We start from the raw sequence: 288358 nt of genomic DNA, 5'->3' as shown, positions 1-288358 counted from the left end.
TAGAAAGGCATGGCTTTGTAGTTTTTGATCTGTTTTGACCCTGAACAGCTCTTTCACCTGCCCACTGTGGATGCCAGGGAGACTCAGGGACAGTGCTAAGTGCTGCGTGAGCAACTTCATGAAGATGGGAGTACGGCGCTGTTTTCTCGCCTGCAAAAAAGGACAGTAGTTTGACCTTAGGTTTGGCTGTGAAGCCACATGAATTAGAGGAGAAAAAAAATATTGTAAAGTGCTAAGGTTTCTGGCCTATCCATGGTTTTCCTCTCTCTTGTTTACTGACACTTTCTCAGAGGAACAAATTTACTAGGTAAGACTCAATCAAGGAAAAATATCAATTGGTCTATGTCGACCAGAAACAAGATTGTGCAACCTGGGAACAGAAGTTGCAAAGCTTCCAGAAGGAGAAGGAGTCAGCCTTGAAAGGCAGGTACTGGTCCCCTTTCTCGCCTCCCCTCTCTCTTCCTTCCTCTCCCGTTCTCTTTCTTCCTCTGTCCCTCCTCCCCTCTCTCTCCTGTCCTCTCTGTTCCTTGGTTAATGAGTTTTTAAGACAGACCTCTTCATGCTCCTTGGAGCAAGCAGGGTGGCTACGTGCCCTCAGAGTTCAATCTGCAGTCCCAGTTCTCCCCATCTGAGGGTTCAGATTTGGGAAATAGAATGTAATAGGAGAATCTCATTTTGGTTTTAGTTAATAGCCATGATTTTCTTACCAACCTTTACTGAGGAGACTTCCACTTTGAAAAATTACTAGGCACTGGCATCTACCTTTAAAATCGATACCTCAGTTTTACCTTTGGGTCTTGCCTCTCTATGCAAACACTGAATTCGCAAACCAGTAATGCAATCAACCGACAGGTGTATTTTAACTGGCTTGTAGACTCCTCTCTTTTTCACGGTGAACCTGTTGCCAGTGATTAAAGTTCAGGAGATTTCACATAAACATCTGGATATCTGGCTTCTTTGAAAGAGCCAGAAGATACAGCAAAATTGGGCTCCCTTCCCACACGTCAAAGGTGCCGGAGCTGAGGACCAGCTGCCCGTTCGGTGGAACGTTTGCTCTTCCACTCATCACAGGTACCACTTCTCCGTGTTCTCTCCCATCCAACCTGCTTCAATCGTTTAATTGCTTGCCTGGCCCCTGTCCCACTTGTTAGAACCTGGAGTCAGCAAGGCAGAGGAGCTGTCATCCAAGCTTCTGACAGTCACCAGCAGTTGCCTTCTGGAAGGAGCAAGTACTGAAGATTTGGACAACTGCCAGCTTCGCCACCGAGTGGCCTTGGCACTTCTTGGGTCTCCATTTCCTTTCTCTAAACATCCTTATAATGGATATTTGTTATGCACAACACCTTTTTTGATGTGGAAAACCATACATAACAAAAGTTACCATTTTAAGTGTACAGTGCAGGGTAAGTACACTTACAGTACAGTAAGTACATTCACGCTGTTGAGCAACCATCACCACCATCCATCTCCAGAACTTTTTCATCTTCCCAAACCGGAACTCTGTCCCCGTTAAACTATAATTCCCCATTCCCTCCTTTTCCCAGTCCCTGGGAAACGCCATTCTGCTCTCTGTCTCTATGAATTTGACTACTCGAAGTACCTCACGTGAGTGGACTCATTCAGTGCTGGTGTTTTTGTGACCAGCTTAATTCACTTAGCGTCTTCCAGCATCGTTCACGTGGTAGTATATGTCAGAATGTCCTTCCTTGTAAAGGCTGCATGATACTCCATTTATATAGGTGCCATATTTTGTTTTCCCCTTCATCCGTAGGCAGACAGTTGCATTGTTTCCACCTTTGGCCACAGTGATTCATGCTGCCCTGGCCCTGGGTATACAACCATCTCTCCGAGTTCTGACTTCCATTTCTTGTGGATATATACCCAGAAGTAGAGTTGGCCCTGCCCCTTGTGCACATCCTTCCTAGGTTTGGGAAATTCCCCAAGGAAGAAGTCAGGAATTCATTTTCTCAGGCTCCTTGGGAACAAGGGCCGAGACCCATTGCAGAGGCTCAGCTACTAGAACCCTCGCGCGAAGACCTGTATGGGAGAGTAATGTGAAGGAGGCACCGTGCAGAATTGGTGCTCGGGGTGGCAGAGGAGTGTGAAACTCCAGGCTGCAGCTGAGGCAGGCATCTCGCAGGTCCCTGGAGTCGGTGGTGGCTGTACCAGGAGCATCAGCCGTGGAACACCGGCGTGATCGTGAGGACATGGTTCTCCGACACAGCCTCACGCCTGATTCGCTGGTCCCCCCACACATTCTCCAAGCCGCATATTTCATGAATTCCTTTTCTGTTGAAAGCAGCAAATTTGTCAATTGCTGCAAAGATCCTGACTGATCCAATACTCGGCGCAGCTGGAATGTGGGGGGAGCCAGCACTGAACTTCAGAGTCCACAGACCCGAGATCGAGTCTCAGCTCAGCTCCTGACTCCAGTGTGATTTCGCACATTCAGTCTGTCCTACCAAAGCTCAGTGTCATGCCTGTTAAATGGTTGTCATCGTCTTTACGTTCTCAAAGCAGCAGTGGGAAGTCCACGCCGTATTACAAGTGGATCCCTGGTGAAGGGCGATAGAAACGTTTAATGGGAAGTCATATTATTGTTACTTCAGTAGAGATCCAGCTGTCCTTGCTTTTACGAGACCAGTGCTCTAACCCTGAGCTACACAGCCTGCTCTTGCTTCTAAATGCTTAGCAATTTGGAAACTGTGTTAAGTAGATCACGTTAGGGCAAAATCCCAGGAGTTTGAATCCAAGCCCCCTGTTTGGACATGTGCTTAGGTGGTCAGGGTAGGGAGAGGGGGAGTGGAGGAATGTATGAGGCAACACCGGATGATCCAAATGGCCAAATGTAGAGCAGTGATCATGATAATGGTGACGATGATGATGATGGCATGATGGCGATAACACATATTGGTCAGTTATTTTGTGCCAAGCATTCCTGCTATCATCTGAATTGTCTCATATAATCCTCTGAATCAGGAGTTGGCGAACTGTGCTCTCACAGGCCAAATCTGACCCACCACCTGTTTTGTAAATAAAGTTTTATTGGAACACAGCTATGCCCATTTATTTACTGGTTCTATGGCTGCTTTCATCCCACAAGGGCAGCGTTGAGTAATTGCAACAGAGTTCATATGGCCCAAAAAGCCTAAGATGTTTGCTATCTGGACCTTTAGAGAAAAAGTTGCTGACCCTTGCTCTAAATGAAGTCTGAGAGCTGGATATTGGTATTCTACCCTCTTTCCAGACTGGGAAACTGAGGGCCAGAGATGTAAAGAGCTTGTTTTAAGACCCAAATCGAGTAAGTCCTCAATTTCATATTTGTGCTCAAGGGGCATGCTGCCACCACTAAGTTTTAAACTTTCCATCCTTTTGTGACGTGCTCCTTCTTTTCCTTTTTGTTCCCTGTTGCCTCTGAGGAAACGGGTACACGACAGTCACTGCCTTCCCCCTTCAAATGATGGCATCAGGCCTGGATTGAAATGTCCACTTTCTGCCTCCAGGCTCTTGTTCAGAACTGAATGTTTCTTCCCTACGGGTTATTTGCTGCTTTGCTGCTTTCAAAATCAATCGGTTCCCTGAAGCCATGGTGCTGTGTTCCGCTAAATGGTAGAAAATCTATGCCGGTTTGGGAGCCAAATCCAGGGACACGGGGAAAAAGCAAATTTGCCAGGCAAGGTTGGCTTTGTAGAAACTGTTCCCTCTGGAGCAAGCATTCCCAGGGTTTCAGCTCATGTCCCAGCACCACACCTCCCATTTTAGAGAGCCCTGGGCTCCAGAGGGGGTTTTGTCATTTTGCTCCACTTCTCATCTGAGCCCAAAGCTTCCTGGGGATGGATTAGTCCCTGACAGTAAACAACCATAGACTGTTGCAGGCCAGAGGACATCTCCTTCCGAGGGGAGCCCTCGGGCTGGACGCCCACTCACTGCCTATCAGGCAGAACTGAGAAGGAAGGAGCCAGGGTGCAGCCTCTCAGGAGGGCAAACAGTCCCCCCTGTGCTGCCTTACTGGTTGAGTCGCTTCCTCACCCCTGTGGTTTTCAGTTGACGTTGCCATCTTAATTCTGACATCTGTGTGAGACACACAACATTTCAGGGTTGGGGGAAACAAGTGGCAGGAAGCCGTCTGGAAGCCCCTGGCAGATGGGTCTGGCAGGAAGGGGTTGGCCCACGGGTTGGAGCCTGAGACAGTGAGTGCGTGCTGGGACTCTGCTCAGAAGCCTCTTTCAGACAAATGAATGCTGACAGAATGATTCTGATTTTCAAAATGAGATTCCCATGGCCCTCACTTCTGCTCAGAAATGGCTTATTTGTCATCTCAGGGTGTGCCCGGGAGATACCCTGTCATGCGTAATTCCCAAAGACAGACGAGCCCGTGCCCGTCCTGGCCTTGGTGTCCCCAGAGCTATGCTCATGTGTGAGCTCCTTCACTGCGCACCAGCATCTCCTTCTGTAAAATGGGAAAGCAGCTGGCCGGCGGCCCAGGGAGACTCCCCATTCCAGAGAGCCTTGGTTCCAGGAGATAAGTGTGGGGCATGGCAGCAGGGGCAGCAGGAAAATTCTGCCTCCAAAAGGGAAGGGAGGGGGTTCTGCAGATAGTCTCTCAATAGGCCTTCTATCTTGAATAAATTGCGTGTTGGAATTTAATTTGGAATCCCTGCTGTTTCCTTGATGAACGCAAACCACACCGCAATTAGAGTGATGAAGCAGGCAGCTGCCACTCCTCACAGGAGGGATCTGTGTGAGCGAGGTGGGGAGGGGCACAGTGGCAGGTGGCTGGTGGACATGTGGGCATGTCCCTCTGGCCCTCTGGGCTGAGGGGTATCTACTCTAATCTCCGCTCAAGGGCAGGATAGAGGGGGGGCTTCAGGGGTTTTTCTCCGTTTGCGTCCCATGGCTCGCGACCCACCACAGCTCCCTACTAATGCTGGGGACCTCGTGACTCAGAATCTCACCTCCTTCACCATCCCAATATGGAAGGAAATGAACTTTTTTTTTAAAGATTTTATTGGGGAAAAGGGAACAGGACTTTATTGGGGAACAGTGTGTACTTCCAGGACTTTTTTTTTTCCAAGTGAAGTTGTTGTCCTTTCAATCTTAGTTGTGGAGGGTGCTGTTCAGCTTCAAGTTGTTGTTCTTTCAGTCTTAGTTGTGGAGGGCGCAGCTCAGCTCCAGGTCCAGTTGCCGTTGCTGGTTGCAGGGGGCACAGCCCACCATCCCTTGCGGGAGTTGATCCGCAACCTTGTGGTTGAGAGGATGCGCTCCAACCAACTGAGCCATCTGGGAGCTCGGCGGCAGCTCAGCTCAAGGTGCCGTGTTCAATCTTAGTTGCAGGGGGCGGAGCCTGCCATCCCTTGTGGGACTCGAGGAGTTGAACCAGCAACCTTGTGGTTGAGAGCCCACTGGCCCATGTGGGAATCGAACTGGCAGCCTTCGGAGTTAGGAGCATGGAGCTCCAATTGCCCGAGCCACTGGGCCGGCCCCAGGAAATGAACTTTTATTGAGCGTTTGCTATACTCCAGGGACTGAGCCAAGTACTCTCAAGGCATTATCTCATTTAATTTACTCAGCAAGTTCATGAGATAGACACCCTCATCGTTTCCATTTTACAGAGGAGAAACCTGTGACTCAGAGAGACTAAATCCTGCAGAATCACAGAACTCATGCTCATAAGTGACGGGGGTAGGGAAGACTGCAGTCTGGCGGTCTGGGTCCAAGCTCACTTTCCACCTTTATGCGTGCATGCCCCGAGGCCCCCGCCTTCCAGACTCGGATCTGGTCTCTCCCTAATTGTTTGCTACCACCTCCAAGGATCCCTGCTCCTCCTATCCCCCCACCCCCATAACTGGCTCATGGAAAGGGGAATCTGCTCTCTCTCCACCCTCTCACTGGGCCCTCCCCCACAGAAGGAGGGCTGCCTCACCTGACGGATGAGGTCAGGACAATTGGCCGTCCAGGGGACTGTGTGAAACGTACAGCGTGCCCTGCCTTCCCAGGCTTCAGCTACAAAGCAGACTATGCAAGGACCTTCTAGAAGCCTGAGCCTGGGGTTTGCTCTCCTGATCCGATGCCTCCACGTGGGACTAGATAGAAGAGTCAGTGTGGCCTTTTTATGGAGGGACAGCAGGCGGAGGTAAAAAGTCTCATGTTGGCTGCGGATCTGGCATGCATACTCTCAAAGCTGAGTTTGAGCCCCGTTTTGTCCAGTTCTTTGTATAGATACACTAAAGGCTAGAATTCAGAAAAGGAAGAGAGGGGCTGTCTCCTTGAACCAACCCCCGACTCCCAGGCTCCAGAGATGAATATCCAGCTCCCAGGCGGGGGCGCTACAGCAGAGGAGCCTATTCCAGAAACTGTCCCATGGTGCCTGGAACAAAGGATATCTCCTGCTGAGTCCCTACCCCCTACCCCCCTACCCCCCACACACTGTTCTCTGATACTCCAAACCCAAACCATCAGAGACGAGGTGCGTGAAGACCCCGGGAGCTCCCAGATGCAGAAGCGGGACAAGAAGAGAAGAGATTCAATTGGAAAGTCCACGTGTAGACAATGGGTCTAGAGCAGTAGCCGTGGTGATTAGTCGGTGGACCCAACTTGAAATCCTAGTTCAACCCCTCACTTGCTGTGTGGTGTTTCTGCATTTAGCTTCTAGACGGATAAAGTAAAAACGTGAAATAAGTAACTTTTAAAGCATTAGAATTCTGTTTCTAGCACGATTAATGGACATATATGAAAGCCCAAAGCCACAGGTCAATAGATCCTGCATACTCAGGGTGATTTCCCGGCTGGAGACAAATGGCAAATATATCTCAGGTCTCGGATTCAATCTTGACTCCCAAAATTGCATAGTAGAGACCTGCAATGTCCTGACTGTGCCAGCAGGTAGGAATCCATTATGGAACAAGAAGTTTTCTGTTCTCACGGATCACAAGTGAAGGGAGAAGGACAAGAAAATTGCCTAAGCCCCCCAGTCATAGCACAGGAGGGGGAGTGCCACAAGAGCGGAATCACCCATGGCTGACCGCGTGCAAATCTCCGCCTCTCTTGATTTTGCTGTGGTGATGAAGGTCTAGCTTTGACTGCTTGACGGAGAACAAAATAACACTTGCTCAAACAAGATGGGTGTTTATTTCTCCGTCACATAATGGTTCAGACATAAAGCATCTAGGGCCGTTTTGATGGCTCTGGGATCTCAGGGACGGGGTGGCTTCCATCTCATGGCTCCTCCATCCCTGTGTGTTGCCTTTGTCCACAGGACTGGAGATGGTTTGCCACCATATGAACTTTTCAGCCAGCAGGAAACAGAAAGAGGAGAAAAGGAGGGCATGACCTAGACGTTGCACTCATCACTTCTGTTCACGTCCTATCAGCCAGCACTTAGTTACATGGCCATACCTACCTGTAAAGAAGGTTGGAAAAGGGCCTTTTCTACACAGCCATGGAAAGTGCCCAGCTACCGATCTGGGATTCTGTTACTATGTAGGGGAGAATGAGAAACGGGGAACAACAAGCTTTCACTGCTATATTTGCTTTTCTCTTTTAAAAATCATAACCCAAAGCAAATAAATCTAACTTAGCCCAGCACGAGGTCAAATGCTATTTTAGTTCCAGAAGACAAGAATCTCCATCCTCAGAGCCTGCGGAAGGGTTAGAAGCCAAAGAATGGTGGACTGTCTACAGTGTCTTTGTTAGAGAACAGCCACTCTAGGTATGTCCAACAGAGGGGAGTTAGTACAGGGAATTGGTTATACAGGTAAGAAAATAGCTGAGAAGCCAAATAGCTCAGAATTAGCCACCACAGGAAGTAATTTAACTCCCAGGCTAAAGAGAACAAAGAAGGAGCCCAGAATCAGAACAACCAGCAGAAGCCAAAACTATGCTGAATGATGCCCAGTGGGACCTGGGACCCCAGAAGGAACAAGAGCTATGAGGAGATGCAGCCAACTCTAGGCTTTTGTTGCCTGAGATGCCACTGGAGACAAAATGAGAGAGAATTAACCTGGCTTTTCCCCTCTTCCCACCTTCTGTCTGTGCTGCCCATTGGCCAAAACTAACTGGAAGGCAACTGCCATGAGTCTTGAAAATGTCGTTCTCCGCAGTGCAGAGCAGAGCAAGAGAAGGGTGGTGAGTAGATATTAGCACAAACAGACTAGCACAGAGCCAGGAACCCCCACAGCACCGGCTTTGTAGTGTATTATTGGAAAAAATTCTGTTTTCTCCAGGCTAGCACTAATTAATATAATGTAGTGGGATTTGATTTTTATGGAAGAAGAGAGAAGCCAAAGTCCTGGTTTCAGAGAAGACTAAAGCAAAAGTAGAAGGTAATAGATTAGTTTCCTATTGCTGTTATAACAAATTACCATAAACTTAGTGGCTTAAAACAACACAAATTTATTATCTTACAAGTCTGGAGGTCAGAAGTACAAAATGGTCGTACTGGGCTAAAGTCAAGGTGTTTCAGAATTGCATTCCTTCTTGAGACTCCAGGGGAGATGCCACTGCTTGCCATTTCCAGGGTCTAGAGGTGGCCGCATTCCTCGTCTCCTGGCCACGTCACTCTGACCTCTGCTTCCATCATCACACCCCATTCTCTCACTCGCCTACTTCACTCTTGTAAGGACACTGGTGAGTATATTGCCCCCACCCAGATAATCCAAGACAAACTCTCCATCTCAAGATTCTTAACTTCATCACAGCTGCCAAGTCCCTTTTACTACGTATGATAACTTATTCACAGTGTCTCGGGATTAAGAAGTGGACATTGGCTGGGGGTGGGGGGCGGGGCTTTCTTCTGCCTGCTATAATCCTCATTTCATTTTTCTCCCAGATCTGGCTCTAGGACCCCAAAGACTAAATCAGCATTCCAAAGTCATATAGCCAAACCGCCCCTTTGCAGGTGTCCCATAGGAAGTGTGGACCATGGCTACCATCTGCAGAATAACACTTGGTGCCTCTTTGGAGGATGTCAGGGAAAGCTCGTTTAAGACTGGCTTCATTCCTGGGGAGGCTGGTATTAAGTCATTTTGGCTGCCAACTGCTGAAAATCTGACAAATAACTTTTTTTTTCTTAGTAACAAAAGCCTAGAGTTGGCTGCTGGCATTGGGTCAGTGGTTCAATGATGTCAGGTCTGGCATCCATGAGAGTCATGACGATTCCTTAATGAATTTGCCTCACCATCACTAGATATCTGCCCCACGTCCAGACATCCTGTCCAAAGTTAAGGCAACAAAAATGGAGAGACGGTACCAAGAATTCTTGTGCCTGTTATCAAGAAAGCAAGTTTTTCCGGACTTCTTCCAGCAGACGTCCACTTACATTTCACTGGCCTGAAATAGTCATGTTGCTAACCCTAGGAGCAAGGGAGGATGGAACAGCAAATAACTGGCATGTCTCGTCTCTATAGTGAAGTTGGGCAAGGGAGAAAGAAGCTAGGTATTGAATTAATTAAACAAAGAGTCTGTTACCACTACCTTTCTTGGATTCACTTGATTCTTCATTGAATGTGAGTGTGAACAACAGTTGGTTTGGGCTGATCATGCTGAGCAGAAACTTTTATGTCACCGTTCCTCTTCTGACTCCCATGGCAAAGTCAACTCTTTGGAAAGAGTCAACTCTTTGGAAAAACCCATGACCTCTCTGTCCATCCTTGGTGAAACCAGAGGCCTGGCAGGGGAGCATACTGGAAGCCTGTAGCATGGATGATAATGATTGATGATGTTGTTGGTAGTGATCAAAATAGTTACATGATGTAAGTTCTATTATTATTCCAGCTACACAGAGGAGGAGAGTGAGAATTGGAAATGATGCATGGCCTTTCTCAAAGCGACACTAGTACTAAGAGCCTATGTTTATGGTCAACATACCATATCACCTTCTGCAATTCACTTTCCAGGACAAGAAGACCAAAAAGGCAGCAGATCTCCAAGGACTACAAAAGCCAGAGGAGGAATGTTCCAAGATCAGGGATCCCAAGTGACGCCACCAGTGTCTGAAGTTGGTTGTATGACAGCATCTGTGGGGAGGGAACATGCTCTGGAGAGGCAGCAGGCACACCACACACTCAGCTTCACCCACAGTTCGTTGGTCACCCTCAGTTCAAAAGCATTTATCATAATTAGATTCAGCCCAGCCCCTGTGGTAATGGATTTTTTTTTTAATAATGCAAATAGAAAACCACATCTTCCCTTTGCCTTCCACAGGTCAACATTGGGCGGTCAGGCTCATCCATTCGTTTAACAAATACTGATGGTGCCCCATCTCTGTGCCAGGCACTTTTCTAGGTGCTGCAAATTTAGCAGGGATCAAAATAAATAAAAATCCTTGCCCTCATGGAGCATATATCTCTCTCTCCTCCAGGGGAGAGACAGGCAATAAACAAAATAAATAGGCAAACTATAGCGATTGCTACATGGTGTTTCCACACTCCTAGGAAAGGAAGGACTGTTCTATAGTCATGGTTACAAGTTTCCATCACAACCTGTCAAGTCTCGGTGACAGTTCTATAATCCTGGTATCAAGTAAACCAAGAGCTAGTTTTAAACTTGACCAACTGATGAGTGACAGCTCACTCCAATGGACACAACTCTGAAAGCCAGGCTGTCAGCGACAGACTCATGGTGTGGAAGCCAGCCAATTGCTGGTGGGCTCACTTCTGTGAACATACTTCTCAGGCTGACATCAACCCACTCCTGCCTCTAAAACCAACACAATCCAAAATGCACTGTTCCCAACAAGTCTATAAAAGACGAGTTTGCTTTGCTCAGAGGAATGTGTCTGACCAGCATGGCTCTTCCTTACTTCAGATTTGGGGTGGTGGGCTCCTCCTTTCATAAATCTGGAGGGCCCAAGGAAATTATTTTTGGAGACCCTCAGGCCAACAGGGCCACTCACCAGGTCTTTGGTGCCCAAATTCCACTTAATCTGTGGATTTTCCTAACATGTCTCATTAAAACGTCTTTGCTGAATTTATGTTGTTATCCTAGGATTTCTAACCAAATCGTTCTCTGCACAAAGAAATTCGACTTCAGTCATTGTATAATTGGAGCTGCATCGTTTGGTGAATATATTTACCATTAATCTGCTCATTTTTTCTTACCTGCTTTATAAAGACACCATTTTTTTTCCCTCCTGGATTAGAGTCCATCCTAATGACGTCGTTTCAATTTAATAGCCTCTTTAAGACCCAAATACAGCCGCATTCTGAGGCACTGGGGGTTAGAACTTCAATAGATAAATTTGAGGTAGGGGGAGATACAATTCAGCCCATAACACTTGGAACAACTGATGTTTTGGGGGAAATTTTGACATGTCAATGTTAAGAAATTAGTACATTTAATAATAGTTCCAGAAAATTATGAAAAAATATATATTCAAAAATCAATAGTCAGCTTCTTTGATTGATTTGATGCCCAGGCCTCAAAACAAAATGCTGACTCCAAGAGAGTCTGTTTTGATGACTCTCTAGTTCACTCCTCCTCAGACTTTCAGAATTCTGTTCTCTTTGCACTGTTCTCTCTGCTTCATTGTCACCACTCACAATGTCCCTCTTTTCCTTCTGCTCTTTCTCCTGACTTTGTGAGTTTGTCTCAGGAAAAAGACAATCACATCGCAAAATATCCCCTTAAAATCGCTAAACCAGAAAGCATGTCTATAGAAGTTGAATTTTAACCATGGTCTAGAGCTAAATTGAGGGCTATAATTATCGTAGTTTTGTAAACCTCAGGAAGAAAGACAGAAATTGGCTGCTGAATTCAGGATTGTGTTACACCAATTGTCCTGGGTTATATTAGATTTATACCAACTAGTTCACTTACTTGTTAGTCCCTCTAACCAAGAATAGGTGAGGGATAATGTTAAAAGCAGCAGTATAGGAGAGAGAGAGAGAGAAACTAAATAACCCAGCTGTGCCACAATTTTTTAAATGGCCCTGAAAGGAGAAGAAAAATAGAAAATGTACTAAAATAAGACCATTTCAGAAGCCTTTTCTTTAGAGGCAGCGGTGTGCTGGTAAGTGTTTAGCCACCATTTCTCTTGGGGGAGCTGGGAATTGCCGATGTCCATGGTGTAAATACTCCGACTGTGGCTAATTTCAATTTAATATGACATCACTGAAGGACGCAGTGGAGGGCGCCAATGCAGGCCAGCTCCAGCACAGCACTGCCCCAGGGTAGCTTGGTCAGATTTGGATTTACAAACAACCCTGGCCTCTTCATTCAATGATGGGCAAATGTCACCATGTGGGCCAGTCTGTGTCTTCCTGGTTCACAATTTTCAGGAAAGGTGGTATTCCTTCAGTGGAGTTAAGCTAGTTGCCGAGCTGCTGAGCTGGTAAGGAGAAAATCGATTTCTCCTTTCACGTGGGCTTGCCATTGGGGTGGCTCGCCTATGTGTTTGCCTGTGCTTCTGTTCCTTCTGCGTGACTTTTCCCTCCTACTTCTCACTCTCTCACCGCTGCTGCTTTCTCATGGCCACTAATGCTTCCTAGTGCGTGCCTGTCGCCTGTACTTCATGCATCTCTCCACTTGTTGCTATTCCTTCCACTCTGTGAAAACACAGACCGTGTCCGTTTTCAGTGCTATTGGATACTCAGTGCCTGGCATCCTTTTAAGCCAGTGAATGATTTTTGTCCTTCTCTGACTTTTTCATTCAAACCTGCCAAGAAATGGGATCTGATGGGACTGAGCCCTATCGAGTCTGTGTTTGGTCAGTCATTCCACTCTGGTCCAATCCATTATGGCCGAGGTCGAGCAAGGCCACCTGCGAATGCAAGTGTTTTTTTTTTTTTTTTTAAAGTCAAATTTAATGCAAAAAAAAAAATACTTCATGGTGAACAAAATAGCACAATTCTAAGCAAAGACAGGGCCTGCTCAATAAATGGTTATGAACATTAGCAGTCTTTATTTTTTATTTTTTATTAGGAAATAGTGTGTTTCTCCAGGACCCATCAGTCCTTGTCCTTCAATCTAGTTGTGGAGGACGCAGCTCAGCTCCAAGTCCAGTTGCCGTTTTCAATCTTTAGTTGCAGGGGGCGCAGGCCACCATCCCATGTGGGAATTGAACTGGCAACCTGGAGACATCTGGCCACCCCAAATTAGCAGTCTTTATGATAGGCTTCCCCAAGAGCCTGGGGCGGTGGGTCACAGCAGCATGAAGAGCCCCTGCTGGCCATTTCAGGCCCATATTCAAGTGCCCCATGTCTAGTGCAGTGGTTGGACATAGAGGCACAGGGGTCCCACAGAGCCTGGCCTGAGCTCTGGCCTCACTACTGACCAGTTTTGAGACCATGGATACATTCTTTCAACACGTCAAGCCTCAGTTTCCTCCCATGAGAAACAGGAATAATAATACACTGTCTCCACCAAAGGGTTGTAATACAAGTCACCTGACCCAGAGTGAGCGCTCAGTGAGACTGGTTGTCTTTATGGCATCATTTACCAAATGTCAGAATCGAGATGAAAAAGACCCTTGGCTGGGCTGAGGGTAAAACATGCTGGCATTTTGTGGCTGCCTGCATGCTACCTTTGTGAGCCCTCCAGATAAGCTGCGTCCGCCAACTTTCTAGTTCATCAAATACACAGCTGGCCTGGAAGCCGCCGGCCTGGAGCTGCCTTTTCTGCTGAGTCTGCTGCCATCTGGATATCAGAGGGAGTGCAGAGAAGGAGCTGGTTGCTAAGGCAGGAACAGCTGGGGCGGAGGCCCGGGAGAGTCCTGGGCTGCAATCTGCTTGCTGCACACTCATTTGAGAAGCATGGGTTTTGGCAAGGAACAAAATAGCATCTCCAGGATATAGCTAGCCACTATCTGCCTCCCTTCCTGGTGTGCAGGAAGCTGGGGCTTTGGCCCAGTTTTGAGCAGTGAGCAGCACTGATGGCTGAGTCGTCCAGTCTAAGGAGAGCTCAGGGTACAGGTGACCCCAACAGGACAAAAAAGGGCATTTGCCATTTGGGGCAGACTTTTTCTTCTGATGCTTCTGACATCAGATGCAGGAAGAAGGGCTTTGAACAGGAGTTATGAGTAGGTGACAGTGTTAATTTGTTCATTTATTATGCGGCAGGTACTCCACTAGGCGCCAGAGGCCTGACTGCAGGAGAGGAGAAGCGTGCACTAGCAGAGTGCAGGGTTCTCACCCTGCGACGTGTCTCAGAAACACCTGCAGGCCTCATTAAAAAACAGAGTTCTGATTCAGTAGGTCTGCAGTACAGCCAAAGAGTTGGCATTTGTAACGAGTTCCTAGGTGATCCTGATACTTGTGGTGCAGGTACCACACTGACACCCACACCAGTGGCTGTGCGCTCTGGGGTCAGGCTGCTAGCTTTGACTTGAAACCAACTGGGCTGTGGGATCTTTGATAATTTAGTCTCCCTGTGAATCAGTGTCATCATCTGTAAAGCAGGGATGATGATGATTCTGGGGACGGAGCAGTTTCCAGGCTCTCGACTTCACGTGGAAAGGTGCTGGCTCGGGTAGTAGATGGTCATCAGTTGTGACTAGTTGGCCGTCAGCTATAACCAGTTAGCCATTGTCCACTAATAAAACTGCCGTGGCTAAGCTAGCAAGCGTGGATTGCAGTTAGCAAGGAGGTTAGTTGGCAGAGAAGCAGACAGTGGATGGTGCATGGTGTGGCTCCTGCTTCCTGTGTCTCCAACCCAGCCACCAGTGAGAATATAGTGGTCTGACTCCCCCATCTATGGCTCTGTGGGTGTTCGTTTTTGGCCTAGCCGCATCCTGCGTTCTTGTGTGGGGAGTGGGAACAGATACCTTGCACGACAATGATAGTAGTACCTTGTGGGTGCCAAGTGAGCTGGACAAGTTAAAACACTCAGAACGGTGCCCAGTTAGTCGAACGCCTTCAAGACGCATTAACAATGCTCATCTGGAATGTTTATCAAACATTTTACAGTGAGAATTATTACATGTGTGCTTTTGTAAATAAACAAGAAAAGATGAGTAGGAAAAGGTCCCTATGTCCTCATGCACATACAAAATGTTTGCATATGATTTCAAGGGGTTCGCAAATCCCTGAAAGCTCATCCTTTTATCTAGTGGAACGTATTTAGCAATGTCTAAGTGCTCAGCCCTATGGGGAGAAATAAAGATTGCTCTTGACCTCAAAGAACATATCTAATTGAGGAACCAAGGGGAAGATAAGATTTGAAACTGTTACATAATTACGGGCCAATTAATGGGTGTGGCAGACAGGTGATGTGGTTCACCAGACATACATTTGCTCTTCACATTTCCCAGCATCCCTTGCAGTGACATTAGGGCTGAGTGACTGAATTCCAGCCAATGAATGTGCGTAGGCATGATATAAGTTACTTCCAGGCTTGACCCTTAGGAACATGTCACATGATCACTCCTTTCTTTCTCTTGCTTCGCAGCAGTGATTTTGGAAGCCATTTGTTCCAGGTAGCATAACTCAAGATGGGGAGGACCACCCAAACGATATCAGACTCAGCTGAAAGGGAGAAATGAACCTCTGTGGGTTAAGCCACTGAAATTTGTGGTTACTAGAGAATAATCTAGTCTCCCCTGACTAGCCAAATGAGAGAGCCATAGTTGTAAACCCAGGGGTTCCTGGACCATTAGTGAGATCTGAAATATTTAGGTGTTAAATCAGCTGAAGGGCCCATTCTAGATTTAATGAGTCTTTCTTTTTAATGAGGTGATACTGAGGATTGACCAAGTTTGGGGAGCCTGGCACTGTGATTTGCTAAATCCCCCAGAAAATCTCCCAAAACAGAGGCACTATCATGTGACCATTTAGAAGGCAGCATGGGAGTGAGGCAGAAAGGATTGCCAGGACTAAAATCCTGCCTCTGCCTTCTTCTATCTGTGTAACTTTGTGTCATTTTAGTGTTTACTTCACATAGTTATTGTGAGTAAGTGAGTTAATGTATAAGTTATCTATTGCTGCATAATAAATTACAGTGGTACCTCGGTTTTTCAAACATCTCCACTGACGAACATTTTGGTTTACGAATGCCATAAATTTTATGGATCTATGGTATCATTAGGTAGTAAAATTCATGCTAAATTTGCAGTTTTAGGGTTTGATTTTAAAGGTCTGGAATGGATTAATGCATTTTGCATTACTTTCTATGGGGAAACCGTGCCTCAGTTTCGAACGTTTCAGAACTCGAACGGTCTTCTGGAACGGATTACGTTCGAAAACCGAGGTACCACTGTACTCGAAAACTGAGTGACATAAAACAGCAACCACCATTTATTATCTCTCACAGTTTCCACAGATCAGGAATTCAGGGATATTCTACTGGGCCGTTCTGTCTCAGGATCTATCGTGAGGGTGTCACTCAGATGCTGGCCAAGTGGGGCTGGAGGACCCATTTCCAGGAAGGTGCACTCATGTGGATGAGGCCTCAGCTCCTTTCCACACAGTGATCCAAGCCACCAAAGAAGAAGTTGCAACGCCTTCACACACTGTCACTCCCATCGTGTAATTTCCTGGTCCCATAGGTCAGCCCTGAATCTATGGGGTGGGGAACTAAACAAGGGTAAGATTATCTGGAGGCAAGGATCACTGGGGGCCATCTGCAAGGTTGGCCAGCATAAGCATTTCATCTTATATCTGAAATACTTCACATGATGCCAGACATGTGGTTAGCACTCAATAAATAGTAGCTCCTTCTATTACTAAGAGAATGACAAAAATCCTCTAACTGGAGCTCTAGCTCCTCCACCATCTTACTGTTTTTTACTCATTCCTCAGCAGCCCTCCTCAGTGGAATCCAACTCTATACACTTCTATGTGGCTGTTGTGCCAGGCTGTGTGCTGGGCATGGGGATCCCAGGGGATAGGACTGCCATCTGGGTCCCTCAGTATCCCCAGGGTAGAAGTACTGTCATAGAGACATGGAGAGATGCTGGGAGCCAGGGGAAAGGGGCTGTTTAATAATGAATTTGTATATGGGGGTGTCCCATTTAACAAGGCTCGTTCACGTTGATTAGCTTGCTTGAGAGACATGTGGTGGTGGGGGTAGGGGGGAGGTAAAGAGCACAAAACCTGGAATGAGACTGCCTGGAGAGAACTCCAGGTCTCATTATTACTAGCTGTGTGACCTTGGGCAAGTTACTTAACTTTCCTGAATCCTAATTTTCTCATCTGTTACAAAGGGAAATAATAATGGTTCTTACTTTACTTCATTTGAATATTTAATGTGTGAATTCAATATTCTAAATGTCTAAAAGGCTCAGAATAGTAGTCTGGCTCATAGTAAATGCTCAAAAATATGAGCTGTTATTCTTCCTTTACCAATCATCCAGGGATGGTGGTCAAGGATGCGATAAAGAGACAAGGAAATAAAGGGATGTGTGACCTCCTTCGACCCCCAACAATTCCAAGTCAAACCTGGTGTTCACGCATCGCTTTTCTTCCAGGACCTTCCCCCAGACTCTCTAGCTCAGTTGAGTGTGCTGGTCACATGGGGTAAGCTTGACGGAAAGTGTGTCCATGATGTTATGAGTCGTCAGGCCAGGAGCTGGCACCCTCCTCCGCTGACTTCTGTAACTGTGCCTCTGGTGGTTCTGCTCCTTCAGCCTCCATATTTTCTGTTTTTGTCTCCCTTTCCTAGCTCCTTTTGTTCATTTCAGACAAGCTCAGGAGTTCCTGAGCGGATCTCGTCTTCCTTTGAAGGGGGAGCAACAGGGGAGGGGAGGCTGCAGCTGAGGGGCCTGGCCCTAGAGGCAGATGGAGTGAGGCAGGAGCAGGAAGGTAGAGGAAATCAAAGGGCTCCACTTCAAAGGAGAGAGGAGCTGATCAGCTGGAGGACTCTCCATCCTCTGAGACCGGATCTGCGCTCGAATTTGTGAACCTTAGTTAAATTTCCGAAACCAAAACCAAGGAGCTGCTGGGTCTCCTACCTAACGGTGTTTGTTGAAAGGATTCAGGGGTGTGACCAAGATACAGCTCCTGTGGAGCTCTGTGGAGAAGGGAGTTCGAGGTGGGGGCACTGCAGGGAACATGTCACAAGGTTAGGCTCTCCTGGAGCTTGTCTGCTAGGGGGAGGGGACAGACAACACCAAACAAGATCATTTCAGCAAGTGTGATGGAGGACGCAGGAAGCACTGTGGCAGGTGCCTGAGGGCTACCTTGGACTGGGCTGTCAGGGAAGGTCACATTTGGGCTGAGCCCCACCAGCCACGTGGGTCTCGGAGAGAGCATTTCGGGGAGAGGGGAGGGCTGGTGCAAAGGGTTTTATGCCGGGCAGAGTGAACAAGGACAGGGGCCCTTAAGAGCGGGATGAGGACTCAGGGCTGAGACAAGTCATGCAGTTGGTATGGAGAGCCCTGCGGTAGGTTTAAGTGTAAGAGTGATGACACCTGATCACTTGGCTACCAGGTAAAGAATGGCTTTCAGGGGGCAAAGCAGAAGTGGGATGTCCCATTAGGGGAGCTTTAGGATTCCAGGTAAGAGATGCTGTTGACTAGTGTTGCCAGTGGGACTGAAGGTTGGGGCTGTTTTATGAATATGGGACCAAGAGCATTTGCTGTCCCCTAGATGTGGAGGATGAGGAAATGGACAAGTCAGTTAGGTTTTGAGGTTTTGGACTTGAGTCCAGTGGGCTGTACCACTGGGGTCTGCCTTAGGGTCATTCTCCATCCCATGTGCTAAGCAAACAGTTGGAGCTTCAGAGCTCCATAGGTCTCCTTATGACTCCTAAGAGACCAACCACAAAGGCCCCCAACTTGATGATGCCATGGGGGAGGGCTTTGAGGAAAAGGAGGCTGGTTGCAGCCAGTCCTGCACTGTTCAGAAAATAGAAGAGTCTGGGGAATGGCCCTGGTGACAGCCCATCCCCAACACGAGCCTATCTCCTCCAGCCTGGGGCTCAGTAGATGAGAGGATTGGGTATCTAGTGGCTGGACTTCTTCTTGGACAAATGCTCCCCCTACACAGCTTCATTAGTACAGAGCTTAGAAAGTGAGAAGCTTTGGGAGGACTGGAAAAGGGGAGGGCATTGGATGGAGGCAGGACACGTGTGTCACGGGAGCCAGAGCTCTGTGCTGTGGTAACCTCTGGGTCCTGGCAGCCCCAGCGCTGGGGAGGGCTGTCCATGCTACTTCAGTTCCTGGCCTGGCGTTCTTCACCTGTACAAAGGCCAAAGGGGACAGAGACCTACAGGGAGCCTGAAGGGAGTGCAGTGGGGATCACCCTCCCCACCAAACCGCCCTGCTCAGCACCCTCCCCCAGCAGGCCAGCTCCCTGAAGCCCCAGCTCCTGCAGGTGGGAGCAGCAGGGTGGCCACTGGAGACCACATGAAGCTAGTGTGGAGGCATTCCTGGGACCACTGTGCTGGCAAAGGGTGAGAAAGGGAAGGAGAAGGGGCTCTATGATTGATGTCCAACACCCAAGACTCGGTTCTCCCTGGGACACCTGCCCCCAGACTGAACTGTCCTCTCCCAGATCTGAGTCCATTCATTCATTCACTCACTCACTCATTCTCTCACCAGTTTTTGAGGTGCCAGCAATATAGCCAAGAGAAAAAAATTAGGAAAAAGGAAGAGAAGGATGGAGAGAGGGAGGAAAGAAGGACTGGAGGGTATGAGGGAGGGAGGAAGGGAAGAAGGAAGACAGGAAAGAAGGAAGGAAGGAAAAAGGCACAGGCCCTGCTCTATATAGACTGAATGTTATGCCTTCCCCAAAATTCTTATGTTGAAGCCTACCCCCCAGTGTGATGGTATTAGGAGGTGGGGCCTTTGGGAGGTGCTCAGTTCATGAGGGGAGCCCTCATAAATGGGATCAGTGTCCTTATAAAAGAGCTGCCAGAGAGCCATGTTGAGGACCCTGAAGCTAGTTTTCTATGAACAAGAAAGCGGGACCTCACTGGACACCAAATCTGCCAACACCTTGATCTTGGAATTCCAGCCTCCAGAACTGTGAGCAATAAATTTCTGTTGTTATAAGCTATCCAGTCTGGGTTATTGATATAGCAGCCTGAAATAGCAAAAAAATTGGTAACAACCTGACCGTCCATCAGTAGAAACTGGCTCAATTATAGTCCACCCAGACAATGGAATTCTATGTGTCCTAGAAAGAAATGAAGAGGGCCTTTTGTACTGATAGAAAGAGGGCTTCAGGACAGATTACTGAGTGAAAAAAAGGCAGGATATATATATATATGTATATATATATATATATATATATATATATAGTACAGTCTTTTGACTAAACTTTGACTGTAAAACTTCTCTGTAAAGGGCCAGAGAGTAAATATCTTAGGCTTTGCAAGCCACAAAGACCTCTGTCGTATAATTGTCTTTGTTTTTTGTTTTGTTTTGTCTTCTTATAACCCTGGTAAAATGTAAAAACCATTGTTTGCTCTCAGACTGTACAAAAACAGGCTATGAGCTGGACTTGGCCTTTGCGTGATCCCAGCTGCAGCTTGCTGGGTTAAAGGGCAGGGCTGTTTGTACAGGCAAAATCTCTCTCTGGAAGGACACCCCAGAAACTGATACCACTGGCGCCTCTGGGGAGGGGCCCTCAAGACTGGGGCGTGAGAGCTTTTCCATTGTGTGCACTTTTGTACTTTTTGATATTTTTGGTCATGTCAATGTATTACCAGTTAAAAAATAAAACAAAAGGAACCTTGACATGAAAATGGAACCTTTTCCCTTCACCAAGGTCCCCAAAGGCCAAGCGCAAAACAAGAAATGTCAAGTTCCCCTATATTTCATAGTGAGACAGGATTTGCAAAGGAGGTGCTGAAAATGTTCTGGGAACTGAACGACCAAAATCTACTTCCAAAGTGTAAAAGAGTCGAAAGGCGTGTGTGCAGGAAGTTGGAAAATAAAGATTTATTAGAAGGGGGTTGTTGGCGGGGTAAGGATCTCACCTGCCCGCTCCTCATTATGGGAGAAGGATGGGGCGCAGTCTCTTCCCATCCGCCAAACCTAGTGAGAGGCACTTCAGGAAAGCCATGCCCGCTTGTTTCCATCCTCTATTCCCAACTGCTCTGACTGTCCAGGTCCCTCTGCCCGGCCAGGCCCATCTGGGGCAGCGCCCTTCGCGGCAGGGACAGCAGCTTGGGGGCCACAGCCCCAGATCCCACACCCCTGGGGGACGTCTTCTCCTTAAGTTTGACTTCTGTTCCCCAGGAGACGATCCTTCTTCACATTGTCATTTTCTGGGCCTTAATTTATCCAAAAATGGAAAAGCAGTCAACTTGGAGCCAGAAGGCACTTAGCTTCGTGACCTCCAGCCAGTTATTTCGCGTCTCCGAGCCTGTTTCCCAGTCCGAGGAAGGCTTAGTGCGCGTGCCCGCCAGACAGTACTTTGCAGAAAGTACCACTCCTGGTGCCCGGCGTCGAGGCGGAGTTACTCGGCGCTCAGGTCTCAGGGCGCTGATCAGAAATACAAACAGGTTTGTGAGTTTGCCGTGGAGAAGCTCATGCTGCTCAGAAGGGCTGTGGTCAGTGGAAAGGCATCTGGGCACCCCGAGTTCCTCCCGGACACTCCACTCCCTCCCCGCACCCCACTCCCAGGGCAGAGGCTGGATTCACACCCGCAATCAGTGAGCCAGAGGCCCACCCAGAGCGGCACACCTGGGCACCTGGGAAGTGCTTTCTGAGGGGGCTGACCCAGAGACTCAGAAATGCCATCTTCAATCCTGGCAGCTGCCTGGTGCTTGGAGGAGTGGAGACCTTGGCACAGCGCCACTCTGCAAGGAGCCAGAGATGGGTTCCACCTGCCAGATGCATGTATCATGTGAGGAGCAGAACAGACGCTGGGCCAGCAGGACATCCTCACAGGGAGATATATTGGGGGGAGGGGGGTGAAGAGGGCGGGGCTTAAGGCTCATTGGAGGTCTTTCCTAAGGAGGGGAGTGGGGGTGCGGTAGCTAGCCCCCTCTCCTACCATCTATAGAGGCTTCCCCTAGGACCATGATGGGGGAGGGGCTTTTTGCATCTTAATTATGAGTGGGATGGGCTTTCAGGTCCCCAAGGCAACTTTCACTCAACTTTTCACTGAGGACATATAAGGTGCCAAGTACTGTGCTCAGCCAGGGTATGGAGTGTGAGCTATACAGGTGTGGGGGGTCCTGCTCCCAGATCTGCTGATTTGGAGGACTCTTCTCCTAAGAATTCTGTGGTCACCGCGCTGAGTCAGCACTAGGGAGCCGGACCTGTGCATATCCTTACCCAGCCACCGAGGCAGTGACAGCTGGCCCTTCTGATCCTAGGTGCTCCCTCGGCTTCTGGGTCCAGGGATTAACCCTTATATGGTATCAGAGGATCACTAGATTTATCGCAGTGATCACTTCATAACCACTACATTGTACACCTGAAACTAATATAATAGTGTATGTCAACTATAAAAAAATTTTTCAAAAAAATTAGACACCACCGAATCAAAGCACTGCCTAGGATCATGAAAATCATTTGTGCAATGGCCCTCCCCAACCCCCCCCCACCCCAACACACACACACAGCACCCATTCTGGTTTAATCCTTTCCATCTTGATTTATTTCCCATAGGCCTGGTGAGGAATCCAGAAAAGGTGAATTCAAGTGAGGTCGTGAAGAAACTGTGATGGAGTTTGGAATGTGTACTGAGGACAGTGGGAAGCTCATTGACAGACAAAAGCAGGGCAGTGACACGATGGATCTTCCATCTGTTTATTTCATTTTTTTAACAAATATTTACTGAGCATATATTCTGTGCAGGCCTGTGTTGTGCTGTGGGTATAGAGTGTTGAGCAAAGCAGACGTGTTTCTCCCCTCATGGTACATTCCAGTGGGGAGACAGACAATGAGCAAGTTAAATAAGTATACACATAAATTCATTATATTAGTAAGATTTTATATTGGGGAGTGACAAGGAACTATATAGGATTTGAGGATTGAGAATAAAAGGACGAATCCTCTTTAGAGACAGTAGCTCAAGAAAGTCTCTCTAAGGAAGTGGCTTTCTAGCTGAGCCTTAAAAGATGAGAAGGAACTGGTCTTGTGAAAACCAGGCAAACGAGTGTTCTAGGTGGGGTGAGAGTAAAGATGGGGGAGCAGTAAGCTCAGAGGCCCTGCTGTAGGAAGAGCTTAGAGGACCCTGGAACTGATGGAAGGTTGGTGTGATGAGGAATGTGACGTGAGGTCAAGAGGCAGAGGTTGGCAAATGTCATCACGCTTAGAGGATGAGAAATGACAGTCGTGAAGTAAGTTGGTGCAGAGATGAAGAGGCAGAGACCCATGCGCATGTATTTCAGAGAGAACCAACAGGACTTGCTGAGGGATGGAATTGGCCAAGGATGGGACAGCATCAGGGGGAAGGAGGAGGCGGAGTAACGCATATCCCACATTTCTGGTTGGAGCTGTTTGCTGAGATGGAGAAGCCTGGGAAAGGGGCATCAGGTTGGGGGGATAAAACAAGATCAAATTTACTTTCTGCAAAGTACTGTGAAGCTGGATTGGGGCAAGATGAGCCCAGGGCACGGAGCCCAGGTCAGGGCTGATCCCATATTCCAGGTAAGAAATTCTGATGAGGGTGACCTACAGCGATGGGGACAGCGGGGAAACCAACATCCCTGCTAAACAAGCAGAAAAAGAGAAGAGCTTTCTGCCTTCCCAAATGTCATGGCTTTCTGTCAGCGAGGTGGCTGAGCGGGCCAATCAGAGGGAAGAGTCCTTTGTGGAAGACGTTGAAGTGAAACCACCATATGGAGAGGAGTGGAGGTGAATGATGTGGAAAATGGGGTCACGAGAGAGACTAGGCAGAGGCTGCAGCAATGTGGCGTCTTCCACAGCTGGCGTCGACATGGGACAGGGAGCACTGGATGAACACCGTCTGTGCCAGGGAGAAGGCCATTCTAGGAAACAGATGGCCAGGCAGCCAAGAGGGTCACAGGGGAAAGATGTGACTCTCTGTATCCAGTGACCTTCCTGAGAGGCTTAGGATGGAGCATTCAGAGAGCATGATGGACTCTGGGATTTCCACCCTCAATGCCACCATTACTTCCCCCTAGAGCTGGGTCCCTGGCTGTGCAGCTGAGACAAGCTCTCTTCTCCTTGGGACACTGTCCTCTAGCAGTGTCCCCTCCAGCTCAGAGATTAGCCAAATCAGCAGGAAAAGGGGCTAGCCTGGCAGCAATGGGGGAGAAGGAGGTATATCTCCTTATAGGCAAAAGGCAGTGGCTGGTAGACACAGTGGCAGATGCCAGTCTGTCGGCTCTGGACCCTGTGAAGACATTCATTCATTCATTCATTCACTCATTCACTCATTCATTCATGCCTGCACGCATTCAACAAATAGTGACTGAGAATCTATCAATGTCAGGCAGTGTTCCGGGTGCTAGGAACAAAATGGTGAGTAAGTCTCTCTCCTCAAGAAAAGGCAGGTCAACAACTGGACAATGCTGACCATCAAACCCTCTCACTTCTTTTTTCCTTACCGTGTCCCCACTTCTGTTCTTGGCGCCCAGAGCTCTCCAGTCAGCACCCAGGGCCCACTCCCTCCAGGCCCTGGACCTCACACTGTTTATTCTGATTTAAACCCATTTCTTTAATCTTGTTTCATGAGACTAAAAGATAGGGAGAAGTCGGGTTGTAAAGAACACTGAATGACATTGTTCTGATTTGGTCTTTATTTTGAGAGCACTGAGAAGACATTTAAGTATTTTAGGCAAGGGAATCGCATTATATTACCATTTAGAAAACACCTGCAGCTCTGAGGAGGAAGGATGCAAGGTGAGGAGAGAAGGGTGGTAAGACTGGTTTTCCCACAGAAAGCATTTAGGAGGCATTTGGAAGAATCTGGATGAGAGATGACAAGGGCTCCTCAAAACCCCAACCCCTGCCTGTCACCTCCAACCTACTCTCAGAAGAGAACTGATGAGTCTGTGGAAGGTTTTGCCCCAGCAGAGGCATCTGTATGTATTTGAAGTTTAACCAACATTGATTGGGCAGCTTCCATTTATCAAAGACCATGTATAATTAATTCCCTCTGAGCTGTGGTGTCAGGAAAAATTAAACTTAATCTCTCTTTCTTAAAGATGAAGAAATTGAGACTTGGCTCCAAACCAACCTGAGTTTGAAATTTCACTCTGCCACCTGCCCAAGGTGTTGTTAAAAAGTGACAGGCCCAAAATGGAGTCATTTGGGTTAAGCCCGTGACACCAAACCAAAACTTAATACCTGACCAAATTACAGTTACAACCTCCCCCAGGAATGTAGCCTTAACTGGTCAGTCTAGAATTTTCTGCTCAATACCAGTGAGGTAATCTGCCACACTGGGCTTTCCATCCCCCAAAGGAAGATGAGGTAATCCTCCTAATAGGCCTTTGTGTCCCCCAAAGGGAGGTGACCTTGCCTGAAATAATCCTTTTTTTTGTTCATGACTTCTTTGTCCTGCTTTTAAAAACCTTTCCCTTTCTGTAACCCGCTGGAGCTCGCTTAGACTTTCTAGATGGGATGCTGCTGGATTCATGAATCCTTCAACACAGCCAATTAGATCTTTAATATTCACTCAGTTGAATTTGTGTTATTTAACAGTGTGGTAGAAATGACACAGTACAAAGCCCTGTGGACTGAGGCCTGGATTTGTGTGGTTGCTACTAATAACATCTTCTTCTGGAGAGTTGTAGTGAATGGGCCCCAGTGGTGGGATTTCTGGCACCCACCATCCAGTGATAGAGGCAGTAGGTGCTTTCAGAACTGAGCCTTGGGAACAGGCTTGAATGCAGTGCCTGAGTGGACGTGCCCTGCCCCCCATTTCCCTCCCTCTCTCTTGTTGCCGTGGGCCTGACGGGGCGGGGGGGGGGGAGGTTCCATGGGTGAAGAAGCCTGGGCCTGGGGGTCTCCTTTGCCAGGGTCCTAGGAGAGGCCTGGCCATTACCCCACCGTCCCACTCTCCTGTTCTTTGTTTTCCCCGTATTAGGCCGGGGTGGCCTTTAAGGAGAGCAACTGCACCATCTGCTGGGCAAGCTGGGCAAGCTCCAACTGTGCCCAGGTGAGGGGTAGGCAGACATTTCCCTTCCTGTGTGACTTTCGGGCATGAGAATCTAGGGTGAACAAAGAGGATATCACAAGTGACCACTTCTATACGAGTAACCCTGGGAACAGAACCCCATGACAGCTGGTGGCAGGAAACAGTGCCCAAAGGGCTGCCTATTATCTGTGCACTCAGGTGATGGGATACAGTGGTGAACAGTGAGGGGAAAAGGCAACGATACAGCTGGTTAAAATTCAGTGTGGTAAGAGGGATGACGGAGACAATACAGGCAGAGGAGACAAGTGGATAAGCTGACTTCCTAGGTTCCCTGTCAGATGCTCCTCCCGAGTCCAGAGGAGGAATAGGAGTTAAGCCAGGGTTAAGGGAAGACATTCCCGACAGAGGGCACCTGGAAGTGTGTGCTGCCATCCCTGCCCTGGCCCAGGCTACCCTCTCCTTTACTGCCCTCTCCAGGAGTTGGAGAGAACTCAGCACTGTCACTCCACTGGCCCCTTGGAAATGCTGCTCACTGCACTGTGTGATAATGGCAGGAGCTCAGAGTGCCAACGTCTGCCCCTCCACCATCACCGTGCCAGCGTATTCCCTCCTATTCTCACCCCAGGGCTCCTCTCCCTTCTTCCTCCTACCCCTCTCCCTTCTTCCTCTCCCCAAACTAGTGTGATGGGGAGACTGCTGTGAGCAGGCATCCCCGAGCCACAGACCTGAAGTCGATCAAGGCCAGAAAGCATAGTAGCAAGATGGCAGAATGGCCCCAGTTGGTGACCTTGGGCCCAACCACCAAAGATCCCTCTGCAGGTGTTTGAATGGATCTTTCTAGGGAAAGGGGCACTGCTGAGGTAGATTTAGGATGAGAGATCCTAGTCAATGTTAATTCCGTCAGCCTGCCATTCTGATGAACTTGATGTAATTCCACCATCATTTACTAATACAGGTTAAATTCTGTGTGAGTTTGTGGAAGAAGGTGGGACACAAATGAACATTTCTTGGTCGGTCTACTGTGTGTTAGGCACTGTGCTAGCTATTATGGATACCAAGTAAAGGAGCCATGGTCTCCATCCTTGAGAAGCACACCATCACACACCCACACCCACACCCGCAACTGGGCCGCCTTTCTGTTCTCTTCTCTTCCTCCATGAGACCTGCTCCCAGGAAAGCAACCGATAAATGAAGCCATATCAATGTTCTCTCACTATCCGTTCTCTCCTTCTTTATTTTAGTCACGGGCCTCACTCATTTCCCCACCCTGTGAGTTCTGGCCATAGACTGCCCAGCCAGAGAATGTATTTCCCAACCTACCTTGCAGCTAAATACAGGCCATGTGACTGTGGCCAATGGTATATGAGAGGAGATATGTGGAAACTTCTGGGATACACCCTCCTCTTCCTCTTTCTTCTTCCCCGTGGGCTGGGGTGCCAACTTGGTGTCCAGTGATGAGCAGGCGTCACTCACAGGGATGAAGGCAACACCTGCTGGTTGGTTAAGCAACAGGATGGAGGAAACCAGGGTCTGTGGACCATCTCCTGGTACGGAACCATCCTACCTCCTCAAACCTTCTACCAGCCCAGACTTTTATATGAGGATACACTGACTTCTTTAATCCATAGAAATGGGGCTTTTGTTAAAGTAGTCAAATTAATATAACAAATACAGTGACCCTCACTCCCAGAAGCCGAATAAGCCAAAGGAATGGCTGGAGGAGGAGCTTTATCAGCATTCTTGAAACCCTAACCAGAGGCCATCCCCTGAGCTGCAGATCCAGTATGTTTATAACTATGACCCCAGTTCCCTTCAATGTCCCAAAGCGTCTCCCAATTCATTTATCATTCAACTTGTTGGGACATATTGTACTTCACTGGGTGGTATCTGTTTATGGCTATATGGCTAGTGCAACATTGACACCAGTAGCCAAGAACCTCCCATTCTTCAGCCAAGGGCTCTACTTCACAGATTACTGTAAATTTATGATACAAGATAAAGCTATCTTATCTCCACTTACAGATAAGGCATAAAAGCCCATCAGAGTTTTTTTCCAAGAGCCCAGGGCTAGTAGAAACTCAGCTTCTTAGACTTCCCTTTCTGAGCTCTTGACGTGTCCTCAAAGAAAAAATGGTTCTTTCTCCTGGGTGGTTAGGGTCCTCTGGCACCAACATGGGAATACTATCAGGATATCTTTTTTTTCCCCTCTTTCTTAAAGTAGGTGTAAAAAGGACAATTAAACCACTGAAATGTAGGCACGAAAGAAGGAAGTTGTACAAAAGTCAACGTCATGCGGGTAAGAGAATGTTTAGGAATTCTCAGTATTTGGAAGTCAGCGGTTACAGGTTCAAATAGTTCTTGTAAATGTTCAACCACTGGAAAACTTTCAAAATGCCAGGTAGCCAATGGTTTCCAGGTAAATTTATATATATACATATATATATATAAATTTAAAAAGTAATAAAACCCTCTCTCATTTCTGATAACATCTCAGCTTACTGAACAAAATAACCGAGAGCCTCTTGCACCACACTTCCTGGAAATTTGTAAATATCAGACCACAGAGCTTGACTAATGGCCACTGGATGTGGTGCCCACTGTGTGTGTTTAGAGAACTGGCTGGTGTGGGAAAGACCCAAATGTCTGTTTCTTACGTCAATGTCTTTGGCCCTGAAAATCACCAGAAAAGTGAGGCATAGGAGACTAAAGATTCCCCAGATAGAAGTGGTAAGGCAGGACTGACGAGGGAGAGCTGAACGTCACCAGATGAAAGGAAAGCTTTGGCTGTCTGTGAAGAATCACAGGTTTTCTTTTCCCTAAATTGAGGGAAGAGTGGAGAAACCACCAGCCTTTGAATGTAAAGACTCAGATTCAAGTTCCAACTCTCTGGACCTCTCTGAGCTTTTTCCTTAGTAAAATGCACAAATACTTGATTAGTGGATACTCCACTGATCTCAGGGGGTTGAAGTGAAAAGGCAGTAAGACAGCTGAAAAATACTTCAAATGAAGTGCCACACAGGTGAAAATGTTTATTGTGAGACGATACGGAGAGGGAATGCATGTTGTTTACTCGATTCTTTTGCTTAGATGTGCAAACTAGTGTCATGCTAGTTTGGTTCGGCTCCCCACACAAGAACACAGGGTATTGTGGGCCAAAAAGAAACACCTACATAGCCATAGATAGAAGAATATACCACTATATTCTCACTGGTGGCTGGGTTGGAGACACAGGAAGCAGGAGCCACAAGATCCGCAATCTGCCGTCTGCTTCTCTGCCAACCAACACCCCATTTGCTAGCTGCAATCCGCCTGTCAACGCACCAATCCCCCAGCGTACACGCAGTTATATTAGTGGCTAATGACTAATCGGTAACAGCTGATGGCCACCCAGCCACAGCGGATGGCCATCTGATTACAGCTGATGGCCATCTAATAACCGAGCCAGCACCTTTCCACGTGAGGCTGAGAGCTTGGAAACTGCTCTCAGGGACTCTGTCCCCACACTAGCTTAGGTAAAAAATGAATCTTTTGGTTGAGATCGTGGTAGACAGTAGTTACCATAGCGAATCGCAAATATCCTATTTCTCTTCCTTTCTGACACACGGTGAGTGATGTTCTCTGCCCTTTTTAAAGTTGGCCATGACCATGTGACTTGCCTGTCACTTCTGAGCCAAAGCTTTAAGAGCAAGGGTGCAATGGGCCACATTCCCTCGTCCTGTATGGATGATTGTGGAGGCACATGCTGAGATGGTTTCCATTACCCTGGGCCTCTTAGGACCACAGTGAGCAGAGCACTTGCCCCCTCCCCAGCCTTCACTGGCTGTGCAGCAAAAGCAAACTTTCGTTGTGTTAAAAGTCACTGCACCCTTGGGATTGCTTGTTACTGCAACACAGCTTATATTGACCATACGTACTGTCTTATTTTCTGTATTCTTGATGCTCTGGCATTTGGTGTTCTTGATCCTGGAGAGACTGCCCCTCCTAGGGCTAGCCAATTCCTAGTGATAGCAAACAACTTCCCTGAGAGTGCACCTTTGAATTGCAAACCAACCCATCTACAGCCACACGCTCAGCTATGTCTTTTATCAAATGCACACCCCAAGCCAATGCTCCCCCTGCCTGGGCTGAGGACCACTCCTGCAGCCCAGCGCCTGCCGGTCACTCACAACAGCAGATTCTAAGCTGACTCAGCTCCCTACCTGCCCGCCCATTCCTGCCTGTGGAAAGCCATTGAAAGGCTCGGGCCTGCTGTGGCCTCGCCCTCTCTGCCTCCTGACCCACCCTGGTCTTTCCCCATGTGGCCCTTTGTGACTTGCCATGTCTCCTGTTTCTAGGGATCCATGAGTATAAACCTCTCCCTCATGACAAGCATTTCTGTGTTTTACCATTCCTGATTACAGCAAATCCTGGGTACATTTTTAACACAAACCTGGACCACGCTGGCGGGCACATTCGGGTCACCGGGGTGGGCATCAGTTGCACTGAACTTTCTCATCCTCTTCCCAACCTCTGGTTCTGCTTGGCTCTGGGCTAGCCTCTCCCGCACACGGACTTCCTGTGGGCGCAGGATATGGACTCAAGCCTCCTGGCTTCACTACCAGAGCCCAGAGGCAGGAGGTGGTGTTTGCTGCTGATTCCAGCAGAAAAAAACAAACAACAAAGTTGTAGGGGAGACTCACATTGGCCCAACTTGGGTCATGTAGTCTTAGGACTGTACGTGTTGCACACGCACTCTGCTCGGGACTGACCGCTGTGGACGCGTGGGGGCAAAGCGCTGGGCGGCCAGGAGCACAGTCTCCACCAAGATCTGTCAGTGCCCTTTTGTGGACGGAGCTGGGACACCCCAGCCGCACTCCCTAAGGGAGGCCAGTGTGGATATGCTCGTCACACAAAGTACTCCTGGGAACCAGACAGGCCCTGAATGAAAGAACTCCCTTTGAGATCAACAGGCAGAAGCTGAGTGTTTCTGAGGTCGGCTCAGGCCAACCAGGAATACGGTATCTACAATCCCTCCCCGTAACGGTGGGAAACAAACCCTTCTAATGGGCGTGTGAAGGGCAGCAAACATGTATTGAATTTTCCAGTCACTGAATGCCCTCTATATGTCATCTACCCAGAGGTTCTGTTCAGGTGGCTCTGGCTAAAGGAATGTCCAACTGTCCAGACAGCTACTCTCGGCTCCCTGCTTCAAGTTATTTTTTTTAGGGAGGCCCAGAGAACAGGATTTGAAGATCTTTGTGGGTCATAGGGAGTGGAAGAAAAACAGAGGAGGATGAATTCATGACAAGGCTTTCAACCTGGAATAGTGGGCTGCCTTCCAGGGTCCATGAACTCTGGTCACTGAGTGCAGGAAACTGAATGTTCATTTCCTGTAGAAAAGATCCACAGCGCTCATCAGATTCTCAATGGGTTCGGCCCCGAAAGGGTTCAGAACTGCCACTGTAAAAGAAGGTAGCTCAGCTTCCAGGAGCTCCCAAAGAGGAGCTTGGATTTTCTTTTTTCCCTTGACTTTCCTGGTGTCACCAGGTGGGCAAATTTCTCATCTCTACAGCAGTTCCAGTATTCCCCAAGTGGAGCGGAAGGCACAGAACTCCACAATTCTTGCAGTCTTGTGTGGTAGAAAAAGCTGGAGAAATCTGGGCCCACGTCCTAATGAGGCCATTTACCAGCAGGTGACTCAACCTCAATGAGCTGATTTCCTCATCGACAAAGGGAGGATAGTAACATTCTCACACCAACCCTGTTATAGATGGAAACAATGAATGTAGAGAGCTTTCCCCTTTCCTTCCCATTAATAATCAACACTAACATTATTGAGCCCTTCCTATTTGCAGTAACAGTGCTAAGTGCTTTTAGGGACGTTGTATCATTTAATCTTCACAGAAGTCCCACAGAGTAGGTAATATTATTATCCTCATTTTTTTAAAAATGGGGAGGGGGTAGGATGGAGGCTTAGCGGTCCAGCACCTTACCACTGGGAAGTAGAGCTGGCTGACTCGAGTCCGTCCTAGCCCAGGGCTCTCCTCCATCCCTCCTCCCACCCACCTGCACACACCACGCGAGAAGCCGAAAACACTCAGATAGCAGCTGCAGCTGTTGCTACTGGGGGGATCTGGGTAATGAGGGGAAAAGCCTTATACACTGAGTCCCTGACACGTCAGGCATGTGACAGTGATCTCATTTGGTTAGGCTTTCATCATAGCTCTTGTGACAAGCACATACTGTCAACCTTGCTGTCTTTGGCTCCACGGGACAAACACAGGGGAGGGGGAGGGTCACATGCCTGGTTCCAGGTCACACCATGGTCATGGGCTTAGCTGGAAATTAGGAAGTTGGGATCATCTTCACAAATGACAGGCACCACTAGCCTAAGGCAATCAACTCAAGCTAAGGACAGAAGCTACAAGAAGCGTGACCAGAATCATGCAGTTTTCAGAACCGTTATTTATTTCTAATCACTCCTACTTCTTCTCCCTGGAGTAGCTACATTATATCAATGAAAGGGTCCCCAGCTTCACAAAGAAGGGGGTTAGCCCCCATTTCAGACTTCCTGTGCTGGAAGGTGGTCCAGTAGGGCTGAGGGAGCTTGGGAAGGCCCCAGACTTAGGGCAGGTGGGCCACACCGTGCTGGCCCTGCTCCGAGGCTCTGCCTGGCTTCTCTGACAGAAGCAGGGACTGCTGGCATCACCCACCCGATTCCCACCATGAGTTCCAGGTTGGAAATGCACTAATTAGAGCTAATGCTGGAAAGGAACTTCTTAGACAAGCCCTACGATTTGGGCCAGAATCTTCCAATCAGTCATGCAGAGGCAGCTGGTGAAGCAAACGCTCCCTCACACTGCCACAGCGGGAATGAAGTCGTGCACAGGAGCCTTTCAAAGACGGAGACTTCTGCTCACCAGCTTCGGAAAGAGAAAAAAGACGAGTGAGGAGAACAGCGTGGTGCTTCCTCCCTTCTGGATGGCAGCACCCTTTCGGTGCCCATCATCCCGCCCGCGGTCAGTTGTGGCTGCTGCTACCACAGGCAGGCCGCCTGGTGCTGGGAGGTGCTCCATCACTGACGGGCAGCTGGGGCAGGGCAGTGGGGCTGGCAGCTGGCTGGGCTCATTTGTTGGCCACGGCAGAAAGCTGCTCTCGGATGCGGCCCAGCCCATCTAACATAGTGTCCAGCGTTTCCTTGCTCAGCTCCATGGTGACAGCTGAGACGGACGGTTTGTCCCCACACAGACTAGGATCTTCCTGGATCTGAAAAGAGAACACAGTCCAAAAGTCAAAGCTGCCTGCCTCTTCTCCTATCACCCAGTAGGCGAGCCTTACCTACCCCGTTCTGGGGAACCTCTGACGAGAGGGTCTTTGCTCAGTTACCAGTGGTCTGGCCCTGGAGCCACTTAGAAAATGGGAGAGGGAAGGGGATGTCCCAAGAGGCTGGGGTCAGTCTCCATGTGCAAGGAGTGCTCAGGGCACATCAGAGAGCCAAGGGTCTGAGCCCTAACTCCCAGTGAGACATTACATGTACTCACATTGGGAAGTTACGCAGTAGACTCTACGGGTATACACATCCATTGGGATGCCGGGAAAACAGCACATCTTCTACTTATATTTATTTGTATCTTTTTAAAAAAGTGGGCTTTAGTAATATTTAAACTTAGTTGTTAGAGGCACCCTTACATTTTCATGTTCTTGTAGCTGTTGCGTTTCTGGGTGTCTGTGTAAGTAAATACAGCATTACATTATCTTGTTTTAACTAAACAAATCCTTCAAATAGATATGTGGCTTGAAAAGATCCCTGAAAAGAGCTGTAAAGTGAAGGTAACACCAATAAGGCAAAGAGTGTGAGAACAAGAAAATGAAGAACTGACTCTTTTCCAGCTGCTGACAGGAGCTCTCAGTCTGGCACGTTATGAGTGACAGAGTGATCGTACTGACAAGAAGTTGGCTATACTATAACAAAATTATCAAGAAGGCAATTTGAAATCTGAATGCACACTCTTATTGTTAAAGCTAAACTTTCCCGTAGGTCTGCAAGGTAACCTTTAGGTATCAGCAAATTGTTTTAAAAATTTATGTTTTGTGTGTCTTATCATTTTAAAATTTCTATTTTTGGTAGATGTTTTATTATGTCTACAATATGTTAATACAGCAGGACACATACAATTTGCACATAAATTCTGCATTGTGGGGGTGCTTTGATTGTTTTCATTTATGGGGTTAGAGATTCCTAAGCGTTGGAGACTGGTAGTTTCAATGGCCCACAGGGGTGCCGAGTCACCACTGCCCCCTCTTTCCTTCTGATGGGGATGACAGTGGACGTACCTTCAGCTGCAGCAGGCAGGTGGGCACAGCCATGCGGCTGATGCTGTCTGAGGCCGTTTTGATGTCCACTCTCCAGTCCAGGTCGACCAGGCGTGGCAGGGAGACTGTGGAGGGGACAGTTGAGCTCAGAGCTCACGCCTCCCACTTTACCAAGCCTTTACTCTGTGACAGGCAGCTCTAAGGGCTGTAACTGTGCAGTGCATCTGATCCAACAGTAAGTCTCTGAGGGACACAGATGAGGTCCAAGACCCCAGCAAGTCACAGGCCTCACCACTGCTCCGTGCCAGCTGCACATAGTCATGATTCACAGTGGGCAGCATCTCCAGACTTCTGTCTGAACACGTAGCCCTCAGATGTCAGGACAGAATGAGAAATGACACAAAGCAGAGAAGCTGAGGTTCTGATCTGAGTCGTAGGAAATATGTAGCTTCAACAATAGTGGAAAGAGCTTTTGTCTGAGACAGACTTGGCTGAAAGATGGGTTCTCCCACTTGTTTAACCTCTGAGCCTCTGTTTCCTGATCTGTAAAATGGGGATAATCTTAGTCCAGTTCCCAGGGTTGTGGGGAAGAGTAAATGAGTTAAGGCAGGTACAAATCTTCAGCACAGTGACAGGCTCAGAGTAAGATTCGTGACCATTTATTAAACATCCCCTTCTATACAATCTTTCAAAGTAATTTCAGTTATGGTTTTTACCCAATGGAAACATAATTAAGTATTTCACTTTCTGGTTTTTATATATATATACTTTTAACAACATGCCTATATCCTATTAAGTTTATAATCAGAAAAAAAATTAAACAGTGGAATTAAAAAGAAAACCAACACACACTGTTTGACTTAGGGTCAGGTTTTCACTTTGATTTTTGGTAAAAACTCTGGCCATCTGTCAGATATAGAGCTGGGGCAGGGAAGGAGGAGAAAGGAGGAAAAGGCAGATTACTTGGTACTCACTCAGATTTGCTTGGGCTTCAGTTCTCCAAGTAGATCTGTTTAAGAGGGAAAGATGAGGTAAAAATGATAGAAAGGGAATGACAATTAAGTCTTCTGATAATGAGAGAGGCCTGAGGACCTGAGCCTTTGCCCTCTCTGTGATCTTCAAGCCTGTAATCGCCTGACAGGAAAGGAACATAGAAACATTGTTTTGTAAAGCTCAGTGATGTTAAGGCCACAAGTGCTGTTAGTTGGTTTTCACAGCTTAGGGGGGCAAAAGGCTCAGTGCACTATAATCTTACTGTGCTATCATTCTCAGAGACAAAACAGAGACCAACCAATTCTCTTTTTATTGAGCATCTACTACACAATGCATTGCATTTTATGCAAAATACACCCAAATAGACCTGTCTAATGCTGTAGCAAACATCATAGTGAAATGCCAAACAGAGTCAGAAGAAAACATGGTCATGTATGAGAAAGTATCTTAATGAACAACAAAATCCTTTGTAAATAGGCATTATCTGTTATTGTACCAGAGAGGTGTGTCGGTTCAAGCCTGCTGCTAGCCAACAGTTAACCAATTCTGATTAAATTGTATGTGTTTATAAGGACTTTCCTGGACAAGAAAATACACAGATAACTCACAAAAGAAATAAAAACGACCAATAAACGTATAAAAAAACATATGCGTCATCACTGGTAGCAAAGATATATAAATTAATATGAGGTACCATTTGCCATTTGTGAAACTGGGAAAAAATGTAAAACAAATTCCCTCAGTACTGGTGAAGGTTTGGGAAGAATGGCACACTCGTGTTCTACTGGTGTAAAAATAGTTGGTGCAATCTTTCTGACGGTCAACTTGATAATATAAAGCAGAAGCCTCAATACGTCCATTGCCTTTAACCCAGTAAGAAAATAATTAAGCAGGTGAACAAAGTTTGTATGACAAATTGTTCACTGAAATGAAAATGGCCAATAGCCTACATGTCCAACACTTGGGAGTTTCTTAATCATACAGAATTTCTTCATATGATGGAGCATGGTTAGCCATTAATAATATTGAAGGTAAATATTTATTAACCTGCAATACCATGAATGTTAATACTGTTAACTGAAAACAAGCAAGTTATAAAATGGCAGGATCCCATGGTGTTAAAAACAATCCTCTCTGTATGTGTAAATGGAAAAAGTAACCAAGTCTCGAAAGGCTCCCCGGTAAGGAATTAATACTGCTAACCCTCTGGGTGGTTTTCCTGTGTTTGCTTTTCAAGAATGAACATACTATTTCTAGGACAGGAATAAAAAATGTAAGTAGTACAAGGACTCTAAGAAATGAGCACTTACACGTGTTCAAGGATGATTTTTGTCAGCAGGTTTTTGAGGTTTTGGTGGAAATTTTCAGGAAAGAGAGCCAGAATCGCCTCGGCAGAGGACAGGTCACGGAATGCCGCCAGCCTGGTGAGGCGGTGCAGAGCCTGGAGCAGCTGCAGGACAGACGGAGAGCCCTGGGTGGTGAGGAGAAGTGGGGCAGAGGGCAGGGCACTGACTGGGCTGTACCTCCTGCCTGCCACACACGACCACAGGCATTCAGCGGAGGCCCGAGTCCGGAGGCCTCGATCGCCACTGCTGATGCCCACGAGTGTTGGCCTGCTTCTAAGTTCACCTGTGGCTTTAGAAGATAGATGCAGCCACCTGCCATAGGACGCTGTCAACTTGCCAGAAACCCTGCTTGTGGGCAGAGTTAATAAATCCCCTTTCCTTCTGCACAGAATCTAACCTTCAGTGAACTTTCTGGCCCGTTCCCCTGGTAACCCAAGAGCAGTGGGAAGTCAGTTGTGTTACTAGGCAACACTGCATCAGTCCACTACTTCTGGACTGCAAGGACTGCAGACACCCCGGGGGCCACAGCTTTCGGCTTCCCTAAGAGTGGCTGCACGCTTCTTGCCAGAACCTGCAGCTGCGTATTGAATGGCTACCAGAGATACTGGCCCTGCGGGGTTGGGGTACTGAATCCAGGATGGCAGAGGTATCATAACCTTGCCCCTAGGCTGTCACCTGGGAGGATAAAGAGAACGAACAGCTCCAGCCTGGCTGCGTGGACGCCCCCGTGGAAGTGCCTGGCGCTGCCCTGCTATGACCCTGTCTTCCACCCTATGTCCTTCCCAGTTAATCTGCAGTCCAGTGTGGCTGTGGCTGTCTTGTGAATATAACGATGCCAAGAAGGTTCTCTGAAGGTAACTTTCTCTGCTTTAGGCCTTTCTCTGATGCCATTGGAGGTTGTTCATCTGCAGACAGGCGCAACTCAGAGGTGAGGGGACGTTAGTGGATAAATGCCCCAACTTCTCTGTCCTCCAGGGGGACAGGCTGGGGTGTGTTTCACATGGTTTCTTACAGGGTCCCAAGAGTGAGCTCCAGTTGCCCACAGCAGTAACCGCTCATTAACATACCCTTTTACCAGCTTGTCTCTCTCCCTATTTGATTTTCTCTACTATCTCTTTTGTGCTTTCTAGAATCATCTCCCAAGTAACGATCTGCAACCAAGTCTTTGCCTCAGGGTCTACTTTTGGAGAACCCAAACTAAGTCCCCAGCTCACTTCCGTAATTTTACTTCTATCTTTTACTCTTCTACAATGACTTCAATGAACAAAACTTCAGATTAAATAGAATAATAAATATAATATAATATAATTAATATAATATAATATAATATAATATAATTAATATAATATAATCAGCTGGCTAAACTCCTATTTTGGAACCACAGCGGCCCTGGGAAGGTCCGGCTGTGAGTGCTCCAGAACTTGAGTCACTTGACTCTCCCTCTTGGCCATCGGCTGAGATCAGATGAGGCCCAGCAGTGCGTACTCCCCAGCAGTACACGGACCTGGGAACGTCTGCCCTGTGATCCCTGAAAAGTCTGCCCAAGCGATCCAGCCAACAATTTATCAGCATCGCTAAGTTACAGGTTGAGAAAGAAAATCGTAAAAACGGTTGGCTTTTGGCCACACTGTCTAGATAACAAGTCTGCAAAGGAAATGGTCAGGGGCTCTGATTCTGGGTATGGCTCTCTCAGCCATGACTCATTTACCACAAGGAAGTAAAGGTTCAAAGACAACAGTTCTTAAGTTCACTAACATTTAAAAAAGAAATCTATTTTAAGTTTGCTATAATGTCAACAGACATTTCCGGGGAAAATTTCCTTGGACACAGCAATGACTGGGAGGTGAAGAAAGAGACAGACAAGTTCAGCATCCAGGGGCCAAAGGTCATTCCGAGCACACTTACTTGCTCTGCCTCCTCCTGGGTCACACACAAGCTGGAGCATGTAATATCCAGGAGTCTTCTCGAGCCAAGGGCTGAAGTGGAAAAACTCTCTTGGCATAGCTGTCTGACAACATCTTTCGAGGAGGCCTATAAATTAATTCGCAGATGGGGGAAAAAAAAAAGACACTGAAAATACGTGTTTTAGAACATAATGTTGTCTCAGTAATGATGTGACGCCTTTCAGAATCAAAATGTAAAGGTGCATAGGACATTTCCATTTCTGGGAAGATGGAGAAGTACTTCTCCTTATTTTTCTTGTTTAGCACAACAAACATCCCTGGCACTAGACAGAAAACAGACCTAAGATGACTCTGAAGTGGTGAGGGGAAAAGACAGACCTACTGTGGACTCCACGACCAAGGAATGACAGGGCAGTGAGTTCCTGGGTTTTCTTTTTGTTCATATGTCCCAGACTTGGAGCTGAAGAAGAGGGCAACCCAATGGGTGCAGAAAGAAAAAAGCTCTAACAAATACCTGCTCTCTCTAACCAAAGGACCAAGAGAGGGCCAGCCTAGCAAATGCAAAACCTTAGACAGTAACTGCTCTCCTCTAGCAAGAAATCACAGAAAGAACTGTGTCGCTATCCTCACCCATGTCAGCGAAGGCTGCATGGGAAGCCTAAACTGCCACCCTTGTGAGGCTGTAATGCGGTGTCCCAACACCCCTGCTGAAGTGGTATCAGAGAACAAGTAGGGAGCTGGGACCAAATAGGGCGCTCCCTGCCAGACAGTACAAGTCCCACCTCCTTGTGACATTAGTAAGGCTAATCTTGAGAAGAAAAAAAGTCTTTAAGAAAAAAAAAAATTGAAAGCAGCGAGAGAAACGATATCTTACCCATAAGGGAAAACTAACTAGAATGACAGGAGATTTCACATCAGAAATCATGGAGTCAAAAAGGAAGTGACACAATTATTTTTCAGGAGCTAAAAGAAAAGAACTGTCAACCTGGAATCCTACACCCAACAAAATATCTTTCAGGAATGAAGAGGAAATCAAGACAGTCTCACATGAAAGATAAAGAAAATTTGTCACAAGACCTACTCTAAAGGAATGGCTGAAAGACTTTAGGTATATAAATGTTGAATAACTACTGTGTATACCTAAAACTAATATAATATTGTATGTTACTCATATTTTATAATAATAAAAACTTTTAAAAAGAATGGCTTAAAGAAGTTATTTTAACAGAAAGAAAACAAAATAAATCTTGGAATGTCACAAAGAATGAACACTAGAAGCAAAAATATGGGTAAACAAAACAGGCTTTCCTTCTCCTCTTGTCTAAATTCTACTTGAAAGTTGAAAAAAAATTATACCACTGCCTGATGTGGCTCTAAGTGTATGTAAAGGAAATGTTTAAGGCAATTATATTATAAATGAGCGAAGTAAAGGGATGTAAAGGGAGATAAAATTTCTGTACTTCACTCTAATTGGTAAATTGATGACACTGATAGATTGTAATAAGTTATGTATATAAATTTAATAACTAGAGAAATCACTAAAAAGGTTATAAAAAGAAATGCATTTTTAAACACTACAGATAAATCAAAATGGAATTCTAAAAAATGTTCAAATAATCCATAGGAAAGGTGGAAAAGAAAAAAGAAATAAAAAATGTAAAAGAACAGACAGGAAACAAAAAAAATAAATGGCAGACTGAAGCGCTAACATATCAATAATTATACTAGTTGTAAATGGTATAAATATATCAATTAGAAGACAGAAATTGGCAGAGTGTGTTAAAAAGTATGACCAATGAAATGCTGTCTACAAGAAGGTCCCTTCAATACAGTGATAGAGTAAAAGTAAAATGATGGAAACTGATATATCATGCAAACATTAATCAAGGGAAAGCAAGAGTGATTACATTAATATCAGATAAAGATTTCACAGCAAAGAAAACTACCAGAGACCGAGAGGGACGTTATAATATAATGATATAAGGTTCTATTTACCAAGAAGACATCCTAAATGTGTATGCTCCCAGCAAGAGAGCTGCAAAATATGTGAAGCAAAAAACAAACAGAACTGAAAGGAAAAATCGACCAATCCACAAATAGAGTTGGAGACTTCAACATCTCTTTCAACAACTGACAGAACAACTAGACAGATGTTCAATGAGGACACGGAAGAACTCAACAACACCATCAACCAATCTAATTGACATTTATGGAACACTACCCAGTAGCAGCAGAATATATATTCTTTTCAAGTGCCCACTGAACATGTATCAAGAGAGATCATATTCTGGGCCATAAAACAACCTCAACAAATTGAAAACAATGGAAATCACACAGAGTGTGTTCTCAATGACTACATGGAATCAAACCATAAATCAGTAACATAAAGGTGACAAGAAAATGTCCAAACACTTGCAAATTTAAACAACACACTTCTAAATAATCCACAGATCAAAGACGAAGTCTCAAAGAAAATTTTAAAAATTATACTGAATGAACGAAAATGAAAAAACAACACACCAAAATTTTTGAGACATAGCCAAGGCAGGGTTGAGAGGAAAACGTATAGCATTAAATACATTTATTAGAAAAGAGGAAAAGTCTCAAATCAATAATGTAAGCTCCCACCTCAGAAACCTAGAAAAAGGGCATAATAAACCCAAAGGGAGGAGGAAGGAAAAAATAAAGAGCAGAAATCAATGAAATTGAAAACAGAATAAAAGAGAAATCAATGGAACACAGAACTGGTTCTTTGAAAACATCACTAAAATTGACAAACCTTTAGCAAGATTGAAAAAGTTAAAAAGAGAGAGGACACACACAATGTGAGATATAGATGATGTATTACAGAATTATACACCTGAAATCTGTGTAACTTTACTAACAATTGTCACCCCAATAAACTTTAATTTTTTTTTAAAAAAGAGACAGGGGACACAAATTACCAGTATCAAGAACAAAACAGGGCACATATCACTACAGACTCCACAGATTTCAAAAGAAAATAACTCTATACACATAAATTTGACAGTTTAAATGAAATTGATCAATTCCTCAAATAACACAAACTGCCATAACTCTTCCAATGTGAAACTGATAAGTTGAATAGCCCTACAACTACCAAGGAAACTGAATTCATAACTTTAGAACTCCCCCAAAAAGAAATAGCTAGGCCCAGACAGTTTAACTGGAGAGTTCTAACAAACATTTAAAGAAAGAATTAACTCATTCTACACAATCTTTTCTACAAAACAGAAGAGGAGGGAACATTTTCCAATTTATTTCATAAAGCCAATATCACCGATACCAAAATCAGACAGATTAAACAAACAAAACTACAGACCAATATCCCTCATAAAAATAGATGCCAAACCCCTTAACCAAAATCAGACAGATTAAACAAACAAAACTACAGACCAATATCCCTCATAAAAATAGATGCCAAACCCCTTAACAAAATATTAGCAAATAGAACTCAGCAATATATAAAAGGGATTGGTTAGTCACTACGACCAGATTGAATTTATTCCAGGGGACTAGTTCAATATTTGAAAATCTATGTAATCCATCATATTAATAGCCTCAAGAAGAAAATCACATAATATCAATCAAGTCAGGGAAAGCAGTTGACAAAACTCAACATCCACTCTTGATGAAAACTCTCATGAAAATACGAACAGAGGGGAACTTCTTTAACTTGAAAGAGCATCGACAATAAGCTTAGAGATAACATTATGCTTAATGGTGAAAGACTAATGCTGGGAATAAGGTGAGGATGTCTGCTCTCACCACTCGTATTCAATGTAGTGCTGAAAATTCTAGCCATTGAAATAAGAGAAGAAAAAAAAAGGTATACAGATCTGAAAGGAAGAAATAAAACTGTCCCTATTTTCAGATAACATGATTGTCTATGCAGAAAGTCCCACGGAATGTACAAAAAAAAGTAGAATAAGTGAGTTCAGCAAGTTAGCAGATACAAGATAAACATACAAAAATCAGTTGTGTTTCTATATATGCTAGCAAGGAACAAGTGGACACTGGAATTAAAAATACAACATCATTTGCAATTGCTTGAAACAAGAAATATTTAGGTATAAACCTAACAAAGCATAGAAGACTAGCATGCTGAAAATTATACAACATACATGAAAGAAATCAAAGATCTAAATAGAGAGACATATCATAATCATGGATTGGAAGCTTCAACACACTAAAGATGTCACCTCTCTCCTCACTGACATACAGGTTTAATGCAAATCCTATCAAAATCTCAGCATGTTATTTTTTTTTAAGATACAGTCAAGATCTAAAATTTATATAGGAGGGCAAAGGAACTAGAATAGCTAAAGCAATTTTGAGAATGAAGTAGGAGGAATCACGCTATCTCATCCCAAGACTTTAAAATAATATGGTAACCAAGACTGCATAATATTGTCAGAGGGACAGACACATAGATCAATGGGAAAAAACAGAGGACCTTGAAACAGACCCACACAAATATGCCCAACTGATTCTTGACAAAGTTGCAAAAGCAATTCAGTGGAGGAGAGATAGAATTTTCAATAAATTTTCAATAAATGGTACTGGAAAAATTGGACTTTCATAGGCCCCCTTTTATCCTTTCATGGCTAAAGGATAAATGGGATCTCTCTGTACAATTTTTTACAACTGCATGTGAATCAATAATTATCTCAAAATAAAAAGTTTAGGTAATTTTTGAAAAAGAAAAGAACATAGGATGATAGGAATGAAAATAAATGAACTATTGCTACATAATGGCAAGCCAAAGAAGCCAGACACACACACACACACAAATGTGCTGTTATAGTCAATCTATGTGAAGTTCAAATATGGGCAATATTAAATTGACAGTGTTAGAAGTAAGGATGGTGGTTATTGTTGAGCAGGAGAATGCCGGGAAGTAATGGAGCAATAAGTGGGACCTCTGGGGCTCTGGCAAGGTTTCATTTTTTGACCATGGTGGTGGTTGCATGGTATGTAATAAATCGTTCAACTATGCACTTATGATCTGTGCACTTTTTTTGGATGTGTGTCACGCATTAACAATAAAAGAAGTTTATTAAAGAAATAAAGTGCAGGCCACGAATAGGCATGTGAGGGAAGTGGGGGAAGCGCGGCCACAATGACGCTGAAAAGGCACTAGATTGGGAGCTGAGAGCTCTAGATTTCCAGTCCCAGCTTTACCACTTCATTCATTAATTCATCTCACAACTATTTATTCAGCACATGCTGTGTGCCGAGTGTTTGGGGTACACAGGTACCTGTTGGTGATCGATTTGTTAATTACGTAATTGCCTTTCGGTATGGAGAATACGAGTGAACCCTGGAGAGATGGTTCAAACGAGAGAGACCATTGCATGGACCAATGACGAATGTTGTGCCATGCATGATGAACGTGTGCCCCACACAACTGCCGAGTGTAATTAACTCAACCCCTCTTCATCTGGTATTTAAAAAAAAAAAAAATTCCTCCTGGATCTTACATTCTTGTGAGAAAAGACAGGCAACTAGACGCAGAACATCTGCCAGGGACGAGTCCCACGAAGAAAGATGAAGCCGCCCCTTTTACAGAGGAAGTCAGAAGTGAAGCAAATAACCCCAATTCCTCGTTTTACGGGATCTTTACAGAGCCCTACGAAGTGGGTGCATTTCAACCTGAGAATCTTTCCGGTGATTATCAGGAGAGCGTCGTGGCCCTTACACGGGTCCAAGCAAGCACAGAAAACCCGGGACCCCGGGGGACAAAGGACGCACACCTCGCTGACCACTGGTCCACCGCGGCGCGCCCGGGGCTGCGGGATGAAAGCCGAGCTGGCCACGTGGACCCAGCCGTCACCGCCCTCATACCCCGACCCCGAAAGCCAGACCCAGAGGCATCTGTCCAGCGCCTGCACAGCCATGATCATAGTTGTTCCCCCATCATTCTGTCAGCGCGGTATTAATTTTGTTCCTGCTTTTAAAAAGTTCAGAAATGCGCACCGACTTGCCCGGGACCACACAGAAAGGTAGTGGCAGAATCGTGGCTCCAAATCCACGTCCGTTTATTCCCAATTCCTGTTCCGCCTAAAATCCCAGGGACAAGGGCCCATCTCACATTGCCGCAGCCCCGCCAATTTACCTTCAGCAGGCTCTGGAGCGCAGCAAAGTTTTCTGCTGTCAACGCAGCCATCTTCCTCGGGTCACGTGACCGCTTCACTGGGAGAAGCGCTGTCACGTGGGCCTGACGGCCGCCGCGGGGCATGCTGGGGGCTGTAGTCCTTCAGGGTGGCGGGAGCCGCATCTCTTGTGGGACTGCGCAATGGGGAGGAGCCAAGTAGGGCGAGCTGGCTACTCGAAGGTGGTGGGATAGGGAGCGCGCGGACGCAGGATGGATTTCGGGGGAGGAAAACTCGGCTTGTTTACTTACCAGATCGGGGGAAACTCTGATTTTTCCCTTGACCCAAGTGGATGGGCTGGCTGATTTGAGGAATGCGCCTGCATTGGCAGACGCCTTGGAAACATAGCTGTTCAGGAGTGATCAGCGTACCTGGATGCTTGGAATTAAAATGTGGCTGTGCATATCGGAATTCTTGAATTTATCCCCCCCTTCCCCATCTCGACGAATGTGAAATTTCACGTTCTGGTTTCCTTCTGTATGGGGCAGATAGGAGCTGGTATCGTTTGCCTTGTCCAGGTGGGGAAACTGAATCACTCAGGGTTTTGGGTTACTTTCCCGGAGTCCTAGGGGGATATCTGGTTTGAAAGAGCAGGTGAGGAAGTGATTGGGAGAGGTGGAGAGGGAAGGAATCGAATGAAGGATATTCCCTAGAGGTTCCTATTACACCTATAGCGGGGGTGGTTCATGGAAATGATTTATTTATTCAACAAGGTAGTTACAGTGAATGTGACAACTGCTTTTGGGTGGGCAGTACAGGAATCTGATTTGCCCAGGGCTCAGAAGTGCTACCTTAAAAACAGACTGACATGGTAGAGTCCTGGAACTTGGTTTTTAAGGAACCACCTCTCCTCTGCACCCCAAGCACACAGCCTCTGGCATTTCTCTTATCCACCTTTAGTATCAGCTTGGCTCTTTCGTTTCCTAAACCCACTTCCTTAGCAGAATTTGGCTCAAAACAGGTTCTGATTTCAAGCTAAAGAAAGACCGTCTAATTGTGAAATTCCAGAAATTGGAAGCTGCTAAGGACGTTTGTTCCTCTGCCATCTACTCCTTTCTCTCCTGTTTTCTGTGAGGCTGTTGTTCCAGCCCAGGAAAATAAACCCAGGTTGTCTGCGGATGAGCCCATACCTGGACTAAAACATTTGAGAACCACATTGTCCTGGAGTCCTGTGTCCCCCTCTCTTTGGTAGCCTTTTCCCTGTCTCTTCTCCAAGGAGCCACATGGCTTGATTCTTGTTTTCTGCCATAAACCACTGTAAGCTATGGGTTTAACTCCTTCCTGTATTCATAGGGGCCAGTCCAGTGCTTTGAGTGAATTGATTTTGAACAACATCCACAAAGTGCTCAGACTAAGATTAATTTCTGTGACTTTTTTTGTGGGGACAGTGCCGTATAATTTGCAGGACAGTGCTTTCTTGCCTTCCTTTAGAAAGATGAGCAGTGTCGTCACCAGCTTTCAAGATGGCCCCCAATGATCCCGGCCTCCACGTATTCACATCCTTGCGTCGTCCTCTTCCACATTGTGCCAAGATTGGTCTGTGTGACCAAAAGGAGATGGCAGAAGTGATGGTATGTCACTACCGGGATTAGTTATAAAAGATTGCAGCTCCTTGGTGCTCTCTAGTGAACCTGCTTTCTTTTTCTTGAATCTCTTGCTCTGGGGAAAGCAAGCTGCCATGTTGCATGCAGTCCTCTGAAGAGCCCCATGTGGCAAAGAACTGAAGCCTCTGATCCGTACCCAGCAAGAAACTAAGGTCTTCTAGAAATCTCATTACTGAGTTTGAAGCAGATTCTCCAGCCCCGGTACAGCCTTGAGATGACTGTCACCTTCGCCAATATCTTGACTATAACTTCATGAGAGAGTCTGTGCCAGAACCACCCAGGTAAGCCACTCCTGGATGTCTGAACTTCAAAACTGTAGGATTATAAATATTTGTTGTTTTAAGCTACTAAGTTTTGAGGCAATTTGTTACGCAGCAATAATAACTAATACATGGAGGCAATAAAGCAGAGGGACGTCAGAGTTCAACCTGACGGTATACGTTATTAGCCATACCTTGAAAAAATTCTTGAACTTCTCTGAGCCTGTTTGCACATCTGTAAAATGATGTGGATCACACCTGTTTCGGAAGGCAGAGCTGAGTACTAGGTGCAACCCCAGTGGGAGGATACCAGCTCTCTTTGCCCTCCTGGGCAGCTATATGAGAGGATCCCTTGGGGCTCCAGTTGGCCAGGCCAGGCCTCAAGCCTGCACCACGTCATCCCATTTTTGCAAGGCTTGCCAAGTTGCCACTACCATGTTTGCTTTTAAAGGTTTTCCTATAGTCTGGGGAGCTTCCAGCAATTCCTAAACATAAACACTTTTATGGGAAGGAACAGAACAGAATGTTAGAGTTCATTTCTATGATTTGGTCCCCCTGCCCAGTTTTTCTTAGACCTAATCTGATTTCTTTTCAATACTGGGTATATGAATTTGTGCTTTCTTTCATTTATTTAATAAACTTGCTATTCGCCAGCCTCCATTCTAAGCCTCTTACACATTTATTGATTTATTTACCTCTCATAACAATCCCACGTGACACACACACACACACACACACACACACACACACACACCTATTTTCCCATTTTACATGTGGAAAAACTGAGTCACAGGGAAGTTAAGTAACTTGTCCCAGGTCACACAGCTAAGTAGTGGCAGAGCCCATCTTCTAATTTGAGCAGTCTGACTCCACAGCCTATGCTATTAACCACCAAGCTGTACATGTGTCCTTGTCTTCACGTAGCTAAAAATTCATACTTTTTCTGTCTGGATGTCTGACTACTTTCCCCAGGGGTCAAGTGCAATCTAAGGGTGTTGCTGGACAGTCAACCCAGTGGTATGGTGAGGATAATATAATGGGTAGAAGTGGTAACTTGGGCTTTGGAAAAACCCAGGTTCAATTCCCGGCTCCTGTGTACTTCTGGCAAGTTATTTCATATCTCTGAACCTCACTTTCTTCATCTGTAAAATGGGAACAAAAATAATTAAAATATCTTTTGACTGTTAGAAGGACCTCAAGGAAGACTTATACCCAAAAGAGGAAAGATTATTTATCTGGTGACTTCGTTCTAGCCACTGACAGCATTAAAGGGCAGAGCTTTCCTGTGCTATGGAAAAGATTTGCACTAGGGTGACCAACAACCTCCCACCTCAGTTTTCTTAGGAATGAGGGATTTCCTGGGATCCAGGACTTTCAGTGCTAACACTGGGACAGCCCTGGGCAAACCATGCCAGTGAGTCACCCTCGTATGAGCCCTGAGCCTTTGAGGAAAAACATCCATGTAGAATGCTTGTCCTGTCTTCTCAAGTGGAGCTGATGTGAAGAGAGTGATATGCATGCAGAATTTTTAATAGAAGGTGAATAAGGGCAGCAATCTAAGTTTTGGGGGTTCTTTTTTGGTAATGGCTTTATTGAGATGTAATTCACATATACAATTTACCCAAAGTTTACAATTCAATGGATTTTACTATATTCACAGAATTGTGTAACCATCACCACAGTAATTCTAGAACATACTTACTAGCCCTGAATGAAACACCATACCCTTTAGCTAGCATCTCCCCAACTCTCTTCATCACACCCCAGCCCTAAGCAACCACTAACCTACTTCCTGTCTGTGTAGATTAGTCCATTCTGGAGATTTCATATAAATGGAATAATGTGGTATGTGGACTTTTTATTGGTTTATCCCACTTAACTTAGTATTTTCAAGGTCTATCCACATTGTAGCATGTATCAGTACTTCATTCCTCTTGATTGATACATAATTTCCTTTATTTGGTTATACCACATTTTGTTTATCCATTCATCTGTTGATAGGCAGGATATCTGGCTGTCATGAGTAATGAATGCTACTATGAACACTTTTGAACAAGTTTTTGTGTAAATTTATGTTTTCATTTCTATTGGGGTATATACTCAGGAGTTAAATTGCTGGGTCATATAATAACTCGGTGTTTAACATTTTGAGGAACTGCCAGAATGTTTCCCAAAGTGGTCACACCATTTTACGTTCCCATCAGCACTTTATGAGGTTCTAATTTCTTCATATCCTCACCAACACTTATTATTATGTCTTTTTGATTATAGCCATCACAACGGGTGTGAAGTGATGTCTCATTCTGAGCAATCTTGGTTTGGAGTTGCGTTTGCATAGCAAGCACATTTTGTCACTTAGGTTCATTTAAAGAGACTGATGAAGATTATGGGCACTGAAGTCCTGGTTACCTTCTTTATCAGAGGAATGTCTGCAGGAGGCGGATTAGGCCATGGGTCCTGTGGTCCTTCGGGGAGAGTCCCCATCATTTCCCTGGTTTCCCTTTTCCTCACCCCCATTCATGGACTGAGATGAGGAACCATTCAGGGATGAGGGGCTGCTCTGTGTTTCTCATCTTATGCTACCTTCTCTAAGCCAAGGAGTGGCTTTGAAGTGACCTGATCCGCTCATGGTAGACTGCAGGCAAACTGGGGACATACACTGACTTGGAAATGTCACCTGTGTCCAGATCAGGCATCACAAGCTGCATGATTTGGGGCTAACTCTGTACCAATAATGTTTGAGTTAACACAGTGTTTAAAAATTGGGACATAAAAATCCAAATTTCTGGGTTTTGTTTTTTTTTTTTTTACAAATTAACTGGCCTAGCCATACTGTTCCTATCTTTCCACATTGCAGCAGGTGGCTGGAACTGAGTCCTGGCTGACCCCTGAAGACTGGCATGGATGTCGGATTCCCCATGTCCTCACAACTCTCTGTTGTGCCGCAGTTGACCCTCTCCATACATTTGTCTCCTGCCTTCTCCCTGTGAGTATTTGTTAGTGCCACTTCCCTCAGGGACCTAATGGGGTAAACTTACGCCAAGTGGGCAGCAAGGCTGAATTGGGGGATTCGGGGTTCTGGGTTTCCAGCCCTCTCCACACCATCTCCTCATGAGTCTAAGCAAATTGTCGGGGGTAATGTGGACATCTCATTGGTCACTCACGCTTCTTGAGTGATTTTTATGGGCCAAGTACTGTTCTAAGAGTTTTACATGTTTTAACTCATTTACACTCACAGTAACCCAAATCATCCCCATTTACAGGTGGGAAAACGAACGGTCACAGGAAAAACTTGCTCACAGTCTATGGGTAATTAGTGGCAGAGCCAGGATTTGAAGGCCGGAGCAAATGAGGTCATTGTGTGAGTTTGTTCATACATAATATAGTGTCTGGTCCGTGATGCGGTTTCAATAGTTGCTACTACGTAACAGTTCGTCTGGCCTTACCAACGGCTGCTAATATGCTGCATGGCTGGGCGTTGGTCCCAGCCAGGTGCCCCCTCATTAAAGCCAAGAGCTGGAGTAGATGACATATGTGTTTGGAGAAATGATATCTGTGATTCTCTTCAGCTCTAACTCTCAATGAATCTCTGAAAGCTGGTTGGAGAAGGGGAGAAGGAGAGGACACCCCTGAGGAGGCGTCCCCCGCTCCTATTGCAGAACACCATGGACTGGGCGTCCAAAGTTCCTCTCCCAGCTCTGCCCGGCCTGGTGGCTATGACTCCCGCACTCCAGAGCGCTTCAGACCCAGGAGGGCATGGTGGCCTCATTTCTCATCCTCCCGTCCCCAGGAGTGGCTGATAACACACAGCATTGTTCTCACACACACAGGGCCCCATTGTTCCCCTTCATACACAGAGAGGAGGCTGTAACAATGGCCTTGAATGGCACCTTCCTCTGCTTTCTCCAATGTTACACTTGTTTTGTCAGTTCTGGAATCGGCGAAACAATTATTTCCTGCGTGGGGTGGGGGAGGGGATATCAACTTGTCATCTTTTCCGCCAGTCCTTAGGAAAAGGATCAGTGGGAACTGCGTGGAGAGCCAGGCCCAAAGAGAACTGAGGCTGTTGAATTGTGTCACCTTGTCAGGAGGCTGGAGGGTCGAGGGGCTTCACCTCTCCCCTGCGCGGTGGGATCTGCCCTGGAAGAAGGAACCAAATCAGGTAACACAGGAGAGAGGCGGATAGCTGTTGGTGGGGGTCGGGGGGCTGGAGGCAATGGCTGAGGGTCCCACCCCAGGAGAATGGGTTTCTGGGTTTAAGACATTCTGTGTGCTTGAGAGCCACTGCCTTCTGCTAAACAAATAAACAAACAAAAGTACCTGAGGTCACTCTGTCTGACCCCTATTCAATGCCTCTGATGTCCTTTGGTGACCAGAAACCTCAGGCCCCATGTAAGTTCATTGAGATGATTGTTTCATTAATAACAGCTGCTATTATTAAGCTCTTCCTATATCTGCTGTATCTGTATACACATTACTTATGTATCTTACTATATGGATAGCAAGTATAGGGAACACTTATACAATGTGCTTCCCATTCTTGCTTGATTCAAACCCAGGCAGCCTGGTTTAAGAATCTGTGCTTTTCATCACCATGCTCCTCGTGTAAGGTTCTTTAGAAGAAATCAAGTTCATCACAAGGTTTCACTTTGAGAGGCTGTGATATATAATGATAATTATGAGTATTGAGTCCTCTGCCAGGCAATATTCTAAGTGTTTCCACCTATTTCCTCATTTATCTCACATAGTAACCATGTTGGATGGGTACTTTTATTATCTCCATTTTGTTGATGAGGAATTTGAAGTACAGAGAAGTTGAGAAACTTGCTCGGGGTCACACAACTGTCAAGTGAGAGCCAGAATTTGAGCTCAGGGCTCTCAGGCTTTATGTGAATGTAAAGCCCTCCCAGCCCCGTGGCTGGTTTCAGTTATTCTCCTTGGCTGGCTCACTAGAAATGGAGGGTGTTGTTTTGTCTCTGGCTTCGGAGAACATCTGTACCATGGGTTGCAGCTTGAGGAATGCAGCTGCTCTTAAATGGTTTGTCTGTTGTCGTTAGCTTTTGTCTCGCTCAAAGAAGATGGAATTGCTCGATGGTGACAGGGGAGGAATTTGGAATGATAATTGCTCAAGGAATGCCATCGTTTATTTGGACAGAGACTGGGCTAAGTTGCCACATATATAAGAGGACATATGTTAAATAAACAGGACTCATAAGGTTCAACTTTATTTTTACCTATCACTGCCCCTAAATTTTTTTCAATGGAACCACACTCTTTCATTGCCCGGGGATGAAAATTAAGGCTGGTTCATGACTTTTCGGTTTGTGTTTCTCATTCCAACACTGTCTCAATTCAGCAACTGATTCCAGGTCTGTGGAATAACCCAGACCTTCAAACTTAGTTTCAAATGGAGACTCCTCGTCCTCCTCCAACTAGGGCCTGGAGTTGGGAAAGGCAGTCTGCGGTGAGTCTCTCACTTCCCACTTTATGCTTCCATCTGGCTCACTGTGGGGACAGAGCCCCAGAAAGCAATTTCCAGGCTCTCGGCCTCATGTGGAGAGGTGCTGGCTCAGATAGTGGATGGCCGTCAGCTGTGGCTGGTTGGCCATCAGCTGTAGCCATTAAGCCATTGGTCACTGATATAACTGCCTCGGCTATGGAGGGGAGCTGAGGAGAGTGGAGGAAGAGACTGAAGGAGAGTAAGGAGAGTCAAGGAGAGTTGGTCGGTTGGCAGCAAAGCGGACAGCAGGTTGCACGTCGTGTAAACCCAGCCTCCAGTGAGACCATAGTGGTATGACTTCCCTACCTATGGCTCCATGGGTGTTCCTTTTTGGCCTCACCATGTCCTGCGTTCTTATGTGGGGTGCGGGAGCAGAGACCCCGCAGGCCGCCCCGCGGACACCCCACACGACACATGACGTAGTCGGCAGGATATGGTGTCAGCTGAAACTCTAAGGAATATACTGGAGCAGTTTACACGTATAAAAGCTCAGTTTCGTAAGCAGCCTATGCTGCTGGCCAAAACCTACCAAAGCATGGTGGAGCGGTTTGTGCGTGTGAGAGCCCAGCTTCGGGAGGCCCGTGAGAAGCGACACTGGGAACGGGAGGCGCGGTCTGCCTGAGAGACTCAAGCCTCCAGCTGGCACACCACCTTCTTGGCCATGGAAGGCGTTGCCCTTATTTTGGTGATATGCTGCGGCCTTAGGCTCCGAGGCTTGTGGATATCTTTGTGGAGGCCTCCACCCACTCAGACACCTGGCGCAGTGAGCAGGATTCCGACCAGGTAGGAATGGAGTCTGACTCTGGGCAGGAGGATGTGTGGCCCCCGCACAGTGTGTGGTGCTCGGTGGCCACTGTTCTCAGGAGTTGGACCCCAAGGAGGGGTGGGAGGACATGGACGGCTCTCGGCCAGCATGGAGAGGGCCCTGCAAGCTCTGACTGAGCAGTTGCCGAAGGAGGAGAAGGCTACAGCCAGCCACATGGGCTGGATGTTCCTCAGGGCCTTGAATCATAACACGGAAAATGCGCTTAATGAAATGGCCCAGGTGCTGGACCAGGTGTCCCGGTTGGAGGCGCTGGAAGCCCGGTCCGCCTGTTAGAAGAGGGGCCCCACAGTGGAGACAATGTAGCTCCCAACCCCCAAGCCCGGCCAATCTTGAAGCAAAGGGTAAAACGTGAGCAACCTTTGGGCCCCGGGGGCATTGCTGCCGGCAACCCAGCTGTGACTGAGTTCACAACCTACACTCCTTACACTCCCACTGAGTTGCAGGAGCTGGGGGGGCGGTGCAGACAGTGCCCTGGAGAGCCAATCTCGGCTTGGCTACTACGTTTATGGGATGAGGGAGCAGACAACATTCTCTGCTCCCCAGGCGAGATGGAAAAGCTAGCCTTTGTGACAGTGCATCCATCCCTGCGACAGAGGTTACAGAACTGCCATAGGTTGACCCATGACCAGGGCAACCACTCTCTAATGGAGTGGCTCACTGCTGCAGTACGCACAGTATGGGGACAGGCTAGTGAACTGCCAGGCGCTGTGAGTCAATGGCATTCATATACGGAACTCATGCAAATTATCCGTAAAATGGGATGTCCTGAGAGTCCTGAATGAGAGACCAAGGAAGGGAGGACCGGCACCAGTAGGAGCTCTGCTACATCGAACGGCCGCTCCCATTCAATTACAAGTTACCACCAGTGAGACTCTGTTAAAGCCAGGCTACGGCAGGAATGGAAACATTTTGCTGCCAGCACCCACATGCTTGAAAGCAGGGGAACGGCAGCAGTGGACTTGGCCCTGGCAGGTCAAAAGTCCTTACTGTCGATGGTTGGGCCTGATAGCCCCATGGGGGCCGGTTTGACTCATGATTTGCAAGTGACACCAGGGGTGGTGGCTGAGTGGCCACCGCAAGTGACTGTAGTATACGGAGGTCCCGATACTGGGATGATTTTGCAGGGAACCTATGTGCTCTCACTATGGCCTATTATGGGGTCCCCTGTACTGTTACATGTTGAAACTATGCAAGGGACCCCAAGCACTGCCATAAAGGTCTGGTACCACAAACCGGGAAAGGTGCCAGTGGCAGCGACCCTCCTTTCCCAGGACAAAGCTAGCGTGTATCCTCCCAAATGGAAGGGATTTGCCATTGTTGGTTCCTAAGACTACCGTTTCTTTTCGTCCATAGGTGTCAATAGTCTAATATGGCACAGGGACTCTCGTGGGAGACGCTTGTTGTGTAGATTATGAGGCGAGAACCTGTAGGGGTGGAGTGTGGGGACAGAGCCCCAGAAAGCAGTTTCCAGGCTCTCGGCCTCATGTGGAGAGGTGCTGGCTCAGATAGTGGATGGCCGTCAGCTGTGGCTGGTTGGCCGTCAGCTGTGGCCATTGAGCCATTGGCCACTGATATAACTGCCGTGGCTGAGGGGAGCCAAGGAGAGTGAAGGAAGAGACTGAAGGAGAGTGAAGGAGAGTCAAGGAGAGTTGGTCGGTTGGCAGCAAAGCGGACAGCAGGTCGCACGTCATGTAAACCCAACACCCAGTGAGACCATAGTGGTATGACTTCCCTACCTATGGCTCCGTGGGTGTTCCTTTTTGGCCTCACCATGTCCTGCGTTCTTATGTGGGGAGCGGGAGCTGAGACCCCGCAGGCCGCCCCGCCGGACACCCCGCACGACACTCACTGAGGATTCTGACCCTTGGCTGGGAGAGGAGGGGAGGAGAGTGAGCAGAGAAAGAAAGGGAGCCGGAAGTTCTTACTTGGTAAATACTGTCGTAAGTTGGCATCTCACTGGCTATGCCTGGTGGGTATTTAAACCTGATTCTTTATCTCTCGGCACAATTGTGAGGATTCTTCAGTGAACACCTTTCTTCCTCATCTTTGGGGATTTCTGAACTGCCAGTCCCTTGAAGGTGGTTGCTTAGGACTCTTTCCTGAGTCCCCTGGCATCTGAACGGTGCTATATTAGTTTGCTAGGGCTGCCATAACAAACATCACCAAAAAAAAGCGAACCAAATGGATTTGCCTTTTACACATTGAGCTCTGAGGCCACACAGGGACACATTGGAGGTGTCAAGACTCAGGGAGTTGGATGAGTGAGGATGAAGGGCCAAACCGAAGCCCTGGCCTCAAGAATGGACATGGGGAGGGGTTAGGCCAATGTGGGAACTGTGTGGGGTCAACAGAGGTAAACATTTAGAATGCCCCACTGGTTTCTAACTTGGGACACTGAAGTGATGCTGTGCCATTACCAAGGTGTGTGTGTGTGTGTGTAAGTGTCTGTGTGGTATGTGTAAGTGTGTGTGTGTGTAGGGGGCCAGCTGGCCTGAGACCGGAGGAGGCTGAGAGCCCTTCTTAGGAGGAGGGATTGGGGCAGGAGAGTTGTTCTTTCTCTCAACAAATATGTCCTGAGGGCCTGCCAGGAGCTAAGTGCTGGGAAGAGGAAAGTGAAGGGGACACATTCCATTCCTCTCAGAGCTTCCAGGCTGATGGAGGAAAACAGATCAGTAAAGAAGCAATTCAAATGCAATGTAACAGAAGGACTCTACAGGAGTTAGGGAAGGGCTGGAAAGTTTGGATATCGACCAAGTATTTAGTGACATGAGAGAATGATTCATTTTTCTTAAGGTGTGATTATGATATTGTGTTTTAGGTGAGAGGATACCCCTCAGCTTTTTTTCGTTTTCAGAGGTGCAAGTGGAAATTTTGGGGGGTAAAAGGTCATGATGTCTATAATTTACCCAGAAACAAAATAAATAAATGCCGAGAGAATGAGAAAGCAAATCTGGTGAAACATTATCAATGGCTGGGAATAGATGAGTGCTCTTTGTACTATTTTAGTATTCTTTTGGCTTTGGGCTTTCTGTGTGAAATCTTTCCTAATAAAAACACTTAAAAATACAAAGTAGCCAGTGCATTGATGGGACATAAGGGTGCAGGGGGAACACAAAGAAGGGGCCCCTAATTGGAATTGGATGAGGGAGAGATGCTTCCCAAAGAAAATATCATCTAAGTGCTGAGAGATGAGTGGTTGACAGGCAGGGGGATGAAAAGAACGTTGGGGAGAAGGCACCAGGCAGAGGGAATGGCCTGTGTGAAGCCCTACTAGCCTGTTTTGCTGGAGGAACAGGAAGACATTTAAAGTGAGTGTAGAATGCAAAGCAGGGGAGTTACCAAGAAGTGAGAAAGGAAAGGTGAGCAGGTCCGACACAGCTGTGAGATTGGGGGGGAGTTTGGACTTTGTCCTGTCACTAGTGTAAGCAGGGGGATTGCGTGTCAGAAAGACGTAGCTGATGAGTACTGAGCTGGTCGGGTCTGGCCGCCACTGCTCTAAGGCTTCCTCTATTTTAATTCACTGAATCCTCACTGTGGTTTTTCCAGGTACCTACGAATTAGAATCTCTGTTATAGACATGAGGCAAACTCAGGCACAGAAGACTGAAGCAAGCTGCTCAAGGTTGCAAATCTGGAGGAACTTGGAAGAGCCAGGATGGGACCCAGGCTGCCTGGCTCCTGTACCCATGCTCTTAACTGTAGGCAACCCTGCCTGTCAAATCCAGTTTGCTGTCTGTGGAGAGGAATGGGAGGAAAGCAGAACTTGAGGCAGAAAGACTGCTCAGGAAGCAGCTGCTCAAGCCTGAGCACATGGAGATGGATAACAAACATCACCAGGTTCTCAGAGGAAGGTGAGGTGCCGGAAGGAGGGCATTGCAGGTGGAGGGACTGGCATGAAAAAGGCATGAAAAAGCATAATGTGCTTGGAGACCTGCAGGTGGTTTTGAATGGCCAGAGATCCAGGGGGTTGGGGAAGTAGGAGTCAGAACAGGGAGAAGAAAGGCGGTGGGGAGCTGCCAGCTTAGGACCTGAGGCTGGATAGGGAGGCTGGACCCAGGGTGGGGTAGGAGGGGGGACACACAGGACGTCAAGAAGAAAAGTTATTTTAGAGTGAAATCAACAGGACTCGGTGATTGAACAGTCGTGTGCAGGGCGAGTCAGAGATGATGCCCAAGCCATACCCCCCTGAGAACTGGCCCCATCTGGGCATGAGAAATGGGACATAGTCAGAGAAGGTGGCAATGTCTGAGTCATAAACATGGAGAGGGTATTCGTAGACCGCTAGCATCACCTTCATCTGTGAGTGGCAGCCTGCTGTACACCCAACTTGCATTTCTCTTATCCTGACCTCTGCTAACCAATATTTGTGGTGCACCGTGCTAGTTTCATGGTCAAATTTTGTCATCTGCAACTGTTGTCATCTGTAGGTCATTCCTGTACCCTAAGTGTACTGTCCCAGTTGAGCCACAGCCCTGGTCCCTTTTCTAATTGTCTCCCAACGCACCCAGCCATTAGTCTTGGATGACGTGAACACTTGTGCTGTGTCACCTTGATCCTTGGGCCTCTTTAGAGGGCTTAGTGGGGACAACAAATTAAACAAATATTGAAAAATGGTAGAAAGAAAAAATACTTGGCTCTGTCCTTCTAATGCTTATTGATTTTTAAGATCTTCTCAGGCATGAAAACAAGATTCACTGCTGGCATCTTGACATTCGATTCCTGTTAACTGGAAAAGTAGCTTATCAATCATAGTGGGGGTACCCTCCAGGAGTGGCCTGTCTGCCCGCCAGCTCATCAACCCCAGAAAAGGGGCTTGGCTAGGAAGTGGTTGTACTCACTTGATGTGAGAGCCACTGCTGCCCTGGGGGGTCCTTGCGTGTCCTGGGAAGCCACTGAGACCACTGCTCAGTTCCAACCCCAGTCCTCTGGGGGCCTCTGCTTTTCTCTCGCAAAGGCCCCAATTCCAGGTATGTGTGTGTGTGTATGTGTGTGTGTGTGTGTGTGTAACATGATATAACAACTAGGTGAATTCATGCATAGAGAGCTGGCTCTCCAGAGTAAAACACGAGCTATTCTGTGTATACACATAGTCCTGCCTTCCATTCCACTCTCCAAAGGCATTGTATATTTAACAGCAAATGTTTATTTAGCTGTTACTCTGTGCTACTACATCCTGTTCTAGGTGTTGGTCATACAGCAATGAACAAAATGAAAAACATCCCTGTTCTCCTGGAACTTACTTTCTAGGGAACATTGTGAGGAATTTGGTGTGAAGCCTTGTAATTCATTGCCTCTATTTCTATCTCTATCTCCCTATATATCTACCTCTATATCCATATCTATACCTACAGGTTCATGTTATACACATAATTCTGTGACTTTCTTTTTTGACTAACAGTGTGTCTTGGAACTCCACATCAGCAAAAATGGACCTTCCTCATTCTTCTACGTCTGTATACTATCCTCTGTAGGGATAAACCTCTACAGATAGACATACAGGCTGTCCTATGTTTCCCCCTGCAAGTGGTGCTGCAGCAAACTTTTGTCTGCATATATTGCTGTACATACAAGAGTCTGTACAGTTACTCAGTAACTAGGGCTCATTTAATTACTTTCTCTATGCCTCGGTTTCTTCATGTATAAAATGAAGATAAGAATAGTGCCTCCCTCTATTAGGGAATGCAAACTAACCACAAAGAGACGTCACTTCACATCCGGTAGGACGGCTATAATAAAAAAGGCAGAAAATAACAAATAATGGTTGGCAAGGATGTGAAGAAATTGGAATTCTGTACAGGACTGGTGGGAACCACTTTGAAAGGATGTTTGATACTCCTCAAAAGGTTAAACGTAGAATTACTATATGACCCAACAATTCCGCTTCGATGTATCTATTCGTGATAAATGAAACCATATCTACACAAAACTGGTACACACATATTCATAGCAGCATTATTCTTAATAGCCCAAACTAGGGAAACCCAAATGTCCATCAAATGACGAACAGGTCAACAAAATGCAGTATATGTACACAATGGACTATAATTCAGTTTTAAAAATACATGAAGTAGCGATATATGCTACAACCTGAATGAATCTTAAAAACATTATGCTGACCGAAAGGACAGCCAGGTACAAAACACCACACTCCATGGTTCCATTCAAACGAAATGTGCAGAGTAGGCAAATTCATAGACAAAGCAGATTGGTGTTTTCCAGGGGTTTGAGGGGTTGAGGTCATGTTGAGTGACTGTTAATGGGTACAGGGCTTCTTTTGGGGGTGATGAAATGTTCTAAAATGGATTGTGGTAATGGTCACACAACTCTGAATATACTAAAAACCATTGAATTGTGCACTTTAAATGGATGAATGGTATGGTATGTGAATTGTATCTCAAAAGAGGTGTTATAAAAAAATTAATAGTACCTCCCATGGGTTGTGGGGATAAGCTGAGATGGCATGATAATGTGTACAATAGTAGCTGGCATTCTGTAACTTCTAAGAACCTACTGCTCTTGTTTCTAGAGAATGGATGCCTAGAAGCAAACATTTAAGCCAAAGAGTTGGTATATATTTTAAATTTTTTGCAAAGATTCTGCAGAGTTGCCTTCCAAAAAATTTCTTCACCAGTTCACCCTCAGTAGTTGTAGAAGGATGCCTGTTTTTTTCTTGTCTTCTTTTCAAAGAAACTCCCACCAAAAAGTCTGGAAGAACACATACCAGTCAATGTTCACATTGGGAAATGGGATCATGTGTGAATTTTCTTTGCTTTTTCCTATATTGCTTATCTGCATTTTTTTAATGTGTTATGAAACAGAACGTGCAATAATATATTTTGAGGCAAAAAGTGAAAGTATCCTTGTTTACTCTTCTCTGGCTTCAGTGGTTAGGGTAAGAGACCTTCTACTTATAAACCCCCCCTAAAAAGACACAGGTCCTTCCCATTGTGGAGGTTTGATTGCAACTTTCTGGAAGAAACAGCCAGAGGGTGACAACTGTGAACTTAGGGAAGTACATAATTGCAATTGTTTAGCCCAGGCTTGCATTTTCTTGATAGATGACAGCAAAAAGCCCTCTAAAAAAACTAATACCTGTGAGTCATTTGCCTGCATTCCAGGCACCAGACACTGTAGGTTTTCAAGTGGTTCATATACATTGTTATTTTATCCTCAGAACAATTCCATGACAGGCACTGGTGCAAAAACGGAGTTAGAGATATAAAGTGATTTGCCCAGAGACACGCTGCTAGTAAGTGGCTGAGGTAGACATTGTTTAAATGACTTTAGCTGTGTGTCAACTCATGAACCAGGATATTTTATTATCTCATTTACAAGTAAGGACATAGCTAGGACAAGTGCCAGGGGAGGTTGATTCAGCTGTTCAATGATGTCCTCAGGACATTGTTCGTTTTTCCACTTCTCTGCTCTGCCATCTTCCAATTGTTTTTATCTTCAGGAATAAATCGGGCTCTAGCAGTGACCTCTAGACATAGCAATGTTCAGAGAAAGAAGAGAGGGTCAGTTTCTTTCTAGAGCTTTCTACTCTGAGTGAAGAAACTTGGTCCAGAAGCGCCTTCCCACTCTTTCCAGCCAGCTTTTCCCACAGGCACACGATTTATCTCATTGGCCCGTTCTAAGTCACTTAGCTATTCCCAAACCAATCACTGGCAAAGGGAATGGAGTTACCGCTAGGCCAATTAGGACTGTCCCTCGGATTTGTACTGAAAGTGGGTCATTCCCCGAGGAGGGGAGTTCCCTGAGCAAATTTAAAATTCTATTCAGAAGGCAGAAGGGGAAATGGATACTGGGTGGAGGAACCAACAGTAGTCAGCATGAGGACAAAACCAAACATATGAAATGTGATCAAAAAATACAGTGAATGTTTACATAAAAAAATTTATTACAGTAAAAGACACATTGCCATTACTCCACCTTAAAATATTCCCCCTTGCTTCTAACACACTTATCCCATCGTTCTTGCCACTTTCTGAAGCAGTTCTGGAAGTCCTCTTTTGGGAGTGTCTTTAGTTGTGCTGTCGTGGCTGCCTCGATGTCCTGAATCAATTCAAAATGCTTTGCTTTCATGATCATTTTGACTTTGGAGAAGAGCTAGAAGTCATACAGTGCCAGATCCAGTGAATAAGGTGGATGAGGACACACCGTAATATTTTTATTTGACAGAACTTGCTGTACCAGAAGCAATGTGTGACACAGAGTATTATCATGATGGAGGAGGATGAAGTAAAGACACTCATGAAAGAGGACTTCCAGAACCTGCTTCAGAAAGTGGCAAGAATGGTGGGCTACGTGTGTTTGAAGAGAGGGGGAATATTTTGAGGAGGATTAATGGCAATGTGTCTTTTACTGTAATAATTTTTTTTACTTAAACATTCACTGTATCTTTTGATCATAACTTATATGCTGTCAAACTCAGGAGTTACTAGTTACTGCACCGTTCTGCATCTTGGCCAAGACTTCCCTTCCATTGCAAGAGTTGATTATTTAGGAGGGAACTTAATAAACCCACATCTGTCCCTGTTCTGTCTGCAGGTCCCATCCTCTATGAGGGAGGGCTTGAAAGCTTGATTTAGGGTAGATCATTAGGAGTGAAGTGGTTGAACTTTTAAATATCCCAGCCTCAAGGAGACGATTTTCATCTTGGGGAACCGCCATGTCACATTCCCTGGGGTCTTTCAGGAAAGGTCCTTTCGGCAGCTTACAGGACTGGCTTGATTAATAGGACAGGATCCTTTTCAGCTTTAGAGGACTTTGGAAAGATGGGTTTGTCCTTCCTGTCTGGGAATCACATTTTTAGCTGATGGGATAGATTTGGAGTATTAGTCAGCAAGTCTTTACTCACCTCACCTCCACCTTAGGACATAGTATACTTCTTGCCCCCCTGACCTTAGTCTTGCCCATTGACTTGCTTAGGTCAAAGGAATGTGAGTGGATTTGACGCTAGCTGAGGCTTTAAGTAATGTTTGCACTGTTTGGCTTCCCTTGCGCTCCTGTAACCATCACGAGAAGAGCACAACTGGGATAGCCACCTCCCCTTGTCTCTGGGCCCCAGAATTAGTCACATGGAACAGAGCCCAACCCAAACTGAAGTAGAGTCTCTCTAGCCAATCTGCAAACCTGTGAGCAACACAAAAAAATTCATATTTTGGTAAGTCACAGGTTTTGATTTTGCAGCAGCGCTGTTGCAATAGCTGACAGCTACAGGTGGTAGTGTTGAGCGTTGCCCAATGGGTACAGATAGTATGGTGGACATGTCCCATCAAAGCAGCCCCTGCGACAGCAAGTGTCGAGTACGGCTCAAGGGGGGAATGAATGGGAGATGTTTTGGTGAGTTTCTTGGAACGGCCCAAAATTCCAAGAAATTTCTATAAACTCTTCTCTGACCCATTTTCACCAAAATAAGCTTCATAGCCAAGAAATTGCTAAACACTGTTTCATCATCAGTGTCCAAACATTATAGAATGTAGTGGAAAGGGCACTGGACATGGTTTGCTTTTGTACCACAGTTCAGCTCATGTCTGTGACTTTGGATAAGTCGTTTAATCTCTCTGAACCTCACCTTCTTCACCTGCAAGTTGGCAGTGATTATAAGAATAAAATGAGCATGTACAGCTGCAGTTTACAAATTGTACTTCTAGAGGAAGTGAGGTAGGCAAGCGAAGGCCAGTAAATGGCACGTTATCAAGCAGATTAACTACAATGGGCTTACTCCTGCTGGAAACACTGAAAACGACATAGAATGCAGTCCTGAGAGTTTTCTCAGTTGGGTGGCTGGGGAGCTGGGTTATTTATTTATACCAACTTTGGTCAGCCGTTGGTTGAAGGTTGCTGAGGTGGCATGGTAGTGGTATTAGCTACTGGGTCCTTCCAGCCTGCCTTGTGCAAAGTGGACACTGGTATCCAGAGAAATCATGAGGCAAAGAAATGCAGAGGCAGGTCATTGAAAGCCAGCTCAGTGTGCCCTAAAATGGTGCCACCCAAGAGAATGTGGGCAGGGCACTCACCGCATCAACTACAGGGTGAAAGGAGGGAGGAAATAGCTTGAGAATGCAGTGACTGAGTTCAGAGAAGTCAAAGGGCATCCACATGTCCTAATTCACATTTTTTAGTGCTAGTCCTATCCAAAGGGGTGGCTGCTTGGCATAGCTGTTGTTAGTAAAAACCTTACAGGGATAAGAGAAGAAAGACAGAGGGTGCCCCCCCAAAAAAATGTATACACATTTTATGAAAGGAAAAAACTGTAATAAAATTATAATAATATATACCAATAACAAAAGATGAATACAAGTCATGTGTCATGTCTTATATGTGTCAATACAAGTCATGTTTTTTTGGCAACCCCGGCATATACCATTTCGTGGTGACCAATCTAACACCAATGTGATGTTTTCACAACTGCAGGCAGGCATGTCTGGCTTGAATGCAGGAGTGCTGGGGAAACAGATGCCCTCGTGGAAAGGACTTGCTGCTTGGCCCCTGATGGCTCAGACAGAGGCAGAGGCCTGCCTGCTTGGCCTCCTCTTGAGTTGGTACATTAGGCTGACTTCAATTGTGTGTCATCTTAATGAGCCCCTTGAAATCATAGTTTAAAAAATGCTCTATGTACATATTACCTAGCTCAAGATGTCACTTTTTTTTTTTTAATGGACTGAAGAGACATGGAATCTTTGGGAACAGATGAACATGGCAGTTCTCCTGGCACAGTAAGCTATTGGTGCAGTGGGGCTGTGCTAAGCAAGTTTTTCTTCTTTGCTCGGATAGAGGGTAGTGGTGGGTAGTGTTGAGATTTGGGGATGCCCATCAACCACTCTCATCACTGAGTTCTAACCAATTGAAATATAGACACAAGGGGTAAAAGTATTGAGTTATAAATAGCAAAAGGTTGGAGATCATCTGAATGTTTGTTCACAAGGGGAAAGTTAAGTGAAAATAGTACATCTATTACAAATGGACTACTGTGCAGCTTTAAAGAAGAATGAAAGTGCTCTCTCAGAACACTCACGTGGAGAGAACTCCAAGAAAATGAGCAGGAATGGGGAGGCAGGTGATAACATCATTTTGTAGTGTCTTCCATATGCATAAAGGAAATTTGGAAGGAATAACAAGAAAACACTAACACGTAGAGCTTGGGAATGGAAACAGGGTGGGCAGGAGACTGCACTGAATACCATTTTGGAGAAAGCATGTAACTATATTGCCTGCAGATATAGAGAGATCTAGAAAATGAGTCAGAGAGGGGAAGACAAAGAGGAGATGGGTTAAATTGTTTGTTTTGCCTCTCGTAGTAAATCATCTGGCTGTCCCTTATCATGACTTTGGGCAAAGAAAAGGACAGATAGGAAAATAGGAGAAAGTACAAGTGAAGAATAGAAGGTGGAGGTGTGTACTCTGCCTGAAGGTGGAGAGGACCACCTCCATCTGCTGATTCTGCCATTGATGTGTTCCCTACATCTCAGTTCACTGGGTGTCATGGAGCAGGTGTGTGGAAATATGACTGCTAAGGTCTGAGGCAGCTGGAGTGCTGCGTAATCTGCTGACACAGCTCTGTATTGTGACCCACTTGGGAGGCAGTATAGGGTGAAGATTAAAAGCATGGGGTCCACTGTCAGAATAAACCGATGTTCGAGTCCTGGTTCGGCCATTAGCTAGATACGTGGGCTTGAGTATCTAATTCATCCCTTCTGTGCTTCAGTTTCTTCACCGGAAAAACAGGAATAAGACTAGTACCCACCTCATTGGTATGAAGCATCACACACAGGGTGCCCCAGACATCTCCTGGCCCACTCTAGACGCTCAGTAGCTTTTGGTGTTTATTTTTACTGGGTTAGTCATTTATTAGGTTGGTGCAAAAGTAACTGTGGTTTTGCAATTATTTTTAACCTTTTAAACCGCAGTTACTTTCACACCAACCTAATATTTATGTGGCCAGCAGCACAGACCCTAAGTCTGTGTACTTAAGAGAGAGTAGTCTACAATTTGTCACCTGGTTTTGGCAACCTGCATCTTTCTGACTTTGCTGGCTGACGCCGCCGCTGCCTTTCCATTCCAGTTTCTGAGGGCCCGGCGTGGGGCTCTAGGGGAGCTGCTCTGCTGGCAGATGTGTCCTCTAGGATTCCAGAGGTAACACCAGATGTTGGCGTGCAGCTGTGCTCGCAGAACACCCTATCGATGTTTATTCCCTGCATAATTGCAAAGTAAATGGCTTAATGTTATTGTGAAAATGACTCTAAAAGTTAATGGTCCTCTACTAGGAGAACGCTCCTCCTCCCACCCAACTACACCAGGTTGTTAGTTCTCCGTCTTCTTGCTGTCTCATGGAAAGAAGCCATGGACCCCGACTGCACCCTGGGTGAGAAATGTAGTTGGAGTTCCGTTTGTGATGATTAAATTTGGTTGGGGCAAGAAAAAGCAAAAAGCAGGTGTTAACCATGTTATTGGGGATTTCCAACTCTTAATAGTGTTATGTTTTTCACCCCCTTTGCAAAAGAAGTTTTAAGCCACATCAATGTCCAAGGTTCAAAGAGTTAAGTGTGTTTCAGTTTTTAGAAATGCTTCATACATCAAAGATAGTTTTTCCCTGGTCCCCGTGTTTTGGTCAGAGACAAGCTTTGCTTTGTTGTGTTGCCAAATGCTGTCTCTTTTTGAAGCAGCAGGTGAGCCAATGACAGACAAGCCTGCCCTTTAGATGCAATCAGACAGAGAAGGCTGTGCTCAGAGCAGGCAGGGGCCTGGGGACCAGACATCTGGCTCAAGTCCTATCTCATCGCCAGTGTCTTTTCCTGTATGAAAAAGCCACACACCTCAAAATAGGAGCCTAGCGGCAGCCACGCATCACTGCCTTACCTGCATAGCCAATTAAATCTACCAAGAGGAAGAGTAGGAGCTAGAGTATGGACACTGTCAACTCAGGAACTGGAGATTGGCGGTTAGACGGCCCTGCAGTTACCATCATAACTGAATTTTCCTCAGTGCACTCTGTTCCAGGCAACGTACGGTGGGTGGTTTAATGAGCAGGCATACCTCAGAGGTATTGCGGGTTTGGTTCCAGACCACCGCAGTAAAGCGAGTATTCCAGTAAAGTGAGTAATGCAGTAAAGCGAGTCGTAATTTGTTGGTGGTGGAGGGGCTTGCCTTCAATGTGTAAACACACAACATCTGTGAAGCACAATGAAGCCAAGCACAATAAAATGAGGGGTGCCTGTCGTGCTTTCGATCTTGGGCTCTGAAGCTAGACTGCCTGAGTTGAAGTCCCAGCTATGCTTCTTGCTAGCAACCGTGTGATCCAACTGCTTAACTTTTCTATGCCTCAGTTTCTCTTCTGTAAAATGATCATAACAGCACCTACTTTATAGGGCTGTTGTGAAAGGTAAATGAGTTAATATGGGCAAAGTGTCTGTTTCATAGGAGTGAATAGAAGTTTAGTCTCAAATACCCTGTAATGAGCCTTTTTTTTCTCCCAGTTTAGTACCTGGTACTAAAGAGTACTTAATTCTGTTGAATCATGTGGTTGGCAAGAAGGAACTGAAAAAGCTGCCTGTAAATGATTTATGTAACTTGGATGGATGGCAGCTGGCCCCATGGGCGTGGGCTCCTGTGTCCACACAAACAGTCCCTGTTTTTGCCCTGCAACAATCCACATCTTGGTGCCTCACTGAGTTACCCTAAAAGAATCTCCTCACACATCAGTGAGCAAGATGGACTTTACCGACAATATTCTGGTGAGGGTTGAGGGAGAGATGCAGGGGTGTATATTGCAGTGCTTACACGCGTCGGACACAACCGCAAACAACTTTTAACATCTCCCTTAGGATTTCTTCCCTCCAAAATCCCTGTTTGGCTGGGCTTTAAGGATTTCCTTGGGTGTCCTTTGCCCCATACCAGCCTCCAATGTTGTTCTCCTCTCTGCCCCTTGGGGACTTGAAATTCCTTACTCTTCTGAGTAAGCAGAGCCATTCGACTCTGCCCCAGCACCAGCGCACAAACTTTCCCAATCAAACGCATCATAGCCCGACATCTCCAACTTGATTCATTTGATGTATCAAGAAGGGGCTTCCCTGAAGGGCATCAAAGAACTTTGCAGTTGTCCATTCTTCTACTGAGTACCTACCGCTCTTTTATTTAGTAACTTGGTGACAGGTGGGCAAGTTGCTCAACTTGTCTGAGTCCAGGAATACTCGTCTGAAAAGCGAAGATAATGATAGGACTGGTGGGGTTGTTGTGAAGACCAAGGGATGTCATGCCTACAAAACAGAGCAGTGCCTGGTGTTTGATAGGAATAGTGTCTATGATTTTGAATAAATAATAGCCTAACCTCTCACAAAACCTAAATGGGATTTCTCTTAGTAGAAAATGGGCGTTGGCAACTTCCTATAAGATGTGTATAGGCTCTACAGGGCACAGAGAAGTGACTGTTAGGTCTATCTACATGGTGATGAGAACTTTTGCAAGTTACTTAATCACTTTTCTTATTAGTTTCCTCCATTGTAAAATGGGGAGAATAATAGTACTTATTTACATGGCTGTTGGAAAGATTAAATGAGGTAATGCACGTAAAAAAACAGAGCCGAGTCCAATTTAAAAGTTTAGAAAACTATAGCTAATTTTATTAAATGCTTATGCTTTCACTTGAACTATTAGGAGGGGAAAGTATGTTTGCCTCCTTTACTGGTCTAAAATTCAAATTTGTAAAGTTCACATGTATTTAGGAAACCTCAGTGCTATTTTACTGAAGACTTTCGTCAAGACAGAAATGATTTCATTTAAGCTGATAGCTTTGGCTTTAGAAAATTTAAATTACTACACAATTCGTAAACTTACTAATGATTCTCTCTTGATATTTAATTTAGGAAATCTTAATTTCTTTTTAGGCGATTAGCTTTGTTAGTAGTTTCCTCTCATCAGTTACACATTAAGAATTAATGTGGGGTATGAACTAATAGCCCAGCTCTTCTGACCAGTCTTCCCTTTGATTTTGTGTAAATTGTGAGCAATTGGCCATATTCCACGAGCAAGTAGTTATGAAGATGGAATATGCATGAGCCGAGTTTGGTGTCGGGATCAAATAGGGCTTGCAACAAATTTGATATGATGTTGTAAAGGATATCCAAAATCAGAGTCGTGCTGTGGAGTGATTAAGACATAAATACAGTCCACACAGATGTCTGTAGTCACCTTGCCCCAAACAAGTCCTTCCAGGATTAGCTCCCAGAGGAAAGGGGTGGGTCTGGTAGGAGCAGAAAGAATCCAGATGTTTCTCTTTTGGGATGGGTGTAGATGACGAGGAGACTTTTTGTTTAGGACCAGGACCTGATGAAATCAACCTCCTCCTGATCCTTAAATGGATTTGATTGCAGGGAAAGTTTATCAGGCTAAGCCAGGAGTTGACAAAATTTTTCTGTGCAAAGCAAGATAGTAAATATTTTAGGTACTGAGGACCATGTGGTCTGTTTTGAAGCTAGTCAACTCTGCCACTGTAGGGCAAAAGCAGCCATAGACTATACATAGACTAATGGGTCTAGTTATGTTCCAATAAAACTTTATTTAAAAAATGTGATGAGCTGGATTTGGCCCTTGGGCTGTAGTTTGCAGTCTAGGCTAAGGCTCTGAATGGGAAACTGGAGGGAGGAGAACCCAAAGCAACACTTGTCTGAAGCAGGCTAGCATCTGGGTTGATGGATGAAATAGGGGCAAGGGAAGTTTGGGCACAGAGAAGCTTCAAACTCCCTTTTCTCTTCTGCTCCTTTACAGGGTTTGCCAATCTTCATGAAGGCAACCAGCTGGAAAGGCAATAGAACATGGGTAAGAGTGTGTGGACTGACTGGGATCAGATTTGAACCCTAGGCCTCTCCCAATGTGGCTGTGTGACCTTGGGCAAGTTTTCCTACTGCTCTGAGGCCATCTGTAAAATTGGGATGATAGAATCCGTCTCATAGAGTTGTGAGGTTTAAATGAACTTTTTTATGTAAACTGTTTAGTACATATTAAATGGTAGATGTGGTATGTTATAGGCAATTTAAGAAAAGTTCAAGAGTAATTTTGCCTTTTGGGGGGATTTTTTTACCTCTCTTACAGACTTTAGAATGTAACTGCCCATAAGCTGGGTCTGTAGTCAGAGTTATTTGATTAGTTCCGTGCGTGATATACCCAGGAATGAAATGGTTGATTCATAGGTTTTGCACGTTTGGCTTTAGTAAATACTAAACTGCTTAGTAGACACTAAGTGTCTTTCCAAAATGGTTATACCTATTTGTATTCTCACGAGCTGTGTTATGAGAGTTCCAGTTTTTTTTCATTCTGGTTTCTGGTGGTTTTCACTGGCATGTTCCAGGGGAGTAATGAGTTTGTGCACTTCTTCATATGCTTATTAGCCATTTGAATATTCTCTTCTGTGAGGTGCCTGTTCAAGTACCAAGTGTTCTTGTTGATTTGTGGAAGTTCTTTATATAGGGTGGATATGAGAACTTTAGCTGTTACAGATATTTTCTGATAAGCAGAAGCCCCTGATTTTCATATAGTTCTATCTATCAATCCTTGTTTTACTTTTTTAAGTTCAATGATTTAGTAAATTATTTGATACTATTTATGTCACACTGCTGCTAACACTTCACATGGCCGATCAATACACGCCCGTTAGATCATTGAATTAGCTAACTAATTTCCTTCTGATCCTGAGATTTGATGAATCCATGAAACTCGGCCAATTGGTGTTTGTTTGGGATCATTTTCAGCTCTCCTGAAAAGGATGGATAGCGGATGTGTGGAGCTGCTGTCAGCTACGAATCAGTATGTACGCTGAGGGTGGACTTTTTGGAGTGCATCAGCCTGCATGAGGACAGAATTTCAGGGGGGAGTGGTTTAAGTGGTGTCGTGGCAGGGAGCTGTGAGTATAGCCACGGAAGTGTTCTGGATATCTGGAAGAGTGAGCAGGAGTTAAGAGGGGGTGGGTCAGAGGATAGGTGGAAGGGAAGGGAGATGGGTAGAAAAAGCGGAAAAGAAGGTGTAAATTTGGTGGCAAATGTCAGAGACTCAAATATAACAAAGGAAGGTGTGCATGGGAGTTGGGTCCCAGGAGAGCTAGTTTCCTTAACTTTCCCCTAGTTTTCACTAGAAAGTCCCTCATTGTCCAAATCACATACCAATGATTTTTTTTTTTTTAATAATAGAGGCACTTAATACCCACCACATTTTTTTTTCTCTTGATGGGAAATAAAATGGGTTATTAACTCTTGAATATGTACTGTATGAAATAAAGGGAATAAAGGAAATTTAGAACTAGAAGCAAGCACTGTGAAGAGTATATATCCCATGTCAAGCACGTAGAGCTAGTCCAGCCTAAATTCTTCCTTTTTTTTTTGAAGGTTCTGTGTAGGTCATATTGGAAGACTCATTTTATCAGATAGAAGTCTTGTTTGCAAGTGACTGAAAACCGAATTTGGAGGCCTCAATGATGAAAGGAAGGTTTTGACTCTCATAATTGAAAAGTCTAGAGCAAATGTTGGCCTTAGGTGAGGCTTTTTCCAGCAGCTCAAATGACTGGGATTTTCTCCATACCTTCATTCTGCCTTCATTCCTGTTTACTTCATCTTTTGCTTATATGCACGGTACACCTCCATTCCCTCGTAGCACCTCACTCCCCTGTCATGAGAGCAAAATTACTAAAGCAGTTGTAGCCCTCATCCCACACTGGACACAGGAAGATGGGAGGGAATCTCTTCTAATGTTTCCTGATGAAGACCTGGGATTCACAGCCTCTCATTGGCCCCAATAGGGTCACCTGACAATGCTTTACCCAGGCACGTGGCCCAGAGTCTAAGGCAGGCTAACTGAGTTAGACAGTGAGGATCCTACATGGAGCTGGGTGTGAGTTGGTCTCACCAATCTGCATGGCTGAGAATGGGAGAGGAGTGCATTCCCCGATTAAAGGAAGGGTGCTGATTCCAGAGAAACATCAGGCAACTCCATGATATCTGACCAGGGAACTTGGAGCCTCAGGGAAGCTTTCATGAACAAAGGACAGCCTTGTGATTCGGGAGTCACAGGGCTAACAAAGTGCAGCTTCCTGAGGTAACTGGTGGGTCAGAAGGCCTGACGGGATCGTGGCTCCCGTGCCAACCTTTCTGAGTCTCAAGTTCCTTATCTGTCTAGTGTGAAAATGATTCCAGCCCTCTTGTTATTGGAGGAGTAACGGAGAGAATATTTTCAGGAAGGCTTTGGCCAATATAAAACCATACATGTGGATACGAATGTGTGGTGGTTGTGCTACTAAAGACCGCAGCAGGAATACACAAATCCCAAATGCAGCGTTTCCATTTAAAGTTTGGCTTTTGAAGGTAATATTTGTGCAAAGTAAAATTTTGGCTGGGCCATAGGTAATAGTGACCAAGACCACAGTGCTGGGTATGATTAAAGTACTAACCCCTGATATCTATCAAGCGCTGGTGACATGCCAGGCACTCTTCTGAGCATTTGTCATATATAATTTCACTTAATTGTCAAACAACCGTGTGAGTTAAGCACCATTATTATCCTCATTTTACAGATGAGGAAACTAAGCCACAGAGAGCTTAAGCAACTTGCCCAACATTCCCCAGCTAACAATGGTAGAACTGGGGTGCAAATCCAGGCAGCCTGTCTCTAGAACCTGAACTCTGAACCACACTATATTATCCATCGCTAAGAGTGTTGAAATCGACCGATTTGTAAGTCAAATGACGGAGCCAAATTTACCGCCACCAGTTTGTGCACTAATATATCTAATTAATGCAAAATATGTTAATGGACTCAGTCGCCTGCGAAAACGAATACCTAAATAGAAGCCTTTATTTATGTTGGTGTCTTTTCTTGTGCTGACTTAATTCTTTAGCTTTGATCGGCCGGGTGTGTGGAGACATCCCAAGACAAAAGCATGTTATTTGTGGGATCATCGTTTCTAGAGTAGAAAGAGTTTGGAATCAAAAGACTAGAATTACAGGCACAGTTCAATCAATTACCAGCTATAAAGGTTTCACATTTCTATTTTCTCATTTGTAAAGTAGAGATCGTGTCTACTCCCGAGTGAGCACGAGGCCAAAATCAGAGGGTGCATAAGCCCGTCCTTTGAGAGCTCAAACTCTACCTAGATCTAAGACACTTATTAATGTTCTGATTAATAATGCTCCCAGAGACCATTGTGCTATCAATGAATTACGTTCTGTAGGAACAGATTTTTAGTACTATCTGCATTTCCATGGGATTGTGCTTTTAAATTTGCTTGGAGTCTGGCTCTCCTAAGTGGCTTGATTTCTTTCTGAGGAGCTATGTGGATCATCTGTCAGTATGAGGTAATAGGTCACCTTTCCTGTTTTGGGGGTCCACCTGAAGTCAGCATAGACCGAAGCTTCATGGTCATGATGGCAGCCTGTATAAGCACACAGATCTCTACATCTCAGGTCCAGACTCCTGTGTAGCACCACTGGTGGATTCACCCATGGGTATAAATATTTTATTCCCATTAAATCACAGCTTTTTCCCATCTTACCTGGTTTATCAGTTAGTATTTCATAGTGGTTATTTGTGTGGGGTTTTGTTTGTTTGTTTTGCCTGCTTACCACCTAAAGTCTATTTATTTTTATTCGGGTAAAAGAAGTCCCCATAATGGTTTGGGCAAGTTTAACCCAGTGCTGTGCCGGAGCTGGTGAGTGACAGCCATTCAGTATAAGCCAGTTGTGAAACATGGTCATTATTAAAAATTAAATGATATAAATGCACAATTCAATAACACACTGAGGAAAAGTAATAAATGCTCTAAGTTCATCATTTTCTAATTATTTTGCTACATTTTGTAATTATGTATATCCTTGAGAATATTTATGTCAGTTTTATCGATGGTGAAAATATTTGCTATATAATGGTGTGCAACTGTGTTCAGTAACATGTTGATGGCTTGAAATTAGCCATGGTAGCAGTATTTACACTAGATAATTCAGCAAATGTAGCGAATCAGGACTTTTCCTCCCAGAATCCTAGTTTAGCCCCCTTTTCAGCTCCAGGGCTTAAGTCTTGATTGATGGAAACCAATCGGTAAGTTCCGTCCCTCTGACCACAGCAAAAGGCTGGTTTGGGCCAATGAGTGTTGGAGCCGAGATTTTATTTGCCTGTGGAGAAGATGAAGCTACGGTCCCTGCTTGGGCTGCCACCACAGGGAAGAGCCACTCCTAGAATCAATCTAACACATGGAGGAAAGCAGACGGAAGCCGAGAGGTGGAAGGCCTGGGTTTTGGAAATGTCATTTGAGCCCCTGGATCAAGCTGCGCCTGACTTTTATTTAAGTCAGGAATCGGCAAACTTTTTCTGTAACGGGCCAGATAGTAAAGGTGTTAGGCTTTTTAGGTCATATTGTTTGTCACAGCTACTCATCTTTGCTATTGCAAAGATACAAAGCCATAGATGACACATAAACCAATGGGCACAGCTGTGTTCTAACAAAACTATTTACACAGGCAGGTGGTGGGCAGGATTTGACTCAAGAGCTAGAGTTTGCAGATCCCTCATCGAAGGCACTAAATTCCCCTTATTGCTTAAGCATATTTAGTTTGGTTTTTCTAACATTGGTAACTGAAAAAGCTTTAACTGATCCAGGTTCTTGGGTTATGGACAATAGAAATTGACTCTGAATTCCTTCAGGAAAAACAGATTTATTATCAAGGATGGAGTAAGGGACAAAGAAAAGGGCAAAGAACACGTGTTTGCTTCTTAAAAGAGGATCTTAAAAGGCCCTTCCATTTGACAATTCTGCTTGCATGCCCATTGGCCATAATTTAGTCACATGGACTTACCTAGTTGCAAAAGATGCTGGGAAATGTAGTCATTATCCCAGATGATCCACGTCCAGAGACAAAGGAGAAAATAGACATTGAGGGACAATTAGCTGACTTAAAGGTCTTCAGTGGCTTTCCATTATTCTCAGAATGAAGTTCAAACAAGCTCCTTGCTATGGCCTCCAAAATTCTGCACGATCTGGCCCTTGCGTCTTTTGTATCTTACTCTGTTCTATCTTGTAACTCCAGCCTTTAGCTCTTCTAGGCCACCTGCAGTGTTTTACTCTGTTTCCTTCTGCTTGGAACACTTTTCTGTTCCTCTTTGCCTGGTTAACCACTTATTATCCTTCTGCTCTCACTTCATCTGACTCCTCAGCTTAGGTCAGAGCCTTTGTTTGTTTTATACTTACTTTCCCCATAGAACACTCCTCAGTCTGGAATTTTGTATTTGTCTGACATTTTGATCACTATATTTCTCACACACTAGACTGTAAGCTCCTTTTTGATCACCTTTGTATTCCAGTGTCTAACCCATTCCCTAACAAAGAAGAAAAAGCTAAAGACACCTTTACTGGGTGAGTGAAATGAATACATGAATACATGAGCTTTATCTAGTACTACTGGTTGAAGTGGGGATGCCCTGATTTCCACTGAGCCCTGAGTGCAAAACAACTCGCTCACTAATTATCTGTGTTAGGGTGTTGGTTTTGCAAGACTCAGTACTATCTCATTTGATCATTTGCCATCTAAGTTTTCGTTTCAGTCACCATGTACACTTTGAGTGGAGATCTTTCTCTAAATATTGTCTGCTTGGATAGCAGACCATGGGAAGGGTGGGAGGGGTGTGATATGAAATGAGTAAAGTTTGTGGAAATAAAAGTTACTGTACAGTTCATTAACTCCTATTTCCCTATGGGGCAAAGTTGAATTATTTAGTACAGGAACCGATGTGGTGTGTAGAAGGCTCAGGGGAGGACAGCAACATGCTGTAATGTGTGTATTTCTTCATGTAACTTGGGCAGGCGAGGCTCTGTTGATCTGCTTGAAGGAGGTATTACTCCCAAATACACGGCATTGATTTAGACGCAGATACAGCATGGTCTACTTAAGTGGGAGTTTCGACAGGGTAACTGCAGGATATTAATAGATTCAGAAAAACAGGTTCTCCAAAGTGCAACTTGTGGTTAGCCAACTAGATAATAAAAGTGAAAGCCACTTTTCTTTATAAATATTTTCTTATTCAAAGTATTCTTGTTTTACAAAGCTTTGCCAAAGTTAATCCAATTGGTGGGTTTTCTTATAATCTCAGTGAAAATACTTTTGATTTAATCTTGCATACATCCCAAAACAAGGTCAAAGACATAAACAGAGCAAGACAGGTAGTGGGGGCTGTGGATGTGACTGAGTGGTTCTTGTTGAGTGTACCAGTCTGGAAACACCTTTCTGTGCGTGTGAAAGGAGCTGCCTCTGGCCCAGGGCATCCCAGACATGGCTCATTTCGTACCACCTTCACCATTTTAGCCGTGTCAGCCCACCAACCAGGTATTGTTTACTGAATAAGATGGATTCTGTTTTTTAAACTTAAATTTACTTAGAAAGGCAAACTACATTTATTATAAAAGAAAATGTCTAATGCCAGCTCCAGCAGGTCAGCAATTTTTTTGTCGTATTCCCTCAGAGCCTAATATAGTACCTCATAGGTGCTCAGGGAATATTTGTTGAATGAATAAATGTCATTATCATCAATAGCAAAGCAAGTATTTCTCTAAGATAAGCTATCAATATATAGCTGTTACAAACAACTGAATGTAGTCATCTACTTCCCACATAAAACCTCTTGCATGTCACTGGCACTTAACACTACGTACCACAATTTCTAGGCCACATAACAATTATCACTGCAAAAATGATCTCATTTCATCCTTTACTTAGGGTCTTTCTCACTCACTAGATAGGTAACTCCATCCTCAATGGTTTTGTCCACCCCTGTATCCTTAGCACTTAGTACAATATTTTAAAATATATAAATATGTATATAAATAATGGAAATATATCATTATTATATTCCCCTAACTACTCGAGTGTGTGTATATATATGTGTGCATATATATATATACATATATGTATATATATATGTGTATATATATATATATATATAATCTTGAATTTGCACATAAGACTTTCTCTTTAGTCCCACTGGTCTTACCTAAAGCAGAACTTAATCACATGGCTACACCCAACTACCAACGTGGCTGAGAAGCATAGTCCATTCTGGGCAAATAAGTTAAATGTTTTGTTAAAAAAGAAGGGGAGACATCTAGTCATCTCTACCCTAGCCTGGCAATGAAGGCCTTTTGCAATCAAGTATCAACCGAGCTTTCCAGATTTTCTTCACCTGCTAGCTGTTCTGAACACTCTGTCTTGTTTGAGTTCCTTTGCTCACTGTCCCTGAAACACACCTAGTATTTTGTCACCCTCTCTTTATTTACTCAGCCCTCTTGGAATGCCTTTTTGCTTCACATCCAAGCCACACCTCTATTTCCATGAGACTTGCCCTTGACTGCTGGAATCTGAGATAATTTCTTCTAAAGCTGAACTCTTCCAGCCATGACTGTGGATGTGATTTGTTCACAGAGCCACGCTCTTCTGCCTCGGATGGCTCTTCTTTTGATGACTTGAACAGTGTAAGTTTTTGGTTGTTAATTTTTTTTTACATATTTAGGTCTTGTCCTCCACCTACCACCCCTCATTCGAGATTCTCTGAGGACCGGAACCCTTTACTCAATGAACATTCTTGGGCCTCCTACCTCATATTTGGCTCTGTGCTCCGTGTTGGGGATTCAGTAGTGAATAAAACACGAGGCCTCGCCTCAACATCTTAAAATTTCCCATGGAATCTGGTTTTGAAACTTCCACATGTGAAGTGCTTTACAAATTTCTGTTGCTTTGTTGAGCAATAACAGCTGACGTTTATTTAAATGATTATTACTAATATTCATAATAAAATTTATTGAGTAATTACTTTGTGCTGGGCACTATGCTAGCCTTTCACATGTCTCTCTTTATTCCTTTTTTTATGACAGCTAGGAGATAGGCACTATCAATTTTTACAAATAAAAAATAAGGCACAGAGAGCTTAAGTTATATATTCAAAGTCACATAGCTTGTAAGGGGTGGAGCCAGGATGTAATCCAGACAGCTTGATTCCTGAGTTCTTAGTTAAACTATGTTAAGAAGGTTACTGGAAAGTAAAGGTGCTGTCATGATTTGAAGATTTAGTGTATCATTTAAATTAGCCATCCACAATTCAGATTTTGCCTGTACCCTGCCCCCACAGGAAGCTTTCCTAGGCTGGGGGATGCCCTTTCCCTGAGGAGTGCCCCCCAGGCTGGGCACTGCCAACCTCCTCCTCCCCATCGGAATCTCAGCTGCCCACTGTGTCCCCTCTCTTCCCTTTTGATTATCAAGTCCTACTTTGGATGCAATAAAAACAATTCAGCCACCTCTGTATTTTGTGGCAGCTGCATAGCTTTGATCTCATCCGTCCTGTGGTGACAGGCAGGAGTAACTGAGTAGACGCTGCAGTCTGGAAGCTCCCAGCTGGATCAGGACCACTAACTTTTGTTTTGTTTTGCTCAATGTTTAATAATGGTTTTTATTTTAATTTGTTGTCAGCATTTACAAATTAGAAGATGGATTTTTGGCTTCTTAGGGAAACCTGAAAAATTTTTGGACCCATGGGTCTGTATGCCCACGGGCCCAGGCTGCCAACCAAGTTCAGATAGAGCATGTGCATCTGAACTGACACAGTGCCCTTCTCCCTATTACCCAGACACCTACAGCCAGGTTCATTTTTCTTACTAGCCAGCAGCAAATAGTAACAATGATACAAAGTGCACATACATAGCACTATATGTCGACACCATTCTAAGTGCTTTACCTTTCATCACTGCCATCTCCTTTGGAAGAGGTACTGTTACTGTCCCACTTTACAGATGAGGGAATTAAGGTCCACACTGATAATCGTAGAAGGGCTGGGACTCACACCCAGGCGCTCTGGCTCCACAGTCTTCGCTTTTAAGCACTACCCAGCTACTTCTCAATGTAGCATTGGAATTTGTGTCCCTGCTCTAAATGAAGAAGAGAGCAGGGATGGGACCTGGCCTTGTCCCTTGTGGTACCTGAGGCTGACTATTGACAACACAAAACCACAGAGCTGATTTCCTACGGCTGCTTTTCCTTATGGTTCTGAACAGAGCTGAACCTGCACCCGAGAAAATCAGGGCAGTGAAAGGAACCCGGGCAGTATCTTTGGGGTCATCTCAGAGCTAACTGTGGTGGAGAGTTTTCCTTTATCTCCCTTTCGCTTCCCTTTTGGAATGGAGAGAATTAATTAATTCTATTAAGTTTCCATCCAACTCCACTTGAAATGTTAGCCCATAAACAAATGTCATTCACCTCAATCCCAATTTTCTCCCAGGGAGGTGGGTGGGGATGAAATATGATGCCAGGCTGAGTAAGTATCTTGGCCTTCACACTGGGGTCCAAGGTGGTCGTTCAGCCAGCCTGAACCCCTTGGGCTGTGACGTGAGTCCACAATGAGATAAACAGAGCCTGCAACACGGAGAGTGATCCATTGGGTCAGGTTATCTGCCTGTGAGCCTTAGGACACTGAGCCTTTTTCATAGGCTCTGAGGCAGAAGCAGAAGGATTTGGGCTGGTTCAGGTGGGTGACGGCTGTGAAGCCTGTGGCATAGTTGGGATAATCATACGATTCCAGATCAGGGCGCTTTGGAGGGTGAAGAACACAGGATTGAAGTGAAACCATCTAGGCCTAACAGATATATGGTTACAAATTCACCACTCACAGCTCTGGCACTTCCCATTCGGAATCCGACCAAGTGACCACAAGCGAGTTCACCTCTGAGCCTGTTTCTTGCTGTGCAAAATGGGGCTGCAAACAGTCTCAAGCTCTTACCTCTCAAGAATGTCCTGAGTCTTATATCAAATAATGTAGTGGCTGGAATGGGCTAAGAACCCCCTCCCACAAGGGACGCACTTGAGGCTAAGTAGTTGGGCTCCAGGGACTAACCTGACTTTAGAAGTTGAGATGCCTGGTGGGCTTTGCAGGGTGGCAGCTACTGCTTAATGGCTCTGGGAAATCAGGAGAATTATAGAGGCTGAGGTTACGGAAGAGAAAACAGAGAAAGGAAGGGACAACTGGAAGAAGAAAGAAATTTAGGGGTAGTGATGGGAGGAGACAACTAATGGAAAATTTTTAAGGTACCACTATGCGCAGTGACTCCACGACTCGATGACCACCTGTGCATGAGGCCTTCAGTGGAAGAGCCATTGCTCATGCCTTGTAGGAGGCAGATCTCTTGGAGGATGTAACAGATTCAAGGTGTGTGGGGGGGTGAGAGCTGAGACCCCCAGGTGAAGGCTCACTCTGTCTGGACTTGGTGAATGGCAAGTGCTTAACCTCCTCCCGGTCCACAGGGCAGGCTCCATAAATGTTAGCTCCTATTCTTATTATTGCAATAGCTATGTAGGCCAGTTTCCATCTATCAATACCAATCTGGAAATACAAAGCTAAAAGACAGTGGGCAGACAGGATGGAAAAAAAAATGTCCCATGAAAATGAAAGGGAGTTTTATTATAACACACCATTCCTAGAGAAGCCTAGCATTCAGCAGAACCCACTACAGGAAATCCCACGCCAGCCTTGAGCAGCTCCAGGACTGGCCAGACCTACCTCAGTAAGAAGCAGGTGGCACTCCTCCCAGACTGGTTGTTTGCAGAATGAGAAGAATGTTAATTAATCCTGTTATCTGAGCTAAATACTTTCTGGTTTAATTTCTCTGATAAAACCACCCTGAATGGAGAGCTCTCAGAATACCAAAGGAGGCCTTTTTATTGGATTCCTGAGGTGCAGTGAGACCTGGAAAGGGTGGGGGTGGGGAGGGTAACCTTTCTGGCCCCTGGAACCTTGGGTTCAGCACTGACTCTTTTCTCTCAGTATTCTGCCTGGAGGTCCTTTGCCATCCAGTCTTCTTGCCCCAACATGTAGGAGATACAAAATTCAGAACGTGGAGTTACCTAGAATTTTTGCACCCGATTTAATAATCACATCATTGTTGTGTGCTTGCGTGTGCCAGGGACTATCTTCGTTGCTTTACAGTACTGTGTCCATCATTTACCTTAAAACACTTCACCATAGACTGTGTGATATTTCTGTATATTATTTGAAGTGACAACCCATGGCAGCTACCGTTCTAATCTGGCATCCACTCACCCAGGGTGGTCAGCTACAGTTATACCAGGAAAGTCTCACTCCGGGAGAGGTCATTTTAAGTGCGTTGACTATTTTAATCTCTGAGAAACAATAAATGTTTTGCCAGTTAGCAAACTACGTGTCAGAAATCAGTTTTCACTGGTGAAATTATTAATAGTAGTATGTTGATAGGTGTAATGGATGTTAGAAAGGGGCTCACAATTACTATTGGTGAGTGGTATTCAAGATTTGTAGATTGGCTAAAATGTTTATTGCTGATACCCCCACCCTTGTGTAAAAAGTACTGTATATAAGAATTTAAGTCTTGACCCCTCACTGGCCCTCTACTTAACTATTTGGAGAATTTCTTAGTTGTCTGAAGCTGACTATGAGGGCTCCAGAACCCTGCCTCTGAAATATTAGGGACCCTTTCATGTGTGAAAAACAAGACAACAGGCCCAAAATGGAGTTTCTTATGCTAGGCCCCATGTCACCATACCAAAACTTACAATTTTAGCTCTCCCAGAAATGAAACCTTAAAGTAGGCATTCAGGAATCGCGTGATCACCCCTGGTTAGGTAATCTGCCTGATAGACCCCTGCTATCCCCTGAAGAAAAGTAACCTTGCAATAACTGACCCATTTTTTTTTAACCTAGTTTGACTTCCTTATTCTTGCTGCCTTCTGCCTATAAAAGTTTTTCATTTTGTACAGCTCTTCATAGCTCCTTTCTATCTGCTAGATTGGGATCTGCCTGATTCGAGTCCATGTTTGCTCAAATACACTTAAGAATTTTAATATGCCTTAGTTTAATTTTTAATACATGCAAGGTGGTGGTTGGTCTGAGCAGACAAAAAGACAATGAGAAGGACTTCACCTGAGCATATAGCACAGGTTTTAGAAGCTATATTATTCCTGTTCAATAATAAGAGTTTAGCAGATGTTGGTACTGTAGGGGAGGAAAAAAATTTTTCTATTAGATTCAGTATCTGAGGTAGGTGAATTAAACTGACCAAAGACAGATTAAGATGAGAAAAGATTAATTTTGTATGCACTTAAGGGGTTTCACAGAAAAGAAGTGAAAACCCCCCAAAAGTGGTTGGGCCTGGGAGCCTACATACCATTTTAACAATGGGTAATAAATTGTGGAGAAGTGATAAGACAAAGAAAAATGGATTTGGGCTTCCAGGGATTGGAAAATTGTGAAAAGGTAACTATATGGGGCAGGGAATAATGGAACAGAAAGGTCGTTATGCAGACTCAGGTCTCACAATAATTCTGCGATGAAGGTATTATTATTACCTCCACTTACTGTTGAGGAAACAGGTCTGGAGAGATTGAGTCATTCGTCCAAGGACAGAGTCAGAATAGAAATTGAGGTCACTTGATTTTAAAGCCTGTGCTCTTTCCACCATGCAGAAGTTAAGTATTATGATTTTTTATTTATTTATAAATAACACATGCTCACAGGAAAACTGGAAAACATGAATGTATAAAATAGCTTAATTCTACTACTCAGAGAACACCATACTAAGCTTTGGTGTATCACTTCCAGACTCGTTTCTATGCATACCATGTTTTCCTGAAAATAAGACCTAGCTGAACAATGAGCTCTACTGAGCCTTTTGGAGCAAAAATTAATATAAGACCCGGTCTTATTTTACTATAAGACCGACCGGGTCTTATGTAATATAAGACCTGGTCTTGTATTAATTTTTGCTCCAAAAGACGCATTAGAGCTGATTGTCCAGCTAGGTCTTACTTTCGGGGAAACACGGTATTTAGCTGAGATCATATAGTGCTTACAGTTTTGTGTCCTGCTTGCTTACCATGTTATAAATATTTCTTCATATCCTTAACAATTCTTCATTAACATCATTTAAAGTTGAACTCAATATTCCATCCTACGGCTGTGTCATGCCACCTGTTGTTGGACGTTTAACTTTGTTCTGATTTCTCACTTCCATCAATAACAAGATGACCATTTCTGAAGGTAATCAATCTCTTGTTTACATTTCTTACTGTTTCTTCAGGGCAGATTCCTGGAAGGGAAATTTCTGGGTCAACAGGCAAGAATGTTTAATGAACGTTATGAGGCATTAAAATAGACCACAGTGTGCTCTGCTTTTGTAAATAAGACAGATCAGCATTACTTTCTAAGACAGATTAAAAATCAAGATAAATTAAAACAGCATTTTGACTAAGAATGGACTGACAGCAGTCAGGTTAATATAGTGCTAATTTTCTAACCAGTAGGGGGCAACACAAACAGATACCACTGGAGATCCTCCTTGACTATTGGTCTCGACATTTTTGTAGCTTTGTGGGTTTTTTTGGCCAACTTCCTTTGTTAAAATTTAGCAACAACAAAGTCATCAAATTTACAGGCAAGGGCCAGAGAGGAAAATCTAGTTTACTTAAACGATTTACAGCTTTCTGGAATGTTCCGGAAGGCTGATTCAGATGGCAAAGGGCTAGAGAGAAAAGGGTCTTTCCAATGTGGACTTGAGCAGGAGGCTAAGAAAACAGGTCAGGGTGAGAGAAGCAGCAGGAAGAAAGTTGTTGGTCAGTGGGATTGATGATGGTGGTCTGTGCCCAGTGAGAGGTGTCCGAAGGCTGTGAAGTCAGTTTATCTGCCCAAACAGGAGAGCCGGAGGAAGGAAGAACAAGGCACGTGACAACCAGCCTGAAGAATACCTTTGGAATAGCAGGCACAAGGTCAATGATGCAAGGAAGGGAAGTGTTAATGAATGACAGAGAAATATGCGTTGTCTTAAATGAATGACAAAGGGCGGGTAAGCCTCAGTAAGGAATGTGATTGCCATGCACCTGAAGCGGGGTTGCTGACCTAAGGCTTGTGTGCTATGGATAGCATCTTAAGGAAGTCTGTGCATACCCTGAATTTATGCAAAATTCATACAGAAAAACAGATATGATTTTCTGGGGGAAGATTATAGCTTTAAGGGGTCAATGACCCCCCAAAAGATTAGGAACAAGGGATCTGTGTATATTCCTTCCATCTCTGGGATCAATGACACTGTCTTTTCTGAGCAGAAATCCTTCTGCCCTGTTTCAAAGACACCTTTTGCCCTACATGTGGCAGAAAAGCCTGCCTGGAGGGAGTGGTGGGTACCCCAGCCTAATGCCTGGGTGATGGAGGACTTAGCAAGAGGTGTGGGTGGGGCAGACTGGATGCTCAGGGAAAAGCTCTAAGGCACAGCAGAAAGCTGGAAAGCATCCCGCTGAATGTATCAGGACAAGATTTCCACTTGGAGACATACTCTCATTTCTAAAAGTTTAATTCCTCCCTCAGGAGCCTGGCAATACTCAGGGCTGGCTACAACTGTTTCTGGAAGAGGCTTATTGACACAGTGGGAGCTTTCTGTTCGAGCCCAGTGGATCTTCATTATGTTGTTTCTTCTGAAGGATTTTTTAAAAATCAGCATCTCTTGCAGCACGGACCATAGTGGCAGAAAGCGGAAACTCAATCTGAGGGCCCATCAATAGTACTGCGACTGTGATCTGTTTTTCACCCAACACTATTTCTCATGCCAGCCAACTGTGTGGGTTTTCCACACCAAGCAATTCTCTGGTTCTCTGGGGACGACTCCTAGATGTGCCACACATCAACTCAATTCTGATATGAATTACCTGGAGTTAGCCCAGACCCCACAGGCTGAGAGTTCATCCCCCAATACTACTTCCCTCGCTTCAGATGCTAAGTGCAAGTACCTAGTGGGTTCCCAGGTTACCCACACTTCTGTCTGACCTGGCTACACACTGAGGGTTCTCACGACCCCCTCCTTAGGTTCGATAATTTGCTATAAGGGCTCGCTGAACCCAGGGAAACACTGTACTTACTATTATCACTTTATTATAAAGGATGTTATAAAGGAGACATATCAACAGTCAGGTGAAGAGGTATAGAGGGTCTGGAAGGACCCTGACCACAGGAGGTCTGTCCCTGTGGACTTTGCAGTATGCCAAATGGATGCTCTCCAAACCCCTTCATTTTGGGTTTTTACGGAGGTTTCATTACATAGGCATGACTGACTAAATCATTGGCTGTTGGTGAATAACTCAATTCCCATTCCCCGCTCCCTTTCCTGGAGGCCAGAGGGTGAGGTTGAAAGTTCCAACCCTCTAATCACATGGTTGATTTCTCTGTCAACCAGCTTCCATCCTGAAGCTCTTTAGGGTCCCTTCTACGGTTGTTCAGGGCCGAAGGTTTGGGGTGAACAGACTTGAGTTTGCATCTGGCCCTGCAAGTTAAGAGCCCAGCTACCTTGGGGAAAGTTTCTGAACCTCTCCAAGTCTATTTTTTCCTCTGTACAGGAGAGAAAATATAAAATAATAATAATAATAATAATAATAATAATAATAATAATAAAACCTATTTCATAGGGTCATTATGAGTAAATGCACGTTTAGCACTTTCCACGATGCCTGGCTCAGTAAATAAGTGCTTAGTAAAGTTAATAGTTTGTTGTCATGGTTATTATTATTGTGGTTGTTTCTACAACAACGGCCAGATCACGCTTTTGGTTCCTCCTGAAGCTATGTTTGACAGGCCTGCCCCCTTAACCTTACAATGTTTTGCTCCTTGGTCTTTGACAACATCAAGCTGATACGGGCGTGGCCACATGGCTTTCTCTGGGTCTCAGCTTGGTCCTCTATAGAACAGACGTCCCGTTGTCCCTATCTAATAAGGCAGATGATGCATGAAAGACCCCGGGATGTGCACTGGGAGAGTTCAGTGCAGGATACAAATGGGAGGTGACATGATACCCAAAGCCTGGAGCTCCCTATCTCACCTTTCTTCGTACCCCAATCCTGCTTCTCCTGCAAATGGCTCAAGTCCTGCCTCTTCTGAGCACTGGGATGTCTCTTCTCTCAGAACTTGTGGGCATTTCCGGTCCACCTTGCCTGTTTGGGCTGGTAATGCCATGCCATGCTGCCTTCATCTTAAATGAATCATCGCACATGTATGTGACAGCTTGGGGAGATGGGAGTTTGTCTTGTGTATTTTCAAGTGGGTATACCTATTAATAAGAAATTAATTAAAAACTAATAAGAAATTAAAAACTGATAATAGATGGTAATTTCAAGGAGATTGCTGTGTGTCAGATATGGTGCTAGATGCCTTCACATAGAATCAACATTTAATAATAGCACAACATCCTTATAAAGTAATTTCCCGTTTTCCTGGAGAAAAATGAGGTTCGGGAAAGTAATTAAGTCGCTCTAGTAACTAAGTAATTAAGTACCACCCACATTGATTAAGAAGCTGACATTTTCCTAGCCTCTCAGTGCCAAGCAGAGTACGACATACAATAAGATCAGAGTAAATATAAAGTAAAATACCTTTAGCACCCTTTGCTGATGAATTTGAGATTTAAAAAAAAAAGGTTATTTCTAAAAGCAGCTACAGTTAAAGTTAAAAAACCCAACCAACTGTCTGAGCTTGCACGTGCGCCCTTTCTGGCATCTGTTTACCAAAGAGTCAGAGAACTCACCTGGATCTGAACCAGGGCCAGTGAGGGAGGGGAAGCAGGAGGCTGTAGTCGGGTCCAGGTTTCCTGGGGGGAAATCCAGGGCCTGAGTGTCCCCACTTCCTTCTGGTCTATTGTTCAGGGCAAAGAAAGCAAGGAGCCTTCTGTTCTTTTTCCGGAATCCCAGAATCTCCGATGCCAGCTCTTTAAGCAAGCAAGAATATTGAGCCCTCCTCCCCCAATGAGCTCTCCACAGCTTCCTCCTCCCTGGGGGGTCCCGAAGGGGAATATGAGGGCTGTGGTGGAGGTGCTGGTAGGGGTGCAGCTTCCTTTATTTCCTCCTTAAAGGCAAGCACAGGCAGCTTTGGCTTACCACTTAAAAAAAAAAAAAAAGACATCTTGGGGTGGTCCAGATGTAACTGGGCTCACTCTTTCATTTAAAAACCAGGGGGGAAAAAAGCGCTGTGAGACCTGCCCATTTCCACAGAGGGTTCAGCAAAGGAGAGACACGACATCATCTCTGGCTCTGACTTCTTCCCACCTGCTTTCTCTCCATCACCTCTAGCCCCGTCCTTACAGATACTGGGGGCTACTTTCAGCTCTCTGCACCACTTAGCTCCCAGGGTAAAGAGGACATATTTAGCTCTCTCTCAGTGTTACTTTTTCTGAGCTGAAAGAATTACAACACAGAGCAAGCCCACTCACCTACAATATAGTAAAATGGTTGAAAGCACTGATTTTTCAAGTCAGACTGCCCAGGTTCAAATCCCAGTTGTGCCTCCTACCAGCTGTGTGATGTTAAGTAAGTCACTTAACATCTCTGTGCCTCAGTGTCCTCATCTGTAAACGGAGATTATCAATAATACCAATGAGATTGTTGTGGGGTTTAAATGATCTAATACTTGTAAGGTGCTTAGAACCCTGCCTGGCACATAGTAAGCACTAGAGAATCCGTTACTAAAGAACGAACATAGCACCTGGGACCTCTCTGCCTTTGACCTGGTCAGATTCTGTGTTGCTGGGACCTGTGCCTCTCCTTAACCCGAAGAGCTATTGCTTTCATTTTCTTCCCTTATATGATTCTTGGGCCTCTGCAAAATGCCTATGGCTCAGGTTGCAAGGGGGGAAATGGAGAATTCTTGTTACTTTCTTTATTTCTGCTTCCTCGTTCCACTGTGAGGCAGAGAAGCTTTTATACCGAAAGGCTTACCACCATGTTTTTCTAAACAAAAGATCAAGCCATTCTTCCCTACTGTGGTCCGTAATTTTTTGATAATACTTTTGCCTTCGCCTTTGTAGGGGAGGAAACACTTTTCCTTTACCCTCTTAGGTTTTGTGATTCACAGTTCTGGACTGTGAATTCAACTGACAAGTGACAGAGTAACAGGAGACAATCATACACATTTTATTCAATATTCATATTTTTACGTGGCAGTGGGAGAAGAGAAGTGATCATCTCAAAGAAGCAGTTAGATTCAGGGGCTTCGATGCCATTTTAACAAAGGGGAGAGATTGTAGAGAAGTGACTAGACAGAGGAAAGGGGTGTAGTTTCCTTGGGGTGGTAAATCCGGAGAAAATGACTAGGAAATATACAGGGGAAACTGATGGAAGATAAGACTTATTTTAGTAGCTTTATTTGTGCAAGCTCCTCTTGTTGTCAGCTCCCCATCTGGGGTAATAAAAATGTTCTTTTCTTCCTGGTACCGGGAGGGCACCTGCTCATGGGAAACATATGCCCTGCTTTGAGGCAGAAAGGGGCACAGAGTGTGAGCAAAGAAGAGGCAATTCTGCTGACTTTGGAAGAACCTCCATGAAGTAGGATTCTGACGCATCGGTGCCTCTCCAGGGAAAGTGGAAAAAGCACAGGAGGAGAGAAAATATTCCTTAGATAACACATTGGAGGCTGCTGGGAATCCAGCTCAAGCTCTTGAACCTCTCAAGGATTTAGCCCTGGAGAAAAGGAGATCAATTAGGAATTTCACCCTATAATTCAGGTGGTGACCATAAGGGCCTGGGTGGAGAAAGTGTGCATGTGTGGTGGGGAGGCAGTGGCAGAGGAATGAAAAGAGGCAATTGCAAGAGGATCTTAAAACTAAATGTAAAGCTTGACTTGAGATCAGACTTGAATCAGTAAGATAAGGAAGAAAGGAGGGAAAAGAGGGAAGGAGGTGAGCGGGAGGAAGGAAGGGAGGTAGGAAGGGGGAGAGGGAGAAAGGAAGGGAAGGAAGTTCAACTTTCAGAATTTGTTAAAACTAGAGAATTTTAGAGCCAGAAGGGTTCACCCCTGCCAAACACACCCCTTTTACAGATGAGAAGTTGAGCCCAACATCTTGCCTACAGTAGGAAATCATGTCAGTTCCAGGTTTCGGGGCCAGAAGTTAGATCTCTGGATCCTCAAGCTGGATCCCCCATTTTTCCCTGTTCCTTCTATTCAAATAAGAGAGCAACTGTGGGGTACAGTACCTGGCAGCCAGTTAAACAGTACCACTTATCATTCCTGGTCCATCTCAGCCACCAGGACACCAGTTTTAGGAAGAATAAACCATTATATCAGGTTTCTCAACCTTAGCACGATTGACATTTTGGGCCAGATCGTTTTTGTTGTGGGTTCTGGTGCATTGTAGGATGTTTACTGGCATCCTTGCCACTACATGTGTGCCATTGGCAGCCTCCCCCACCCCCTTGCCCCTGTCCCCAGTCATGAGAATTATAAATGTTTCTAGACATTGCGAAACGTCCCCGGAGGCGTGGAGGTGGGATTACATAACCGCCCCTCGTTGAGAACCTATGCCTTACATCAATGTGCTTGCAATGAGCTCCAGCATCACCTGGACCAGAAAGCATGCAGTCTTAAAGGTTGAAACTCTTAGATCGTTCACTGAGAATTAAATGACTAATATTTTCCAAATAATCTTTAGAAAGGTGATTTGTTCATTCATTCATTCCACAAATATGTGTTGTTTATGAATTACGTGCCAGGAACTGTGGAAATCTTTAGACAGACAGGGGTGAATGTGATGGCTTTCAAGAGTTTAAAGCAAGATCACTGATGTGAAAATGAACCATCATTCCTAGGATTTAGAGTCCCACGGAGGATGGGTGAGGGCACAGGAACCAGAGAAGACATTGACAGTCAGATGTAGATGGAAAACCAGGAGAACAAGCTGCTGCCGAAGTCAGACTAGGAATCGGGCTGCTGAGAGCCTAGACTTCAAAGTCAGATGAACCTGGGTCTGAATCCTGGGCAAATTATTTTCTTAACCTCCGTTTCTTTCTCTGTAGAATGGAGATAATAGCAACACTCAGCTCATGACTGTTTTGTAGATTCAATAAGATAATGCATGTAAAGCTCTGAGCCCAGAGCCTGGAAGCTGGTAAAACATTCAACAGTCCTACAGAAGCTTCTTTAATCATCTTTCAGCTGATAGTATTTTATAGCTCGGGACAAGTTTGTGCTCTAGGCAAAAGCACACCCACTGTCACCAAAGAGAGGAGCAAGTCATTGGAGCACTTATTTTAGTTTCAGCCATCTGATTGTCCCTTATTTATTGTTGGCTTGTTGGTTGCGTGTCTACTTGGTTTTGAGGCATCTTATGAATATTACCGAATACTTTATCTCCTATATGCACAAAGGCAATGAGAGTATTGAATGTGCTACTTCAGAGAGACGTTTGCTCATTAAGGAAATGAAAGTAGAGGCAATTTCTCAAACTGAAAGTGAGAAAATGCAGAATTCTGCATGTGCCTTGGAGGTGAAGCACTGTCCAGTGGTGACGACATATAAAGAGCTACCGGCAAGAAACAAGCTTGGCACATAGTAAGAACTCAGGAAATATCTTCCACCACCACCATCACCACCATCACCATCATCATCGTTATGCAGAACTAAGAGGGAATCATAGAGTATGTGAAAAATGCTGAGTTTGTGTCCTGCACGCTTAGTTGCCAGCCAGAGGCAAGGAAAAGTGAAGAGCACATTGGAAACAAGGTCGACTATGTGGCTAGAGCTGAGAATCAACCTCAGAAGCCCCATGCAAATTTCGGAGCCCGGGGGGATGGGAGACCACGAGGGCTTGGCTTGCAGTAAGTGGAAGGTCCTGCTTGGAGATGCTGGTTGCGGACCATGGGTGTTGTGTGAATTTGAGGTTCATTTGAATCTGTTCCTCATTAACACGAATCTTGGCTGATTGGGGTATGGATCCCCTAGATCTGTGAGATACTTATGGAAACCAAATGGGGAGGAAGTGTCATTTGCCTCAACAGATTTCCAAATTGATCAGCTTTAAGGAAATATGCCCAAGAGAGGGACGTACAACAGCGGCAAGGAGAAACATTAACTTGAGAGCATAAACTAACACCTTCTGTTGGGTGGATATGTAAATGGGCGCCGCAAACTTAAATTCTTCTTGGTCACCTGAGATGTGCAACGACTCACATGTATTGAACTTGTAATATGTGTCAGACAGTATTCTAAGCTTATTTCATGGACTTGCACCAAGCTTCTACGAGCCAGGTTCTGTTATGTTCCCGTTTCATCCATACGGAAGCGGAGGCACAACTTGCCTATAGGAATCCAGCTAAGGAACCGTACAAGCAAGAGATGAACCAGGGGGTCTGGCTCCAAAGCCCAGGCTATTAACCACCTACCTTACAAATGGTCTTTTAACACCTGACCTATTTTGAAGTATAAAAGCTTCTGTATTATCATGAGTGCTATCACTCTCCGGGAAGCATGGTCCTTGACACCGGGGAGAATTATGACCAAGTCAAAGCCCTTTGATTTAGAAACAAGCACATCATTGACCCTTGAGTGGGTGGTTTCTGTAAAGCACTGGGATGGCAGCCAGATGGCACGGGCTTCTGGGAGTCAAGGGAGGTGAGAAAAGGGTGGACTCGGTGTATATATCACTTTCAGGAGTTTGGCAGTAACAGGCGAGAAAGAAATACAATTATAACTACCAGGAGCAGCCAGCCATGAGAAGCATTTCTTGTTTCTTCTCTTCAAGGTGAGGAATGCATATTGGAAGGAAGGAAAAGGGGCTGGTGCAGGGCAAGTGGATGAAGAGGCTGAAAAGGAAGGAAAGATATTTCAAAGGAACACCTGGGAAGGGTGGCTGCGTGGGGCAGTAGTGGAAGGTTTGCCGGATTTGGATTTGGAGATGTTTGAGGCTTGACATAATGATGCCCGGATGAATCAGTCGTTACAGTTTCAGTAATCTGGACCCACCTGGAACTGACAGCCCACATTCTCCTGGTGTGGATGGTTCATTATCTAATTGCTAGGAAAACTGGATGTGTGTCCCGGAGCTGCTATTAAATCGATAATATGATCTTGGCAAATAAGTCACTTCTTGTCTCTGAGCCTCACTTTCCCCATCTGTCAGGTGGCAGATTTGAACTAAAGATCCTGGGTGCTTTGCACTTCCGGTAGTAGTAACTTCCAATATGAATAGAAGAATGTCCTGCTGTTTGGGGTGAAGGATTAATACGCTTATTGTATGATTTTTACCTTAGAGTGAGAGAGAGGCCACAGTCACTTCCCTCTGTGCCGGAGAGAGAAGTGATTTGACCAGAGTTGTAAACAGGCCTCCATTGTATTTATACACATGTATACTGTTCATTGAAATTGTCTCATTTGTCACCAGGATTTTAAGGGCATCGTTCTAAATACTCTAAAAACTGATGACCTTTATTAGCCGTATGCCTAGCTGACTCTCAGGAACATCGTGATGTATGGCTAGCTTATTGCTGGAGAATTATGTATTGCCATGTGCACATAAGTACACCTCTAGCAGAGGGGTTGCTGACCTCCCTAAGATTTTTAGTTCTCAGGAAGGAGGACCACATGGTGTATTTGTGTTGCTAATTATCAGTTGTTAACAGCATTGAGTAAGTAGAATTTCCCCTAGCCACCAGAACTATAAAATTCAACTCAGCAAATGCAGAGTGCCCCTACTATGTGTCAGGTACCAAACAGGAAAATTGGGACTAGAGATATCAGTTTTGCTGATCAGAGTCTGTAACCACAATAAAAACACAAAACAGGAAACCATGACAAATATCTGACTATCTGGTGTGCGGCCAGTTGGAACACAAGGGGTGCGACCCATCAGATAGGTGGGGGTGTGTGTTTGTACGTCTGTGTATGTGGTGTGTGGTCAGCAGGGAATAATAGGCTGAAGAGGGGAGAAGGTTTTGTGGTAGGCACCAATGGAGAAAACCTGCACAGGTTATGCTCTTATCTTGTTATGGATATATTATTGCTCAAGACCATTTATGCCTGTTCCAGCAGCTCCTGCGACACACACATACACACACACACACACACTCACACACACTCTCACACACACACTCACACACACACATACACACGCACACACACTCCTACCTCTCTAGGGCGTTGGTGTATGCTTATGGCCGTAAGCCAGCCATTTGATTCAAGATGTCACATACCATAGTAGCAATTCTCCAAGTGTGGTGCAGGGACCTTTGAAGTTACCCTCATGACCTGTGCAGTCACACAGGGCCCATTGCTCAGTTTAATGTTCTGCTGTGGCTGTCTTTAAATTCTTAACAACATGTGAACCAAGGACCCCACATTTTCAGATTGCACTGCAATTCATGTAGTTGGTCTTAGTTGCTTGAGACCTTTTCATAGGGTCCATGGGCTCAAAACTATTTTAATAATAATAATTATTATTATTAATTGCTTTTTCCACTCTCATTCTCACAGAAGTACACAGTGGAGGTTTCCAGAGGCTGCATGACACTGGTATTACAGCAGATTGAATGCAAAAGCAGATATGAGAATCGAGCTGTTTTCAGCCAGGCATTAGAGAGATTTGCAGAAATGAAAAACAGTGCCCCTCTTCTTACTGTATGCATTTTTCTTTTTGGAAAACAGAGTCAGTTTTCACAAAAATATGTTACTTATATTAACACGTAATAGGTTTTAAAAATTGTTTTTAAATGAATTAATAAATAACTTGAAATTTTTTCTCAGTTTTAGTTTTTAATGTACTAAATATTGATACATACAACTCACACACACACACACAAACCCCAAAGTTTTGGGGCCGGGGGGGTCATCAATAAGTTTCAAGAATATAGAAAGGGTACTGAGTCCAAAAAGTTTGAGAGCCACGGTTCTATAGGTATTTACTATTTCTATTAGGGAAAAAAATACAAAAACATTAAGGGAATGTGATCAAAAAATACAGTGTGTTTGTTTATACTTGTATGAGTCAGGGTTCTCCAGAGAAACAGAACCATTAGGATATGTATATAAATGGAGATTTTATTTATTATTATTATAAGAATCAGCTCACAGGATTATGGAAGCTGAGAAGTTCCACGATCTGCCATCTGCAAGCGAGAGACTAGGGAAAGCCAGTGGGGTAATTTGGTCTGAGTCTGAAGGGCTGAGAAGCAGGAGCACCGCCATCCAAGGGCAGGTGAAGATGGCTGCCCAGGCTCAAGCAGAGGGCAAACTCACTCTTCCTCTGCTTTTTCTGTTCTGTCCATACCTTCAACTGATTGGGTGGTACCCACCCTCACTGGTGAAGGAGCTCTTCTTTCCAAAGTCTACCAATTCAAATCCTCATCTCTTCTAGAACACCCTCACAGACACATCTAGAAGTAATGTTTTACCAGCTATCAGGTCAACCCTTAGCCCAGTCCAGCTGACATAAAATTAACCATCCTAGTGGTTCATTCTACTAGGTCTATTAAAAAATGAGGCAAAGACACAATGTTTTTCTTTACTCCTGCACTTCTGCAGAATTTCCCAAAGTGTCATATAACACAAATCACTTGTCTTCCTCTTTCATAGAGGGACAGTTCTGAGTGGCAGATTCTGGGTTATGTCTAGCCACCAGAGCTTTCCAAAATGGAATGACTGCTTCAAGAGGCAGTGAATACCTCGTCCCTCAAAGGGTTCAGACAGAAGCCAAATGCCCACTTCTAGAAGGGGTGTTGTTGACTTCGGAGGGGGCTGCTAGAGGATGCTGGCATGGGGCAAAGAACTGGACAAAGTGACGTCGGAGATCCCTGGCACTTCTGGGATGTTAGTAAACAAGGGAGATTTTTTTCCCTTATCATGTCCAAACTCATGGAGTTGAAGTCATCATGAATGGGTACATATCTTAAGAGGAGAGAAAGGATATTCTGTCAGCATGAAAGTTGTGGAGCAGACACTAAAGCTTCCTGTCTTGCATATGAGAAGCTGAGCACTAGCTGAGTCTGGAAAGAGAACTTTATCCAAGTGATGTACATGAGGGAGAATGGGGCAGGCAGGGCACAGTGCAAATGGGAATCTTATGTTCTTATTCTTATGACTCTGACTCACGAAGGTTGACATGTTTTAAAGTCACTGATCCCTCCTTTCCCTTTTAGGAACCCCTTGCCTCTATTTTTAGCTCCCAAGTGCTGACATGATTTTCCCCCACTTATCTTTTGAAATCCATCTTGGAAAGGAATGTTGAGGGGTTTGGCGGTTCATCGTTTAGCACATTACCCTTGAGAAAGAAACAAGGAGATCCTGGAGACAATGTCTTTTCCCCAAAGGAATAAGCCACCCAAGGAGGAAATTTCAGACACTGGGTAGTCAGAATAGTCATTTGGGGAGAGAGAATGTTTTTCCAGCACTCCTCCAACCATGCCTACTGTTTTAAAGAGGTAATTCATGATGTCTGCCCTCCATTCTTCTCTACACATGTCTTCTTCATTCCTACTTTTCCTCTTTTCTTCTGTAAAAGCTTTACAGATCTTCTTTTTACATCCCACAGACATCGTCTAGGTATTTAGGATTCAGGGATAGATAACATGGCATCATTGATTTTGTAATCCTTGAGTAGGGACAGACAGGCGAACAGGCCACTTAAACAGAGTGAGGCAAACACTATAGGGGAATGTGTACCAAGTGTTGGGGCAGGCTGCCTGGGATGGAGGGTAAGGACCGTTCTGCCCTGGCCCCTGGAGGGGGAAGTGGGTGTTTACAAGGGTGAACAAGAGAGCAAGGCAGTCCAGGCCCAGAGAGGTTAAGTAATGTGCCCAAGTGTGGGGACAGAGCCAGGAGTGCAGTTTCCAGGCTCTCAGCCTCACATAGAAAGGTGCTGGCTCAGGTAGTAAATGGCCATCAACTGTGATTGGATGGCCATCAGCTGTGGCTAGTTGGCCGTCAGCTGTAACCAGTGAGCCATTGGCCACTAATATAACTGTCGTGGCTACACTAGCAGAAAATGGGGGCTAGCAAGAAGATGGTGGCTGAGCTAGCAAGAGTGGATTACAGTTAGGATGGTGGGTTGCAGCTAGCAAGTGAGGTTGGTTGGTTGGCAAAGAAGTGGACGGCAGGTTGTGTATCGTGTGGCTCCTGCTTCCTGTGTCTCCAACCCAGCCGCCAGTGAGGATATAGTGGTGTGACTCCCCTATCTATGGCTCCATGGGTGTTCCTTTGTGGCCTCACCATATCCTGTGTTTTTGTGTGGGGAGCAGGACCAGAGACTCCGCATGCCGCCCTGCACGACAAATGGCGCAGTGAGCAGGGTCTCCCGCACGATACCAAGTTCACACTCATATGTAGCTGGATCAGCGCTGAAGCCTGGTTTCGTAGCCGTGTCCTTGACCTGTGTGCAGAATTGCCTTTCCCCCTAAACATAAGCAGCTCACTGTGACCTGGCATAGGGTCAGGTGGGAAACAAGAGTGACTGGGAATGAGACTGTGCTCAGATTTCACAGCGCATCCCTTTAGTCACACTGGTAAACAAAAAAGGGAGGCAAACGTCTATGGACCAGAGAAAAGTAAAGCCCAGTTCCTTGAGGTGCTGTTGATGTACACTCACGTCACATGTTATTTGACATACTATCGTGCAAGGTGTCAGCTCTGGCTCCCCACATAAGAACACAGGACACAGTGAGGCCAAAAAGGAACACCCACGGAGCCATAGATAGGGGAGTCAGACCACTATAGTCTCGCTGGTGGCTGGGCTGGAGACACAGGAAGCAGGAGCCACGCGATACGCAACCTGCTATTTTCTGCCAACCAGTCAACCCCACTTGCTAGCTGCAGCCCACCGTGCTAACTGCAATCCGCTCTTGCTAGCTCAGCCACCATCTTCTGGCTAGCCCCCATTTGCTGCTAGCATAGCCAAGGCAGTGGCCAATGGCTCACTGGTTACAGCTGACGGCCAACTAGCCACAGCTGATGGCCATCCAATCACAGTTGATGGCCATTTACTACCTGAGCCAGCACCTTTCCACGTGAGGCCGAGAGCCTGGAAACTGCACTCCTGGCTCTGTACCCACATATACCCATTGAGCGCCTGCCCTGTGCCAAGACAGACACCATTCCCTTCCCTCTAGGAGCGCACATCTTTCCAGAGTAGCTGGGGGCAGACACTGTACTAAGCTGGAGTCACTGTTAATGGCTCAATGTCATTTCTACAGATGCTGTGTTTGCAGCTTCCCACCACTTCCTCAGAAGACCCTCTGCCTCTTCTCCTAACAAAACACCTGATTCACGTCTTTTCTTTCCTCCTTTCCTCCCTTGGGCTCCTCTATCTGAGGTACGGAAGAGCTGTGAACTGACCCCACATCGGGTTTCCTGCAGAGAGGGAAGGAAGGGGCCCAGTTCCCAGACCAGCGGAATAAGCAAGAGTTGACCCGTCTCTGCCAGGCTCGCTTGACAAAGGGATTTGGTCCCCTTTACCTACCAGCTTTACCTGCCTGACACTGGCCAAGAGCTTACTCTTTAGAAACAACAGGACCTAGGGAGAATGGTCCACCCCTCCCACAAGAATGCAAAGAAACAATCAGCTATTAATTTCAAGTAGGAAGAACAGGAACCCATTCAGCCAGGAAATCTAAATTGAACAGTGATTAAGTCATTCAAGCTCCCTGGCCCTGTTTAACTTCCAGGATTGTAGATGGCTCTGCATTCCTCTTAGAGACTGTTTCAGTCACTGGTCTTTGGGAGGGTACTTCACTTTTAAATGAGGTGTCTTCTTATCCCCATCAGGCAGCTCTTTGTGGGATTAAACCTAAGGACTAGGCAGCCAGACCACCTGGGTTGGAATCCTAACTCTGCCACTCGCTGTGCGACTTTAGACAAGTTACTTAACTCTGTGCCTCAGTTTCCTCATCTGTGGATTGGAAATAATAATAGTATCAGCCTCATACTGTTGTTTCGTGGTTTTATGAGAATTAAATACATTGATATTTGTGATGTGCTTAGAACTACGTAAACACTTTTAAGGTTTAAATTAATAAAATAAATATATTTAATTAGTTGTAGGTGGTACTTGCCTCGGCCTTTGACTTCTCTCTGGATGTCTGTCATTGGACAAAGGGAACGGATTTAGCAAAGAGGCTAAGAGCAGGAATTTTGGGGTCAGACGGCTTCCACCACCTAATTAGAGGTTATCCGCTAAGCTCTCTGCTCCTCAGTTTCCTCATCTGTAAAGTGGGGGTTGTAACTGTTCCTATGGTCGTGGGGAATGAGCTGTGTCCAGTTCTCAGTGTGGTACTTGGCACATAGGATGTACTCACTCAGTTTTAGCTGTTATTTTCAGGCACTCTGAAAAAACGTGCCGCAGACACACGGCAATTTTGATTACACAAGCTACCATCATGCCAAAGCTAACGTACTGAACACATGCGGCCAGAGCCTCAAGCCAGCTCCTAGAAGCTGGTTGTGTGCTTAGTTACCAAAATGCTTGGCAGCTTGGCAAGGCGTGGAAGGACTCAGCTATTCTGCCTTTGCGTCCTGGCTGTCCTGCTTGCTAGAGGTGTGATGTCGGGTATGTCAACATCTCCAAACCTCAATCTGCTTCCTTCCTCCCCCTCTTCCTGCCTTTAATAAAGATTTATTGAGTGTCTGCTCAGCACAGTGCCGGGCTCTGGGCCTTCCTCAGATGGACAGGTCAACGATCTATCCCAGGCTGGCTGTGAGGATCGAACAAGTCTCTGTCGGCCGGGGGCCGAGCCTGGGTTCTGGCCCTGTTCATGCTAATTTACTCTCAGATGTCCTACGATCACCTCTGTATTGGACTCACCATCCGTTCTTGTGAAGGAGGTGGCTGCTTGTTCATCTTTTCTCCAATCCAGATGAGGTGCTTGGGGAGGCCAGGGGAAATAATTGTTCAAGGTTACTCATTTTGTTTCTGTAGTGGAAAGGGAGAAGGATGTTTTTTCCCAGTGAATTGAGGATACTATCAGTAAATTAGTCATCCAAGAAATTAAAAAGCAGAAATCACAGTCTACCGAAGAGACTCAATTAAGATCTCCCCTTGATCTCATTGAGTCCCTGGGTCCTTTTCAAAGCAAATTTGACCGACATGCAATTCTTCTGTCTGGGAGGGTCTTTCCCCAATTGTAGTCCGTGGGACACTAGATCCGAAACTGGTAATAGTATTCAATAGAAAGAAATTAAATTACTGAGTGTTTCTTTCCTGCAGACCACCTCCACGTTCTCCATATATTAATGAATATCCTGCTGTTGTATGCAGTAGTTCCAAAAATTATTTGACTAAGGAACCTTACTCCAGTAATACTAGCCACATCTTGTGGTATTTCCATTTCTCAGAGAACAGTTTAAGAAGTGTCCATCTAGGAGAGCTAAGCTAAACTTCATTGATAAAAGTCATGCTGAAATACCCCAACTCTGATAACATGAGTGTCATGTTTAAGAGGAGAGGTGAAACAGGCGTTGAATGATGGGCTGGTCTGCATTTTTGTCAGACCTGAACTGCCCCAGTTAACACTAGAGAAGAAACAGAGAGTGCTTTGTGGAGGGCCACTGTCTCCATGCTGTCTTGGCTTACCTTAACTGGGTGAGACACTCAAGCACTGCTAGGTACAGTTGTTCTAAAGGACAAGGCATCTTTCCTCTGCTCCTTTTCTACCACTACAGAATTCTCCTCATTTCCCACATCTAGCAGAAAATCTCCCTACAGCTAGTGGTTTGGATGAGGATATTTATCTTCCCCAAACGCAGCTCTGCAACTTCCTCTTCCTAAATTGGGAGGTCAAGATGAGGAAACGTAAGGAAGAACTTACAATGGAAAATCAAACCTTATAATCTGTGGTTATTTCTACCTCTGAAGGGCTGTGTGACCTTGGGGAAGGACTAAACCATTTTTTTCAGCCTCACTTTCTTCATCTGTAAAATGGGAACAATAACAACACCCCTGGGTTGTCTGAGGCCTGGCACAGTGCAGCATATCATACATCAGCAATTAATTTTAATGTTAGTTGTTAGTTGTAATTGTTGTTACTATAGATCCCATGTTTACGTGTGTGTGTGTGTGTGTGTGTGTGTGAGAGAGAGAGAGAGAGAGAGAGAGAGAGAGAGAGAGAGAGAGAGAGAGAGAGGAAGGAAGGAAGGAAGGAAGGAAGGAAGGAAGGAAGGAAGGAAGGAAGGAAGGAAGGAAGGAAGGAAGAGGAGGCATATGTGATATTTAGGACATAATTGGAATTCCATCTCACAAAGGAAGAATTAGATTAAAATGGAAAATGAATAAATTTCCTATTAATGCTGACTCTTTCACCTAAAGAGATAATTTATAAATGCGATTCTAGGCAGAGTCTCAGGAATCAATATTATTGATTATATGCTAATTAGTATCTTAGTATATGTATCAGTCTCTGGAGAATTTAGTTAGCATGAGTCAATCCCAAAAAGCGTACTTTGAATGGGATGCACCTTGTGAGTATATCAGGGTATCCAGAAGACAGAATTAATGGTCAGAGCATTTTGTGGTGGGCATTGACTCTGAGGAAAGGGGCCAAGATTGCCGCAAGGGATTTTTTCATCCGACCATAGTATAGATGAACTGTCCTTACCAGAATTCTTTCACTGCTCCAAACTGTCTATTTCTCCCTCTCTCCTTTCCCACCCCTCTTCCCTTCCCTTTCCTTCTCTTCTCGCCCCTCCCTCATCTGCCCTCCCTTCCCTCAACAAAAACAAATAAGCTTAAACACATTCTTGCTTCTTCCATTTATCTTCGTATATATTCAATGAAGACTACTATCTCATGTCATTATATTTATGTGATTCTGCTCCTTATTTTTATTTTATCCGTTTTCAAAGCGGGGAGGTTATAAATGTCATGTATTTACTTTTAGACTTACCATTTTATTTACATATTCTTGGACTTGGACTACTTATTGAAGTCTCCTTTATATTCAACGATATTTTTGAATACAAAAGTATTTTTGTATATTTGTATTGCAATGATACAATAAATATTAGAGTATAAAAAAAGCTAAAATATATGTGAACCCAATTGGGAATTGGGTACAATACTAGGGTTTACCATAAAGGAATTGGGCTTATGTAAGGAAACAAACATTAGGGATAATAAACACGCAAAAATCTCTTATTTTGAATATGGTTTCTCATTACTTTTCTATTGCCACAAAAAAATGTACTACAGTGTACCAAGCACTGTGCCAAATATTTCACATAACTCTCATAAACCTCATTTAGACCTTAGAAAATCCCTGAACACCAGGTTGTATCTGCAACAGAGATTCCAATGGATTAAGGGACTGTCCCCAAACAGTATCAGTAGGTCTAACCCAAAGTTTAGGCTTCTTCCCCACAAGGAAATATAATATTTTTTGACTGTAAGGTTTAGCTTATATGAGGAGTGACTGTTCTGGTCAAGGTACCTGTGGTGCAAAGGACAGCCTTCCTCGTACTCTGTAACCCGCTATCTCGAATAAAAGGGGCCTCTCACAGAAACAAGGCCAAACAGGGCTTCCTGGGAACTGGGGCCACGAACAGGTCTCTCTCTCTCCCTCTCCTTGTGTGTGCGTGCGTGTGTGCATGTGTGCATTCATGGGTGACTTTTCTGTTGTGATATCCTCACTATCGGAGGATTATTCATTCATTCCTTTAACAAGTATTTGTTGAGTTCCCATGGGACATGGAGATCATGGGTAACACTGACAAGTAGTTTCAGCAGAATGGAGAGGATGAAAGCCTGATTGGAGAAGGTCAAAGAAAGAAAAAAAGAAGAAATATTAGGGACAATGAATGTGGAAAACTCAAGATGTTTTGCATCACATAAACTGGAAGAGTGGGGGTGGGAGAACATCCTACATGCTTCAAGAAGAGATGGGGAGGGTGCGGGAACAGAACCTGGTGCCTGGTGGAGACGTCAATCCCAGATTCAGCACTGGCAATTCACCCTGAGCAACAAGAGGGAGGCAGAAAATGGCTACAGATTCTAGTAGATGAGTAGGCATGGAAGTGGTAGTATACATGCCTTAGTCAGCTTGGGCTGCTATGATAATCACCACAGACTGGAAGCTTAAAAACAGACATCCATTTTCTCACAGTTGTGAAGATCCCAGATCAAGGTACCGTTAGATTTAGTTCTTGGTAAGAGCCTTCCTCACAGCTTGCAGATGCCAGCTTCTTGCTGTGTGCTCACATGACCTTTCCTTAGTGGAGAGAGAGAACTTGTGTCTCTTTCTCTTTTTATAGGGGCACTAATCCCACCCTGAGGACCTCATCCTCATGACCTCATCTAGCCCTAATTACCTCCCAAAGGTCCCACCTCCACATGCCATCCATTGGGGACTAAGGGTTCAACATATGCATTGAGGGAAGAAACACCAACATGCAGTCCATAGCATTATAGAAATTATTACTAGACGTTCCTATATTCTCACACAAAGAAGGAAGGAAGGTTCTCAGTTGAGAGTGAGGATGTCAGAGAAAGTTTGGGGATGTTGGGGATAGTGGGAGAGTGAATAGACTAGAGACATTTATTTGGTGTGGGTGTTGAGCCGCATGGCTGTGTTTATTTTTCCAGTCATGTTTATACTGATGCAGGCACCGAAGAGAAGGAGAACAGACTGAACAACTTTGACTTAGGGAAGCACATACGGTGAAGTAAGAAAGGAGCAAGGGAGTCCAGGATGAATGCAAAGAACTTAATATAATATTGGAATCTAATCTGGATGAGGAGGGAAGTGAGGACATGAAGAGAATGAGAGGCCATAAAAAGGTGCATCTCAAGGAGTTGAAGAATTATGGGAGTCAGGGTACTGAAGGAGGTGAACTGGAAAGTCAGAGAGTGGGAGAGGGTGTCAAGAGGAAATGACAAGGTCAAGGCTGACCATGAGAGTAAGTGACCATGGTAGAACAGAGGACAAGGTCACTGAAGTCGCTGTCAAGGAACTGAGCTGCCAGGATGTTGGATCAGATTCTTTCTATACAGATATTGAATCACCAAGAGTTATGATCAGGAACCAGGAATTAAAGCTTCAAAGGAAGATGGGGCTAACCTAGGAGCCTGTGGTGGTGGTCACAAGAAGGGGAAGTGAGGAGAATAGTCTGATAGTTTGATGGAGATGTTTTAGGGAAGAACTGTGGTCTCACAGTGGCACAAGGAGCAAGGAAAACAAACACTCTCCCTCACAGTCCAGTGACACAAGGCGTGTTGGAGAGAAAAACCACCACCATCTGAGAGGATCTCAGGGGAGGGCCCTAGGGAGAGACAGGGTTCAGTTAGAAGAGTGATTTTCCAAGTGTGGTTTGGGAACGTCAAGGAAACTCCAAGACTGTCAGAGATCCACAAGTACAAAATGATTTTCATAATAATACTAAGATATTTGCCTTTTGCTCTCCTCTCGCAAATGTATGGTGGAGTTTTCCAGAGGCTACATGGTGTGATAACACAACAGATTGAATGCAGAAGTGGATAGGAAAATCTAGCTGTCTTCTATTAAGCCGGAAGTTAAAGAGATTTGCAGAAATGTAAAACAATGTCCTTCTTTCCATGAATTAAAAAAGACATATTTTTCATAAAATATGTGCTGGTTTTATTACAGTGATTTTAAAATTAATAAATTAACTTTTATATTTAATTTCAAATCTACTAAGTATTGATAGAGACGACCCACACAAACAAAAGCTCTTTGGGTCCCCAGTAATTTTTACGAGTATCCTGAGACCAAAATGTTTGAGAACCATTGAGTTAGGGCACACAGGCTAATGGAATGTGCAGTAGAAAAGGTGAAATATAGGGGAGTTTGCTGATGATGGACCATGAGTCCCAGAACATATGAGAGAAGGTTTTGGAGAGTGAGGAAGGGCTGGGAGACAGGTGAGAAGTGCGAATGGAAAAAGCTGTTTGGTGATGACAGGCTGGAGGGTGAAGGGTAAACTTCGGGCCTGGCTTCTTGTGTGGAAGGCAGAGAGTAGCCAGGAAGCCCGAAGCACACTGCGCCAGCTCCTGCTGGGGAGCTATGAAGCCAGGAGACTGTGTCCCGTAGTATGAACTCATAAAGGGCAGTCTGACTGGCACTCCTCACTTGCCCACTCCTAGGACCAGTCACTTGTCACAAGTCACAGGATGATCTACTGCCCCATCCTGCAGAATCTGAGGTGTGTGATGTTTCCTAAACAGGGGGGTTATGGTCTGGGCAGGCATTCCCAAATGCCTGCTACAATGACAGAGGAAAATGAAAAGTTTCTTTGGAACAACTTTGAGTATGTATTTGGAATGTTTCCCATTCAGTCCTCCCTTAGGTACAGAGTGTGTGCTGATGTTACCTTATGGCACAAAAGTTGGGATACATGGTTTGCCATGAATGTCTTCCATCGCCTCTGGGTGCAAAAGGCCTTCTGAGAGATGAACTGGGCAATACAATGTCAGCATCTTTGAATGTGGCAGTGGTAACAGGGCTGATGTATATCAGCAGATTCCTCTATCGTGGAGAAAGTTTGGAGATGGATCTGCATCAATGGTTGGTTGATGGAGGAGCTAGCCCAGAGAATCTTTAGGTCAAGTCTGCCATGTTGCACAATTCCAGGAGACACCGTTCACATCGTAATCCAAGTGACTGATGATCCTTGCAGGTGTGTAGTGCAGAAGCCCTGATGTGAAAACCTTCCCTGCATGTGTCACTATCTTACTTCCATATGTTTCCTTTAACATATTTTCATCATAGCCCCAACATGTCAATTTATTGCATTTAAAAATGTGTTTAAATGTGCCACATTTGGAGAATGTGCTCAACGAGAGCATTTATTTCCCCTGCCCTGTCCCACAAACGGTGAGTAGGTACCTAAATCAATTTCTCTCCCTACTGGATAATTCCCACCAGCCTTCAAAACATGCCTTACTACTTATCACCTAATTAAAAATAGTCAATAAAATAATCAAATCAACAGACTTTCTCTTGAACCTGTACCCTCCCCTCAGGTATAGCCCCATTTCTCTACTTCCCTTCACAGAAAAACTTTGGAAAGAGTTGTTAGTGTTCTCTCTCCATTTCTTCAATTGTCTTTCTTTCCTCAATCCACTCTGATGGGATTTCCTTCTATACCACTCCACTAAAAAGACCTTTATCAAGGCAACTTTGACGTACAATTTTGCCAAAGAAACATTAATTCTCTGTTCTCATTTGACTTGACCTTTCGACAGCATTAGACATACTGGATCAATCCTTCCGTCTTGGAACACCTTCTTCTCTAGGCTTCTACACTTCACTGTCTTAGATTTCCTGGTCTCATTACCAACTCGTTTCTTTTTATTCCACTGTTGATTCCTCTGCTTTTACTAGACTCCTCTATTCTCCCTGGCATCTCTTCATTCATATTTACTCTCCAAGGCATCACATCTAGTTCCTTGGTTTTCAATACCATACCATATCTATCATCTATCTATCTATCTATCTATCTATCTATCTATCTATCTATCTATCTATCTATCTATCTATCTGAGAAGTCTCCAGTCCTCAATGTCATCTCATATATTCAAATATGTATTTGACATCTCTCCTTGTCTCTCAATCAGGCATTTCAAACTTAACAAAGCTAAAGCAGAGCTATTGATTCTGCTTCTAACTTCACTCTCTACCCTGTCTTTTCTATCTCCTTAAATGGCATCACTACCCATACTGTTGCACAAAAAATCCGAAGCCTCACCCATGACCCCCTATCCTTTCCTCACACATCCAATTCATCAGAAAGTCCCATTATCCCTTGTTTCATAATGTTTTACAAATATAATTGCTCCAAACATAATCCAGTCATCATCATCTGTGGCCACCTCCTTAAAAGGACTGCAAGCCCTCGCTTTTGCCCTTTTTCTAGTGCATCCACCACATATCAGCAGAGGGATCTTTCTAATATAGAAATCAGATAACATTACTTCCTACCTAAAACCCTCTGAGTACTTCCCACTGTGACCAAACTCTTCCCATGACTTACCAGGTCTTATATAATCTGACCTTGACCTATTTTTTTGGACCTCACCTGTTGGCCATCTTTAACACTACTGGCCTTTTTATCCCTCTAACTTGCCAAACTTCTTCTCGACTCAGGCCTCTCTACTGGCCATTTCTTCTGTTTGGAATGTTCCTCTGTTCCCATGGATGCCTCGTTTTATTATTTAAATCTCTTGTCATTATTTAAAGCGATCTTCTCTGAGAGACCATGCCTGATGACCCCAAATAAAGCACTTCTCTTCTTCCCTCCAGTCACTCTAGTATTCTGTTTTCTCCTCTTCACAGCACAGATCAGTACTTCAAATGATCTCCTTTATGTGTGTTTGTTTCCATGTTTATTGTTTGCCTTCTGCCCCTCGATGGTAGAGACTTTTTTTTTTCTTAGTCACTGTGGCATCTCCAGTACTTGGCCCCAATAAGTGACCTCAATATTTGTCAACCAAGTGACTGACTTGGAATTGTGGAAAGGAGTAATTGAAATCTGCATAATCCAGGGGAAATTCATGTAGGATTACTAAAATTCTTTTCACTTTTAAGATTTGTATGTCAAAGTCATTCTCAAAATACATTCAGTTTGAATTACTACCAGCTGCTTTAGCATGGAGGGCAGACACTTTTCAGTCCCAAAGACAAAAAAGAGAGTTGAAAACCAAGATACAAGTAATACCCCACTGCTACTAAGAAAAGGATGAAAATAATGTTTTGTTTGCACCACACAAAATTATTCCAACAAACACTAGATCCTCATTTTTTTCTACCATAGAAGTTAAAAGAGAGCAGGAGGGTCAGCTTTTTTTCATTTTGTGTAGTAAGTCTTCCTGCTGTAGCAAAGGGTCACTGATTTCACACCTCATTGTTAGATCAGATGCTGAGCTTATTTCTCAGGTGGTTCTGTTTTTATGGATGGTGAAATACTGTTGATGTATGTTGAGTTCTTACGCAAGTTCTATATCTAGATAAGTATTTCTCATGAGTAACTACATTAACTTATTTTATGACTGGAACTCTGAGGACCTGAAAAACTGTGTGTTTTAACACTGCGCATGCCTTTGGGTGCTCCTCACAATCTCTGTACCAGACAAGAGCAAAGGATCTTTCAAGGGCCTCCATTCTTCCATCGATAAAAACAAGAAAACGGATGGAAGGCCATGATGCTTTTCTTCACGGGAATACTTTTGTGACACGGTAGGAGACATTGAAGTATCCTGGAAAGAAGTGCGAACTGGAGACTTTGAACACTCTAATTCATGTCTGTTATAGGCCAGATCCTTCAGGCATTAAATGCTATGAGTCTGTCAGTTGAAGTGATTTCCATTGTTACTCAGAGATGGAAGCAGTTAATCAGCCCAAGGACAGTATATTACAAGAGCACTGAAGTGGGATCAGGGATCCTTGTCCTGTCCTTTCTTGTATCACTTTGGACAAACACCCAGCCCTACCGGAACTTAGTCTGATTAGGCCTTGGGGATAGAAATGAGCAATGGGGATGCGGTGGGCAGGCTTTATGATGGGAACAAAGGAAAAGTAGAAGAACAGGCCTCAGGAAGAGCAGGAAGTGGATGTGGTTTTGGTCCCAAGGCAGCCCCTAGGGAGGGCCTCTGCTTCTCCCTGTTGTGATGCCCACTCACCTCCGTTTCTACCCATAGATTTCTTTATTTCAGTAGTGTTCAAATTATGTGAGTCCAACCAAATTTTGGTTAAAAATCCTTGTTCCCGTGAAGCTGGGGAGAAAAATGGTTTGAACCCCTGCCATCCTATTGCATAATTTCTACTTACTCATACCTCTGGCCCCTCCTAACTCTGTGCCAGCATGCCTTCTCTCACTGGATCAGGGTGGCAGGAAAATGAGTGAAGCTGGCTGGGAGCAAGAGAAGAAGGAAGTAGGGAGTGGCTGGGATTGTGGCAAATTGGAAAGTGCATGCTCCGTCTAAGGGGAGAAACTTGCTGCAGCTCTAGCTAATTGTAGCTATGCGGCCTACAGCAGAATCAATGCCAGGTCTTCCAGATTTTCAAGGCAAGCTGAAAATTCATATTTTTACATGAAGTTCTCTGATCTTTGCATGTTAGTGATTATTTTAAAAAAATGTTGACACCATGGAGTTCAAACTCATACATCTAATATACATCTAGCTGGTCCACAGGCAACCAATCTGCACCTTCTGGAATCTAGAGTTCAGACAAAGTCATGACCTTTCAGCTTTTGTTCTGGATACTAGGGGTGTGTGTGTGTATGTGTTCACATTCCTGACATGGAATCTGATTGGCTCAGTGTACCCTTTTCGTGCCAGAGTTTGTCACAGAGTTTGGCTGCATTTGGGTCAGGCGCTCGCCCTTGGTCTTCAAGGGGCTGCCTAAGGTCTCCCCTTTCAGCAGGGACCTTGACTGGGTCAGCTTCCATTTCAGAGGCTGTGGCCATGGCAAGCTGTGTGACTGATATACCTAAGAAAGACCTAGAATTTCCTCCTCCATAAATGAATGTTTAAATGGAATGATCTGTACTGGTTTCTCCTAAGAAAATTCTGTTTCTTAATAATATTAGGCAATGTTCCATTGATATTTAGTTAGAATTTTGGTAAAAATTTGGGTGGTGACAAGTGTAATATATTGCTATTAATGGTCCCTAAAGCAAAGGTCTGATTTACACCAAAGTGTTGGCTACTTCTTAAGAAACTTCTGTTTACAAAATTAGGAACCCCTAGGGTTAGAAGAGGCTTTAACCTCTTCAAACATCCCTTACAGTTCTTGAATACTCTTTTATGGCATCCTTACCAAACTGGCATCACTTATATTGTGAATACTTCTCTTTACCAGGTCATGCACTTCTTCTAAAGGGAGTCTCTTTTATCTTGGGATAGGTCTGGTGATTATGTCTTTTTTTTTTTTTAATTGCACGGTGCCCAACCTACTATAGGCAAACAGTACTGCATAAATTTACTAAAGGAATCCACTTACAGATTCATTCATATGATATTTACTGGGTGCATATGATGTGCCAGGCACTGCTCTAGAATTTTGGGCAATATCAGGGAACAGAACAAATCCAAGTTCCTAAAGAGCCAAGGTAGCCTGAAAGTAAGAGGTGGTAGGAGAGAGACAATACATTTTTTAAAGTAAATTATATAATATGTTACAAGTGATAGAGGGATGGAAAAAAAGAAAAGGTAGAGTTGAATGAAGGGAGGGAGGAATAAATTACAATTTTAAAAAGACCCAATAAAGTGGGTGTCATTGAACTGGAAGACTTCACTGAGATGGAGTTCACAGCATAAAATGTTCCCAAATCGGTCTTCCTTCAGCCCTGTAGAAATAGCTCCCTTCTTACCTCCCAGACCTGAGAAATAATAATAGTAACAGCTTGATAATATCTGTTGAATCCTAGCACAGATTCTAAGCACTTTCTCTGTACAAATTCATTAAATCCTCCTAATAACCCTAAGAGAGAGCTACTAGGTTTAGGTTTACTCCCATTTTCATAGCAAAATTAAATAACTTGGCTCATAATCTGCAGCTGGAAGGGGAGGAGATGGTACACAAATCTTGACCGGCTGACTCCAGGCTTTAGCTCTTAAGCGGTCAGCACAGCTGCCTTGAAGACTTAGCTCAAGTCCCCTCCCCCATGACTGCCCCCTCAAGCTTTTCTTTCCCAGACACGTGCTTGGGGGCCAGTTCCTTTCATTGTATGTGATTCCCAGAATGAAATTTAAAATCTCTTTTCCCTGGGGTTTGTACTAGGAATATTCTAGCTTTTAGCTAATGTCACTGCATCAGTGGAGCAGGCAGAGCTTCTTCAAAACTCCCCACCCAAGCTCACCGGGACCAGCAACTCTTACATAGGTTTTGTAAGGTCACAGTGATCAAAATAAACATTAATTTTTTCTCAGTTTTGATATAAAAATTCACGTACATCTTTTCTTCAGCAAATGTCACTGTGGTTTCAAAGCCTAAGTGTGATGTGTGAGCGGGTAGCATTTTTAAAGTATTTCCTGCTCAACCATAGGGTGAAATTATGCAAGCCACTGAGTCCTGAAAACAGCTGCACCAAATTCTTAACACCTGCAAAGAAAAAAAAAAAGACTTGAAAATAATTTGACATTGTTTTTAATTTGGGGATTGGTTGGTTTTCTGTTCTTTCAAACTCTGAAGGACCTTCCAATTTATTAAACCTTCATTTGGAAAGAGAATTTGGGAACTTTAAAATAGTTTTGCAAATCTAAGGGAGAGACTTCACTAGAATTATATTTTCACGAATGCACTTAAAACAACTTCTCCTGGACTGGGCCTGGGGACTGTTCCTTGAAACAACAAAAGCACTAGTTTTCTAGTGAGCCTTAGAGTCACCCCCTTGGCTTCTCGGTAGTTTCCCATCGTTGGGGTGGGGAGAGGAGGAGATCCCATAGCGGGGGTTCGGGGGTGGTTTGTCTCGTCTTGTGTGAGGGAAACGCCGCACTGAGCTCCCTTGACCTGTGGCGTCCTCCCAGGCTTTTCAAGTTAAAGAGTTGGATTTCCTGAAATTGTTGAACTGGATGTAAGTGCAGGCGCCCCCTTCCCCTTCTCCCCCTCCGCCACCAGCAGGGTGAGAGTAGCTGCTGGGGAAGCGGAGGGGGATGGCCGAGGTGGGGTGGGGGCTGTTGGAGAGAAACCGAAGCGCTGAGCACGGGACAGGAAAAGTGGGAGGAGGGGGGGGGAGGAGGCCGTGAGACTAGTGAGGAGGGAAACGTGTCACCAGCCGGCCTCTGGGAGCTCCGCGGCCGCGTCGTTTGTGGGCTCGGTGCTGAGAGCACTGGAGGCTGGAGCGGACCCCACGGAAGGCAGCGCTGGGCGAGAACCGAGGAGGGACGGCGGGGCCGAGCGCGGTGGCGAGAGCCATCCAGGTCTCTCAAGTGTCTCGGGTGAGAAAACTTTCTCGGGAAGACCGGAAACTTTTCCCTGTGCGCGCGGTGTGCGGAGGAGGCGAGCAGAGCGAGTGGACCACTCGAGGTGACTCACTCCCCGGGCCCCAAGGGGGGGACGTGGGGACGTCCCCAGGAGGGGCCGGAGGCGTGGGCTCAGCAGTGGCCCAGGATTGAGAGCAAAATCGCCGGGAACACCGGGCACAATCCGGTGGGGAACGACGGGGAGTGGGGACTTGGAGAAAGTGTCACATTGGGGGGCAGCCGGCTGGGGATCCCCGCAAGGTTGGAGATTCTCCGATCGGACGCTGCGGGCAGGCGTAGAGGACCGGACTCGAGACCGCCCTGGCGGGGAGGAGGGAAGCCGCGCCCCGCATCCCAGACCTAGGGTGGGCGAGGCACCGCTGTGGGTTGGGGTGCGGGGTGCTGCCGACCGTGGGACCCAGGCCGAGCCTAGAGAGCGAAAAAGAAACTTGGCTTGTCTGTCTCTCTCGTTCTCCCTCGGCCTGAGGGGCAAATGTAAAGAGCTGCCCCACTCGGGCGCGGGCGAGCCGGAGCCACGAAACAGCCCATCTTTTCCTGCCGTCCCCCTTTCCGGAGGGAGACACGGGAGGAGAGCGTAGGGAAGGCAGCCGACTTGCCCCCGGCGCCGTTCCGACCACTGGGGAGGGCTGGGGCACAGCCCGGGCGGGTGCCGGCGGCTCTTGGCGCCTACCGCATCCCGTTTCGGCTTCATCTTTCCCGCCCGCCCGCCGTCCGGCCAGGCGTCCCCGTGCGCGCCTACTGTGCGCGCGGCGCCTCACTGCGCACAGGGGGCGCTCCGGAGCCCGGGCCCCCGCGGCGCCGCCTCGCCCTTCCCCGCCGCTCTTTTCGGGGCGGGCGGTCGTCCGGGGTCAGACCTGGCTGTGTGTTTGCAAACTGTGTTTCAGGAATCGGCTCGGGGGTGCCTCGCTGGGTGGCGGTCGGGTTTCCCCCGGTTCTACCCAGCCCCTGCCCTGGGTCACACGCCGTCGCTTCTTCCCCGGTGGTGCCGGGAGCCCGCGTGTTGTTCGTCAGCAGTAAGGCGGTGAGTATTTATAGGTGCCGCTGCGATCTTGCGGTACACAAGGTTTCAATTACTGCGATGCGCGCCACAGGAGCCTCACGGCTGCTGCGGAGACCCACGTAGAAAAGCTCTGGGCTGGAGTCTCCGGGCATCTCTGCTGGGGCGGCGTTCTGGACCTGTTGCCCAAATGAGATGTGCACATTCAAATGACCCATGCACGGGACCAAAGCAGTCAAGGGCGCTAACATATTGTTTCCATCCTCTGCTCCCCACCCCCACCAAAGGGTGCTCGCTGATCAAGCCTCTACGACGGCCCTTTTTGACCTCCCTTTGGTCATCCTGACCGCCGTGTGTTGCAGTCTTGACATTTCATTGGCCTAGATATTTCAAATGTCACAGTGCTGCGCTCTGGTAAATTGTTCTTGCGGTGGAAGGCGCTGTTACTGACAACATGAAGCAGCAAGTGGGTCTGGGGGGGAAATGGAGCTCGTAGAAACTGATTTACCCCCCTTTTAAATTTAGCTGCTTGGTGGGGTTCCCAGTGCAGCTGAGAACCCTGCAGCTCTCCTCCGTGGTACCTGGCAGGCCTGTCTTGTCCGGTTGCGGGCTTGAGTCCTAGAATCCCACCAGGGGTGCTGTGCAGACCGCTTTCTATAGAAGGTAACAGAGCAGATAAGGGAAACAGGTTTGTCAATCCACAACGTTTTCTTTGGTTTTTCTAACTCCACCCATCGCCCTTTTAGTATTTTATTGATTCTTCTAACAGCCAGAACCATTTACGGTGTAAAACAGAAAGGCATCACAAATAAGCTAGTTTAATTGGCTTATTTCTCAAGGGCTTTGTTTAGACTAGCTTGTTTCTCAACCAGACCTCATTTCTTTCAGATCCAGAGGGTTATGGATGTATGTTTATTTCAGTGAGTGAGATTTCAATAATGCTCTGTGTTTAAACATTACAAAAATGTTCCCTTTATTTAGAAAAAAAAAAAAAAGGCCTAAAGTCACACACACAGGGTTGGAGCTGAGAATGGGTTCCAGATCTGTTACCCTAGATCAAGCCTGTACTCTATATGGGAGTTCCTCAGTTCTTATAATTGATTAATTTGGTGGCTTCCCCTTCCTATCTTCCTTCTTTCCTCCCTCCCTCCTTCGCTGTCTCCTCCCTCTTTCCCTCTCTCCTCTTTCTTTCTTTCTTTCTTTCTTTCTTTCTTTCTTTCTTTCTTTCTTTCTTTCTTTCTTTCTTTCTTTCTTTCTTTCTTTCTTTCTTTCTCTCTCTCTCCCTCTCTCTCTCCCTCTCTCTCTCTCTCTCTCTCTCTCTCTCTCTGTCTCTCTGTCTCTCTGTCTCTCTCTCTCTCTCTCTCTGTCTCTCTCTCTCTTTCTTCCCTCCCTCTCTTCCTTTTATGTCATACACGTAACATACAGAGTGGCTCAGTTATATGAAAAACAAAATCATATCTCTAGAAAAGTGTTACACTGCTATCTGAAAATTTCATGCTGATAATCCAGACCTAAATGTCATAATCTTGGTTGTTCATTGAGGATGCATGCATTATATTTAAACTGTTTATCTGTGGAAAATTGAATTCAGTAAGGACTGTGTGGATTTCTTAATTATTTCTCTAGCCTAAAGGTTGGTAGGAGTGCATGCATGTATCTCCCTGTGGTCATTCCTTTTGTACTGCCCTTGTACAAGGTAAAATATACTGAAATCTTTTTTGAATTGCAGTCTTTTTCCTTTTAATCTGTTTTTTTTCTTTCTTTTTTCTTTTTTTGCAGAGCTAGATCAATATAGAATTGATTTGAGAAATAGAGTGTGGCCCCCCTGAAAGTTCCCTACTATGTTTAACATTCATCATTGAAGATTTGTTCCCTAGAGTTGCCTCTATATGCAAGATGTAAATGCTTGTTAAAAGCGATGCTTATAGAAATTATCATTTGTTAACAAGTCAGTGTGAATTACTATCTCAGTTGCTGAAAGCTGGGGATAAAATATTTTGTGGGTTTTGTATGGGGGACGGGGTTAGGAATTTGGGAACAGAGAGAGTGGTACCCTGTTAGGTAGAAGGCACTGTTTTATAAGGGAAGATTCCACTTTGGAGCCAAGAAGGAGGACGGGAGTATAGATGATGCAAGGCGATGATGGGGCATCAGAGGTGAATTTGAGTTAATTCACATTTTTGTCAAGGGCTGGGGAATCCAAGTTTTACTTTGAAACTTGTACAGTTGAACGAGCCAACTTTTTTATTGGGCAACTACTGTAAACCAGGTACAGCCATGGTCATGTAATTTGAACCTCCCAACAGCCTGAGCACGTAGATGTTCTCTTCTCTATTTTAAGATATAAAAATGGAGGCTCAGAGACGTTAATTACTTTCGTGATGTCACACAGCCATTAACTCAAGCCCTTAGTTCTTTCTAGTACATTTTGATGTCTAACCTGTATGGCCCTTCCATGAAGACCCCAGGGTCCCAAGTAATCAAGAAGGTCCTAGTGGTTCACATGGAAGTTTCTGGATCAGAAGTTGATACCAGGGCAGTGCAGGATCTCTAAAATGAGGGAACAGGATGTGGGTGAGTAATGGAGGAAACTGAAGGGACAGCCTGGATAATTCTGACGGTAGTTACTCTGTGGAAGAAGGAGAGAGGTCCTGTAGATACTGTGAATATAGAGAGTTACGAGCATTGGTCTGGCAGGGGATGGCTGTCACACTGCAGAGCAAGACCTGGTAACTGGCATGCCAGACGAGGTGCCAAGAGGGGAAGCATTGAGGAGGAAATACCTCCACCTCCCTCTGCATGCCTTCTGTTGTTAAGACACCTTCAGGTTAGCATTCCCAGGTCATAGTCGCTATAAGTTAGGGAGCCAAGTGCATGAGACCTGTTTTCATTTTAACTGGACTTGGCCTTTGAGGTAACATTTGCCCAATCTCCTTAAGTATTTTTTAATGCTTTGCCAGTTTATGGCCTTTGTAGATCAATCCTTGCATTTTATTTAGAAGAGAGAGAAAAGAGAGAGAGAGAGAGAGAGAGAGAGAGAGAGAGAGAGAGAGAGAGAGAGAGGAAAAACAAAGGTTAGTATTACCTAAATTGGATTGAGTTCTGTCTAGCAAGGTTTAAAGAAATACTGCTTGCTCTCTAATTACCATCAACTAGGAATTTAAATGGCTTATTAAACTTGACTCTCTCTCTCTTTTTTTTTTTTTTTTTAAACCCTGCTTAGTTCCAGCTCTAACATATCCTGGGGTTTGGGAGGCTTTCTCTATTCTTCAAATGTGTAGAGGACATTCTCTGCCTTGCCCTCCCCCCTTTTAAAAACATTGCATTTCTATAGCAGGATAATAAATGATATTATTATATACTGGCTTCATTAAAAAGCAGAAGCTCACAGCCAGGTTCAGCCAGCTCTTTCAGCCTCTGGAGAACAAGCCAGTTAACCGAGTTCTTTGTCAGAAATTTAGGGACACCGGTGTGAGGCTTTTTGGATGGAGTGTGGCTTGTTCATTTTTCTCTGTACAAAAAGGATAGGCCTTGAACGAAAATCAGCCACCTTTACTCTGTGTTTGAACTTTGAAAAAAAAAAAGTGAGTGTTCTTTATCAAAGTGGGTAGTGTGTGCCCTTTGGGGGTGGAACTGAGAGGAGGCAAGTTGAGGCAGCAAGGGTGTAAACCTTAAGAGCATGACCCAGAGAGTGCCTCACTTGCTAAAACCAATTCCCCACCCTGATGAATGAACTGTGCCCAGAGGGTTTTGGAGAGCGGTGGAATTCACCAAAATCTCTCTCTCCCTCTTTTGACCGGGGCCTTTGGGAAAACTGGGTCACCATCTTCACCCTGGTACTGCCCACAAAACCTATCGTAATTATCTGTACAATTTATTTTGTGTATACTCATGTGTTGCATAAAAGCGTGTATTTATCTCTCTAGGCTTTCATTCTCTTTCCCTCTCCTCAATTTTGAGTTGTAAAGATTTCTGACACACACCCATTGGTGTTCTGGTTTCACTTGAGCTGGTTGTCAGACGCCAGGAACCTTTCCAGTTTCTCGCTTCTCTCCTTCCTGGTTACAGAATTTTCTCCAACTTTGCTGGTTGTTTTCGACACGGGCCGGGTTGTGTGTTTTGTTGAAGGCATCTGTGCCAGCAGCCATTAGGTTTCTAGCAAATACCAGGATTAAGGGACCACTTTGGGCTTACTCAGCCATTCAGGAACTAGCTTAAGCAGAGCCTGGGGGAATACCCTAGAGAATTTGTTTTTGTCTTTTTCCCAAGGACTGGGGCAAAAATCGAGCGAGGGCTGTAATATGTGTCTGTATTCTGAACTCAGCTGCCTCAAACCCTGTCCCGACCTGCTCGTGACTTTAGCAGCGTAAATCTTCTGTCACCCTTTTGCATTTGCTGCCTAATTCTAAATACTCCTTTGGAACTGGTTCAGCATAATTCCCCACATGTCTTTGAGGAGACCACGTCAACTGCTGCCGTCATTTTGGAGAGCTTTGCTACAGCTCGCTGGCCACTGGAGTCCACAACTGTGGGAGTTCTATGGCCACTTTCGCTGTAAAACAATCTGGAGGCAAAATTAATGGGCAAACATGGTAATCCTTTGTAGTGTTCTGAGATAATTTTTTAAAGATTTTTGACCAAAAGGACAATTGAGTCCTTTTGGGCTTCACAAAAGCCCCCCCCCCCATTCTCCCCATGCACCTCAAAGGTCCATATCAACTTTGCAGAGAGAACTGTGGAAAGAGTTTAGGTGTGGGCCGGCCCGGTGGCGCAGGCGGTTAGAGCTCTGTGCTCCTAACTCCAAGGCTGCCGGTTCGATTCCCACATGGGCCAGTGGGCTCTGAACAAAAAAGAAAAAAAAGAAAAGAAAAAAAAGAGTTTAGGTGTTGGTCCTAATTGGCATCGTGGAGATAATGCAGGTCAGGGAATTGAGATCTGGAATCGGATCTCGGCTCTGCCACTGGCAAACTGTGAGACCAGGGGCAAGTTGCGCAATTGTTCTGGGCCTCAGTTTGCCTGTCTATGAAATAATGAGATTGGCCTACCGCTGAAGTTCCTTTCTGTTCTACACGTCTGTGATGGCCAAGGAAGCCTGGTCTACAGCAGTGCTTCTCAAAGTGCCTATGAGTCACCTTGGGAGCTTGTTAAACCACAGAATCGGTTCCAGTGGTTCTAGGTTGGGGCTGAATTTCCCACCGGCTCTGAGGTGATGTTAATTCTGCCGATTCTCAGATCACGGTTTACGGAACCAGGCGCTAGAGTCCAGGTCAGGGTGTTTCTCAACGCAGTGCCCGTTGGCATTTCTGGCTTGATAATGTGTTGTGTGCATTGTAGAATGTGCACTACCCTGTGCATTGTAGAATGGTTACTTGCACTTGACCGCTACCCACTGGATGCCTCCATCCCCATGCCCCACAGTTATGACAACCCAAACTGCCTCTAGATATTCGGATGTCTCCTAGTGGGAGAGAGGGCGCAAAAAAATCACCCTGGTGGAGAGCATTGGGCGAGACCAATGTTCTCAAGCCTGGCTGTACATCGGAAGCACTTAGAAGATGTCTAGAAAGCACGACAGCCTAGAGTTCTTCTTTTTGAGATTCTGGAAAAGTGCTAGTTTTAGACTTGATCCCCAGTGCTATCCCTCCATAGCTGTGGGACCAAGAGGCAAGGTGCTTCCAGGCTCCAAACCAGAAATTCTTCACTTCTAAAATAGGGGCAACAGTGATGCCTTCTTCACAGGGGTGTTGGGGAGATCAAGTGAGATGCCTTGAGCCTGAGCTTTGGAATCGAATGCATTACGCAGATGGTAGTGGTGCCTGTTAGACCGTAGGCCTCTGAGGTTTTATTTTATTAGTTTAATTACTTTGTTTACTTTTGCCAGGACTGCATTCATCTTCTCTCAGGCCTGCCTCTGTGAACTTCATGCTATCTTACCTCATCATTTCCTCCAGCACTTGCAGTTACAAGTCGTGGAGCTTTTCCTCCAGTCACTGTAATACAAGGGTCTCAAACTGTTAGCCTGTGGGCCAGACTTGGGCATCAGGTATGTTTTGTTTGGTTTGAATCATGTTTTTTAGTTTACCACAGTCCTCACTCGGCCTTTTAACTGGGATTTGTGTTCCCTGCCTCGACCCGCCAGGCACTGAGTTTGCCATCCCTGCTTTCGGCCTTCCTATCTTTTTCTTTCAGCTTTCCTGTCTTTTTCTTTCATCCTGTCCAGTTACTCTTCCCTTTTCTTTATTATTGGTAGGACCATAGCTGGCTCATCTTGGTGTCCAGCAGAGTCAGTGCTCACCAGATATTTGTTGAAATGTGATATTTCTATCCCATCTTTGCCGATCCCAAATAAAAAAAAAAAGCATAGTCATTGAGCTTTACCTATGAAAGCATGTTTGTCCTTCCCAAAATTTCCTTTCCAGCCTCCAGTGTCCATATTCTTTAGCAGAACGGACAAGAAAATGGAGAGCTTGTATTTTTCAGTGGACCTTTCATTAGCTTTGCCCTGTAACAGGAGAAGGTGACTTAACCTTTCTGTCTCAATCTTGTCTCAACCTCCCATCTTCAGTTAGTTACAGCCTTCAGTGTCGAGTTGCATTTATAACATTACTTTTGAGTATTTCCTGCTAGACCCTGAGCCCCTTGGGGGGCAGATACTTGGTACTCCTTTGCCCCGTGAGGCTTCCTCTCCTCCAAACCTGGCACACAGTGGACCTTCCAGTATTTGGTTGCTCATTGGGCTTGAGTTGAACTCACGACCTCTTGCAATGATCAGATCCCAGAGACCCTTAGCTTTCTGATCCTCTATTCAAGGCTCTTTATACCTGACTGCATGACATGGAGAGAAATTTCCTTTCCCTTCATCTCCTTTTCTTATGAAAAAGCATTTCATCCTCTTCCAGCAATTGAGAAAGTGCAGCTAATTTTTAATAACTAGCACATGTTAGTCTAGAGCACATTTTCCTACAGTTAAAACTCTTGTCGGCTGCCAGACAGTCGCTTTTGACCATTCAGTCACCCACCAAGGTTTTATATATGTTACGTGTCAGAAATATAATTGTTCACATAATGGTCAGTCTCAGCTACTGCTTGTGTCTAGACTTTTCTGTGTATCATCTGGTAGGCACTGCGGAATTGCGCTGGATGGCATTTATGGGCTACACCCAAACAATTTGCCCTCCAAGAAACTCGATACTTTAAGTGGAGCTTATGGATGAGTAAATAAGATGTGTGGTTAGTCCCCACAGTTTTGCTTGCCTGGTACCAAAGGAGGGGATTTTTCTGGTGATTACATAGTGTTTTGTAGGTCTGGGTGATGATGATGATGAAGTGATGAAGTAATTACTGCTCGGTGGATCTGCATTGTCAGTGCTCTGAGTCCTTCCAGTGGACATTTATCAAAACACTGTCACACGGAGATAAACACGTGAGCTTGCGTCCTGTTTATGCCAATATTTACTCTTGCACAAATTCAGACTTCCAGGCTCTTCTGTCTGCACTCATTTCCAGTGGCGCACTGAGAAAGTTGTCTCCTTCTTCCTGTTTGGCGTTTCCGATAGCCCCAACTTGACCCTTATCATTTTCTGCTTTGTAGAAGTGTCTGTCCCTTGGCTGGCTTTTGTTTCCTAAGAGCTGTGAAGTCCGGTCCTTAATTAAAACACACACACTGCTATGTAGCAGGTGTCTCTCCTCGGCCACGTTTGTGGGCTCCACTGACCGGCACCCAGACCTAGGATCCCTTGCCCACACAGCCCAGTTTCGTGTCCAATAATGCTTAGGTGGGCCCGAGTTCAGTCAGCTGTAAAGGGAATTTTTCTGGTCCCTCAGAAATGGGAAGGTCGGTCTTCCTGGTAGCGTGGAAGTCCACATTTCATTCCTTCGTTCCAGAATATTTCCTGGGCACCTTTTGTCTGGCCAGCACTGCACTTGCTGTGGCGTACAGCAGGGAACGAGACAGGCAAGGTCTTTGACTCTGAGGAACTTACATACTATCAGGGCTAGTCAGACAGTGAACAAGTAAACACACACGATGACTTCAGCTCGTTTGGTGAATGCCATGAGGAAACCAAGCCTCCTTCCTGCAAGGGACTGAGTGCACTTGCTGCCCAGACAAGGTAAGAAGCTGTCGGTAATGTTCAAGGAGGGAAGCCACGGGGAGTATCCAGCTCTCGCCACTGCATGTGGCAGATGGGAGCGATGTTTAACAGATGGGTTAGGAGCTCAGGCCCCGGAATCAGCTAGGATTTGACTCTGGGTTCCTCTTACTAGTCTTCTGACTTTGGGAAATTTAATGCCCGTGCTTCCATTTCTTCATTGGCAAAATGGGAATAATAAAAACGACCTCACTGGTTTAGGGTAGACATGAACTGAGATGACAGATGTAACTAGAAGCTTGGCACCATCCTATCATGGCCAGCCTCTGATGGTAGCTGATGTGTTCTCATCAGCAAGAATTATAATACAATAGTCATGGGAGTCAGTTGATTTTCACAATGGTCTCACTGCTTTTGAAAGCCTACTTCGGACTTGGTTTCCATTCAGTTGTCTGGGTGGGATGTTTGGAGTTCAGATCTAGTTTTTTATGTTGGCTTGGTGGGTTCTGTTTGCTGTGTGTGTTTCTTTTAGCCGTACCCTGAGTGCTGATGGCTTGCCCTGTTTGAAGAGTGGATCTGAGTGTGTATACAATACAAACGGGAACTGAGGACTCCGTGATGGGGTGGGGTAAGAGTGAGACAAGACAGACAGCTGGTAAGTTAAGAGACTGGCCATCCAGATGATGTGGTAGCAGGAGTGGACATATCAGCTGAAGAAACAAAGCCTGGTTCTGGCTTTGAGCTGTGCCACCTGGTGTCTCAGAGGTGCCAAGTTCTGTAGGGCTCTCAGGTAGGGGCTGAATGCATAGCTGGGGATGCTGAGAGAGAATCGTGGCCACCAGCTAAGCCACACTGTTTAATTAACTGCTAAATCAGTAGACCTAAGGAAGGGAAGGAAGCCCAAGCCTGCAGTGGCTGGTTCACGCAGGCTTACATTACCCCTGGGTAAAAAGTGTGACACGGTTGGTGGCCATAGCACTGATGAGGTCAAATAAAGGTCGCAAACCTCTATGTTAGACCCCTGAAGTACCATTTAGCTTGGTGAATTAGTTGCCAACACTTAATCAGGTGATTTCATAATTTTAAAAATCCGGATTGTTGGCCTCTTTGGAAAATTCAGATCTGGCAAAATGAAGCTTCTATCCTGAGATGGCAAAAACCACCTCAGGTTGGATTGAGTAGTGGCTGCCTCCTTTAGCCTCGACGGGTCTTGCTCATTTGATGTTCCAGGCCTGGGCCTTTTGGCAAGTGTATGATGCATGGCGCACAAAGGGAAAGGAACTGGGTCTTGCTTTTACCTTCTTTTCTTTCAGGGTTTATTTTCTGGCCCATGTGTTCCTACACAAGGCAGCTCCTGGTATAGCGTAAGTGCTGAACACATACATTTGTGTTGAATGAATGAAGGAGGAGCAGACTGTAAGCAATAGAGCTTGACTGACCTGGCATCAGAGGCCAGGTCTGACTCCCGACTTCCTCCAAACAGCTGAGTGACTAGGAACAAATCATATAACCTTTACTCTTTTGTCTTTCTTTTGAGGGGAGGAGAAGGGTGACACTGTTATTCTTATTTAAATAAATAATACATTTTCGTGTTTCGAAATTCAAAGGTCCAAAAAGATTTACAGAGCCAAGTCTTTCCCTGTCGTCCAGCTAGCTCCCTTCCTGGCGGAAACCAGTGTTACCCGTTTCCGGTTTGTCTTTTCCGAGATACTGTAGGCACATGCAAAGGAATCTGTAAATGTTCTTTTTTATCTTTCTTAATGTAGATGGTCGCGTATTGTACACATCATTCTGTGTCTAGCTTTTTAGCGTATCCCCTGCAGAACACCCAATCACTGCATAGAGTTTTCCCCTTCTTTCTTAGAGCTGCACATGGGACACTATAGTTTACATCGCCAGTCCTCTGTTGCTCAGCATTTAGGTTATTTCCAACCCATTGCTGTTATAAAGAAAGCTGCAGTAAAAACGCTTGTTATGTAAGTGACTTGATGTGCCTAGAGTAAAATTCTTGGAAGTAGAATTACTGAGTCAGAGGCCATGTAGCCATTGTCATTTTGGTAGGGCTTGTCAAATCTCCCTCCATAGCAGCCACCGCAGACTGCTGTTCTTCCAGCAATGTATGAGAGGGCCCGTTGCCCCACCCCCTGGCCCTGTGTCACCTTTTGGAGCATAAGAGGGTTTTGTGAAGAAAGCAGTGTTTTATAAAAAAAATATTAATGCTAGCTACAGTTTTTTGGGCCCCTACTGAGGCCAGGCCATGATCTAGGTCATCTATTTAATCTTAACAACGTTGAGATAAGTATCACACTCATTTGACACAGGAGGAAACTGAGGTTCAGAGAGTTTGACTCATTTACCAGGTCACCCAGCTAATACATTCTAGAGGTTGGATTTAAACCCAGGTTTGTCAGCTTTCAATACCAGGATGTTTTCATCTGGTAAAGCCCTATATAATTTCAGGTGTTGGTATAATCTTAGGTGATGCTTACAGTTTCTGTGTGTCTCTTGGCGACAGTGCCTCTCACATAACTGGTTCGTTTGCTCATTCATCAAATATCTATGATTTCCTGCTCTACACTAAGCCCTGGCAATGGACCTGAGCACAAGGTAGACATAGACCCCACCTTTATGGACCTCCCAAACACAATAGGAAATAATTCTGTAGTCCTGTATTGCAATAGATTGTGACAAGACAACAAACAAAGGAGGTAAGGAAGGTACTGTATAGGGTAATGTGACCGAATCAGGGGTGAGGAGGAAGGAGGGCCTCTGTGAACAAGTAAAGGATGAAGGGTGTGTGGGTTTGAGCCTGAAGACATGGGTGGGAAACATTTCACATAGAGGGCGCAGCATATGCAAAGGTCCTGGGGCAGGGAAGAGGAGGTGGTGTGGGAGGAAATGAATGAAGGCCAATGAGTTGGCATGCAGTGGTGGGAGGTGAGGGTGTAAGGATGGGGTTTGGAGATTTATTCTAAGAGCTGTGGAGAGCCTTTGAAGGTATTGGAACAGCAGGGTGACATGAGTATGGTGGGCCCTGGACTGTTGGGTTCTTGCCCCAGTACCACCGTTTGACCTTAGACAAGTTAAACACTTGGCATCTCCATTTCCTTCTCTGTAAAATGGGGATGGTAATAGTATCCCGGAGGATGTGAAGATCAGACATGGGCTTTTACACACTTTGAGTGTTACATACAGTATGAAATATGTGATACATTTTGACTTGACACACATGAGTACGTACGTAATATATACGAGTATGTTGCCCCAAAATGCGATGCACTCTGATAGTTTCTATTCTAATCTATTTCATTAAAGGTTTTTGGTCAAAACCCCTGAAATTCATTTTAAGAATACTGTGATAATACATGTCAAGTGCCTGTTCCATAGTTGGCACTCAGTAAATGGTGCTGTCATTCTCATCGTCGCCATTATGAAGATAATTCTGGCTGCAGTTAGAGAGTGGATCACTCGAGTTAAGTGACAATATCTAAGACCTGACAGTGCTGAAAAATGCTGGCTGTCCGTTTCTGTGTTCAGGTTTCAGGGAAGAGTTCCACGCTGGGCTTCCTGACTGCAGGAGCTCCTGTGGGGGATGGGGGTGGGGAAGGCATGTAAAATGGGCTCTGTGTGGTTTCCCTGGGAACTGGCTTCTCGTTTTCGGGTGGTCACATCAGACTGTTGTGCTCAGTTTTCTTTGACTTCTTTGTTATTTACACTCAGAATGGCTTTTTCCTGGAAGCCTCAGAGTCAGTATAAGCCGCCCACTTCTTTATTTTAAGTTGTGCCATGATTCTACTTCCCTTTTCAGAGTCAAGGGTTGGTGCCTTAGTGGAATTCATTTGCATTTTCCACTAAGTGTACCACCTTCTTCTGCCCACTGGCTGGGCCTGATGGCCGTGCCCCCACCCTGTGCCCTGGCCCTGGCAACTGGAATGAGAAAGCAAGACCTTACCTTCTTTTTCTCCAAGAAACACATCCTGGATCCTGAGTGTGGAGGTTCTGAAAGAAACCCCTGTGAGGTGTGCCTGGGAGAGCAGGGCCAGTGATAAGGCCACTGTCACCACCACAGTGGTTCACGTATCCAGGACCCCAGCTTTCCAGAAAATGGAAGCCAACCCTCTAAGCACCCAAAACTTAACCATTTAAATCATTTCAGAAGCACATTTTTCTATATGTTAACCACGTTGGTCCTTCACAAGACAAAACCTACCAAAACACCGAGGTTTCTGTAACTTGGAGACATTAAGCAAAGACCTTTTTTGATGGTGGTGGTGGTCGTGGCTCAATTGTGTCCCCTCAAAATTCATGTGTGGAAGACCTCACCCCCAGCAACTCAGAATGTGACCGGTTTTGGAGATAAGGCTTTAAGGAGATGATCTGTTCAAACGAGGTCATTAAGGTGCGTGTGCCCTCAGGCAACCTGACTGGTGTCCTTAGAAGAAGAAATTTGGACCCACGGAGAGGCACAGAGGAAAGGCCGCGGGAAGACACAGTGAGAAGATGGCCACTTGCAAGCCAAGGAGAAGGGCTTCGGAAGAAACCAAACCTACTGACACCTTGATCTTGAGCTTCTAGCTTCTAGAACTGTGAGGAAATTGTTGTTTAAGTTATCCAGTCTGTGACATTTGGTTGCAGCCTGAGCAGACTAATACAGTGGTGGTGGTGGTAATATAAATAATAGCTAACATTTATCAAGCACTTACTGTGTACCAGGACTCTTTTAAACCTTACTCGCGTCATCTCATCCAACCCTCATACCCATCCGAAGTGGTGACACCGGCCCATGCCACACAGTAAGTGGTGACACCTGTCCAGGCCACACAGTAAGTGGTGACACCAAACCTGACGTGGGCACCTTTGCTCTGACCCTTCACTGCACCTGTGTCTAGCACCTGCATAGTTCCAGGAACCATGCCAAGCACTTCATAGGCAATCTTTCTTATCACCACAACGACTCTCCAAGGTAATTCTTCCTATTCCCATTTCTCAGAAGTAGAGACTGCAGTTCCCTGCGGTCCAAGGCCACACAGTTGAGTGTATTCATTTCTTATGGCTGCAATAACAACTTCCCACAACTTGGGTGGCTTCAAACAACAGAAATTGGTTTTCTCACCGTCCTGGGGGTCAAAAGTCCAGAATCAAGATGTCATATTCCCTCCAGAGGCTCAGGGAAGAATCGATTCCTTTTTCCTTTTTTTCCCACAGCATACCAATTTCTAGCTGGCATTGGGGAATCTGTTTCTTTCCTCTTCCAGCTCTTCTGGTGGCTGCCAGCATTCCTTGGCTTGTGGCTGCATTCCTCCAGTGTCTGCCTCCATCTTCACATCCCCTTCTCCTCTTTGTGTCCAGCCTCCTCTCCATCCCTCTTGCAAGAACATGTGTGATCGTATTTATGGACCCACCTGGATACACCAGCATAAGCTCCTTCTCTCAAAATCCTTCATTTAATCACATCTTAGGCCATCTGAGGTGCTATTCAGAGCTTCTGGGGACCAAGAAGTTACTATATCCTGGGGGACCTGTTTTTCTGCCTACCACAGTCAGTGACTGGCAGAATGGGCACCGATGCCAGGACTTGTCTGATTCCACAGTGTCTAGTGGCCACTCATCCTTTGGAGCTACAGGCCTTGTGCCTCCCAACTCCTTTTTTGCGATGCTCTTTCTGGACTGCAGGTGGGTGTGAGTCACAGAGTGAAGCTAGCTAAGAATTACCCGGCCATCTGACCCAGCAGGCCCACTTCTGAGAACGCACCCTCCACAAACAGTCATGTGGTTGCCAAGACTGGCAGTTACGCTCATTCATTGCAGTAACAAAAACTGGCACCTAGTGAAATGATCCCCCCGTAGGAGACTGGTTAAGTCAAGTATGGTACCCCCTAAACGGAACAGTTCAGAAACCGTTACAAATAACGAAATAGATACATATACAGGGATATGGGAAGATGTCCATGATGTATTATTGAAAAGAAAGAACCAATTACCCATTTTTATTAAAATATGATGTGTGCACATGCATATGGCATGGCCATTAAAAATTAAATAATTGAATTAAAATTCAGTTCCTCACCCATGAAACCACATTTCAAGGGCTCACTAGCCACATATGGCTCGTGGCTACCGTGTTGCACAGCACGGAGGGAGAGCGTTTCTGGAAAGTTCTGGGCAAAGTTTCCTTACGTTAGTAAGTGGCCGGAGGGAAGTCTTTCATTTCATATGTTACACACATCTATGAATGTTTACATTTTTTAAATAATAAATAAGCAGGTATGCTCTTAGAAAAATAGAAGCACATGGGATTTTTAAGGTAACGTTCTATTTCGTAAGCAGACGGTAGTTTATCATCAGTATTTAAGATGTACGTGTGTGTGGTGTGTGTGTATATACTCCTTTTTCAGTAGGTGTCATAATGAAAACATTTAAAACTATCTAGGGGAATAAAAGAGAATGGCCTGGCAGGGCACGCAGGGCAGGCCGGTTGAAGTTGGAAGACGTTTAGCCGGGTTGGGTTCCCTGACCCGAAGAGCCTCTTTGAGCCTCAGGTTTCTGACCTGACAGAGTTCCTTCTCGACCTGCCTTATAGGGTTAGAGTAAGATTTAGAAGTGGGATGATGTGTGGAAGAAGTCTGAAAGTGAGGGACGTGCTACACGGAGGTGAAGGGTCGGCAAATGACACTGTGACTCGCCAAAGGCCTGAGGAGACAAGACCCCAGGGCACCGTGACCACCACCGGCAATAGAGACCTTGCTGACTCCCGAGGATTTTTCCAGGTGGCACTGAGGTCGCCATAAGCAGGAGGAAGTGTTGCTGTATCCTCACTAGTATTCCTGCTTGGAGATTTAGAAATAACAAGTTATTTTATTTATTTAACAAACACCGATGTAGCATTCGCTGTTTGCCAGGCTTTACAAATAATGCCGTCATGTGATCCTCATACAACCCTGACGTCGTCACTGTCAGCATGCTCATGTCATGCAGAAGGAAATCGAGCCTCAGAGAGGTCAAGTAACTTGCCCTAGGTCACACAGCTAGTCAGGAGTGGGTTGTCTAAGGCAATCCATGCTTTCTCCTCTCTTCCTGCTCCCCTTGACCCCATCAAATGTGGTCATAGAATTCTTTATGTCAGTTTGTCAATCTCAGGGGCATGAGATTTAAATTTTGATACGAAATCTCATGACTGGATATTGCTGACTAACTTCGTCAGTTTGATTCTGAGTTTCTATCTGAGTTTGGTAGCACGGCTCAGTAGGAATGGGCTGTAGAATCAGACCTATCTGGGCACCTGTTGATGACTTGCCACATATTAGCTGTGTGACTTCTGGCAGGTTACTTAACTTCTCTGATCTTCCACTGGGGGTTTGTGAGGGTTGAGTAAGTTTCCCTATTGTGACAGTGCTTGTCATCATGTCAGGCAGGCAGTCTTTGCCCCATTAGTTGCGATTCTTTCCTTCATCTTTATCTAAGTTTAGGCTGGAGGATACAGACATGAGTAAGTCCCGATGCCAGTCTTCGAGGAGTTTACAGAATGGCCTCGGTGGGGGCTGGGGAACTTTGTAGCTCAAGAGTCAGGGAACTGAGTTCTAGCCCATGCTGGCTGTCTCCCACCTCAGTGATATTGGACAAGTTTTTCTGCTCCTCTGGGCTTCAGTTTCGTCACCTACAATTGGGGGCCTGGGTTGGCAGCACTCCCAGGCTCCATCTGTCTTGTTGTTTTCTGATTTGTCATACTTAGGTCAGGACAAGCCTGTGCCTGAGGGGCCAACACTCTAGCTGGTGGATTCAGGGTGTGTCCGCTTTTCCCTGTAGGCCACTCTTGTCAGCACTGCCAGCTGCTTCCTCTGTGTGGTGCTCGGTGGAGGCCCCTTGGCTCTGTCCAGAGGTCAGATTGGTGGAAACAAAGACGGCTTTGGATTGTCTTCAGCCTGTCAGGACCTGAGGGTGGCAGACTGTGCAGGTGAAAAATGAGTCAGAGGCAGCTCCTTGTTATGTGTTCCTCTGCAGCCTTCATCGTGAAGCTGTGGGAGCTGCAGTCATCATCCTCTGGGCTGAAAATTACCCTTCTTTTAAAAGGGTCGTCTGTGTGGATGAGGCTGCCACGCGCCTTGCTGGATGAGCACATGGCTTGGAGTGGGAGGCCTGGGGTGGGGTGGCACTAACTGAGAAGTGGGGGGGGGGGTTGGGGGAGGGACAGGAGCCACTGCCGTGATCCTCAGTGTCACACAGCCTCCTGGAGAAGTGGTTGTTTCGTTAGGGAGCTGGAAGGTAAACACCTGGAATGATCCATTCAGCTCGCCTTTCTGCTTCCCTGTACAAGTACCACGGAGTAGGCGGCAGCCCCATCACCGTTCCTTTAAGAACCTTATAAAAGGAGTTAATATCCTGTAATTACACAGATGAATTGCACTTAGCAGGCTCATTAAAAGACGGGCAATGAAATGGATCCTCTCTTAATAGTGTGACCTCTACCGGGTCAGTTAAACCCCAGAGCCAGCCAGCTGAAAGATTCTGAGGGGGCTTCTGTAGTTTTATTACTTCTTTGCCTCATTGATCGATTGGCATAGATCTTTCCAAATTCCAGTGACACTTGTGGAGTTACGGAGACCCTCTGAAACTGAGCAGGCGTATTATGACTTTCCCAGCATTCATTGATAAATTTTAGTCACTGTTGACTCATTCCGAGAATGGGGTGGAGGGACAGAAGACTGTAAAAGAAATTGGCACACAACTCTGCTTTTCATTTAAAAAAAAAAAAAAAATCAGAGGTGAAGGACAAGCCATTCTTTATTTGGCTCTTGGTCTTATAAGTTCGTTCTCACTATGCCCGTTGACTACAGACAGCTGGAGTACCTCCCATGTCCTCTGACGGATAGAGGGTCTCAGCGCCTGTCCCACAGTCTCAGTTCCTCCTTCTTCAAATGCTGCAGCTGGGGCTACAAAACCTTCTCCCCATATCAACCTGAAGGTAAACATTTATTGCTGGAATATCTCTTTTTCTTTAAGCATTGGTTTTTGGGACATAGCCGAGTTAGCTGGTGAGAGAGTTAGCAGTGAGAACACTTCTGGGCTAATCCGTGAACCTTTGAGAAAAGTGACTATAACCTTGGTGGTGGTTCCTCTTGTCCTTCATTCTGACCAGCTTCAAAATTCCCTTTAGGTTTAGGTTCATGAAAGAATAAGAGACGGAAATGACAGGTCCAGAGGTGCTGAGGAAAGAAAGCAGTTGGTTTGAATGGAAATTGGCAACACGTAGGGGTGTCTGTCTGCCAATCTCCTGGGCATGCCACACCATCCCATTTCATCTCTCATCAGTCCTGTAAGTTGGCAGTGCTGACAGCCGAGAACTCTTAGACTCAGTGTGCTCAAAGGCACAAACTTGGGAGTGGCCTCATTAAGACAGGAACCAAGGTTCATTCCAAAGCCATTGCTGTTAACGAGGAAGCCATAAAGTCTCCCAGGAACTGCTCAAGGGACAGTATCTTTGGACCCAACCCTGCAGGGTAAGTTAGATTTAGATAAGGAGAGAGGAAAAGGAAGGGAATTCTGGGCAAGAGAAGCAGTGGATACAATCAGAAAGCCTGAGAGAGGGAAAAAGAAGAACATGGAACAGTGCCAGCTGGTTGTAAGCTCCACAGGGCAGGGACCACCTTCTCCGGGGCTGCTATTATATCCCCAATGTCTGAGCAAGTGGCTGTGCTTAGTAAGTGCTCAATAAATATTACTGTGTAAATGAAATCCATGAACAGACAGGTATCTTTGCCTAGACCGTGATCCTCTTAAGGGCTAGGGGTAGGTCTTAAAAATCTTTGGATGCCCCACAACTCCCAGTGGTTAATAAATAGTAAACACTCAATAAATCTATTCTGACAGAATGAATGAGTAAGATGTAAGTAAGGGATGGTGGGAAGTAAGGGATGAGTGAAGAGGCACTGATACTTTGGGAAATACTGGGCAATGCCCATGGGCTGGCATGGTAAGGGCCTACCATGGGATGTCTTCAGTGCCGGGACAAGGAGCTCTTATGTCCTCCTTGAGGCATTTTAAAAAAAAGCTGTCTCTCAATGCACAACATTTTGGGGTCTACAGAAACCCAGCCAGCGGTCAAACTTTGATGGGTATGCATTAGGAACCACAGTCACGCACAGCTAAGAAATCACTTTTCTGTAGGACTGGCCTCAACCTGGCCGCATTGTACTCTGCCTTCTTACTTTGGAGCGACCACACTGTTCAAACCAAAAAGAGACCGGTAAAAACTTGTGAATGGGAACCCGCAGGGCATAGATGTTACTTCAGTGTCCTGGAGTTGTTTTTAGGATGGTTTGGCTGGAAAGTCCCAGCCAACTTCCTCCAAGATGTGGTCTGCTCAGTCTAGGCGTTTAAAAGCTGCCCTCTCTCTTTTCAGGTGTTGGCTAAATTTGTATTTTGAAGAAAGCCTGGGGGCCCAAAGGCAGCCCTGGGAGAAGCCTTTCCGTGGACAGTCAGAACCTTCTGGTCCAGAGGAGAAGCCATCCCCTCACCTGGACTTATGACCCGCGGCCTCACTCCCAGCCTGCCCATCGAGTTCCACAAGATGGGCTCCTTCCGCAGGCCCAGGCCGCGCTTCATGAGCTCCCCAGTCCTCAGCGACTTGCCGCGATTCCAAGCCACCCGGCAGGCTCTGCAGCTGAGCTCCAACTCAGCCTGGAACAGGTAATGGAGGTGGCCAGGTGTGGAGTGGGGGGCTGCCAAAGATCAGAGCAAGGCAGGGGACTGGCTTAGTTTCTCCTGCTTCTGAGATCTCTGCTTCAGAAGGTTGTGATTACAGGGGCAATAGACGAAGAGAGGATGTTTTCCCACAGAGAATGTATCTGCGAGCTTTCCCTGTTAGTAGAGGCAAAGTGGACTCCTGGGGGCCTTTGAGTGATCGGAGTCAGTTAACCAGCCTGGGACAGTTGGATTGAAACTTACAGTTACTGTTCTTGCTCATTTGTCACATCCCCAACTCAGAGCACGCAAGGGTGGGACCATATAACCTCAAGTCACTTTCTACCTACTTGGGAAGATAAGACACTTATCTGTGAAAAGCTAACTGAGCAGCATAAACGAGGGATTATCACATAATCAGTGAGCCGCTCATGGTTGGGAGAAGAGACCCTGAGCCTTTTTGTAAGGTGTCTAGCTGAGCTTTTGCACACCAAGCACTGAGAAGAGACTGTCTTGCGCTTCTGTGGGCCACTATTTTTCAAAATATTCTTCAGATAAATTAACTGCATCATTATTTGAAAGCATTACTGAATTCTTTGTAGTTGGGATCATTATGGATTTTCTCAGTGAATGCACAACTCTTATGATGGGGAGGGCGAGAGGGGGCTCTGAAATGTTTTGATGTTGACTACATTCTTGTTTTCTAAAAAAGGCCCGGGACCCTTTTTTAAATAAAAGATTGTAATCAGTTCCTTGCTGAAATATTGGGCTGGGGTTCCAGCCCAATAGGTGGAGTCAAGACTTAACTGTGGCCCCTCAAGAAACTGATAACTCTATTGCCTGTATAAGTGACACAAGAGAGGGAATGGAAGGTGCAGGTGACGCTAGTCCCAGTGAAATTCTTCCAAGGAAAGTACTGTTTAAAAAAAAAAAAGAAGGCAAAGAATTATCATTTTGTATTAGCCGCAGGCTGCCCTCTGAAGGCAGGGCCTCCTAGGTGAAGGAACCCAGGCACAGGTCAGCTGCTGTTTGCAGTAAATACCATTTCAGATTCTTCCAGGCCCAGTGGTGCTGACCATACAGTTTCCTGAGTGCAGATCCCACTGCCTGCCTTTTATCATTGCCACTCACCTGCAGGGCTGCCAGGCAGGTGAGGGAGGAAGACCACAAACCCGAAAGAAAGTAGGGGGAGAGTGGCTGCTTTGGGTCCTCTTTATCTCAGTCTTCCTTCCTCTCCAAGGATCCTGGGAAGGAAATGATGGGTTCCAGGGATGGAGATCATGGCCATGTTTGCGCCACGGGCTTCGTGGCCCTTCCAGCCGCCTTCAGCCCTGAGCTGCTTGTTGAGATGGCCCTGGGGAGGTAGGTCTTCTAAACGGGGTTGTTTCTGTTTCCTCACAGTGTTCAGACTGCCGTGATCAACGTCTTCAAAGGTGGAGGCTTGCAAAGCAACGAGCTCTATGCACTGAATGAAAACATCAGGTACATGCAGGACAGGCCAGGGACATTTCCCTGTGGGCCTGAGCTGGGGCAGAAGGGGCTACCCCACTGGGAGACTTACATTTTGTTTTCTGCTTGGTTCTTGTTGGTGTTTCTGTCAGCTTTCATGTGGCTCTGATGGCTGTAATGTTCCGATACTCTTATCTGTCTAGACTTATGCTTCAGAGGGGGTTCATCCACGTGTTCATGCAGTGTGTGTATGTGTGTGTGTGTGCGCGCGCGTGTGTGTGGCAGGGGTAGAGGGTTCAAACATGGTAGCTGTCATCTAACTATAAACATGGAGCGTGCCCTGCTTTACCAGGAGGATTAGGCAAGATGCTTAGCAGTTGGAACCGACAGCTTGGGATTTTATTGCTGTTCTCCTTTTGACTGATTGATTTACCAACTTCTTTCTGCCTCAGTTGCCTCTTATGTGAAACAGGGATGGAAATGTGTCTACTCCCATTGGATTCTCGTGGAGATTAAATCGAGTTGCTGTATAATGAATCTGTCAGAAATCGGTTGGAACACAGGAAGAACTTGTGAAGCTCTTAACATTGTTATCCATGTTGGTGCTTTCGTTCCTTTTAGCTTTTGGTGATACAACCCTCAGTAAGTTTAGTATCTTCCAGAATCTTTCCAGTGGAGCGGTGTCAGCTTTTCATTCATTCATTTGAATGGCTCCCTATTGGCCAAGCACTGGAGAGACAGCAATGAGCAAAGACAGACGTGGACCCTGCTTTCCTGCAATTTGTATTCAGTCAGCGCGAGAATCATTACTCAACTAATCACACTTGTAAGATATAGAAGTGCAGCTGTGACAGCTGCTACAACACCGCTGATGTGGTGAGAGCCTATGTCAATCGGACCTAACGTGGGGACAGAGCCAGGAGAGCAGTGTCCAGGCTCTCAGCCTCACGTGGAAAGGTGCTGGCTCGGGTAGTAGATGACCCTCAGCTGTGACTAGTTGGCCATCAGCTGTTACCGGTTAGCCATTAGCCACTGATATAACTGCCGTGGCTACGCGAGGGGGTTGGTTGGTTGGCAGAGAAGCAGATGGCAGATTGTGGCTCCTGCTTCCTGTGTCTCCAACCCAGCCGCCAGCGAGAATATAGTGGTATGACTCCCCTACCTATGGCTCCGTGGGTGTTCCTTTTTGGCCTCACCATGTCCTACGTCCTTGTGTGGGGAGCGGGAACAGAGACCCCCGCATGACACCGGATCTTGCCAAGGAGGCGAGGAATGGTGAGGTGATACTTCTGCTGTGATCTGAAACATCAGTGAGGATTAACTAGGCGAAGAGCGCTCCAGGTGGTAGAACCTGCAGGTGCAAAGGTCCTGTGGCAGCAAGTGAGCAAAGAACTGAAAGAAGGCCCATGTGTTTAGAGCATCAGAGATTGGGTGGTGGTGTGAAGTGAGGGCAGAGAGGCAGGCAGGGCTCTGAGTAACCAGGTCTCCTGGGCTTCGGAGGTTAAACATCAGGTCTTTTAATGCCCTGGTGTTCATTCCTCTCTGGCGTGTCAGGTACAAAGCATGAAGGCTAAAGACCCAACCCTGGAGCGGGCAGAACAATAAACAAGGCTATTATTCAGGTCCTGTTTACATTTAGTTAAACCTGTGTTGGGGTCAATGAAGTGTTTTAAGAGCTCTGCTTTCATTAAAACCTTTAGAGCTCAGAAGTAAACAGAGTTGTGTTAAATTTCTACCTAAGTGCTTGCATTTCACATAATTACACAAATATGGAAAAGAGACAATAAAGATCATGTAATCCAATGCCTCCCTTTACAGAAGAGGAAACCGAGGCCCCAAGAAGTTGAGTGACGGGGGCAAAGCTGGGTCGGCCAACCCCCCGAGTTGCAAGAGCTCAGTTTTACTCTAAGAACTAAGACCCTGGCCTCTGGTTCTTCAGCTAACAATAGAAGTATAAATAAATGAAATGGTGACTCAGGAACATGCTAATTGTTCCTCCCCTTGGGAGACCAATCTTGAAATTGTACTTAAAAACCCTTTGTTTGTGGGCAGCTAGGAAAAGTACAGGCCATGCCAGATTTCACCAGCCCTGTTAGCCCAGGGGCTGCTAACTCAGAAGCCTTTAAGGGACAGGTTTTATAAGTGGTTGAGGCTGGCCTGGGTGCAGCATGCAGGTGAAAGCTCACCCTCCTTTGAAAAGGGATTACCCCGGCAGAGCACAGGTCCAGTGACATATCATCTTATTTCTCAAGAAGAACAGGAAACTGGGATTTTTATGTGAAATTTCCCGGCTTTTAAATGTTGATAAATAACCCACATTTCTCCAAACATTGGTACAGGCCAAACAAAACACATCTGTGGGCTGAATTTGACAAACAGGCTACCTATTTATAAGGTCAGCTGTGGCATGCATTGGGGGAGGCATTGCCAATGGGGGGTGTCGCATCCCAGATTCTAGCACTAGGCTACAGAAGTGGGGGAGAAGGGAGCCAAGAAAAACTCTAGGTGCCTTTCACATACGTCAACACATTTACCGCTCTTCACAGCAGTAAGGCAACCATTACCATCAGTAGTTTAAGAGGCAACCATTGCCATCAATAGTTTATCTACAAAGTTGTGGATAAGAAAAACAAAATAACTTGTTCAAGGTCATGCACCTATAAAGGGTGGAGTCAGGATGTGAACTCCTGCTCTGACTTAGACACCTGTATTAGTTTGCTCAGGCTGCTATAACAAATGCCATAGACTGAGTAGCTTAAACAATAGATGTTTATTTCTCACTGTTCTGGAAGCTGGCAAGTGTGAGATCAAGGTTCAGGCAGATTTGGTTCCTGGTGAGAGCTCTCTTCCTGCCCGCCATCTTGCTGCGTTCTCACCTGGCCTCTTCTTTGTGTACACAAAGGGGGAGAGAGCAAGTGGTCTGGTGGTCCTTCGGAAAAGGTCACTAATCCCATCATGGGGGGTGATACCTCCTTTAAACCTAATGACCTCCCAAAGGTCCTATCTGCAATACCATTGTGTTGGGGAGATGGGTTGGGCTTCAACATGTGAATTTGGGGAGGTCACAACTTAGTTCATAGCACCAACTGTGCTCTTTGTACTATATTGTAGTGCCAGAGGGAGAGGTTTTAGGTTGGAAGAAGGGTTAAGGCAATGGTTTTGATCTCTTTCTGCCATCTTCCTTTGCATGAGCCTCTGAGCCCATCTTTCATCATGTGCTGGAATTCTTAACCCTCCTCTGAGGAACACAACACTTCCCCAATCCTCCTTTCCAGTGCTGGGTTTTAGGGGGCTACTGGATGCTGCTCATCTTCACGTTTGGAGCGATCTTTTGGGCTGGTGGGAAATACATAGGGTTGGGGTTTGAAACTGATTGCTCAGAGTTGAGTTGAACCCAGAATAAGTCAAAGCTGTCGAAAACCAGAGCTTCTATTACCCATATTCTGAACTGTCCGTTCTCTGGCTTTCTCTGGGACGGTGGTTAGAATGGAGATGGGCCTTCACATAACACAGACCACTCAGTATAACTGAGAACATGAAACGCAGCCCAGGCACCTAAGTGACCAAGTCGTCCAAGTTGAGTAAAGTAAGCTGACCCGTGCATGCTCCCACCTCTGCACATGCCTACATGGGAACAAACACAGCTGCCTTTATTTCAGTAATTAAAATGCCAACACAGACATGTATTCTCTGTGACATTCGAACAGACAACTGGGTTTTGATGTTCTTTTTTTCTTCCTTTTTCTTTTGGGAAACTTGTTTGCAGAACAGATCCATAAACTCCACAGGGTTGAGGCATGACCAGTGGGAAGTGTGTGTGTGATGGTGGGGGGCACAGGATAGTAAGAATATAGGGAAGATGACATGGAAGGAGAAGAAGGTCCGTTATTCTCAAGCATGTCTTTCAACCAAATTGTGTTTGTTCTAGGTGTAAGAAGATCTGTGCCAGGTTCAGCAGAATTTGTAACTTGTTAAGAGTAGAGTAGCTTTTGGATTCAGAGAGACTGGGGATCAGTATGAGACTAGTTGTGGGACGTTGAGCAAAGTACTTTGTTTTTCTAAATATCTTTTCTTTTATAAAAATGAGGGTAATAATAGCATCAACCTCATAGTGGTTGGGTGGACTGAGAGACTGCTAAAAATGTTGTTTAGTACAGCATTCAGTGCATAATAAATGTTAGCCATTATCCTGTTTAGTGTGAAATTTTAGCAATACTAAATTGTGATAAATGATGGTGAGGACCACGGATGGGAGCACAGAGCAATGTGATGAATTTGCCCATGAACAGTATAAAGATTTCTGTAGCAGTTTGGATGAGGTGAGCTGACTTTGAACTAGAAAGGACTAGATTGGGCTCTTTCAAGAATGTGCTGGACTTGACATTTGGATGAGGCTCAGTTCTTACAAGGAGAGCCAGCTGTGTCTCTTTTCCGCAGAGAAAAGAGCAAGAGGAAATGACTCTTTTAGTTCTCCATTCTACTCAAGCCAAACAGTAATAAACTTTGTTGGATTGTCCAAGTCCAGTGTCAAAGCCTCAATCAATCAGCTTCTCTGGGTCACCCCAGCCAGCCCTGACCATCCGTTCTAATTGTGGAGTTAGTATATCCCCCAGGAAATGTGAATTCATCTACATCTTAGCCAATTCAAAGGATGACTGGGAAAGTAGAAGGTTTATGGAACTGGGTGTTGAAATGAAGTCATTGCAAATCATCGGATTGCTCCTTTCTTTTAAAACATGCCACTGAAAATGGACTTCCGTTTAAATTTTAGCAGGTAGACTTTGGGCTAGCTATGAGGAAGAACTTTGGACTAAGGATGGTCGAGTTCTAAAACACATTATTAGATCAAGAGAAGGGTGTGGAGCAAATTCATCAGGAATACCATACCTCGATACAGTGGCAAGTTTTCCCCAGATAAAAGTCAGGGCATTGGTCTGTCAATATGAAGACCATAAATCTGAATATTTTGTATTGAAACTGCCTTTAAAAGCAGGGCTTACACGTTGTTATATCCCTAAAGGCACGAAAAAAAAAGGACCTTTCAGAATGGATATAGTCTAGTGAAATCCCTAGTCATTACAACCTACCATCTGCCTGCTCTGAATTTCTATTTACCCTGGCCTGGCCTGATACTGTGTGTCTTCTTGGTTTAAGTCCTCTAAGGGACATTGATGTGGTTTTTAATGCCCCTCTCCAGCCTCGGTCCTGATGTGGCGGCATTTTGGCAGAGGAGACAAGTCTGGGTTAGAGGTTTGGGTTTCATGAGCTTTTCCAGGAACAAGAGTGGCCAAATTCTGTGACACAGGAGCACGCTCTTCCTAAACATTCTTTTCAGCCAACGATTCTACGGGTTGTCTGTGACTAAGCAGAGTTAGGAAAGTGTGCGAAAACCGTACGATTTGTGTTTACTTGTTCCTATAAGAACCTATTCAAGTAAGTAGGTTCTTAAAAGTGCTTTCACTTTTTGATTCGCCCGAGTATGTGTGTAGAGGGAGGGGTCATTCATTCTTTTATTCATTTCTTCAGTGAATATTTGTGGAGTGCTCTCTGCCCTGTCCTGGGCCGGGTTCTGGGGTAGCCGTTGAGGTAGGTGGTTCTTGTACTTGGAGAGCTTACCACACAGTGATGGAAAGGACTGAGCAGGCAGTTATTATATGATGGTTTAAGTGGGGCAATGCCAAATCCAGAGTACTGGGGAAGTGCGGGGGACAGGCACATAATTACATTTGGGAGAAAGGGATATGTCCATCAAAATCTGAAGGATGAGTAGGTAGGAGTCAGGTGGAAAGGGCTACTGAGGCTGTAACTATCTTGCCACCCCTCTCTCCATGCCCTCCCACCCCCTCCTTCTCCCTTGCAGGATTTTGTTTCTCTGCAGAAATAAATGCTCAAAGATGAGGTTTCCGGAAACCAGAGATGAGTTATCTGCAGCTGGCCTGAGGCAGGAAACTCACATTTTCCTTCTCTCTCCAACCACTCTGCTTCTGCTCTTGTTGGGAGGGAAGTGTCGCGAAGGAAACCCCAGAGATTTTCAAGGAAAGAGGAGGTTCCAAGAATAGATCGTTGATAGGTCTGAGTTGAAACGTCCTCCTTCTGAGTCAGTTGGCTGCCTGAGCCCCTGAAGGGAAATCCACCTCAGATTTTTCCATAACTGTAGGGGAGTCTATGGGACTCATAGGTGGGGGAAGGGCTGGACAGAGCTGAGCAGGAGGAGAGCCCAGATGCAGCTCACAGGCTGGCAGAGTAGACCGTAAGGTGAGAGTCCGTGAGGGAATGACAATAATAGACTTTTGTGTAGCACTTAGGAGGACCCGGGCTCTCTTCTAAATGCTTTGTATATGTTAACTCTTTTAAAACTCACAACACCCCTATGAGCCAGGTGCTGTACCCCTGCCTTACAGAGGAGGAAGTAGAGGCACAGAGAGGTGGACTAACTTGCCCAGAGTTATGTAGTTAGTAGCTGAGCTGGGATTTGGACCTGAGCCTCCTGTGTTCTGAAATAGACAGTACTATGTAGGCTGCAAGAGGTTCCCAGAGGTGGCATTGTCCATATTTAGGCCTGGGGTGCTTTAACAGAGATGCATTAATAGATCGTGAGGTCTGTGGGACATTGTCTTCTGAGGACCCTTGGGCAAGGCTTGAGTGAGGTCTTCTCTTACTTTGGCTCAGGTGACCCTGCTGATGTGCTGACACCTCTTGTCTGTTCTGGTTATGAAACACACTTGACTTTGGGGGCGGGACACGTCGTTAGAGGGAATGGCAAATCCGTAACCTTCAGGACTGGTGCGTATGGCGTTTGGCCTACAGTGTTTGCAAACTAGACATCCCCCTGAAACATCCAGACCTCTCTGGGAAGTTCGCACCGGGCAACCCTGGACCCACAGTCTGGTCTGGAACCTGTCAGTGGGAGCCACAGCCTGGCTGCTGGCTGGCTGTAGAGCAGTTTGCTGCAGCCCCCAATGTTTGTGCCTACCCATCCCTGTGGGCCTGAGGGGTACCCTGGCTAACCTTCACGTTGGCCTCAGTTTGAGTTTGGGTCTTCCAGTGAATGGTCCCAGGCAGGGCTCTGAGCATGGGTCTCTTCATCTGCAAAACAAGGATTACTTTCTGTCTAAGAGGCTGTTGGAGAACTTGGAGATGATGTGTGCCAATGGCCTAGCATCAAGCGTGCGACATAATTAGGAGCTCAGTAAATCCTCTTTGGTGGTTTTCTCCATCTTTTTCTCTGTCCCCGCTGCCACTCACTGAGGTGCAGAAAACAGAGAGGTGTTAGACTACTAACATTTTACCTGAGTCGTGGATACTACCTCCGATGGGCCCCCCTATAACAGACCCAAGGAAGAAAGGAGTGTTAACATATGTCACTACTTAGAAGATGCTGCCTCCTTGAAACATGTCCCATTGCAGAAGTGAGGTGGGTCACCTTCGGAGGATTTAACAATCAGGTACTGGTACTGACCAATTACAGCATCAGGAAGTGGCTCCTGGAGGCTCCTGCTGTTCCTGGAGCAGGAGGAAGTCTGGCTGGATCCCACCAAGGGGTCAGGGCAAGAGTGTCAATGTACTTGGGGCAGCCCCTAATTGCCAAATGGCACAGAAATAAATTTAACAACTGATAGGCTGTCCCAACTCGTACCGGCTAAATCTGAGCCCTACAGCACCCGTCTCCAAGCAGCTTCATCATCCTTTGAGAATTTGCTGCCTTGGGTCTTTCCCTGTGTACAAGGGAGGCCGTGGCACATGACCCAGGTGATTTCTCGATGTCATTCCTGCCGCTCCGTGCTCTACCTGCCATCTTGTTGTCCCTGTGCTTCTTAACCAGTGTGACTCCAGCTCCTGCTTACCTTTAAGCCCACAGAAGTGGGAAGTTGAGTTGACAGGATGGTGAGGGGCAGGATGACGAGGCTGTGTCATAACAGGAAATCCTGTCATCTGGGGTGGTGTCTCACCCGGTCAGCCTGGGAGGGAGAGGGGTGAGATAATACAGACCAGTGAGTGGTTCCCCATTTTTTTTTTCTATTGTGGCCCTTTTGGCTTCTGACTGAACTTCATGCCCCGTTTCCCGTTTGGGTTGTGTCCCACGTAAGGGTTCCTTTCCCATTCTTTTCAGGTCTCCACTTCCTTCTCTTCCTAGCTCAATGGCTGCTGGTGGTAGTGGCGGTTAGCAGCAGAATTCTGCTTGCAGATGCAACCTGGCATGGAAGTCCAATAGGTGAAATAGATGAAACGGCAGCTGCTTCAGCTGGGATGTTATGTCCATCGCAGTCTTCAAGTCCCCGCACCCTTTCCCCCAAGCTCTGCCTCTCTCGTCCTACCTCCAACTTTTGTCGGGGGTGGTAGGGCTGTACTCTATGGCCCCCTTCGTGAGTTACACAGGAGTTCTTAGTGCCAGGCTAAATGCTAGTCTGGCGGTACTTTTAAGAAGACACTGAGAAGCACAGAATGGAGTTCTTAGAGGAAGGAGTATAGGCTCTGGGGTCAAATAGGCCTGGGTAGAATCGTAGCGGCTGACACTTGCTGAGCCTTGCTGTGTGCCAGGCTCTGTTCTAGGACCTAACCATTCTAGGATTAACTCCTTTAGCCCTCGTGATACTCCTGTGGAGTAGTTGTCTTATTATCCCCAAATTCCAGTTGAGGAAACAGGTATAAGGGACTCACCTGCAGAGCTTATCACTCACAGCAGCGAGTAGCTTAGTAAGCGGCACGGCCAGCCTTCAGACCCAGGCAGCTGCCGCCAGTGAGACTCCTGTCTGTTGTGTGCTTTTGCCCCCCTCCTCAGTAACCTCTGCGGGCCCGTCTCCTTCTGGGTAACAAGTGGGATATTACTACTACCGTATAGTTTCAGGCTTAGATGAGGAACCACGTGCATGTTGTTGACAATGGTGCCTGCTGCTTGGGGAGTGCTCAGTAAACTTTAACTGGGAAAACAATGTCAATCTCCGTCCTCGGAGCAATTCGGTTTTTATTTCTTTGTCTGTCTGTCTGTCTGTCTATGAGGTTGGACAAGTGGTTCGTGAACTCACTTTAGAAAAAGTGCTACATACCTCATTGCTGAATATCACTACGGTCACCTTCGAAGTACTCCCCTTGGGAAGCTATGCACCAACGCCAGCACCTAGTCCACTCTTCAAAGAAATTTTGGGACTCTTTTTCTGGAATGGCCATCAGAGCTGTCGTCCTATAACTCTTGATGTCCTGAATGTACTCAAAATCTCTTCCTTTCAACATTTCCTTTCTGTTTGGGTAAAGAAAGAAGTCATTGGGGGCCAGATTAGGTGAGTAGGAAGGGTGTCCCAATACAGTTATTTGTTCACTGGCTAAAAACTCCCTCACAGACAGTGCCATGGGAGCTGGTGCATTGTCGTGATGCAAGAGCCATGAATTGTTGGTGAAAAGTTCAGGTCGTCTAACTTTTACACTCAGCCTTTTCAGAACTTGCAAATAGTCAACTTGGTTAACTGTTTGTCCAGTTGGTACAAATTCGTTATGAAGAATCCCTCTGATATCAATTAAGTTTGCAAACTTAATTGACAGATCGTATCTATCTATCTATCTATCTATCTATCTATCTATCTATCTTTCATCTATCTATCTATCATCTATTTATCTTTGCTCCAATAAGTCATTATTTTCTTGTTTGCCAGGAAGAAACCCGAGGAAAGGGTGGAAAGAGTGGAAGGGAGGCTGTGGGATTCTCGGCTCCTGGGTCTGGGAGGGACACTTGTCCTAGGTTGTGGGAATCAGGATTGTCATCTCTCTGCATGACTGGAACCACAGGCTCTTTAATTCTGTTGTTTTTCTCCTGCTTTTCTCTCCTTGTTCTCCACAAGCTAAACCCACAAACTTAGTAAGGGAGGGTGCAAGGTGAGTTGTCCATCTGTGAATGTAGGTCTGCACATCTCTAATGCCTGAATACTTTGACTCTCAATTTTTGGGGAAGATGGGCTCCTGTGCCTCCTGGGAGAGTGGCCCCCCGGGAAGAAATCATTGTCCGAGCTGCTTCATCCTTTTCTCCTAGCATCTGGCACCATGTCTGACACATCGCAGGTTTTCGGGAAAGGGCTGTGATTCAATGGATTCATTCACAGCATCCTTATTCTCTGTCAGTTGCTCTTTGCCTTTTTTGGAGCGAAGCTACTGCCGAGTTCTTGGAGGTGGTGCATCAAGACAGAGGGGTGGAAAATCCCTCTTTCTCTCAGTTTAGCTAAAACCAGGGTAGAGTTTTTCAGAAGTACCCTTCCTTTGTAAGCCAAGTGCAAGCAGAATAAACAGGAGGATAGAAATAGAAGATGGATTTTGCAATATGACTCAGCTGCCGTCTGCTCTCAGGTTGGCTGGGCCAGCTCTGCCCTCTCATCACCCTTTCTCTTTCTGAGTTAAATTCTTGGGTTACCAGCCTGAGGGGCTTTTGGGCTGGCAGGTTCTCAGGCCTGTGGGATTCTCTGATACCCCAGGACAGCCTGCTTCTGATTTTGTAACCTTGTTGGGAACTCAATCCCACAATTTGTTCTCGCCTTCAAGCCACCCGGATAATCTTGGTGGTGGTTATTGTTTAATTAAAAGAATAAATTAATGGTTTTGACTAGGATTGTGTTCACGGGGTACAAATATTTTAAATATGTAACGAGATATATAGTGAAAAATTACCCTTTCCTGTACCCCAGAAACACAGTTCCTGTTCATCCTCCCAAAGATAATATAGCAATAGTTCATTGTCTATTCTTCCAGAGCTTCTTTATGCCTAGGTAAGGAATAGTTATGGAAAAGCAGACTTGATAAAGGTCCATGGACTGAGGTCTGACACGGCAATATGGCATCGGCAGGCCAGCATTTCCTGACTTCAGGGAATAAAGTTTGCTAAGGTGTTTTATTGCCCTCCCTAGTTTCCAGCAATAGCTTCAACCTTCTCCAACCTCTTACTCGGGGAGATGGAGAGCAGGAGACAAAACCCAGTGCCTTTATGTATAATTTTAAAAAAAATGCATGTGTGTTGTGTGTGTTTGAAAATCAGGGTACTATATATTTCAGTCCCAAGGGCCTCCTGGGAACCAAAGCATGTAGCTATTACAGAACAGCAAGGGAGAGCAGATTTGACAGGTGAATTTGTTGGTATTGGGTTAATAAAAATGTGTACGTCTCTTTTTCACAGAGTAGCATATTATACGTGCACACTATTCTGCATCTGGCATTTTTCTTTATACTTCATGTAATTTAGAACTTTTCGTAGCATTACTTAGAGCACTTCTTCATTTCCTTTTGTTTTCTTTGTTTTTCAATTACAGTTGACATTCAGTATTATTGTATATTAGTTTTAGATGTACAGCACAGTGATTAGACATTTATATAATTCCTTTTGTTTCTTCTAGTTGCATAGAAGTCCCTTGTCTGAATGAACCATAATTTTTCTAGGAGCACTTTCATGGTGCACATTTGTACATGGATCCCTGTATTTTGCCGCATGAAAACTCTGTGCCGTTTCACTCCCAGTGACCTTGTCTAACTCAGAATGTGCTCAGACAGAAATAAGGGATAGGGGAACTTACTGATTTGTCCCCTCAGGACAGGAAACTTAAATGATCATATAGGGTCAACTCTGTTCAGATAATTTTATATGACTATACCCAGTGGAGAGGGTTTTGCACTCGGAACTTGGTGAAAGGACAACTGTATGACTCTCTTACCAAACCTGGTTAGAGTCCACAATCTCGGAAGTATACGAAGCAGATTCCCACCCCTGTGTCTGGACCCTCCCCAGTAAGGACGGGAATCACCCTTATCAATGTGGTGGAAGCCTCTGTGTTCCGACGGTTTATTCTTCTCCAGCCCCTGGTATGGCTGCTTCTAGCTTCAGAGTCCTTCTTGCTATGCCCTCGTCTAGGCAGTTGCATCAAGTTCACTCATCAGTTTTTGCTCCTGATCAGCTGATTTCTCCCTCACGCTTTGTCTTCCTGTAATGCTCTGCAGAATTCTGACCTTGGCCGTGGCTTGCTGCAGCCCTGGCTGTACCATAAGGGTGCCGTGCCTTTCCCTGCACTGTAGGCTGTAGCCTTTCCTCCCTCCCTGAGAGGTAGGGGAGGAGACCTCTTGGATTCCTCAGTTGGGCAGCACTATGATCCTCTTGTTAGAGTGCCTCTGTGAAATGTCCCTGGGCAATAATCGTCTGTGTCATCCTGCCCAGTGCCAGTTAATGGCTGTTACACTTGTGTAGCTCCCTCCTCCACCTTGTTCCAGGACAGTCTCCATAGGTCTTGGCCTTGAAGCCCTACCTTACCACCGACCTCTTTCTCTTTCCATTTCCCTGATGCATTTGCAGGAGCGCAGTGTATTCCCAGTGTGGGTTCCTCGAGACGCCAATTCCATAGCATGTCATTTGGTCTCAGAACTGTGTGAGTCCCTCAGCACCGTTACTGCCTAGGATATGCTGGGGAAACTCTGTTCCAAGCAGCCCATTCATAGGACTGACTAGTTTTCCCACTTTTTGATGACGCTTGGCTTCTTTACCTCTGATACGGAGGCTTCCCCATGGCCATGAAGATTTTGTTGGGAGTTGTTTTTTTCCTCCAGCATCAGAATCAGCCTCCCTGCCTACTCCTGTTTCAAAGCCTCCATCTGGGGCTGCCCACTGGGCTTCTGTTTCTTTTCTGAGAGACATCTCTAGCCTTGAAGAGCCACGATGACCCACCTGCTGTTGGCCCGGTGACTGATGAAAGCTTCTGTCTCTGTCAGACCTGCCCACATCTGGGGGAATGCCTGTGTTGTGTTATGGGGTGGCCTTCCAGGAGCCTGCCATTAAATTGGATCTTAAAGTGCAGTATCCACCACAGACACGTCTTTTGTCATTGGAAAAGGAAGGTATTTTCCTTGCTTAACACGTGTTTGCCGCTTTCCAGGGCTCTTTTCAGTACAGAAATTTAGATCACAGATGTCTCTTCTACTTCTGTCTCAATGCTGTTGTCTGTTCTGCACAGAAGGATATCTAGCGGTAACTTCTTATTTATCCTATAGCGACATGTGGGAATGTGCTTTTGGGGGAAGTTAATAGCCAGCAGGTGTTGTCAGAAGCTCGCGTGTTTTGCTCCTTAATAACCATGGCTGGTGGGATGAGTACAAGAAATCATTTGAAGCCAAGAAGAGTGTACCCCCCTGGCAATTCACGGGATCTGGGAGCCAGTTATTCTTGTTTTTAGCTCTCTCATCTTGTTTGGGTCAAATGAAAGAAAGAGCAGTAGAAATGGTCCTGTGATTTGTCATAAGGAGGAGGACTGGTGTCAATATTCCTATTTTTAATTGTTTATTAGCACTTAAGAGTCTTAGAACTTATCCTGTGAGTGTATCTACTGACATGCAATCTTTCCACACCCCACCCCCAAGCATAGACACTCCATGAGAGCAGAGACCTCCTCTCCTCTGTCTTGTTCACGTCTGCGTGCCCGGTGCTAGAGCACGGGCACCTCAGTGACTGTTTGTTGCCTGAATAAATAAACTCTATTCTCCCCATTGTCATCCCCTTTGAAGGACTACCTCAGTCCCTCAGGGGTGGGCGGTAAGACCACCCAAACCACAGCAACCAAGCTGAGTGTCTCTGGTGCATTTGGAGGAAAGCCAGGATGTGGTGACGGGAAATGAATTTGCAGAAGGTCTGCGTTTGAATCTTAACTCTGCTCCTGACTTATTTAGGGGACATCTCCGAGCCTCAATTTCTTTATCTGCACCGGAGGGATAATGTTTGTCCCTCACCTAACGCATACATACTTGACAATATTTGGTTAAAGAATGTACAAAAAATGCATTTTAAACCATAAAGTCTACAAATATTGAGGACTACAAAATTATGGTCTTCCTCTTCCTTGCTTTTTTTCCCCCTCCTTTTCTTTGCCTCACATGAAGCCACGTGCCCTGGCCTGCTCCCACCAACTCTGAGAATCAGGATCTCCAGTGGCTGCCCCCTTGAGATGGTTGCCTTTGTGGAGTGAAGGCATGGATCCCCACTCTAGGATTTCCAGCGTCCCCATTCCCTGATAACATTGGTGGGGGGTATTACCAGGGCTGTGGAAAGTGCACTCTTCTGATTTTGAGGCCTGGCCTCGGTCCCTGTGTCATTGGTCAGCACGCCATCATCATCATGAGTCCGTGAATGAGACGCCAGGAGCTGTACCATCAGGGCTGCTTGACGGTTTTTCTCTCTCCCCAGGCGGCTGCTGAAGAGTGAACTTGGATCGTTCATTACAGACTATTTCCAGGTAAGTTGTGTGAGTCCCAGCGTCGTCACTGTTGTGCATGTGAGGACAGGTACGGCCGATACTGTACACCTGGGCATTCCTTCACCATCCAAAATGATGATACGGAGTTCCTTCTACCTGCTGGCACTGCACCGCAGTGGCTGCCGAAGAGCAGAAGGCAAGAGTGGTCCCTGCTTTTACGGAGATTACGGTGTTGGCCAGGCTTTTGGTCTCAGCACCCCTTTATGCTCTGAAAAATTATATCTTAGTTGGACTATCTCTATCTGTCTTCACCATATTAGAAATTAAACCCGAGAAACGTTACACTATGTCTTCATTCGTTTAAATAATAAACCTATTACCTGTTAGCATAAACAACACTTTTTATGAAAAATAACTTTCGGAATGAAAAAGTAGAAAGAGTAGCATTGTGTTATATGTTTGCAAATCTCTGCACTGTCTGGCTTCTTACAAGATAGACAGGCCCTCTTATCTGCTTCCCATTCACTCTATTTGTGATATTACATGTCATGTTGTTTCTGGAAAACTCCACAGAACACTCAACGGAGGAGGCAAGGTAAATAATGGTTTGATGTTATTAAGGAAACAGTTTTGACCATGTGGAAAAAATTTCAGAGGGTCTCCGAGGGGACCCCAAACCACACTTTGAAAACAGGTTCTTTAGTGACATTCCCTCCAAGCCCTATGCATGGTATCTGATTGGGTTAATTATATGTACTCTTTAGCCAAGTTATTTCTTGTCCATAAGCCTCATGGTCTGTTCTATTAAAGATAGCATTGCATCAGATGATCTTTCATTCCTCCTGCCTAAACATTGTTGTTATGGGGCAAATGAGTGAGTTCAAGGTTCCAGATTCAATAAGAAGATAATTTCTAATCCATTGACATAGCTGGCTTTCCGACTCTACCCAAAGGCACATGGAGGGAAGACGTGGGGAGATGTGTGACACCTTACTGAAGTCAGGGTGCCCACTTTTCACCGACTAGCTGAGTGGTTTTGGGCAAGCTGCTTTGCTGCTTTGTGCCTCAGTTACCCCACCTGTAAAATGGGAATAAAAATATGACCTACCTTATAGGTCAGTGTATGGTTTCCATGAGATAACACATGGAAAGTACTCAGTCCATTGTGTGTGTGTGTGTGTGTGTGTGTGTGTGTCGCGGGCAGCATAGGGTAGTGGTAAAGGGCATGGGCATTAGAGTCAGGCTACCAGGGTCCGCACCCACTATAGCCACCTACGAGGTGTGTGACCGTGAGCAAGTTGCTTTACCTCCCTGTGTTTTAGTTTCCTGGTTGGTAAAAACGGGTCATAGGACCTAACCTTATAGGGTTGTTGTGAGGACTGAGTCAATTATTATTTGTAAAGTGCTTAGAACAGTGACTAGCACAGAGTAAGGCAGTGGTAAGTGTTCATTAAATTTATCTATATGCATGTTTGTTATTCTAATGTGTAATCTACCTCTCTTAATGGGAAAGTAACATAAAAACACGTGGTTTCAGGTTGCTGATATTATTCTGTATCCAAGGAGAACATACTCTTAAGACAGTTAAAAGAGATTTTAAAACAACACAGGCATCCTTTTATTTATTCATTTTTCTTCCCATGATTCAGGAAGCTTACACTTTTATGTGCACTTAAAAAGAATGACGAATGTCAGTCGTTTAACACACACACACACACACACACACACACACACACACACACTACAAATGTGGACAGAGCAAGACCCTATAGAAGCCTGGAATTCAGTTGGGTCAGATATCTCAGCTGCTTGAAAGAAAGCTCCTGTCCAGGGAGAGATGAACATAAAGATTAAGAAAGAGATAATTAGTCACAAATGTGAATCATTTGAGTTGCCCTTGACTCAAAGGTCAGTCCTGTCCTCACTCCCTTCTCTTGCTGCCTCTAATGATTGATTTTTAAACTCAACTACAGAGAAGTGGTTTTCCAATCAGTCTTGGAAGAAGCCTGCTGGCCCAGCTGCCGTCCCCGTTGACATTTAAAATAGACAGGGTTTGGTATGGTTTCAATCAGGTTGTAACCATAGTAGTCTTTTGGCATTGGGGGCTACCCTTAAGACAGTTGGGGAAGGGAGTTTGGGTGGGGACTTGTTTATCTTCGAGGCCCTGTGGTTCTTGGGGGCGGTTAATGCTGCTTGCAAAGTATGCCAGACACTTAACAACTAATAACTGCACGGTCATTTTCTATTGAGAGCTTAATCAGAGAAAACTGCTTGGTGAAGATTGAGTCTCTGGGGGTGTGGATTGAGACCTACTTTTCACAGTTTTGAATCTGGGTTTTTCCTTAGCTTAAGGTGGTAGACTGCAGAGAAGGCTACCGTAAGGCACTGTTTATTTAAATGTAGGTTTTAAGTCCCATGTTGATGCAGAGGCTTTCTTTTTTTTTAAATGTGTTTGGTTCCCTAGTCTTTAGAAAGTACCTGGTACAATAGATGCCCCATAAACCTTCTTGGGGAAGAGGGAGAGGTTGTCCACCACACATATGCGAGAAATTTTGGGTGGTCCATGCATGCAGTAGCATTCAAAGACATTAGCCCTTGTGGTTAGAAAATGTTCCCCTTCCTTATTTTCCTTTAGTGCTTCTGCTTGTGCCAGGGAGAGTCTCGGTTTGTGCCACCGTCTTTCACACTTTTGTAAGACTGGATGGTTTTCCTTGTTTAAGGAAGAGAGAACAGGCCTCAAACTTAGCATCTTCAGCCGGGGACACTGTCTAATTAGGATTTCGTTAACACCATTTTGTTTATGTTGAGTGACCATTGAGTTGCATTTATGGCAAATGAGATTTACTTTTGCAACGTTAACATTCCAAAAAAGTGGATTGACCTGAGACAATAGCATGCAAAGAATAATAGTGTAGGTGGCCCTGGCTGCGGCCAAATTGTGAAGGTGGCTCAAGAGAGACTCAGGCTTGGAAAACCCCGTACTAGGTAGGCGCTGCTTGAAAATGGGCTGGTTCCAAAGCTGTGCAAAGAAACACTGTCCGTATGAGCGGGGAAATCTGGGGTGGTGACAGGCTAACAGAGGCCAGCCCTCATGTTCAACTAGCAGATGGAGTTTCAAGAAGGAAAGCCAGATGAGCTCCAAAAAGTACATTCCTCCAGTAAGGAGGAGGGAGGAAGGTTTGGGGACAAATGAGGAACAGAACTCAGGGGTGGACAGGTCAGACCCCAAGCCGTGGATGTGATTGTTGGGGAAGGTCTCGTTGTGGATGAGGCTCAGATGGTCACCTCCCGACCATCTGCATTCAGCAGGGAAGTCTGTCTCCTCCCAGAACCTGAACCCGTTATCACCCACCGCTTGTAAAGCCATCTCTGTGTCTCTGCTTTTGAAGGTGAAGACGTTCATTGTGCAGCTTTACAGAACAACTCACAGAAAGAATATCTTCAGTGAAGCATAATGAATACACCCCGAGGTGAGGGCAGGGGGAAAGCAGGTGGAAAAATAGTGCTTATCTCGTGTCTGCACACAGGGGAAGCCAGGCCTTTTGATCTGCAGAAGCACAGAGAGATTTCCATTAGACACTAGCCAGAAAAATCTTTGACATTTCCAGTATTGATTTTTCTTTTCCCTCTGTCTGTTTTGAATTGTGCCCGGAAGGAAAATTGGGGTTTCTAGGAGAAACTCTATATCCCAGCAACAGCTCTGAGGGATAATTGGTTCCTTATAACTTTGGGAACTGATGATACGAACTGCTCTGCATTTTTTCTGTCGCCTAATTGGGTACCTTGGTGGCTTAGGGCATGGCCGTGGGAGGGGTGGCACTTTCTGTCCTGCGTCTGCTGGCTGCATTGTGTTTGTTAAAAGCTTTGCCCCAAGTTCAGAAAGTTAAATTCCATTTGGTTGGAGCTAGTTTTGCATAACGCAGAAACTCAGTCTATAGTCAATGACTCTGAACAAGACAGTACTTAGGAAAAGGGAAAATAAATCACCCCAATTGCCAGTAGGTCAGGGATGGCCTGGTAGTGGTAGATATAAATATTTCCACTTGCTGCTCATATCTGCGAGCGTCCCGGAGGCCAAGAGCCCCTTAGCTCATCATTATCAGAGGAGATTCATCATGCTTGTGGCACATGGCGGAAAGCCAAAGGAGGAGACCCATAGAGGTGTCTGGGTCACCATGGAGTTTGAAATCGAAGACAGTGCAGAGTTATAGACGCATCCACATGGGTAATGCAGTAATAATACACAGCGTAGGGTTGACCGGAGACCTAACTGGATGGTAAAGGCCCAGAATAAACATATTTTGTAGGGACAAAGATGGGGCTTGTAAGAAGCCACAGAAAGTTGAGTAGAGAAATGTAAAGAGTGGGGGTAGGGGTAGGGGGGGTTGTATTTTGTGATTTCCAAACCCAAATTAAATCAGGGAGAAAAGTTTCAGCTCTTTTTTTTGATCCATCTGGGAAGGCTTCTCAAATGAGTGGAATTCCCAAAATGGAAAAAGAGATAATTAGGTGGACAGCGGGTAGTGTAAGGGACAACCTGTATGTATTCTGCTTTGAAGGTAACATTGGGGCCAGTAATACAAAGAGGCTGTGAACAAAGGGAGCTGGGCCCCAGTGAGAAGATAAGGAAGGGGAGAGGGTGATATCTTTAGATGAGAAAGTCGTTAGAGATTGCATTTTGGATTTGGCTAGTACTTGCAAGAAAGGCATTGTAGAGTTGGTAAACGTTGGGGTGCCCTGGAAGCTTTCCTTGACTGCTGTGAGGGGAGAGGCGGGGGGGCACTAGTCTGAGGGCTGCGGGATAGACCCCTGGATGGCTCAGGCTGTGGGGCTGTCCGCCCGCCAGCTGTTGCCTGTCAGCAGCTCTGCCATACTTAATATCCCTGGCAATTACTTGAATTTTATGCAATTATTGCAATATTTTTATTGTGCTCTTCTCAGATTTTATGAAGATAAATGGAAAAATGAATCTTGACATAATTGAGATAAAGATGAAAGTCAATAGCCATGCTGAAATGGCAAATCTTTAGCCTCATTGGACATAGATTATTGCACATTCAATTGTTAAGGAAGGAAGCTGTAGGTACAAAATGCTGAAGATGCATCACCTGAAGATGAGCTCCAAAGATGAGATGAAGTAGGGATTTTGCAATCCTTCTTAGCTTTCTGGGAACAGAACGCCTCCTTATACCCTGTAAGCATCTTGTTCCACCTGAGTACGTGTTTCAGGAACCCATTATGTATGAAATTGGGTGACTTCCTATAGACTAGGAGAGGAATCTGGGAGCCAGGTTTAGGGCGCCCGAGGCGGGAGGAGGGTGGAACGTAGAGTAGATGCTTGAAACTTCGTGTTCAAGTAAGTGGAAACATTCAGCAATTCCGTGGCTATGAGAAGTAAAGATTGATTTGGAAGGGCTGAGACATAGTTGTTAGACATAGAAAGCAACAGGACAGCTTTCTCTGAGGTTGTTTAAGAGTCATAAGGCAGGCAAAAATAATGACAATCGTAACAATGAATGCTTTCAAGCATTTATGCGTATGTGCTAGGCATTGTTCTCAGCAGGTGCTTCTCAAAGTGGTCCCCAGACGATCAGCATCTTCAGCGTCACTTGGGAACGTGTTGGAAAAGCAAACTCTTAGGCCCCACCTCAGACTAACTGGATCAGACTCAGTCTGGTTGGGGCCTAACAGGCTGGGTTTTAGCAAGTTCTCTGTGATTTTGATGCACACTCAAGTCCGAGACTTGCTCCAAGCATTTTTCCTGTACTACGTCATTTATTCCTCCTGACAGCCCATGGGGAAGATTTTGTTAATACCGGTTGTTTTTTTTTAGATATTGCAACTGAAGCTTGGAGACCAGAGGTTATCCAAGATCATATAGCTAGTAAAAGGTAGAACAAATATGAAACCCAGGCCATCTGGCCACAGAGGAAAAAGCTTGCATTCTACTTTAAATGTTAAAAATGCCCTTTAATATATTCCCTGAAGCCCTAGAGAAGAGAGATTTCAGTGTTTTTTATTTTTATCTTTTTTTTGTGTGTGTGTGTGTGGGGGGAGGGTGACTGGGGAGTCCAGCAAAAGAGACGTGGACTATTTTCCTGCTCCTTGTAAAAACAACATTTTTAAAAAGCCCACTTCACCTTGTAATTACCACTGAAATGGTGTTAAACGAAGAATTAGCATTTGTACCAATTTTCTAATCTTCATTCTCCATCTGGGGATTTCTCTCTGGTCTCATTACACCCACCTGCACCCCCCCCCCCAGGACTGGATTATTAGGGACTCTCTGGGCTTGGGGGTGAGTTGTGTTTATAAGACTTTTTGTTGCTTATCTAGGAAGGCATCCACATTCACAGGAAATGCAGACATCCTTAGAGATGATGGCTGTACTTTCAAAGTCACAGAGGAAAAAAAAAAAGAAAATGAAAATGGAGGTGGCCTGTGATTTCCCTCACTGGCTTGGTGCCAACCACAGGAACTTTTGTAGACGTTGATTTGCCTGGAAACAAATGCCTGGAGTGGAATTGATGGTTAATACTAGCTCTTGGTAGACAGAGTGATATGCTGTTAGACCCCCTGGGGTAGGAAAGAGTGTCTCCTTTGGGAATAGAATCCACCTAGGAGCCAGGTATTCGCCTTGCTAGACATTGACTGTGGACAGTGGAGAGGAAGGCTCTGGAAAAGTAAAGTACTTTTGGAGAGGCAGAAGTTGGAAAGCTGGTAGCTGGACTGGGCAGCAGAAATGGCCCAGCTGGATGGAACCCAGTTGGTTACGTGGCTGGAGATTGCCAAGCCAACTGTCCCCAGTATCTGTGAACCTGAAATGGATCTCATCTACTCTTCCCTGTGGGCAAAGACCTAAGAAACTGCTCTAGTGGACAGGGCAGGAAAGCATGATGACTAAAAGCACCAGCTCTTCTGCCAGGCAGGTCTGGATTCCAATTGTTGCTAGAATACGTACGGCTGTGTGACCACAGGATGTTATTTAACTAACTCCTCAGAGCCTCAGTTTTCTTAGTAGTAGTCTAGGGGTAATCCTGGTACCTACTTCAAAAGGTTGATGTGGTTACTAGATGAGATGGCATCTGCGAAGTGCTTGGTACATAGTGAGCAGTCAACAAATGATTGCTGTTCATACCTTAGTATTTTTTTTTTATTTATTATTACTGCTAAAGTAAACCAGAGGAATAGCCTGAGGAAGAAACATAGGCTTTGGATTCAGACCGACCTGGGTTCAAATTCTGCTCTCACATCTGCCAGTTGCTTCTCTGATCCTCAGTTTCTTCATCTGTAAAGAGAGGATAGGATTGTAGCAAAGATAAAGTGAGATAATGTGTGAACAGCGTGTAATACAGTGGCTGACAAAGAGGAAAGCCAATAAATAAGTCTGTCACCCTTCCTATTATCATTACCAACGTCACTGCTAAAGCATTAGAAGTGACGGGGGGCTAGCAGCCTTAGCTAATGCCTGCTGCGGGGAAAGCTTTTCCTTTGGGGAAGATGGGGGAAGCATCACTCTCCCTGCCCCCTAGCCTTGTCTTCCTGAGTCCCTGTGGCTGGGGAGGGGAGGTGCCTGCTTGATGAGCGGTGCATGCTGTTGACAAGCCCCACACTACAGCCTCCGCCCTCTCTGCTGCCCCCCCCCCCCCCGCCTCCTCCTGCCCACCCTCTGTGGTTACCCAGGATGAGCTGGGTCTTTCCAACCCACTGAAGAGTGGGTGGTTTTGGATGCCTTCCCCCAGACATCCTTGTTTTTTGCATTCTTCCTAGCTGAACCTCGTTTTTCTGTTGGCAGCCCATTTTTCAATGTCTTAGAAAAAATAGATATGTCAGCTGTTTTTCATTTCTAAGCTCCTCTGCTACTTCATTAAAGTGCTGTGTATTCCATGTCTAAGTTCATTTATGGGGTAGGGGAGGATGCATTAAGTAACAATGGGCCCAGTTTCAAGTCCCAAATCATTTCCTAGGTGGCTGCTACTTAATGTAACCAACCGCTTTTTGGCTTGAAGCCCTCGGGCTGGGGTGGTGCCATTGGGCAGGGAGTGGGACAAGAGAAAAGTCAGTTCTTCTCCAGCTCCGTTACCAAACAGCTCCATCACCACTGCCCTGCAACAGACAATTACCTAGCACCTTCTGGAGTCAGGCATTTGTCAGGGGCTGGGAATATCGTGAGGTGAGGTCTGGGGAGAGCAGATGCTTAGAAAGACAGACGATGCAAGATAGCTGCCTGAGTCAAGGCTGGTTTTCTTTCCTTTTTTCTTTTTCTCAGCAGCCCTAAGCCCCTCAGATGTCCCAGTTGGTGTGTCCTGAGGTGAAGTGACCTCCAGACATGCTTCATAATTTGCAGGGCCCAGTGTAGAATGAAAATGTGGCCCCTTCCCATGGGCCTGGTGCCACAACCGGCACACTCGGGGTACATAGATCGAGTGGTTGAGAGGTCCCTGCTGAGTGACCAGCACATGCACCACAGTGCTCGCCGTCCAGGGTGGGGATGCTGTACCATGTCTCCCCCCAAGATGCTCAGGGCGCATGCCCAACCCCGACCCTCCACACACCAGTGCCTGGACCCCCACCGACATGCACCACCTCAGGTAGGATGACAGCAGTGGTGGGCAGGGTGAGGGAGACCTCCTTGGGGCCACGCACCAAGTGCCTGAAAACCTGTCTGGAGAGGCAGTGGAGGCAGGTCCACCAGTGAGCTGAGGCCCCAAGCCTCCGCTGTGTGCTCCATTGCCGTCAGACTTCGCTTACAAAACACAAAACCAAAGGTAATATTAAGAAGTGAAGATGGCAACTGCAGGACATTAAACCCCAAGGCGAGACCCTTAGGATTGCAGGACCTTTGGGGGTTTAGGGACCCAGTGGTTCCTCTCCTAGGAGAGATTATAGGCTCAGTTTGAGACCAAATAGGGAAGGAGGCGGGAACCAGGCCAGTCAGCTAAGAGGGACCCTGCAGGTTGTTGTCATGGTGTGAGCAAGAAGGGGCACAGCTCCATTGGGTGGGCGGGACTGTGGGCTGACCCAAAACATCCTTTTCTAATAGCATGTGTTCCATCAATAAGAGATGGAGACCCTACTTCTAGCCACAGTTTATTTAACTGTAAATTAAGAACAAAATCTACAAACTCCCAGGAGTCTAAGAATTTTCAAGATGCTTTAACCAAATATCTTCAAAATTGTGTGTGTAACTATTTGATTTTTGACCACAGGACTGGGGAGAGGGGAGAAGGACTAGATGATTTTTATAGTCCTTTTTAACCCCAAGTTTTGTTACTCTTATTTCAGGCCAAGCTACAGAATTTCCATGCTGTGTATCATGAGAATTTTTAAAAGAATGTTTTCCTTTCCATTTCTCCATAATACACAAATATCTTCTTTTCCTTGAAACTGTTTTTTTCCCCCCAAATGTCTCCTTGAAGGGGGAAGAACTAGAAAGGAGGAGGAAGGACACCCTAGGCCATTTAAAAAAGTTTATCCTTTAAGATACATACAAAGGGATTTTTATCAAATGAAGAAAATGTCAACAGATTTAGGAACTCAAAGTCTTGATTTTGATAGTCTAAATTTGGTGCTGTGGTGTTTTCTTGCTTTCTGACCCAGAAGCTGCTGGAATTCACTTGCTTGGCTGGAAGGTAGGGAACACCGTTAGGGTTTCACCTTAATTATTTGTCCATTCCATAATTCTTTGTAAAGAAATTGATTCTGTTTTTTCTAACAGAGTTAATGTAAGCCTGTAAGATGTTACTCTGACTTTGATTTGGGGTTCCATCTGCCATCCTGAAACTAAATGGTGACCCATTTTTAAAATTCAGTCACATCTTGTGAATTTTTGTAGGACCTATGAAATTTGGTTTATGTGTATTAGTCACGGAAATGTGACAGTGCCTTTGAAAAAATGTTTTAATGTTTTTGATGTGGGTCCATTCGTTACAGGCAACCTGCCACTCCTTTTATGAAGATAGTTGGACCAAGAGAGCAACTATTATCACTACCCACTACCATTGGTTACTGAGGACACAAAATACTGTGCATGGGGGGTTATAATGATAAGTTCTTTTAAGAACTTTATGATGTTGCTGGTATGACGAGGAACTCAAGAGTCAGGGAAACTAAGTCCAAGATCACACAGCTAGAATGTGGCTGAGCTGAGACTTGAACCCCCTGTCTGATACCCACTTCTTTCCACTCTACCATGCCTGCTGTGGTCTTCACTGTGTAACAGGGTTTTATAAAGGAGAACACTAAGAAATGCATTAGGATTTTTTTTGTAGGCCACATATCGCCTTGAGACCCCCACCCCATAAGCACAGGCCTTTGATGCTCTAATCACGTGAGATGAGTGGAGAGGAACCAGCTCACGCTTGCTCTCTGAGATTCTGTGACTTGCAGAAAGTCTGCTCCGTGTCTTAATGGGACCAGCTGTGGCCTTTCAAGGGAAGAAGGGGGTCTGGGTGGGAAGACTTGCTGGAGGGCAAGAAAGCAGAGTGGAAAGAGCATGGTTTCTGGAGCCAGGAAGACCTGCTCTGTCTTTGTGGGCAAGTTTCTTCACTGAACATCACCTGGCACCAACCGGAAAGGATTATTGGGAGGGTTGGAATTAAATGAGATGAAGGATATAAACCCTCTGACATACACAGAATGCTTAATAATTGTTAGTTGCAATTGCAAAAGGACTTAATCTTACTCTCTTTCCACAATTTTCCCATGCACACCCCGATGGATGGACACATACTCGCTGCTTAAGATTTTGCATGAAGTCTCTTATATGCCAGTGTGAGAAACCCTAAGCTTATCTTTATAAAAAAGATCTCTTATTTCTGTATCATTTCCCATCGCCTCAATGCTCCCTTTTCTGAGCGTAGATTAAGGGCTTGAAGGGCATTGGGTGTCAGTGTCCATCCCTAGAACTCAGCCAAGCTTGTGGCATGCCTCTCCCGTGGTTGGAGGGATGTGAATGGATGTTGGGTTTGGCTCTTGTCTCATTCCTTTGCTATGGGATGTCTCACTGTCTTCTCCTGAAGCCTGGGCCTTCCGAGAGGACAAAAGTCTTCTTAAACTTGGAGGCACGACGAGCATAGAAGTGCCCAGAATTATGTTCCCGCACCCACTGGAAGTGGAAGAGGGTTGTCCTGCTATGAAGTAGTCCAACGCTTGTGTTCTTTGGTTTCTTTTGGCAGAACCAGCTTCTTGCAAAAGGACTGTTGTTTGTGGAGGAGAAGATGAAGCCGTGTGAAGGCAAGTACAAGGCTGCTCTCATAGAACGGGGTCCCTGTGACTCAGCCTTTGATGTTTGGACAGCTGAAGTGCCTCTGTCCAAAAGTGGCAGGCTCCAAGTGAGTGATTCAGCCCATCCGTTTCTTCTCCAGCTAGGCGGCAGCATTTCGATTTGAGTCAGCCCCTCATGGCAGTGCCAGTTAGAACTGGGTTTTGAAACATGAAATGGAATGAGGGTGGTCTCTTTGGAGACCTTTTGAAGGGTTTTTTTTTTTTTTTTCACAGGATGTGAGCTGGTGGTCTCCTTTGAAGGGATAAATTATACTGCAGATCCTGCCTTGCTACTCCCTCCGGTCTGATGGCCTCTGTCACATTTCTTGTGGTCATACATGACAGGAGGGCTATCCATTTGGGAGGCACTAGACTAAGGCAGACACCCACGTAAGGGGGTGTGATTTGATAGGCAAAGGGAAATTTCCTGACTTTCAAAGACTTTTCGAGCCCATCCAACAGGCTAGAAGGTACTAAACGGAGATAGGAGACGGGACCAAAGGCAAGAATCAGCCAACCTCATGACTCCACTAGGGGCTATTGTCAGCTCCCCGCCATGTGGGTCCTGGTCTTAGCTGCCACCTCCTTTTGAGTGACTTGGAAAGTTTCTAGTTTCTCTGAGTCTTGGTTTTTATCATCTTTAAAAATGATAAAATGGGGGTAGGGATTGTAAGGAGGATAAAGTGCATAATTGGCATAGCACGATACCCAGCACATAGTAGGTAGGCAAAATGATTCCTCTTTTTTTCCACTCCAGCCTAGAGACCTCTATCTGTAGGTCAAACTTACGTCTAGACCCAGATTTATATCAGGCATTAGACCATTCCTTTTTTTCTTCCCTTTCCCTAAGAAAGAGACTGGTGTTTAGTGAAATGTCTCCTAGACAGACAAAGTCAGAAGAAAAATGAGAAAACAACACTGGAAAGTTCAGTGTGTGGCACACAGTAAGCGCTCGCCAAACCTTTGGAAAAACAGAGGTTAGAAATTAACCTCTGTCTGTTTGAGAGTTGACTGAACATGTAGTCTTATTTCCTTTGAATACGTCTGTGCTAAGACTTTTCAACCCACTAACCCAAGGCCTTATTTGTAAGTGACTAGCTTTGATGACAACTTAGTGGTCCTTTTGCATTTTGGAGGCAGGCTGGTACACACATGTAGAACATGGAAGCTTAGGACAGGGAGGAAAAAGAAGCGTGGTCTCCTGACCACATTATTTGTAAGTCATTTGGGGAGTTACTACATGCTCCTGGAAATGTAGGGGGAATAAAAACCAACAAAAAAAATCAGCTTTATGAAAAAGATAACTGAGCAAAACCAGAGATTCAAGTGCCCTTAAAAAAGAAAGTTGAATGTCTCTCACCCAAGTGACACTTAACACAGATATATTCAGAGTGAAAACTCAGAAATGGAGCATCTAGATGGGTAAACAGAGGTCATCTGAGGTTCTGTGCTTCTGCCCAAAGTGTAGCTGGAGCGCACAGGGCCGGGTGTTCTCTCTGGGTCTCTCTTCTTCTGGGGCCTGGGTGTTCGGGCTCTTTCTGCACAGTGGAGGGGCGTGTGGGGAACCTTGACAAGTCCTTTGCGTCTTCAGCCAGAATGTCACTAGTTTATTTTATGTAGTATAACTCCAAGAAAGATTTTGTTCGGATAAAAGGATTCTCCTGCTATGAAATATAGTTTGGAAACAACTGATATGAACCATCCTATCGCTGAACACCCTTTACTTTATTGACCTCTTTGCTTATATATGTATGCCCCGCCTTATGGCTGCAGAAAAGGCAGAGACATCCCCTGTCCACGTATTGCTCTTGTGTGGGACGTGCCATGTGACTCTCAGTCACCTTGTCTAGAGCTTTTAAAGCAGTTTCTCTTCTCTGTTTCTACATACCTCTGGTGGTCTAAACTCTCACTGCCCAGGAGAGGACAGTTTTAGAAGACAGTTATCTAGAACCTTCCATCCAAACCCCCTTCATCTCTGCTGGGAGCTAAGTCCTTGACTGGTGGTCTGTTTCTGGAGGTGAAGTCACTTCCTTCCTAACTCTTTCTTCCCTGGGGCTCCCCTGGTGTCTGTCTGATGTTCTTCTCTGAACACGTTCCAAAACCTCCATTACTCCCTGAAGTTTGCAGCCAGCAATTAGACCCAGGTTTCCAGGAGCGTCGCCTTCCTACGGCCAGATCGAAGGATTACCTCATGTGCCAATGACCTTTCTACCTTCGCGGTGAAGGGGAGTCAGCAGGCACCAGCACTGACCTGCAGGGTTCTCCTTGCCTCCCTTCAGGCCCAGAGGGCGTCTGCTTGTCTTTGTAATGAAAGGCATAGGATAAGGGCCATCAATAAAGGAGCTGGAATAGCCTTTTCTCCTTTGAGTACATTTTCCAGGTGTTGGGGTTCACCTTGGTTTTAGGTACCGGGAGGACCTAAACATTTCAGGTGGTCCTTTTGACTTCCCCGATACCTCCCCGATACCTCCCTGCAGTGAACTAGCATAGCCTACGTTTGAAAAGAGGATGGTGACTGATTCACTCACACACTTATCTCCTACATGCCAGGTACTTGCTAGGTTCTGGGGACACAGTGCTGAACAAAACCATCATAGGATTAACAGGTCCTTGTGGAACTCATCACCTGGTAGTGGAGTCAGGTAGTAATCAAATCATCACCAAATAGAAAACTAAACAGGACAAGTAAGTACTAAGAATACCACCCATAGTAGGGGGATTTGACCAACGGAGAGACTTTCCTGTGAAAGTGATGCTGGAGCTGAAACTAGAAAGATAAACACATGTAGGTTAGGCAAAGAGAGGAGGGAAATAATAGTCTGGGCCAAGCGATGGGCACAAGCAAAGGCTGAGAGGCATGCCTGAGCCTGGTGAGTGTGAGGGGCTGAGGTAAAAGCCACATAGTGAGGCCCGAAAGTCTGAGGGGATCACAGAAGAGGATGAAGACGCAGAAGGAAACAGGGTCTCCCCGGCCAGGTTACCCACATTACTGAGGTTTTTTTGTTTTTTTTTTTATCTAAACAAAGGAGCATGTGGGAGCTAACCATGAAGTCCTGTTCTGCTGTGTGCCATATTTGGGTGAAACGGTAACCTCCTTCCACTCACCAGCCCGACCATCTACAAAAACCTATACACTTAATACTGCCATTCATTCATTCAAAGCTTTCTAAAGATGCATTTATCAGTGTCCATGCTGTAAGGACTACAAATATAACAGTGAGCAGGACGGACAGAGCCTATGTACTCACTCCCATCCTAGCGAAGACAGAGAAGTAAAATAAGCGATTCCAACCAAGCGTCACGAGCGCTCTGTGAGGGAAAGCAGAAGGTGCTGTGGGTTTGCACTTTGCCCCAGTGTATTTCACTCTGACCTTTCAAAGTCTGTGTGTCTTTGGCCCTGCTAGCTGCTTGCTAGTCATGCGCTTGCTCTGTTCTCTTTCCCAGCCACTACTTTTATCGTCCATTAAATTAATAGACGGAAAACGCTAAATGAATCTTTCTGTATCTGTTCAGTGGAACTGGCAGTGTTTTGCCAAGCCCGTCTCTTGGTGTCTAATCTTGACTGACCCAGTTTCTCTGCTTCAGATGAGCAGAGACAGTGCCTGATCAGCTCTGTTATCTAGGTCATTAAACAGCAACCACTGTGCAGGCCCCTCTCTGCCTTTCCGACAGGTGCAAAGTTCCTCATACAGCCTTCCGGTGGCGTCGGGTAACCCGTGTACATCTAGGGGTGGCCCTCGGCCATGGCTTAGGCTTCCTGACCCTAGGGGTGAGAGTTTCAGGAGGTGGGGCCTGTGTGCTGCAGGTGACCACTTGACAGAATGCTGTCCTCCTGGTTACCGTAAAGCAGTGGGTGGAGGTGACACTTTTCAGGCCCTCTTTCCACCTCCCTCAACTGACAGCTCAACTCCAGAATAAGAAGCCAGTGTCTTGGTGATTAAAGAAAACAAACCAATATGTAATGGTGCACATAATGATCATCCCGAATGACGTTGGTGAAGAGCGTGGGTTCTGGAATCCCAGCTCTGCCTTCTAGCTCTGTGACTTTGAGCCAGATACGTGACTTCTCTGAGGCTATAGAGTGGGGTAATAGAGTCTGCTCATGAGATGTCCCACAGATAAGTAGTTTAGCACAGTGACTGCTAATGTTGTAACCACTCTTGTGATGACGTCAATTATTATGTAGTTTTCAAAATTCAACTCCCTTTTCTGGATTGAGGGATAGCAGGCATATTTGCATAATTCCAGCTGAGTCTTCCCATCCCATTCCATGTTTACTATAGTAACACCTTACAGATCAAACGAAGGTAATGAGCTTTCTTCTCCTGTGCTCCCTTCCCCGCCAGGCTCCACTGGACATGGAACTGACTTCTGTCCTCTCCTGCAAGTAATGACACGTTCTTTTCTCTCTTTCTCCCCTCCCATCTTCTCGCCCTCATGTAGGTGAAAATCGCATTGAGGTTCTGGCTGAAGTCTGGGACCACTTCTTCACTGAGACTCTCCCCACCCTGCAGGCAATATTTTATCCAGTTCAGGTCAGTCTCACGGATCGGCCTTCTGCCGGCCTCAGCGATCTGTCTTATTCCATAGCCTTTGTCCCCGGGGCCTCCTGGTGAATGGGGGAGAACCAGGCCAGGCTCCCGAACCGGCTAAGGACCTCATAGGTCTTTGGAAGCCTCTTTGGTTCTATATTTAGCATCTAACCTCAATCAAAGAAGAGGCCCCACGTACGTAGCCAGGTGTAGGCCCTTGTCACCCTCTTGGTTGGGAGCATGTCTGTATATTGCTGGAGTGGTTTGCTGCTGCTTACTTTTCAGAATTAGAGAATATGGGGGAAGGAGACCTTTTTCTTTCCCTTCCCCCCCCTTCCTTTGAAGCATATCTTTTACGTAAGTTTCCTATTGCTCTAAGACTGTGGGAAAGGAGTCATGTTCCTTGCTTTCTGTAAGGGATTCCTGAAGATGGTGCAGGAGAAAGAACACTGGACTCAGAATCCACAGTTGGGTTTGGGCAAACTGTTTCATTTCACTTCTCTGAGCGTAGCTCCATTTCTTCTCCTGCAAAATGAGGAATGAAGACTAAAAGATGAGCGGCGTCTCTTCCGTATTTTAATTCTGTGGCCTCAGGTCACACTACCACTTGTGTTGATTTCCTTCTACCCTCCTGCAGGACTGGTCAGTGCCAGGCCAGAATGGACTCCCCCTGGCCTGGCAAGTTGACCAGGAGACCTTCCTCTCCAAAATACATGCCTCTCTCATACACCTGTGCTGCCCTATGCTCACTGTGCCCCTCTTTTGTGTGGGGTTAAGGCTTCGTATCTAATCAGGCTTTGGTGAAGTGCAGGCATGAGGTGCAACAATAGCAACCCTGAGCAATGACACGAATTACCTTGTACACAGGTGATTTGTTTGCTCTGAATGGTGTTTTAAAGGAATTTGGAATTCTTTTAAATATATGTCAAAGGGTTAAATTTCCCATATCACGCCTGCCCCTAACAATTCCAGCAGAAACCTCTGGCCTGCTCTTTTTGTCCCATCCTCAGCTCCATCCTGCACCCCCCTGTGAGAGGGTTTGTAGCATGTTTGTGGACAGTTCAGCTCCCATACCCACAAGCTTCTCCCTTCCCTGCAATCGTCACTTCTCGGCCAGCAGTGAGTCTTAAGAAGACAGTCCTGGGAGGTCGCGTTGCCACATTTAGCAAATGAAAATACAGGATACTGAGTTAAATTTGGATTTCAAGTAAACATGAATAATGCAATATTTGGGACATGTACTTAAAAAACGATTCAAATTTAACTGGATATCCTGTGTTTTATTTGGCAACCCTACTAGAGGGGGTGTGCAGTCCTGGGTCTCTCTTAGGACCATGTGGGCATGGGATTCCCCAGGTGTGGGCACCTAGATGGGTTTAGAATGGGTGGTGTGGGATCTGCATGGGCGTAGCTTCGGAATAGTCACTGGAGGGCCCAGAGGGGACCCCTTAAGCTCTGATGCAGGCAGGAGCCCAGTTGGTAGAGATCTGAAGATGGTACTACCCTGCTTCCCTTGAAATGTTGTAAAATCTGCCCATGTCCACCCATCCCCCCAATTTCCCAAGGGTGCTGCTGCTGCTGGTTCCAACACTCCACTTTGAGAATCCCTGACTTAGGGGTTCTCACTACTAGTAGTGACAGCCCCTGAGGTGCCTCTTAGTCTGGGGCGATCCTTCCACAATTCCCTGTGTGCGTGGAAGTGTCTCTATGAGACCTACTTCCTCTTTGGACAAATGCGTTTTGAAGAATCTACTGTGTCCAAGGGTGTGGAAATTTGCCTTTATTTTTCTACCTTGTAAAATGAAAGGGCTCCTGGAGATGAAGTGAGGGCACAGATACCTATGATAGAAGTCGTCAGGGCCAAGAGCTGGGACCTGGTGCAAAAAATAGAAACTGCAGGACCTTGGACTAGTGGGAGGGCGGAGGAACCACTGCCAAGTGGGTTCCAAGTGGGAGGGGGAACGGCAACCCAGAAGGGTGACTGAACTGAGCCGTAAGGTGTGGGGGGATTGTGTGTGTCTGTTGGGATTGGAGGGTGGGGGGTCGCAAAGATGGCCAAACCACCCTAGGCTGTGTTTATAGGAAATGCAGGACTTCCTTAAACCTTAGAGTCTTAAGGAGAGGAACCTATGTCCTATTTGGTAGGGTATACCCTAATGCTATCCTTATCTCTACCAAGAGCAACCAATTTTTGGTGTGTACAAAGGAGAGCTGGGAAATGGGACTCCCCCTTCCCCTTTCTGTTTTGGGAGACTTCGGGAGCTCTAAAATCAAATAGTTCAGGTTTGCAACCCAGCTCTACCTTGGGTAAATTACTGTCATTCTGCGACTTAGGATTGTTCCCCTGTGAAGTAGGTTTTATAGTAGTGCCTCTCTCAAAGGGAGGTTGTGGGAATTAAGTGTGTTATTTTCATCAAGAAAGTGTAGAATCATACCTAGCACACAGAGCTTAGTAAGTTTCAGCTCTTGTGATTAGTAGTTATATTTTTCTTTCTCTGTCCCCACCCTACATGATTGAACAAGTCCCTTTCCTTTCACTTCCCCAGTTATTTTTCTTCCTAAGTTTCTGCATTTATGTGCGAGTCTAACAGGTCCTATGTTTTCTTCCTTTGCCTGGCATGTGATAGGTGCTGAAACACTTAATGAGTGAAGTTGAGGAAGCAGCCTTGAATGTGGGGCGGCGGCCGTGATCTTTCCTCTTGTTTCTCCCCATCTTCCTCTCTCTCCCTTTTTCCTGACCACTCGTGGCACTCAGGACAGCATGGCGCCCATTGTTTGTGTCCTCTACATCTCTGGGGCCTTTAGGCAGGTGGAGTCACACCTTATCTTAAACGAAGCTTTCATTCTGCAACTTAGGGGCTAAGTCTGTGACAGCCCCCCGGGCCTTGAAATGCCTCGTCCTGTCCCATCCTGGGTGCTCTGAACCCCATGTGGTTGGTGGTAGGTCCAGTGCACTCTTGCCTCTCAACTGTGCCTCTTCTCTCCGCCAGGGCCAGGAGCTGACCATCCGCCAGATCTCCCTGCTGGGCTTCCGTGACCTGGTCTTGCTCAAGGTGAAGCTGGGCGACTGGGTGCTGCTGGCCCAGTCTCAGCTGCCCTCATCCATTGTCCAGATGTTGCTCATCCTGCAGGTGAGGCCCCAGTGGAGACGTGACGCCACGGCTGAGGGAAGAGAAGAGGGAAAGGGACTCCCACTGTGGGATGAGGGGGAAGGGACCACATGACCAGAGCACCTTAGCTTAGTTTAGTGTCCTTTAGGTGAGTCATGTGTGTTCCTTAGTTCATTTGTTCATTTGCTGCACATCACTGAGCACCGTTGAGGTCCCTGGCGCTGTACTCGGTGCTGGGATCCTAGTGGGGAGTGAGAGGAGCAGAGGCTTGTCATTCAGGAAGTGGGCACTCTTCTCTCCTCTCCTGTTCAGTAGAGTCACAAGTTACAAATAACAAGAACCTAGCTCAAGCCAGACCAGGAACTCACTGGAAGGTTCCTGGGACAGTGGGTTTTCTAAAGGACTGCGACCAGAAGGGAGACCGTGTCAGGCCACAAAGCCACCATCCTTTCTCCAATTATTGGTCTCTACTTATATCTGGTCTACCTTGGTTCTCTCTGACGCTGCCTCTCCTAGCCTTGCCTAGTCTCTCTCAGACTTGTTTCTCTCTCTCTCTCTCTCTCTCTCTCTCTCTCTCTCTCTCTCTCTCTCTCTCTCTCTCTGCAGAACTGCATTCAGTGCCTTTGGTTTGTACCTGATCAAACATGGCATCTTATAACTCATCTGTTTTCACCAAGAGACGATCCCAGATGGTTGACTGGTATATCTTCATCTCAATTCTAAATCAACAGTAGGAAGATGAGCTAACATTTACTGGTTCCTGCCAGGCACGGACCAAAGACTAAGTGTGTTGAGGTGTGTTGAGTGTGATGAGGTGGGCACTCTTGTTATTCCCATTTTACAGATGATGCAACTGAAACCCAGGAAGTTTATGTGCTTGCCTGAGGTCCCTCAGCAAGAGGTAGTAAGACTCAGAACTACGTCCACTCAGGGAAAACACTTTGATTGGTCCAGCTCAGGCTACATGATTCCCCTCTGCCCAATCAGCTATGACCTTGAGTGGGATCAAGGAGTGTAAGGATGGCCTCAGTGATCCCAATCTTATGGATGGGGGCACACAATTCTCAAGAAAGAGGGTACATGTGGGGTAGGGACACACCCAAAAGGAGGCTATTATATACCCCCCACCTCTGTACCAAGTTTAGATCCTGCAGCATCAGCTCTGAGCCTGTCCTCAGGGAAGACCTTACCATCCTTGATAAGGCTGGCAGTGACCTCAGGCTGCCCTTTCAGCAGGGATGGAATGTCAAGCTTGGGGACCTGACCTTTCCTGCCCCCCGCTGTTGTGCTCTCTGGCTCTGTCGTTAGACTATGCTTCTGGTTATTCTCCCCCTTCCTGAAATCAGAGTAGAAGAAGAGTTGCCTGATAGGATAAGAGTGGGTGTAATTGGCTGGAATGCCAGGTCAAGTATTTTTGTGATCGGGAAGGAGAAGTAAGGGGGGTAGAAAAGTGTGTGTAGCTCGTGTCTGAGAAACAAAATATACCTTGGATTCCAAATAAGGAATCTAGAAAATGAGCTCTTTTAGGATTCAGATAGGTAGATTAGGAAAGGAAATCTGGGCTTCCACCCTTCCATTTATAATATTTTAGGGGTGAGAAACAACAAAAAACTCCTTTTTTGTTGTTTTTTTAGTTTCGTTTTTTTTTTTTGGAAGAATTGAGATGAGGGCTTTCACCTGTGGATGGTGGCCCACAGGACCTGTTTCTGTAGTAAGAAAAACACATCTAGCATATTCCCACATTCTGGGCCCTGGGCCCCACCACCCAGGAACCATACGAGAAAGCTGTCATTGTTCCCCTGAAGTCCCTAAAGATGGATAGATTGCTTGCCCTGGAGAATCTTCCTTCATCTGCCCGGGCCTCCACCCTAGTTTGCTCTCCATGGGGCAGCTTCATATTCTTCAGTGGTCCCTGGTGATCTTAGGAAAACAACCAAAGTCTATACCCTGGCCTATGACCCCTCACACCTCCCCAGCCTCACCTGCCACTCAGTGTCCCTGCTGGTGGCCCTTCGGCCACACTGGCCTTCTTGGCCCATTCACTCTGCTCAGAACACTTGGTCTCCAATGGCCCACAAGCCTCCTCCAGGTCTAGGTGGGTCTATGTGTTTTCTCCTCCCTCTTGTGCCTTCAGCACCCAGCACAGTCTCAAGCACATAGTAGGTGTTAATTAAATGTTCAGTGAATTGTGGCACCAGCTAGGAAGAGCCTAAGTGTGACTGACCTCAGGTCTCTGGCCTCATTCCTTGTGGTGGTGACCGTCATGCAGGAATTCCAATCTTGGCAGAGGAAAGTATAGTCAGAGAAGAGGCTTCAGCATTGGGACAAATTTCTGGGAAATCAAGCAAGGAAACAGTCCCTGTTTTCCCATCACCGATGAGGTGGAGGTTCAGAGAAGTGGCTAACTCTAACAGCTCAAGGGCATATACTAATTTGTAAGAGAGCTGGGTTTGTCACCCATTCCTCAGCTCTTGCTTTTTCCACCTCCGCACTCAGCTTTTCTTGGCTACACTGCCTCCCTGCCCTCAGCCTCCCAGGGTACTTGGAAACACCCCGTAAGCTCCTAAGGTGGTCCCACTTTAACACGAAGTGTTTGACATTTTCCTGGGGGGGCCTCCTGGGACTAGTTCTCCTGGTCCATGCATGTCCTTCCTCACGCTAGGACCTACAGAGCCGGGGGCTTGGAGTGTGACAATGACACGTGCAGGTCTCTCCCGACCTCTCTCTAGGTCCATCTTGTTGAGCAAGAAGGGCAGCAGCTTCAGGATCTGAACGGACCTTGCAGGTCGCACTGCCCTGGGACCACTCCCCCTTCAGGAAATTTGGGCCCCGGTACTTACAATGGCTCCCTTCTCTCCCCAGCCCCCCACCCTCCACAGTGCTGTGACATCAGGGGCTGATTTTCCCCGGCCTGACTCTCTTACAGGGAAAAGAGCCATTGGTCAGGCCTTCCTCTCTCCTTCCAGTGCTCTTCCAAAATGTCCCTGAACACACCCTCCCTTTCCAAAACACACAAGGGGCTCACACTTTCCTACCGTGGGCCTTGCACTCCTGTCCTCAGGCTGTTCCAGGAAGAAGCTGAATCAGAGATTTTGCCCAACGTGGAGCTCTGGTTCCTGCTGGCGGTGCAGACAGATCCTGAGCTCATCCGAGAGCAGTGCCTTCTGAGCAGTCCCCGCCAGCCAGGCAGGACGTGTGACCCAGGCAGACCCGGGGGAGCCCAGGGTCCTGTGCTCACCGGAGCCCCAGGCTTGGTTTAATACTCTCCCATCGCTGTCTTGACATGCTTAATCATTTTTGAACGAGGGATGCTACATTTTCATTTTGCACTGGGCTCTGCAAATACTTGGCCAATCTAGCAGCCCGGCCGAGGGCCCGGGGTGGGGGCAGCTCCTTCCTGGGGGCGATGTGCACGCCAAGTTCTCAGCTGCTACCCTGGGAGAAAACCATCCAGCTCCAAATCACACATTTTCTAACCCATTTTCTTCCCATCTTTTCCCTCGTCTCCTTTCTTTGTCATCCCTCTCTGGCATTTACAACTTGTATGGGGGAAAGGTTTGAGAGTAGAAGTCAGGTAAAACAATATCATGGAGGGAACAAAATGGAGAAAAAAGAGTTCACTGGGCTCTGAAACCCAGGCAAGGTGGTTTGGGGGCTGAAATGGTTCCACTTTGGAGTCCTGGGGTGGGTCCTGGGGAGCATGAATAAGGTTCCCCTCTCCCTTCTCTGGCCTGGAGGGTTCCCTTCCCTTTGGGCAGACGTGTGTGTTCCTCAGAAAAGCACCTCCTTGGTTCTTCCCCTTAATTTCTGCTGCCAGCTTTTCCGATGCTTCAGCTCAGGCTGAGCAGAATTGGACCCAAGGGGGCGTGAAAACCCATCCTGCCTTCTCCCCATCGCCACCAGGTAGCCTTCGCTACAGCCCGGTGCCAGGGGTCTGAGGGCCACTCACATTTCCTCTGCATCTCCCAGCCCCAGCCTCCAAGTCTTCTGCCCTGTAGCCCCCTCCTGAGTCTCCCTAGTGTTTCCTTAGGCTGCCGCCTTCCTCCTAGGCTGCCACCTTCCTCCCACCGCCCAGCCACCCCATCTCGGAGCCAAGTCGGCCTGCTTCTTGGAGAGCATCTGTCACACCCAGTGAGCTCCAGCCTGTGGGGATATTGGCCCTTCCGGCTTCATTGCCTGACCCTCTTACCCTGCAACCCCCGAAAACTCCGGTGTGCAGTGGAGAGATTTCAGTTTTAAGGGAAGGTGATTTCAAATCTATTCCATCTTGAGGAGGTGGCAGGACAGCCCCAACAGAGCCTCGTCGCTGCTCTCCTGCAGCCGCTCAACCCGAGATTACGGCTTGGAGTCCTTTCCAGGGAGACGTGGAGTCCTCTAGCAGCCTGCTGCTTTTCTAGAAAATCTTGGTTACTTCCTGGCTTTTTTCCGGTTTTGACTATTGTGGTCATTGTTTTCGCTGGTGTTTGCTCTGGGTTTGGCTGTGAGGGCTCCAGTCACGCTAGGCTTTTGTACTGATTCTTCATCTTGGTGCTCACCATACATCCCGTGTCAGAATGACCTTGTCTTCTACTGTTCTGGACTGTGTCGTATTCTGTCCCCCTCTCTTTTCTAGCCTGTTAACAAGTGGCAGTAAAATGTGATCGGAGCCAGAGAGCCTGGGTAAAGCTCCTGGGTTTTCACCACTTACCAGCTGTGTTTTCCTGTGCAAGTTTGCTCAAGCTCTCTGGGCCTTATCTTCCTCTTCTGTAAAAGGGAGATGATAAGACTGTCACCTTCTTTGGGCCGCTGTGCTTTGATCCATGTAAAATGCTTATGTAAAGTGCCTGCATGCTGAGTGTGAAGCAGTGATTGTGATCGTGGGGGTGAGGTTACTATGATTGGGACCAGTCAGACCTCAGCCCTGGAGCTGGGGTGGGACCCATCCCACCTGCACTGCATTGGTGGGGCCCCTGGACAGGCACCGGGGTACCCGCCATACACACAATTCCCATCACAGGGACCCATGACAAGCGACCGGGCTTCAGGCCTCAGTTTCCTGCATTCCAACCACTAGGCTGGAATGCCCGTGTAACTGCTTTGAACGTAGTAGGAGGGCCAGCAGGCCATGACGACTTTGACTGACCTTTGCTTCTCTTGGATGTTTGTTTCCAGAGTGTTCATGAACCCACAGGCCCAAGTGAGGGTTATTTGCAACTGGAGGAGCTGGTGAAGCAAGTGGTTTCTCCTTTCCTGGGCATCATTGAGGACCGAGGCATTTCAGGCCCCACGTACACACTGGGTAAGGGGCACAGCTCTCAAGCTGCCAGGAGCCTTAAAGACAACGCTACCAGCTACATTTTACTGAGCCCCAGTTATGCACCAGGTCTTTTGCTTCGGATGCAGGCCCATGCAAATTGGTGCATGTTAATCACTCACCTTTCCTGGCTGGCCAGTATCTTGGCAACCTCTCCACTCTGCAATTCCTCCCCAGGGACCCTTAGTGCTTCTGTGGTGGTGCTTATCCGATCCACATCTTTGATCAGGGGCCTTGATCTTTTTCTGGTGCATGCGATGTTATTTCTTCTGTACCTGATACCAGAAACTTTGCCTTAATGTACCATTCCTCCAATTGAGTAGAAAAATCACCTGAGGTGGATTTCCTTTTTGAAAGCAGCTGGAAAAGTGAAGCCAACTTTTTGTGTGTGTGGCCAGATGACACGGAGCTGATATTCCCCATTCCATTTCTGTGGGTGCTGCCAGGGCCTTCACACCAAGGAAAGGGCTCCTGGCTTTGGGGAACAAATTCTGTTGGGGCCCTTTTTCTATAAAACTAGCATTCATGAATGTCAGGCTCTGTACTAGGCACCCCGGAGAATCCAGAGATGAATCAGATCTGTTCCTTCTCTCTGTGAGACCTCCGTCTAGGTGGGGAAATAGCTTCTGTAATAAGGCTTATCATAAAAGACGTGCCTCAGTTACCGTCTGAAACAAAAGCCCCCAAAATGCAGCATTTTTTTTGTTTGTTGTTCTACCTCCAGCAACTGGAATGGTGCCTGGCATACCATAGGCACTCAAAAATATATTTGTTAAATGGATGGCTGACATCTGTACCCCAAGACCAGGATGACGAACCCCCACGGAGGTGCAGAGACAGAAGGAGCGCCCCTGAATTTAGAACCTTTTGCCCCCTCTTCTTGCTTGGAGTTGGCGTCGAGCTTCAAAGAATGAGGTTCCCACCCCTTCCTGGGCCTCTGTGCTGCAGAAAAAGGCAGGGCCGGCCGCAGTCTTTATGGCCCCTTCATGTTTCTCTGGAGACATCAGCTTAACCACAGCCACCACAAATCGGAGGGTGCTGGCCCCAACTTGCTGCCTGCCAGGTCCTCCCCCTCCCTCCCTCCCTCCCTCCCTCCCTCCCTCATTCCACCCAGGAGCTGGAACAGCCAGAGTAGAAATGACAACTAAAGGAAAGCAGTCTCCTGCCCTCCCCGGCCACGAGCTGGGCGCCATGTTGCCGTGCCTTCCCCGGAGCCCACCTTCCGGCTAGGGCACAGCTCACTGGCTCACCTCCTGTGGGGCAGGGGGTGAGGGGCAGGAGGATCCAGGCAGATGCCAGGACGCCAGCGGGTTCGCCGGGCCATGGCAGGGACTCCACCATCGCTGGGCCTAGAGCCAGAAACAAGGGTAGATTTGGAAGTTTGTTCAGTGAGGAGTTGCTCTAAGAAGGGGTACCTTCAGCTCTCCAACTAACAGAAGAATAATACCCATCTTTGTCAATATATAAAGCAAAGGCCTGAGGTTTTATTCTTGTACCAAGGACCATCGTTGCCTCTGGGGTGTTGTCTCAGTAGGGGCAGAGAGGGAAGGAAATTACCCTCTTTCCATTAACTTTATTATTATTATTTTAGCAAATGTGTACTGAGACCCCATCCCAGGTACCCTGTGAGGAGCTGCAGATATATCTATAACAAAACGGACCCACCCCGCCCTCTGGCATGCACAGTCCAGTAAGGAAGTCACAAACAATAGACGATGACTCATCAGTGTACAAGTACTCTGAGTGAGGAAGTACAGAGGCCCCGGGCCCCCAAAACAAGGGGACTTCACCTGGACTGGGAAATCAGGGAAGGCTCCCTGGGGGAAGTGATATGTGTGATGGGACCTATCGGATGGATATGAGTTAACTGAGTAAGCAGGAAAAGCAGACTGCCCCAAACACCCAGGGAAGGATCTTTGGGAGGGCTTTGGGGTGGGGGGAGTGGTGCATGGAGGGTTCAGCATTTGAGGAACTGAAAGAGTGGCAGAGTTGCAGAGTGGCTGGTGGCAAGGGGAGCCCTGACACAGACAGCATCCTGGGCACGGTGCTGGGTGGGCTGGATGCCATGCCACAGAGTAGGTATCATTTCACAGGCGAGGAAAATGAGGACTGAGGTCCCTTGGCTATTAGAGCCAGACTTCCAAAGCCCCAAGCTGTTTGCATTTTACCAGCTGTCCCTTATGTGCCCCCATCACCCCACCCCACCCCGGTCAACTCCTAGGAGATGACGATGATTTTACCGAGGGACAGCTGAGGAGGTGGCCTTTCCCTCTCATTCCTTAGTCTAAGAAGTATCGGAGACGGGACAGTTCCCCTCAAACCTCTGGATACTGAACATCTAACGTGGCCATGATGGTGCCCTTCCTTATGGAGGACACTCCTTTCCAGGTTAAGAGGTCTCTCTGGGCCTCAGCCCTCCCCTCAGTAAAATGGCGGTAATAACAGTTGTCCTGTTATCTCCTGCCCATGGGGGAGGAGAGTTGAGAAACGGCTGAAGTCAAGACTAAGGCGATGTGCTGGATGAGAAAAGGCAGGGCCCGCAGGAGGGCTTTGCCATGGTCTCCTGGGGCCTGACGAGGGGTAGGCGTGGTCCGGGCAGCTGGGAGCATCATCTCCAAAGCCATGTCAAATGCCTGTCATATTCCAGGTGCTGACCGGGCACTTGGCGTTATTCATTTCATCTTCACATAGCCTGCTGGGGGTGGCACTGTCTTACCTCAGTCTCAGAATCCCTAAGAAATGTCCCCAGGGTGTCTCTCACAAGGCGGGGTAGGTGACCAGAGCAGGAGAAGTGGTTTTTCTAGGAAGTTCCACACATGTTTGATCCCAGGATTCATGGGAAGGCTTTCTCTCTCCCTGCCAGCCAGGCGGATGGGCTTGAGGAATAAGCCTCGTTCCCTGGATACGCAAGGCTTGCTTCAGAGAGAAAAGATGAGCCAGAGGCCGTGACAAAGGGAGGGTGTGCACGTGCGTGTGTGTCTCCCCTCCAAAGCCGTCCCTTTCCTGGGGCCATGGGGGTGAGGAGGAAGATAAGGAACTCGTAAATAGGCGGATTTGTCAGAGGCCAGGCCCACATCCTACCTTTCTAGTTCCCCAAGTTTCCAAGCCACGGCTCGGGCTGCTTACCCTGGGCATGCTCGATTTCTCCCACACAAAAGCCCTGGCCGCCCACACATCTCCCCGCATTGTGTCTGCAGGGGGAGGGCCCTCTGCCTCAAGATACTGTAACTTCTCATGACAAGTAGGCATTCATGGGCTTTCAGGTGCTGCAGCCTGGAGAGGGACAGCCACAATGGGCTTGGTGTGGAGGGGGTCGCAATGCCCACATTATGTGGGGCCAGGCTGGTGAGCCTGGGAGATCAAAGATCTGGGAACTGAGTCCCCGACAAAGGGCCAGAGGACTGCCTCACCCGGGCTTTCTTCCCTCTGGAAGTTTGAAAAGAGCTGCCATTTCTGGCTCCCGTGCAGGGGGATGAATGCCAGAGCTCAGCAGGGTGCCTGTTGAGTGAGGAAAGGGATAAAGGCTCCCTCACACCCCACCCCGTGTGAAAGTCAGGATGAGGCCTGTGGGTAGGTGCCAGCCGAAGGGGCAGGACCCTGTCCCTCTCCCCGTTCAAAGGGCACGTAGCGAGGGAAGGACCAGGTTTTAGGCCCCAGGAGGTACCCACAGTTTAATCAGTCCCTTCCTTAATGGGAGATTTCCTTCTCTGAGTGGCAGGGCCTGGCCTTCCCTGGTGTGGAGAGTGGGGAGAAAGCAAGTACCAACAGTGTGGGGAGCTCTCTGTGAGCTCCAGGCCAGGCATCCACTTTAAGGCCTCCCACGGGGGCCCAGCAGGGGCTGACCTCACTGGGGACGCAGCTGACACACTTGTCCAGGAGTTGGCTCTGGAGTCTGGTGGGAGCTTAGCAAAGAAACACTGTCTGCCCAGGGAACGCGACACAGCCCAGCGGCCCCTGTGGTCTCGGCTCTGTCCACACCCTGTCTTGGGAACCAAAACATTCCTCCCAGAAAGCAGAAGGAAGAGCTGTAGGCCTCTCCGATGAGTCATGTCAGGGAAGGCAGGGAACAGCAGTTATGGAGAGAGGTGGGGCCAGCTGCAGAAGGGGCCTTGGAAACTTCAAGGACTGGGCTTCAGCGGTGTGGCCTGGAGTAAGTTACTTAACCTCTCTGAGCTGCAGAGGACTGAAGACAGGAGGAAGAAGCTACCCTGTCTCCAGGCAGAGCTGCTGCCTGGCGTATTATGGCCCCAACTAGAGGTGGCCTGGCTCCTATGGAACCGTTCCAGATGAGGCATTGTGCATGCTTCCCCTTGCCTCCCTGGGACCCCAAACCACATCCTGGCCCTTTCCTTGCTGTGGTCATGGCCCGATGATTTGTCCGTGTCCCATTTAGCCCGTGAGCATGTGGAGGACAGAGAGCCTGTGGTTCCCCTTGTAACCCAGGCTCTGGAATAGCCCTCCGAGGGAGGGAATGAGTGACAGTCTGGGTCCAGTCTGTCAGTCACGCTCAAAGGACCCCTCTGCGTGGCTTCTCCTCCTCCGAGTCCCCAGCATGCTCTTGTCTGTACATCTGCCCTGACATTTGCCATGTCGCCCTGTTCTGACGGTTGTCTGTGCCTAGGCCTTCCCGTTGTCACAAGCAGGGGCTCTGGCAGCCCAGGGCTTGAGTCGTGGTTTCATGACTGACGGTTGACTGTAAAGTTACTTAACATCTCAAGTGCAGGTTCCCTTTCCACAGAAGGGTCTGAAGGAGACCATGTTGGTGAAGCACCTCCTTTTTTGATACAGCCCGTAACATATAGTGATGTGGGTGACGTGGGATCTGCCGGAAGTTTCTGAGTGCGGGCCGGGATCGTGTCTTGTGAAGCTGAAGAACGGAAACACCAGGGAGAGGCAAACACGTTTTAAAAAGAGGATAGTTTATTAGAGGCAGGAGAAGAGGTGGCAGCTCCTGAGCAGGAGGGGGTCCTGAATGGGGGTGCCCCTGACTGAGGCAAAAGCTCTTACTTTTATACCTTCCCTTGCCTGCTTGGGGAAGGGGAGCGGTTTGAAGAAGGGAACTGGCGCCTTCTAATGAAATTCATCTACCAGGTTGGTTCTGCTTGCCCATCCTAAAGGAATTAGCAAAGCAACCCACTCTTTATCTATCAGATCTGCTCCATTTGTCAGGCCAAAAGGAACTTTATGATTAACCTCAAGGCCTTGTTACATTATGTCCTGGAGCGAAGGAGTGATTTCAAAACCTGGAGTTTTAGGATATGGCTGTCTTTGTTTATTCCACCAGGGACCTCCCTGTCTACCTAGGGACATGCTAGCTAACCTGTATAATAGGACGTGCTCGGTTAATGATTGCTCCTAAGACACCTCCCCACCATGCACACACACACGCACACACTGGGTTCCAGCCCCTGTGGCAGGCCCCATATCAGATTTATACTTCTCTCAGCAGTGAGCCCAGCGTTTTTGTTGAAGGAAGGGGCAGGCGTCCTGGGGACCCCCTCCTCCAGATTGCCCACCTTCACTCTGGCTCCAGCTCTCAGCAGCAGCCCAACTGGCCTCTCTTGTCATTTTGCTGCCTGTTCAGCCCTCCAAGGACTTTGGGCCACTGGCCTACAATGCGAGAGAGGTGAAGACATCTAGGCACTCGTCTGAGACAAGTTTTTGGCTCATGCTACTGGGTTGGGGCCCATGGAAAGCATCAGATGAATTCCCATTTCCTGCAGAGATGCTGCATGTGTCAGCCAAGCACCTCTATCCCCCAGGCCCTCAACTTACCCTGTGTCCTTTGTTCTAGCTCTTTCCACTTCCTGGACCCGCACGTGGTGAATGCTCATGGCACAGTCTAGCCTCATCTCCTGCCAGGCTGGTTAGAGAGTTCGGGCCCCAACGTGGGATTTGCAACCACGATTCTGAAGTGCTTGCTTTTAACAGCAGCGGGACAGTAATGAATTGTTTTTCAGGGCATTTTAAAGGATGGTTCTTTAATAGGGTCTCTGCTTCTTTGAACTCTTGCGGTGCTCCTGCTTTATAGTTATTGATTTTTGTGATCATAAAAGTAATACATGGTTATTGTAAAAATGTGAGAACATTATAGAAGTGTGTGGCCTGGAGGGTACGAGCCTCATGCTTCAGAGGAAACCTCTGCCACAGTCTGGCATAGATTCTTCTGTCTTGGTTGCTCCTTGGCATTTTGTCTCCTATTCATTCTTCCACATTGATGAGGAGTGTTTGACACCCACTATGTCCTCCTCGCTTACAGCCTTTGCTGGTTTTTCTCTTGCAGCCAGACGCCACTCCAGGGTCCGGCCCAAGGTCACTCTCCTGAACTATGCCTCCCCGATGACCGCCGTCAGCCGGCCCCTGAATGAGGTGGCCCTGACCCCTCTGACAGAGCAAGAGGGGGAGGCCTACCTGGAGAAGTGTGGCAGCGTCCGGCGGCACACGGTGGCCAATGTCCACTCTGACATCCAGCTGCTGGCCATGGCTACCATGATGCACTCGGGCTTAGGTGAGGAGCCCGGCGGTGAGGACAAGTGTCTGCTCCTGCCGCCCAGCTTCTCCCCACCCCACCGACAGTGCTCCAGTGAGCCCAACATCACCGACAGCCCTGACGAGCTGGAGGAGGAGGCAGGGGGCAGCCAGGAAGACTCAGAGCTGAACTCTGCTTCTCTCAGTTGAAGGCCCGCCTCCCGGACTCCCCAGCTCCTGCCTAGCGACCAGGATGAGTACGACTCCACCCTGGGGGGCCCCAAGGGGCTCTTCCTTTGGGCAATGCTGCCTTCTGTCTTTTCAGGTACAGGCCTAGTCTAAGTGCCCTAGGGGAAATCCCTGTTGGAAACCTCTCCATTTTCAGGACTGTGACTGCACACCCCCGGCTGCCTAACGTTCACTTTCCGATTTCCAGCCTTGCCTGCCTGACTTGGATTCTCATCTCTGGGCTTTTCCCTCTCAAATATTGGACTGTCTGATGTTGCCAACTGTACATCCCAGTGCCCTCATCATTACTCTAGCAAGATGTTGCCTGAGCCACACACACAAAGTGTTGGCTTTTGGGATTCCCCTTTAGGTCGGGTGATGCAGAGGCTGTGGGTGAAAAGATACCTCTCCTCCCCTAGTGTGTGTAGAGTGAAAGTAGACTGCAGCCCCTACCAAGCAGGACTCTGGGAAAGTGCCTTCCTTATTCTGGTTTCAGAATTACTGGGGAAGAGTTGCCCCATAGGTGGGTGAGGGTCCACCCTCACCCATATCCAGATGCTACCTGCTGCCTTTGGCTTTTGGCCCAGGAGGGCCACAAGGATGGACAAGCCCCGTCTTTGATTAAGCCTCAGCATTTCCCCCTCAGGCTTCCTCCCAAGCTTGAGGAACTAGCCTCTCCAGTGGAGTAGCTAGTGCCTTCATCCCTCTCTCATTTCAGAAACTGACCTTTGTCCTGTTGTGAGTTGAGTGGCTGGCTGATACCAACTAGTCTGTTCCTGGATTTGACTTGAATTTTTTAAATGTGCATCATTTAAAAAAAAAATAGTTTGCAAATATTTGCACGTAGGATCTTGCACTGCTCCCTTCCAATGGCGTGTGTCTTCATACTAAGAAAATAAGCAAACCCTCCAGGAAAAGACACCAGAAGTGGTTCGGGGTGAAAGTGATGGTGGCGGACAGGGCTCAGAGGCTGCAGTGCTCTGGAAGCAGCTGGATTGGAATCCAGAATGGGCGCTGTTTGTGAGTGTTGTGGTTCATAGGGGAAGCTGCAGTGAGGCAGGGAGATGCAGCTTGTCTCATGAGCAGAAGGTGGTGGCAAATGGAATGTCTCAGTGCTTTACAGTGTGGAGGTGGGGGCGGGGGGAGATGGGGGAGATGGGGGCAGTACCTTCTGGAGAGATGTTCATTCCCTGTGATTAAAGAAGCACCCAGAAGGGCCTGGAATTTCTAACGTATGATGTCTCAATATGCTACTGGGAGTAGTAGGCTGTCTTCTTAATGCTGCTCTCCCCAGGTCTGGGCTTTTTATCCACCTTGAGCCCCTGCTCTTCTCTTTGTCTTTGCCTATTGGCCTCCCTCGAAACAGCTCCAGAAAAAAGAGAAGCACCCCCACCCCCGGGCCCTTCTGGCACCTTCTAGGTATCCTGTTAGTCTTTGGAAACTTTGTTTATGACATCTCAAGAGATTTGAGCCAACTTAGCTTCCGATGTGGCAGGAGGTGGCTGGGATAAGAGAAGGATAGTTTAAACTGTCAGCAGGAGATGAGACCTTCTAAGGTCATCTAGGCCTTGACAGCATTTCCCTTCTGGGTGAAGAAATAGGACCAAAGTCATGTTTTGGATGCATTGTAATTTGGAAATTGTGTTTAACAAGTTGTTTCGTGTTCATCCTTCTGAGAGAGTGATGGACGTCCAAAGGAGATCTGAGAATTGCAAATAAAAAGTAATCTCGGTGTACGTCTTCGATAAAGTCCACAAACTGACTAGCATGCATTAGCAAATGGCACAACATGATGGTGTATGTGATGGATGGCTCTGTCCTTTCGTACACTTAGCCCTTGGGACTAGTATTTATTTATCCAGGCAAAGTAATTAATCATGCTTGGGTTTTCTTTTTTTAGTTTACAACATTAACAGTACGTATGTTTTCAAATGCCTCATCCGTATACTAAATGCCCCCGAAGAGGAAAGCAGTCATCAGTTAAACATGGGAGCTCTTAGGTTGAGAATGGGTTTGTCAGTGAACTTCGTTTGCTGATGACTGTTAGCCAGTTTACAACTTCCCCTTTGATCTACACACTTGATATTTGTACAGTAAATATTTCAGACTGTACATACAACAATGTTGTTTGATGTTGATGGGTATTTTGGCCATGAGAGTTGTTGCAAGAGGAGAGCTGTTGTGTTTTTAACCACTGTTTCTCCCCTTGACGAGATGAAGAGTCATTTTTGTCATTTAAGCTAGGATCTTTCTGTGTCTGAGGTTTCAGTGACAGGAAGCGATCACGACTCTACTCTCTGAGGGAGCTCACAAACCCCAAAACCTTTCATGTTGTCTGTTTGCAAAACGGATTCAATAAACATCTTTTTGTACACGTTACCTACCCTGTTCCCATGCTGTGTGCCTCGACTGAATTGACAAGCGCAGCAGCCCATGAAATCTTTATGGTCCCGTCCTCACACTCCCTGTGCCTGTTTTTCCTGCTTCCACATGCCTTTTCCTGTTGCCACCTGCCCGCCCCCCTCCCACCCCCGGGTTACACAGCAGCCTCCCCTCAGCCAATCTCCCTTGCGTTTTGTCTGCCATCCTTGTCTGGATTGACAAGTCATTTCCTGGAGAAACGGCCTGTCGGCAGAGCTTGAAAAAACTCTGTAGAAAGTCTGAGAAGGAAAGGCCTTTACTCAAACCAGCATGGTCTCTTCCCGGAGTGTTTGCGCTAGAGGGAACACTTACCATATTTACTCATGGACTGTCCCTCCGGTTCCATTTGGCAGAAAGAATTTATAATATTTTACTCTTGGCATAAGTTTTCCTAGGAGGGCTGGAGCAGCGTAAGCGTGAGACCTTTGAAGCCAGGGTCAGAACATTTAAAGAGGTGTGACCTGAACTGACTGAAGAGTCTGGAGGATGTTAAGGGGAGTGTGTACATCTTGGCTGAGTCTTCGGAGACTAACTATGGAAAACAGCCGCTGAGCATTCCGCCTGGGTAGATTTCATGTCATTGGTGCACCACCATATTCACTCATCCACCCACTCGCCTACCCATCACATATTTGTGGAGCTGCCACTGTGTAAAGGCACTTTCCTTGATGCTGGGGATACAGTAAAGGACAGCTAACCGAGGTGCCTGCTCACTTGGAGCTTACACTCTGATGGGGGAGGGCTGGCATTTCAAATGATGAACAACACCGGATGAAACAAAACGGGCAAATGCAGTGACTAGGTGATGAGAGGGTGATCCTAGGTAAGGTGGCTAGAGAAAGTCTCTCTCACATTGATTTGAGCTGCGAAAGTGAGTGATAAGGAGCCAGCCTTACAATCTGCTTTCATTTTCTGTCCCTGCCATAACAAATTGCCACAAATTAGTAGCTGAAAACAGCACACATTTATTATCTCACGGTGCTGTAGGCTGGCAGTCTGACATGGGTCTCAGTGGGCTAAGATCGCGGTGTTGGCAGGGCGGCATTCCTTTCTGGAGGCTTTCCAGGGACGACACACTTCCTTGCCTTTGTCAGCTTCTAGAGGCCGCCGTGTTCCATGGCTCCTGGCCCTCTTCCTCTATCTTCAGAGCCAGCAATCTCGCATCGTATCACACCAGCCTATATTCTGCTTCCTTCTTCCACTTTGAAGGATCCTCGGGATGTCATCGGGCCCCCCCAGATAATCCAGGATCATCTTCATCTCAAGATTTCTGTGGGCACTGCCTCTGCTGCTCCCTCTGCTTATGTCTCTCTCAGTAGGAGAAAGGCTGCCCACATGCTGTGCTGGGGACCCCAGGAAGATGAGACTGCGTCGGGCACGTGTGTGCTGGTCTCAGTGTCCAGGGCTGGCCTGGCCGAGAGGCCTTAGAGCCTGAGCTCCCTCCCACCGTGACTACGATCCCTCCCACCGTGAGTCGTTGCTCAAATCTTTCTCTAATTCCCCATCTCATATCCCTGTCAGGCTCTCATCACCCCCTGTCTGGGCTTCTATAACTTGGTACCCTCTGAATGTCTGCAGACTCCATCGCTCCCTACGGACGTCCCTGGCTGATTTTTCTAAAATGCAGTTCCTGCTTAAAACTTCTCCCTGTTTTCCAATAAAATCCACATACCTGAAGTTGACCTCAAGGCCCTTCCCAAGCGGACCCCACCTGCCTTTTCAGCCTTCTTTGCTGTTCTCTGACTGTTCACTGTCCCAGGAAGCTGCCTTCCACCTCCACACCCTCCCTCCCTGCTCCCGTTGCTCACACTGCCTTCTCCACGTAGAAGGAGCCACTTGTACCTCTACACATTTGCAGGTGCAGTCCCAGGAAGGCAAGGTTGTGTAAGATTTCTGTTTGCAGGCCCAAGGCCTAGCAGTATAAAAGTTTGAAGTCACGTGCATTGAACAAATTCACAGGATGGTAATAATTTTGATCTCCATGCCTTCCCTCCCAGGTTTTTACAGAAAGGTCCTTCACCCCCATTCCTTTCTCCTTAGGCAGGGACTTTCCCCATGCTGCTTTCCAAGTATATTCCAACTGAGGCTATGTGGCCAGGTGACACTTTGAACATAGGTGAGGGCCAGGTCTGAGCCCTTCCTGTAGCCCCTCCCCTTCCTGCGAAAGCCAGGGGCTGCCATGTCCCTGCAGAGAGCCAACCCAGTTGGTCCACAGGGCTGCTGCTTTGCTCCTGAGTCTGCCACCTTTTTCTGGGCCTGTGCCTTTTCTGACTTGCCAAGAAATTCCTTTGGGGCTTGCAACATGTGCCTAAGGAAAAAAGAGTGAGCCCCTGTTGTTTGTAGCAGGGCCATCTCTGAAGAAACCCTCCAGCCAAGAAGTAAGAGGGATTGTTTCAGGCCAGTGTGCTCAGGCAAGAACCTCCTTGTTCCAACCGTCCCTTCACTCAGCATCCAGCACAAGGCAGATTCAAATAGTGCTGCTCTGATATGCCAAACACTACGGGGATAATCCTCACAGCAGCCTTGTAAGGCAGGTATTACCCCCATTTTGCAGATGGGAAAGCTGAGTCTTGGGTTCTTTAAGTGATGGGCCTGGGACTCAGCCCCAGGTTCTTTCACCCCAAGTCCTGTGGTCATCCCTGTGTTCCATGGGGCATCCTGGCTCGATTGGAAATGAAGGAGCAGAACAGATAAGTCAGGGACACAATGTCCTCCACCTGCTAGGAGATGAGATGGTTTCAGAGTTTCCAGAATAGCCGAGGTACAAAGCTGCCTCTCTTGCTCTTCTCCAGCCACTTCTAGAAAAACCTCACGGAGGACGGAGTTTAGGTAGGGGGACTCTGGTGTCCTAGACAGCAGATTTCTTAGGTAGAAAACATTTCAGTGGTTTTATTTCCTTCAGAAATTAATAAGATGAAATTTGGCTCTAAAAAGTAATATTTTAATAAGTTAAATAATCATTTAACAAATAATTAATAATCTTGTCTTTTGAATCAATATTCAATTCAAGATACAAATTGAAAAACCTTTTTTAGGCCTTTAAGTGCAGCTTACAAATTATATTATTCTATTTACAAGTCTAGCCGATTTTAGCAATAACTTTGGAAGAGCCTTTGAATAATGCCTGGCCCTATTTACAAGCTTAGCTCAGCATTTCAAACACTTTTAAATGCATTTATAAATTTAATATACTCATTTCATTTTTAAGTACCGCAGTCTTTCTGGCAGCATGCAAAATCTTCCCAAATCCTAAATTCTTATCAAGACTAACAAATTAAATTTATAGATAAGAGAAACTTTAAAAGTTCTTGTACTCTACTAAACTTAGATGTCACCATAAAGAAATTACAAGTCTGAATTAATTACTCAACGATACATTTTAAAGTGGAGTTCTAAAACTGTCACTGTGACGGGCCTTATTGTCTTAAATATCACGTGTCTAAAACACCAGATATGCACAGATTCTTTCTGACACAAAAAGATTAGTGCTGTAGTTTTGTTTCTTTTAAATCTGCCTACACTGAAGCCTCATCTTGCTGGTGTGTTGCTTGTTAAGCTGTATTGTCTCTTAGCTCCAAGCCTTTCCTATATTTTGGGTTGCCGGGGCTGGGATTCTGCTCACATTTCCGCTTAGTTAGCTCTGCCACTTGGGAGCGCTAGAGGGAGCCTGGGAGTCTGGTGGCATAAGACCATTTTTGTCAACATCGGCGGGCAGGGACATTTGGGTCCAGTAGCAGCAGCTAGCTCCCGTTTGCAGTTTTCCACATCCCCAGAACCTGTCTTGACTTCTCCCTTCAGAGCGAGAGAGCCGCACCAGCTAGCCTGGGCCTCTTCTCAGAAAACTGACGCCCAGCTCTCAGGGCCCCTCCTCCAACCCTTTAAATTTCAATCACCCCCAACTCTTCCTTTTTGTTTCATCACTTCCAAGGGTAGCCATTGCTCTCTTTAGTTACCACTTCTGTGACTCCCATGTCCCCTGTTTGCCATTGTATTTGTCCAATACCTGATTAGTACGTCTTGATATTCAATTCTCTGTTGAAATGAGGGATGTGGCTTTTGTCCCCTGACCAGACCCTGACTGACAACCAGGGCTGAAACTGCACACCCACTAAAGAAGACAAAAACCATCTCAGTTAACCCAAGTTACTCATTACCAGAAATTTCCTTTGGATGTGAGACCCAGAACTTCAGACATTCACAGTGATTTTTCTCACCCCCACCCACCTAAGGAAACCATAATATTTCAAGCAATTTTGGTGATTGCTCCTCACCAAATATCCTTGGGAGATTACTGATGAAGCAAACTCGATTCTTGTCAGTGTCCCCAAGAGACACCGGATGATATTTATGATTGCTTGGCCAATGACTTCATCACCTAAAAGAAGTGATCTCATAGGCAGTTGTCTTACACAGTTGCCTAGTTCTTCAGTCTCCCTTCAGAAGTATACCTTTCTCACCAAGTCACTCATTTAATTTGTTCTTAAATGTCTTGGTCTTTTGGCCTACCTTTAATGAACTTTGAGAAGAATCCCAAACAATGTAAATATCTTGAACCTAATAGGTTCCTGAATTCTTTCATATTCTCAGGACCACATAAGTTTGAACAAATACCTAAACTTCAGTCTGATATCAGTTAAATATCATACCTTTGTCTAGGGTCCAACTTATGAGGTCATTCCATTCTCCGTAGACTGAACAGGATCCAGTCAATTGCCTGTCAACAGAAACATTTGCTTCCCACTCTAAGGCAGTTTTAGGAAGGGCTCAATAAATGGAAATAGCATAAGGCTTCTGGTTCTGGTCATAGGGGAATGGCTTGTCTCAGATTAATCTTCCTGCCAAAATAATTATAAAACCTGGACAAAATAATATAAAGCAACTGTTTGAAGGAATTGGAGAGCACACAGTGCAGGCAGGATCTGAGAGGCTATGCTTCCTAAGAGAAGGGAAATGTATTAGGCAAACTTCACATTCATCCTGGTTTTTCTTAAGGGCATTTTTTCAATTTACTGGTGGAGGGGAGAGAGGGGCGGGAAGAATGGGTGAAAGCAGATAGCAGCAGTCTTACAGGACTGAGTTCAGAGTTTAAGGCTGCTAGAGTAGCTGGAACTTGAAAAGAGAAAGATGGAGAGGACAGAATGAAAAAGTTACTCTTCAAGTTGTTGACTGACTCTTAAGGTGAGCATGCAGTGAGAACTCCAGGAAATCCAGCAGAAAACAGGACCTCGGAAGCTAAAGAGCTGAACAGATTGCAGCTGTTGCATAATGGTGAAGAGGCAGAGGTTCAAGTCCCATTGAGGTAGAAGGGCTTTGGCAAACACCTTGGACTTTTGGTTGAGACCCCAGAAGGGCCACAGTCTAGGAGTAAAGGTCATGCCCAATAGCAAGAGCGTAGACTAAAACACAACTGTATCAGTAATTACATTAAATGTAAATGGACTAAATATTCCAATGAAAAGACAAAGATGGTCAAATCAGGTTAAAAAATAACAATATGCTGTTTATCAAAGACACACTTTAAATACTGGGATACAGAAAATTGAAATAAAAGGAGGGAAAAGGATATGCCATATAAACATTAGCCAAAGAAATTTCGTGTTGATCATTTAGTCATGCAAATTTCATGATGATAAAGGGTTGATACAAAAGAAAGACATAAATGATAATACACAAAGTATCATTTATTGGTCATCAGTTATATGCCAAACACTACCCTAAGTATTTCACATTCATTATTTTGTGTGATCCTCTGAGCAGTTTTATGAAGTTTTAGCATCCCCCTTAGATAAGAAATTGAAGGTCTAAGAGACTGAGCAATTCACCTAAAGCCACACAACTAGAAAACGATAGCCACAAGATTCACACTTAGTTCTGCCTGACCTCTTGCGAAAGCTTTTATTCACTGCTCTGCCTTCTAACCACCATACTGCTTGTGGTAAGCTTGCTGGAGCCAGTTGAAGAGAACTCCAGAGGGCACAATAGAGGACATTCTGTGGGGACTCCTGGAACTCTGGACTGGAAATCCTTCAAGAACTAAGACTGTCTGACTCCCTCTCTTACACACACACACACACACACACACATACGCACACACACACACACACACTTTTGTGCAAATGCTCTCCTCTTTCACATACATGATCCCCAAAAGGTAGAGACCTTCCAGTTTGTGGACTCCTGTGGTCCGATTTCTCAGTCCAAGTTCTCAAGAATCTGCTGTGGTTCAAGAAATTCATGTGTCCATCCCTCATTCAGTCGGCCACTGCCGAGGAGTGCCGTCTCACACAGTTTCAGATTTACTTCTGTCAGATCCTTTTTTCTGGACTTGAATGGATGGGTGTAGCAGTTCTCAGGGAAGAGAGTTTCTTCTGCTCCAGACTGAATCCACACATGTGGTAGGTGGGACCCCCAGCAGAACACTCCAGATAATTCTTCCTAAGCCTCCTCTAACCCTAGTTTTCACCCCAAATTCAAAGATTCTGGTCTATACTGCAAATTCAAAGATAACTGGAAGGGAAGACAGGTAGCAGGTTCATGCAGAAGGAGCTGAGGGAGCGGGGTGGGGGAAGGGAAGGGCGGAATAGAGAGAGGAACGGGAAGAAGGGGAGACCTGGGAGGAAACCATAAAATGAATTGTTTCCTAAAGGGGGCAGCCTGGGGCTGGAGCACTCTCAGCCCTTGAGTTATGGCGAGGTTGGCGTTGGGGGGACACTTTCTCTCAGTCAGAATTGCTATCAACTGCCACCCCTCTCAGTCCCTGGGCCAGTGTTAACTGAAAAAGCCTACAAGGAAAAAAGGCTAAAGTTTTGGGCATTATGTGCTGTGTTGATGGACAGCCAGAATGATGTAGGGATTCTATGTGTCCTCCAAGCTTCGGGGCCCATCAAAGATAATTCTGTAGCAAGTAACTGTAACATGTAATACTTATTCAGGGCTTATTATGACTACGTGCAGGTGTAATCTTTTCTCTGTCTATATTATGTCATTTAGGTCTCATAACAAACCAGCAAGGTAAACACCACTAACATTTTGCACATTAAGAAACTGAGGCACAGAGAGGGTAATTAAGTTGTCCAAGGCCACAGAGCTAATAAGTGGCAGCACCAAAATGTGAACCCAGGTAGTCCTGCTCCAGAGGACTTGCTTTAACCACGATAGCAAACTCTTCCTTCATTCTTTGCAAAATGTAATCTAAATTACCAAGGAGAATCGGTCATTGAGAAAAAAAAAGAGCTTTCTGGGCTGCTCCTGGAGCCCATGGTTTCTTAAAGAAGTTGATCCATTTGAAGGAAATGCCCTCTGTGAGGCTCCCCACTAGTGTGTGAGGGCCACCATAAGGCTCGCTTCCCAAACCTGCCATCAGAGAGCCAGTGAGCACAAGGTAGAAAGCAAACTCCACAGAGAAACCAGGGGCCACTATTTATAGTAATGTAATCTTTCCTTCTGCTGCCACGGCAGTCAGACCCTTTCCATGAAACTAGCTGGGTGAACTTTGAAAAGAGACTTAACCCCTCTTTTCTTCTTCTGCAGAATGCAGTTAATTATGCCTGCGTTACAGGATTAGAGGAAAACACACACACACACACACACACACACACACACACACACACATTATTTGGAACTTTTTCTGGAATGGCCATCAGAGCTGTCATCATATTACCGTTGATGTCCTGAATGTCATCAAAATATCTTCCTTTAAATATTTCCTTTCTCTTTGGGTAAAGAAAGAAGTCACTGGGGGCCAGATGAGGTGAGTAGAGAGGGTGTTCCCAAATGGTTATTTGTTCACTGCCTAAAAATTCCTTCACAATGTCATGTGAGTTGGTGCATTGTCGTGATGCAAGAGCCATGAATTGTTGGCGAAAAGTTCAGGTCGTCTAACTTTTTCACACAGCCTTTTCAGCTCTTCCAAATAGTAAACTTGTTTAACTGTTTGTCCAGTTGGTACAAATTCGTAATGAATGATCCCTCTGATATCAAAAAAGGTTAGCAACATTGTAGCAACAAGTCCTCTAACTTAATTGTTACGTGTGTGTGTATATAAAACTTATATACACACATGTATGCATACATATGGGTTAGTTTAGGCTGTCTCCTGGTAGTAAAATCATGAGTGTTCATAGCAACATATGTATAATAGCCAAAAGTTGGAAGCAACCTAAACAGCCATCGATTCACAAAATGAGGTGTGTCCACACAGTGAAGTTCTACTCGGCTATAAAAAATGGAACGGACTATGGACCCATGCTACATCATGGACAGACTTCAAAAATGTTACGTTGAGTGAAAGAAGCTAGGAGACCACATATCACACAATTCTATTTTTATGAAATGTTCATAAAAGGCAAATTTATAGAGACAGAAGGTAGATTAGGGAGCTGGGGGTGGATGGGGATTAACTGTAAACGGGCTTCAAGGGTCTTCTTGCAGGATGAAAATATTCTAAAATTGATTTATGACGATGATTGCACCACTTGGTAAAGTTACTACAAGTCTTCGAACTGTACACACCTAAAATTGCGTTTTTTTTTATTGTGGTAAGAAAATATATAACAAAATTTGCCATTTTAATCATTTTTAGGTGTGGCATTAAGTATATTCATATTGTTGTGCAACCATCACCACCACCCATCTCCAGAATGCTTTCATCATCTCTAACTGAAACTCTGAACCCACGAAACAACTCCCATTGCCTTTCACCCCCATCCTTGGCAATCACCATCTACTTTCTATTTCTATGAACTGGACTATCTTAAGTAAGTGGAATCATACAATATTTGTCCTTTTGTGACTGGCTAATTTCATTAGAATAAAGTCTTCAAGATTCATCTATGTTGTAGCATGTGTCAAAATCTCCTCTTTTTAAAGGCTGAATACTATTCCATGGTAGGTATATACCACATTGTGTTTATCCATTCACCCACCGATGGATATTTGTGTTGTTTCCACTTTTTGGCTATTGTGAATAATACTGCTATGAATATTGGTGTATAAATACCTTGAAGTTGGTGGATTTTATAATACATAAAAAATCTCAACAAAGTTATTTTAAAATAAAACAAATTATTTTTTCAAAATTTAAAGAGCTAATAAGTGATAGATGTTGTTATTACCAATAGCTTAAGGAATGATAAATTTGATCAATAGAGTTTTTTAAAACTAAGTTAATTTAATAAAAAAGACATGCTCATGGTTTAAAAAAGGAAAATTTAAAAAAGTTCAAAGAAGTATCTGTAATTTCACTTAGGGAAAACCACTGAAAGATTACTGTACAAAAATTACTAAATTTTAATCTTACTTGAAATTCGTAGCGGGAACTGAACTGAAATGAAGAAGTTTCTGAACTTAGGATGTTTACTTACAACAGAGATATTCATTCCTAAACTATCTTTCTGAAGGCAAATGAAGTTATGAGGAATTATTAAGGTTGGTTTTTCTATTTAAATTCATGTTTCTTAATGGTCAAAGTTTAATTCCCCCAGGTGGACAATTGTTACATAAAAATCAGAGGATATTTCTCATGCTTAAACAAATAAAGTGCCTGAATTTTCAGATTCAAAACAAAAGAACCAAGTTGAAAAATCTTAACAAACTTTTAGATAAACTTCAAAGAGAATTTATTAGGGAATGACTAGTTTGGAAGCCAAATAACTACAAAGATGACAGATTGCTTATTTAAAAAGCAGGAGGAAATGATTGTAGCTAGTGTCTAAAATAAATCCAAGGAGGTTATACAAGAATTCTGAATATCAGTCAGTTTTCTCCTCCCTCTGAATTAATTGCTGCTTGGGTTTGAATATATCTGCTCCAGCCTGAATTTTCTCCCAGAGCTGAGGAACCCACACATGCCATTTTCCGCTGTCTTCCTGTACTATAAAAAAAGAATTACTTAAAACTTGCAAGTAAGGCAAAAAATGCGCTGCATGTCCTCTCAAAGTCAGACTGGGGAATTATTTAACAAGTTCACCCAAGGATTATTTAATTTTCTAGGAGAATGTATCTGTGTTTGACTTTGCTATTTATCATTTGATTATGGCCCAGATACTGTTACTTGTTAATTTATACTTTTCTATCTGGTAGGAAAGATAACCCCAGAGGTTATGGCTCTTTTAGCCCATAGGACATTAACCAGTTTCTTCTGTAACCTAGCAATTTTATTCTAACATTCTTTCTTTTTGTTTTGAAAATGCTTTCCTTGATGAATTACATAAATCCTTTGTCTTCAAATACTGTTGGAGTCAGCTTTAACATTTAATGGTTCCATCATAAATTAATGAGCTGAACAAAAACCTGTGACACGTGTCCATTCTATATTTGATTGAGAGCCGTGATTTTACCATTTTAATAATTATACTTAATTTGGTCGATAGACCTCAGCTAGCACTCTCTCCTCCCGTCTCTTGTGGTTGTGTGTGTGTGTTACCTGCCTTTGAGTTGGGTCTCACTCCCGGAGACCCTATGAATGAGTGATGTCCAGTGTCCCATCCTCAACGGCTCTGCTTGGCTCCTGGAGACTCATGGCTTCTTTTATGGACTCAGTCCATCTCATATTTGGTCTTCCTCCTGTCATGCTGCCATCTGTTTTCTCTAGCGTTTTTTTTTTTTCCCCAAAGAACCCTGTGTTCTCATAATGTGCCTGAAGTAGGACAGCTTCAGCCCTGTGATTACTTTTTATTTTGCAAGAGTCCCCTGGGGAACCTATTTAGAATGCAGACTCCCCATCCTCCCCCTCAGAAAGTCTAACTCTGGGAGTTTGGTGTGGGGCCTAATGACAAGCACCCCCGAGATTCCGAGGCTTTGGTCCTCAGACCAGACACCTTGAGAAAACCCTGCAGGGAACTGTGTGGTGGTGATGGTCCCAATAGCAACGTGGTTCTCACTGTTCAGCATGGTTGGAGATGAATGGGGTCAACACTGAAGCCTTGGGAGGGGCCCTTTTCCCCTAAACTTCAAATGGGAGATGGCAATTATCTTAGATGACATCCACCTCATTGGCTGTGTCAGGATAGGGCCAGGGGAGAGGGGACAACCAGGAATCTGTATATACAAGGTGGAACCTTGAGAAATGGCTGATAGTCAACTCTTTTTGACCTTACAAAAATAGCAGTTTTGTATAGGTTGACCTAATAATTCCTCAGGTCTTTTTATTTACTTATCTACTTATCTATCTATTTATTTATTTATTTTAAGGAGGGCGCAGCTCACAGTGGCCCAAGCAGGAACTAACCGGCAACCTTGGTGTTATCAGCACCACGCTCTAACCTTCTGTGCTAACCAGCCACCCTCCTCAGGTGTTTTTAATTCAAAGCTAATTTGGCAACCAACTTGCAAATATGACAATTGGAAGGTGGAATTTCTAATATTTGGGGAAAGCATTTTGTAACTTTCAACAGACTTAAAGTAAGAAAAAAAAAAAGAGGCCTCTCTTCCCAGAAAAATTCACAAAGTGCAATTTTTTGCATACAATTTCAGGGGAATTTATGGGCTCCTTAAAAGTCCAAGGACTCCAGGTTAATCCTCTTTAACAAATTTCTTCCTGAAGAAGGAGGCATTCTTAAGGGATGGAGCTTTGCCGCCCCCTACTGCCACCTGGCTCTTAAACTGGGTTGGCTTTTTTGAGTTTTGTAGCAAACTGACAGTGGTCCAGTTGTAGGCAGGAGGAAGGGGCACTACAGACCTTGTGGGGACAGAGCCCCAGAGAGCAGTTTCCAGGCTCTCGGCCTCACGTGGAAAGGTGCTGGCTCGGGTAGTAAATGGCCATCAACTGATTGTATGGCCATCAGCTGTGGCTAGTTGGCTGTCAGCTGTAATAACTGCCATGGCTACGCTAGCAGCAAATGGGGGCTAGCAAGAAGATGGTGGCTGAGCCTGCAAGAGCGGATTGCAGAGAGGCGGATGCTGCCAGCGAAACTATAGTGGTATGACTCCCCTACGTATGGCTCCGTGGGTGTTCCTTTTTGGCCTCACCGTGTCCTGCGTTCTTAAGTGGGGAGAGACCCCACAGGCCACCCTGCACGACAAATGGTGCAGCGAGTAGGTCTCCCACATGACAAATGGCGCAGCGAGCAGGGTATGGTGCCTGCCAAAGCTCCCCGAAAGGCGCTGAAGCAGTTTGTGTGTATGAACACTCAGTCTCAGAAAGACCAGGAGGAGCAGCTGCCTGAGAGCTGGACTCCTGTGGAGGGGTGGGAAGACGTAGATGGTTCTCCAACCAGCAGAGGCCGGAGAAAGCGAAGGTTGTTGCGGGCCTGTGGGCTGGGAAGTGCTTGCTGAGGCAGCCCGGATTCAGGATTTGTAGTCCCAGGAGGAAACGCTTGCTGAGTCCTCCTTGGGAGATGAGGGTGAGGTCATGGTCATCCCTCACCCCCAGGACAGCACTGGTGAATGACTATGGACTATGGGGAATTGCCTTCCATCCCTAATTTAATGGACCACTTGACTGTTTGGGAACATACCACCATGTAGTGGGACTGATTTGATGTTTGCTTTTGTGTCTTGACCGGCCGCCATTGATAATATGTAAGCACCTTGATGTGAGCCGCTGTTGTTACAGCACGGTACCCTGAGAGGCCCAGAGAGAGAGTGGCAGTGCCCTGAGAGGCCCTGGCTGTGTCCAGGAAGTCTGGCTGTGTCCAGAGAGAGTGGCAGTGCCCTGAGAGCCCGGGCTGTGTCCAGGAAGTTTGGCTGTGTCCAGAGAGAGTGGCAGTGCCCTGAGAGGCCCTGGCTGTGTGTCCAGGAAGTCTGGCTGTGTCTAGAGAGAGTGGTAATGCCCTGAGAGCCCTGGCTGTGTCCGGGGAGACTGGTGGTACCCTAAGCAGCACAGGAAATCTGGCTGTGCCCAGAAGTACTGGTGGTTCCCTGAAAAACCCTGGCTGTGCCCAGGATATTGCATTCACCTCAAGGATCCTCGCACAGGGCCCCTCGCGGAAGACACTTGTCGCGTAGATTGTGAGGTGAGAACCTGTAGGTGTGGAGTGTGGGGACAGAGCCCAAGAGAACAATTTCCAGGCTCTCGGCCTCACATAGAAAGGTGCTGGCTCAGGTAGTAAATGGCCATCAACTGTGATTGGATGGCCATCAGCTGTGGCTAGTTGGCCGTCGGCTGTAACCAGTGAGCCATTGGCCACTAATATAACGGCTGTGGCTACGCTAGCAGAAAATGGGGGCTAGCAAGAGCGGATTGCAGAGAGGCGGATGCCGCCAGCGAGAATACAGTGATATGACTCCCCTACTTATGGCTCCGTGGGTGTTCCTTTTTGGCCTCACCATGTCCTGCGTTCTTATGTGGGGAGCGGGAGCAGAGACCCCACAGGCCACCCTGCAGGACAAATGGCGCAGCGAGCAGGGTCTCCCGCATGACAGACGTATTTACTTATAATTCACACATTGTATTGAACTATTGTTAGTTCAGGGTGTGGGGAAATTTCGTGGTTTGATGGAACACTATGCATTATCTGGTCTACAGCACACCTTTCAGGGTTATCAGATTCTGATTCTAAGGAAGCTATCTTACAGCTCTGTCCTGTAGAAAAACTGGATATCATTCTTGTTTCTTGACTTCTCTCCCCTATCGAGAAGGAAGCTAAGTTTTGTCTCCTTTTGGACATTCATTTAAATATTCCTGGTCTGTGTGTCTGTTCTTTGGATTCTCCTTTGAATGAATTACAGTATCTATCTGGTGTCCTCAGTAAGAGTTAATAAAACCTTTAGTGTGTGCTCATTTGATATCTGTATAAGAGCCATAATTGGACTTTTTTGAAAATTATCCTTGAACAAAGGCCAGGATCATATTAAATATCTCTGATTCCAATCTGAGATAAGGAAGGGCTGGCCCTTTCTTTGAAAGCTCAAAGTCTAATTAAGGAGACACTAAAGGTTGCCAATAACTCTGAGATTTTAAGAAATCCGCCCCTTCTTTCCCCATTCAATCCCCACCCCCTTTATTCAAACAGGTAGCAACTACCTCATTGCCTCAGAGGTATACTGGCAAAAACAAAAACAAAACGAAAAGCCAAAGGAGTTTGTAAATCTTTCAGGATTTTGTCTTCCTAAAGTTTCAGTGCAGGAAGAATTTAGAGGAGCAGTGGAAAGGGAGGACCTCCGTATTTTGGAAAAAGAGAGAAGGGCTTTTATTCCATAAAACACTGAGATTACCTCAGACTGAAGGAAGGAGAGGCAGGAGCAGCAGGACCAGAAAACATCAGAATGCATCAGATGTAGTAAAAGCAAATGTTTCATGAACCTTTCTTTTGAGTCAGTATACATATTTTCTTCCTATCTATCAATATCTATCATCTATCTATCAAATATTTAACTTACTGTAGTTAGTGAGCAAACGCCAAGATTGCAAACACTGAACCTAAAGACATAAAGTCAAACCCAGCTCCATGTGTATTCAGAAAACCTGCTTTCTTTCCTTTTCTACTTTAAGATGGCTCCAAAGGAGTATCAGATTAGGTTTGAAACACACTTTACTTTCAAGTCCCTAACTATCCTAAAGGATAAGTAACTGTCTTTAAGCACTTTTGGTGGGGCTTTGTCTACTTTTATCTAGATACCTCAAGATAAATGACCAGCTCGGGGAAAGGAACCTGAGATTAAGACAAAGAGGGCTGACCTCAGATAGGGGCTGGTTCTCTCCCCCCACCCCACGTCCCCCCCACACCCCCGATCAGGATAGAGCAGTCAATGGCAAGGACGGGAAGCATAGTTTTTAAGGATTCTGGGATCTACTTTGCAGTGTGGTTTTATCACATAGCTTTCAAAGAGCATCCATTCTGTGAAGATCAGACACGTTGACTCACCTTTATATTAAAATCCGTACCCGGACCAAGTGGAAAATTTTGTAATTAGGTATCATTTCCTGACAAGGCTACACTTGTTACTTATACAGTAATCCTGCTCCTGCTGGTCCCTGTACAAAAGTTAATTTAAAAAACGTTGACAACAGCATAACAGACATGCACAGGAGTGAACTTGAAGTGTCAAGAAGTTAACCCAAAGCAGAGGTGGAATTTAAAAACAAATCTTTTTAAAACTTATTCTGGGGTTAATAACAGTATTTCACTTTTGGAACTTTAAAAATTAAGGTGGAATTTTGTAAAGCATTTACATGTTTTAACAGCTTTTACACCCCACTTTGGGAAATTGAATCTATTTTAGACGAGACCGGGGTGGGCCCACGGCAAGCTTCCTAGAAACGATTTTAATTGCCCCGCAATAGAGGCAGCCAGCACTTAAAACTCATCCCGGGGGTTTGCTAAGGCGAGACGGGGCAGCCACAGCCCGGGAACTGGGGAGAACCCAGGCTTCTCGTCTACCTGCTGGGAAGAAGATGCTGCTGTTACCTGGTTTCACACTTTCTATGTACCAGTTTAGTATCCTCTCTCTTTGGGCCTCATTTTGTTTTGCAAAATGCAGTCTTAGAGGCTCCAGGGCAGAAACCGCAACCTAGACCAAGGATGAGAATGAACCCCCATTTGCTATTTCTGGAAGAAGCAGGGTATTAATTTTATTGCAAGTGAAAACTAGCACCTGCGATCGTTCTTCCCTCCCAATATACTGAGTTACCGTCTCAGAAACAGAACAAAGATAAAGCAAAAAGTCAAAGTGGTCTAGTTATTTATTTAAAAACACCTGCAATATCACTTACATTTTAACATATATTTCATTTTAATTAAGAGTACTTTTTAGGTAAAGATGAGGGTGCAATATACAGGCTGAAAAGAGAATATCAACAACAAACAGTAGTTAGGAGTGTACTTGGCCGTCTGTTTTCTTCTAATATTCAATAAGGTGCCATTCAAGGAACGGTTTTGGTCACATCCTTGCAACCACCACTAAGACGTGATCTAAAATAAAAACCCCTTTGTATCTTTGTGAGTTAAATGGGAATATACGTTCATAATCTAGGTTTAGAAAGAACAGGTCACGCTTGTTTCCTACATGGAGTACAGAGACCCTGCAATTCAATTGTACAGACCTGGTGGAGACCCTCTGAAGCGAAGCTGCAGGCAGGGCTGGCTGGTTTTCTGTGTTGTGTGTGGCGTGGGCGGCAGGGGAGCCCTGGGGAGACTAGTGGAGGGTGCGTTGCAATAAATCTGGATAATTCCTTTAACCCCCTGCCCCCCATACAACCTGCTCTTAAACTGAACACTGATTTCCAGTCTTCCTGTGATTAGTGTCCCCTCCTCCCAGATTTACACCCACTCCCTCTCACAAAACATGTTATTTTCAGAGTCCAGGTGGATTAGGAAACCCACTCACAGATTCCATGGCAATAGTTATGTTCCAAGCCACAGCAGACTTTTTGATAAGACTCTGACCACTGCATTGCTTCAATTTTTCAAATGTCAGATTTCATTCCACAGCTTGTCATACAGTTATAAAATTATAAGATGCTCCCTGGATTCATAAAGTATCTTTCTTTATGACTGGAAATAGATCCAAGCATTAATAAATGTTACCATTACTTAATAGTATCTAAACTTCAACTTCTAGTCCCCACTCCACAGGTAGATAAATGGACACAAAGACAAAGAGAACTGATTTGCCCATGTTCACTCAGGAATAAAATCAAAGTCTCTTAGTTCCTAATTTAGTGGTTTATATGCTAAATTATACATCAGCCTTCTGGGAACAATCCTGGAACCTTGTATAAGCAAAATAGACCCCAAATTACATTCTCACCAGAGAAATTAATTGAATAGTTTATCGAGTGTGAAAATGACATTAGAATATTCTGCACGATTGATCAAGGACTTTCAGATAAATCCATTATAAAAGCTATCCCTTCAGGCAAAATAAATAAGGTTAAAATTCAACATAACAGATTGACACATTTAAAACTAGCTTACAGTGAGGACTACAATTCCAGCTACCACACATACATCACGGGTTTCCCCAGTTAAAGATGCCATCTAAGCTGTTCAGTTACCCTTAGCCACGAGATTTTTAAAAAGTCAAGCTTGAAGACATCGTATTAAAAGTAATGTCTTTTAAGTGACGAGGTGAATGTAACAAAACGTTCTTTGAAGATTCTAGGTGGGGGATGTTCACTGTACAGTTCTTTTAAACATTTCTGCATGCTTGAAAAATTTCATAATAAAGTGCTGGGGGGAAAAGAGCAAAAAAAGTTAACATCTATGCTTTACCACCTAAAACTTACATGATAAATAAACTACCAGACATTGGTCAGCTTCAACCAGTATTTTCGCTAAAAGTTCATCAGTAAATAGATGTGTATGTACCGTGTGCCAGGCACTGCACTAAGTACAGGGTTTCAGCAGCGAACAGCATCCCTGTCGCTCAGTTTCCATTCTCCTGAGGACCAGGGTAGAAGAGAATGTCATTATAAGCAGGTGGGACCATGGGTAGCGTTTCCTCCTTGGAATACAGGAATCGGTGCCCTTCTTCCCACAGCACTTTGGCTTTTACCCAGAGAATGTTGGGATAAATGCAGTCAGTTCACACAGGCAAGGAAGCTCGAAGGAGGGGAGGGCCTCTGTGTCGGAGAAAATGCCTTGGACCGCCTGACAGCTGTGAGACTGTGACTTTCTGGGAACCAAACTGCACCCCCAGTCAGAGCCTCAAACTTGGAGAGAGAACGCCCTCCTTCCCTCTCGTCCTAAAGGCTGGGCTTTGTCCTGCTGAGAAAGCACTTTGAGAGAGAAAAAGCACCCCACCCATCTCCTCAGCCCACAAAATGCTTTCCCCATCTGGAATGATTTCTTAGTATTTTATAATTTTACAATAACCCGAATTTTCAGGGAGGAAATAACTTTAGAACATTAAAGGCTTAGGTGACATTGAGTGAAAACAACAAGGCATCTCCTTGCAAGTGTTTCTTTGAGTAAAAGTGAAGGCTGTAACTGAATGTTACAATCTGCAGAGATCTGTCTCTTTGGTTTCATGGGATCATCTTTCTGGATGCTGTGAATTTGGAAGTGCCAACTCCAGTCTATAGACACAATGACAGCAGCTGTGAAACTTAACTACAGCTTATCAAGTGGACCTAGGAATTTAAAAAATGTATTTCAAAAACAAATACAAATTGACTATTTATTGGCCTTTTTTCATTTCCTTAAGGCGTTGAGCTGCTTAGGTTCTATGGAACTAGGCATTACAAAAACACCTAATGGTATTTTAGGTAAAACAGTGAGAATTTAATGGAGGCAAGCCAAAAAGAGAGCAGCAGGACCTGAATAAAGGAAAAGTACTTCCAAGTCTCAAACCTCTGTAATGATTAAAAGTGTTTTCTGGTCACCAGAGACTGGAGCGACCCCTGGATAAAGGAATGACAAGCCATTGCTCCTCTTTAAGAAGAATGCATCCTACCTGCATGCCAAAGTCATAAACATGCTCTTAGCTGATTGGAGACCTACTGGCATAAACAGTAATGGACGATAATTTCACAATTTTATACCTACCACAAAACGATTTGCCAGCGATCGTCCAACATCAAATAGCCCATCACTAGGGGAAAAAAAACTTACTTTTCTTTCTATTTCACTTTTTTCTCTTCTATTCCTATTTTTATGCCCCCAAATAAAACTTGAATCATCATGTAGAATAGCCAGAAACTGTCATTGATGCAACAGTCAAAGGATAGTAAAAAAAACTACCAAACTATAAACCAACATCCTGACTTGTTTCCCAATAGCAAAACGTAAGACTGAAGGCAAGTTTCATCCAAAATTAGGTTGGACATCTCTGGGAAAAGAGGAAACTACTTTTAGTTTAGCAATGTCCAAGAATGATATCCAACAATAAATGTTAAAAGGTTGATAAAATTGGCCAAGTAGGTGAAACTAGCATGTTTCCGAGTGGGGCAAGAGATTTGAAAAACAGAAGAGATCAGTTTTCCAGGAAAGACTTGATTCTGAGTTGAAGTCTTAACGAAAGTTCCTATTTAGAATGACAGTTTGTTACTTTTATTCTATATTTACAATGAATGAACAGTATAAAATAAGTGGTTGGTTTATTACAAAATGCTCAATGTTGGGGGTTAAAAAATTGCTTATTAAAATTAAGATGAGACCCAGCTGACAGACACTAAATTAGAGAATTTTATCAGCAAAAATTAAGCTGAAGCAATTTTCTACTGGCAAAATCCTTTTATAAGTATTGTCAACATGCCACTGGTTAGAACTTAGTTTCTTAACAACAGAATTTTATGGTTGGAGTGGACCTTGGAAACGGCTAATCCAATTCTTTATTTTAGAGATGGGAAACCTGAAGCTAGAAGTTGAAGTTAGACAAAAAAGCTGTTATTGTTTGGATTAAAATTCCTGAGTAGAACAAAATAACCAAAGCAGGAAATGACTCCTCAGTGCCTAATGCACAGCCATGCTTTTAAGAAATTTGACCAGACCAGAAAGCTTTTAAATATCATTTCCTTTTTTTGGTGGGGTTGAATGTTTTGTGGCAACATTTAATTTTTCTTTTTCTCTGATAAAAGTACATGTTTATTCTAGAAAATGTAAAACATATAAGAAAGCACATAGAAAACACGTCATCAAAAATAGTTCAGTATATTTCCTTCAGGCTTTTTCTATGCAACAAAAATAACTACCATTTACTTTTTAAATGGAACTCGCCGATCACGTATTCACTGGAAAACAATGGGAGGCACAGCAGCGGGGTGCGATTCCCTGCCTAAGACGGTGATGCTGGGATGATGTTTGGGAGCTAGCTGGAAAGCACAGGAGGAGCTCAGGGACACCAACTCGGCCAGGGAGCCGAGTGCCACCTGGTCGATGACCAGGTGGTGCAGGCAGTGGCCCTGCGGGGCAGGATCTCTGCATGACCTTTATTTCCACTTTGTAACAGAAACCCACCAGACCCGGAGCCTAAACGTGGGGTGGGCAGGGGAGGAGAGAGAAAAGTAAAGGGAAGGGTCAAAGTGACCTTTCCAGGCTGGGTCTGCCTGGAACCGCAAGTTTCTGGCTTCCTCTTGAAATGAAGGCTGATCTTTCACACTGGCCGGGGGCTCTGATTTGGCCTCTCTGGAGAGAACAGTACCGTTTCTCATAGCCAAGCAACCAAAACATCATCTTATGTAAACAACGTAGAGCATGGGTCCTCTTAGATTCTTTATGAAGAGCCCATGCTAGTTGTGGGACACCCTGAGAACTAGATTTCACCACATTTACTACCTACAGACCTTTAACAAACGTATAGTGGCACAAAAACCACGTCTCCCTATTAGGAACATTCAGCCACTTCAATACATTCCACGCGATCCCCCGTACGTATGAACTGTCAGACTAAAGCAGCCTCCTCAAGTTAAGTCCTGATGACATCCAACCTTAGTCTGGTGACCTCTCAAGTGTTACCAATGATCTCCCAAATATTAAGAGATTCTGCTGTTAGGAAAGCAATTTCGTTCCCCTTAATTGAACTAAACCAGAGGGCATCCAAAAGAGCTGAACATTTCTGGCTCAAGGAACTTCTGTCACCACCAATGAGACACCATGTTAGCTGACTAGTTGAGTCATTTTAAATTTTATGTTGGCAGTTTTATGTGTGCTTCCCTTGTCCTCCAAGCTCAGCAGCAGAACACATGGGCAGGGCTGGGGAACTCACTCTGTAGTGAACAGACACACAGGGATTTCTAGTGGAACACTGAGCAGTTGGTATCCACATGGTTCTCACATTCTAAACTCAAGAATATGCTCCTTTGTAGCCGGAAACATGTAAGGTAGGATGAGACACTTAAACAAGAATTATGCAACAGACAACACGTTCACAAGATTATATACAACTAAGGTTACATTTAGGGTTTAAATTACTCCCTGAATATCCTTAGTACCACCCCAGAGCAAAAAAGGGATGAATGAGAACTTAAACTTTCCAAAGATTAAGGTTTGAATCCTCTGAACTCTATCAGAGGTCAAATAAAATGAGAACTGAACTCTAGAGTCGTAACTCTTCTTGTAGGCACCAGCACAAGGCGGTAGTGATTCTCAAGTTTAATATATTACATAAAATACTATAAAAATAGGCTGAACTTTTCAGGAACGTCCATTATCACTGAAAGGTTGGAGCTTTACTACTCTAACCCTAAGCTTCTGACAACAGAACATTCTGGAGCAAAAGCCCGTGAAAGGACCACAAAGAGGTATACTAATTGACAAGTGGCTGCTGCGATATGCCAGACATTGCAGGTGTAACAATTTTAAAAAAGCATGGAATCTGCAGATCCCTAAGGAAAGATGCTTCAGATACGTGTAACAGAAAAAAGAGACACGTGATCTCCCTCACCACATTCAATCGGTGGGTATTATATCTTTCCAATTGCCTTTTTTTTTTTTTTGTATAGATATTATTGAGAACAGGGAAAGGAAAGACACTGTTTTCTCCAGATGGCTTTTTTTCCCTTCTGAACAAATGAGGGGATGCTATACCCCTGCGTCAGTGCTCCGTGGCTGGAAACCCTCCCTCCGAAGACTGCCCATGTCGAAGCGGGTGGAGACCTCGCAGCGTACTAATAAAGTATCATCCTTCACGAAGGTTCTTTGTCTTAGGGCTTCTAGATGCATAAAAGTCACATAGCCAAAACCTTTTGGGTTCCGTGGGATGGTGGGTCTCTGGAAGGCGAGCAGCTCTGGTTTGGCATCCATTATCTCTTCATGGTTTTGCCGTATAGGTGCTTCTGACTGGTCAAGAATTGTAAGGCGTATTGTACCCTGGAAGGGCCAAGGGAGATGGCTGTCATACTCTCCTTGCATGGTGTGCACAAAGAGGGATATGTAGTTTGCACAGCGCTGAGCACTTGGTAACTGAAGGTGCAGCCGCATGCAGAGTTTGTACCCAGGTTTGCCCGTGTAGAATCCCGGGCTGTGGATGACAACAGGTTTCTCCTCTTCCTGCGATTTCAAGTGCATCCCAAAGTTACCAATCTTCCAGATGTAAATCCCATTGCACTGCTGTGCTTCTATTTCAGCAACTTTGTCCTCAAGCGTTCGAATAGTTCGTTTGAGCTCACTTACATATAAGCTCTGAGTTTCCATTTTTGCAGTCAGCTCCCGGATCTGATGGTCTTGTCTTACAAGGCGACCCTCTAACTGTTGAATGGTTTCTTGGAAATTCACCTCTGGGTGACACCCAGAGACCCGGGGCAGAGAGGCAGCAAGGTTTAAGCTCTGAACAGCCTGTGCCAACATCCTCATGTGCGACTGCGTGCTCTCCTGCAGGTGCCGTGCTAAGTGGATCCTCTGCATCTAAACATCAAGCACAAGTTAAGCTGGAATAGATGCTGTGAGGACTAGGAAGGCACCTAGCCGAGCGGAATAAAAGGTTTTCAGTGACGCTACCACTTCCTTCAGTCTCCCACAACGCTCTTTTATTTCCATCTTGAGATCTTGCCTCTAAATTCGCTGAATCACTGAGGCTCCCTGAATGTGCTCTCCATCTTTCACTCCGATAAACCTCCCTCCCAGTATCAGGGTCCACACCCGTCCTTCTCTTCTGACTCGGAGGTGACTGGCCTCTTATCTAAGACTTATCCTTCACCTGGGCTCTAAATGGCATCTGCCCGTTTTCAACAGCCCCACAAGTGTGGCTCAGTTATCCCCTTTCTCCTACATCTTTATTCCCTCCCCCTAACCCAGTCCCTCAGAATACAATTAACGTCTTTCCCATTTTTATTAAAAAAGGCAAACCTCTCTATTGATCTTGTGTCTCCCTCTAGCTAATACCATTTTATCCCTCCTCCTTTTATAACCAGGAGTATTTTACCTGCCCTGGATTCCTCATTCATTACACAAATCTATTGCAAATTAGAATCACTGCTGCCATCACACTCTTCTCAGGTCATAAAGAACATCTTAATCGTTATAAGAAAGAAATAGTCCTGACATTACAATTTTCATTTAAGAGAAATTCATGTATATTATAGAAAAAGAGAAAATGTAGATTATCAAAAAGAAAATAAGTTATCTATAATCTCACCTACCATTAACATTTTGATGGTTCCTCTAAGTCTTTTTCTCTACGCAAACCATACAGAATTTTCCCCCAAATGTAATCATACTATATACTATTTACTCATTTTAATTTTTTAATTATTAAAATGCATTCTTATGGTTAAAAAAAAAGTCAGATAAAAAAAGCATAATGGGGCCCTGTGAGCCTCTTAAGCCTTCCTTCCTTGCCTTTGCTCGGGCCACTCCAAACCCTTTGGAGTGTACTTTTTCCTTCTAATAATGCCGCCTTGGGCCCTTGAGCCATTCTCTACTGCTTGGGTCCGTTCCTATTCCTTTGGAGTGTAACATCTCTTCTAACAAACGACTCTTTCACCACTTAAAAAAAAAAAAAAAAGCATAATGGAAAAGCAAGAGTGTGTAACTGCACTCTCCAGAAAGAACTTATCATAAATAATGATCTGTTTTAGACATCTGACATAACTGATCACTAATCTTGCAACTAATTTTAGAGACCAAAACAACACCTTCTCCTTTGCTTGGTTCATCAAGTTCGAAGACCGTTCGCCACAGCTCCTTTCCTGGTCTAATTCTCTTTCCTGTACACACTCACTCTATATGATCTCAATCACACCCCTTCCATCGTCCTCACTACTTCCCCAAATCAATATTCTCAGTCCAATTTCTTTTTGGAGCTTAAGTCTACACAGTACATGTCAGTCGCCACCATTCACCGGTATTCTGCACTGCATTTTCTTGATCTATATTCAAGAATCGAAAGGAAAAAAAGAAACACCTTACCTTCTCATGGCAACCAAAAGTACTGAATGAACATGGAATTGGGGCTGTAGGACAGTCTAAATCATAATGGTTAGGTATCTGAAAAGCAAAATGAAAGTTGAAAAGTGTTTTTCCCTGCATGTCATGTTCTAGTTTGATGAGATCACACTTGAAATAAAAATTTACATTCAGCTAAACAAAATCACACATTGTCTATGGTTACTTTTGGATCACAACAGTTGCAACAGAAACTGTGCAGCCCACAAAGATAAAATATTTATTTTCTAAATCACAGAGAAAATATCAGTATCTCATACCATCCCCAAATCACTCAATATTCATTCTAAAAAATGAATTTGTTCCTATTGCTGGGAACTGAAACCCTCTAGTGGCATATTAAAGAAAAGTCACCTTCTGATGTCAACTACAACTGCAAACTTATCCAAGACTCTCACTGTGGTCCAAGCCGTCTAATATGGACAGTCAACGGCATATATTAAAGCCATGGACCGAACCCAGTACTTCCCTCATATCCACCTTTCATAAATCTTCATGCTTTTTGTTAACCTGGGAATGTTTTGGCTATAATGGGGAAACAGATGTTAGAAGGTATATTATGCACATTAATAAAAGTTCTAAAAAATGTCTCAGGTTTTGATTTGGGTACTCTGAAACACATTCTTTAAGATAAGATCCATTATAGAAAACCATATTCTTTGAAAGTGGTACCAGATTCCCTTTAGAAATGTAGTTTGGCTAGTTAGTCATAAATACTTCAAGCAGAAACGACATTAGAGACCATTCAACCCAATCCTTCATTTGGCATAATCCAGAGCAGCGGTCAGCAACATTTTTTGTAACGGATCAGATAGTATTTTCAGCTTTGTAGGCCCTATGGTCTCTGTCCCAAGTACTCAACTCTACCACTGTGGCAGAAAACCAGCCATATGTGATACAGACATCTGGGCATAGCTGTGCTCCAATAAAACTTGTTTATAAAAACAGGTAGTGAGCCACATTTGGCTGGAGGGCTGGTTTGCTGATCCCTGATTAATTTCTTGCCAGAGGTCAGTGGGCAAGTCAGTGGCACAACCAAGGTTTTAGATGTGCTGCATGGTTTCCTTTAAATAATAAAACAGAACAAAAAGAAAAACTTGGGAGACGAGACTTCATAAGCCAAAAAAAGTTTAACACCTTCAAATTAAGGCTTTGTTGGAAAAAACTATAGGACTGTTAACAGACAAATGGAAAAGTTTAGTCAAGTGACAGGTTTTGCTTGCTTCTGTTCAATAATCAATTATGATCTCTGGGTTTGCAGATTTCATGAGTGTATAAATAGTGACTAATATTCAAATTTTGTGGGCAAACTCCCCAAATGTCAGAAGATAGTGATCAGATGGAATTTTCCTTTCTCTATTAATAAAAAAAATGTATAGTTTTCTATTATAACTACTACTGATGATGCCCCATCAGTAGTCTACAGGAAAACTGACCAGAGTGGCTATGGATCCTGGAAATCTCAAAATCTCTCAGTATGTCTCAGGGGTTGTGGCGACAGATCATGTTCTGCTACTGAATAGACTTGTTTTCTTCTATTTCACTGTTCGTTCTTTAAGCTGGTCTCTGGATACCTAAGATCCTTAATTCACCATGTGCAAATAGGTATTTCTTAAGGTTTTCTTTCTTTAAATGAGGAGTTTTGATTATTTGTATCTTAAAATTACCTGGTTTTGTTGGGAACTTTTATGAATATACGTAAAAGTGGATCTATGTTAACGACTTAGGAATTTTAAATGTTTACGGAGGGCTGAGTATTTTGTTCTTTCTGCAAGTACTTATTAATGTATATGAAACATTTTCACATAGTTCTAACACTTCTTTAACCTGTATTTATTTTGTCTTACTAATTCAAATTTTCAATTAAAAGCCTAACTCACTTCTTTAATCTATTTATAGAAATATTAATTTATGAAAGGGAATCATTATACCTGTTCTCTGATGAGCATGGTGTTGCAGTATTCACAGATGACATTTGCCAAAGGACAGTTCTGGTCATGGATCTAAATTTTATTAGAGAAATACAAGAAAAGCATGAGAAAATCTGAAAAAGTAAAAACAACCTATTTTTATAAAGTAATTTTTTCACCATGAAAAAATTAAGGATATCAATGTGTACTTAAAAAAGTGAGAATTAACATAAAGGTTATTTTCTGTCCCTTTGCCAGTGCAATAATGAGATTCAACTCATGTTCTAGCTCTAAAATAATATGGTCGTTTGCAAAAAATAATCTTTAAAATTTTTTTTTAACCCGAGGCAGAACATGTGTGACTAGTTTGGACATCATTTACCAATACCTTATTCTCCAAAGGCATTCTTCCAAAACTTTCCAGCAGCAGCGTGATGAGTTAATTAAAACTCTTATCAGAGGGTTAAAGAACAGAAGCATTACTAGGGCAGGAAGCTTTGGTGTCCAGGTTCTCAAAGGCTTTAGAAGGGTGAGCCTTGTTTTCTGGACTACAATGAACTTAAGAAATAATTAATCTTCCAGGTTAAGTTCATTTAACTTACTGAAGTTGGGGAACACATCAATTTGTTCTAATTATGCCTCAAATTTCTCCCCATTTTTCAGCAAGTTAGCTGACTTTTTTTGGTCATTAACTTAATGAGCATAATATGCTTGATCTCATAAGAAAGTAGGGAACATTACTATGATAAACTAAGAAATAAAGTTTAAGGAAGTATCTTAATTATAAAAGAACATAAACTATATGTTACTTATATAGGTTATTTCAGTAAAAAGGACATAGGTGGGGGTCCAGGACCACGGTCTCTGTGCTGGCTAGCTTTGCTGTTACAGTATTAACGTAAAATTACTTAACCTCTCTACATTTCAGTTTCTGAATGAAAGAAAACTGTTCTATCATAAGATGCTGTGAGGTGCCATAAAGTTTCTTTTTAAAGATAAACATTGTAACTGAAATGTAACATGTACAATAAAAATGAATTCATTATGTGTGTATAGCTCGATGAATTATCACCAAAGGGACACACTTTGTTAGCTCGATGAATTATCACCAAAGGGACACACTCTGTGGGATTTAATTTATTCTCCATAAAAGTTCTCACAACTCATTCTTTTTTTCAGAGTTAAGCATAAGTCTTCTACAGTAATCATTCTCCCTGTGTCTCCAATTCACGAAAATATCACACAGGAAAGCAGATCAGCATATGTCTTTCCCAGAAGGTTCTGTTACTTGCAGGATCTACTACATGGTAAGTAGCATAAACATGCTTTCTAAGAAAGATATGCAAATGTAAACCCTACACTGATTTACTAAAATGGTTTACTGAACTTTGTTTTTTAAAAGTCAATCTTCGCACAACTGATAATGCATAGACTCAGAATTGGAATAACATCCTCATCTACTGCTAACCCCCTCAAATGTGCATTAAAAAAAGGAAAAAAATTAAGTAGCGAAAGTAACAAATCCAAGTTAGTACATGCCTCTTTATCTTCAAATGCCATGGATACAGCACAGTTTACACAAGAAACCTGTCTCCTTGGACACTCCTTGAGAATGTGAATATTAAGTTGGCATTTTTGGAAGGGACGCTGGCATTGGGGACAATTCATAAGAGCAAACTCACAATGTGCTTGATGATCCTATAATAAGAAAAAATAACTGATTAGTATTTGCCAATCTTAAGAAATCTAAATATAATCTCTTCTAAGAATATACTGTTTTCTGCCCAAAGAGCCACTCCTTCAAAAGGAGCTCAATAAAGGAGGCAAGTTCAAATGTTTTAAACACTTAATTTTGAACAGAACAGAAACAATATGTAATTTCTCATAAAACCAAGCTAAGAATTAATTTATTTAATTTTAAAGCAAGTTCTTTTCTCTGGTTGCCTCAGTTAATCTCAAGCTATAGAAGGACTCCGTATAGTTCATAATAAAACGCAATTTAGAAAAACAGAAAAAAGTATGATCCGGGTACTAAGACGATGGCTACATGAGACTTGCTGCTTATTTCAAAATGAGAGAAATGAAGCTATGGGACTAAAATATGACATCTGTATTTAAAATGCTCTTCAATTTTACTGCAGATAATATTCACTCCCAAAACTTGAAGAATACTGATTTCTTATTTATTATCATTGGGCAAAGTCAGAGTAGTAAAATAACAAATTTCAGGTTTCCACGTATATTTATAGTCAATTAGTGAAAGGGTTGGTATTTTATTAACCAAGGATTAAATACTAAGCACTGATGACACACAGGTGGACACAGCAAAGTCTCTATTCTCCAGGAACGACCTTGTATATGTGCTAACGGCAGGAAAATAACTTTAATACCTCAAGATGCCTCAGTTCCATCTTGTGCAAACAACCATCATTTGGACACTTCACCGTCAGAGAAAGAATCTCTCGTTTTGCAAAATTGTCAGGAAATAGTTGAGTTTCCAGCAGTATTTCATTGTCAACTGGACATTTGTGACCTGCATCCCTAAAAAAAATAAGATACATACATTTGATAGACATAAACATTCACATTAAAAAACACAAACAACTTTAATCCACCGTATATAAATTCTCCAATTATTATTTCCTATGGAAAATAATTTAACACATTATATTGCATAATATCACCAAAAAAAACAAAAACCCCATATCCTTTTATGGACAGTTTATAAACTGTTCTTTTATGAAATGAATGTAACTAGCACCATATTGGTTACCTATCAAAAACTATGGGATTTTAGATTGTGGGACAGATTCTAACTAAAAAAATAAGAAAAATTAACTGAATAAAGTCATATTTTGATTGGCATAAAATGAAGTAAAAGTTAAGGATGGGAATTTTGCAGTTGAGCAGGCCTCTGTTTTGTCAGCAGCTATGCAACATACTAGTGAGATGAACTAAATACGCTGCTCATAATACCAATAACATGTCTGCAGTGTAGTCCTCAACCATAAGTAAAAATTAAGCCAATCAGTACTACTCCTACAGGGTCACATTTTAAGGTTTACTCTGAACAGTCATTATAACACTCTGGCTCATGGGCAACAAAAGTCTTCCTTTATTTTCATGTTTAAAAAATAAGGTAGTAGGAAGTTAAAGGACCTCTATGTCTTAGTTTCCCAGGGTTTATTTTATCTTATGATGGGAAAAACCATCCCAAGGAAGCTTGTATGTCTGTCATTCCCTTTAACTTTCTGGGATGTCTCAATCTTCACTCACAAAAGGTGGCATGTCAAGTAGACTCCAAGAGCATCGATCAATCCCTTAAACATTTGTTGAGCACCTCCTATGTGTAAGCCAACAACGGTAGTTGCTGTGGTAGGGAAAAAAGTGCTGAAAAATGGGGTCTGCTATCAAATGCCTTAGAACTAATAAATGTGAGAGACACAGTCAATCTTTAATGGGGCATCTCTCACACTAATGTTATTATTACACTGTCGAATATTTTATGAGAAGCACAGAAAGCTATAAACAAAACCTAAGTGATGGATGTCTGAGAGAAAATATGAACCTTACAAAATAAACTGGAAACCATTATCCACAGCAAATGGAATTGGATTAAGATGCATTTTGATTCCCTGAATGACTATAACGGATATGACATTTTGGAGTCCTTCCTTTAAGAACATTAGTCAAAGTAAGTGGTCATTTCTAGCTGAGGGAGATAGGAAAAAAAAAGCCTCAGACTTCCTTTTGTGGGTTTTACTTCCTTTTTAGACCACTGTCCCACTACTTTCATGAACATCTTGCTATTAAAAAACTGCTAAAGATTAGCTACTTTCCTGGACATGGGTGACACTTGGTAAAATACTGTATATCTCTCTACCTCCAAAAAAATCAACGATCCATTAAATGGTACACACAACCTACAAAGACTGAATCGTGATGAAACAGAAAATCTGAACAGACATATTACTAGTCTGGGAGTTACTAAAGGGAGTGCATCAGTAATTGAAAATCTCCCAATATACAAAAGTCCAGGAGCTGATCGTTTCACTGGTGAATTCATCAAACATTTAAACAATACCAATCCTTCTCAAACTCTTCCAAAAAAAAGAAAGAAGACACATTTCCAAACTCATTTTATAAGGCGAGCACTACCCTGATACCAAAACCAAAGGATACCACAAAAGAAAAAATGTAAAAGGTGAAAGAGAAAAACTTATAGTGAGTAGCCAGCTTAACCTACTTATACATGATTTCACCAATATAACTGGACGCTTATTTATTGCAGAATATAAAATCCTCCCGCTTCCATTTTTTTTTGTTCTATATAGAACTCCTTAGTCATCTAAAAATATTCCCATCAACTTATGAATTATAGTAAAATTTATTTCTTGGGAGATGAATTTGAATCATTTACAGAAATCCCACATAACTTCATTCAGTTAAAGCAACCATGATTTACTGGGTACCTACTGTGTGTCAGGCACTGTTCCTGGCACTTAGGAAATAATCAAGGAACAAAACAGATTTAAACCACTGCTCTCAAGGAGTTTATTTTCCTATTGGATGAGGGAGATTGGGAGGTGGGAGAGACAGGGGAAGCCATGCTGTGGTATGAATAGCGTCGCCAGAGTACCTATGAGAAGGTGATATTTGAGTCACAAAGGAGAGAGTAAAAGGCGTTAGGTAGGCAGTTAACTGAAGAATGTTCCAAACAGAACAGCTAAAGCCAGCTCCTTAAGGCAGGCGTACGCTTGACCTGTTGAAGGAACAGCAGAGTGAACTGATGGAAGGAAGGAGAGCACAGGAGACAGGAGGTCAGAAAACGGATTATGGAACTATTATCTAGGGCCTTACAAGGACTTTGGCTTTTACTTCCAGATGACCTGCTGCAACGTTCTGAGAAAAGATGACATCATCTTACTTACTTTACTAGGTTCTCTCTGGCTGCTATATTGAGAACAGTCTAAAAGAAGGCAAAGGTAGAAGCAGGGAGGCCTGTGAGAGAGCTGACAGTGATTCAGAACAGGGTGGTGGCAATGAGGAGGGACTGAATTTTGGATATATTATGAAGGTAGAGCCATCAATTAAAACTTCCTTTAAAAATACTGGTTATTGCAACGTTGTCCATAGGTATCAGGTGAGAGACAGACTTTAATGTGGCTAAAATGATACCTGATCGTTACAGAGTCAGCATCCTTTGTATGGCTGAGATGATCACATTCTGGTATTATCTTTACGGTACATTTATTTTATGTTATTTTCTTAGAGACACACCCTTGTCTGCAACAGAAATGCTTTAAGGAGAAGCAGCTACTTATTTGCTTATTTACTTATCCTCGGGTTAGCAGAGGGCAGGAGATAAAAATCACCTTTCGTACCACCGTAGGAACTAGGATAAGAATGTAATTTCTCAGTTTTTCTGTCCTGTCCAGTGTTCTTTTCCCCTTAAGTAGTTTTTTAAGTGTAAGACTGTTCTCGGGATGTCCCGTGCTCTGTGTGATATTGTTCTCTGTGTTTCGTTCTGTAGGGGGCATGGTGTTTTCTTTTGCTCACGTACCTTATTGATTTGATGATGCAGGCTTTGCAGAACCTGTGGCCACATGGTGTTTGCACTGCTTCTCGTAACGCCATCAAGCAGATGGGGCATTCATACTTGCTCTCCAGGGGTGGGTCAAATTCTACATCATAGCCCTGGATCTCCTCCATCAAAGAGTTGGAGAGATGGCCTGTGCTGGCAGCCCCACTCACACTGTCATCTTTTGCTGCAGCACTACAGGAGCTGGCCATGGCAGTGCAGCAGTCCCGCTCAGACTGGCTGGACACACAGCTGTTCTCACAGTTTAGCAGACTCATAGTAACGGATTATCAATCGCTCTGTAGGAATAGCAAGAAAAAAAAGCCTTAACATACATACATACATACACACACACACACACACACACACACACGTGTATATTATAGCTTATTTATGTGGGTCACCTTTTAGTAAATATATATAAGCTGCACTAATATTACTTATAGAAAAGTTTCAAATATTTTTGAGCTATGCTTCATGAGTACTGTTTTATAACAACTTAAGAAATTCATGATAGATAGAATATAAGGTTAAAAAAAGAAAAGTACCTCAATTGTACTCTTAGCTATAGCATAATTATCTGTTTAAATGTTTCCTGTGCCTGAAGTCAAAACTTTAATTTTTATATCCTCAATACTCAGTGTAAGAGCTTTCACATAACAGGTGCTCATTAAGCATCTGCTGAAGAACTTAATTATGCTGCTGAAGTTCCTTCAAGTATCCTGAGCTGAACAGAACAGTAAGACCAGCGGAGAGTGCAAGGCAGAGCGATACACAGTGGATTAGATGATTATGTGCAACTATAAGGTGTTTGATTTTGGGCAACTTAACCATATGGATCTTAGCTGCTGCTTCTACACCTAAAATTCTATGAGTACTTCCAAATGTTCAGTGTGGGGATATCTATTATATAGAAAGAATGGAATTGAAAAAGTGTATTTGTATGTCCCGGCCTTCAGTCGCGTCAAGTGACTATGTTTCATTATTTGACTGGAAAAACCAGTGAGGTTTTGCTTGCCTATGGAAAACTACTGCTTTCCTGGGTAGGTGGGATCCCTTCAAATTCTAAGCCATTTTAATGGTATTTTTGAGTGAAAAGCTAATGTCTAAAAGCAATTCACAGCCTATACAACCAGGTCTCTGTTGTAGGTAATTACACCTGAGGAAAATTCCTAGTATGTGCCAGATATAGTTCTAGAAACAGAATGTAAGCCTCCTGTCAATATGGTAGACAATGATCACATCTGCCTGTCTCATTTTTATACAAAAATCTTGGCTGCCACCATGTCCAAAAGTGGGTTTAGAGAGTCATCCTCTTTTTATCACTACAGATACCTTTTTCTTCTGCTCAAAAAGATTCTGAGTACATGTTACAGCCATTTGGTGAGCACCGACAAAGGGCGAGGCACCGTTCTGGCTGGGAAGCAGTTCTGTGAAGGGTTAAGAGCTTAGGTGCTGGAAACGGATGATCTCAGTTTAACTATTTTCTCCATCACTTGGTGTACGAGCTGGGCAAATCATATAACCTTTCTGCGCTTTGGTTTCCTCATCTGCTTGTGGGGATAACTACATAATCCATCTCAGAATTACTGAGGATTAAATAGGTTAAAATATGCAAAGCTATAACTGTGCCTGGAAGAATGAGTTATTATGTGCAGCTCTATATAGCAATTTTATTTAATTATTTTCTTGCTCATCTTATCAAAGTGGAAACTATGGAGCTTAAAGACTTGCCAAGGACTACCCAACGAATAAGTAACAGAGCCGGCATCAGAACGCAAGTCTACCTGAGTCCAGAGCCTACGCACTTTGTATTATACTATGTTTGTCTAGTCATGTTTTTACAAATTTGTCTATAAAGCTGCATTTAAATTTTCTTTCCTTTTATTTTTATTACAACAGACTAAGATGCTGAACATAGCTTCTACTAAACATGAGTTGTCCTGCGTTATTATGCTGGGTTGACAGAATTTCAAAGAATCAGTATAGAAAAATTGGCATTTTGTTTTACTTTTGATATAATCTTCGTGAAAAGTTAAAAACAGCTCCCAAAGCCTTGTTATAGCTAATGCAGATTCCTAGGGAAGACTCAGTACAGGCAGTGAGGAAGGAAGAAGGGAGAGCAAGACAGTGGCAAACACAGAACCAGTCACTGTATCTGTGCTCCAGGATGGGGCATAAGGCCCCCATTACAGCCTCCAAATCTGGGGACATATGACACTAGAGTTTATATCCTTTGTTATTTTTCTTCCCATACACATTTGTGTGGCCAATTACTTCCTTAGGTAAATTTCCGGGAAGTAGAATTATTAGGTCAAAGGGCTTGTAACTTTCAAAGGTCTCTGATCATGCTAGTTATATAACACGTATCAAAGACTTTTTAATTCCAACTTCCCAAAACAGAGTAAGTTTAAGAGAGCCCATTTTACATGTCCTTGACAATTCTAGGTATAATTATATTTTGAATTTTTAACCATTTTACTTTTTAAGTAAAATCACTTTGAGAAATTAGTATTTATTTGGTTGTACAGTATACATCAACGTGCCAGCCAGGAGACAAATGCAAAAGTTGCTGAGCTAAGACTATTTTTTCTGCCCAAATGTCAAGTTAAAGTTCAGTTTATTGGATAGTCTATATACGGCCCTCCTGCAGTTCACTTCGAAAGACTTGAAGATCTTTAGAGAATTTTTATAGCAAATGTGTCACTTAGAAAACCTTAAAAGGAATACCACTGTAGGAATGCAATGTGAGAGACGAAAGTGAGCACTTAAAAATCTAGATGTCCTCAATTTCCACATTGCTTTTCATGCTCTAAGAATACAAAAGCTCTGTGTCTTCCAAATAAACTTTCTCAGATAGTCACTCTCTATGTCTCTAGTATATATAGGCCTGTGCAACTGCAAAAGGTAAATTGAGCTCAAACAGTATTTTGAGTGCCAGTTGGTATTTTTATGTTTACTCTTTTCTTTCCGGCAAGTTAAAACATTTTTCCCCTTTTAGGGATTGTGATGACCTGAGTGATAAGTCACTTTCCTAACTACAATGAAGAGCTATTTTAACCGACATTAGGAGATTAGAAAGTGCTTTGAGTCAGCTATAGAAGTGAACAGAAGATGCTCTGGCACCCACGCAGGAAATACAATGCTGGATTAGGATTCCTCTTAACCTCACATGGATCCACTTCATGAGATGCCACAAAAGCAGCCTTTGGCTTTACAGAAGCTGTGGAAGGTGACATGACCGGAGCAGCCGTTTCAGAGGAACTGCACTGTATGTCTTATGTTTCTTTATCTTCGATCTGGACCCAAGCACCAACATTCCAAGAAGCCAAGGATAGGAGATATCCTGAACAAGGATATCCTGTTTGTAAGGAGTGATGAAAATGGACTTTGTGATGACCGAATCGCTAACCAATCAATGAAGCACAAACCCAGCCTTTTGCCTGATGACCATATCTCAAGCCAATCTATAAAGTACAAACCTAACGGTACCTCATCAAGCACCAATGAATCTTCTTTAATACAACTTACCTCATTGTCCTCTTTTATTTTTTATTTTTTCTATACTGTGTTTATAGTAAAAACCCTGACCCTCACTCCTGTAGTTGGGGGACACTATTGGGGCTTCTGCCTGAAGCTGTTCTCCCCAAATTGCAATTCTATTGAATCTCAAATAAATGCTTACTGCCTCTTATTTTGACTTTTTAAAATTTTCAGGTTAATAAAGCTAAAATAAATAAAAGTAAATATATATTCTTACCTATAAGTTAAATATTTCTTATAGCTTCTTTTCTACTATAACATTCAGAATTTATGTGGTTTCCTACAGGAATGAATAAAAGGGATAGAACAAAGTATAAATCATTTCTTATCGTGTAGGTTAAGAGATTCATGACTGCAACTCCCTTTTTGCACTTGTGAATCTAGTAAAATAAGCATTGCCTTAGTTAATATTGTGGGATATGACTATTGCCAACTTAATTTGACTGCGAAAGAAATAAAATATTAAAAGTAACCTTGTCATAAATCATGGCTTAAATCCACCTATTAGTAACTGGGAATATATTATAGTCCAAAAGTAACGGGGGGGGGGGGTGATGCACAAAAACTGGTTTCCTAAGATCAACAGCTGATGATGAGAAAAGGTCCAAGCTAAAGAAATCAACGAGTTGTATCTTGAATTGGTCAACTTTACGTCAACAGAAGTCCATTCATGGCTACACATGGAACTTACATAAAAGTAAAACCACGTGAAACAAAGTACCGAGAAACTACCTTTCAGGTACAGCTGCTCTTTGCCAACTCCTTCAAGTCTATTGCTAAAATGCAAAGACCTGCAAATGCGCGGCAAAGGCCAAGAAAGGCTGCCACACCGTCGACTGCCACGTTTTCCTTTTGCCGGCAGGTGCCAGGGGCAGTCCCCTTCCTAGGACTACTGCTTCTCCTCCGGGAGGCCAAGAGTCCAACACCTTCTTTCAAATTCCAACCGGCCAAACATCTGCCAGCATCACACATCCGTGTGTACCACGGAAGAGCCGTCAAGTCACAATTCTGAAATACTCCAGCCTCCACAGTGCAGGCCGGTTGGAACGCCGATCACCCCGGGGGCAACGCGCGCCCGAAGCACCGTCCCTCCTTGAGTTGCGAGAGCCTTCCTTTCCTTACCCGCCCTCGCGCACACACGCACACACACACACACACAGGCCCGCACTTACAGCTGCCGGAGGAGCTGGGGGCCCGTGTGGCAGCCAGCCAGCCAGCTGCTCCCCGAGAAGCGACACGCGCGCGAGCCCTGCACGTCCACGCCGCCCCCACGCCGGGGGCCCGCTGCTCGCCCCACGCCGGTGCGCGTCCGGGCTGGGCTTCCCCTGCGGCCCAATACCAGGAACGGCGTTATCCAGGCAGCGTCTGCAACAATCGCCGCGACGACCGAGTGCCGGGGCGCAGGACGGAACTTGCGTGTCATCCGAACCCTCTTTTTTTTTAAAAAAAAAAAAAAAAGAAAGAAAAGAAAAGAAAACGTGCTGCCTGGGAGCCGTATCGAGTTCACCGGGGAACCCAAAACTAGCTTTCCCGTGACAGGGGCAGAGCGAGTCGGTGGGAACCTAAGAGGGACTTTTCTTCAAAGCTGGTCCCAGCCCCGAGGGACGGGGACCTCCGGCCGGCGACACCCTTTTCTGGGAAGGGGACTGGGCGGCCCGGGAGGAGGCGCGGGTCCCGGCCGGGGAGCGGGGCGCGCGCGGAGAGACCCCGCGGGCCGCGGGGGCGGCGTCCCCAACCCGCCGCCGCACAGGGAGCGGGACGCCGTCCTCCACCTGCGGAAACGCGAGGACAGGGGGCGCGTCCCCCGCGGGGGGGACAGGCCCGGCCGCCCGGAGCCGTCAGAAGGACACTCACCGCTCGGCTCCGCGGGCAGCCGACTCCCGGCAGGGACGGGCGCCGAACTCCGAGCCGAGGCGCCCGGACGCCAGTGCCCCGGCCCCACGGCCGCCGCTGTCGCGTCCCCGGGCCGCCGGGAGCCCGCACCCCGCTGAGGACACCCCGACTTCCGCCTTCTCGGCCCGCCGGGGAGCGAGCGGCGCGGAGCGGGCGGGGCGGGAGACAGAGCGGCCGGCTGCGCGCCCCCTGGCGGCGGTCCTCCAGCTGTGCTCGGCGGCGGCGCGGGCCGGGCGCGGGGCGCGGGGCGCAGTCGGGGCTCGGCCGGCGGGGCTTCTGGTCCTGGGGTATCCCGCCCGAGGATTCCTTAACAGGGAACTGCTGAGCTGGGTGTGTGTGTGTGTGTGTGTGTGTGTGTGCGTGTGAGCTGGGTGTGTGTGTGTGTGTGAGCTGGGTGTGTGTGTGTGTGCTGGGTGTGTGTGTGTGCGTGCGTGCGTGCGTGCGCGAGCGTGTGTGTGTTAGGTGTGTGCGTGCGCGTGTGTGTGTGTGTACTGGGGTGTGTGTGTGTGTGTGAGCTGGCTGTGTGTGTGTGCGTGCGTGTGTGTGTGTGTGTGTGTGTACTGGGTGTGTGTGTGTACTGGGGGGGTGTACTGGGGTGTGTGTGTGTGCGTGCGTGCGCGTGTGTGTGTCTGCTGGGTGTGTGCGTGCGCGCGTGTGTGTGTGTGTGTACTGGGGTGTGTGTGTGTACTGGGGTGTGTGTTGTGTGTGTGTGTGAGCTGGCTGTGTGTGTGTGTGTGTGTACTGGGGTGTGTGTGTGTACTGGGGGGTGTGTACTGGTGTGTGTGTGTGTGCGTGCGTGCGTGCGCGTGTGTGTGTGCTGGGTGTGTGCGTGCGCGCGTGTGTGTGTGTGTGTGTACTGGGGGGTGTGTGTGTACTGGGGTGTGTGTTGTGTGTGTGTGTGTGTACTGGGGGGAGTGTGTCAATGGAGACTATGGAGATGAAAAGATCTGTCCGGAGTAACCGCCAGTGATCTGGTGAGCGGTGGCAGCAGTAATTCCAAACTGTGTTTTTATAGCTTCCCTTAATCCCAGCCGGACACATACCCAATGGTGCTAGGTCACTTGACCTTCGGAAATTTTTACAACCCTCCCCAACTCCACCCTACTTGTCAAGGAAGTTTCCATGATAGGTAGCACCCTCTATTATCACCTGGTCCTTCTCCTTTAACCGGTCCAAGAGACTCAAGACTGTAGATAGGAAACGTGTGTGTGTGTGTGTGTGTGTGTGAAACTGCCGCCAACTACCCCATCCTTTTTCTTCTGTCAATGTCCTGAGAAAACTATTTTGAATTCCCTGTTTAACTGGATGCAAACTTCCGAGGCATGTAGCAGGCAGGTTGCAGGAGATGCACAAAAGATTTTCACCTACTTCTGCAAATGTGAGTCATTGTCTACCTCTTGGGGGAGGTATTACAGGACGGTAGTTTTTCTGTGTGCATATTCTGAAACCAGAGTGTTTCATTCAAATCTAGTTTCTTCCCCTTTATAAATTATATGGCCTCAGATAATTTACTTAATCTGACTTTCTTCAAATTTTTCATCTCCTTTTAAAAGGGGGATAATAATAGTACCTACCTCATAGGATTGTTGGAATGGTGAAATTAGTAATGTAAACAAATTATTTAAAACAATCGAGGACACAGTATATTTTCCATACATGATAACAATACTATATTTTCTGCTTTCTGTCTGCAAATATTCATAGAAAATGCTTATGTTTTCAAGGTAAGAACCTGTCACAGGTTCTTAGACTCTATCTGCCTCCTGTCTTTTTTTAAAAAGAAAATATTTTGAAATATTTAAGACATAAAAAGAATTATACACACACACATCTGTGTGCTCACCACCCAGCTCAAGAAATAAAACATTGCCAGCCCCTGTGTATCCGTTCCAAGTGACCCCCGGCCTGATAAAAATAAATCACTTATGAGACGATGAAAAGGTCATTATATGAAATTGAGAGAAGGAGAGAAGGAAGAGCAAAGGCGTTAGACTTCCTTCCTCTTATTAGTATAAGTTCTGGGGCCTGTTACATAACCTCCATGAGCTTCAGTTTCCTAAACCATAAAAATGGGGGATGATATTTCCAGGGATAATACTGCCAGGATCAACTAATAAAAACATATATGATAGCACTGGGCTTTCAAAAAGATGAGGTGTTCTGTGTGGATTTTGCCATTTTCTTAAGTGACCTCGAGGGGCCTCCTCCGACTTCCACAAATCTTAGTATTTATCCTTTACTCTTTTCTTTATGGTGGACCATCTTAGTTCCTACCCATGCCCTGGGTGCACAGGAAACTTACACTTCTCTGTCTCTTTGCAGTCAGGCAGTGTCATGTGACTAGTTCTAGCCCTAGTTCTAGGCTGTGTGGGGAAGGGATGTATTTTAAGGACAAACTATTCGATTTTCATTGCAAGACCCTCCTCCTCTCGTGGCAACCAAGGAGACCATGGGGTGGATATAAAAGGGTGGATCACTCAGTTGCTGTGTGGAGGGTAGTTGCCTCGGAAGGTCAACCCACTTGCATTGGACTTATGTGAGCAGCAAACACATTGCTGTTGGGTTAAGCCATTGAGATGTTGGGGTTGTGTTGTCTGCAGTATAACCCAGCTTCTCCTATGCACAGTTTGTAACTGTATTGGACTAGGCAGCAGAAACACAAAGTTTTATTCCTGGCTCTGCCTGTTACTAAAATTGGGACCTGGTCAGGTGTCTTCATCTATCAAGTTGGAATAAAATGTACCCTGTCTCCTGTTCAGAGCTGTTATGAGTTCCAATGAGATCATTTATGTAAAAATGCAAACGAGGAAGTCCTATATAGACGGAAGGAACTGAATATTCTGTTTAGAAGAGTTGTGTGGTGTGTACAGCAATCACCAGGCCCAAGTTTTCTGCAATGCTGCTAATTTAAAATATTTTGCTTGGTTGTCCTTATATAAGTAAATCAAAGTGTACAAAAATATTGTCACCACATCATTTCTGGATTGTTTGTTTCTTAACATTCTATTTGAAAAATGAAATAGGATACTCCTGGCAGACTGTTGCAGGTGGGGATGGGTGAGTGAGAGATATTTTCCCCACACATTTAGCAATAAGATAGCTCTCTAAGATTAAGTTGTAAAATTAAAACAGTTAAAAACATTTATCGAACAACCCTCACGTGTGTGTGACAGTCAGCCTAGAAGACGTGTGTATGCCCTGTGTGATCCCCTACCACGATGAATAGAGTACAACTGACAGTGTGTTGTGAATAGGACAGAAAGTGACTTCCTAGGCTAGATTGTCTCCAAGGTTCCAAAGGAACCAATTTAAAAATTCACAACTGCTAAGGAAGAATTTCTTCGGGAACGAGGAGAGATCCAGTAAGAAATACTCTAAATAACAGCGTCTTATTTCATTCAGAAAACAAACTCAAGACAAACCACAGTGCTCTATCATCTTCCTTTCTTCCTCTCTCTCTCACCTTCCCTCTTTTCCTCCCTCTTTCCTACCTTCCTTCCTTCCATATCAACATCCATTCATATGTCTATTCACCTATCTATGGTCTTTATATCTATGTTAGAATTAAAATTCACAAATTAGATGATTTTCATGGAGCATATTATTAGATGCATTTTGATTGAAAACTGATGGAAAATGAATCTAATGAGGACTGGCTTTGTTAATTAGATTACATAGTAGATTTTCCCCATGAATTGAATGAGCTATTTGAGCAGCTCCAAAGTTTTGTCAAAAAAACATGTAAGGCATGTATAATATACACATGTACAACATAGCAAAATTACATTCTTTTCAATTATTTGAACTTATCATAAAAATATTTTAGACGTCAACCTAAGGGTAAACAATAACATTTCATCTTACAAAAGCACCATCAAGTCAGAATCTTTCTCGCAGCAGAAACAGGAAGATCAAGAAAGTACATGAGTTAACCTTTGATAAAATTATAGACCAAGAAAGACTGAATTAATCAGAACGGGAATTAGAGATGACCTAGAAAACAATCAAAGGTATCCAGTATGGCATTTCCCAGGTTTGGAGAAGGAGGTGCCCTGGATCAAAATCTCCCCTTAGCTGTCCATTTTCAAAAGGCAGGAGTTTTGCAAGTGGCCTAGTGTCATTAATATGTGAGTTGTAAAAGCAATTACCTGTTGAGTGATTTCATGATTGCTAACAGTGGCTAAGTGAAGCCAAAGGAATGCATGTGGGATGTTATGCAATAGAGAATTCTGGCCTCAGAATAGATTTCAAATACAGTAAGTTTCAGGGTAGCCCCCACCTTTTCTCCCCTCCATCCTCCCATCCTCCTCCACCAAAACAAGGGAAGGTTCTCAGAGGGCAGAGGAGTGCAGTGGAGGGGGACAAAGAGGGGAGGTGAGTGAGTTGTGTAGACATGTGGGTGTGTACGTAAGGTTCCTGGGGAGGTAGCAGACAGTAATAACAGGTTTAGGGAGTGTGCCCTTGGCTCAGGCCACTGTCTGGGCTGAGAGCAGACTCAGAGCCACTACAGGCAGAAGCTTTGTTTGGGAACCTGCCTTGCAATCTGTGGAAGTTCCCAATATTGTCTATGGCAATGAGATTTCTTTGGTAAAGCCTGTCTACTACTAGCAAGGAGTGAAAATACTTGCCCTTCCCTCAAGAACTTGGACTTTTTGTGGCCACACTCATTTTTCCCACACTCGGTGGAGGATATCGATTTTTAAACGGACAGAGCGGAGTGTCAGATTAATTCACCAAGGTAGATAATATCTCACGACTTTTCTTGGTACATTCTCTTCTGGACAGTTTAAAAACAACTATTATTAAGATAAATCACTGCAAACTTAAAATAAAGCAAGAGGAAGGCTACATGTCCTTTCAGTGTCATTGTTTAATGTGTTCACCTAATATTTAATTATCTACGTCGGAGAATTCACCTATGTTTGACTTTGCTATTTACTATTCGATTAGAGACCAGACACTGACGTTACACATTAACTTAGAGAGTTCTATCCAGTAAAAAATCTAACCCCAGAGGTTAACGCACTATAGGATATGAACCAGTTTCGTATCTATTAAGCGGTAAATTAATTTCAGCATCCCTTTGACAGACTATATAAAATCTTTGTTCTTTCAAGTCTCCTTTGAACCAGCCTTATCATCTTGCTGACTCATGAATTAATGGATTGAATCAAATCTTAGACATGTATTCATTCTATATTTGTTCTAGCAGTTTTTTGTTTAATTTTTTGAAAATTATTTTAACATTACAACATTCTTGTTTGACTCTGCTGCTTTCCCACGTATGCAAATCAAATAAGTTGCTATGTCAGATTTTTGTGTGTTTGATGTTTGACCTCTTGAATGGGGGACAATGTTGAATTAAATCTTTCAAGACATTGGGATCTTTATTAAAATTCTTAATCATGGCACTCTAACACAAAACCAAAAATGTATACTTAAGCTTTCACCTTACCCATCGTCTGGAACAAAGAGAGGTTGATTGTTTAGGAAGGTTCTGAGTTCAAAAGCCTCATCTGTGTGTGTTCCTGCTGGCTGGCAGGGGTGGAGAGTCTCACAGCAACAGTGGAAAGCAGAGGATCTGAGGCAGGACGAGAAGAAAAGTCCCTAACTGTGGCTTGAGCTTGTTTGATGGCAAGAATAGGAGATAGAGTTTTCAGTGTTCTTGATTAGAATTTATAATTGAATTTCCTCAAAAGGCAATTCAATAAATAATATTAGTTTCCTTGAATTGCCCACAATGTAGTTGAATATAATTTATCTTTTATGCAACAGTGTTATTTTCAGTAATTGTATCTTTTCATTGCAATATGAGTCAAGTAGTCAGTCATCTGTGGGGCCGACTGGGAAACTAGTCCCAATTTATACACTGTTTTTACAGAAAATATGCATTTTGTTCAGAACAACTAAATAAAATGCTTTGGAAAGAATAGAATATTCTTCTATAGATTGGGAACAGTTGACAATGAGATTTATTACAATGACAAAATTAAAGTAAAAGCTGTTTTACTATAAAAGGGAATGGAAAGGGTGTGCGTATTTGTGTGTGTGTGTGTGTGTGTGTGTGTGTTTTGTTAATGCTATCACACCTTTTAAGTTTTTTTTTTAATCATGTGGAGTAGGATACATTCCAGTTTCCTCTGAAGCCTTTGCCCACGTTTGCATTTTTCATAGGGTGCTGTTGTTAATACCTCGTGATTTTTAAAAACAAAATAATTTCTAATTTCAGCATTTTATCTACCAAAAATATCATACTTTCATCCCAATTTCTGCCAAAACAGAACATATTTCTTTCTGGGTTTTCCCTGTAGAACATTGCTTTAATGAATAACATGAGACTGGCCACTTCCTTATAACAAAGTGATTTTCAAGTTCTGAATGATAGTTTATATGCTACTGCTTTCCTGAAGGAGATTCTGCAGGGGATACAACATATAATAATGTTAACTTAATAATGATCTTTGAAGATTTGACATATGCGTGTTGGAAGATTTCCAAAATGATTTTTTGAGGATGGCGGTGGCAGCATTGTTTTCTTAAGGCATTTATTAAGGGTCATTTACATTTTTTCTTTTTGTTTTCTATGCTAATGAACTATGAATATAAACGTTCAATGCCAGAAGTTGATGAGCAAGAGATAATTTTAGCCAAAACTCGAGAGGCATGTTTTCTGACAGGAATTACTTCCAAATGAAATCGGGAAAGAACCAACTATCATATTCCAGAGAGGAAATAAAGTATTAGAACTTTGGAACACAATTGGAAACTGGAATGATTCATCAGCTTTAGTTCCATTTGCTCTTAAAATAGTTCATATTTATTTTACTTCTTCTATCAAGTAACATGTCAATTTACATGTCCTATGTAATTAAAATGCCTCAAATAATATTAAAGAATGTACAGTCTCTTATTTATATGGCTATGGCTATGACCAATTAATTATTCCTCTAAGGTTATTTTTACAATATTTGTTTTTATAATGTGTCAGTAAACTTTTGTGCACAATTTTTTGTCCACATTTTAAATTATGTCTTTAAGATGGATTCCTTCAGTGGAAATCTGTAGGTCAAAGGGTATTGATATTTATGACTTCTGTTACAAATGACTTCTCTGAAAGAAGTCAATTTGTGTCCCACCCAGTTCTTGGTGTGTATCTTACTCATTTTCCCTAGAATTCAAGGTTTGAGTATTATTTAAAAACAAAAACAACAGCAGCAACATCAACAAAAACCAAATGAACACACACACGCACACCCATAATTTTAAGAAGAAATTAAAATTCACACTCAACAAAAAATAGTTATGGGCAAAAAATAACACGGAAAAGTTTCCCCTTACATTTTTCAATCTCAGTTCCATTTTCTTGAACTAATCACTGTGATGGAAAAAACAAACAAACAACTTAACATTTAAAACCAACGCCTTGCAATTTCTGTAACTACATTTGGGAAGGAGGGAGGTGCTTATGTGCTAGGGCCTGGGGAACACTACAATACAATCCCTGTGTTCGTTCATCATGTCACAACACATTTGTGCAATCTAAAGCTACCTCTAAGAATTGCCTGAGGTTTTGCTAACATTCCAGTGAGGGACATGGGATTCTAGGACATCAGACAAGAGGGGAAGGTGGACTTTGGAGCCATAGGCTGGCAAACTTGAAAAAAGCTGTTTAAAGTTTCTGATAACATGTGTTTGGAAAAGGTTACAGTATCTAGACAGTAAAACCTTTAAGATGTATAAGAACTTTACAGCCTTTATCCAAAAGAGTGGAAAAGGAGCCCCTGTGTTTGTACAGACAAGACAATAAACATTCTTGTTATAGGACAAAGTTTCTGACTATTGATTATGGAGGCTGTTTTCCTCATCACCACTCTTTAGAGTGTCTTGCCTCTAAATGCACATTTATTCCATTTGCTTTCTTTCAGAAATGTTCCATGTTGTCTCTCTTTTTCTTTCTTTCTCTTCCTCCCTCCTCTGCAACCCCCTCTGAATTATTTGAGAGTTTTAAAAAAAATTTCTGAATTATAATACTTGAGAGTTAGGTAGACATCGCTATATGTTTTCCCTAACTAATTCAGAATAGTATGCACAAAGGCAGATATAGTGTCGCCTACAGTTGTAGAACTACAACCCTATTATCACACTAAAAAATTTAACTTGCACAATAAATATTATCCATTACTCATCCGTATTTAAATTCATCCAAATGTATCCTAAATATTCCTTTAGAGTTGTTTCTTTTGTTTGGTTTTCTATCCAGGTTTCAGTCGAAGTTTGAAATTGTATTTGCTGGTCTTATTCTTTTTTTTTTTTTTAAATTAAACTCTTATTTTGAAGTAATTGTATATTCACACGAAATTGTAAGATACAATCAGAGAAATCCCATTTACTCTTTATCCAGTTTCTGTCAACAGTAACATCTCTCAAAACTGTTGCACAGAATCACAAAGTTTTGATACTGATTAGACATTTCCATCATCACAAAGATCCTTCATATTGCCCTTTTACAGCCACACCCACTTCCCTCCTTAAATCCTGGAAACTACTGAACTGTTTTCCATTTCTATAATTTTAGCATTTCAAGAATGTTACATGAATGGAATCATACAGCATGTAAACTTTGGGATTGGAATTGGCGATAAACATCCCTGCACAGCTTTTTGTTTGAAAAATAAAATTTCATTTCTCTGGGTCACATGTCCAGGAGTATAGTCGCTGGGTCCTATGGAGTTTGCATTTAAGCGTTTTAAGAAATTGCCAAATAGTTTTCCAGAGGAGCCTGTACCATTATACATTCTCACCAGGCATGTATGTGTGATTCAGATTTATATTAGCCATTCTGACAGAAGTGTAGTGATCTCTCGCTGTGGTTTTAGTTTGCATTTCCCTAATGGCTAATGCTGTCTACATCTTTTCATGTGCTTGTTTGCTACCTGTATATTCTCTGTGGCAAAATGTCTCTTCATGTCTTTAGCCTACTTTCTAATTTGATTGTTAGTCTTTTTTATGGTGAGCTATTTGGAGTTAGTTTTTGTATAAGGTGTTAGACTAGGTCAGCTTCCTCTGGCCCTCCTTCCCTCTCTCTCATCCTTTCTTCTTCCCCCCCTCTTCCTCCTCCTTCTTTTTTTTTGCCTTTGACTACCCAATGGATTACTCTAGCACCACTTGTTTAGAAGGCTATCTTTCCTCCACTGAAGTATTTTTGCACCTTTGTAAAATATCAATTGGGTTGAAACCTGTGGATACAGAGGGATGACTATATCACATTTTGTTTACCCATTCATTCATTGATGGACACCTGGGTTGCTTCCACCCTTTGACGATTGCGTGATCTCACAGTTTCTGTGGGTCAGGAATCCAAGCAAGGCTTAGCTGGTCCTCTGCACAGAGTTTTATTATGCTGCAACTTCATCAGAGACTTGACTGGGGAAAAATCTGCTTCAAACTCCTTTAAGTTGTTGGCAGAATTCATGTCCTTGAGGTTATATGACTGAGATCTTCGTTTTCTTGCTGGCTGTTGGCTGAGAGCCTGCTCTCACATGGCACTCTCCGTAAGCCCTTTCACAACATGGAAGCTTACTTCTTCAAACCAGCGAGGGAGAGTCTCTCTCTCCTGGCTCCTAACACAGGGTCTTATATGACGTAGCGTAGTCAACAGTACGATTATCACCTTTGCCGTAGTCCCTGGCTTAGATCAAGTCACAGGTTCTATTTGAATTCAAGGGGAAGAGGTTCGTACATACATGTTTCTAGGCACTCTTCTGTATGTGTAATATATTTCATAGTATATTTAAAAAATAAATTAAAAAGAAAAATAGCATAAATAAGTAAAAGGATGGAGATGACTTATTTATTTGTCATCTATCTACCTACCTATCTATCTATCTGTCTGTCTGTCTGTCTGTCTGTCTGTCTATCTATCTATCTATCTAGTTGCCTATCTTATACCTATAGCAAATTAAAAACAAAAAGAAAAATGAACCAATGCAAGGTAGCAATAGTTATCTTAACCACAGTTAAAATAAAGAAAAGCCTCAAATGGCATAATGAAGGTTATTTTATATTGATCATACTTCTTAAATTTTGTTTTTCAAAGGTAATTTTTTTTCCATGAATGGATATTTTCAAGATTCTTTATTATTCTTTAAATTAAAAAAATGTAATAACCTATGCCTTGGAAGAGATCTCTGTTCATTATCTTTATCCGAATGTGGTGACGAGCTCTCCTAAAGCTAAAGCTGCGTTTAGCATTGGAAAATTGACCTCAGTTATATGGTGAATAGTAATTTTATTCCATTTGACTTGACTGGACTTAATGGTATTTGGGGGGACACGTATCCTTCTTTGGCTTTCATTTCACCATCTCATTTAAACTATAATAGCTGTCCTTTTTCTCTCATTATTTTCATTTCTTTGTTCATTTTCTATGTGATCTGAGAGTGTTTTCCCAATTTGTCTTCTGTATCACCAAGCTGCACATGTGTCGTTTATAGCACCCAATGTATTTATTTTATGTCTCCTCCCTTGATGTGAGTTTCATTGTGCTGGCTTCTTATCTTAGCTGATCTTCTTATCAAGGCCCCTTCTTGTTCAATAGATGCAATTCCTTATAGAACAAAAGTAAATAAATATTTTACCATTTTTCTTCTGTTTCAGAAAAGGCTTTTTCCACTGAAATATTTGGTTATTAAAAAGTGTTTCCTTTGTGCTGTAGAATTTCTTCATAGATATCATACCGAGTTTGTTCTATTATTTATGCTAGAAGGAGGAGAATTCTAGGTAGAGCTGGTGTTAGGGAATACTTGTGTCTATTTCAACCAGAACCCTTCCACCTTTCCTTCCAGGGGCTACCTGCAGTTTCTGCTAGAATTTAAAACTGGACCTATCATGTATGGGGGTGGGGGGAGGAAGGACAATGCTAGCTTCCCTCCCCACCAGCTGTAAAACTCTGCAATGCACATGCAGAGACTCACATTGAAATTGTTATTACTTAATTCAATGTGTTCTTATTTGACAGAATAAGAACGCAAATAGGGATAAGCTCTTGGCTTAATTGTATGTATTTACAGGCTCCTTCTAGTGGTACACTATCGTTTTTTCATATGGTAAAACAAATACGTGGTCATTGAACAGACTATCCCCACATGCATCTAAAGCGGCAGTTTGCAAAGAGGCAAAAGGAGTCTTAGGGAGAGGCTTTGGAGGGGTTCTCTAACCTCTCCCCTTGGTCTGATTTCCTGGTTAGTGCTGCTTGTCTGAAACACATTTTTCTTCTTGCCTTTGTAGCTGGCTTCGCAGATACTTGCGAAAGACAGCTACTTATCTGAGGCAGATTCTCTTTTGCTCTGTGCCCCAGGTCTTTTAGCTTTGGGTGACCCTGTGGATTGTGGCAGCTTCCTTCCCTGCCTCCAAATTGGAAGGTATCTTTGGGGCTGCACAGTGAGTCAAGAAGGGGGCCTCAATTCAATCCTTTTTCTTTTCTCCCACGCCTTCCCTTCTTTCTCTCTCCTCTCCTTTGCTTTCCTGTTTTCCTCCCAGGTTATTTTCTCTGCAAAAATTGGAGAGTAGATTGGGACCCTACTATGGTGTGAATTCCCTAAAATTCTGTATCCCCTAAAATTCACATATTGAAGCCCTAACCCCAATGTGACTGTGTTTGGAGACAGGGCCTGTAAAAAGGTGATTAAAGTTAAACAGGGTCATATGAATGGGCCCTAATCCAATAGAACTACTGTCCTAATAAGAAGAGGAAGAGACAGCAAGGATATGTGAGCACAGAAGAAAGGTCACGTGAGGACACAGCAAGAAGGTGGCCGTCTGCAAACCAAAGAGAAACCAAACCTACCCACACCTTGATCTTGGACTTCCAGCCTCCAGAACAGTCAGAAATAAATTTCTATTGATTTCGATTCCAAGTTTGTGGTGTTTTGTTATGACAGCCGTAGCAGACTAATACAGACCTTATCTACCCTTCATTCTGCTAATCTGTAGAGATTCTTTCTCTCTACAGATTAGGCATACGCCTCATTTTTTGTCACTAATGTCATATACTGCTGGAATTGTCTCTCATTCTATATGTTTTAATGGGGCTTTGGGAAAGAAAGGCCTACTGGCCTTGCCTTAATCTTCTCTGAAACTTTACATTTCTGATGGCCTCTAGCATGTAATTGAGCAGTTATGTCCTATCATGTTCCATTCATTAATAGCAACAGCTTTAATATCATCTGCCCAATTAACCTGTAGCTTGCAAGCAGCAAGTATTATGTTCTGTAATTCCAGTCTATCACAATGCTTATGCTTAAAAATGCCTGAGGGTTGGTTGACTGATTAAAAACCTCAAATTGGATCCCGGGCACAGGGAGCTTCTCCATCCTTCCAAATTCCTAGATTTCGATGGTGAATTCAGAATCCGTGAGGGGTGAAGGCAGGGGAGCTGGGTCATTTCCCAGCAAATGGGAGCATTTGGGAGCCCCCAACCCCGTTTCCGCATGAAATGATATGCGGGTCTGTGGTTTTCCTCTGGGACCGAGAGGCAGATGCAGACAAACAGCAGGTGAGGAGGAAGAAGGAAGAGCTGCCCCCAGCAGGCCCGGAGCTGTAAACAAGAGGTGAGCTATATTAAGAAAGAGCATCTGGAGGACTGTCTCCATCCTGCCAGCCACTGGGCTGCTCCTGAATTGATTTTCCCCAGTCAGCTGATCAGCGATAGGGGTGGAGGGATTTGTAATATACACAAATGGCAGTGTTTTAGAGTTGGAAAGTTTCCTAGACATCACGTCCTTTGATGTTTTTACAAAGTCTCATTGTGTTACATGAAATATTTTACATAATACACACGATGACGTTAGGTGGAGGCATATTAGCATTGGATGCATGTTAACTGATTCGCTTTTCCAGTTTTCTTTTCAGTCCATTTGGTATTGGGAAGGAGAACGTATCTGGGGTTGGTAGACCTTTGCACACGCTAATCTTCCTTCCTGACAGAGAGAGCATTCTCTCAGAGAGACATTGTGTCTCTGCTCCTACCATTTGATAACATGTAAAACTCCTTTTTTAAGTAAGTGAATTTGAGTCAGTAAGGTGATTTCCTTTCAAGACAGATGTTAAATAATAGCACAGGCGAAATTGGGATACAGCAAAATTGTGAAGGTGACACAGAGTGAAAGGGAGATACTGGCATCCCATCCCCTTCCCTTTGATTCCGCAAATGAAGAAACTGAGGCTTCTTTTGTAATGTGTGTCACTGAGAGGCTGAGTTGGAATAGTTGGGATAATTGACTAATGGTATCTGTTATGACCAGGATGTCAGAGAGGAAGGAGAGGCTGCCCCAGAAAGAATCAGAGCTCGGCAGCTGTGTGGACCTTTACAATGGCAATGCCTGGCACACAGAGAAGGGCTCCAACTAGCCACCCTTTCACTGGTCACCAGAAGGCAAAGAGAAGAACAGTGCCAGGACACATTAGTGTTTGGGTATGTGGTCTCTGAGGCATTGTAAGGCGTGGGAAAAATTAAGAAGACAATATAGATAGTCCTTGTATATCTCTGTGGGGACAGAGTCCCAGAGAGCAGTTTCCAGGCTCTCGGCCTCACGTGAAAAGGTGCTGGCTCGGTTATTAGATGGCCATCAGCTGTAATCAGAGGACCATCCGCTGTGGCTGGGTGGCCATCAGCTGTAACTAGTTAGCCATTAGCCACTAATATAACAGCCATGGCTACGCTAGGGGGGTGGTTGTTGGTTGGTTGGCAGAGAAGTGGATGGCAGATTGCAGTTAGCAAGGGGTTGGTTAGTTGGCAGAGAAGCGGACATCAGGCTGCGGATCATGTGGCTCCTGCTTTCTGTGTCTCCAGCCCAGCCACCAGTGAGAATATAGTGGTATGACTCCCCTACCTATGGCTCCATGGGTGTTCCTTTTTGGCTTCACTATATCCTGCGTTATTGTGAGGGGAGCGGGACCAGAGACCCCACATGACACCCTGCATGACAATCTCTCACTTATTTTCCCTTGCTACATTAATAGGATGCATTTGTCACAATTAGTGAACCAGTGAACTTCCTTTCCCAATTCTTTTGAGATAGATACAATAGGCTACTTAAATAATACCTCCTCCCCGCCCTCCACGCCCCCCACCCCAATTCAGGTTCTAATCTCTGGAACCTGTAAATTTTACCTTCATGGCAAAGCTTTTGCAGATGTGGTTAAATTGAGGAGTTTGAGATGGGTCGATTTATCCTGGATTATCCAGGTAGGCCCCAAATGCAATCACAAGTGTCCTTGCAAGAAAGAGGCAGAGGGATGTTTGCCGCAGCTAACAGAAGAAGGCACTGAGGCAGGGATTAGAGGAATCCATCCACTCAGCGAATGCAAGGAATGCAGCTCTAAGAGGGCTGGAAGAAGCAAGGAACCGATTCTGCCCTAGAACCTTCTAAAATTCAGAAGATGGTAGAAGAATCTAAGTTTCTTTCCAGTACAGTTCCCCTTTCTGAAGGCAGCCAGTGTTACTAGATTCTTGTGCATCTCTCCAGAAATAATAGACGCATATACAAGCAAAATAGGTATTTATATATATTTTTTCCTCTCTTTCTACCCATGTGGTAACCTGTACATTGTCTGTACCCTGCTTTTCCCGTTTTTTCACAAACAATGACTCTTGAAGATTATTCCATACAAATGTAGTTTCCTTTTTCTTTTTTCTTTTATGGTCCTTGCAAGAAGAAGAGACACTAAGAGTTCACACACATAGAGGAAAGGCCACGTGAGGATGCAGTAAGAAGGCAGTGTCTGTAAGCCAAGGACAAAGGCCTCACCAGAAACCAGCTCTGGATCTTGAACGCTGCTCTCCAGAACTGTAAGAAAATGAAACTCCTTTGTTCAAGCCACTGAATCTGTGGCAGCCCCTCTGGATGTGTCCAATTTTCTGGATGTGTCCAGATTTTGTCTTCTAAGTATGTCAGTCAGATTGATTAGGACCTACCTTAATGACCTCATTTTAACGTAATCACTTCTTTAAAGGCTCTATCTCCAAATCTATCACATCGTGAGGTCACTGGGGGTTATAATTTTGACACGTGAATTTTGGGTGACACAGTTCAGCCTTTAACACCCACCTTCAGATCAACAAGCATAAACCATAAATGACTTCAACGCTAAACTATATTGTCACTGATTATCACCAAAGAGACATGGCTTTGTTGAAGAAAGGGAGTCATGAATCCAGGTGGCCAAAAGGCCCCTGAACCTGGAGTTGATTCCTAGTGTCTTACACATCGTCTGTCCATAATGGTCTGTGGGCAACGAGAAACGAAGGACTTAGGAGGTCTGATGACTAGGCATGTTGTCATGTTGCCGAGAACATTTTTTTTCTGGTATAATACATGTGCCCCATGCTAATTAAAGATAAACGTGACTTTTCGTTATGGTTGGTGATTTTTTGGGGGGGAGGGAGGCAAGGGGCATTGCAGAGATTTGACATGTTGAGGGAGGCCTGAGGAGAATGGGGAAAGTTCTCTGACAGAAGTACAAAGCCCAGCAAATCTCAGCTAAAGCTCACCTTCGCGCGTCTTCCCTTATGTGTCATGAAGTTAACTTTTTAAAATTGACATGTAGGTAGAAAAGAGTAGGCTCCAGGCTGGTCTTCATAGAAACTTATACAATGAAATAAATAAGTTATTACTACTAGTGGCTAGTCCCAGATGTGGAAATAAAGATACAGACTTTTCTCATCTGTAATGTTAATGGTAGAGTGGAATTTTATCTGCATTTGGAAATTATACTGTTTGTTTGAGAGGGAGGACTGTCCCAGGAAAAAATTTTAACAAGAGAAACACTTAAATCACATAGTCAATTATAAATTCTGGGGGGAGGGAAACATGTTATAGACAATTCAATGACAGATTTTTGCACAAAAATAATTAGAAGTTGATTCTATTTTTCTGTCTCTCCACAGAATCACTATTCGTAAGTTGAAAAGGAATATAGTTTTTAATTAAAATTTATGAAAAATGTAACTATTGTTCTCACTATATAGAAAGTGATATAGATAGAAACATAGCTAAATTAAATTAAAGTTAAAGCCCCCCCCTTTTTTTAACAGCATCGCTTTCTCATTCTCCAAAAATTATCGTGAAATTTGGGGAGCCCCCAAATTGTAGATCTATAGGTAGTTCCCCACTTGGGCTTTTTGAAAAGATATTTATTGCTGTCCTGCAATTAGTCATTTCACACCATTATGTTTAATCTTGGCTTAAGAAAGCTCATTCCTCAAACTTGAATTCTAGCCCTGAGAAATTTAGATAAAATTCATCCTTCATCGATGTTTGAACTCATTAGACAGTATACAACTAAATAATGTGGAGGAAAGCAAAAATGCCTTTCTATACTTGGAGTCTGAAGATGGAAGCGATGTCTTCAAATTTGAAAGGATGTCTGAAGGAATCCTGAACAGTGGACATCACTTCTCAGTTCCCCAAACTACTTCATGAAGCCATGGTCTGACTCATGTCTTCAGTTGTTTGAGGAAAGAGGAAAAGGCATTTATCACATACTTTATGGGACCAGTTAGCAGTAATGAAGCAGACTAGAGTTCCATATTGGACCCTTGACTTTTGTGGAAGACTAGAGTTAATTAGGTGTGGGGCCTTGATCAAATTGCTGTTTCTTCGTCTGGAGGAATTATGGGACCTTCCTAAGAAGTAAGCAATGGTGGAGGGATTGGGGAGGGAAGACAGAAATTGGGATAAGGGAAGGAGAGACAAGAGCGAAACTTATGATTCCTTCTAAAGCAGTTCAAAGATGCAATAAATTCTTGAGACTTTTTGATAGCTCAACGATATAGACCTTTTTGGCCACATGATGGCACTAGCTGCTTAGAAAACAGCCTAGCTAATACCAGAAAGCCTGCTGTGGCACCCGGAGTTTGTCGGGAATGAGCTGCAGTGGACGTTTAGAACAATTAAGAACACATTCGAAAATTTACTAACAGGAAAAATTCACATTGAGTTAATTGGAAAGAAATTTCAAGACTGGGGAAGCGGGGGAGAAACGAGTGTGTGGAGATGCCGGCTGTCTACTACTAGTGCTGTGGCAAGTTCCCGTATCACTGAAAGTTCTCATTTAGCGACGACCTGTTAAGGTTCTGCTTCGCTGCCAACAGCCCGAGTTCCTTTCCAGGCTAAGAGAAGCATGATGGCATGGGAGAAAGAGATGCTCCCTTCTCAGTGCAGTGGAAAGAGTCTTATCCCAGGACCTGGGAGGTCCGGTTTCTGAGGTTATTTCTGCTACTAATTCCCTCCTGTGACCTTGAATAGGACACTTTGCCCTTTGGGGACTGTTTCTCACCTATAAAATGCATGCATGGGGTCAGATAACCTCTAAGTTCCCCTGTAGCTCTGGCATTCGATTTGGTGATGTTAGAAGACAAGAGTTTTGCTAGCTGGAGATATATAGATACATGCTTCTATTTGTAATCACAATGTCAGTAAACAGCACCTGCTGGATTATGATAAGAGCACAAAATGCAGTGTTCACACACTCACACCACAGCTGCAGGAGCAGATTTTGATTAATATCAGCAACTGGAGCTCATGGCTGTCTGGGAAGAAATTGAATTTGAAAAGGTCTCTTAAAAGGGCTTGCAGGGAGCCAAGGGGAATAAGTATAGGCAACCTGCTAAGGAGGGTATGGGGCTTGGATGGAGAGGCAGGTACAGGGAGGGACCGAGGGGAGGGGCACGTGCCCAGTGGGAGCCCGGCCAGTGTAGGGCCTGCTGGCACTTCTAGGATTAACCACAGCTAATCGCCCCGCGGGAGGGCTGTGCTCAAGGCTGGAACCTGACGCAGAATCTTCCAAACTCTAGTTTGCCCTTTTCATTCTTTTCCACTTGCTAAATTTGGTCAAGATCTGTCAGCACTGTCTCATTTTTAATTTGCTTGAAACAACATGGAATCCAAGGCAGCTCTGACTCTGTCGTTTTATGGTGGAAGTCAAAGTTTGCTCCCGGTGGAATTTGTTATGTGGAAAAGATTTGAAATAAGATCAGTGGGTGGAATTTTAGTGGCCAAGAAGAAGGACAAGGGCCCATCAATCAGCTTGTTTTTCCTGGTAATCCAATGGCGTTCTCATATCATAGGAGGGGACAGGTGACAACAATGTGATTTCAACATGAATGGGGGAAAGAGGCCCCCAGGTGTAATGGGGAAGAACAAGAAAATATTGGCAATGCTGCCCTTGAAGAATCTGACGTGTACGAATCCAGACTTTTATACAACAAAACAATCGGAAGAGTGTATTTTCATGCTCACCTACTATTTTTTGTCTTGTTTTAAATCCATTCTGAATACTTTTATTTATTTGTACATCTTGTGTTTTTCTATTTATAAGAGTAAAACATGACTGATTAAAAAATTAAACAATACAAAAATCCATGGTAAATATGGTTAAAAAAAAGAGAAAGCGCTCCCATTATCTGGTCTGACCCTCATGCCCCTGCTTCCCACAGCCTGGACAATGTTCTTTGATGAGTCTCTTTGAACAATCTGACTTCCTCAAGAAAAATGGAAAGAGATTCCATTTATGAATGTTTGAGTTCGGAGAAATTTTCCAACTCTGGTTGGGGCCTGAAGAATGAACTTGTTTGCCTTGAATTTTCGGGGCTAAGCCCAGGAATGTCCCAGGCAAACTAGGATGGTTGGTCACCCTAGTTTCGCTTAACTTCTAAGTCAGGCTGTGAACTGAGGCCAGAACTTTGGAAACTGAAACATTTGCTTCGTTCTAATTCTGTAAGATATTGTTTCTTGTTTTCTTCAAGGTGAAGCAAGAAAATCTGGCCTTTTCTCTTGTTGTGAGTCCATTGGAGATGCAGGATTTTGGGGCACGGTGGACGGACGGAAAGGGCATCTTTTCCCATATCAGCTATATAGGGACTCCTCTCTACCTAACCCCATTGTATGAAGAGGACATTAAGGCACATCCTGGAGGCCCTGTTTCCCGCTGATTTGAACATGGGCACAGTCTTCAGGAAATATTCTGTTCCACCTGCCTAGTCTCACAGTGTCCTGGCAACTTCAGGTGAAGGCTCCATCCCCTTGGGCATAAAAACACTGAAGCTCTTAGAAGCCACAGGCCAGTTCCCAGCTTTCCCAATTTTGTTGCAATGGCTTCTGCCCTGTTTTGAGCTTACCGAGCAAGAGCTGTGTTCCTAGGACTGTTGTGTTGTTGGACAGGCCCCAGCCCAAAATAGTGGGGATATACAAGGAGTATCTAATAAGGGCAGCAGAGCATAGAGAGATCCTTGCACCTGCCTGTTTGACAGTTTGTGCTGAGGACCAAGTGAGAGCAAGGCCATAGCCTCATATATTAGCTGAACACAAGGGTGCTTTGGGGGATAAAGCTGGTTTGAGAATTCTAAAGGGGATTTGAAACACAGACTGTGCAAGGTATACTGAAGTTCATTTTTCAGTCATGCTCACTCTATTGCTGCTAGCAGCCTTCAATATTCTCCTTTCCCAGTAGAGGAGAGTGGTTGAGAACACAGGTTTTGGAAACCTGTGTAGTGGAAGCGTAGGTGACCATGGACAAGTTCTCCATCGCTCTAAATTTCTGTTGCTTCTCTTTGGAGATAAGAATATCAAATGTGTGTGTGTGGGGGGTTGTGATAAATGATATGTAAAGCTCTTTGAAGCCTCGCCTATTGCTCTGACCAACGAGGGGCGAGTAGTATCAATCCTAGGTTGTAGATGAGGAGATGGAGACATCAATCAAAGATCCGAGGCAAGATTTAAATCCAGGTTTGTTGACTTCAAAACTCTAATAACAGTTTAAACTTAGTGTTGTTGCCAGGGACATAGCCTTCCCTGACTGAGAATGGACCAGGTAGGAAGATTCTGCAGTGGTTTGCATACCATTTCAAAATAATAATACAACAATTATTGTATAGTTAGTATTTGATGGGTACCTACTAAGGGTAGACACTGTTCCAAGTGCTTTCCTATAAGTCTCAATATCTACTTCATCGATTCTTTGAGGTATATACTATTAGTATTTCCATCTCCCAGATAAGGAAGCTGAGGCACAGAGCTACGAATAGAACTTTGGCAGAAGCCAGAGCTTGTATTGGCAAGATCATTTCCAAACAAACAGTCTTGGCAAGGGAACTGACAGTGTTGGCAATGCTCCGGCACACACCCGTACATGGGTCTACACTCAGGTCCCCCAGTGAAGCTTCCTGAAGAGCCAGATGCCAGCTGGAGTGGGGGTAGGGGAAGGAGGGCTCCTGGTCTGTGATTGGCTGCCATCCTTTGTGGTCAGGCCTCCGTGGTGGGGGAGGCTGGGAAGGATAGTGGAGGCAGATAAATAATGCAGCAGTCTGCTCTGAGGGACAAGAGAGCCAGGAGGGAGAGGAGAACCCACTTTGCTTTCTTGTTGGTATCAAACAATATCCACCGAATTACAGACATCCCAACACTTTGCCCAGGCAGCCTGCTGAGTGAGCAAGGTAACACTTGGACTTTTCATGCCTTGAGTCACCTGTTTGTTTACATTTTTGTGTTTCTAATCAGAAGGGCTTGGGCTTGTTTCCTTACAGGGGATGAGGGGACAGAGTGAGGGAAGCTAACATCAGCTTGGTTTTTCTCTCTAATGTGTGAAAATAGGAAAGGAACAAGATGACAAGCTCGGGAAGAAACTGCAGGTTCATAGAGACGATGCAAAATACCTGAATTACTGCAACTGAGTGCTGTAGGCAGACAGGGTTTAAGGAGTGCTTTCTGAATGAATGAGTCAACAAGTCAGCAGAAGGAAACGTGAGACTCTTGGGGGAAAAACAACAACATTGTGCTGGTTCAGGCAAGAGAAATGATCAGGAGCAAACAAATTCCAGGGTGGGAGGAAATGTGTACTTTCCCAGGTATTGCCAAGTAGTGCCAGGAATTTCTTGAACTAGATTGGACTCAGTAGGAGACCAGTATTTCTCAACGTGTGACCTGTGGGCCTCTCATAGCAGGATCACTGGAATGTTTGTTAAAAGTACAGTTTCTGGATTCCATCCCAGATAAACTGAATCAGACTCTCTGGGACTGGATGACCTGCATTATTAATTTTTTTCAAACACAAGCTCCCTAATGATTCTGGTAGGTAATCATTTTGAGACTTGCCATTGTAGAAACCCCACTTTGACGTCACGTCCTTGAGCCGGGATTCCTGGTCAGGGGTTGCCACAGTGCACTTCTCTTGCTGAAGTGGTCCAAGCAAGAAGTTCCCTGGAGGAAGGGCAAGAATGCTGGGGCCATTGTGTGGCTGCCTGAGGCTTATCAAAAGGCTTTTTATGCTGCCAACTTTTTGATGATAGTCATGGACAAATAATAGCCAATAGCATTTCTGGAGTGAATGAATGGGTGAGTGCAATAGGTGTAATGGGGAAGCACAAGAAAATATTGGCAATGCTGCCTTTGAAGAATCTGACGTGTACGAATCCAGACTTTTTGATGACAGTCATGGACAAATAATAGCCAATAGCATTTCTGGAGTGAATGAATGGGTGAGTGCAACAGGTGTAATGGGGAAGAACAAGAAAATATTGGCAATGCTGCCCTTGAAGAATCTGACGTGGACAAATAATGGGCAAGTTTGACAACGAGGGGTCCCACGTGGGCACACATTAGTCCCTTGGAACTTGTGTATAGATCGAGATGAAGATGTGAAGAACGGGGAGCTTGAGGGCCAAGTACTAGGAAGTATGTGTGTGGACAATGGGGAGCTGGGCTAGGGTTGGGGTGGTGGTGCTGCTGTGGCCCAATTCCTGAAGTAAGTAATGATAGCACTCACCCCAAAGACAGTTTCTGCCCCATCCAAACCACCCTGGACTGGTTTGTGAAAGTGAATCTGTGCCCTGTGGAGAGAAGGACCACTGTGACTATGATGGCAGGTTATAGCAACGCTGAGATGGCAGTGCCCAGGGGGAACAGGGCTGAGCCAGCAACAGCCACTCTGCTGTTTAGATTCTGAGGCTGTGGGGACCTGCAAGGCGATGCAATGTTCGCAAGATTCCTGAGTGTCAAATAGCATGACTATAAGATAACTCTTTCCTGCTAACTTCCTGTTGTCTACAGGTCCACATGCTTACCAGAAAAGAAAGATAAGCTAAGGATAGTGTTCAGATTTGGAGTTTAACCAGGTCGTAAACTTTTCTGGGGGAAAATTTTTTTCTGGGGGGAAGTTAAGAAAGAGTTACCTTGTAGTCACATTATTTGACACTCGGTACACATGTAAATCTAGTCTTAAAACATTTTTCTGTAAATTTAACTGACGACAACGTTTTTTAAACTAATGTTTTATTGTGAAAAATTCAAATGATAAAAAAGATGAATAAAATAGAAAATCACCCATTCCATTTTCCAGAGTGTACACATTCCCACTTATATGGACACAGAGAGAAAGATTTGTTTTTAAATTTTGTTACTTTAAAAGCAGAAACAGCATAGATCATCACCAGGATATTAGTGCATATCCTTCCAGAATCTCTGTACTTTCAGGTATCCACAAATATGAACAAGTAGGCATCAAAGGGGCCCTACTATATTGCTATTGTTCTGCTCTCTGCTTTGTGATGTGGGCATCTTATTGTATTATTAATGCATATAGAAATTGCACATATATATCAATGTATATAGAAATTTAAAATTTCTGTGTTGTTTCCTTTGAATATCTGGACCATAGTTTAACAATGCCCTCCCTGTTGGTGATTATGTATGCTGTTTCTGTTTTTAAACTAACAAAACTAAAAAAAAAGAAATCTTTCTCTCTGTGTCCATATAAGTGGGAGTAACCTGTAGAATATTTATTCCCATGGGCATGTTTCTATAGAATAACTTCCTAAAAGCAAATTTATTGCACCAAAGATAATATATATTTAAACCTTTTAAAGACATTGCTAAATTGTCCACTAGAGATATTACACTAATTTACACTCATTCCAAGAATATATGAAGATATCTTCATTTCTCCATGCCTTCATTAATGCTGAATAATATCAATATGTTTAATCTTTGCTAATTAGATAGATAAAAAATATTTCATTAGCTCTAGCTTTTAAAAGTTCTATCTCCTTCTAAAAGCAATATGTGTTAATTTTAGACAAAGCAAAAATCACAGGTAAGGATAAAAACCATAAAACATCTCTGGCTTCCACTGATAACTACTATCAGCATCTTAGTACAGAGTCCCCTAAAAACAAGAATAACACCCCCACCCCCTTCTTGCTTCTAGTTTGGATAAACTTTTAGCAGTTGAGTTGGAAGACAACCTAACAAATAAATTTGATTTGCATGTCCATGGCTAATAACTGCTTGGTGATAGCACTCTTTCTATGGGAGTATTTAAATAAACGCATTATGGTCAATTTTGATATACCATTTCAGGCCAGTGGGAGGCAGGAGACTAGTGGGAAAGGAGGGGACATAGTTCTAGGGATCCTTCCAACAGACCTTGTGGTTGACTAACTGGTAGTGATTAGCTCCGCAGAGGGTCATGCAGTTTTTTATAACAACTTGAAATATTATCTTGGAATTCCAGAGGACAAGTGCATTGGAAAAAGACTGGGAAGAGGAAAGCCTTTAAAAGAATGAAAAAGGCATTTGGGGATGAGTTGAAGCCAATAGGGCAGGGGAGATATGGAAAGACCTCCTGACACAGGACAGAATTTAGGAACATAACTGAACCAGAGGCAACTTTGATGCGCTTGGTTGGGCTGCAGTTGAAATGCTTTTGAGGTTAATGAGACTTTTGAAGTGGTTTGGACTTGTGTAATTCTCATGTCGTCCTTCATACAGAACAGTTTCACAGGATTTTCTTTTAAACCAAGCCTTGGAAATTGGCTTTTCGATTTTACGAGAAACATCAATCTGTGAAGATAAAGTATGCAAGATGGAATGAAACTTCAATAATTTAAAGGGATGACCTAAAAAAGAACTTTGTTAGCTGCAGTCAGGGATAGCCCTTGTGTGTCCTACCTCTCTCCCTCCCCCTCTATCCCTGCCACCTACCATCCCACCCCTGGACGAAGTAGGTTCCCCTGAGGATTGCTTGATATAATTGGTGGGTCAAGACTGGTAACCCAGGCAAATTTGGGAGATAAAGATGATAGATTGAAAATACAGTTGCTGTTTTTCCAGTTATGTATACTAAAGAATATTGAGAGTATTGGGCTAATTGGGTCTAAAAAGGACGCAACTGGCATTTTCAGACTTTTTTTTTCTACAGCACTAATAATGTCTACACCACCACTCAGATTGGTAGGGTTTCCTGGCATATGTAATTGCAATTTTCTTTTTTTTTTTTTTTTTACCAGAAGTAAAACATTACTCCTACCTCTTATTACAACCAATAAGGGTAATGACCATTGCCTGGTAACGACATTCAGGATGACAAACCAACGAACACCTCAAAGTTGCTTGTGGTTTTATATGAAACCACTTGGGTTTTTCATCTTAAAAGTCCTTTGGAATCTTTGTACGTGCACACTATGTTTTATGGCAGGTTTAGAGAGTTCTGTGGTTTTTGTTTCTAATGTAGACATAACTGTATAATTTACAGCAGTGTTCGCTAATTAAAATTGTAAGCATAATTACTATCCATGATACTTATTATTAGTTTGCATTCAGAAACCTCAAAATTCACTTCACCCTTCAAGTAATGAGTAATTAGTTTCTTTGGGTGTGTAGCTTTATCGTCCCCTGATGACCTGTTTGGAAGAAATAAACAACCAACCTCCCGGGAGACTGCTTTAAAAAGACAAAAATATATTGTCCAGCGACTGCCAGGAGGCAAATACAATGTGAAAATGTTCACTTTTCTTTGGTTTTAGTGGCCAGTTCTTCCTTGCATGTACTCAGCAAATAACTCTAGAGCACTTAACTTGTACTAGGAAACTTGGGGAGATAGAGATGAACCACTCAAAGACTTTGTTCTCAAAGATATTAAGGTTTTGGTGGCAAGGAAATAAGGCTGTACGTACGTACGTGAAACAAACCGTGGCGGTGTGTGTACTTCAGTACACAATACAGAGGACCATAAGCACCGTCAGAACTGGGAACACTTCACTTTTCCACTCTGTGATCAACACCTAATGAAGTATATTAAAACAGGAGGTTTAAGAAGTAACTTTACGGATGAACTACTGAAGGAATACTTGGATATGTATTAATTTACATTTCTTCCAAGATGCATCAGTGAGGTATTGAAATTTTTCCTAATCTGACTTGTTTTCAATTTTCCCAGGTACCTCAGCCAGCATGGCTGTCTCTTTGCCACCCACACTGGGAGTCGGTTCTGCCCCAGATGAAATACAGCACCCACATATTAAATTTTCAGAATGGAAATTTAAGCTGTTCAGGGTGAGATCCTTGGAAAAGGCACCTGAAGAAGCTCACACGGAAAAGAAAGATTCTTCTGAGGGAAAACCCTCTCTAGAGCAATCTCCTGCCGTCCCGGATGGGGCTGGTGGTCAGAAGCCAGCCTTGGCTCAGCCAGCATTTAAGCCCCACCCTAAATTTCTGAAGAAATCTCATGATGATGGGACAGCAAGGGACAAAGCAATCCATCAAGCCAACCTTCGACATCTGTGCCGCATCTGTGGGAATTCTTTGAAAACTGATGGGCACAATCGGAGATACCCCGTCCATGGGCCTGTGGATGGTAAAACCCAAGTCCTTTTACGAAAGAAGGAAAAGAGAGCCACGTCCTGGCCAGACCTCATTGCCAGGGTTTTCCGGATTGACGTGAAGGCAGATGTTGACTCAATCCACCCCACTGAGTTCTGCCATATCTGCTGGAGCATCATGCACAGGAAGTTTAGCAGTGCCCCATGTGAAGTTTACTGCCCGAGGAATGTAACCATGGAGTGGCACCCCCACACGCCATCCTGTGACATCTGCCACACTGCCCGTCGGGGTCTCAAGAGGAAGAGTCATCAACCAAATGTGCAGCTCAGCAAAAAACTCAAAACAGTGGTTGACCGAGCAAGACAAGCCCATAAGCGCAAGAAAAGAGCTCAGGCAAGGATCAGTAGCAAGGAAGTGATGAAGCAGATTGCCAACTGCAGTAAGATACATCTTAGTACCAAGCTCCTGGCAGTGGACTTCCCGGCACACTTTGTGAAATCTATCTCCTGCCAGATTTGTGAACACATTCTGGCTGACCCTGTGGAGACCAGCTGTAAGCATGTATTTTGCAGGATCTGCATTCTCAGATGCCTCAAAGTCATGGGCAGCTATTGTCCCTGTTGCCGATATCCTTGCTTCCCTACTGACCTGGAGAGTCCCGTGAAGTCCTTTCTGAGCATCTTGAATTCCCTGATGGTGAAATGTCCAGCAAAAGAGTGCAATGAGGAGGTCAGCTTGGAAAAATATAATCACCATGTCTCCAGCCACAAAGACTCAAAAGAGACTTTTGTGCATATCAATAAAGGAGGCCGGCCCCGCCAGCATCTCTTGTCACTGACCCGGAGGGCTCAGAAGCACCGTCTGAGAGAGCTCAAGCTGCAAGTCAAGGCCTTTGCTGACAAAGAAGAAGGTGGAGATGTCAAGTCTGTGTGCCTGACCTTGTTTCTGCTGGCACTGAGGGCGAGAAATGAGCACAGACAAGCCGATGAGCTGGAAGCCATCATGCAGGGACGAGGCTCTGGCCTGCAGCCAGCTGTTTGCTTGGCTATCCGCGTCAACACCTTCCTCAGCTGCAGTCAGTACCACAAGATGTACAGGACTGTGAAAGCCATCACAGGCAGGCAGATTTTTCAGCCTTTGCATGCCCTTCGGAATGCTGAGAAGGTCCTGCTGCCAGGCTACCACCCCTTCGAGTGGCAGCCGCCTCTGAAGAACGTGTCTTCCAGCACTGATGTGGGCATCATTGATGGACTGTCTGGACTGTCCCCCTCCGTAGACGATTACCCGGTGGACACCATTGCAAAGCGGTTTCGCTATGATTCAGCTCTGGTGTCTGCTTTGATGGACATGGAAGAAGACATCCTGGAAGGCATGAGAGCTGAAGACCTTGATGACTACCTGAATGGCCCCTTCACTGTGGTGGTGAAGGAGTCTTGTGATGGAATGGGAGATGTGAGTGAGAAGCATGGGAGTGGGCCAGCGCTTCCAGAAAAGGCAGTTCGGTTTTCATTCACAGTCATGAAAATTACTATAGCACGTGGCTCACAGAATGTGAAAGTGTTCGAGGAAGCCAAACCGAACTCTGAACTCTGCTGCAAGCCCCTGTGCCTCATGCTGGCAGATGAGTCCGACCACGAGACCCTGACAGCCATCCTAAGCCCTCTTATTGCTGAGAGGGAGGCCATGAAGAGCAGTGAATTGCTGCTTGAGATGGGAGGCATCCTCCGGACTTTCAAGTTCATCTTTAGGGGCACCGGATATGATGAGAAACTGGTCCGGGAAGTAGAAGGCCTTGAGGCTTCTGGCTCAGTCTACATCTGTACCCTGTGTGATGCCACCCGCCTGGAAGCCTCTCAAAATCTCGTCTTCCACTCCATAACCAGAAGCCATGCAGAGAACTTGGAGCGCTATGAGTTGTGGCGTTCCAACCCCTACCATGAGTCAGTGGAAGAACTGCGCGATCGGGTGAAAGGGGTCTCAGCCAAGCCCTTCATTGAGACAGTCCCTTCCATTGATGCACTCCACTGTGACATTGGCAATGCCGCGGAGTTCTACAAGATTTTCCAACTAGAGATAGGGGAGGTGTATAAGAATCCTAATGCTTCCAAAGAGGAAAGGAAAAGATGGCAGGCTACGTTGGACAAGCATCTCCGGAAGAAGATGAACTTGAAACCAATCATGAGGATGAACGGTAACTTTGCCAGGAAGCTCATGACCCAAGAGACCGTTGAAGCAGTTTGTGAATTACTTCCCTCTGAGGAGAGGCACGCAGCTCTGAGGGAGCTGATGGATCTTTACCTGAAGATGAAGCCCGTGTGGCGATCATCGTGCCCTGCTAAAGAGTGCCCAGAATTTCTCTGCCAATACAGTTTCAATTCACAGCGTTTTGCTGAGCTCCTCTCTACCAAGTTCAAGTACAGATATGAGGGTAAAATCACCAATTATTTTCACAAAACTCTGGCACATGTGCCTGAAATTATTGAGAGGGATGGCTCTATTGGGGCCTGGGCAAGTGAGGGAAATGAATCTGGCAACAAACTGTTCAGGCGTTTCCGGAAGATGAATGCCAGGCAGTCCAAGTGCTATGAAATGGAAGATGTCTTGAAACATCACTGGTTATATACCTCCAAATACCTCCAGAAGTTTATGAATGCTCATAATGCATTAAAAAACTCTGGGTTTACCATAAACTCCCAGGCAAGTTTAGGGGAACCGTTAGGCCTAGAGGACTCCCTAGAAACTCAAGAGTCGATGGAATTTTAAGTGGGGCAGCCGCTTTTGAGTTGGTTTTGCAAATGAGTTTTCCTCTGGGTTGAACCAAGACCTTCTTCTAGCACCCTTCACTCCTGTGTGCAGGGCTTTACCACCCTGGTGGTGGTGGGTTGGAGAGGTCCCAGATGCTGAAACCATGTCAGGAAGGGATAACTGATGAGTTGATTGTTTGAGCTGTTTAGGGAGTTCAGAGAAGCAACAGGAGAAATCAGTTACTTGAAAGCTCGATAACTCAGAACAGGGGTAACTGCAGGGGGCCAGAGATGAACGAAGATGTGTTTGTGTGTGAGGCTGAGTAATGAGTGACGTGAAAAATCGAAGCTAAGGCTGTCAAAGAAAAATGGCCAGCGAAGCCAGGAAAGGAATTTGTCTTGTGGTTTACACTTCTCTATTTATTACAGTTTGTATTGAGATACAAATGTTTTCTATATCAATTTTGTAGAATTTTTTATTTTATAATTTTCACGTATCTTGGCTTACTCGACAAGATTCAAAAGTGCTCTTCAGATTTCTCTAATAATACTGTCTTACATTTGTATGGCACAATGACCTTTACTTTACAGAGTATTCTTAATGCATTTTCTCATTTGGTACATTTATACAGAAATACCTTACATCCAGGAAACTTTTGGAAAAATTAGACCTTTTCTGGGTTTAAGTGATGTCTCTATTGTAACCTTAAGAGTTTAAGAGGTGATCTGTTGGAGTTTTTAATAATGAAGTTAGAAGAATACAACTGTTAGCTACAGTTAGTTATTAAATCTTCTGGTAATACATGTTTACTTAGCTATCAGGAACCAAGTATGATTTTTATTTTTACTTTTTAATGTCAATGAATTTAGTCTCCAAATGTTTTGTCAGACAACCTCGAAGTCACAGAGGCTTTTAAAATCTGGGTTTGCTCACTGTATAAAAATAGCTTTAATTTCTTGCTGAAAATTTCTGCCCGATTTTTTCTATGAAACCTGGGTCAATTTTATTAACGCCAGGTGTTATGGAGTCTTTCTCTCTGCAAAATGTTATTCTTTCTGTTATTATCAGTTTACTTTCAGTGTACTCAGATTTTTGTAGCAGGGTACCTTTGTACTTTTCCCACTTGTTGAGTTTAGGTGGACCCCACTCATAGGACAGTGGAACAGTTAACATTTGTAGAGTGTTTTTTTGGTGGTTTTTGTTGCCACTTTGGGACTATTTTTATATTCATTTTGTCTCATTTTTCCTCATCACAGTTTTGTGGGTAGGAATTGTTATTATCCCCATTTGATGGAGGGTGAAACGATTTGTCCAAAGTCACAGGGGTAATGGATGACTGATCTGGAATTTGAACTCAGACTTTTTATCTCCAAATTCCATGTTCTTCCTACCACAGAAAGTAACCATCATTATTTTTTTTTATAAGGCACTATCATACTTTGTTTAGGATCCATGGCTAATTTCTATAGTTTATAATCCTGGGATTATGTTTCTTGGGGATCGGGGTGGATGGGTTTTTAAGTTATTGGTGTACTTTGGGCCTTTTGATAGGAGGAGGTGATGCTCAAGCTCCCAGAGCCACTCCAACCTCTGGTGAATCCAGTTACCTGGAAACTATTGTCAGCATCCTTAGGAACTTGGGAATTTCCAATTTCTGGGAATTTCCAATTGCTGGAGATTTAGAGCAGGCATGGGATTTTATATGCTAGTGAGTCAATATGATCTGTTGGTGTTAATTAGTTTTTTTTCCTTCCTTTGATTTTATTGGCTCTAATTGCCACTCTTCATATACAGTATATCAAAGAACTTTGCAATCTAGTTGTCAAACGTGCATCAGTGACATTATACTAAATGGTATGCATTTGGTGTTTTTATAGGGATTGAACCTGGTATTTTCCATTTAATAAATACAGCAGTTTTCCTTGCTTTTTATGTATGGAACAGAGAGAAATTACAAAGACATTTGTAATTTAGTCATCAAAAATATATATACAATTCAATTTTATTTTTTCTTGAGAACTCAAGTTTTGTATTTTGTAAACAAATGGTGGCTTCTAAAGAAAAAGATGGCTTCTAAACCACTTTTTCCCTTCATCCTATTTAATCCTTACAGCATGTCTCTTCACTATAAATAGCTGAATTCATGTACTCCTCCTACTCCCTGCAGCATGCTAGCACTGGTTTGTAGATTTTTACCCCATTTCCACTTTGTTACTCGATTGGTGGCACTATAAAGACTTTCTAGTATTAAATCCCCCTTTTCTAGCATTGTAGGAACTATGTTGAATGCGAGTGACTAACAGCATGATTTATAGCACAACGATCCCAATAATCCCTTAATCAGATCACATTTTGATAAACCCCAGGAACTGGCTGCAGGAATTTCAATATGTAGAAACGTTGCCTGTGGTTGTTTTTGCCCTCATTGTTAAGATTGCAATATCCTAGACCCTGGTTTTATAGTCAAGTTTGATTTTTGACAATGCCCATTGTAAATGCAATCACATACCTCAGGGAAATTCACCACACTGAATGGAGCATTTTTTATTGAAGTATAGACTGCAACCTCAGAAGTGCAATGCATTTTTCTCCCTCGAAACCTGATTCTATAAGTTTTCCTGCCAACCCACTGAGGTACACTGTAGGGACCAGTGATAATGGCTGATGAAAATTGATGAATGGTTGGTGTGAGGTCAAAAAGCACTTTGGGATTAATAAACATGCACCGAGAAGCAAGAGCAGGAGGAAAAGATGTCTTTTTCTTCCAGGTGAACTGGAATTCAGTTTTGCCTCAATTTGTTTTCACAAAATATAGATGAAGATAAAGATTTTCTTTTGGTTGTGTGTGTAGGTCTTGCATTACATCAAACAGAATTCAAATTCCACAAAGCTGAGAGGTAGGATTTGTAAGCACCAATGGTGGTTCAGAGGACGAAATCATCATTTGGATGCAAGTGATTTTTGATTGCAGTTATGTCTTCAGTTATTGTATGAGAGATGGTTTTTTCTTTCAAGGTTAAGAGATTTTAAAGAAGAATGGATATTTTGTCCCTATTTTATTTTTTTCCTTTAAGTACAGTAATCTACATAACTATACCTCAGAGATCATTTTTGGTAAGATTTTTTTGTGTGTGTGTGGCATTGCATTTCACTTTATTTTCTTACAGATAATCTTTAGGTTTGTTTAATGGCTACAAGAGCCTTCTGTTGTTTTGTTTGTTTTATTTTAGGGAAAGTTCAGGTACTAGGATGCAATGAATTTATTTGATGGGGACATGTATTTCCATGTCACATGTTTTCACATTAAATGAAGTATGTGTTTTGATACTTATTTTTATATTTTAATATTTCTACACCTCATTGATGCTATGATTACTATTAAAAACTTTATGTTTAAGTGTTTGAAATAAAAGTTTAAAATTTGGAAGTAGTGGGTATTGTGATTTATATTCAAATAATAATATTGAGTGCAACATTTAAAAAATGAAGTAATGGGGCGGCTGGATGGCTCAGTTGGTTAGAGTGCGAGCTTTCAACACAAAGGTCGCCGGAAAAACACACACAAAAAAACAACAACGTAGATCTTAAAAATAAATAAATAAATAAAATGAAGTAACACCTTCTTCCTTGAGGGAAACACAAAATAAATTTGCTGATCTTTAGAATAAAGGGCAACAGAATAATGGTAATGAGTATAATTTATCCTAATGTAGGATGAGACAGTTTGGTTCTGGATACTTGAGGTAAATAGTAAGAGTTTGAAAATGTGGGATTTAAAAATCAGTGTTTTTAACTCCTTTGAGAATCTGATGAAAATATGGGTCTGTTCCCCAGAAAATTCAGATATTCATATTCTCAAAAGTTTGGTCAGAATGGTGGACTTGTCCAAGGCCAGGCCGATAATGGCAGAACGGAGCTGGTGCCTAGGTTGTTTTGTCCACTGCTTTCCGTCCTCCTCCTCATCACAATAATAATGGCTACCACTCAGGAAACAGTGTGGCAAGCATTTTGCATACAGTTGTCTCATCGGGTCATTTTGGAGTTGGTACTATGATCTTCTTGTTACACAAAAGGTCACTGACGCTTATCTCAGCCAGAAAATGACAGAGCCACATTTTCATGATTTTCCCTCTAGCTCTGTCCATCTTCCCTTCACATTACTCAGTCATCGATGCATCACTCACAATTTTTCAAGCATGTTATCATCTTTGCTGGAGGCTTCCCAGCTCCCTTCTACCCCGGACTCCCTTCTATTCAGCCTGGTTGCCTCTGTGCAGCCATACAGTTTTTCAAACATTAAAATATGTTTGTATTTGTAGGTAAATAGCCTCTGCCCCAAGGCCCCAAATATCCTTCACTATTCTGGCAGCCCTGCCCCATCTTCCAGAAACCCACAGTCCAGCGAGTAATAAGTTAACTCCCAGCACAGCAGGGGGCCTTAGGGATCCAGCACCAGGCTAGCATTTTTTTTCATTGATGTTTTTTTTACCAGTGTTATCCTTTCCTTATTCTCCCCCCACCAGCTTTATTGAAGCATAATTGACAAACAAAATGGTATATATTTAAAGTGTACAACATAATGACTTGACTTATGTATACACAGTGAAATATTTACCACAATCAAGTTAACTAACACATCCATCACCTCACATAGTTTTTTTTTTGGTGAGGTGAGAACGCTGAAGATCTCTCTTAACAAATTTCAAGTGTACAATACAGTATTATGAACTGCAGTTACCACGCTGTACATTAGGTCCTCAGGAATGAGTCATCTCATAACTGCAACCTTATACCCTTTGACCAAGTATTTGAATATTACCCTTGAATGAAGGGTAACATCTCTTTACTCTTTAAGGCCTAGCTAAGTTCTATGTCATTCCTAATACTTTTGCTAACTACTTCCTTATATATTGTAAACAAATATTTATAAGATGACATCTATGAGAAGGCAACGTGTGTTTGGTCCTGGAGATACAATAATGAACAACACAGAAAATTTCTGCTCACCGAGAGCTAGGGGGAGGTAACATTAAATTAACAATGAGTCTAACAAGTGCATGAGTATGCACTCTTAGTAGGTGTCATGAAGGAACAGTTCTAAGCACAATCAAAACATGATAGGACAATGGAATATAAACTGGGGAATCAGAGAAAGCATCGAGGAAGAAGACCTTTAAAGAGGAGATTGGTAGAGCAAGTGGAGCAAGGGAAGGTGAGGGTGACAGAAGGAAGCAGACTTAGCCTGTGGGAAGACGCTGTAGAAGGAGAACAATTGGTGATATTCAGAAACAGAAGGAAGGTCCCTCTGGCAGAGCAGACTGAGTAAAGGTGACAAAGGGGCTTCATGAGTTGGAGAATCAGGCAGTAGCTTCGTCATGCGGGATTCAGTGGACTGAGTAAAGGAGTTGAATCCTACCCCAAGTGCGAATGGAAACCAGTGAAGAGTTTGAGGCAGGCAACTGATGTAATCCACACCAAGCCAGGAATGAGGCACGAGTGGAACGCTTTTGGAAGGTATTAAGTGATTTGTCCAACATTGAGAAGGGTTGTGCATACAAATTTAAATGACAGAGTAGCAATTTCAAACCTTTTTACGTCAATTATGCACAGCCTGCTAATTCAGACGCCTCTACCAACCACAAGCTGTCCAACCACAAGCAGGAGGAGGTGCAGGAATCTCAACTTGGTAGATTCATCTTCTCATGAAGTCAGTATTCCTTCCCCTGATTTTTTTCCTTCTTTCTCATGGAAATTTCCATTTCCCCTGGCTTTTACATAACTTTTCCCCCCTCCTGATGATGACAATGTATTTCTGCCTTCACAAAATAGACATTGACTTACTTGGGGGCCAACATCTGTGTATTTTTGTTCTGAGGTCTGATCAAGGTCTAAATAAATACCTAGTGCTCACATAAACATCTTTCCGTTTTTGCACTCAAGTTCACTGAGAGGGTATTTTCCCCCCACAGCAAGCAATTCTTCAATTCTCCAATACCAATTGGATTTCCTACAATTTAATGCAATTCTGACACTAACTATCCAAAATTGGCCCAGACACCACAGGGCAAGGGCTCAATTCCACAAGACAGCCCCTACCCAAGACACCAGCTGTGCAAATGGGGTGCCCAGGCTACCCACACTTTGCCTGGCCAAATACAAATTTGGAATGGCTTGCAGAACTCAGGACACCACTTTACATGCATTTGCTGGGTTTTTATAAAGGATACAAGTGAATAGCTTGATGAAGAGTTACCTAGGGTAATGTCCGGAAGGATCTTGAGTGCAAAAGCTTATGTTCCCATGGAATTGGGGTGTGCTACCCCCCCAGTTCAGAAGCTCTCTACACCTCATTGTTCAGAGGGTTTTATGGAGGGTTCATTAAGTAGGCATGCTTTATCAAATCATGGTCATTGGTGACTGAACTAAATCCAGAGCCATTCTCTTACCCAGAGGTTAGGGTTTGGGGATGGGGTTGAAAATTCCAAGCTTCTAATCTAGGCTTGCTTTCTTGTGAACTGACCCTATCCTGAAGCTATCTAAGGGACTGTTAAGAGTCACCTCATTAGAACAAAAGACACTCATTTCACCCTTATCACTCAGGAAATTCCAAGGGTTTTAGGAACTTTATGTCAGGAACTAGAGACAAAGACCAAAAAATATCTTTCTATCATACTATATTCATACTTTTTCATGGTTCAAAATGGATAATTTGGCCATCTTTTACACACACACACACACACACACACACACACACAACCCTCCTCTTTTAAGTTATCACTACACATTTTGTACGGCACTTCAAACAGTCTTTTCTACATTTTTATGTTATCTTGGATGTAACATCTATTCAGCAAAGGTCAATATAACAAAGACATTTAGAGATATTTTAGCCCGATTTCTTAATTTTCCCAATATATCCAGGTTAAAAAAGTGAACTATTATTGCATGGATAGCTCATACTGTGCAATTTCAAATTTGTTACCAGTTGCTTCAAGTGTATTATTTTACTTTCTATAACTCTTTTGCCCTGCCCCCTTACCCCATTCTACAGTGAGACTGTAAGTTCCTTAATGATGGGGCTCACACTTTATATTTCTTTTTCAGGTCCCATAATATTCTGTGTGGGTCCTGGATTTTCAATAAATGCTTACTGATGGATACCCTGAAGAGGTCATTCAAGGGATCTTTACCTTTAAGCTATACATACTAATCAGCTTTTTGAAAGAAGTGTTGCTGATAACCTTTCCTTCCTGTTTTCATAAAATTATGATTTAAAAATACACATTTATTGGATCACCATCAGGGTGAGGTATTAGTTCTCCTAGAAATCAGTACGCTACATTAGATGGTTCCAGACAGAATTAGGTTTGGGAAAATGTGGTATCATCTATGGTAAATTCTAAGCTAGAGTAGAATTTGGTGGTATATAAATAATTTGGATTTCTTGTCATTGTGGATTAGAATGGGTACCTTTTTTAAACTAAACTTATGATGATATCCATTCTAAATCTGTATGAACTCTTTTCACTAGAAAAGAAAATAAATTTAACAAAGACCTCACCTCATCTTTTTCTGTTAATTTCACTGTACTTTTGGTTTCCAAGTTCTGTGAGATGAGATGTTTGTATTGATAAAGATATTTAGAACACAGGGGATTTATTTCAGTATCTCATCCTTCACTAATTGAAGAATCAGAGAGAGAGTAAGGCAACAACTGCAGAAGTGGGTATATTTCAGTCCATATACAGTGCACTTAATTCAATTCAATGAACATTTATTGAGCAACTAACTGTAATGTATCAGAAATTATGCATGGTCTTAAGGATACAAAGTTGAAGAAGAAACCGTTCTTGCTTTCAAGTGCCCCACTCTCAAATAGAGAAGGCAAGAATATAAATGTCATATATATTGACAAAAGAAAGACAGCGGGCAAAGAGAGATGGCTTGGCTGCAAAGGTGAGTGTTCCACTCTGTTTAAGCTAAAGGTTTCACAGAGAACATAAAGATTGAACTAAATCTTGAAGGATGGTAGTTATTTAGCAGGGGAAAGGATTTTCCAGATGGAGAAAGTTCAGCTTTGATGGAGAATCAAGTGCAACAGGGGTATGGGGAGAGAAGGAGGGATGGATGTGCCCAGAGAATCATGTCATACCATACTGGAGACATTTGGATTTTTTCCCATGGGGATTGGGGAATCACTGGAGAATTTAATCTATGCAATATCAGATTTTTATTTTGGAATGATTGCTATTGTCTCAGAATTGTCAAATGATTGGAGGGGGCCATGGTGGTAGGGAGACCAGTTAGGAGGTTGTTTAAGTAGTCTAAGCACAAGATAATATGTGCAGTGGCAACGAGTATGCAGATCTTGTAGTTTTGTTTCCAGTTTGACAGAACTATGTTAATACCCTTCATTACTATTTCAAGGTGAATGAGATTAATTCATCTGGATGCTTAAATATATACTATAGCAGACATTGGTTCAATGCTCACCATATCGATGTCCCTTTTCTGGTTACACAACTGAACTATTTTGTCCAGTCACCTTGCTTGTAAGTGGGGCCATGTGACTAGTTTTTGACAATGTAATGTCAGAAGAAATGATGCACCACCTGCAGGCGGAAACATTTACAAGTCAGTTTGCTTCTTCGTGCTCGTTCTTGTCTCTGAAGTCTTGAGGACGCACAATAAAGATAAAGATGGCAGAGTTGCCAAATTAAAAAAAAAAATCTGATTCCCTGAGCTACATCTTTGAAGAGAGCCACTCAAGTGAATAGCCTAATAAGGAAAACCTGCATTGAACTCTGCCTAATTGAGAAATAAAATTTAATTGTGACCATTTACTGGTCTTTGGTTTTTGTTCGTTTGTTTGTTTGTTTGTCTTTGTAACAGCAGCCAGTGTTAATTATCCTAATGCTTATTTTCTTATTCTCATCTATGTAGTCCTTCAGAGGTTTTTTGGTTCTATTTATTCTCATATCTCTTGCTTATTCAGTTAATTTGATTTAGTCACTCTATTCCTTCCCCCCCCCCCCCAGTATTATGCTAGACAAAGAATAGGTAACTTTAGCTGACCATACTGGAATAAAAATGCAACTCATCAAAGAATATAATTCAATTCAGTTCAACAACAATTTAAATGTCTACAATATGCCAGGCAAAATGCTAAGTACTAGGAATACAGAAATTATGAAGTCACAGTTTGAGTCCTCAGGGAACTTGCAACTGGTTGGACAAGTCAGACACTTAGTATACTTAGTAACCAGTAGTTTACAGAGTTAGATGGAATGATAGAAATCATTAGACATGCTGATTAAATTGTTATTCTGTAATTCTGCTACAAAATGAGTTTGAATTTCAGAACATGTCTGAAAAATGACATTGCCCTCTTCAATAATACTGTGTTTCCCCGAAAATAAGATCTAGCTGGACAATCAGCTCTAATGCTTCTTTTAGAGCAAAAGTTAATCTAAGAGTTGGTCTTATTTTAATATAAGACTGAGCATAATATAATATAATATAAAATATAAGACTGGGTCTTATATTAATTTTTGCTCCAAAAGATGCATTAGAGTTGATTGTCTGGCTCGGTTTTATTTTCGGGAAACATGGTATTCTCTAACAATAATCTTTTAAAAGATTTCTCTAATTTGGATAAATGAAATTTAGTTTTCTGATATTTAACTATGGCAATTAGTAAAAATGACCCTAGTATGTGGCTGGTTTTCCATTTCTATTAACACTGTATTATTGTATATGTATTTTAAGCTTTGATTCTGCTACAAAGAACTAATGGATTAATGACAATTTAATTTTTTTCCTTAAGCCTAATAATTTATTTTTTCCAGCTTTATTAAGATATAATTGACATATAACATTGTGGAAATTTAAGGTGTACGATGTGATGAGTTGATATACATATATATTGTGAAATGATTACCACAATAAGGGTAGTTAACACATCCATCACCACACATACTAGGTATTTTTTTGTTTTGTTTTGTTTTGTGGTGAGAGCATTTAATATCTACTCTCTTAACAGCTTTCAAATTTTAAAATAAAAAAATATTTGTCAAAGAAAAATCTTTTTCTTTATTGTCAAAAATAAAAAAGATATGTCCCTGCATTTGGTCAACAAACCTACAAATCAGATAATTGTAAAATTCTTTTCAAAATATTTTTGCAAATTTTTGTTGGTTTGGGGGAAATTAATTTTGGGAGGTTTTGGAAATAGCCTGAAATGACGTGGAACCAGGTCTGGTAGATAAACTGGGTTATCAATCTTTGTAATAACGTTTTGGGTAATTTGAGATAAAATAGTATACTTTACTTGTTTTCCTCCTAGTTATTCTTTTTATCCTGGGTTTCAAAAGTCTATGCTTCACAGGGGAATCAAAAAAACTGAAAATATTAGCATTAGGGTTTGAAGAATAGCTGACAAGTAAGAACTAGTCCATCATGCCCTCATTCATTCATTCATTCATTCTATAAATATTTATTTGGTACTTACCATGACCAGGAACTGCTTCCATGACTAGACAAAGGTTTCTCAGGAGGAGTAAGAGAAAAAGCTGGAGTGAGTAGACACTGTGAATCCCAGAGGAAAGGGATCCTTGTATCCTATATCTTGAGTTGAGCTATGGAGTTAGGGAGAACAATAGAAACCCCAAGTAAGTTTGTGAGAGTCACGAGCAAAGAGAATGTGAGAATGTGGATCTTCCACATTCTCTGATAGAGAATTTTTTTCTAATAGAGCTTTTCTGATAGAGCTGAGGAAGCCAGTGACATCCGAAGGCAAGATGGTGGTGAGGTATATTTAACCAGAGATGGTCAAGAAGAGGTTCTCTGTCCGAGTAAGGTGCAGAAGCAGTAGGATGTGCCCAAGAGTGGACAGAAATAGAAAAGTCTTAGATGGTCTTGCAGAGAGAACTGTGGCTACTCTGGGAGAGGAAGGGGCAGAATGATCTCCTCATTATCATGTGAGCCCACTTGGGACCTGAAAACAGCTGAGAGATAGATAGATAGATAGAGAACTAGACCTAAAGATGTCTTTTGTTTGAGACTGAAGTGCAACTCTGCGTCATCTTCAAAGCCGGGAACCTCAGGCCAGGTGGGAGTGTGGATGTGGTAACAGAAGCTAGTGAGGAGGGATGATGACCCTAAGCGCTAGATGTTTCACCCCCACTCCTGACAACTCAGCATTACATTTCTCCCTGGGACTTGGCTCAAAAGTTGGGTGGAGGGGGTGAACCCTAAATTTATTGAAATAAAATTTCTGATACGCAGTAAAAGAGGTGCATATATTGTGAGTTGAGTTATGGAAAAATACAGAGAGATTTGTTTCTTGGACTTCTGAGTATATAAGCCGAGATGTGTAAGCACTATAGTTATCAAGGAGGTGATGGGGTTCAGTTTCCTGGCAGGACAGCTATTTGAAATGGGATGTAAAGAATGGATAGGAATAGGTCAGATGGAGCAGGGTATTAGCAAGAGCTATAAAGCGCAAGAGGGGAAGGTATGCCCTGCAGAAGGAATGGGTTTCTCAAAAACCCTGAGTACTGAAACACCTAGGGGTGCTTACTACAAATGTTAACAGTTCAGCATTTTGGGAGGTTGAGCACACAGAGTGAAGGGAATAGTGAAACAGAGGTAAGAAGGAGGGGATAAGCCAAAATGATATGAATGAAGTTCTATGTGTTATTATTTGACCGATGAAAAATGGGTGGCCCAGACTGGCATCTGCTTATCTTTCCAGGCTCACGCCACTCCATACTCCCCTTGTTGGCTATGTGTTGTCCAGACTGACCTTCTTTCAGATTCTCAAATGTGACAAGCTTCATCTCACCTCAGAGCTTTGAGGCCAACTATTTATTTTTAAATTATGCTTTGCCTTCTCCTGACATATTAGAGTCATTTGTACTAATAGATGATGGTAGTCCCTTAAAATGGTCACCGTGGAAAGCCATATACTTATTTGTTGATATTATTCTTGTGTAAACAATTTCAACACTTATCTTCTGGATCTATTTATGAGTTATATCAGAAAACCCATTTTGTTAGCTTGTATGCAAGACTTCCTTTTGAGCTAAAGTGGTTATATAATACTTACTGAGTTACACCCTATTAGGCTTTGGATGACGTTTGTCTGTTTTCAGAAATCAACACTATCTCTAATGAAGGAACAGGAACAATTGTTAAATATCTTCAAAAGAATGAACCACAAGCTCTGAAGGTGATTGAAACACGAGCCTAGAAATGTTTTAGGCAAAAGCAGTATATCCTTGGAATAAGAGCGTACTCTTCTTATGTTGTTCATTTCAATGTTTGCGTATGCTTATTACCTTGAAGTCACATCTGATGAGCTCATTTGTGAGATGACTTAAAAAGATCTATTTTCACTCAAATACATGATAAGTAAAAACAAAATACTTGCTCTTGAAACTCCCTTAACTCCCCCCACAGACCCCAAAAGTAGCTATGCTAGGTTTAACTACATATCTGAGTCTAACTATAGAACCCAGCGAGTTCAGAATTAAATCACTTAGATCATCACATCTTGATACCATTGACTACAAAACAAATATGGCAATAATTCTTTAACCACTCAGTCACTATAGACAAATCAAGATAAGGGAAAGTATCTATCAGGTTGGTGCAAAAGTAACTGCGGTTTGAAAGGTTAAAAGTAATTGCAAAAACCAAAATTACTTTTGCACCAACTTAATACCTTCAGAGGGAGTAATAACTCTTTTGAACTCTATTTCAGCTCTAACTTATGCCAGTTTCTGCTAACACATAAAAAATAAATCAAAGTAGAGTGATCCTAAGAAAATTAAATAGTATAATTTTGCCCTTAATTGGGTAGCTACGAATGTTAATAATTGGATGAAATCAATATAAACAGAAGGCATTTTAGTATTTTATTAATTTTATGTAGGTGATAGAAACAACAAATCAAAACAATGCTACAGTAAATTATTTAAAAGGAATATTCATCAAGCAACATTAGTGAAAGAAAATGAAGATGATTTAATTTATTCAAGTTAATTTTAGTATCTAAGACATGGAACGGTTAGCAGAAGACTTTGTGTCCCAGGGTATTTTCTCTTGTATGGTTCATGTTTCCCTAAACTTTGCAATAGCACCTTACACATTGTGGACTCTCGTTGAAGACTGATGAATAACAGGTGATGGCTTAGGCTCTTACAATGCTTTTCCAGAAAGATACACCACAAGGGAAAGTATTTGTTTCTAAGATCATCTATTTATAAATTGATGTCCTGAAGCTTCAAAATTAACAATCCTTTTAACCTTCATTCTAGAAAGTATTTAATTGAACCTTAGAAAGCTCACCCATTTTATGATTTTCACTGGCAGCAAACTTCACATACTAATTAGACACATACACAAATTTATTTTTCCCCATTTGAAATATTTTACCTTTTAACTAATTTTAAATAATTGGAAATTATTTAAAATTTTATTATTGGGGAAATAAACAACATGAGTCTGCACCATGAGATTTATTTTGTGGTCTTTTTTAGTGTACTCTTCACTCATCTTCCTTTATCAGAGGGCTAAGTGTCAGTGGACTTCAGTTTTCAATAAATCTCTCCAAGAATTGGTTCAAGTGACTGGCTTTGGTTCATCATTTGTATACCATACAATGGGAGTGCCTTTGAAGAAAGTGCATGCAGATAACTTGATAAAATGTAACAAACTGCAGATTTCTTTTCTATTTCTTCATGTCAATTGAGTCTATCTATCTATCTATCTATCTATCTATCTATCTATCTATTCATATCTATCATCTATCTTATTATTATTACTGCTTCTGTATTTAAGACTCTTTGAACAAAAAAAATCAGATCAGAAATTCTCATTTAAGATATTTGAGTAAAATATTTGAGCGAAGCATTTTCAAGTACTTAGCATTGTATTATAAACACTTTTAACTGGCACTGAATTCATATAACTAAAAGAAAACACAGGTGTTTTCAATAAATGAAAATAGGCAATCATTTTATCATTGTTATGATTCTTTAAAATAGTTTTTCAAATTTGATGCACTTGAATCTGAAAGGCTTTTGTGAAACTAATCAAACAACCTTCTAAGAAAGGATTTCTTGGCAGGAGTGAGAATTTTCCCAGAACCTTTTTTGTGGAGGGATTTCAGTGGAGGCTTTTTTAAGGGCAGGACTCTTTTTGGGGTTTGCAATGCTCTTGCTATCTCCACATGCTCATTGCAGTAATACTTGTTGCTTCCTTCTGAGAGATGGATGAGCGTGCGTTCTGCCAGATCCATGCACTGGGCATGGACCCAGTGCCCATCTCCATGAGAGCAATAGATCATGGCAGGTTTGTTGAGCTCGGTGGAATAAAATGGTACCCAGGTGTTGATATCCACATCACAAGTAGGGCAGCATGTAATCCAATAGCCAGTCTCAGACTCATCTTCCTCATCATCTTCATTATAGGTATCAAATTCATCATCACCATCAAAACTAGTTGCTTCTGCACTGAAACAAAACTCTTCTGAGTCTTCAAAGGGAGTGGAGTCTCCTGGGTCTTCTGTTGATGTCTGACTATTTGTGAATGCTTTCTGATCTTCACTCACATCATCTTCAGCACATTTCAGCATATAGAAATAGAATGATTCTGAAACAGCCTGTTTATTGTCTCCTGGTATGCCAAGGAATACAGTTCCATTTCCCATGTTGCTTCCAAACCATATCTTGCTGTGCTTAATATCTGGGGTCCAATCTGGGGTCTCCATTTCACGAATTTCAATCTTGTTGTCCTCAAAAGAGACAATGTTGCAGACCATTCTTTTTTGATTTTCAAGCTGATAGCCACCCACAATAACAAATTCATCCTTGTTTGTTTGAGTCAGGATTGCACTGGAGACAGATATTCCTCCTGGCAAAACTGTGCAATTTACAGCTGGGCTACCCAGGGGGAGATCAACCTTTATTCTGTATAGGTTGGCAGGGCGGATGTTATTGGCAAGGGAATGTCCTCCTAGAATATAAATGGTATCATTTCTGGCAATGGAAACATGAAAAGATAGTCCATCTTGAAGTTCTGGAAGAATGTATGATGTAGAGCACCCAAATTCAAAATCCACCAAGAAAATATGGGGCAGGCAGTCAGCTACACTATTCCATTTTTCTGTGGTTCTTTGGGCAGATGGTATGTATGCTCGTCCACCGAAGAGAACTCCCATAGTCTTCCCTCGACTATATACCACATCAATGGAATGACCATATCTGGCTTCCGGCACATCTCCTACCAAGTCTTTCTCAGTGCAGCGAAAAGTAACCTTTTTGTTGTTCTTGCACATAACAGACATGACGTAAATCTTATCTGAAAGCTCATTGTTTGGTGTTTTCCCTCCATGGATAATGTATTGATACTTTTCAGAGTCTAGGCTGCCTTTGAATGTGCAAGTGGCGGGGTAGCGTAGAGGAGGAAGATAGCAGGAATCCTTAGAGAAAACTGCAGGCTTCAGTTTGAGATGGTTATGCTTCACATCAAAATGGAAAACGCCAGTGGGGCAGGACCTCTTGGGCCAGCCTTTTTGGCCAAAGAAGAAAACTTGCCCATCAAAATTCATCAGGGAGAAGCCTGGTTGAATTAAAGTTATGTTATTACTGACTGTTACCATCTGTAGCGACATATTTTCTGATGATGGGTAGATCTTTTGTCTGAAAGAATTATGAAAAACAAAATTGACTTACTATATCACTTCATATAAATCATTGTGTTTATATCCCCTCACATGTGGAAAGCATGTTAAAAATAAAGTTCTCCCATAAGCTTGTAGTGGGACTGAATTAGCAAAACCCAGGCAGCTAGGTAAGCAAAGAGTCACAGAATCTTCCCGCCTAACAAAATCCCAGCCGCTGGGACACGTTTTAGACCGGGACTAGCCTCCCTTAGATTTCTGGGAATTGTAGTCCTGTTTTCCCTTAAAGGACTCACCCCTTGACGTCAGAATGAACTACATTTCCCAGGAATCCGTTCGCTATGGGCCGTGCGGCGACGAGAGTTTGTGTTGCCCCGGGAGAGGAGACTTCTAGGATGTCTCTCTGAAAAAAGACGCCACAAGTGCCAAGTGACTAGATGGGAGCCCAGGAGGAAAACTAGGGAATGGGAGGTGAGAGTCCTTGACGCAGACCCCACATCCGGGTTACCGGAAGGCTGCAGCACCGGGAGGGGCTTCAGGCAGCCCTCTGCCCGGGGGTTGCCGGTGCTTATCCCGGGGCCTCTGAACCAGGTGACTTCGTAGGAAGCATCGCTGCTTCTGGCCCGGGTCGGGTTTCCTGGAACCCGCAGCCTGAAGGACGCGCGGCCGAGGTGCGTGGCTGAGCACTGCGGACGCTGTGACTCCCCACGCAGAGCTGCACCTCCGAGCATCCTTAGGGGTTGGCGTTGGGGAGACCGGGCCACCCACGTTACTTACAAAAGCCGTGACCGCTTTGCAGAACCGAAAGATCAGTGCAGGGGAGAAATTATCTCGGAAAGATGTGTGCCACCCCTTTCGTTAGTTAGTGATAAAAACACAGTAGGTAGACGTCAGCGAGTGCCACGTCGAAGGCCTGTTGTTTTCTCGGTTGCTCTTGCTCGGTTTTTAGGGTCTTTTAGGGAAGTGGAGAGGATTCCTAAACACCTCTCTTTCTTCCTCCCCACCCCCCCCCCTTTCCACTCCCGCTCCCTTTAAAATGGAGTTAGTAGCTGTTATTTCAGACTCTCTTTCCTGCCCAAGAAATTTGAAGTCATTCTTTTCGCAACTGTAATAAGCACACGCTAAGCAAAGAGTTGCCAGAATCATTCAGGAGTTAACATTTTATAATATTTTTAGAAAAGGTATTTACCAGATGAAGTAAGCTTGATACGTTTTTATTCTTATTATCACCTACCTTAGGGAGATGTCGGGAGCCTTAATGATAAAAATACACTCCTTGTTTGCAGGGTGAAGTCCTAGGAACCAAAGGTTAAAGGAAACAAAGTAGCACAGAATCCTCGACTTTTAAGAGTAAGTTGTTAAAATGTTTAAAAAAACTGTGTAAGACAGTGGCTAAGTGTATGGACTCTGAAGGCCCACTGGCTGGATTCAAATCTTGGCTCTGTCACTTACTAACTACGTGACCTTGGGCAAGTAATTTAACCTCCCTCTGCCTCAGTTTCCTCACCTGTAAAATGAGAAAACAATTTTACCTACCTCCTAGGTTGATGTAATTGATGCTTAGTAAATTCATATATGTAAAGGACTTAGAACAAGGCTTTGCACATGGTAAGTCATAGTTAGCATTATGCTTGAACTTACCGAAAATAAGATTGTTAGTACACAATTACCTGCTGGTCATGGCAGATGATATTTATAATGTCGGAGATGATTAGAAGGGCTTTAGGATCTGGGAATCTGGTCAGTGGGTATACGTGGATACTTTTCTAGGCTCATGAAAATTGCATAAGCATATACAATGTAGGTGCTGATGGTGAGTCCAACTTAAATAATAGGAAATATTTCATTCTTTTTGTTGCCCTTTCTCAAACCCCTCATTAAATATGTAGACTCTGAAGCTGGATTGTCTGAGTCCAAATTTGGGCTCTAAAACTTAGTTGCTGTGTAACTATCATGGGCAAGTTATTTTCTCTTTGTTCTTATCTGTAAAGTGGGGATAATATTAGTGCCTATTCATTGGGTTTTTTTTTGAAGAATAAATGGAATAACATGTAAATCACATAGCACATAATAAGTATTCAATAAATGTTAGTTGATATGATATTTTTATTTCCCCTGCAAAGGTTCCTTGGATCTTTTAGGATCTAAGGTCAGTCTAATGAGATGTTGGTGGGGCTTTTTGCCTTGAAGCACTTCTATGGATTAGATGCAATTAATTGCTAAGTATTCTCTTCTTACTGTTAGTTTTAGTTTACTTGGGAGCTTCCTGAAGGCAGGATATTTTAATAGCAATCGTGTGGGTTATTAAACCAAGTGAGAAGTGGTGAATGAGAAAGACTATTACTAAAGTTAGGAAAGCAAGCCTCTCTCTTCCTCAGACGATAGTGGTTTGTAGGTTCAGCAACTTGCCCTGATTATGAAACACTGGACAAGTGTTTTCTTTATTCATGGCCTATCCAAGTAGACAGAAGAGAAGGCGTCTGTGCAACTAAAGGAACTAAGAGGAAATACTGTTGACCCTCAATTCAGTAAATGAAAACCAGAAGTGATTATACGCATCATGCTATGTGGTGATTGTCAGAGAGTTGCCCACTTTTGGGTGGAACGAGCGCCGAAGCCAACGCCTGCTTGTTTTAAACCCTATGAAGGTTGTTAGTGGGGTATCAAACAAGCCATCCAGGGGTAATGGATTCCAGATCCCAAAGGGTGAACATATACCAAGAACACTTGCTTTTAAACTGTAAACTTTAAAAAAATATATTTTCATGGTAGCCTGTTGGCTTCATTTTAAGGTTGTCCTCGGGAGTGTGGCTTCTCATAAACGAAAACATGATTATTGTAGATTAGACAGAAACATTTTCTTGGGCAAGACAAAAGGAGTACTACCCATTTTTCATAGCTTAGCTTGGGTCCCTAAAGATTTCTGACCTGTTCTCTCTTTGATTCCCTGCTATTGGCACACATCATAATTTCAGGGCCCTGAAAACAGTGCTAAAACTGTTGATCATCTCCTCTTGTAACACAGTTCAGATATTTGTGTATTTAATTTTTAAGTTACCCATTTTAAACCATGACCAGATGACTTATGTATTTAAAGAATAAACAGGAACACTGAGTGTTTTTTACATTATCTTGCACTATTTATTTAGTTTTTGAAGTTTTGCTTTATTAACTTGAATATATTTTCACTGTAGTGGATTATTGGATATTTTTCATGGTTTTAATATGACTATATTAGTCACATCCTTTATTGTAAGAGTTTTTAAAAGGTTATACTAGACCTAAAATAATCTTTCTTTAAATAGGCTAGATAAAAACAGGCAGGTTTTGAAAAAGAAGACACTGTTCTTCAACTGAAGGAAGTTTCAAAGTCAACACATTGAAGATTCTTTTTAAAAGACAGAAATATAGGCCCAATAAATTTATACAATTTTCCCAACCCCATGCTAACTTTTCTCAGCAGGGAGATTTTCATTTATGTACTGTGAAGCGAGGGCATAGTTGAGAATCAAAAGAGAACTAATAGTGTGAGGTCTGGATTTGTAGTTTCCTGTGTCTGAACTGACTCTCTTTCCCTCCAAAGAAAAGTACTGTACTCTGAAGCATGAAAACTTACTGATCAGCGTTGCCCATGTTTTCCTGATTGCTCCAAAATAGCAGGTAACCTCATGAAACTGCAGCCACTTAGTGCGTTAACCATATCTATGAATTAACCATATCTTGCATGGCTAATCAGATTTGAGGCATACATTCTTTAATTTTTTTATTTTATTTTTTTGCTGGCAGTAAAACCAGAATTAGGTCTTCTTTCTGGCACTTATGCCAGAATTTATGGGCTAAAATTAATACATGGGCTCTGATGTCACAGGAATTAAATCCTTGCAGAAGCTTGAGACCAGAAAGTCCCATAGTTTCCAAATTCTACATCATCCCTTCCCCATCGGGACACCCATTCCACCTGCTAACTGACATGCTGCTGAAGGGGACATTGTCTTTCCCTTAAAGTTGACAAACATAAGTGCCCATCTTTTAACGTCGGTAGAAATGAAGGTATTGGACCTACCTGCAGGCCAAAGGGGCTGCTCACCCCTCTTTGAATCTTTGCCGCTAAACGAGGTATTAAATGTCAGCACTTGGGGAAGATTCACTGACTGCCCACTCTGACCGTGGCAAGCAGAAGGCTGACGCTAAAGAGAGTGTGTTTGTGTGTCTACAGATGTTCCCGTGAACACTCACTGATCTAAGGGGAGTAACTGACTGTGACCTTTTTTTTTTTTCTTTAGATGGTTGAGGGAGATATCCTCTAGGGGGTACCCTCAAGAATTAACTATTTCCTTACTGGCAAACAGTGCAAACACAGTCCACTATTCATCTGCAAAGACAAAAGAAAAACCTGGTTGAAACCTGATTTATATTTTTATTAAACTTCTTTTTAGAAAAACACAGGCAAAAATGAATATAATTACTATGGTTTAAATAAATCCTATTATGAATCAAATGGGAAATTATTGTTCTTAAAGCAGAGACTGCTAATACCAATGTCAATCATTTTTGACTTTGGATTACTCTTCCATGGTCTCGTTTTCTTTAATGCTAGGCTCAGAAGGAGTTCTAATTATTGGAGGCCTACCAGCAACTTTATAGCAGGGAGCTGCTGTGTAATATTGGACGGTGGAATGATTAAGATGGTGGGCTTTGGCCCACCAAGCTGGCCTGGTTTTCTCTTTGCTGGCAGGTCTGCCAGGTGGAGTCAACTTACTCTCTAGGCCTCAGTTTCCCCATCTCTGAAATAGGGATAACAGAAATATTGACCTCAAAGGATTGTTGCAGAAGATTAAATGAGATGATCTTTGGAGTGGTTAGCCAAGGAAGATATTCCACAGTGGTCTCAATAATAAAAACTATGTTGGTAGCTTCTCTGACCCCCATCCCAAAATTTAACAATCGAAGAACAAACCAAAGGGAGCAAGAGTTGACTTAATTTTTTAATAGACTTTATTTTTTTAGAGAAGTTTTAGATTGACAACAAAATTGAGTGGAAGTTAGAGATTTCTCATATACCTCCTGTGCCACTCATGCACAGCCTCCCCCATTATCAACACCCCCCCACCTGAGGTACATTCGTTACCACTGATGAATCCACATTGACATGTTATTATGCAAAGTCCATAGTTTACATCAAGCTTCACTCTTGGTATTGTGTAGTCTGTGGCTTTGGACAAGTGTCAAATGACACGTATCTACCATTACAGTTTCATGCAGAATAGATTCACTGCCCTAAAAATACTCTGCCTATTCGTCCCTCCCTCCCCCCTAACTCCCGGCAACCACCTATCTTTTTACTGTTTTCATAGTTTTACCTTTTCCAGAATGTCACATGCAGGCCTCCCTTGAAGGTATTGCAGTTTCAGTTCCAGACCACCATAATACAAAAAGTATGGCAGTAAAGCGAGTCATAATCATTTTGCTGGTGGAGAGTCTTGCCTTCAATTTGTAAAAAATGCAACACCTGTGAAATGCAATAAAACGAAGTGTGCCTGTAGTTGGAATCATACAGTGCGTAGCCTTTTTAGTTGGACTTCTTTCACTTAGTCATATGCATGTAAGCTTCCTCCGTGTGTTTTCCTGGCTTGGTAGCTCACTTCGTTTTAGCACTGAATAATATTCCGTTGTCTGGCCGTACCACAGTTTATCCATTCTTCTACTGCAAGACATCTCAGTTGCTTTCAGGTTTTGACATTTATGAATAAAGCTGCTATAAATATCCACATGTACGTATTTGTGTAGACATGTTTTCAGCTCCTTTGGTTAATACCAAGGAGTGTGACTGATGGATCACATGGTAAGTACGTTTAGTGTTGTAAGAAAACACCAAAGTGTCTTCCAAAGTGGCTGTGCAATTTTGCATTCCCACCAGAAATGAATGAGAGTTCCTGTTATATGTCCTCACCCGCATTTGGCGTTGTCAGTGTTCTGGATTTTGGCTGTCCTAATAGATGTACCGTGTCATCGCATTTTAATTTACATTTCCCTGATGACATATGATACGGAGCATCTTTTCATGGGCTTATTTGTCATCTGTATATTTTCTTGAGGTGTCAAAGTCTTTAGCCTATTTTAAAAATTGGATGGTTTTCTTATTGTTGAATTTTAAGAGTTCTTTGTATATTTTGGATAACAGGCCTTTATCAGATGGGTCTCTTGCAGATATTATCTCTATTCTGTTTCTTTTGTAGAGCAGAAGTTTTTAATTTTAATGAAGTCCATTTTATCAATTATTAATTTCATGGATCATGCCTTTGGTATTGCATCTAAAATGTTGTCACCATACCCAAGATCATCGAGGTTTTCTTCTACGTTATCTCTTAGGAACTTTATAGTTTTGTGTGTATGGTTTTATGTTTAGGTCTGTGGTCCATTTTGAGTTAGGTTTTGTGAAGAATATAAGGTCTGTGGTTGGATTAATTTTTTCTTTTTGCTTGTGGATATCCATTTGTTCCAGAATCATTTGTTGAAAAGACTATTTATGCTACTTTGTATTGCCTCTGCTCCTTTGTCAAAGGACAGTTAACTAAATTATGTTTATGTGGGTCTATTTCTGGCCTCTGTGTTCTGTTCGACTGATCCGTGTGCCTATTCTTTCACCAGTACCACACTGTTTTGATTACTGTAGCTGACGTAATTTAAAACAGTTCATTAAAAACAGTTACACCAAGAAAAATATATACCACCCATGAAGTCTATCACCTAACGATACAATTCTTCATTTCTTTGTGCTCTGTTCTAATGTTTATCCGAATACATACACATTTTTACCTAGTTATAATGAGAATGCATTTAAAATAACATTTCATATACACTATGAAGTATAGATCGTATTTTTACCTTTATAATATTTAACAGTTGCCTGCAATTTCACTAAGGAAATGTAACATAGCTTATCTGACCATCCACTCTTGTTGGTCATTTAATCCGTTTCCATGTGGCTTAGATGATAGAACGCAGTGAGGAGAGGGAGACAGATCTGGATTTGAGTCTCAGTTCTGCCTCTTACTAGCTGAATGACCTTTTTGAGGTTCAGTTTCCTGGGATGATACCTGCTTGATTGTGAAGATTAATGGATATAAAGTGTCTGGTATAAAGAGTGTACTCAGTAAATCTCTGATGATGAGGACGATGATAATGATATAAATATATTGGTGTAAGTGACTATTTCATCTTTTTGCAAAATTTTAGGTTCTATTTTCAGGTTGTTTTTTTTTTTTCTTAAACTGATGAGTAACTCAGTTGTTTAGCATATTTTCATCATTTGAAATGTTGGTCCATCCTTTAAAAAAAGCATCGTCTTCTTTTCTAATGACATCCATGATGATTCTTTCTTTGTCTGCAAAAGAGTCCTGGATTATTTCCCTCACCTATTTAAGGTGCTATATAATGAACATGATACTTGAAATTCCAGCATCAATTATAGCTCTCATAAAGTTAACAACATATTGGATATCTCCAACACAGTAAATACAAGATGAGAACCACAACATAGAAACCATGGGTAGGTTTAGGCAAGTGTTTTAGCCTTTGCATTTTTCTAACACCAGAAAACAGGCAGTGTGTTGCTGAATGTGTTAGTCATCTCCTGAAACGAGAAATTAGCAATACATTTAGAAATGAGTTTTAAAACCCTGAGCCCTTGCCACAACATTAGGAGAGCATTAGACTTGCAGTGGTCTCAATCTAGGTCCCAGTCTACCAAAGTGCTCAGCATAGAAACTAAATAGTAGTTTCTATGTACATACAATAGTGAAATAGTAAACAGTATTTACTGAGAATCCACTGTGGATAGTCATGTGGAGAAATAGAAAAAAATTCACAGAGATAGGTCTTGCCCTTAAGGGACATACGAAGCAAGTTTTGCTTGTGGATGTACACACCTCGTATTCTTCCCACATTCACCCTTAAAAGTACTTAAAAGTTCACCAAGAAACCACAGGTTTCACCAAGAAATTATAGGTTATTCAGCCTATTCTTAAACCTTGAGGCAGAATCAGATTCCCTCTTGGACTGAAATATATTGATTTCTCCCACCTTAAATCTAAGAAACAGTGGACGATTAAAGGATACAAAGTCAGTGCAATTTCAGAATAAAATAATTTTTATTCCACAGGGGAGATCCAAGTAATGAGATTCTGATATAGTAATTGAATAAAAAGGAAGCATAACTGGAGAAAAATAGACTGTCAGAGATGGAACGCCAGCTTCAAATCCAGTCCCTTTATTTTTACATTCGAACTATTAATAATAGGTAAGGCCAGAAAAGTTAAATAACTTGATAAGGGTAACACAGCTGCAGGTGTGTGTGTACACGGTGGGTTGAGGCGAGACGGGAGAAGCATTCTCTGTGAACTCATGACAGTGTTTGTCGAAGTCCAGTGCACCTCTCAAGCATTGCCAGCCCCATTTTATAAATGGAGAAACAACTGAAATTACATTGTTGCTCAGTGAGTTAATCAATGTTTGAAATAAGGTCAGTGGAAACTTTTCATAGCATTTTGATAGTCATGGACAATTCAAAAAGTTTTAATAAGTGGCTGAGTTTTAATAGAATCATATAAATAGTATAGGAAAGGGAGATGTTTGGCTTGTTGAGTAAATCCCACAATAGGAGCCACAACTGAAAGTGGCAAAGAGGAGAAAAGAGGAAGGAAAAGGAACTATATAGAGGGAAGCAATCTACAGTTAGTATGATGGATTGTCAAGAGAAGAACATGACAAGTGACTTGTCATTTTTTATTTAAAGCAATTAATTAAATATGGCCACCTGACCAGAATGACTGATATTTTCCTATGTTCCATGTTCTCTGGTTTAAGGTAGACACTTTGCTTTAAAGTTAAAGGGAGAAAAAAAAAAGTTAAAGGGAGAAAGATTTCGTTACAATGTTGTACTATAACAAAAAAATTCACTTAAAAATTTTAGAGGAGGGAATTTGTGTTTTTAAATTTCTACCTTTGAGTATAGAAACCATGTTGGTAAAAAGAAATTGTGTGTGTCTGTATGTGTATGTGTTGTGTACATTGAGGCACAATTGAAAATAAAACGCTGAGAGTGATTAGAAGCTAGGGAACCACTCTATTACCTCTTCAAGCCCACTTATAATTTCACATTCACAAGAATTTAGAATTAAGTATAGTTGGGAAACACATTCTTTAAAATCTTATTTCTTTTAAGAGAATGTCAAATGAAAAGGTCGATTTTATTTGCAAGAGCTGGCGTTTTGAAATGCTTAGAAATGAATTCCTGCAAACAGAGTTGATTTCGTTTGGTTGGCCTACACCTGCTTCTTAGTAGCTGTGCAGGTTTTGCTTTCAAGCAGGTTTTCTGGTACTATTACAGTACTGTGCACTGTGCAGGTGGCTGGCAGGCTCAGGAAGCTGGGAAACTTCAATCCAGAGTGGGTGCCTTTGTGTTACAGTTGTCGTACAGATCAAATCAGCGTTAATGGGACATTGCATTCCATACGCATGTGGGATTGTCATGAGCTAATACATCTTTTATGGTTGAAATATTATTGCGTGATTATAGAGCTATCCAGTAGACTCAGAAACTACTGCCTTACAGATTCCCATCTTTATCAGGCGCCTTGAAAAAATGCTCACTGAAACACTCATGTTTTCGTGTGTAACTCACTGACATAGTTAATCACGTTCCTGAAGCCAGGAGATCAGTTCTGAACGTGGTTGGCACGTGTATTATACATTTTCCTTGATCATTATACTAGTGTAGAGGTCAACTGATGTAGGAGTTTTGTCAGGATGTGAAGGTAGGGTATTTACTTGTGATTACCCACAACTCTAAATTTTTCACAAAAGCAAATGAAAGAAGTAAAAATGGTAGTGAAAGGGGAGTCTTCTTGATTTCAAAAACAGTGCATTTTCTGACATTTGTCTGATGGGTATATCCTGCAGATTCTATGTCCACCGGGAGTGAGCAGGGAGAGGAAGTTTGAATGCTTAACTGTTTGTGTTATTCTTTGTTTAATGGAATTAATGACTGTGTAATTGAAAACAGTCTAATACTCAGTTGACCTGCCTCAGTGAGTCAATGCAGATATTTCTGGATAGACTTAAACAGCTTGGAGGAAGAGTATATTTTGGAGAAATAAAATTGATTTTATACAATCTGCTGATGAACAGCAAGGCGTAATGAATGATAGCCTCAAGAAACCTCATTACAGTAGCTTGCATGAATAAGCAGGAAAGGGAAGCAAATTTTTCAAGAGGAAAGTTTCTGCTTAAACATGTAATTTTATAGATTAGTATTATTCCCATCCCCCAGAGCTTTCTGCAGGGGGAAAGCAATCAGTGTGCCTGAGTTCCAACATTCTCGGTAAAACTTTCGGTGATCATTTTCTTCTCCTAAACTTCTTTTGCCTTAATTGGCTTACCCTTCTTCTGCTCCTCTTCCCCTTTTTAAACTTTTAATTTTAAAATAATTATAGATTGACAGGACAGATTCACATGAAGTTGCAAAGACATGTACAGATTCCAAGCACCTGTGGTCCAGCCTTTTGCATTATTAACACTGCAATGTTACATTGTATAACTGTAGTATTACAATTTCAGAAATCGATATTGGTAGAATCCACAAAGCATGTTCAGGTTTCACCCGTTATCTATACACTCATTTGTATTTGTGAGTAGTTCAACTGTATCACACATGTAGACTTGTGTAACCACCACCACAATTAAGATACTCAGGAACCACCATCACAAGATTCACATTACCCCATTTATATCCACATCCATTTCCTTCCCTCATTTTCAACCCCAGCAACCACTAATCTGTTCTCCATCTCTTTAATTATGTCATTTCATGAATGTTTCATAAATGGAATCATGCAATATGTGTACAGCCTTTTGAGGTTGGCTTTTTTCACTCCACATAATTTCTTGGAGGCTCATCCAAATTATTGCATGAATCCATGGTTTGTTCCTCTTTATCGCTGAGTAATATTCCATGGTATGGATGTACCCCAGTTTGTTTGCCATTCACCCATTAAAGGACATTTGGGTCGTTTCCTATCATTACAAATATAGCTGCTATGAGCAATCATATACAAGTTTTTGCATAGATGAATAAGTCTGTATTTCTCTGGGATAAATGCCAAGAGTGCATCTGGTAGTTTGGATGGTAAGTCCATTTTCAGTTTTGTAAGGAACTGCCAAACTGTTTTTCAGAGTGGCTGAACCAGTTTGCACTGCCACCAGCCATGTATGAGTTACCCCACTTTTTCTGCATCCTTGCCACCATTTGGTGGTCCCACAATTTTTCATTTTCTCCATTTCTAGTAATACGTCTGTAGTGGTATCTCATTGTGGTTTTAATTTGTGTTTCTCTAATGGCTAACGATATTGAATCTGTTCATGAGGTTATTTGCTTTTCATATATTCTCTTTGGTGAAATGTCTTTCCTCCTTTTTAAATTGGATTTTTCTTTAATGTTGAATTTTGAGAGTTCTTTATGTATTCTGTATCCTAGTCGTTTGTGGAATATGTGACTTACAAATATTTTCTCCCAGCCTGCAATTTTTCTTTTCATCTTCTTAACAGGCTCTTTCACAGAGCAAAGTTTTTATTTTTCTGAGGCTTAATGTATCCATTTTTTCTCTTGAGGATCATGCTTTTGGTGGCAAGCCTAAGAATTCTTATCCTCATCTTAGCCCTGTGTTTTAAAGGTCATCTATATATTTTTCCTGCTTTCTTTATAAAATCCACTATTTTGCCTTGACATGTTTTTGTTGTTCTTATTCCTCTTACAAACTTCATTTTAAAATGATTTCATTCCATTCCATATTGCTCTAATTTAAAAATAATCGTGAAACAGGTCATTAGAGTCATGTTACAAAAATGGAGTCCTATATTGACCACATAGATTATAATCCTCTTTAGGTGAGGAACTAGATCTGTCTTTATTAAAGCAAACTTTATGATATCTGTGTTCATGGTAAGCAAGTAGTGAGCCCACAGTTTTTATTAGATGCAGTTTTAGGATGGGTGGCTTCTGTTTTGCTTCCTTAAGATGCAATTTTGTCAAGAAAAAAAGGATAGCTATGGTATGCATACTACTGAGACCTCTTCATCGATGATAATACAACTTTTCTTTCTTTTTTTTCCCAGAGTTTAAAAAACATTTTTAGTTGTTTTGCATTAGAAAGATTTTTCTTTTTTTAATTAAATTTATTGGGGTGACAATGGTCAGTAACATTACATAGGTTTCAAGTGTGCATTCCTATAATACATTATCTATATATCACGTGGTATGCTCACCACCCAGAGTCACTTCTCCTTCTATCACCATATGGAAAACAGTATGGAGGTTCCTCAAAAAATAGAATTACCATATGACCCAGCAATCACTCTCCTGGGTATCTCCCCCCAAAAATCTGAAAACATTGATCCCTAAAGATATATGTACTCCGATGTTCACTGCAGCGTTATTAACCGTGGCCACGACATGGAAACAACCAAAGTGTCCTTCGATAAATGATTGGCTAAAGATGTGGTATATATGCAACTTCTCTTTCCCAAGGCTTTGTAGTCAACAGTAATCCCAAGCCTTTCGTGCCTCCCTCTAAAAGCTTCCTTTAATATTCACTGCAGAGGTGCAGAATTTATGTAGAAGCGGAGATGGCTTATACTAACAACTTTTTTGGTGATAATGAAGAATTCCATGCCTTTTAAGTGTTAGATTGGATTTGTTGGGATAAGCTTATGACGTGAAGTGCAGTGTATTATTTGATGTTAGAATTGTATTTTTAAAAATCTCATCCTGATAAAAAAACAGTCGAGGAATTTAGATCGCTTTCTAGTTCGTAAGATTTGTGTTTATGTCTTCTCTTTATTCCTTTTATCTTTTCCTTTGTTTTCTTATTTTTATTGGTAGGTGTCTGAAACAACAGTTACTGGGGTACAGAATGTAGTTGGGGGCATGACTATACTTATCTAGGGTGAGAGTGCTGCTTTTTGCTTTATTTGCTGCTAACTTCATGTATACCTAAAAATGCATAGTCATGAGCATATCATGACTATTTATGGTATGAGAACCACACAATACTCCTCATCAGAGAGTCATTAGTGAACAAAAACCCCACCTAAAATTTCTTTCCCAGAATCATTCATGTATTCTCTATGATTGGACTAGCTCTTGACTCTGAGAATCTGTAGTCATTTCTTTCTGTCTTCTTAATATGATCTAAAAGACAAAAAAAAAAAAAATTAGAGATGCAAAATAGGTGTAGTTCAGTCAAGGAAGAAGAAATCAGTTCATACCAGGTTTCTTTTATCATATAAATAAATTGGTGCAGTTACAATGCAACTTGGTCTTTTTGAGGTTTGTCCATTTTCCAAAATATAAAAGGAGACCCATCCTGTGAAGTACCAAGGTTGATGGTTTCATTTCCTTAGGCAAGGCAAATTATTTTAATAATATCCCATCTTACCTTTTCGCACAGCAAGAGATTTTTGTTGAGCAGAACTATGAAAATTTGAGAAAGTAGGCTTTGATGTCCCCTGTAAAACTCTTTAAAAACGTGTTATATCTTGTTTTTAAGTGTCAGTGGTGAACCTCACAAAAAAATCTTGTTTTTCCCCCCCAGATATGCTCTGCTGTTAAAAAGCAGGGATTGCACTTTACGAGGAGACGAGCTCATGGCAACTTGTATCCTAAGGCTCACCACTTTCATCTCTGAAAGTTGCATTTTGTTTAGGTTGGTTGCATCAAGCAGGGATCTGAAGATAAACATCAAAGATGTGCTTAAATTAATGGTGATAATTCCAAACACCACATTTCATCATAATGTCCTTTCGGAGAGCACACAATGGTAACTGGCTTGGGTAGTGGTTAGTATTTGATAGAAGAAAACAGGAGTCTGGGAAGATGACATATTATCTCTCAGTGACTCGAAAAGAAGAGAACTCTGTTCCCAACCAAGCCTGTTTAGTAGTCCAAGCAAAGCAGTACATCCTCTCTGTTTCCTAGTGGGGGCTGTGATTGTGAAAGTGTTACCCGTAGGTAGGTATTTACACATATTTACTTATCACCACAGTTTGTTCTGGGTCTTTCATGTGACGCTCTAAGTCTGAAAACAAAACCCAAACCCAAACAAAGAATCTTGTCATCCAGGTAAGTGTCTCTCTAGCTCTCTTTCTCCCTTTTCTTTTTTTAGAAAATGCTTTATGATAAAAACACAAATGCACGTGAATAGTAACTGCAAAAGCATTTCTTCCTTTTAGAAAACCACGAGGATTTGCATAAACCACTTGACTGTCTGGTAAATGATTGTCTGCTCTGTCAGTCCCTGGGGACTATTAACATTAGGTTATTTGTATTCTGATAGGTAAGGAGAGTTCTAAATTTGAAGGTGGGTATTTGTTAAATGCTTCGAATAATGACAATTTGTGACACTGGATTTTCCCAAAGTCTTAAAAAAGTCAAAAGAAACATAACCTCTTCTGTATTGTGATAACCACAGGAATACAATTAAAGACCTTGAAGGATTGGGAATGTGTGCTGTGCACAGCCTGTTGATTATTTGCTTTTAGTAAAACTGACACGTGTTAAGGCTAAATACTCAAAATATACTTACCAATTTGAGAATTGGAAAGACAGTGTAAAGCACTTTCTGTTATCACTCCGAAAGCATCCGTAAAGAGACATGTACAGCAATATAAAACACAAGTGTGGCTTCTGTGTGGTACTTGCTTGAAGTAGAGTGCCTGAGATGGTGTGAGAACAAGATGGATGTAATCCAGTCTTAGACTTTCGTCGGGGTCCAGTTCAGGAAAAGCAGATTGACATTCTTGGAATTAAGGACTTCTTGGAATCAAGGACATGACAGTGAACTAATAGCCACCTTTGAATTTATTATTTTTCATCCAGCAACCGCAAGCATAATTTATTAAACTTTGGATTGTTGGAATTTGGCAGTGTTACAGGTAAATTTGCCTAAACCAGAACTGATCCTTTTTCTTATACTTAATTATTAGTTACAAATAGCTTGAAACAGGTTCTTTCATTTTGAGTTAATACAGAGCTGCACATTTTATTTTTGCCTGGGATTTTACAACACCATGTTTACCAGGGATTGTAACGCCTGTGGAGTTATCTGATGTATCCTAGCTAACATCAGTGCCTTCAAAGTCAGAGAGGTGACAGTCAAACCAAGGCCTTGTGTAGGCAAAGGACAGAATACTAAGACCCATCCAGTATCATCACCTTGTTCATCATGGCTAACGTTTCTCGACATGCCATGTAGCCTTCTTTAATCCTTATAGCAACCCTAAGAGGTACATTTGGCTTCACACCCTTGGGGTCAGATGTATTTTAGAATTCAGAATTGTTTTGGAGCTTAGAAAGGTAATCACGGCAATGGCCACATATTACACAAAATCTCTAGTGGGATCTGGGAAAGCACTTCAAAAGCAAGCCAATTAGTATTTCTGCAATAAGTATATGAATAGTGACACTGAGTGGAATAAATAAAAGTCATAAATACTTTACGTTAATTCAGTTCTTGCCTCCAAATGAGTTTGGACGTCAGCTTATGAAAACATTTTTGTTTTTTTCTGGTGTATTTTTTTTTTTTAATAAATATCAAATAAATAAAGTTAATAACAGGTGACAGATTTTTACTCTTATTTTAGAAAAATATAAGAAGCTTGGTGCTTTCTCTCCCTGTTCTACAGTTTGGAGAACCCCTCTTTTTTGTTATCCCCCATGAATTATACTGACTACTTAGGCAGTAATTACGCTCCTGCTTTCTGCAGATAGGCAATTTTCTCAAAGCTCTGTAAGAATGACATTTCATACAGAATGAATGGAATTTAACAAGATGAAATACAAGTAAAAACAAAGTTCAAACTGTGTAAGGATTGAGGCATTGTGTCTTAGCTGACAGGCATGTAGTTAGCTGTACGTTAAATGTGAGGGGGTCCCCAGGAATGTGAATGTGATCTTCAGCTACACAGGAGGTGTGTCACATTTAGAATGTGAGCATTAGTCAAATCTTACTGTATGCAGACCATATCAGGAGAATTGTCTTCATCTGGGTGGCCTATTTTAAAGGAATGCAGGCAATGTGAAATCTTTTCCAGGTAGATTGATAAGGAGTATGAAAGGACATGAAGCCACGTCAGGTAAGGCACAGTTGAAGTATTTTACCAGCTCCTAGCAATATTTGACTATAATAACTGCTCAAATGAGCACAGGTGCTCCTCAACTTATGATGGGGTTACCTCCAGATAAACACATTGCAAGTTGAACACACTGTAAGTTGAAAATGCATTTAATGCTACACTGTAGAGTATTAGTTGTTTACCCTTGTGGTCGAGTGGCTGATTGACAGCTATGGCTCCCTGTCACTGCCTAGCATCACGAGAGAGTACCACACTGCATATTGCTAGCCTGGGAAAAGCTCCACATTCAAGTTCTACTGAATGTGTGTTGTTTTCACACCATCAATAAGGTCAAAATATCCTAAGTTGAACCATCGTAAGTCAGGTACTGTCTAATTTTTGCTTGATATTGATTGACTGCCGGCTCTATGCTACTCCCTGAGCTCGTAGACATTTAGGATACAAAGATGAAAAGACACGTGAATGAAGAAGATGGAAATGAGGAAACTGAAGCAAAAATAACAACTCAGAAGCCAAGATATGAGTAAAGTCTGGTGTCTTGAACTACAGATTATTACTCTAGTAACTATCTTGATCTGTCCTCTTGGAGCCTTGGAATTCTTCCATTTACCCATCTAGTGTATCTTCAGAGAGGCTGACTCTCTCCAGCTCATGGTTTTCTTTGTTTCACAGATAAGGTGGCCTTGTGACTAGGAATGCCAGAACTGGAGATTATGGATGAGGATCGAATGATTGAAGAAGTCTTGGATAGGTTTGTTAATTGTCATGAACAAACATATGAAGAATTTCTGAGCACTTTTTCTCATCTTTCAAAAGGTAAAATGGGGAAGTCAACTTTCTATAGCAGTAGAGAGAAATAATTTTATTATAATTTTATGTCTTTGCTGCTTTTTTGGAAAGACTGTTTAATGAGCATTCATTAATTCCATTCCTTTGATCAGATAATTCTTATCAGGGCATTCGTGGTGACTGATACATGTAAAGACCAATGTTTTTATACAACTGAGAGTTGTGTTATAGAATCAGAGCCGTTGAATTTGAGAACTAAGAAGGGCCTGAGAAATCAGTATAATCTCTCATTTTATTTTTGAAGAAATGCAAGTACAAACAGTGGAGGTTTTAAAGAGTGTATTTAAAACTTTTAAGAACTATAGCATGGTATAGGTTATGAAGTTGCACTGCACCCGTTTGGAACCTGGCCTCACCACTTTCTGGCTGTGTGACTTTGTGGGGGTAGTTGTTGAGTAAAGGAGGAATAATAATAGAACCTAAAAAGTTGGTGAAGGTTAATTGAGATAATCGTGTAGAGTTCTTAGCATAATGACTAACATGTTAAGTATTTAATGAGAGCTAGGTGTTATTGTTGTGATGATGGTGATAATGCTACGTTTCTGCAGAATGGAAACAACCCTTTACATCGGAAGTGATACACTGAAGCCTAAAGGCCAAACCCGTGTTGCATGTTTCATTATATGTTTTGTTTGCCTCCTACAACATTGTTGTTGTTGTTTTAATTGAGCCAAACATTGAAAAGTTAGGACATTTTATGCAAAAATCTCGATATGTGTTTTTTCTGATTAACGGAGAAGACCTGTTACCTGTTGTTTCCCTGATGGCAATATCAGCTAGAGCTCAGGAGCCTTCTCCCTGGCAGCTCCCTTATTTGTCACACTCTCTGGCACTCACACAGTCTAAAAGTGTGTGTACACATTGCCTGCGTCATTGACTTAAGTGGTTCCTGTCACGCTTGAGTTTGTAATCTGTGTTCTAAATTCGGCTTCAGGTTGCCCTTGGCTTGACCTCAGCCTTGGTCCTGTCTGGGTCATTGATCCACATTTGTGAGACTATTGGTTCTTCACTTAGCTGCACGTTGGACTTACCAGAAGAACTTTTAGAGTACAATGATACCAGGGCCCACTCTAAGTCTTAGTGGGGCCCTAAGAATCAGTAATTTGTGAAAGTTCCTCTGGTGATTCTAAAGTGTACACAAGATTGGGAACAGAGCGTTTTGTAATTTCCAAGATTGTGACACTCTCAAGATACTTGACGTCAGGACTTGTGTCTCCTTAACAAATGTAAAAGAAAGGTAGTTACAAGAGAAGGAAAAGTGAAAGGTAGTTTCATTAAAAAAAAAAAAGAAAGGTAGTTACAAAGAGAAGGAAAAGTGATTCTAACCTGTTTCTTTTGTTGTACAAAATAGTTGGACCGTCAATGTCTGTTTTGTTTATACTTAACAACTGTGGACTGTGGTTTTTTGTTTATACTTAAGGGAAATGGAGAATTTAGGAAATCTCTAGTTAAAACTTTTGGACTGGAAATGATCTATTTTGACATAATAGTTGGATCAAATTAATCTTGATAACAGCCAAATCACCTTGCTCTGTGAACTTGAGTTTAGGAAGACACTTGCTTTCTTTGAGCCTAGTGATTTAGTTCCATATTCACTGGACCCAACCAAACATAGCAGTATGAATAGTTGGAGTGGGGTATAGAAACAAGGATAAAACTTGCAGAATTAATACATTTTGGTATGCCCATGGTATTTTGATCCAAATATTTTGGAAATTATTTGTAAAGCTATCTTTATTTTTGTACTAAGGGAAGAATAAGAACTTGCAAGGACTTGAATATTTTAAGGAGGTTATGATGTTTTGTTTTGCGGATAAAGGGTCTATTCTGTTTTCAGATTTCTGTGTGACCATTGTGTGCTGAGACAGAAACTATTGCACATGTGGTGATTTCATTTTGAGTTAGGTTTTGGGCCCCAAATTGAGCTGAAATAAATGATGATGCAAATCACATAAACTGCATCTCGAAGCATACTCATTTTTTTTTCCTTTGAAAATATCCCTAGGCGCCAATTCACATTATAAACTAATGACCTGAAAAAATTTCTCTTAAAGCACAAAGAGTTGTGAGTGCAAAAATGTGTCTTAAATCAGTGAGCATCCTTTTTTCCTCTAAAATATTTAAATACCTTCTGAAAAACTGAACAGGACTTAGAGACAGGCCTAAGAATTGAGTGATAGCAGAATTGATCAAAGTGAATGTGTTTCATTCTGTTTTAAGGAAAACACGAGAGCTATTTCTTCAGTTTTCCCCTTCTTTCAAGCCGTTCATTTGTCTTATTGGTCATTTTGCTGATAAGTAATGGAATCTTTTCTCTGTTTAAGTAGTTTCCCACATGCGCGCTTGTGTACATTTCTTCAGTAAGTTCCTCGAGTCCATTAGCATTCCCACTGATTGGCTGTTCTATTTAATTTTATAATAGTTATACACCAGAATGCTTATGGGATTCATTTTTCTTTCCAAGAGTATTAAAAGGGTCAGTAATCCTATTAAAATATTTCCCTGGACAAAATTAAACTATAGCTTTATTGAAAGAAATTCACATTTCCATTTTAGACTCTTGGAAAACAGTTGGAAACTGTTAATAATGGTAGCATAATTCTCACTACAGTACATTTAGGTTGATCAGATTTTGCAGTTTTTTTTTTTTAAGCAGCTTTTGTTGTTGTTTTTTAAACCATGGTATATATTCGATAATCAGTACCGTGTTCTATCAAAATCTTTAAAGAGACACATTGATTACTAGTTTTAAACAGACAATTATAATTGAATTCTCAGTAGTTTCTTTGGTTCAAGAGAGTAAGACCAAATTGTAACATTTGTATTAGAAAATCAGCCTGCAGATTTTGGTTTTACTTATTTTTGGTGAAGACATTATTATATTGTTGACATTATTGTGGATAAAGAAGCTAAGTTTCAGTTGTGGTGTCTTAGTTTCTTGGTGAATGTGATTAATTTATAGGCCTTTCTAGAATATCCATTTAAAGGGAAAATGTCTCTTTCTTCTTGTCTTTCTTACTTCTATCATTTTTTTTTAAGGTTATAAAAACCCAGATGTGAAAAATTATATGGGAGTTGCTCTTAGTGCATTCATTCATTCATTCGTTCTCTGAGTGTCTAGTTATAGTCTAGTTATTATTTTTAGGTGCTGAGAATCCAAAAATAAATAAGATATAATTAGTGTTCTCAAGCACTCATAGTCCAGTGAGAGAGAGAAATAAGCAAACAAGAAATTACACTAATGTATATGATAAGTATCACAATGGAGAGAAGCACAGAGTTCTGTGAGAGCTCATAGGAAGGCCGTTCAGCCTGGACTTGAAGGAAAAGCTATAAAGTCTACCCGTTGGAGAGGATGCCAGAGGTGAATCTGGGATAACCACTGAACCGAAACTGACCTTGAGTCCTAAAACATTAAATAAAGTGCAGGAAGGTTTACTAGGTAAGAGCTGAATTTGAAAGATGTTAAAATGCTTCCACGGGTGATGGTCCTTTTGGATCATGGTTCCATTTGTTTTAGTACTGGTATATTTTATATAAAATACATTTATATAAAATACATTTTAATAATAGGTTTAGATAATAACTTTTGAAGATGGAGATATAGCCTTGCTTTTATTAAGGTTTAAAGTTATTTCTAAACTGCTGAAAGAAAAAGTCAGATTGTTTTAATTTCTTCACACGGAGGTTACCACACAATCCGATTTTTTGGGAGGCATTTGCTGCCACCTTTTAGAGTGGAAGTTACTTGCATATTGCCATCACACATATGTTACAGAAATTATATATGTAAGAAGCCAGTGACTTAGAAGTTGACATTTAATCTTTTCAACTCCATTTTGTCACATATACTGACCTTGGGGATTTTCAGTAGTTACATCCAATTCTCGATCTCTCTCTTTCTCACATACCATTATTGTTCTCATTTTGGGCTTCAGGCTAAATGATTAATTTCCGTTAAAGCTGCCCGGTTTTACCAGCTATTCAGTTTAAAATAGTTTGGAAATTGAAATGAATCTTCTGTGATTTTATGATTAACTCTTAAATAAGTCTGTGTTTTTCATTCTCTCATTTCATTCCTAAAATATTTAGGATCTAGGTTCCCAGATGATTCTACCAGTTTCTATATTACTACTTGAAACAGCTTTTTATTCACTACTTTAACCTATTTTCTTACATCTAAATCAAAGATTTTGTTTCTGATTTTGATGTGTAATTTTGTTTCCAGTTCCCCCCTCCCTTCTTCTGCCTCCCCCTGCCCCACGTTGTTCCCTCTGTGAAGCGTTGTTTCACAGTCTAGTTGTATAGGACACAGCTCCCTGGCCTATGCTGCTATTATGAGCCTTGCGCCCCAGGCAGTGGGTCACCAGTCCTTGGTTGGCTGCTCACGGCAGCTCTCGCCCACTGCCTGCCGTTCATGGCAGCACAGGGCAGCCTACTCCAACCTCCGGTTGCTCATGGTAGCCCAGCTCCAGGGAGAGCTGTTGTTCACGGTCTTAGCTGTAGAGAGCGCAGCTCACTGGCCCATGTGGGAATTGAATCGGTGACCTCGGTGTTAGGAGCACAGCGCTCCAACCACCTTAGCCACCGGGCCGGCCCACTAGTTTTCTTTATACTATTCTCATTTCACTTGTAATACTTTGTGCCTTTAGCATTTTATTGTTCTTTCCACATATCTTTGAAAAAAGAATTCCTGTCAACTCAACTTACCTTTTCCCCTTCATACTTGTTAATATTTGAACTAAATTCTCCCTTAAGTAGAACACTGTGTGTTTGAATGTTCAGAAGAAATAGATGTTTAATAAAGATCTGTTGAGTAAATGAAATAAAAAGAAAATAAGTGTATCTAGAATGACAAAGACAGACAGGAGGGCCTCAGACCGAACCCTAGAGAACATTCACATTTAATGGATAAACACAGGAAGAAGAACCTGCCAAGAAGACTGTGTCATGATGTCTCAAGTTTGAATTTGATATACTAGCAGACCGGGGAGCCGTAGTAGAATTTAAACACACACACACACACACACACACACACACACACACACACACACACGCAGCAGGTGATTTTGAAAGCTAGAGATTTAGAAGTATTGAAACAACTGGAGTTAGGAAGACAAGCTAAGAGGCCAAGCAGAAATCCATAAGTGGAGATAGGGACTAGAGTAGTGGAGAAGAAAATAGAAAGCAAAAAGGGCAGGTGAGACGCTGTAAGTGAAGGAATGACAGCTCTTAGTAACAGGTGACTGACGGGATTAGGGAAAAGAAAGAGTCAAAGACCGGCCTGGAAGACATGGCGGCCCACAGAGGCCGAGTGACTTGTTCAGTGTTACACAGTTCTCATTACATTTATTTATTTTCTTTTTTTCCTTATTGAGTGTATGTTCTGTCAAGAGCTTAGAATGTTGGGCTGGGATTTGGTTTACACTTCTGGACTGATAAATTTTGAGTTGTCAGTTTAGCCAGAGGAACATCACTACTCATACTTGACAACTTCTAAAAAATGTAATTAAAAATGAAACTGGTGACAGCACACAAAACAACACGTTTCTGAAGCTGACATATCATTTTGGTTCCCAAAGCTATTTTGAATTTGAACGTCAGCAATGCATCTTTAAGCTTCCATGGGGGTACAGAGTCTTTTTCCCAATCTGAAGAATGCGTCTAAAATCTGCTGTAGAAAAATACCACAGAGAAAAATACAGAAAACAGCTGGCCCTCTTACCAATTTCAGAGCAGGAAAGAATTTCAGTAGAGCAGAAAAACAGCTTTCTCTTATAAAAGAAAACACAACAACAAGAAATAATCCTTGCCGTGTAGTCTTCTGCAGTTGTTTTCTGCAGAGCATTAGACAGAGACCAGCAGGCTTAACATTGTTTTGATAGCCTTGCTACTGGCAGATTGTCTGCCAGAGGAAGTTGGAAACGAACTGACCAGCTTTATGCTTCCAGGTGGCACTCAAGCCACATTTTCTGCACCATTGTTATCAGTCATTTAATTCCCTACTGAATATTGAGTGGTGTTTTTAGTTCACAGGCCATTTGCAGTGTCTTTCTGTTTCCTTTTTTTGTTAGCCACATTCAGAAAAAAAGGGCAACTCTGGAAGCACTCTTGCAAATGTGAGTTTAACAGTAAAGTACGCAACTGAAAATAACACTGCAAATTATAAACACACTTTAACTTAAGACATAGACCACTGATGTGTTAACCTCAAGAGAAACTTGTAGAAAGCATCAGATGAGAACTTGCTAATATAAAAGCAACTAGGCAATAAAAAAAAAACTCCCCTAATCTTGTATCTTAAGGGAGAGAATAAGGAGATGGTGTTATTTTAAAGCTCTTTATTGATGGTTTTTTTCTTTTGGTATTGCTGCAAAGACTAAAAGGAAAATAAAAGAAGTTCATGGTTTTATATTCATTATAAATTCAATTGCTATCTGTATGTGAATTCTTTATCACAACGTAACATCAAGTATCACATAGAATACTGAAGGAGAAAAACAGTATTGAATGAAGTGAACTAATTTATAGAACCGTCTTATGGAAGAAACAGCATCAGCAGCATTAACCTGTTCTTTCTCTTTGGGGGAACATCTGCAAACTGTAATTAAGCAATTTTCGTTTGTTTCTCTATTTCTTTTGTCATCACTAAATCACTACACTTAGGGAACAAATTGACAAATTATGAAACAAAAATGTTGGTTCAGTTGCAGAAGGAAATTTCCTTCCTCAAATTATGATGGATTTTGAGCTGACGGAGACACTTTATTTTAGATATATTAGCATAAATCTTTAGCTGCAGTTGTTATAATTCATATTTATTCTACACATGAATATTTGGTCCATAGATAATCATTTGTTTTCTGAATCTGCTGTAGTTAGGTGTAATGGGATAAGGAAAGAAAATGTATTTAAGTATTTACAACATTTTGAATTATAATGATTAAATTGATTTCTGGATGTGTTTTTTGGTGCATAATATTTTGTCGCAATAAATGTCTTCTAGTATGTTTTCTCAGTGAAGAAAGGTATTATGGGAAGTTTTAAAATTTGGTTTATGTACAAATAAAAATCATATTCTTTGATTGTCTATATTTTTTCAACATATGTATTATACAGTATATTTTATATATACATGTGAATTAGAGAGGTGAACTTTCTTAGGCAAATGGAATTTTGAACTTTTTACAAACCGCAAACAGAGAACTTTATAGTAGCCAAATGAACTTTTAAGATGGTCACTATCAGCCTTTAAGTAGCCTATTTAAACAATATTGTGTGTGCACCTTTGTTTTGCATGCATTTCTCTTTATTTTTTACTCATTGTTGTTAAGTATATTATTATACTTGATGGAAAAGAGTAAATCACTCAACTTGAAACTGAGGTGGTCATAAAACCGGGTCCTCTGATTCAGCTGACTGGGCCTGTATTCAAATCTGGATGGTTTTAGCAAAATGTTCTTTCAGCCGTAAAACAATAATATTTTCTTTGAAATGGTCAGCTAACCTCAAAGGATGCAAACAGGAAACTGTATCTTGACCAAACTCATATCTTCCTTATATGAAAATCAAACCACAATCTGTCTAGTGTGAGATTTTTAGTGTACTTTTTCCCCCTACTTGAATTCGTTCCAGATGAGATAGACTTAAGTGACACCAGTTAGCTCATGCTTCTTGCAACCTATTGCTCTGTTAACACAGGCAGGAATCATTGCACCATCTTCATGTGCTTCCTGGGTTTAGCCTGCATTTGTATTAGATTTTATAGTGTATGAATTGCTTATTAGAAAAAAGGGATTGTGAATCAAGTACCATTTTCTTTTCCCCCCATTTTCTATAAGTTATGTTTTGTTTGACTTGTAGCCAGTTATCTCATTTTTGAGTATTTCGTTTAGTCCCTAATTACAGTGTCAATCCAGTTCTTCTTGCTAATGTTGACGTCATTTCAGTGTTGACTGTGTTGCTGCTATATTTTAGGCACTGAGCTAGAATCTGGGAATACAAGATGAAGGTGACAGGGTCCCCATTCTGATATGGCATTCTTATTTATTTCTGTGTGCTGTGTTCCAAACATTTTAGATGTGTGATGGCACAATAGCAATCTATGTTTATAGACTGTGTAGTTAGAGGTTGATGGATAAGGCAATATTAACTACTCTTTACATAGTGCTGATAAAACAATATCCATAATATTGTCTTTGGTTTGGGGGTTTCAGTTTTAGATTGAATAAAGACTATTTATGAGTTAAGAAAAGAGCAATAAGAATGATTAGAACAGTGGATTTTTTCGATTGATATTTCTTTTTTTTTTTTTTAAACTTCAAGCTCCCCATCTCCCCCATGGATATTCTGGAGTCCCCTGAAAAAAATGAGGGACTATGAAAGACATGTACCATTTAATTTAAGTCTGCTATTGCATTGCTCTAATACTGTATGCCAATGCATGAGTCCTGGATTATTACAGTTTTGTGAGGAAGACGTTATTGTACCTCATAAAGTTTTAAGATTCCTTAGCAGCCTTTACTTGTAAAGGAGATGGAAAAATTTTACTCCCTCTAACTTTCTTCAACCTATGTGAATAAAAGAGGTTGTCTCAAGTAATGCATCTTTGTGCAGGCAGGCGGAAGGTCATGATTTCAGGGCAAAGTGATGTTTTTTCAGTTGATGGAATTTCGTTTTATGAAGAGGTTAGTATATTGCCCTTATATTTTTCATTTTGCTGTGGGCAGGGCCAGTGTAATGGAAAGGGTACTATTCTAGCTTAGGATTCAGAAGAAGTTCAGGCATTTATTAATTCTGAGACTGCAGGCTTGCCATTTATTCTCTCTGAATCTGTAAATCAGGGATAATTCTGCCTGCTCCGTATGTCTTATATGGTTGCGGTGAGGCTCAGATGAAATATACAGGAAGGTGCTTGGTAACTTTTAAAGATTTACTCAAGTGTAAAGTTTTATGATTATAGGGACCATTTATGATTTAAAAGAGAGACATCAAGGTTAAATATTAAAATAAATCTTGAATCTACAACATAAAAATGTAAAATACTATCTACAATGTTAGTTGTCCACGCAATATTCTTTGAAGTAATCAAAGCCAACTGTAGTGTCTACGCATAGTGTATATTGTATAGTGTGACGATGCAGTTCAGGGAATAATCCTACACTGGCCTCTGGTGGATGGACTAAATAGTATGTGGACATGACCTTCAGGCAAAAGTATTTACATGCGTTGGCAGAGATAAGGTATCAGATAGCTTTTTCTGTGTTTGTTTTTTATTCTCAATTTTTAGATTCTACTCCATGGAATCTTTACTTGGGACTCTTAATGTTTAGTATATGTAAAGATCACCTGGGAGATACTTATTAAATGCAGATTCCTGGGGATCAAGCCCCAAATTCTGATTTTTTAGTTCTAGTGTGCAGCCCAGGAACCTTGGCTCTTAGACCAGCTTTGAGAAATACACCCTAAATGAGATCAAGGAGCTGTATGGGGAAGACACGTGAATTCCTCAAAATTCTGTGCTTTTGCATATGTATATTGCAGGTTTTTTTAGGAGAAAGAACCATAGTTTTCATGAAATTCTTCACTGTTTCCACCCAAAGGGTAACAACAATTATTTTAGTTTAAAAATAACTTTTTATTTAATGTCACCATTTTATGTTATTTAAAAGGCACTTTGACAGTGAAAAAAGTATGATGGGTTACAGGAATAATTTTACTTTACAGAATCTGAATTATAATAAGGGCTCAACCTAAAGCTTCATTCATTTATATATTCAGCAAATTTATTATAATTATTTTATGAAAGTGGGATTATACCATACATACTCTTTTTATAACTTGATTTATCATATAACATATTTTGAACATCTTTCCATGTCAATAAACATGGTTATTTAACAATATTCTTAATGACAGTATTTTATTTAATTGTGTGGATATGCCTTTTTTTAAAACCACCCTCTTTATGTTAGATACTTATTTCCAGTTTTTGGCTACTATAACTTATGCTATATCGCACACCCTCATTCATTCAATAAATGTTTATCGAGCACCTACTATATGCCAAGTACTGCTCACATAAGTGAACAAAAGAGACAAAGATCGTTACCTGCAGGGAATTGGTGTCCTAGAAGGGGATGGCAGAGAACAAACAATAAACATAATAAATAAGAGAGGTGTCTTTGTTGGAAGGTAGTAATTTCTCTGGGAAAGAAAAAAAGTACAGCGCAAAGTACAGAGCAGTGTATGGGGGATCCTCAGTGCAGGAAGAGGGTGTATAAGGTACCCTGTTTCCCCGAAAATCAGACCCAGCCGGACCATCAGCTCTAGTGCATCTTCTGGAGCAAAAATTAATATAAGACCTGGTCTTACATTATATTATATTATGCCCGTTCTTATAGTAAAATAAGACCCAGCATATTACATTATATTATATTATATTATATTATATTATATTATATTATATTATATTTATTATATAAGACTCGGTCTTATATTATAGTAAAATAAGACTGGGTGTTATATTAATTTTTTGCTCCAAAAGACGCATTAGAGCTGATTGGCTGGCTGGGTCTCATTTTCAGGGAAACCCGGGTAATTTTACGTAGAGTGATCCAGGTGACCTTGAGAAGGTAAAATTTGAATGAGGATTGGAAGGAAGTGAAGGAGTTAAGCCTGTGATACTCTAGGAAAAGCACTTGAGGCCAAAGGAACAATCAGTGCAGAGACCACTGATAGCAGCAGCCTAGTTGAGGAATAGTGAGGAGGCGAGTGTGACCAGAGTGGTGTGAGCAAGGGTGAGAAGAATGAGAGCTGAAGTCAGAGGGTATGGACGTGGGGGCACCAGGCATGGATAGCCTTGTAGGTCCTTGTAATGTCTTTGGCCTTGTTTATTCATTCATTCATTCATTCATTAATCAATTCATTCATTCATTCTAGTAGCTACATCTTTGCATCCTTATTATTTATGGCCTTTGGGTAAATTTTTTACACATGGAAATACTGGTTCAAAGATAAGCAAACATTTAAGGCTTTGATTAAGTAAACATTTTCAAGGGCATAGATTAGACATTTTTGGCTTTGTAGTGAAATCTTTGCCCACATAATTATTTCTTTTGGACAAATTCTTAGGCATGGAGATGCTGGCGGAAAGACATAAAATGTCTTTTCAGTGACTAAAAGTTTTAAGGAAATAGATTGTTTCTCATAGGCAGACGTCATGTCTTACAACTTTCCTAACTCCTCTGCTAGTCTTCTAGCCTAGTGTGGTGTTAAGCACATAGTGAGCTCACTAGTTGGAGGGTTGAGTATCAATCTACGTTCTAGTCTTAATTGTTACATGTCCTTTGGAGTGGAGAATGAACATTTTCCCTTTCAGGAGCTGTAAGTTCTGACAGAGAGGTAGCTTTCTCCTTAGTGTGAAGACATAGACGACACACAATTAAGAAAGGTAATTTTAGATGGTTTCAGATAAATTTGAAGAAAACAGGACCATGTAGAGAGTTGCTTGATTCTAAGGGTGTGACCATACCGAGGAGATAAGATGATCGAGTTGTGGCTTTAATTAATATACGCATTTCTCCCATTTTTGGGGTGTGGAAGGAAGCTGGAACTCCAGTTGTCCTTTGTTTTGATTTCATAATGCTATGGCACTGTGTGGAATATTAGAACCAAGGGGATACAGAATGTGGAAACAAACCAAATATTCATTCTCTGGTGATGGAGAAACAAAAGGTGGTCTATCCATATAATGGAATAGTTCTTGACAAAAAAGTGAAACATAAATATATGCTACAACATAGATGAACCTCAGTGATGTTATGCTCAGTAAAAAAGTCAAGCATAAAAGACCACATATGTAGCATATGAGTCCATTTACATGGAATGTCTAGAAAAGTGAAATTTATAGCCATAAAAAGTAGATTAGTGGCTTTGCCTGTGGCTTGGAGGTAGGAATGGGGAGTGATGGCACACGAGTACCAGGGACCTTTTGGAAGTGCTGGAGATAATCTAAAAATTTAATCGTGATGGTCGTACAACTCTGTATATTTACTAATAATCATATACTTGTACACTTAACATGTGTGGATTTTATAAATTACACATCAGTAAAACTGTGGAGTGGCAGAGGTACTGTTCATAGATCCTTAGGTCCTTACCCTGACTTCTTTACTGGAGGAACATAAGGCCTTAGGACTTTGGATTTGGCTCAAGAACCG

The 288358-nt window shown here is 43.7% G+C and overlaps 6 protein-coding genes across 26 annotated transcripts in view; 3 read left to right on the top strand and 3 right to left on the bottom strand.

Moving 5' to 3' along the window:
* Positions 1-28932: 28932 nt before the first annotated feature.
* On the bottom strand, positions 28933-44684 carry COMMD9 (COMM domain containing 9). 8 transcript variants are annotated; one of them, XR_013994212.1, is made up of 7 exons: positions 44612-44681; positions 38474-38599; positions 36533-36672; positions 35204-35238; positions 34251-34354; positions 32837-33182; positions 28933-31677 (listed from the first exon to the last, which is right to left on the bottom strand). XR_013994212.1 is itself a non-coding variant. In XM_081062973.1 (6 exons), exons 1-6 carry the CDS (start codon positions 44660-44662, stop codon positions 33042-33044), a joined length of 597 nt encoding a protein of 198 aa, XP_080919099.1. In that variant the 5' UTR covers positions 44663-44684; the 3' UTR covers positions 32363-33041. The 8 variants fall into 8 exon arrangements, 2 of the variants coding, with proteins under 2 accessions (XP_080919099.1, XP_080919098.1); XR_013994210.1 differs by having other exon boundaries at positions 28943-32564; positions 32617-33182; positions 44612-44684; XR_013994213.1 differs by having other exon boundaries at positions 28943-31677; positions 36533-36693.
* Positions 44685-50536: 5852 nt separating this feature from the next.
* Positions 50537-178295, top strand: PRR5L (proline rich 5 like). Of its 7 annotated transcripts, XM_081063587.1 has the most exons (11): positions 109355-109550; positions 126486-126633; positions 127514-127641; positions 129079-129365; positions 130761-130841; positions 145000-145048; positions 156187-156244; positions 160718-160809; positions 163797-163937; positions 169068-169194; positions 175493-178283. In XM_081063587.1, the coding sequence occupies exons 4-11, from the start codon at positions 129202-129204 to the stop codon at positions 175885-175887; spliced, it is 1107 nt and encodes a 368-aa protein (XP_080919713.1). In that variant the 5' UTR covers positions 109355-109550; positions 126486-126633; positions 127514-127641; positions 129079-129201; the 3' UTR covers positions 175888-178283. The 7 variants fall into 7 exon arrangements, with proteins under 7 accessions (XP_080919717.1, XP_080919713.1, XP_080919714.1 ...); XM_081063588.1 differs by lacking the exon at positions 126486-126633 and having other exon boundaries at positions 175493-178293; XM_081063591.1 differs by lacking the exons at positions 109355-109550; positions 126486-126633; positions 127514-127641 and adding an exon at positions 50537-50674.
* Positions 178296-193982: 15687 nt separating this feature from the next.
* On the bottom strand, positions 193983-215152 carry TRAF6 (TNF receptor associated factor 6). Of its 3 annotated transcripts, XM_081063584.1 has the most exons (9): positions 214977-215142; positions 214295-214554; positions 213340-213402; positions 209562-209878; positions 206389-206539; positions 205538-205696; positions 204020-204091; positions 202053-202130; positions 193983-200549 (listed from the first exon to the last, which is right to left on the bottom strand). In XM_081063584.1, the coding sequence occupies exons 4-9, from the start codon at positions 209855-209857 to the stop codon at positions 199728-199730; spliced, it is 1578 nt and encodes a 525-aa protein (XP_080919710.1). In that variant the 5' UTR covers positions 209858-209878; positions 213340-213402; positions 214295-214554; positions 214977-215142; the 3' UTR covers positions 193983-199727. The 3 variants fall into 3 exon arrangements, with proteins under 3 accessions (XP_080919710.1, XP_080919709.1, XP_080919711.1); XM_081063583.1 differs by lacking the exon at positions 213340-213402 and having other exon boundaries at positions 214977-215152; XM_081063585.1 differs by lacking the exons at positions 213340-213402; positions 214295-214554.
* A 25146-nt stretch (positions 215153-240298) lies between these two features.
* Positions 240299-243430, top strand: RAG1 (recombination activating 1; the record flags this gene model as incomplete). The annotated part of the gene is made up of 1 exon (XM_081062690.1): positions 240299-243430. The coding sequence occupies one exon, from the start codon at positions 240299-240301 to the stop codon at positions 243428-243430; it is 3132 nt and encodes a 1043-aa protein (XP_080918816.1).
* Positions 243431-257507: 14077 nt separating this feature from the next.
* RAG2 (recombination activating 2) lies at positions 257508-259091 on the bottom strand (the record flags this gene model as incomplete). The annotated part of the gene is made up of 1 exon (XM_081063003.1): positions 257508-259091. One exon carries the CDS (start codon positions 259089-259091, stop codon positions 257508-257510), a length of 1584 nt encoding a protein of 527 aa, XP_080919129.1.
* Positions 259092-259412: 321 nt separating this feature from the next.
* Positions 259413-288358, top strand: part of IFTAP (intraflagellar transport associated protein) — a 53298-nt gene continuing 24352 nt past the window's right edge. The window contains exons 1-4 of one of the 6 annotated variants that reach the window (XM_081063618.1): positions 259441-259571; positions 260387-260450; positions 262684-262760; positions 275961-276104. In XM_081063618.1, coding sequence (XP_080919744.1) covers positions 275984-276104 — 121 coding nt within the window. In that variant the 5' untranslated portion in view covers positions 259441-259571; positions 260387-260450; positions 262684-262760; positions 275961-275983. Of the gene's footprint in view, positions 259772-260386; positions 260451-262683; positions 262761-275960; positions 276105-288358 lie in introns of all 6 variants that reach the window. The other 5 variants (XM_081063616.1, XM_081063620.1, XM_081063617.1 and 2 more) reach the window with 5 other exon arrangements.

Source organism: Rhinolophus hipposideros (genome assembly GCF_964194185.1).
Source record: "Rhinolophus hipposideros genome assembly, chromosome: 10".
NCBI classification, from domain to species: domain Eukaryota; kingdom Metazoa; phylum Chordata; class Mammalia; order Chiroptera; family Rhinolophidae; genus Rhinolophus; species Rhinolophus hipposideros.
Note: the sequence above shows the minus strand (reverse complement) of the source record. Positions and strands in the feature narration are given on the sequence as shown.

Excerpts from the sequence above, each read along its gene's own strand:
- PRR5L (XM_081063586.1), top strand. The coding sequence starts at position 129,202 with ATGACCCGCGGCCTCACTCCCAGCCTGCCCATCGAGTTCCACAAGATG. Across the intron at positions 145,049-156,186 it reads TCATTACAGACTATTTCCAG|AACCAGCTTCTTGCAAAAGG; the intron begins GTAAGTTGTGTG and ends TTCTTTTGGCAG. Across the intron at positions 160,810-163,796 it reads CAATATTTTATCCAGTTCAG|GGCCAGGAGCTGACCATCCG; the intron begins GTCAGTCTCACG and ends TCTCTCCGCCAG.
- COMMD9 (XM_081062972.1), bottom strand. The coding sequence starts at position 44,662 with ATGGCTGCGTTGACAGCAGAAAACTTTGCTGCGCTCCAGAGCCTGCTG. Across the intron at positions 36,694-38,473 it reads CCCAGGAGGAGGCAGAGCAA|GGCTCTCCGTCTGTCCTGCA; the intron begins GTAAGTGTGCTC and ends CTCACCACCCAG. Across the intron at positions 33,183-34,250 it reads CCTGCCTGCTGCAGCTGAAG|ATCCAGGAAGATCCTAGTCT; the intron begins GTACGTCCACTG and ends TTCTCTTTTCAG.
- TRAF6 (XM_081063583.1), bottom strand. The coding sequence starts at position 209,857 with ATGAGTCTGCTAAACTGTGAGAACAGCTGTGTGTCCAGCCAGTCTGAG. Across the intron at positions 206,540-209,561 it reads TGCATCATCAAATCAATAAG|GGATGCAGGTCACAAATGTC; the intron begins GTACGTGAGCAA and ends TATTTTTTTTAG. Across the intron at positions 205,697-206,388 it reads TGGAACTGAGGCATCTTGAG|GATCATCAAGCACATTGTGA; the intron begins GTATTAAAGTTA and ends TTCTTATTATAG.